Below are 205,744 nucleotides of genomic sequence, written 5' to 3'. Positions count from 1 at the left end.
CCAGCAGATGGGGAAAAATACCAGAAGGAATGCAGGAGACAGGTGGAAAGCTACAATGGGCCTGAAATAAACCTTCCCAGAAAGCTGTCTCTCAGCAGGAAGCCATTTAAAAATAGCTTCCTGGACTTCCCAGGTGGTGCAGTGGTTAAGAATCCACCTGCCAATGCAGGGGACACGGGTTCGAGCCCTGGCCCGGGAAGATCCCACATGCTGCGGAGCAACTAAGCACGTGCGCCACAACTACTGAGCCTGCGTTCTAGAGCCCGTGGGCCACAACTACTGAGCCCGCGTGTCACAACTACTGAAGCCCGCGTGCCACAACTACTGAGCCTGCGTTCTAGAGCCCGTGGGCCACAACTACTGAGCCCGCGTGTCACAACTACTGAAGCCCGCGCACCTAGAGCCCGTGCTCCGCAGCAAGAGAAGCCACCGCGATGAGAAGCCCGTGCACCGCAACGAAGAGTAGCCCCCGCTCGCCGCAACTACAGAAAGCCCACGCGCAGCAACGAAGACCCAACGCAGCCAAAAATAAAAATAAATAAATAAATAAAATAAGAATAGCTTCCTTAGAACCTTCGTCATCCTCTGAGCTTTCTATACCCTGCAAGCATAGCCGAGACGTTTTCAGGATTGGCGGTCTCTCTTTTTTGGCTGTAGCAAGCCAGCCTGCTGCTCGTTTACCCACCGGAGTCCCCAGCAGTAGTTGGATGTGGCGAGGATATTCCTGGCACCATCTCGGAGGGCAGCCCCACAAGCCCACAAACCGGACCCTCTGCATCTTAGCAGGAGAAAAGAGGGGAAGGAGCCAGGCAGATTTGAGCATTTGTTACTTGCCAGCCCCTTTGCTTTAATGAATTCTAGTGATAATTCTCATGACATCCCTATGGGGTACACATTTAACCCCAATTTTACAATGAGGAAACAGATAATCTGAATATTAACTCACCCCACATTCAAATCCAGGTGTGTCTGATTCCACAGGTTATTCTTTAGCCATACCTGAAGTCCTGTATTTAAGAGAGAAAGAAAAAAATCCATACAAATCTGTATAAGGATGATGGAGTCATAATGTACCCCAGGCAAAATGCAAAGTGAACCCAGAGTATCACTAAAAAGATATGTGGCTTAAATGTTCACATGACTTGATTTTCCCTGTAATAACAGGCTAAGATGCTTAACTATGAATTATTCATAGACTGGAGGTCTCTAGTTGCATCTCTTTCTCCTCCTTATTTTGTGTTTTTGGGGGAATTTTCTTTCTGATTGTGCTTCCGCAGGTAATGGACTTAGGGAGGCACAGAAGTCAAGAGAAGATGAAACTAAAATTCTTTTATTTTCTTAAGGATCACAGAACTTAGGGCTAGACAATACCTTAAAGATCATCTAAATAAATCATCCAAATTGCCATCTTTTTCTAAACACCTACGACGTGAAAACATCTCCTCCCTATAATCCTCAATATAGCTGCTGCTTTGTTTCACCACCAATCCCAGAGACCACAAGTTCCTGTCCATGGGTTTTCTAGGTTCATCGGTTGGGTTTGGGGTTGAGGGAGGTGCTGAGGAGGGGCGTGAAATTAAATGGATAGCATTCTCCGTTATTATAGATTCCACTGTGTCTATAATAGCCTGCTTCCATTACCCTGGACAAGTGACTAGGTCCACAAATTGTTAAAGTTTCTTAGAATAAGAGGGAGGAAGGGGCTGAGACAGCATTTTCTCACCTCCAACAATTAGCTTTTCCATGTTGATATCTCTCTCCAGAATGATTATTTCATTAAGATATCACAACAACCCTCAAGGAACGAAGATATGTACTCAGTCTAGATTTCTTGAGCATCTGTCACCTGCCAGGCACTACAGTGAGTGGTCACTCATTATCCCATATTACTTGTTCAAAAACTCTGTGAAGTAAGAACTCTGTTGCAATTTTACAGATGAGGAGACTGAGGCACACATAAAGCATTTAACCACAGGATCTCCTGACTCCACTAACGTGTTTTAATAAACCACACTTGCAGTAGGGGACAGGGGTGAGTAGGGCGTCTCTCTTCCACATAGTCATGAAGGGATCCAGGCTGACAGTGACTCTCCCTCCAACCCTTGGCTCCTAAGGTCTTGCTGGGGGTGATGGTCCAGTCAGCTGGAAGGGAGAGCACGGAGAAGTACGTGTGGGAGTTTAGAATGGGCCCCTTCCTCCCTCACACTGCACAGGAAAAAAACTTTAGTCCCATGGCCACACCAAGAGCTGGGAGGCTACCTACGTGGGTGATCTACTTTTGTTCCCAATATTAGGAGGGGGGGTTGCCTTTGGCGAACAGGTCCCAGCTTCTGGCACAAATCAAAATTCCTTACCTAAAGGATGGAGATTGAACCTGAAGTTCCTTCGAGTTCCAACTTGCGTGCAAACATCCACTCACTCGGAGTCACCTGCAATCATGGTAAATGGCCATCACCAAGGGCAAAACCATTTCCCTGGATTAAGAAGGAAAGATGCATTGTAAGGACAATGTCACAGGTTCTCTTAAGGAAATCCTCAGAGATGACCAAGGGTATTACATCAGGTAGGATGGAGGGGAGGGACAGTTACCGCAGCAAAGTCTTGTTATCCCTCCTCTGACTCAGGAGGACTCCCGCTCTCCAGCCTCCATGGTCTGTAGTCCCTTAAGTGCTGTGCAAGAGCCCTTGGGCATGTTGATGCCAAAGCTGAAGGTCTTCAAGTGGCCGTGGTGCTTGGGATCCCACCCAAAGGAGAGGGACGAGCAAGTTCATCTTTCTTGCAGTCTACAGAGAACTGACAGAAGACTAGCAGATGAAACTGAATTCTAGCAATCCCATCTCCCAGGCTTCCTTCTTGGGACTCCGGAAGCAGAGCTGGTGCTGAAGATGGTGAGAGGAAACCTCGAACACGATGGCATCAGCTCAGGGAGGGTGACGAGTTGATGCCGGATACCAGATAACCGTGTTGCTAGGTCTATACTCTGGCCAGAGAGAGATTTTTTCTTTTCAAACCTGTTTTACAGTTTTCCTTCCCTTTCCTAAGGCAAGAATGCACAACTGAAGGTATTTTTGCTTCAAAAATTTTAAATGAGAAACTTCATGCCATGAATTTTTTTCTTTTGCAGGACAACTGGTTTGTCACTTTGTTCAAATGTAAATGTTCTCTTTTGCTTTTGAAATAAACTTCCTTTCGTAATTTTGAAAAAAAATAAAAATAAAAACAAAACTTGTAAACGTGAATGCTGTCATTTACAAGATATTCTCAAATATTTATTCTCATAACAATCTGAGAGGTAAAAAGCAGGCAGGGGGAGTAATTCCTGCCATTTTCCACAGAAAGAAAATGATGCTGATGTGCCTGGAGGTCCCCAGACTAGTGTAAGGGGCTCGACTCAGCCATCAGTGCTCACACTGTGCTCCTGGGCCTCGCTCCACAGCCAATCACGGAGTGCACAGCTGCTCTGAAAGGGAAGGTGGCAGAGACGTGCCCAAGAGGGGGTAGGCGAAGCCGCCCAAGTGCTGGCACTGAAGGCTGGTAAACCAGCGGGAAACCGGCATCCCATCAACAAAGGACTCGGTAGCTTCAGTACGTGAGGCGCTCACACTAGTCTCCGCAAATGAACCCCAGAGGGCCACAAGAGTCATGCTGGTTTTCTCTCCCTACCCATCCTCCTTCAGCCTCACTCTCCTTCTTTGGCTTTGGAGCCCTCAGAAGCTTCATCTCAACACCCTGCCTGGTTCTGCCCATTTCCTTGTGTCCCTTCCATCCCACCAAAATTCAAGCCAGGGCCTCCAAAATGCCCCCCAAGGGGCACCATGTTAATGCAGAGTCCTGTCTCATAGCTGAAGCACAGCCTGGCCCAGAGAGGCCAAAGGATCAGCAACCAGATCCCCGTGAAGACCCGCCGCAGCTCCACCGGCAGGTACCGCCACCGGGGCCGCGCTGCCCCAAAGAAACATTCCCGTCTCCTTCCTAAGTACCACCCCCTGCAGCCCTTCCATCCCTGCCTGGGCCCCAGCACCAGGGGTGACTTTACCTCTCCCACAGACGGGGACATACAAGCTCAGGAAGTATTTATGTGCTCATGGACGACTGGGCAAGTCAGCCTGACGCCAAAGCAGCCCTTAGCCGTCTTCTCCTTCCCAGTGTTGATCTGGGAAGGTCAGAGTCACCATTTGGCCCTGACTGCTTTCCTAGCTCACCAAAAGCACGTCTTGAATGACGATCAACTTACGCGCACAGCAAATGCGCCAGGGACCGTTCGTTTTAGTTCTGAAAGGCAAAGAGACTCCAGGTTTAAAGCTTCAAGAAAGAATGTGTGGCCAGCGAGTCACCCACATGCCCACGGGGCCACCCCCTTAGACAGAAGAGGCCATGCCGGAGCAGGAAAGACCCTCCATCGCTCCCTCCATCACCAGAAGTCTGGGCCTTTCTGCAAACCAGGCCGTAACTCACGGTTTCAGTCCTTCTCGCTCTCCGTTACTGTGACTTTTAAGAGATCATCTGACTTCTCCCCCATCAAGCAGCTATTCCGGAGGCTTTGTGCCAAGTTTTCATAGCTCCATAGCAGTTAAATTAGGATTGAAAATCATTCAGATGCCTTTTTGCCCAGGTAGCAACAATGAAGGGAAATGAAATAAACTGAAAGGCAGAGAGCAGAAAGTCTCTCTGCAGGTCTGACCCTTGAGATCAGCCTCATGGGTGCCCTGCCTCTGAGCCGTGGAGCTTAAACAAAGCTGCTGCCTTCCTTCCTCCCTCTCTCCCTCCTCCCCGCTTTCTCCCTCTATCCATCCCTCTTTCTTTCTCTCCTTCTCTCTCCCCGTCTCTTTCTTTCCAGAAAGACTCCAGAATTCCCGGACACTGGCATCCAGCTCTCTGAAGCCTGGACAGGGGACAGGGAGTCCCCACAAGCTCTTCCTTAGACTCCCCTCCCCGCTTTACTCTGGGGGAGCTTCTGGGAAACCAGTGCCCTGGCCCAGGGTCCCCTCCAGCCACCACCACCCTCATTTCCTGTGCACCAGAGGCCTCTGCTGGAAGAAGCAGAACTTAGCACCATCACCGAACAGCTGGCATGCCTCTTGCTACTCAAATTTTTGCGTCAGGAAAAGTGGAAGGAGGCTTACCAAAAGAAAGAAATTTAGAAATTCTTCGGCTTACTGCCTGAAAATTTCTCCTCCAACTCAGGTCACAGAAGCCTGACGATTATTTTCCCTTGGAAGAGAAAACTTAAATCATTCTGCTTCTTTTGGCAAGGAAAATGTAAGAACCCCGAGGCCTGATCATCCCAGCCACAGCCAACTGTATTCTTTGAGGAATAAGCATCATAAGCCAGCATTTACAACTCACTTACCCATCCTAGGCATTGTACATCCTTTATTTTACGTAATCCTCACAATTCTAGGAGATGGTAATTCCTATTAACCTCATCTTAAAGATAAGGAAACTGAGGCTTAGAAGTTAAGTGATTTGTCCAAGTTCAGTACATGTTAGAGCCAAACTTGCATACTGGAGGTTTAATATCAGAGCAAGAGCCCATACTGCCCTCTCCAAGGCCCACCTATGTCTCACCTCCAAGCCCTGCCTTTATCCACAAGAATACTTTTGATTACAAAATCAGAACACCTGACTATGAGTGGATTAAACAAATAGAGGCTTTCTTTTTAAAATATCATTGCAAGAAGATCGGAGATAGATCTAGATTTTACATGGAATCTTGCCTTTTAAAAATGTTAATAAGTAATCCAACTTTTAAAAACACTGCTTGGGCCTACAAAATCATCTGCTGGCCAAATATGACTTGTGTAAGACCTGAACCACACTTTCTGCAATCGTACTTTCAAAATGACCAGGCAGGGGAATTCCCTGGTGGCGCAGTGGTTAAGAATCTGCCTGCCAATGCAGGGGACGCACGTTCAATCCCTGGTCCGCGAAGATCCCACATGCCGTGGAGCAACTAAGCCCATGCGCCACAACTACTGAGCCTGCGCTCTACAGTCTGCAAGCCACAACTACTGAGCCTGCGTGCCACAACTACTGAAGCCCACATGCCTAGAGCCCATGCTCCACAACAAGAGAAGCCACCACAATGAGAAGCAGGTGCTCAGTATCGAAGAGTAGCCCCTGCTCGCCACAACTAGAGAAAGCCCGCATGCAGCAATGAAGACCCAATGCAGCCAAAAATAAAATAAATTAAATAAATTTTTTTAAAAAAATGACCAGGCAGAGTGATGAGCTGACAGCTCTGAGACGGAATCAAGGTCCTTACCTCTCCCCTTCCAGGTGCCACTGCTGCCCCCTCACTCCTATGGGCTCCCCTGGATAATGCTGTTTCCAACCCTCATCCAATGCCCTGAGCAAGTGCCAGTTCTGCCCACCTCCCTAGGCTTTCTTTGATGACTTAACACAGAGGTAATGATAATGATAATAACATTTATTGAATACATATTGTATGCTATCGATATCTATGCATCAACCCATTTAGTCCTCACAGTTAACATATGAGGTATGATTATTATTATCCCACGTGTACAGAAAGACCCAGTAACTTATATGCAATGTCAAACAGCCTACTAATGGTAGATCTGGAACTCAAACATATGTATGTGTGATTTCAAAGCCCATACCTTTAACTGTTGTAGGATGCTTTTGGTTATAAACTCAGAATACCTGACTACAACTGGATTAAACAAATAGGCCTTATTTTTTATAAGACCAGAGTGAGATGATTACAAGGCTAGTTCAGTAGTTCAACATCTCTGACATCCCCCTATGTCAACAATGTTTCCTCAAGGTCACAAAAAGGCTGCAGCAGCTCCAAGTATCAGGCCTCACACAACAGCCTCTTAACTTCGGCAACAGCATAGGGTTCCTCCTCAAGTCTCTCTCTTATCAGGCAGGAAAACCTTCCCTCAAAACCCCACATTAAGTATCACCTCATGTTTCATTTGCCAGAATTGAGTCACATGCCTAACCCTAGACCAATCACTGGCAAAGGAGAATAGGATTAGTATAACCAACTATGATTCAGTCCCTGGGGCTGGACGCATAGCCACTTCTATTAGCAGAGAACAGGAGGAAATAGCTGTAGGACGGCCTGCCAATAATCTCTGTTCCAACTACAGAGAACATGTGAATTGTCTCCCAGGATCCAGTAAATTTTACAAAAGCTGTGATAAGTAACATTACAGAATAAGAACAAAGGGTTGTTTGCACATACATTATGAGACAGGAATGAGTACCAGTTCTCAACCAGAAATTTCCATGATCCCAACATCCCATTTCCCCAGATTTCCAGGCCATTTTGGTGTTGCTGTCATCCTTCGTACTCACTCACTGCATACATAGCACAACGCGGCACAAGCTGGTACTCGATAAATCCCGTGCAAAGGCTGAGACCTGACCTAAGGAGTTCAGCTGCATCACTGTTGCATACTTGCTTTTCATGGCAGGATTCAGTAACCTCTGTCTAAAGAAAATGAGAGACAGTTATAAAACATGACAGAGTGATGTGATGCCCTTATTTCTGCAAAGCCTGTTCACTGTTTGGCCCCTATTCAAGGGCTCAGAGATGTCATGGCAGGTTAGTCCCCTTCAGCTTATTGATCACAAGCTCAGAGCCCAGCCTAGTTGACCAGCTAGTCTTGTGCTTTTCCTTCCTCGTGTATTAATTACAGTGACAGCCTTCTAAGACTCCTTTCTCAACTGACATTTTTTTCATTTATTTATTTTTATCATAAACTTTCAAAAAAACTTTCCTAAAGTGTTGAACAAGATGGCCTTATCCTACGTTGCTCCCCCAGAGAATATTCTTGTCTCAAATCTGTGTCACTTTAGGAATGCTTGGGAAATATATCTCTCTCTCCTGTACTCCAGTTCAGTTTCATTCCAATAGCAAACAAAATCTTCCTGTTTATTTTCCAAAGTCAAGTAAGAGAAAAATGAGAAGAGTTTTAGTGAATGTGATTGAGAATATTACCATTTTTGCTGTTTTCTTGATTCTAAACTGGGAAGATGCAATCCTGTGAGCTGACCTCTTTCCATCTCACTCTCTGGAATGTGCTTTGCAGCCACACAGCAGAAGGACTGGATCCTGGTCTTCCCATTCTATTAATGTTTGCATAACCACTAACAGAAAAGCCTTCTCAGAAATCCAAAGCCAAGAGTGAGTACATCCAATTCTATGCCAGCAAATGTGGCAAAATAAATCTAAAATGGCAGAAATTATTAACCTCAGTGCCACATACAAACTGTGAAAGAACATTTTGGATGTAACTATTCCCTTACAGAAATAATGTATATACAACATTATTTCTCTCCTTTTATAAATTGTTGTCAGCATATATTTATGTCCATTCATTAATTTATTCTTCCTTTATAAATTCATTAGTTTCTGACATCTCCCCCCCTACACACACACTTTAAAAAAAATTCTTGAAAGACATTTGCCTTGAGGAGGGGAATTAAGATGGTGGAGTAGGAGTACATAGAGCTTACCTCCCCCCCCGCACAAACAGATCAAAAACACACCCACTTGTGGAACAATTCTCACAGAAAACTAACTGGGAACTGGCAGAAGAAATCCTATATGACCAAAGCTGCTAGAAAGATCTCCATGTAACTGGGTAGGGCGGGAAAAAAGCATCAGGCCGGGACCTGTGCTCCTGGGAGAGATCTGTAAGGGAAAAAGGTCTGCATGGGTGGACCCTCGCCCAGAGGAGTGAGCCGGTTGACTCGCAATCTGGGCGTCCCAGTCCTGGGGTCCTGCAAGGAGGAGACAAGACCCCTTGCCTATCAGGAAATCTGCTGGGACAGACAGGAGGGCTGGAGAAGCCTAGACTTTACTCGCAGGGAGTGTGTACGCTTGCAGGCATGCTAACGGTCAGGGCAGAAAAGGCCTTGACCTGGCGGCTGCCACCACTGCACACTTCCCAATACGAAGGGTCAAACAACCAGGTCCTGCCCACTCCTGCCCACACCACAGCCTGCTGTGAGATGTGGGCGAAGTTTCAGTCTAGCTGCACAGAGACTGGGGCGCCTGGGGAGTGACCTAGGTAGAGCCACCGAGACCACTGTCAGCACGTGCTCTGGGCTGGCGGTCCAGCCGTGACAGACGTCGTCAGCACGCGCTCGGGGCAGCACCACGAGAGCGCGCAGCATCTAAGCTCTGAATCCTGGGCAGACGGGCCCAGGAAGCGTGCAGGCGCAGGCAGCAGCTGTTTCCCAGAGACAGCGCCCTGGCTCTTCACACCGTGGCTTGGCACCAGACCTGGGGCACACAGATCCAGGGAGAAGTCTGCCCCAGAGGCAGCCCAGATCTCAGGCAGCAACACAGCCACCTCAGTTCCTGCAGACACAACGCCCCGACCCCCAGTCCCAGCCCACTCCACACCACAGCCTAGCACTAGATCTGGGACAAACACAACAGAGAAAGAGATGTGGCCTTGGGTTGCTTTTAAGCGGAACCATGGATGCCTACACAGGTGGCACACACATCACCTTTGGGGCAGGGCACACACTCAAGGGCAAGGGAACCTGATCAAACCCAACCCTCAGGGCTTCTACTCCAACAACTGGGCAGCAGACCCTGCCCCTGACAGGGCGGTGACAGCCACAGGGGAAGGAGGAAGCCCCAGCTCACATCCAGCACAGGCTCTAGACATTACAACACCAGCCACTCCCCCTTAGCCAAGGGGGAAACAGCCAGCACACTCTTAGGAAAGGCGTGGCTGGCATCCCTACCAAAACCAGTCCTTGCACCAAAAACAGTGAACACACAGAGTACACAGGACACTCCCACACAAAAACACCCCTTTAGAGACTTCCTCTGGTGGCTCAGTGGTTAAGAATCCGTCTGCCAACACAGGGGACATGGGTTCGAGCCCTGGTCAGGGACGATCCCACATGCCGCGGAGCAACTAAGCCTGTGCGCCACAACTACTAAGCCTGCACTCTAGAGCCCGCGAGCCACAACTACCGTGCCCATGTGCCACAACTACAGAAGCCCACGCACCTAGAGCCCGTGCTCCGCAACAAAAGAAGCCACTGCAATGAGAAGCCTGTGCACCGCAACGGAGAGTAGCCCCCGCTCGCCGCAACTAGAGAAAGCCTGTACACAGCAACGAAGACCCAACGCAGCCAAAAATTAATAAATAAGTAAAATAAATTTTTTAAAAACACCCCTTTAAGGCCACAGTAGATAACTTTCTCTGTCTCTATGAATTTAGGAGAAACAGTTAAGTAAAATGAAAAGGCAGAGGAGCTACTCCCAATTAAAAGAACAAGAGAAATCCCCTGAAAGAGCAAATAATGAAACAGACTTCACCAGTCCACTAGATCCTGAGTTCAAAAAGGAGGTAAAAAAAAATGCTAAAGGGATTCAGAAAGATTATCGATAGAAATGCAGATCACTGTAACGAAGAATTAGAAACTACAAAGATGAACCAATCAAAAATAGATGATTCAACTGCTGAGATATAAACCAATCTAGAAGCAATGAATAGCAGACTAAATGACACAGAAGAACAAATAAGTCATCTGGAAGATGGAATAATGGAAATCACCCAATCGTAACAGCAGCAGCAGACAGACAAATTTTTTTTAAAAACGAAAGCTACATACGAGATCTATGGGATAATATAAAGTGTGCCAACCTATGCACAATAGGGGTTGCAGAAGGAGGAGAGAGAGAAGGGCATCAAAAATGTATTTTGTTTGTTTGTTTTATGCTTTAGTTACTGAAGCCTTACAAGGTTATGTAGAGAGGTACCATCTTCTGTACCAAAAATAGATAAGAAAATGCTATCGATACTGGTGTGCTGTAATGTGAATCTATACTGGTGAACAGAACTTTTTGTTCCCCTTATTAAAACCTCAGTGTCCTTTTCTCATTTGTAGCTTCCTGCATCACCCCAAACAATAATAATTATGTATATATATGTATATGTACATATGTATATGCACACACACACATATATAAAGAATGATGTTGATAACATGATCATGGATACATTTTCTTCGCAAAAATGATGAAAATATAAAATTCTGTTTTCTTTTCTATGTCAACCCTAAGTATCCCAAATGCCCTTCATTTATAAGTGTTTGGTTTTTCTCTCCCCTCGAGGATACAGGTCATGTTTCCATCCCCAGGTGGTACTCCACAGCTTCACCAACTTTATGAGAATTCTTGTGCCTGCCCTCAAACATGACTGATGCACACGCTGGGTAAAATTATGTTTAAAAATGCCACTCCTGAGACTGTTGTTACAGAAAGTCAAGCTAGTTTAAATAAGATAGCACCCGTTTCACTATGAGGATTAGCAGTGCAGTGACTGATGGTTCAGATGGTCGGAGGACAGAGAAAGAGACTGATGGATAAAGTGTATCTCAAAGGAAATTATGTTCTATGTTAGATTGTTTGGCTTTTACATTTTAATTACTTCTTACAGAAGACTGCATTAAAAAACTTTGTACTTCTACATAGTGATTTATCCATTCAGACCTTTTCTTTTAGAACAAGAAGTTTACATAAAATCCTACCTTCTAAAGACTGAGAAAGTGCCAGCTGCAGTTATCATGAAGAAATCCTTTGGCTGACTTCATAGAGCTTGAGTGTGATCATGTAGTCTTGTTTCCAGTTCCTGAGTCACCACAGTGATGTTCGTTATTAAAACTGTTTGGGAGAAATTGGGCTATTTTCCACAGTGTTTAAGCAATGTCTACACATCCCTTAAATATTTCTCTCTTCCTTGGGATAAATGTTAGCATTCAGAAGAAATCTTCTCATTTATGATTTGGAAAATTTCACGCGTGTAATCAACTGTACACTTAAGCAATAATTAACAAATATTTTTGGCATAAAAATTACTTTATAATGTTCTAACTTGTTTTATAAGTTTGAATAACGTTTCTGTCCCTTAATTGATTTTGTATTTGTGGATTTGATAATCAGACTGACAGTAGCAAATCTGATATCACTTAAATAGGTATAGATTGCTCGTTGTCTGTTTAATGAAGTAGTTAACATATTTAAAATACATAACACAAAAATTTTCTCATCCTCAACTTTTTCCAGAACTACGGCTTTAAGCACTTTTCGTATAAATGCATATTGTTGATTAAAGGTGACTAATCCTAACAATCTTTTATTTGTTGAACTGGTGCTATGTTCCATCAAGAGCAATAAAGTTTTCCCCAAATGTCAAAAAAAAAAAAATGTATTTGAATAAATTATGGCTGAAAACTTCCCAAACCTAAAGAAGGAAACAGATATCCAGGTACAGGAAGCACAGAGAGTCCCAAACAAGATGAACCCAAACGGACCACACCAAGACATACCGTGATTCAAATGGCAAAAGTTAAAGGTGAAGAGAGGATTCTAAAGGCAGCAAGAGAAAAACAGTCAGTTACAAGGGAACCCCCATAAGGCTGTAGCCAATTTCCCTGCAGAAAATTTGCAGGCTAGAAAGGAGTGGCATGATATATTCAAAGTCCTGAAAGGGAAAACCCTGGAACCTAGGATACTCTACCCAGCAAGATTATCATTTACAATAAGGGAGAGAAAGAATTTCTCAGAAATGCAAAAACTAAAAGAATACAGCAATTTCCTCTTAGATTTCTTCAGTGATCTCTTGGTTATTTAGTAGCGTATTGTTTAGCCTCCATGTGTTTGTGTTTGTTACAGTTTTTTCCCCTGTAATTGATTTCTAATCTCATAGCGTTGTGGTCAGAAAACATGCTTGATAAGACTTCAATTTTCTTAAATTTACTGAGGCTTGATCTGTGACCCAGGATGTGATCTATCCTGGAGAATGTTCCATGTGCACTCTAGAAGAAAGTGTATTCTGCTGCTTTTGGGTGGAATGTTCTATAAATATCAATTAAGTCTATCCAGTCTATTGTGTCATTTAAAGCTTGTGTTTCCTTATTTATTTTCTGTCTGGATGATCTGTCCATTGGTGTAAGTGGGGTGTTAAAGTCCCCCACTATTATTGTGTTACTGTCAATTTCCCCTTTTATGGCTGTTAGCATTTGCCTTATATATTGAGGTGTTCCTATATTGGGTGCATAAATATTTATAATTGTTATATCTTCTTCTTGGATTGATCCCTTGATCATTATGGAGTGTCCTTCTTTGTAGCTTATAACAGGCTTTATTTTAAAGTCTAGTTTATCTGATATGAGTATTGCTACTCCAGTTTTCTTTTGATTTCCATTTGCATGGAACATCTTTTTCCATGCCCTCACTCTCAGTCTGTATGTGTCCCTAGGTCTGAAGTTGGTCTCTTGTAGACAATATATATATGGGTCTTGTTTTTGTATCCATTCAGCCAGTCTGTGTCTTTTGGTTGGAGCATTTAATCCATTTACACTTAAGGTAATTATCCATATGTATGTTCTTATTACCATTTTCTTTATTGTTTTGGGTTTGTTTTTGTAGGTCTTCTTCTTCTCTTGTGTTTTCCACCTAGAGAAGTTCCTTTAGCATTTGTTGTAGAGCTGGTTTGATGGTGCTGAATTATCTTAGCTTTTGCTTGTCTATAAAGCTTTTGATTTCTCCGTCGAATCTGAATGAGATCCTTGCTGGGTAGAATAACCTTGGTTGTAGGTTTTTCCCTTTCATCACTTTAAATATGTCCTGCTAGTCCCTTCTGGCCTGCAGAGTTTCTGCTGAATAATCAGCTGATAACTTTATGGGGATTCCTGTGTATGTTATTTTTTGCTTTTCCCTTGTTGCTTTTAATATTTTTTCTTCCAATTTAATTTTTGTTACTTTGAATAATATGTGTCTTGGCATGTTTCTCCTTAGGTTTATCCTGTGTGGAACTCTCTGTGCTTCCTGGACTTGGGTGGCTATTTCCTTTCCCACGTTAGGGAAGTTTTCAACTATGATCTCTTCAAATATATTCTCAGACCTTTCTCTTTCTCTTCTTCTTCTGGGACCCCTAAAATTTGAATGTTGGTGCATTTAATGTTGTCCCAAAGGTCTCTGAGACTGTCTTCATTTCTTTTCATTCTTTTTTCTTTATTCTGCTCCATGGCAGTTACTTCCACCACACCATCTTCCAGCTCACTTATCCATTGTTCTGTCTCAGTTATTCTGTTATTAATTCCTTCTAGTGTATTTTTCATTTCAGTTACTGTGTTTTTCATCACTGTTTGTTTGTTCTTTAGTTATTCTAGGTCCTTGTTAAATATTTCTTGTATTTTCTCGATCCATGCCTCCATTCTATTTCCAATATTTTGGATCACCTTTATTATCATTACTCTGAATTCTTTTTCAGGTACGTTGCCCATTTCCTCTTCATTTATTTGGTCTTACAGGTTTTAACCTTGCTCCTTCATCTGTAACATGCTTTTTTGTCATCTCATTTTTTTGATGGGTGGGACTGTATTCCTGACTTGCTCGTTGTTTAGCATGAGGCGTCCAGCACTGGAGTTTGCAGGCAGCTGGGTGGAGCGAGGTCTTGGTGCCAAGATGAGGACCTCCAGGAGACCTCACACCGATTAATATTCCCTGGGACCTGAAGTTCTCTGTTAATCCAGCAGCTTGGACTCAGTGCTCCTACCACAGGAGCTCAGGCCCAACCCCTGGACTGGGAACCAAGACCTGCAAGCCACGCAGTGTGAAAAAACAAAAACAAAAACAAAACACCATAAAAGCAACTAACAGAAAAGAGCATAACAATAACAAAGAATGAAAACTAAAATAAAATTAGAAAAATAAAAATTATATTAGAAAAAAACAATAAAAATGAAACAACAAAAACAGAACCATAACAGCCAAACAAAAATAAAAAATAAAATAAAGAAAATTAAAACATAAAATAAATAAAAAATTAAAAATTCCCTGGTGCCTCCTCTATCAGTGTCCTTGCCCCACGGTGAGCTACAGCCTACCCCTGCCTCCCCAGTAGGCCTCCAAGACCTCTAGGTAGGTCTCTGGACCTGCTGCGTCAGCCCCACCTCTGCATGTGTTCCTCTCACCAGCTGGCCCAGAACACACATGACCGTGCAAGGGTCGGCATAGCCAGAGGAGGCCTTGGAGGAGGCTGGTGCTCAGCCTGCCTTGGACCCACGCGGCCAGAGGAGGCTTTTGCGGAGGTGGGGCTCAGGCCCAGGACCCTCACGGCCAGAAGAGGCCTTGTGGCGGGGGAGGACAAATGACAACGAAAACACGATGACCCAAAACATATGGGATGCAGCAAAAGCAGTCCTAAGAAGAAAGTTTACAGCAATTTAATTCTACCTCAAGAAACAAGAAAAATCTCAAATAAACAACCTACCCTAACACCTAAAGCAACTAGAGAAAGAACAACAAACAAAACCCAAAGTTAGTAGAAGGAAAGAAATCATAAAAATCAGAGCAGAAATAAATGAAATAGAAATGAAGAAAACAACAGTAAAAATCAATGAAACTAAAAGCTAGTTCTTTGAGAAGATAAACAAGACTCATCAAGAAAAAAACGGGAAAGGACTCAAATCAATAAAATTAGAAATGAACAAGGAGAAATTACAACTGACACTGCAGAAATACAAAGGATTATAAGAGACTACTACAAGCAACCATATGGCAATAAAATGGACAACCTGGAAGAAAGGCACAAATTCCTAGAAAGGTACAACCTTCCAAGACTGAACTGGGAAGAAATAGAAAATATAAACAGACCAATCACAAGTAATCAGGGCTTCCCTGGTGGCGCTGTGGTTGAGAATCTGCCTGCCAATGCAGGGGACACGGGTTCGAGCCCTGGTCTGGGAAGATCCCACATGCTGCGGAGCAACTAGGCCCGTGAGCCACAACTACTGAGCCTGCACGTCTGCAGCCTGTGCTCCGCAACAAGAGAGGCCGCGATAGTGAGAGGCCCGCGCACCGCGATGAAGAGTGGCCCCCGCTTGCCGCAACTAGAGAAAGCCCTTGCACAGAAACGAAGACCCAACACAGCCAAAAATAAATTAATTAATTAATTTAAAAAAAAATTAAAAACAAGTAATGAAATTGAAGCTGCAATTAAAAATCTTCCAACAGGGACTTCCATAGTGGTGCAGTGGTTAAGAATCCGCCTGCCAATGCAGGGGACATGGGTTCGAGCCCTGGTCTGGGAATGCCACAGAGCAACTAAGCCCGTGTGCCACAACTACTGAGCTGGCACTCTAGACCCCCGCAAACCACAACTACTGAAGCCCACACGCCTAGAGCCCATACTCCGCAACAAGAGAAGCCACTGCAATGAGAAGCCTGTGCACCACAACAAAGAGTAGCCCCCACTCACTGCAACTAGAGAAAGCCCACGCTCAGCAACAAAGACCCAACACAGCCAAAAATAAATAAATAAATTTATTAAAAAAAAAAAATCTTCCAACAAGCAACAGTCCAGGACCAGATGGCTTCAAAGGCAAATTCTTTCAAACATTTAGAGAAGACTTAACACATCCTTCTCAAACTCATCCAAAAAACTGCAGGGGAAGGAACACTCCCAAGCTCATTCTACGAGGCCACCATCACCCTGATACCAAAACCAGACAAAGATGTCACAAAAAAAGAAAATTACAGACCAATAACACTGATGGATATAGATGCAAAAATCCTCAACAAAATACTAGCAAACAGAATCCAACAACACACTAAAAGGATCATACACCATGATCAAGTGGGGTTTATCTCAGGAATGCAAGGATTCTTCAACATACGAAAATCAATCAATGTGATACACCATATTAATTAATTAAAGTATAAAAACCATATGATCATCTCAATAGATGCAGAAAAAGCTTTTGACAAAATTCAACACCCATTTACAATAAAAACTCTCCAGAAAGTGGGCATAGAGGGAACATACCTCAACATAATAAAGGCCATATACGACAAACCCACAGCAAATATCATTCTCAATGGTGAAAAACTGAAAGCACGTCCTCTAAGATCAGGAACAAGACAAGGATGTTCACTCTCGCCACTATTATTCAACATAGTTTTGGAAGTCCTAGCCACGGCCATCAGAGAAGAAAAAGAAATAAAAGGAATCCAAATTGGAAAAGAAGAAGTAAAACTGCCACTGTTTGCAGATGGCATGATACTATACATAGAGAATCCTAAAGATGCCACCAGAAAACTACTAGAGCTAATGAGTGAATCTGGTAAAGTTGCAGGATACAAAATTAATGCACAGAAATCTCTTGCATTCCTATACACTAACAATGAAAGATCAGAAAGAGAAATTAAAGAAACAATCCCATTCACCATTGCAACAAAAAGAATAAAATACCTAGGAATAAACCTACCTAAGGAGACTAAACACCTGTACTCAGAAAACTACAGAACACTGATGAAAGAAATCAAAGATGGCACAAACAGATGGAGAGATATACCATGTTCTTGGATTGGAACAATCAATATTGTGCAAATGACTATACTACCCAAAGCAATCTACAGATTCAGTCCAATCCCTATCAAATTAACAATGGCATTTTTCACAGAACTAGAACAAAAAATTTTATAATTTGTATGGAAACACAAAAGACCCCAAATAGCCAAAGCAATCTTGAAAAGAAAAATGGAGCTGGAAGAATCAGACTCCCTGACTCCAGACTATACTACAAAGCTACAGTAATCAAGACAGTATGGTAGTGGCACAAAAACAGAAATACAGATCAGTGGAACAGGAGAGAAAGCCCAGAGATAAACCCATGCACCTATGGTCAACTAATCTATGACAAAGGAGGCAAGAATATATAATGGAGAAAAGACAGTTTCTTCAAAAAGTGGTGCTGGGAAAACTGGACAGCTACATGTAAAAGAATGAAATTAGAACACTCCATAACACCATACACAAAAATAAACTCAAAATGGATTAAAGACCTAAATGTAAGACCGGACACTATAAAACTCTTAGAGGGAAACATAGACAGAACACTCTTTGACATAAATCACAGCAAGATCTTTTTTGACTCACCTCCTACAGTAATGAAAATAAAAACAAAAATAAACAAATGGGATCTAATGAAACTTAAAAGCTTTTTCACAGCAAAGAAAACCATAAACAAGACGAAAAGACGATCCTCAGAATGGGAGAAAATAATTGCATACGAAGCAACTGACATGGGATAAATCTCCAAAATATACAAACAGCTCATGCAGCTCAATATCATAAAAACAAACAAACTAATCAAACAAATGGGTGGAAGGCCTAAACAGACATTTCTCCAAAGAAGACATACAGATGGCCAAGAGGCACATGAAAAGATGTTCAACGTCACTAATTATTAGAAAAATGCAGATCAAAACTACAATGAGGTATCACCTCACACCGGTCTGAATGGCCATCATCAAAAAATCTGCAAACAATAAGTGCTGGAGAGGGTGTGGAGAAAAGGGAACCCTCTTGCACTCTTGGTGGGAACATAAATGGATACAGCCACTATGGAGGACAGTATGGAGGTTCCTTAAAAAACTAAAAATAGAACTACCATATGACCCAGCAATCCCACTACTGGGCATATACCCTGATAAGACCATAATTCAAAAAGACACATGTACCCCCATGTTCACTGCAGCACTATTTACAACAGCCAGGACAGGAAGCAACCTAAATGTCCATCAATAGAGGACTGGATAAAGAAGATGTGGTACATATATACAACAGAACATTAGCCATAAAAATTAATGAAATTGGGTCATTTGTAGAGACATGGATGGACCTAGAGTCTGTGATACAGAGTGAAGCAAGTCAGTAAGAAAAACAAATATCGTGTATTAATGCATGTATGTGGAATCTAGAAAAATGGTACAGATGAACCCATTTGAAGGACAGGAATAGAGATGCAGATGTAGAGAATGGACGTGTGGACACAGGGAGGGGGATGAATTGCGAGATTGGCATTGATATATGTGCACTGCCATGTGTAAAATAGATAGTTCATGGGAACCTGATGTATATAGTACTGGAGCTCAGTTTGGTGCTCTGTAGTGACCTAGATGGGTGGGATGGGGGTGGGGTGGGAGGGAAGTCCAAGAGGGAGGGGATATGTGTATACATATAGCTGATTCACTTCACTGTAGCAGAAACTAACACAACAGTGTAAAGCAACTATACTAAAATAAAGTAAAATAAAATAGCAATATTAAACCAACCCTGAAAGAAATATTGAAAGGTCTTCTCTAAATAGAAAAGAAGCAAAAATCTATAGGAAAGGGAAAATCACAATAGGAAAGGCACATATATAAAAGGGTTGAAGATCATTTAAATAAGCCCGTACTTGGATTTAAAAAAATCAAAAAACTGTAAAGGCAATTATAACTACAATTAACAGTAAAAGTATACGAATGAAGATGTAAATAGGACACCAAAATCACAAAATGTGAGGGAGGGGTGGATAAAAATATAGATCTTTTAGAATGCCTTTGAACTTGTATGACTATCATTTTAAAGCAAATAGATAGGGACTTCCCTGGTGGTCCAGTGGTAAAGAATCCACCTTACAATGCAGGGGATGCGGGTTTGATCCCTGGTCAGGGAACTAAGATCCCACATGTCATGGGGCAACTAATCCTGGGCGCCACAACTACTGAGCTCACGTGCCTCAATAACAGAAGCCGCGTGCCACAAACTACAGAGCCCACGTGCTCTGGAACCCACACACAACTACAGAGCCCACATGCCCTGGAGCCTGTGTGCCACAACTAGAGAAGAGAAAACCCACACACCACAACTAGACAGAAGAACTTGCGCCGCAATGAAAGATCCCGCATGCCTCAACGAAGATCCTGTGTGCCGCAACTAAGACCCAACACAGCCAAAAATAAAAATAAAATAATTTTTTTAAAAAAATAAATTAATTTCAAAAAATAAAGCAAAAAGATATAGTTATGGGTCAACATACTTGAACTCCATGGTAACCACAAGTCAAAAACATACAATAGATTCACAAAAACCAAAAAGAAAGTCACTCAAGCATACTATGAAAGAAAATCATCAAACTACAATAGGAAAAATGAAAAAGAAGAAATAAACAAAGAAAAAAAAATGGTTCTGAAGAACATAGGGGCAGGACAGGAGTAAAGACGCAGACATAGAGAATGGACTTGAGGACATGGGGAAGGGGAAGGGTAAGCTGGTACGAAGTGAGAGAGTGGCATGGACTTATATATACTACCCAATGTAAAATAGATAGCTAGTGGGAAGCAGCCGCATAGCACAAGGAGATCAGCTCGGTGCTTTGTGACCACCTAGAGGGGTGGGATAGGGAGGGTGGGAAGGAGACGCAAGAGGGAGGGGATATGGGGATATATTTATACATATAGCTGACTCACTTTGTTATAAAGCAGAAACTAACACACCATTGTAAAGCAATTATACTCCAATAAAGACGTTAAAAAAAAAACAAAGAAGAACTACAAAAACAACCGGAAAACAGGATTAAAATGTCAATAAGCACATACTTATCAATAATTATTTCAAATGTCAATAGACTAAATGCTCCAATCAACAGACACAGAGTGGCAGACTGGATAATAAAAACGAAAACCTACAATATACTGCCTACAAGAAACTCACTTCAGGGTAAAAGACACACACGGATTGAAAGTGAAGGGATGGAAAAAGATATGTCATGCAAATGGAAACAACAAGAAAGCAGGGTTGCAATAGACTTTAAAACAATGGCCATAAAGAAGGACAAAGAAGGGCATTATATAATGATATAGGGATCAATACAAGAAGAGGATAGTACACTCATTAACATATATGCACCCAATATAGAAGCACCTAAATACAGAAAGCAAATACTAACAGACATAAAGGAAGAAATTGACAGTAATATAATAATACTAGAAGACTTTAACATCCCACTGACATCAATGGACAGATCATCCAGACAGAAAATCAATAAGGCAACAGAGGTCTTAAATGACACAACAGACCAATTGGGCTTAATTGATATCTACAGGATATTACATCCAAAAAAAAAAAAAAAACCCAGAACACATATTCTTTTCAAGCCCATATGGAACAGTCTCTAGGATAGACCACATACTAGGTCACAAAAGAAGCCACAATAAGTTTAGAGGACAGAAATTTTTCAAGCATCTTTTCTGCCCACAAGAGTATGAAACTAGAAATCAACCACAGAAAGAAAAATGGGAAAAGAATGAACACACGAAAACTAAACAACATGCTACTAAAAACCAATGGGTCAATGATGAACTGAAAGAAGAAATCAGAAACACCTAAAGACAAACAAAAATGAAAACACAGGGCTTCCCTGGCAACACAGTGGTTAAGAATCTGCCTGCCAAGGCAGGGGACACGGGTTCGAGCCCTGGTCCAGGAAGATTCCACATGCTGCAGAGAAACTAAGCCTGTGCGCGACAACCACTGAGCCTGAGCTCTAGAGCCCGCAAGCCACAACTACTGAGCCCACACGCCACAACTACTGAAGCCCATGCACCTAGAGCCCATGCTTCACAACAAGAGAAGTCACTGCAATAAGTAACCTGCGCACCACAACGAAGAGTAGCCCCCACTTGCTGCAACTAGAGAAATCCTGCATGCAGCAATGAAGACCCAACACAGCCAAAAAATGAAAATAAATTAAAATAAATAAATTTATTAAAAAAATGAAAACACAACCATACAAAATCTATGAGATGCAGCAAAAGCAATGCTAAGAGGGAAGTTCATAGCAATATAGGCCTTCCTCAAGAAACAAGAAAAATCTCAAATAAGCAGCCTAACCTACCAGCTAACAGAATTAGAAAAAGAACAAACAAAACCCAAAGTCAGCAGAAGGAAGAAAATAATAAAGATCAGAGAGGAAATAAATAAAATAGAGATTAAAAACAATAGGAAAGATCAATAAAACCAAGAGCTGGTTTTTTGAAAAGATAAACTAAATCAACAAACCTCTATATAGGCTCACCAAGAAGAAAAGAGAGAAGACCCAAATTAAATAAGAAATGAAAGAGGAGAAATAACAACTGATACCACAGAAATACAAAAATTCATAAGAGAATATTATGAACAGTTATATGCCAACAAATTGAACAACCTAGAAGAAATGGACAAGGTTCTAGAAACATACAGCCTGCCAAAACTGAGTCAAAAAGAAACAGATAATTTGAACAGACTGATTACTAGAAGTGAAATTTAATCTGTAATTTAAAAAAACAAAAACAAACAAAAAACAAACAAACAAAAAACTCCCTCCAAACAAAAGTCCAGGACCAGACAGCTTCACTGGGATATTCTACCAAACATACAAAGAAAAACTTATACCTATCCTGCTCAAACTGTTCCAAAGATTTGAAGAGGAGGGAACACTCCCAAATTCATTCTATGAAGCTACCATTGCCATGATACCAAAACCAAAGACATTACAAAAAAGAAAATTACAGCCAATATCTTTGATGAATATAGATGCAAAAATCCTCCACAAAATATTAGGAAACTGACTCCAACAATACATAAAAAGGATCATACACCACTATCAAGTTGGATTCATTCCAGGGTCGCAAGGATGGTTCAACATATGCAAATCAATGTGATATGCCACATTAACAAAAGAAAAGACAAAAATCATATGATTATCTCAATAGACATAGAAAAAGCATTTAACGAAATTCAACATCCATTCATGATAAAAACTCTCATCAAAGTGGATATAGAGGGAACAAATCTCAACATAATAAAAGCCATTTACAATAACCCCAGAGCCAACATAATACTTAACAGTGAAAAGCTGAAAGCCTTCCCACTAATTTCAGGAACAAGACAAGGATGCCCACTCTCACCACTACTATTCAAAAAAATATCGGAAGTCCTAGCCACAGCAATCAGACAAGAAATAAAAGGCTTCCAAATTGGAAGGGAAGAGGTAATAAAACTGTCACTATTTGTAGATGACATGATACTCTATATAGAGAACCTTAAAGTCTCCACACAAAAACTATTAGAACTAATAAATGAATTCATCAAGGTAGCAGGATACAAGATTAATATACAGAAATCTGTTGCATGTCTTTACACTAATAATGTAATATTCGAAATAGAAAGTAAAAAGAAATCCCATTTAATATTGTGTCCAAAAAATACCTAGGGGGCTTCCCTGGTGGCACAGTGGTTGAGAATCTGCCTGCCAATGCAGGAGACACGGGTTCGAGCCCTGGTCTGGGAAGATCCCACAAGCCGCGGAGCAACTAGGCCCGTGAGCCACAACTACTGAGCCTGCGCGTCTGGAGCCTGTGCTCCGCAACAAGAGAGGCCACGATAGTGAGAGGCCCGCGCACCGCAATGAAGAGTGGCCCCCACTTGCTGCAACTGGAGAAAGCCCTCGCACAGAAATGAAGACCCAACACAGCCAAACATTTAAAAATTAATTAACTAATTAATTAATTTTTTAAAAAATACCTAGGAATAAACTTAATCAAGGAAGTGAAAGACCTATACACTGAAAACTATAAAACATTGATAAAGAAAACTGATGGTGATTCAAAGAAATGGAAAGATAACCCATGCTCTTGGATTGGAAGAATGTAATACTGTTAAAATGGCATCATACCACCCAAAGCAATCTAAAATTTAATGCAATCACTATCAAAATACCCATGACATTTTTCACAGAACTAGAACAAATAATCCTAAAATTTATATGGAACCACAAGAGACCCTGAATTGCCAAAGCAATCCTGAAGAAAAAAACAAAGCTGGAGGCATAACCCTTCCAGACTTCAGACTATACCACAAAGCTACAGAAATCACAGTAATCAAAGCAGCATGTATTTGGCACAAAAACAGACAAACAGCTCAATGGAACAGAATAGAGAGCCCAGAAATAAACCCACGCACCTATGGCCAGCTAATCTACATCAAAGGGAGCAATAATAGTCAATGGAGAAAAGACAACCTCTTCAAAAAGTGGTATTGGAGAGCTGGACAGCTACATGTAAATCCATTAAACTAGAACACTCCCTCACACCATATACAAAAATAAACTCACAATTGTTTAAAGACCTAAATATAAGACAGGACACCATAAAACTCCTAGAAGAGAACATAGACAAAATATTCTCTGACGTAAATCATAGTAATTTTTTCTTAGCTCAATCTCCCAAGGCAAAAGAAAAAAAAGCAAAAATAAACAAATTGAACCTAGTCAAACTTAAAAGCTCTTGCACAGTAAAGGAAACCATCAACAAAATGAAAAAACAACCCATGTACTGGGAGAAAATATTTGCAAACAATATGACCAATAAGAAGTTAATATACAAAATACATAAACAGTCCATGCAACTTAATATCAAAAAACAAACAACCTAATCAAAAAACAGGCAGAAGACCTAAACAGACATTTTTCCAAAAAAGACATACAGATGGCCAAAGTCACATGAAAAGATGTTCCACATCACTAATTATTAGAGAAATGCAAATCAAAACTACAGTGAGGTATCACCTCACACCAGTCAAAATGGCTATCACTAAAAAGTCTATAAATAACAAATGCTGGAGAGGGTGTGGAGAAAAGGGAACCCTCCTACACTGTTGGTGGGAATGTAAGTTGGTGCAGCCACTATGGAGGTTCCTTAAAAAACTAAAAATAGAGTTACCATATGATCCAACAATTCCACTCCTGGGCATATGTCTGGAGAAAATTCTAATTCGAAAAGATACATTCACCCCAATGTTCACAGCAGCACTGTTTACAATAGTCGAGACACGGAAGCAACCTAAATGTTCACTGACAGATGAATGGATAAAGAAGATGTGGTATGTATATGTATATGTGTGTATGTGTATATGTGGAATATTACTCGACCATAAAAAAGAATGAAATAATGCCATTTGCAGCAACATGGATGGGCCTAGAGATTATCATACTAAGTCAAGTAAGTCAGACAGAGAAAGACAAATGCCTTATGATATCACTTATATGTGGGATCCAAAATATGACACAAATGAACTTATTTACAAAACAGAAACAGACTCACAGATGTAGAAAACAAACTTATAGTTACCAAAGGGGAAAGAAGGTGGGAGAGGGATAAATTAGGAGCTTGGGACTAGCAGATACAAACTACTATATATAAAATAGATAAACAACAAGGTCCTACTGTATACCAGCTGGTATACTGAATCACATTGCTGTATACCACACACTAACACAACATTAAAAATCAACTATAATTCAATTAAAAAATTTTTAATTAATAAAATAAAAAGTAAAAAAAAATTGAAGTGGATCTCTTGTCTACAGTACTAAAAAAAAGATGTGTTATATACATATATACAATGGAATATTACTCAGCCTTAAAAAATGAAATATTGGGACTTCCCTGGTGGTCCAGTGGTTAAGAATCTGTCTTGCAATGCAGGGGACGCTGGTTCAATCCCTGGTTGGGAAACTAAGATCCCACACGCCGCAGGGCAACTAAACCCATGTGCCGCAACTACAGAGCCCACGCACCACAACTAGAGAGCCTGCGTGCCATAACTACTGAGACCACTGAGCCCACGCACTCTGGAGTCCACACGCCACAACTAGAGAGAAGCCTGCACACCGCAACGAAGAGCCCGCGTGCCTCAACGAAGGATCCTGCATGCTGCAACTAAGACCCGACGCAGCCAAAAAATAAACAAATAAATAAATATTTTAAAAAATGAAATATTGCCATTTACAGCAACATGGATGAACCTACAGAATATCACACTTAGTGAAGCAAGTCAGAGAAACACAAATATTATGTGTTATTACTTACATGTGGAATCTAAAAAAATAATGCAAATGAATCTATATACAAAACAGGAGGGACTTCCCTGGTGGTCCAGTGGTTAAGACTTTGCCTTCCAATGCAGGGGGTGCGGGTTCGATCCTTGGTTGGGGAGCTAAGATCCCACATGCCTTGCGGCCAAAAAAACCAAAACATAAAAAAACAGAAGTAATATTGTAACAAATTCAATAAAGACTTTAAAAATGGTCCACATCAAAAAATATTTTAAAAAAACAGGAACAGGAACAGACTCACAGACAGAGAAAACAAACTTATGGTTACCAAAGGGGAGGACAAAGCAGGAGTATGGGATTAACAGATACACACTACTATATGTAAAATAGATAAACAATAGGGATTTACTGTATAGCACAAGGAATTATATTCAATATACTGTAATAACCTATAGTGGTAAATAATCTGAAAATACATATATATACGTGAATTACCTTGCGGTACACCTGAAACTAATGCAATATTGTATTAGCTATACTGTAATTTTAAAAAAAGAAAGAAAAAAGGCATCTGCCTTTATGTGCTTCATTTTTACCCTTGCTTCATGTACTGAGTGATAATGATGTTAAAAAAGTATGACTAGCATTTATTTTGCTCCACACCCTATTTGTTTAATTTTTACCACTACCTTTGAAGGTTAGAGATTACTATCTCCATTTTACAGATGAGAAAACTAAAATCTAGAAGATCAAGTGGTTGCCCAAGGTCACACAGCCAATAAATCTCAGAACTTGGGTTCTGACTCAGGTCAGTGTGGCTGGAAGCCCTGCCCTCTCTAGACAAGAGGGTCACACCACAGAATGGTGCCTCCATTTACAGAGCCTTCACTAAGTGTCAGTACTGGGCCGAGTCCCTGAACCACATTTTTAATTTATTCTTCAAAGCACACTTACAGGGACTTCCCTGGTGGCACAGTGGTTAAGAATCCGCCTGCCAGTCCAGGGGACATGGGTTCGATCCCTGGTCCGGGAAGATCCCACATGCCGCGGAGCAACAAAGACTATGTGCTACTGAGCCTGTGCTCTAGAGCTCGCGAACCACAACTACTGAGCCCATGTGCCACAACTACTGAAGCCCACGTGCCTAGAGCCTGTGCTCCGCAACAAGAGAAGCCACCACAACAAGAAGCTCGCACACCACAACGAAGAGTAGTCCCCGCTTGCCGCAACTAGAGGAAGCCCGCGTGCAGCAACGAAGACCCAACGCAGCCAAAAATAAATTAATTAATTAATTATAAAAAAAAAACCCACACTTACAAGGTGAGTGTAATTATTCCCATTGTACCACAAGAAAACTGAACGTAGAAGTTAAATAACTTGATTAAGGTTACAGAGCTAGTAAGGGCAGAATTGCAAGGTATTGGGTCGTTAAAGAAAGATATTAGGGAAAAACCCAAACAAACTTTTTGGGTTTGGCCAACCCAATAAATTCTGGCCCATCAACTTCAAAGCCCACCTCACAGGGTACCTAGCACAGAAAAATGCTCTAGTGAATGGAGAGGTGTGTCCTCCCTGCCCCCAGCAACAGTGACAAGAAAGCGATTTAATATTTATCAGGTAGGAATCTTCTGGGTTACATCCCTAAGTCACAGCCTTTCATAAGGCTGTTATATATATTTTGAAATAACACATAAAATGAGGGAACTCATAGATACTGAAGGAGAGGCCTGGGTTGGCTGCATTTATTTTCTTTTTAGTCTCTGAGCCACGGCCAAAAGTTTCTCAGCTTTAAAACCAAAACTATTATCTATTTAGTCTTGATTCTAAAGCCAGACTCTCACCGCCAGTCCATTCTATAACCAATTACCTGATTCTTCTTAGAGAAGACCCCTCAAATATCCTGGATTAGATTCTTCAAACTCTTCAAGTTTATCAAACAGACTAAAAACTTGACCAGAGCAAAATGGAAATTAATGCCCAGCATGGTACTGGGCAAAACTGAGTGTTCAGGCTTCCCTGGTGGCGCAGTGGTTGAGAATCTGCCTGCCAATGCAGGGGACACGGGTTCGAGCCCTGGTCTGGGAAGATCCCACATGCCGCGGAGCAACTAGGCCCGTGAGCCACAATTGCTGAGACTGCGCGTCTGGAGCCTGTGCTCCGCAACAAGAGTGGCCGCGAGAGTGAGAGGCCCACGCACCACGTTGAAGAGTGGCCCCCACTTGCCGCAACTAGAGAAAGCCCTCGCACAGAAACGAAGACCCAACACAGCCATAAATAAATAAATAAATAAATAAATAAAATTTTTAAAAAACTGAGTGTTCATGGAATGAGGAAATAATCCACAAATGAAACATCGAGTTGTCAATGCAATTTATATAACTTTAAAATTTTAACATAATTTCAAACTTACAGAAAAGTCGCAAAAGCAGAACAAAAAATTCCTACACACCTTTACCCAAATTGGCTACTTATTAACATTTTGCCCCCTTTGCTTCATTACCAATGTAATTTTATAAACATGATAATGCAGAATAAAATGATTTCATAGAAATTATAATTAATCAATATTTTTTAAGATGGTTCAAACTCAAGTTAAAGGGAACACCGCTTTGCTGCCAGGATCACCAAGTACAAATCTAACCACAGCCTTGAATTGGAAAGCTCACTGGATTCAACGAAATCTGAAGCCCATACATAACGATGGGTGACCTATGTCAGGACACCCGAAAGTTTCCAAAGTGACCATGGTGATGTCCATTTCAATATGAGCTTTTTTTCCAAAGGAGAATCATTCTAATGGCCTTTGAAAAAATAAACTATTATTTTTAAAACAATATTTTTTAAAAAACGTTGCAAATGAAAAAAGGACTCCTACCCAAAAAGTAACTGAATGACAACAATCAACCCCCCAAACTTTTCGGCAATAGCAACCAATATGGCTACCACCCAGAAATCTCTTTCTGTTGTGACATTTGAATCTCCATTTCCTCTGGAAATAACAACAAAGCAGTTTCATTCTGATTATTTGGTATTTCTCAAAGCTAACCACGAGAGCCTACATGACCTCACGACCTTCCACATTTGATTCCACAGATACCGCAATAATCACGTACCTGTGATTCCCTTAAAGGGCTGCATGTGGACAGACCTCCTTCTGGGGCTTGGAGAGGCAGTTGGGTTATAACTGGTTCATGTGGTGCAAAAGCTGTGGGGGAATGGGCTAAAACCACAGTCCTGGTGCAGACTGGACGGCACCTAGGCACAGCTTTGTTGGAGGAGGACATCACCTGAGTACACAGCCTTCCCTGGGAGAATGCACTGTACAAACTCTTCACCAAGTGGTTTTGCAGACACCTGACAGCACGCAGACACATTTCCTGGCTTCTTCAACTTGTTTCTGGTTGCCTTCAGCTCCTGCAAATACAACCTGGATTCCCTCAGTAAATATCGGCCAGTGAAGTCACATGAAAAGATCGCTCCAATTCACTCTCGTTGGTGGGTTTCCAAGGGTAAAAGAATACAGTCCGTGTCTTCTCAATCATGAGAAAACCATTGTCACTGAATCTCCCTGGGATGCTTCCTACATCCAACCAAACAAAGGGAGCAACAGCTGAGGTTTTCAGATGAAAAACAAATGTGTCCCCTTGCTGAGAGATGGTGGCCTGAAAGAAAAAGATAAATGAAATGAAGGAGGAGGGCAGAGCTCTCTATTCTATATACAGCACCTATCAGAACATCCATGTGGCTAACAAGGAGTGCATTTCCTACAACTTTGGTTCTGCAACTGCTAAAGTCATACATTCCACGCACTGTGTCAGATGCTAAAAACTACGTGGAAATGTATTGAAGGCTGTGGAAAATTACCAAATTGTAATCTCAAACCGGGGGGGGAGGGGGCGGAATACGTAGTCTCCCATTATTAAGGAGAATATTTCACATGAATCTCAAAGCTTTGTAGCTTTTACAGCTTTATATCTTTTTCTCAGGGTCTCATCAAGAGAGGCACATTTCTGCACCAGGGCTGGGTGGTTTAAATGACTTTCTCAGAATCTGTGTGGAGCTGGCTGCAGAGCACAGCCATGGTGCTCACCTGCTAGTCTTCCAAGGAGATCCTGCAATCTAAACAGCAGCCGGCCGGGCATCTGCAAAAGCTCTACCACTAGAGCTCTCTCTCTTTTATTGCATCGTCAGTAAAGTCACATTATTAGCACTTTTTTCTTATTCAGCTCAAATTAATTTGCTTTTCCTATTATTCTTGACAGATTTACTAATGTCCATTCTTAGGTATCTATCACATTGTACTTATTTAGAATTTTTCAAGTATTCGTTTTGTTTAATCTGAACCATCTAAATGAAATTATTTTCCTATTCATTTGGATATAAGTCCATCCAACTTTGAAATATTTGAAAAAATCTTCATAATGTGAATTCTCAGCTTTGTAATCTGACCCTTAACTTTCTTACTTTAATTTTTTTTCCTTCTCTTTTTAAATTAATTTTTATTGGCGTATAGTTGCTTTACGTTAGCACTTTTAACATGTGTGAATCCCACATGATATCAGCAAAGGAGAGCACAGTTTAAGTCTTGTCATTCATTAGCCTCTTAGCACAGGCAGAGAGTGAGGCAGCGCTGCTTCCTGGAGGCTGGGGGTTTGTGAGCCTCTCTCACTGTGAGTACACAGTTGAGTGGGACCTGGTGTTCAAGCCGTGCATCTGTCATGAAACATGACTCTTCAACATGCATACATGCCACGCCATAGGTCTGACATTATAGGTTATGTGTGACATAAAGAATTTCCAAGGGCAATTTTACTATATATAACTTAGCCTGAGACAGCATGCAGGGTTCTGAGTTATTAACAAGAAACCCTACTTTGGTAGAAGCAAAAAAGAAACAAAATGTATTAGGTAGCTCTCAGAGGGTCAGAGATGCAGGCTTGAAGTTAAATGTCAAATTCCCAAATCATGCCACCCACCTATTCTGATGAAGACCCTAAAGCAGTTGCAGGCACACAGTTTACATGGCTGCCCCTGGCCGCCACCAAGCCTGCAGGGAAGCCTCAGCTACTCTGTCCCAAGGTCAAGGCCAGAAGGGACACTGGCACCTGCTCACTCTTGCTGTTGCCTTCTTCTGATTGGAAACCTCATCTCTGCATGTCTGACTGCAGAGCCCAGAGCTCAAGCTTGTACTCTGGCTTCAGGGACACAGGGAGGAAAACCCAGTCCCCAGCATCCCCCTGAGGATAGTACATCCAAGTGCCTGGCCTACGTTAAGCCTACAATAACGTTAACTATCGTTACTATTATGATTGTTATTGTTATTATATGCCTTCAGGATAGGCAAAGTCTCACTGAAATCCAACTGACGTAGGACAAAGGAAGAAGTCCTACCTCTCCCCCAGCCCAGTTATCTCAAAGTAACGGAGGTCCAGATGAGGAAAGAAAGATTTTGAAATCTTGTCTAGAGACTGCAAATTCGTCTACTACATAGTTTTGTGCTTTTTTTCTGGAAAGAAGCTATGTAAATGTATGTCATTTCCTTCATATTTGCCCTATATCAGTTGTTACAGATAGATTTCATTATGGGAATATTTCATTATTAATTGGGAAGGAAGCTATGCTTTCATTTCAAGGACTGAGTTTTGATATGATTTCCAAAGCAAACGTAAAAAATCCTCTCACTTAAGTCTTTTCAATGAAATCTAAAACAAACTTAAAATTGATTAAAAATAGAGAATGAAAATATTTTTCTAGCAAGTTTCAATCACTACATGGAGAGGGGGAAAGGGAAGGAAAGGTTTTCAATCAACTAGACAGATTCCAAATTTTCTAGCTACACAATTTTTATAACAACACATCCTATCCCGATCATCCCTTTTTTTCCCTTGGCAGTGATAAAGAGATCTGGTGACTGAGCAACATGGAAGCAATAAATCAGAGAGTAGAGTGAAAATTTTTTAAATGAATAGACTCTCCTTAAAAATGCAAAATTAAGAGTGCTTCTACCAGGCTCCAATGTTTCCTGGCCACGGACTTTAAACACGTTACTCGGTCCCTCCAAACAGGCTTGCTCACTTGTATATGCAGATGACAATACTTCACGGCTGATGCAGGAAAGCCCCCAGGACAGACAGAGCCTGGAACCTAGAGGAGGAGCAGTCAGTGGTGATGACTCCTGCTGCCTCGCCCTCCACTGCACCAGCCTGACTACGGAGATGTGATGGGACAGCAGGAGTGGCAGGAACCTCAAGCTTTGACAAATGCTGAATTAGAAATAAAAAGTATTTGCTCTTTGCTTCCAGTGGGAAGGGGCCAATCTCCCCCGGGTCCCAGGTAAGCTCAGTACCAAGAAGAAATTTTGCAAAAAAGCAGGACAGCTCCACAAAGCCACGGTGACCCCAGACCACTGGTGCTTACGGTGATATTTGCCTTGTGGAGCCCCTTGGCCTCCTTTGGTGAGGACAGGAAGTGATAGTTGGTTGGGCTCAAGGGCTCCCTGTCAGTTGACAGGTAAAAGGAAACCACACAGCTCTGTCGTGTACAATTTGTACATCCTCTTAATAACTCAGCTACTGGCTTATCATAGAGAAGAGCAGACTCCCCTGCTTTCATCACAAAAGGCTTAGTCGTCTCAGAGCACACAGGCTCCAGGGAACTCCATGTGTGGACTCTCACCTGGGGAGAAACAAGACAGAAAAAAACCAAACACTCTTAGTTACTATTTTTTTTAGAGAATAATAGTAGTAATAATAGATGAAAGTCAGAAGAGCAGAACCGGTTAAGAGACTGTGAAACTTGGGTTTAACCTCAGCCCCACCAAGTACTTGTCATGTAACCAAGAAGTTAACTTCTCAAAGTATCCATTTCTTCAAACGTAACATGAGAATAATAACAGCACCAACTCCACAGGGTGTTGTGAGAATTAAGCAATTTATGGAAGGCACAGGACCTGGCGCATTATAGTTAATTCATAGACTTGACCTATTCTCAATGTCCTCCTAACTGTAGCCACCCAAGACTTCTTTGAGTTTCTATCCTTTCTTTTACCTAAAATTGTTTTAAATACAAGTTCATTTTTCCACATATATATTCTGAATAATTTTACTGATTTCCACTTTAACATACTGTTTTAAATGATTTCTTTTGGTAAAGTTTAGCCTATTTCCAGCTTCTCATGATTATAAATAACCTTAGATTTAACTGGCATTTTACAGTTTACAATGCACGGTCATCTAATGACTGTATTCACTATCCATAGAAATTCTTTAAGAAGGCAGGCTGGTGTCATTTTACAGATGAGGAAACTGAACCAAGACATTAAGGTCATAGAATAAATGGCAGAATTTTTCCCTGAATATAGGTTTTCCAATTCCAAGAACAGCTCATTTTCTGCTGTAAGTACTAGAGACATTTTAATACAGATTAATTTCTCTTTTCTTTTTTCCAAAAAAGAATAGAACCAAATAACTAAAGAAATCTAAAATTCGCCCTCTACCACAGAGAGAAAAAAATCCAAGCAACTTACAGTGAGCATCATCTTGTGGTCTGAGTGAAGGTCTGACACACCATAGATGAACAACACACCTTCATTCTCAAAACCCACCGGCAACAGCGGAGCGAAGAAATGCCGAGCAAAATAATGAAGCATCTTCCACTTTCCTCCATACTCTAAAAGTAATCAGCTGGGTTAGGAAACAAGGGTCAAGCAGTCGGAGCCATCATCCACATGGCCCAGCTGTGTAACCTGTCATAATTCAGGGCACTGAGCATAGAAGGGAGAGCTGACAGTGGAGGGAACCCATGTTTGTTGAGGGCAAGTAGCATTTTTGGACATCACCTCATGTCAGCCTCAAATCTGAGTGAGGCAGCGATTAACATCGCACTTTTCAAATGAGGAAACGGAGCTCAAGCAGTTAAGTCAAACATGCCACTGGCAGTATTTTGAGCCCAGACCTGATTCGTAGCTAGCACTTTCTCACATGCAATTCTGCCTCCAGAAGCTCAATGTACCGATGTTCCTTTTCCCTACATACATATGAAAAAGGGAGTCAGTAGCATTGGCAGTGAACATCTGTTACAAATACTCATTTTGCTAGTATTACTTGGCGAACATACTATTATAGAGGCTGGCCAAGATGGTGGAGTAGGAAGACCCTGAGCTCACCTCCTCTCATGAGCACACCAAAATCACAACTATTTACAGACCAAAATCTAGCAGAAAAGATCATCTGCAACTAAAGATCTAAAGAAGGAACCACAACAAGATGGGTAGGAGAGGCAGAGCTGCACATAGTCAAGACCCACACCCCAGGAGTGGGTGACCCACACATGTAAGAATAATTACAACTGCAGAGGTACTCCTTAAGGAACGAGGGGTCTGAGCCCCATATTGGGCTCCCCAGCCCAGGGATCCTGCACCAGGAAGACAAGCCCCCAGCCCCCAGAATGTTTGGCTTTGAAGGCCTGCAGGGATTAACTTCAGGAGTCCCAGAGGGCTGGGGGAAATAGAGACTCCCCTCTTAAAGGGCGCACACAAAATCTCACACACTCCAGGAACCAGGGCAGAAGCAGTAATTTGAAAGGAGCCTAAGTCAGACTCATTTGCTGATCTTGGAGAGTCTGCCAAAGAGGCAGCAAGCAACTGGAGCTCACCCTGGAGACACAGACACTGGCAAGAGCCATTTTGGAATCCTCCCTCTAGCCGACTGGCACCAGGACCCAGCCTCACTCACCAGCCTGTTCACACCAGTACTGGAACGCCTTAGGCCAAGCAATTAGCTGGACAACCACCAGCAGACAGGCTGCCTTAAGACCTCCTGAGCCCAAGGCACCTCAGGACATGGTCCTGTCCACCAGAGGGCCCAGGACCCAGCGCCATACAACAGTGTGCAAGCACTAGCCTCAGGACCCCCAGGGCCTGGCAGCCAGAAATCCTGGGACCCAGTTCCAGCCACCAGCCAGCCAGCGCTAGCCCCAGAACATCCTGGGCCTTGGCTTCACCCACCAACAATTCAAAATCAGCTCTGGGACACTGGGCCCTGCAGCCAGTGACCCTAGGAGTCAGCTCTGCCCACCAGTGGGCCAGCACTAGCCCCAGGACCCAGATTCACCTACTGGCTCCAGGATCCCCTGGATACCAACTCCACCCACCAATGGGCAGACACCAGCCCCAGGACCACTGCAGCCCTACAGCCTACCTTGTTGGACACAGCCAACACAGCAGATTGGCACCAGCCCCAGGACCCCTGGGCCCGGGCCCCACCCACCAGCAGACCAACACCAGCTCTGAGAAACCTTGGATGCCTCAGCCAGCTGCCCTGGGATCCAGCCCCACTCACCAATGGGCCAGCACCAGCTTTGGAATACCCCAGAACCTGCAGCCAGCCATATCAGGAACTGGTCCCACCCACCAGCAGGCCAACACTAGATCCAGGAACCGCAGCCCTGTAACCATCCACCCCAGAACCTGGCTCTGCCCACAAGTGAACCAGCAGTAGCCCTGGGACCCTCCAGGGTTCTGCAACCAGCAGCCTCATGACCCAGCCCCACCAACCAGTGGCTGGCAGGGTCCACACAAGGCAGGGCCTGGAAACCAATTGGGCCAAAGGCCAGCCATGCCTACCAGACCAACGACATCAGTAAGCCCGCCACACAGAAGGACCCATGCACCCCACATAGGGGGCACCCCTAAAGCATATAGCTCTGATGACCAGAGGGGAGTGAGCTGCTGGGACGCACAGTGTATCTCCTACAAAAGGCCACTTCTCCAAGATCAGGATACATTACCAACCTACCAGATACATAGAAATAAAAAAAGAGCAAGTTAGGCAAAATGAGGCAACAGAGGAACATGTTCCAAACAAAGGAAGAAGATAAAATCCCAGATGAAGAACCAAGTGAAGTGGAGATAGGCAATCTACCTAAGAAAGAGTTCAGGGTGATGATCATAAAGATGATCAAAGAATGCAGGAGAAGAATGGAGGAACACAGTGAGAAGTTTAACAAAGAGTTAGAAGATATAAAGAACTAAACAGAAATGAAAACTACAACAATTGAAATGAAAAATACACTAAAAGAAATCAACAGTAGAGGAAATGATACAGAGGAATGGATCAGGCAGATGGAAGACAGAGTAGTGGAAATCACTGAAGCTGAACAGAAAAAAGAATAAAAAGAAAAGAGAACAGTTTAAGAGACCTCTGGTACAACATCAAGTGCACTAATATTCACATTATAGGGTCTCATAAGGAGAAGAGAGAGAGAAAGGGGCAGAGAACATACTTGAGGACACAACAGGCTGAAAACTTCCCTAACCTGGGAAAAGAAACAGACATGCAGGTCCTGGAATACAAACAAGATCAACCCAAAGAGGTCCACACCAAGATACACTGAATTAAAATGGCAAAAGTTAAAGAAAGAATATTCAAAAGGGAAAAGCAACAAGTTACATACAAAGGAACTCCCATAAGGCCATCAGTGGACTTTTCAGCAGCTCTGCAGGCCAGATGGGAGTGGCACAATAAATTTAAAGTGATGAAGGGAAAATCTACAAACAATACTCTACTCAGCAAGACTTTCATTCAGATTTGATGGAGAAATCAAAAGTTTTACAGACAAGCAAAATCTAAAAGAGTTGGGCACCACCAAACCAGCTCTACAAGACATGGTAAAGGGATTTCTCTAAGTGAAAAAGAAAAGGCTACAAATAGAAACATGAAAATTATGAAAGGAAAAAGCTCACTGGTAAAGGCAAATATTAGGTAGTAAATCAACCATGTACAAAGCTAGCAGGAAGGTTAAAAGACAAAAGTAGTAAAATCATCTATATCCACAATAATTAGTTAAGGGATACACACACAAAAAAAGATGTAAAATATATCAAAAACAATAATCAGGGCTTCCCTAGTGGTCCAGTGGTTGGGACTTCACCTTCCAATGAGGGGGCTGTGGGTTCAATCCCTGGTCAGGGATCTGAGATCCCACATGCCTTGCAGCCAAAAAACCAAAACGTAAAACAGAAGCAATATTGTGGCAAATTCAATAAAGAGTTTTAAAAAAAAAACAATAATCATGGCAAGGGTGGGGGAGTAAAAATGCAGGGTTGTTAAAATGTGTTTGAAATTAAGAGATCAGCAACTTAAAATAATCATATATATTATATTACATTATATTATATTATATATAGATTGCTATATATAAGCCTCATGGTAACCACAAACCAAAAATCTACAATAGATAAACACCAAAAAAGAGAAGGGAATCCAAACATACCTAAAGATAGTCATCAAATCAAAAGGGGAGAGAAGAAGAAGACAGGAACATCAAATCAAATCAAAAGGGGAGAGAAGAAGACAGGAACAAAAAAAGAACTACAAAAAACAACCCCCAAACAATTAACAAAATGGGAGTATATAACTATCAATAATTAAATGTAAATAGACTAAATGCTCCAATCAAAAGGTATAGAGTGGCCGAATGGATATAAAAACAAGACCCATACATATGCTACCTATAAGAGACTCATTTTGGATCTAAAGATACACACAGACTGAAAGTGAGGGGATGAAAAAAGGTATTCCATGCAAATGGAAATCAAAAGAAGCTGGGATAGCACTATTTATATCAGACAAAATAGACTTTAAAACAAAGACTGTTACAAGAGACAAAGAAGGACATTGCATAATGACCAAGGGATCAATCTTATATAACAATTGTAAATAGATATGCACCCAACATAGAAGTGCTATATACATAAAGCAAGTATTAACAGACACAAAGGGAGAAATTGACAGTAACACAGTAAGAGTAGGGGAATTTAATACCCCACATGTATCAATGGACAGATTATCAAGACAGAAAATCAATAAGGAAACACTGGCCTTTAGTGACACATTAGACCAAATGGACTTAATAGATATTCAGAACATTCCATCCAAAGCAGCAGAATACACATTTGATTCAAATGTAAATGGAACATTTTCTAGGACAGATCACACGATATGCCACAAAACAAGATTCAATAAATTTAAGAAAATTGAAATCATATCAAGCACCTTTTCCAACCACAACCCTATGAGACTAGAAATCAACCACAAGAAAAAAACTGCAAAAAACACAAAGATGTGGAGGCTAAATAATATGTTACTAAACAACAAATTGGTCACAAAAGACAAAGAAGAATCAAAAAATACTTGGAAACAAATGAAAACAAAAACACAATGATCCAAAAATCTATTGGATGCAGCAAAAGCAGTTCTAAGAGGGAAGATTACAGTGATACATGCTTACCTCAGAAAACAAGACAAATTGCAAATAAACAACCTAACCCTACGCCTAAAGGAGCTTAGAAAAAGAACAGCAAACAAAACCCAAAGTTGGTAGAAGGAAAGAAATCATAAAGATCAGAGCAGAAATAAACAAAATAGAGACTTAGAAAAAATAGAAAAGATCACTGAAACCAAGAGCTGGTTCTTTGAAAAGATAAACAAAACTGATAAAACTTTAGCCAGACTTATCACAAAAGAAAGAGAGAGGACTCAAATCAATAAAATCAAAAATGAAACAAGAGACAATACAACTAATACCAAAGAAGTACAAAGAATCATAAGAGACTACTATGAACAACTACACACCAACAAATTGGACAAGCTAGAAGAAATGGATAAATTCCTAGAAACATATAACCTTCCAAGACTGAATCATGAAGAAATAACAAATCGTAACAGACCAATTGCTAGTAAGGAGACTGAATCAGTAATCAAAAACCTAATCAAAAACCTCCCAAAAGGGCTTCCCTGGTGGTGCAGTGGTTAAGAATCCGCCTGCCAATGCAGGGGACACAGGTTCGAGCCCTGGTCCGGAAAGATCCACATGCTGCGAAGCAACTAAGCCCATGAGCCACAACTACTGAGCCTGCACTCTAGAGCTCGTGAGCCACAACTACTGAACCCGCGTGCCACAACTAGTGAAGCCCGCGCACCTAGAGCCCGTGCTCCACAACAAGAGAAGCCACTGCAATGAGAAGCCTGCGCACCTCAACAAAAAGTAGCTCTCGCTCGCCGCAACTAGAGAAAGCCCGCGTGCAGCCAAAAATAAATAAATAAATAAAATAAAATTTTTTTTTAATTAAAAAAAAAACCTCCCAAAAAACAAAAGTCCAGGACCAGATGGCTTCACTGATGAATTCTACCAAACATTCAAAGAAAAATTAATACCAATCCTTCTCAAACTCTTCCAGAAAATGGAAGAGGAAGGAAGCTTCTGAACTCATTCCATGTGGCCAGCATCAATCTGATTCCAAAACCAGGCAAAAACCATATGATCATCTCAATGAATGCAGAAATAGCTTTTGACAAAATTCAACATCCATTTATGGTAAAAACTCTCCATAAAGTGGGTATGGAGGGAACATACCTCAACATAATAAAGGCCATATATGATAAGCCCACAGCTCACATCATACTCAACAGTGAAAAGCTGAAAGCACTTCCTCTAAGATCAGGAACAAGACAAAGATGTCCACTCTCCCAGTTTTATTCAACATAGTATTGGAAGTCATAACCACAGCAATCAGACAAAAAAAAGAAATAAAAAGAATACAAATTGGAAAGGAAGAAGGAAAACTGTCACTGTAGGCAGATGACATGATACTATACTTAGAAAATCCTAAAGACGGCCCCAAAATCTACTAGAGCTCATCAATGAATTTGGTAAAGTCAAAGGGTACAAAATTAATATACAGAAGTTTGTTGCATTTCTATACACTAACAACAAACTATAAGAGAGGAATTAAGTATACAATCCCATTTACCATCACATCAAAGAGAATAAAATACCTAGGAATAAATCTAACTAAGGAGGGAAAATACCTGTACACAGAAAACTATAAGACACTGATGAAAGAAACTGGAGACAACACAAACAAACGTTAAGAGATACTGTGTTCGTAGATAGGCCTAACATTGTTAGAATGACCATACTACTCAAGGCAATCTACAGATTCAGTGCAACCCATATCAAAATACTAATGGCATATTTCACAGAACTAGAACAAATAATTCTAAAATTTGTATGGAAACACAAAAGACCCCAAATAGTGAAAACAATCTTGAGAAAGAAGAATAGAGCTCTAGGTATCATGCTCCCAGACTTCAGACTACACTACAAAGCTAGTCATCAAAACAGTATGTTACTGGCACAAAAACAGACACATATATCAATAGAACAGAATAGTGAGCCCAGAAATAAACCCACACAGTTATGGTCAATTACTCTATGACAAAGGAGGCAAGAATATACAATGGTGGGCTTCCCTGGTGGCGCAGTGGTTGAGAATCTGCCTGCCAATGCAGGGGACACGGGTTCGAGCCCTGGTCTGGGAAGATCCCACATGCCGCGGAGTAAATGGGCCCGTGAGCCACAAATACTGAGCCTGCGCGTCTGGAGCCTGTGCTCCGCAATGAGAGAGGCCGCGACAGTGAGAGGCCCACGCACTGCAATGAAGAATGGCCCCCGCTTGCCACAACTAGAGAAAGCCCTCGCACAGAAACGAAGACCCAACACACCCAAAAATAAATAAATAAATAAATAAATATTTAAAAAAAAAGAATATACAATGGAGAAAAGACACACTCTTCAATGAATGGTGCTGGGAAAACTGGACAGCTACATGTAAAAGAATGAAATTAGAACATTTTCTCACACCAGTTACAAAAACAAACTCAAACTGGATTAAGGACCTAAATGTAAGACCAGAAACCATAAAATTCCTAGAGGAAAACATAGGCAGAATACTCTGACATAAATTGTAGCAATATTTTTTTGGCTCTGTCTCCTAAGGCAAAATAAACAAAAGCAAAAATAAACAAATGGATCTAATTAATCTTAAAGGCTTCTGCACAGCAAAAGAAAACATAAACACAATGAAAAGACAGCCTACTGATTGGGAGAAAATATTTGCAAATGATACGACTGATAAGGGGTTAATATACAGAAATATATAAACAGCTCATACAACTCAATATAGAAAAAACAAACAACCCAATCAAAAAATGGGGAGGAGACCTGAACAGACATTTTTCGAAAGAAGACATACAGATGGCCAACAGGCATATGAAAAGATGCTCAACACTGTTGATCATCAGGGATGCAAATCAAAACCACCATGAGGTATCACCTCACATCTGTCAGAATGACTATAATCAAAACAACCACAAAGAATAAATGTTGGCAAGGATGTGGAGAAAAAGGGAACCCTCCTACAGTGTTGGTGGTAATGTAAATTGATGTGGCCACTATGGAAAACAGGATGGAGGTGCCTCAGAAAAAACTAAAATTAGAACTATAAGACCTGGCAATTCCACTCCTGGGTATATATCCAAAGAAAATAAAAACACTAATTCAAAAAGATACATGCACCCCAATGTTCACTGCAGCATTATTTACAAGAACAAAGATGTGGAAGCAACCTAAGTGTCCATCAACAGACGAATGGATAAAGAAGATGTGGTATATATATATATACATATATATATGCAATGGAATATTACTTGCCCATAAAAGTATGAAATTTTGCCATTTGCAACACATGGATGGACCTGGGGGGTATTATGCTTAGTGAAATAAGTCAGACAGAGAAAGACAAATACTCTATATGTTATCATTTATATGTGTAGTAAAACAAATGGATGAATAGAACAGAACAGAAACAGACTCACAGATACAGAGAACAAACTATTGGTTACTGGTGGGGAGAGGGAAGGAGCAAAGTGCAACATAGGGACAGTAGATTAAGAGGTACAAACGACTATGTATAAAATAAATAAGCTACAAGGCTTTACTGTAGAGCACAGGGAATATAGCCAATATTCTATAATAACTTTCAATGGAGTATAATCTATAAAATTTTGAATCACTATATTGTACGCCTGAAACTAATACTGTAGATCAACTATACCTCAATAAAAATAGATAAATAATAAATTAAATATTTTTTTAAAAAAATAAAGTTACTTAGAACTCAAAGTCTCCTTTTCCCATAGGCACAAAATCCTCTGAGTGAAACAAAGCAACCACAATCACAAATATGGCTGGTAAGTTCAGACTGGAGGGGAACATCCAAAGCATGACAATTAATGACAATTCCTCAAATACAATTAGAAGCTCTCAAAAACCTGCAGAATCTGTGCCCTGTTGGCATCTCTGGTATGCTAAACCCACAAACTAAAAAATATTTCAACATGCCTCTATTTCAGAAAGAAGATCCTTCTCCACAAAACACTGCATCACCAGACAGCTTCAGAGAGAGGTATACAGTGAGAGGGAGAGAGAGACAGAAGGGGGTGAGAGAGTAAGATGAGGGAAAGTGGGTGGGAGAGAGGGGGAGAGAGAATGGGGGAACACTTCCAGAATTCACCAGTGCAAGCTGTTGAGATGAAGGAACATGGTTTTGAGGTTCAGCTAGAACTAATTTCTTTAGGTTTTGCAAAAGTTCAACTCTCCAACACTTCAATTCCAACTCTTAGTATTTCCCCTAAAAAATAACAATGAGAGGGGAAGGGCGGAGAGGCCTTTCCAGTTAGATCTATGAAATGAACTAGAACCTGTATTTGGAAAGTTTTCTGATAAATGGAAAATGGCTTGGACCTGAGATAACTTAAACACTCTCACATGTGACATCCATTACAGGAGAAAGACTTCAAATGTGTGGTTGCAGCAATCAAGGCCACAAACAAAAGACATTCAAGAGAACAGCAGTTGAAGCAAAAGGTCTCAGTAATACACACCTTAGTTACTAAACGGTGACACCCCCCAGGAGATGGTGACCCTCTCCTCGAATGCATTGTCCTGCCAGAGTTTAGAAGGCAGACAAATTCTTACTCTGCCATCATACTCTTAAATCCTTTCTGAAGAACATAGGGTCATTTAAGGGAAGAGTTACAAAGCCTGGGCTCTCCCATTTCTTGAACCGAACTCAGCTTCAGGAGACCACCACCGCATCCGCAGACAGGAAGCAGGGTCAGGCTCCAAGTGTCTCTGAACAATATCTCTTTCTCCAGTTTAAGCATCCCAGAAAGGCTATTCCCCTAGCATCTACCCCCTGATTCTCATTCAATACCCTTTTCTCTGGTTGGTGGAGATCAAGAGTTTGATCAGGGAAACCTGATCAAGACTGCAGTTCCCTGCAGGAGGTCATGAGCACTGATCAAAGCATGTGGGGAAGGAACTCTGTGATCTGCATTCTCAGCTTGTTTAAGAGCCTCACCCAGCAAAAGGGCCTTCTTACTTTATGGCCTTGCCTCATTTTTGACCCAAAACTTTTGTTTATATCATTAAATGAACTTGGCTTCAAATCACCTCTAGTGAAGGCCAACATTCATTATTACACCTTAATTTTTTTTAATGCACCAAAATAGATGAAATAATTCAAACTGCAAGTACAATGTCAGCCATCTCACCTGCTCCTCGTTGAACAGACAGGTTCACCTGATAACCCTTCTTACTTGGATTTCTCACTCAACTCCCTTTCCCCCAAGAGATCATCAGGACAAAAGAAAGATGACCTGATGGACTTGAAGGGCAGTCAGCAAAGGGACATTTTAACACTTAGCTGGGCCAAACTTTCCTGTGGCTGGATTCTCCTAAACAAAAGAAGGGGTGCTTATGTAAATCTCCTTTTGCCCTGGAAAGTCCTCTTAAATAAATTCAAAATTCTAAGCAACAATTAGAAGACACACGGCTGAGATCTTCATGCATGAATCTTTCCCTTCCTTCGCCTGCTTTTGCGACTGCACAGCTCAGAACTCATAGTGAGGCTGCCTCTAAGGCTCCTGGAAAGACTGTGAAGGTGGGAGAGGAGGCCGCAGCTCCGAGACCAGCAGCTGGACAGCCTCCTGACCCTGGAGTCCTGCTTGGGTTCATCTGACCCCTCCAGCTCTGTGCTCTTTCAGTGCCTCTCCCCACAGGTATGGCTTTCTCTCACTCACACAAAGAATGCTGAAACACTTACCTAGAGAAGACCAGGAAGGAGCCTGCCAGATGTCATTCAACTGCCAATAAAGTGCCCCCATGGTGTGTCCTTCTCCATACACTATCTCGCTGCGACTGCGGCGGTAGAATTCAGTTTCTGTTTTGACACACTGGGCCTGCATCACCTGATTCAGGGGAAAACATTAAAACACAGGTGTTTTTCAAATGAACTTATCTGCAAAACAGAAACAGACTCACAGATATAGAGAACAGACTTGTGGTTGCCAAGGGGCAGGGGGAGGGTTGAACTGGGAGTATGGGGCTAGCAGATGCAAACTACTATATATAGAATAAACAACAAGGTCCTACTGTATAGCACAGGGAACTATATTCTGTATCCTGTAATAAACCATAATGGAAAATATGAAAAAGAATATATATATATGTATAACTGAATCATGTTGCTGTACACCAGAAACTTACAACATTGTAAATCAACTACACTTCAATCTTAAAAAAAAGATTATTCAAAAAAAGAGCTTAGTCCATTGCAAGATTAAAAAAAACACAGGTGTTTTTGTTTGAGGTAGGCTGTCTAGATCTGAGAAAATTATAGGCTTGAATAAATTTGGGAATTTAATTACCATTATATATACCATCATTATACTAGATCTAGAACCAACCCCTTAGTATGAGAAGGTGTTGTCTATAACAGCTGGGTTTGGGGGGAAGCTTGGTATTGGGCTTAACAATGGGTAATCAGGTTATCGTGTAAATAGGATGGTGTAAAAGGTTCTTTGTCAACGATAGTGGAGGCAATGATGAAAAACAAAGACAATGATTCCAGAGCAAATGCTGTATGTAGTCAAACACAAAGTTTTGGGCAGTGATGGGTTTTACTAACACATTCGTGGCTATTAAGAAAATAGTTTATTAGAAAAAAATTCTATAGAAAAAGAACTATATTATGATTCTGATATTGTCAAATCCCTAACCCCTTTCTTCTAGTCAAGGAATTGTTTTTATATCATGCCTTTTGATAATGTAAAACTTCTTATGAATGCAATTCCTTCGTTATAGCAGAACAGATGGTAAACTGCAACAAAGAGACAAGTAAATTTAGTTCTTATTTAAGAGGCATGAAAAAACTTCATGCAAGACCCTTAATTACTGTCATCATCATTGAAAAACCAGTCTCCTTTATTGCTGCTGTTACTGACACTGTGGGTATCACATCTCCTAGCTTGGAGCTGTAGTTAGGAGAGGCTCATGAATAAGAGGTCACTGGGCTCATTAGGAGAGGTCACCAAGGAGAACCTGGAGAGACAGTCAGAGCTGCAAGGATTCCCCAAGTCAGAGAAAAGGACGGCCTTAGAGTAGGGTCTGGATTTTCACAGAGGAGGAAAAAGAGGGGTGCATATATGGCCACTAGAAGACTAAGTTCAGATGCCTTCCTAAAAAGCTAGAAAAGCTCCAGTGAAGCCAGACCTTTAGGTCGAGGAGAGCTGGCTAGTGAGGAAGTCACAGATGAAGTTACAACTTACATGAGGCAGAGCTGTAAAACTCCAGAAGGGTAAAGCGAGAAGAAATCATGGCCATTCAAAAAAATTTAATAAATACCTACAGTGTGTGTTGCATGCTCGTAATGGTAAGCCCCTCTCCCAGCAAAAAAGAGACAGCCCACCCTTGTGGAGCGTATTGGCTTGTGTAGAAGACAGGCCTTAATCAAAGAATCACACAAATATATGGAAACTTTAAACAGTAATGAGGGCTAAGAAAGAGAGGTGTGTGATGTTAGGAGCCTGGATAGTAGGGGAAATGGGTCTAGCTGAGGAGGGGGATTGGCCTCGAAGTACAGGAAAGAGAAAAAGAGAGAGGGCAGAACCCTGCAGCCAGAGAGGACACGTGTGGTGAGAGGAGAATGCACAGCAAAGAACTGAAAGAAGGCCAAGGCAGCCTGAACTCAGAAAGCCGGGAGCAATGACAGCAAGGCTGGTGGGATGCGGGGGCAGACCTGGGAAGGTTTGGGATGCATCCTGAAGGCAACTGGAAGTCACAGAAAGCTTTTAAGCTAAAGGGTGAAGTGAGCAGACTTGCATTTGCAACAGGTGACTCTAACCACTGAAAGCAGTCAGGGAACTAGAGGGCATCTGGGGAGACCATTCAGAAATCTATTATAATCTTCTAGGCAAGAGATGATGCTAGCTGTGAGCAGGTGAAGAAACGCCCTTTCCATTCAGGAACCAGACCACTGGGAGCACAGCAGTGACAACAGGCAAATAACACTCTAAAGAAAGTAAGCATCTCACGAACAGAGTGGCAAGGGTGCCAGCTCAAAATGACCACAGGATACTCTCTGAATATATTAGCCTAGCACTAAGTCAAGGAATGAAATATGAAAAATAGGCCTAAGAACTATGATCTATAACAGTCAAGTTAATCTGCAATTATGAGATAGGCTGGGACCTGGGACCCTTTACCAGAGTGCTTGCACCTGGACAAACGTCTCCGCAAGCAACAGAATGCAAAGAAACTATACAGCACTAAAACTAACTGCACACATGCACCGTGGGAGCCAATTATGAACAATAAGATACAAAAAGGCCACAAACCAACTGCCGTTTCTGAGGTGCCGGAAGCAAAAACAGGCTACTGCGCGTGACCCCTGCACACAGCACCACCAGGGGGCGCGCAGACCACCTAAACTACGCCTCCCAGCCAACCCACCAGCCCACCTCCAGCCTCACCCCTTTTAAGGAGCCAGGGAACCAACGGCATCTGTTACTTGTTTTCGCTCCCTCATGCTGCAGCTCGAGTCCTGATAAAGCCTTGCCTGAAATTCTCCTCTGGCCTCTTATCAATTTCTATGGATTAAGAGTCCAAGGACCCGGGTGAGTAACAATTAGACTCAGGATCTCTAACCAAGTTCCTTCTAAAAATACCAATCTCGTCGGAACTAAAGAAGAAAGAGATTGATCTACTCCTAGGCCTGGATAGCTAGGCATAGAGAAATCAAGTCCCTTGATTAAGCGTTCACATGTTTGTCGAGTTATGGTACAAAATCAGTGTTGTGGAGCGATTTCTAGAAATTTCAGTTAAGATAAATCAGCCAAATGAAATCTTAGTAGAAACAGATCTGAGGGCAGCACCAATTATCAATGCATGCCCCCTAGAGATTTAACCTCACATCAGCATGGAAAGTAACCTTTGTATTTGTTTTTAAAATTTGATAATATCTGAACTTATTTAAATCACCTGAGCCCCCAAATGACGTCCCCAGCAACCAAGCTAAAATTGGCCCATGGGCACAAAACCAAGCCAGCCACAGCCCCTGCCCTGCAGCACACACACCCGAGGCACTGAACAACAACAAGTCTCTGTTCTCATCCTGAGATTCCTGAAAAATCGGCTAAGGCTTTATGGACTGTGTGTAAAGGGGTCACAGGAGGAGAAGATGAGGAAGCCCTCATCACACCAATAAGGAACACACGGGGGCTTCCCTGGTGGCGCAGTGGTTGAGAATCTGCCTGCCAATGCAGGGGACACGGGTTCGAGCCCTGGTCTGGGAAGATCCCATATGCCATGGAGCAGCTAGGCCCGTGAGCCACAACTACTGAGCCTGCGCATCTGGAGCCTGTGCTCCGCAACAAGAGAGGCCGCGCTAGTGAGAGGCCCGCGCACCGCGATGAAGAGTGGCCCCCGCTTGCCGCAACTAGAGAAAGCCCTCGCACAGAAACGAAGACCCAACACAGCCATAAATAAATAAATAAATAAACTACATTCCTTTAAAAATAAATAAATAAATAAGGAACACACGGGGAGAGGTATTCTGATCACCAGACACTCCAGAGGTGCTAGCCCAGCCCTGACAGGCCAAGCACGGGCATCAAATGGCGACCACCATGGACACTCCACTTTGGGTGTTGGCCAACAATTCTGGAATTTCCAGGATCTGAGGTATCTCCAAATCCTGGGCCATTCCTGATACACCAAGGAAGCCAAAGGACCTGCAATATTCTGCTATGGGACTTGGTTCAGCGTGGACTCACGGGTAGAATGGAGGGAGGGGCGTCACTCAAGAAGCTTGGGACTGGAATCAGTTTCCTTGGATCCAGATTTATAAAACAGGGTGAATAGGAGAAAAGTAAAAATCAGAATTTTGAGGTGGGGAACAAAACATCAGTGTATACCAGAGTAGGAAATTAAGTCATCTCTTTCAGGCAAAAATAAAAACTTCTAGGACAAAGCCATATCTATTGAAACAGTCATGCTTGTGCTTAGTTGGATCTAATCCAAAGGACGATTAGATATTTTACTGATGGGCTTGGTAGAGGTGACCTGCATTTTCTTCGTGGTGAATTTAAGCTTCTTTTCAGGGGGAAAAAGTCTGATGAGTGGCCAATTTTTTACAATGCTCCAAATTCCTTCCTGATCTTTGTTAACATATACTGTAACTCATATACATTTATAATTTTGAATTCTACGCTCACTTAATTTTCACATGTGTACATTTCCATGTGATGCCCTGGCATTTTCTATATATCTCTGTGCTCTAAATGGTTATATAGTTATACCATAGTTTGATGAATCATTCTCCAATAATTTTTCGGCATTTGAATGGTTTGCAGATTTTTTCTTTAAATACAAGAGCTAAGAACATTTTATGTCCAAATTAATTTCTTTGTCTCTTGTGTTGTCTCTTTTGGTAATAACATATGACACATTTTAAAGTCCTTGTTGCATGTTGCTATATTATGTTCCAGTCAAGAGGCTGCCATAAACTGCAAGCCTCCAGGCAGAACTCAGCCCCACGCAGGTTTTAACTGGCTCACAGAGCGGGTGCTTTTTGTTTCTTCTTGTTGTTGTTTAATGTCTTAAGTAAGGGCCTGTATGCTCCATTTTGCCACAATCCCCAATATTCAGACTCTCATCCATTTAAATTACCTGCCCGGCCCCTACAAACATTTGAGTTTTCAGTCCCTGAACTATTTCAATTCTCAGAACTACCTGCAAAATATATTTATTTCTGTATATCTATTCTAACAATTTCCTAGCTGTAATTTGCCTTTTCTGGTTTAATAGGTAAACATTAGCAATCCTTTTAAACTTAAAAAACTTTTTAAGGCAAGCAGGACTCCTAAGCCTTGCTAGGAATGAAAGGAAAAGAGCACTAGGCAAGCTCTAACTAGTAGCCTATCACACCTGAACTTAGTGTGAAAGTGATAACCAAGGCTCTTCAGTGCTCCAGGTTCTGGCACGTGCACCAGGCAGTACCCTCCACAGGTAGATGGTGCCACGCCTATAACATGGATCTGGGTTTATCCAAACCAGTGGGGGCCAGTTAGGGCTAATGAATGACACCTTTGTTCATAAAAATGCAGAAGGCCATTGCCCACTATCCATCTTAAAGGGAAAATGTACAATCCTACTTCCCTGGGGAAAAAAAAATCTCTGCAACTGCCTCTTTCCCTTTAAAAATTGTACCTGTATTTATATATTCATGCATCTTTTCCTAAAGAAAGCAATCTTTATATATGAGAAGGATAAATGCTTAGTCATTTCCTAGGTTACTCAGTCCTACTGTTAGCAGACAAGTCTTATTTTAGTTTCAAAAATATGCCTATTTTCAGCAGCTTGCTTGATTACACTTATGAAATCAGTCTCCTTAGAGAAACATGGTATGGGAAAAAGAAATCAGACCAGGACACCAAGACCTAGGTTCCAATTCTAGCTCTGCCACTGTGATGAAGGTTGCTGTCTACAAAAATCCATTCTCCCCTTCCTCCAGAGTGATAGAGTTGTAGCTGGGCTACATGCTCAGAACCACACCCTCTACCCTTGGAACTAGGAGAAGCCATGTGATAAGTTCTCCTGATACGATGGTATTTATATATACTTTATTTACTTAAAATTATCCTAACAATAAGAATCTTCCAATAAAGCCATTTTTTAACTGGATATAATTCATACTATACAATTCACTCTTTTACAATTTATAATTCATTGGTTTTTAGTATAGTCACAGGTTGTGCAACTCTCACCACTACCTCATTCCAGAATATTTTCATCATCACCCTCTAAAATCTGTACTGGTTAATCTGTCCCTCCTCATTCTCCTCTCTCCTCTGCTTCTGGAAACCACTCATCTACATTCTGTTTCTATGTATTTGCCTATTCTGGACATTTCACATAAGTGGAATAATATAATATATAGCCTTTTGTGACTGGCTTCCTTCAGTTAGCCTAAAGTTTTCAAGGTTCACCCATGTTGTAGTATGTACCAGTATTTCAAACCTTTTTATTCTGCTGAATACTATTTCATTGTATGGATATGCCACATTTTGTTTATCCACTTATTGGCTGATAAACATTTGGATTGTTTTAACTTTTTGGCTATTATGAACATTTATACACAACTTTTTGTGTGAAAATGTTTTCAATTTTCTTGGATATATACCTAAGAGTAGAATTTCTGTGTCCTATGGTTAACTGTTTAACTTTTTAAGAAACTGACACACTTTTCCACAGTAGCTGTACCATTTTACATTCCCACCAGCAACATTTGAGGTTTCTAATTTCTCCACATCCTTACTGTGATGGTTAACTTTATGTGTGAACTTGACTGGGTTAAGGGATGCCTACACAGCTGGTAAACACTATTTCTGGGTGTGTCTGTGAGGATGTTTCTGATGATTCAATAGACTGAGTAAGGAAGGTCCGTCCTCACCAGAGTGTGAGCATCATCCAGTTGGCTGATGGCCTGAATCAAACAAAAGGGTAGAGGAAGGGTGAATTCTCTCTCTTCTTGAGCTGGGACACAGCTTCTTTTACCCTCCGACACTGGAGCTCCTGGTTCTTGGGCTCTGGAACTCTGGGACTTACACCAGTGGCCCCTCAGTTCTCAGGCCTCAAGACTCAAACTGAATTATACCACCGGCTTTCCTGGTTCTCCTTCTTGCAGATGGCAGATTGTAGGACTTCTCGGCCTCTGTAATCATTTGAGCCAATTCCTGTAACAACTTTCCTCTTTTATATGTCTATGTATATCATATTGGTTCTGTTTCTCTGGAGAATCCTGACCAATACACTTACCAATATTTGTTATTTTCTTTTTTTTTTTTTAATTCTAGATATCCTAGTGGACATGAGTGGTATCTCATGTGGTTTTGATTTGCATTTCCCTAGTGACTAATAATGTTCATCTTTTCATGTACCTATTGGTCATTTTCTCTGGAGAAATGTCTATTCAAATCTTTTGCCCATTTGTAAATTAGGTTGTCTTCATTATTGAGTTGTAAGAGTTCTTAATATATTCTGGACATTAGATCCTTATTAGACATATGACTCACAAATTTTTTCTCCCATCCTGTGGATTATCTTTTCACTTTTGTGATAGTGTCCTTTGACACACAAAAGATTTTAATTTTGATGAAGTCCAATTTATTTTTTTTCTTCGGTTGCTTGTGCTTTGGTGTCATATCTAAGAAACTGTTACCTAATCAAAATTCACAAAGATTTACACCTATGTTTTCTTCTAAGAGTTTCATACATTTGGATCTTTAATCCATTTTAATTTTTGTATACGGTGTGAGGTAGAGGTCCAAATTCATTCTCCGACATGTGTATATTCAGTTATTCTAGCACCATTTGTTCAAAACACTATTCTTTCTCCATTTTATTGTCTTGGCACCCTTGTAGAATATCAATTGACCATAGATGTATGTCCTTATTTCTGGACTCTCAAGTCTTTTTAATCAATCTATATGTCTGTCCTTATGGCAGTACCACACTGCCTTGATTACTTGCATTGATTATAGCTTCGTAGTAAGTTTTAAAAGCAGGAAGTGTTTTAATCTTGTTCTTCTTTTTCAAGATTGTTTTGACTATTCTTAGTGCCTTGCATTTCTATATAAATTTTAGGATCACTTTGCCCATTTCTCCAAAGACGGTAGTAGGAATTTTTTTTTTTTAATAATTTTTTAAAAATTTATTTGTTTATTTTTGGCTGCATTTGGTCTTCATTGCTGTGTGCAGGCGTTCTCTAGTTGCGGCGAGCGGGGGCTACTCTTCATTGTGGTGCGCGGGCTTCTCATCGCAGTGTCTTGTCTTGTTGCGGAGCACGGGCTCTAGGCACGCGGGCTTCAGTAGTCGTGGCACGAGGGCTCAGTAGTTGTGGCTCACGGGCTCTAAAGCGCAGGCTCAGTAGTTGTGGCACACAGGCTTAGTTGCTCCGCGGCACGTGGGATCTTCCCAGACCAGGGATCGAACCCGTGTCCCCTGCATTGGCAGGCGGATTCTTAACCACTGCGCCACCAGGGAAGTCTGGTAGTAGGAATTTTGATAGGAGTTGTGTTGAATCTGTAGATCAATTTGGGGAGTTCTGCCATCTTAACAATATTAAGTCTTCCAATCCATGAACACAGAATGTCTTTCCATTTCCTTAATTTTCATCAATAATGTTTTGTAGTTTTCAGTGTGCAAGTCTCATGTCTCTTTAGTTAAATATGTTCCAAAGTATTATATACTTTCTGATACTATTGTTTACTTAATTTCATTTTCAAACTTTTTATTGCTTAAAATGCAACTGATATTTGTATATTGATCCTATATCAATAGGATTTTAGCAAAGTTGCTAAATTAATTTATTAGTTCTAATAGGTTTTTAGGTAGATTTTTTATGGTTTTCTATATATAAGATCATTTATCAGCAGATATAGTTTGACTTCTTTCTTTCCAATCTGGATGCCTTTTATTTCATTTTCTTGCCTAATTGTGCTGACTAGAATCTCCAGTACAATGTTGAATAGAAGTGACAAGAGCAGTCATCGTTGTCTTGTTCCTGATCTTAGGGGGAAAGCTCTCTTTCTTTCACTATTAAATATGATATTAGCTATGAGTTCTTCACAGATGCTCTTTTTCAGGTCAAGGAAGCTCCTTTCTATTCCTAGTTTGTTGAATTTTTTTATCAAGAAAGGGTGTTGGATTTTGGCTAGTGCTTTTTCTTCATCTATTGAGATTATCATGTAGTTGTTTTTCCTTTATTCTATTAATATGGTGTATTACATTGATTGACATTCATATGTTGAACCAGCCCTGCATTCCTGAGATAAATCCCACTTGACTGTGATATATAAACCTTTTTATATGCTGCTGGATTTGGATTATTATTTCGCTGAAGACTTTCTTCTGTCTATATTCATGAGGGATATTGGTCTGTAGTATACTTTTCTTGATATGTCTTTGTCCAGTTTTAGTATCAGGATAACAATGCCTTCACAGAATGAGTTAGGAAGCGATTTTGCCTCTTCTATTTTTTTGAAGAGTTTGTGAAGGATTGTGTTAATTCTTCCTTAAATGTTTTTTAGAATTCACTAGTGAAGCCATCTTTGAGGGAAGTTTTTGAATTACTAACTCAATCTCTTTAGTTGTTAAAGGTCTATTCATATTGTCTATTTCTTCTTGAGTCAGGTTTCATAGTTTGTGTCTTTCTAGGAATTTGTCCATTTCATTTAGGATATATCACTTGTCACAGAATTGTTTACAGTATTCCCTTATCACCCTTTTTATTTCTGTAAGGTCAATAGTAATGTTCCCTCTTTCATTCCTGATTTAGTAAATTGAGTCTTCTCTCTTATTTTCTTGGCCAAGCTAGCTAAATGTTTTTCAATTTTGTTGATCTTTTTGAAGAATTAACTTTTGGCTTTGTTCATATTCTCTGTTGTGCCAAATTTCTGAAGTCTGCTTTACTTAACTGCTGAAAATTGATGTTATAATTCAACTAACCACCTCAGTAGTTATAGAATTTCCCTTATCTCAATTGTGAAGAGATTTAATATTATAGTTTAAAAAGCAGAAACCTGCTCCATTCATTGCCCTGAGAACTTGGGAAAAATACTTAACCTTTCTGAGCCTCTGTTTCCTCATGTATAAAATGGAAATAGTAACAGAGATGTCTAGAGATGTTAGATTACATGAGAAGGTATACAAGGCACCTTCCTGCCCCAGGGCCAGGTGTTTGAGTAGACACGCAAAGAATGCTAATTGGCTGCTTGACTGTTAAATTACGTGATGCATGTAAATATAATACACTAGTGTATAATATACTATGTTACTAATCTTACCTTCATTCCCCTCCTTTACCCACCCTACCCCCAACTTAAAAGCTCAGCATGGCCTGGATCCCCATCACATCTCAGTGCTGCTTACCAAACAAGACACTGTTCCAGGGTAGCAGGTATCATCAACACCTGAGCCTACAGCATAGCCTGCTTTTTTTTCTTAGTTCTTATGATCAAGTAACTTGCAACATGGGTAGATAAAATGGATCCCTAAAGACCCTGAGTCTCTCAAGGACATCCCCAAACTTCTAGCCCTCATTACATGCTCAACAAATATGTGAAGAATAAATGAAAGCACTAGAGGGGGCTATAAGCTAAGGGGTTAGTAAAGACTGTCCATAGCCCAGCTTCCTCTCTAGGATGCTGGCAAGAGGCTATGGTGGCCGAGTAAGTCACCTAACAGATTTGTTAGTGTAGACAGTCCTCAAACTAAGCAGCGAGGTCTTTGTGACACAGCTTAAGAGAGTGTGCCTAGGTATGTAGGTTATTTGGAATACAATACAACAGGTTAAAGTAGGAGAATGAAAGGTGGGGCAAGATTATTTTGGAATATTAGAAGAATTAAAGAGGTAAGAGCCTAAGGGATACCTTTGTGGTTGTAAGATAAAGAGAAGCTAGGGAAGGATCTAAATGTAAAGAAACTTACTGCACAGCTTTCTCTGCCAAGATTTTTCTGAAAGTTGCACACAAAATAAATTGCTTAACAGAATGTCTTAAAAAGTGGCACACAGGGCTTCCCTGGTGGCGCAGTGGTTGAGAATCTGCCTGCCAATGCAGGGGACACGGGTTCGAGCCCTGGTCTGGGAAGATCCCACATGCTGCGGAGCAACTAGGCCCGTGAGCCACAATTACTGAGCCTGTGCGTCTGGAGCCTGTGCTCCGCAACAAGAGAGGCCGCGATAGTGAAAAGCCCGCGCACCGCGATGAAGAGTGGCCCCCACTTGCCGCAACTAGAGAAAGCCCTCGCACAGAAACGAAGACCCAACACAGCCAAAAGTTAATTAATTAATTAATTAATTTTAAAAAAAAAAGTGGCACACAGGCAAATTCTTCAGAGCAGTATGACAGATTATGAGAACAAGATCAGGGGGTGGGAGTGGGAACAGAGTAAATGGACCAAAGAAAGGTTTTACTTCTTATACACAGGTTAAAGATGATTGTTCTAATATCAAAGTAGTAAGGGGAAAAAAACTTGTTACCCTAACATTTCCTGTCTGTACTCAGTCAAGAAAGTCCAACACTGAAAACAAACAACAAAAAAAATCATAATTCTGATTTCTTTCATCTCAGATCCCATCTAGTATATCAAAAAGTCCCAAGGTAGAACCAACAAGGACAAGTCCAATTCCCAGCCAATGCCTGATAGGACGCTCGTGCTTAAAGGATCAGACAAAAGCAATCATCAACAAAAACCGCCAATAAATAATCCCACTTCTACACCAGCTCCTGACTGTGTACCTCTGATGCTCATGAGTTCAGAAAGAACAATTATTTCTGTTAGTTCTTTGAATGCGGTTTGGGGAAGTAGAATAAAGTAACGGTAATAAAACGAACAGCCGGGAGGAGGAAAGCCAGCATGAAAAACAACAGCTGAAAAGGTTCACACATGCACACGTGTGTGCAAATAAGGATCATCCTATTTCATATATCAAAACTGAGACACTTTTATAGAATATTGGCTACAAAAAACTAATAAGGATGAACTGCAACACTTTAAAAGGAACAGATATCAGCAGAATCCTTAAACTTGTATTCTATGAGGTAAGTTTATAAATCACATATTACATAGGAAAAACTTCCTGAATTGATAATATTATAGTTGAAAATTTAAAATTTTCTTCATCAGTTTATCACCTTCCAAAAAAAAGAGTCTTTTGGCTGACAGTTTTCTGTTTCAACTTCCATCCAGGGTTTTGTGTTTTCATACAGGAGAAAACTGATGAGAGTGAGCATAAGTTTGTATAAAAACTGGTACATTCTTAGATGCTAAGATGCAAAAATTAAAATGTGATGTTTAACACATTACTGCAGATATGACTGGGAATAGGCTTTTACCTTCTCTCTCAGAACTTGAAACAAGTATAGCAAAAATATCAGACAAATAAGCAGTGGTTTTCAAATAGTCTTAACGTAGGTGTATTCACAGGTTCATGAAATATAATAAAAATATAAAAATAATTTTATTATTAATTTTATTTAACTTTAATGAATTTTCCCCAACTCTAATATTAAAAACATTAAAAGAACTTAAATTTTAATGGCAAAAGTTACTGTTTTCCCTATCTATTAAAAATTTTTGTTTTATTTTTACATATCTAGCATTTACAACTAAAGTACATTTTTATAAGAACTGGCATCTTGATGTATATAGGTCTGAAATGATACTTCATCTTTGATTTTTAATTTGAATTAATAAGACCATGATTGATTTTTTTTTTTTTTAATTTTACTTTTAAACCATTTTAGTGTGCTATTATATCTGTTCTAGTACTCTGAGTCACTTTGGTTTTAAAAACTAGCTATTTATTTATGGTACCATGTCAAGAATTTCTTAATGTTAAAAAATACTGTATGTATGTGATGACATAACAAACCAGAACAGTTCCTAGATCGGGGAGGGTTCGGATTAGCGTTTACTAAGAGGGCAAGAAGAACTGAACTTTGTGCTTCAAAAGGAGATTTTGGTTTTATGAGGTGCTGGTCATATAAGTTGTTTATTTTTATTTCATCAAAGCCTGGCAGGTGTTTGCATTCCAATTTACCTTACAGGGAAGCTTCTTTTCTAAAAATTAGTTTTTAAAATGGGTGATGAATTAATTCCATAGGAAAATGACATTTATAAACATTAGTTTTCCTTTGAGATAAAATAATATAAGCCAAACTTTCCAAAGTTAAGGGTGATGCATAATATTACAACTTGTTGTATGTTGTGTTTGTAAAGGTTCCCTAAAGTATTAAAATTCAGGAATTTGTGTAAATTGCAAAAGCAGAAATTGTGATGTTTGATTAGTATGTTGTGTTAGAATTCTTTTTTGAGGTGTATGTTATACACATAGCAAACTATTATTCAGACTTGCTCATCCTGTATTTTTGAAATAGGAGATACAGCATCCCAAGTCATTTTTAGTTCAGTTAGCCTACAAAGACTTCATCTCTCTCCCCAAATTCTCTCTTCTAAGCCTTCTTTGTCATCTATGTTCAGTTAAGGTGGAAATGTTTACAGACTTTAGTTTGTAAACTAAAAGTGAACTTAATTTCCATTGTGTCCTTACATCCACCATTGGCAGTAGCCAAAGCTAGCTTTATAGTCTAACAGGAGAGACCATGTTCTGCCATGATGAACCGTGGTGCTGCCAGTGGAGTTTTTTTTCCCTTTTGATGGTTTTACTTAAGCTACTAAATGGATATACACAAGCAGTTGAGTTTACACTAAAACTATGAAATGGTATTTCCCATCTATGTCCCTGCCTCTTCAAACTTGGATGTGTGGGTTTTTTTAATCATTTTTCACTTCCTCGTCAATCTCTTATAGTGGGCTAATGATGAGAGGGATTCAAATAAAACTAAATACCTTTGAATATCCCTTCCCCTCTCACACACTGAAGGCTGTGGAGGAACTAGACCATTTCCTGTTGCCAAGACATGCTTAGACACCAGAGTTGTCTTTACTCGGCGGCATGCTATCCCCTGCCTCACCCACACCACCTAATTTAAGAGGGTCCCGACCTCAACCTCTACTGAGAAGTAAAGGTAAACTCTCCTCCCTCCAGGTTTTTTGAGCAGTTTTTTGGCACTTCACCAGTAGCCCTCATTTTTACATGTGCTGTTGTAAACTTCTTAAGGACAGGGATGACGTCTTGGTGATTTTTGTGTTTCCACCTCTACCCTGGCAGCTAGCCCACTGTCTGGAACAAATTAGGTGTTTAATGTCTGTCAAACTAAATGGAATAAAGGGTTTCTACTAGCATCAGCATTTCTCATGCCTCAGTTGTGTAAGCTGGTTGTTTGTTTGGTTTCCTCTGCAAATATGTATGTTTATCACCCACCCAATAATTTAAATTATTTTTTAAAGTCTTGTTTTCTTTCCTTCAGATACTACCCCATGGCCAATTAGCTCTAGAAAATGTAGTTGCCGCCAATGAAATGATTATCCCAAACTCTGCCCCTGGTTATACTTCGCCAAACTGAAATTTGAATTTTCTCAATAAATTGGTCATGTCTGAAAAAATATATAAATTGTAAACATTAAGATAAAAATATTACCCAAAATTCAGGTCAATATTTTCTTTAAAAGTTAAACATAAATTTATCATATAGCTCAGCAACTTCACTCATATATTTCTACTCAAGAGGAATGAAAATATAGGTACAAAGATGTGTATGCAAATATTCATAGCAGTGTTATTCATAATAGTCAAAAATTGGAAATAATCCAAATGTCCATCAACTGATGAATAGATAAGTAAAACATGATATATCCATACAACAGAATATTATTTAGCAAGAAAGACAAATGAAGCACAGATATATGGCTATAACATGGAAGAACTTCAAAAACATTATGCTTGGTGAAAGAAGCCACATACCAAAGATCACATATTATATGATTCCAGTTATACGAAATGTTGAGAAAAGTAAAATCTACAGAAACAGAAAGCAAATTAATGTTTGCCTGGGACTGAAAGTGAGAAAGGAGAGTGATTACAAATGGGCAAGAGGGGGGACTTCCCTGGTGGCGCAGTGGTTAAGAATCCGCCTGCCAATGCAGGGGACACAGGCTTGAGCCCTGGTCCGGGAAGATCCCACATGCCGCAGAGCAACTAAGCCCGTGCGCCACAACTACTGAGCCTGCGCACCACAACTACTGATCCTGTGCACCACAACTAATGAAGCCCATCTGCCTAGAGCCCGTACTCCGCAACAAGAGAAGCCACCGCAATGAGAAGCCTGTGCACTGCAATGAAGAGTAGCCCCCGCTCGCCGCAACTAGAGAAAGCCCGTGTGCAGCAACGAAGACCCAATGCAGCCAAAAATTTAAACATTAATAAATAAATTTATTTTTAAAATATGGGCAAGAGGGATCTTTTTGGAGTGTCAGAAATGTTCTAAAGTTGTACTATGGTGATGGTCGCATGACTCAATAAATACACTAAAAAATCAATTGATTGTACACTTAAAACAAGTGAATTTTATGGTATGTCAATTATATCTCAGTAGAGCTGTTTAAAAATAATCTAGTAAGGTACACAATATAATATGAACAGATCTTAAGTGTACAACTCAGTGAATTTTAACATATGTATACACCCACGTAACCAGTACCCAGATCAAGATACAAAACTTTTTTAGCAGGCCAGAGTTTCCTTGTACCCTTTCCTAATCATAATGCACCATCTTCCTCGACAAGAGTGGTTACCATTAACTTGTTCTATATCATCTTGATTCATTTTGTCTATAGTGAAACTACAATGTTTCTTTTGCTCAACATAATGTCTATACGATTCATCAAGGCTGAAGCTGATAGCAGTAGCTCATTCTTTTTTATTGTTGTGGAGTATTCCATTGTATAAGTATTCCACAATTTGTTTGTAAATTCTTCTGTTAAAGAACATTTAGGTTGTTTCCAGTTTGGGGCTATTATGAGTAAAGCTGCAATGAACATTATTTTAGATGTCTGTTGGCAGACGTATGCACTCCTTTTTCTTGGGTACCTAGCTAAGAGTAGAAATGCTGATTCATGAAGAAAGCAAATGTTTAACTTGGGTAGAAACTGCCATAAGATTTTCCAAACTGTTTAAACAAATTTCCACTCCTACTAACAATGTCTAAAAGTCCCAGCTGTCCCACCTCCTCACCAACAGTTGGTATTGCCAATCTTTCTAATTTTAGCCATTCTGCTAAAATTACATTGTGTACATAGTGTGTAGGAGTATCCTGGCATGGCTGTAATTTGCATTTCCTGGATTAAGAATGAAATTGAGCATATTTGCATATACTTCCTGACCATCTGGTTATCTTCTCTGATGAAGTGCCTGTTCAAGGATTTTGTCCATTTTTTAACAGATTATCTGTCTTTTTTCTTATTGCTTTACAGAAGTTCTTTATTCTAAATACAAATCTTTTGTCAGACATATGTACTACAAATATTGTTCCCCAATCTGTGGCTTGCATTTTCTCTCTCTTAATGGTGCCTTTGATATACAAAAGTCCATAATTTTAATGAAGTCCAATTTATCATTATTTTCTTTCATAGTCTGTATTTTTTATGTTCTGTTTAAGAAATCGTTTGTGTATGCCAAGGTCATGAAGCTATTCTCCTATGTTTTCTCCTAGAAACTTTATCGTACTACCTTTCCCAATTGAGTGTTTGATCACTAATCAAATTAATTTTTGTATATGGAGTCACAGTTCATTTATTTCCCATAAAGATACCCACTGGATACAGTACTGTTTATTGATAAGACTATCTTTTCCCACAGGATTGCAGTGGCATTGTGACCATAAATCAGGTGACTATATCATACATGAGTCTGTTTCTGGACTCTATTGTGTTCCATTGTCCCATTTTTTCCTTGGCAAATGCTACTGACTTAATTACTGAACTTTAATAGTAATCTTGAGCTAGGGAAGATTTTAATGCACAATTTGTTGTAGAACTTTGTGAGCTGTTCTTGTAAGAGAGACAAATGCCAAAAGTTATTTTAAGTTCTACATGTCATCAAATACCCATTTTGAAGCACATAATTTTTTTTAATCAGCAAAATGAAAACCTGAATATTTGTCACCACAAAAGGCTTATAAAATCTACAGGATCTCTTTATGTTAACTGCAGGTAGCTGTTGAAGCCCAGAATAAAAATGGCTTACCTGAGTAAGATAAATAGTGTCTTTGAACTTGCGTAATTGATCTGCACTTTGGGGGAGTTTGAAGTGAAGCTCAGCCTGGTGAAGCATTTTATAGTTACCATCTGTGAAATGTTGTCTATGATGTGCAAATTTGCTTTCGTAAGACCAGTCCTCTTTAGATGAAACCTTTCAAGTAAAGAATAAGAGGTTCAAATTGGGAAGTTAGGAGTGAAACTAATTTTCTCCATACTCCTGACAAACTTGAAAAGTACTACACACTGGAAAAGAGCTCGAGGTTTGTTGTGACTCTAATTTCACACATGTTTTTGCCATCATACTTGTTATTAGTGAAAGACTAGCCTTATTCAAACCTAGAAAGTTACATTTTGGTATTGCCATCAAAAGTCTTGTCTCATCAAAACATTTTTCTTGTTTTTTTAGATATTTGTTATGTGCATTTTAAAAGGTCATTTTATCGAAGTAAATAAACGGTCAAAACTGAATAATGAACTGAAATCAACATTCTTTTAAAACTGTCAATTCGTTAACAGTAATAAAATATCACTAGTAAAATGGTAAATGCTTAGCACTTGCTCATTTGCTTCTCAGTGATTACTAAATATATTTGATATATACACATATTTAATTTTGATATAGTTGAAGATACAAACTAAACAATGATACTTCTTTCCCCTAATAATAAATCTTTTTTTTTTTAACGTACAGAATCTTTCTTTTCCTTTGAGAAGCTAGCATCAGGTCAAGTAAAAAATAAAAACAAAAAACAAAAATAAAAATAAATAAATAAATAAATAAAAACAAATACCACACAGGTTAGTAGTGTACCTTCTACAGGAGAAAAAAAAAGCAATAATTCTGGCTTCTAGGCCCTATGATTTAATGAACTATTAGCATTTGACAAAGATATAAGACAATTGCTGGCTACATCTGAAAATATCAGAGTTTTAAGCCAAGTTACATAGAGACTTTGAAAAAACATATTCCACTCCACCCTCAAAAAAACCTGAAAATTAGAAAGCTTAATAATCCCTGCTCATAAAATATGACTTAGAATTCTCAGTAATCATGCAATGCACAGACCGATCACCTTAAAAGGAAAAAGTTATTCTTTAGGAACTGATTTATACCAAAATATAAGCAACATACCTTAGCCATATTTAATGTGGTGGTTTTTCCAAATTGTATTTATTTTTTGAAAATGTTACCACCAGGCAGTTTAGAGAACACCAATTACTTCTACTATTTATTTGAAACAGAGGTATAGTATTTACAGTCATCTTGTACACATTTGAGATGCGCAAACCTTTACCAATAGTCTTCCCTTCTTTCTACGTTTCTTCCTTTTCAAAATTTGAAACACATCTCCTGGCCTCTCAGCCCTCTGGCTGCTAATAATTTGAACATATCCCATAATCATAAACCTGATCTGTTATGTGGGAAGCTTTCTACCTTCTGATAGCTACGGTTTGAAATTCTTATAAATTTCAGCTATAACAATGTTACCAGAAGGAATTAGAAAGTGTCAGATAAGGCTCTAATTGCTTTAAGAATATTAACTCCTTTAATCATCATAACAACCCCATGAGTGGGTACTATTATCACCCTATTTTACAGATGAGAAAACCAGGCACAGAAAGGTTAAGTAATTTGCCCAAGATCCAAAGCTAATTAGTGCAGTCTAGCTTCCTATAAACCATATGACTAGCATTCCCTATATTAATAGTAACAATAGCTTACATTTTATGGGCTCATCACTATGTGTCAAGAACTGTGCTAAGTGTTTCAATGTATTAATTAACTTAATGTTTACACACCATCACAGGCACACATGCATACCTGCATGTGCACACACGTACACAAACACTCCTTGAAGTATCTACTACTATTAACCCCAATTTACAGATGAGAACACTGAAATTCAAAAAGAATGAATAATCTTTTCAAGGCAATATAGCTAGTGTGTAGAAGTTCTAATATTCAAATCCTGATCTGTTTATTCCAAAACCCAATCTTTCTATTGTTGTATATTGATGATCACCTGTTGAAAATATGATTATTTTACGACAAAGTAATGTATCCCAACCAGAGAAAGACATTTTAATATATTTGTTGAATGCATGAAAAAAAAGCTCTAAATAAGAGTGAAGATTCTACGTAAAGGTTTTCTTTTCCCAACACCTACTCAAATTCTCAACTAAGCGATGCAGTTCGAAAAGAGGCAACAATCAAATCAAGGGTTCATAATAAACAGGACTTATCTTTATCTTTCCCTATTTTAAAATATAGTGTTTAGTATCTTTGAATGTCATCAGGCATTTCACAAAAACATGGGAATTCCATTATTTTCGAGAGGTGAATAGAAATGCTTATAGATTTTTTTAAAAAGGTTTAGCAATTCCTAACACTCATCTTCCGGAAATGTAGTGAAAAGAAAATAGATCAATTCTGGAGTCAGACAATAAGCCTGAATACAGATATGCTACTTACAATCTGGGGACATTGACAGAACTCTCACTATACAGTGCCTTGATTTCCCTCTGGGCCTCAGGGCTGGATTATCGTTAAATGATGTACCTGGTACAGAATATCTGCTCAGTAAATATTTTTGCTTCTTTCATTCCTTCTTTTCCATTCTCAGCACTTGTTCCTACCTGAGTCAGGATACCGAACTGCATCTTCTTTCACTTTGAAACAACAGTGTTCCCAAAAGATTGGGCCCACAGTATGGGAGTAATAAAAAAACAAGGGGTAGAACTAAGGTTATGGCATTATTTATTAAAGTTAAAAATACAATGTAACTTCAGTGTAGAATTATAGTTGTGTTCAGGTGGTGAGATTGAGGAAGATTTTTAAATTCTCTTAAAACTTTTTTTGTGGTTACTTCACACAAGTGATGCAGAAGGGGGAAAACTACATGATTATTTCAATAGATGAAGAAAAAGCATTTGACAAAATCCAACACCCTTTTATGATACAAGCAGGCAACAAACTAGGAATAAAAGGGCTTCTATGAAAAACCTACAGTTAATATCATACTAAATGATAAAAAGGCTTTTTCCCTAAAGAAAGGAATCTCCCTAAGAAAAGGAGTGAGAAAAGGTTGTCTGTTCTCACCACTTCTACACTGTACTGGAGGTTCTAACCAGGGCAGTTAGGCAAGAAAAGTAAACAAAAGGCATCTAGATTGGAAAGGAAAAAGTAAAGTTACCTCTATCTGCAGATGACATGCTTTTATACATAAAGAATTCACACACACATACCCCCAAAAACAAAAAACCATTAGATCTAATAAATGAGTTCTACTAGGTTGCAGAATATAAGTTCAATATACAAAAATCAATTGTATATTTAGACACTAGCAATAAACAATCTGAAAATAAAATTAAGAAAATAATTCCATTTACAATAGCACCAAAAAATACTTAGGAATAAATTTAACCAAAGAAGTACATGACTTATACACTGAAAACTACAAAATAGTACTGAAAGAAATTAAAGATGACATCACATGTTCATGAATCAGAAGACTTAATATTGTTAAGACGGCAATTCTTTGCAAACTGATCTACAGATTCAACACAATCCCCATCAAAATCCCAGCTGACTTTTTTACAGAAACTAGCAAGGTGATCCTAAAATTCATATGGAAATGCAAGGCACCCAAAACAGTCAAAACAATCTTGAAAAGAAGAACAAGGTTGGAGAAATGACACTTCCAGCTTTCAAAACTTACTACAACAGTATAATAATGATGACAGTGGATACTAGTATAAAATAGACATACACAATGGAACAGAACTGAGAATCCAGAAATAAACATTAACATTTATGGTCAACTGATTTTTGACAAAAGGGTCAAGAGAATTCAATTAGGGAAAGAATAATGTTTTCAAAAATGGTGTTGGCACAATTGGCTGTCCAAAATTGGACATCTACCTCACACCATACAAAATAATTAACTCAAAATAGACCATGTAAGAGCTAAAACTAAAAGACAGCACAGGAATAAACTCTTGTGATCTTAGGTTAGGCAATGGCTTCTTAGATACAACACCAAAGCACAAGCAATAAAAGAGAAGATTGATAAGTAGGACTTCAAAATTTTAAATTTTATGCTTTTGGGACTTCCGTGGTGGCGCAGCAGTTAAGACTCCATGCTCGCAATGCAGGGAGCCTGGGTTTGATCCCTGGTCAGGGAACTAGATCCCACGTGCATGCCGCAGCTAAGAGTTTGCATGCCACAAATAAGGATCCCATGTGCCACACTAAGGAGTCCACCTGCCGCAACTAAGGAGCCCACATGTCGCAACTAAGACCCAACGCAACCAAATAAATAAATATTTTAAAATAAATAAATAAATAAAATTTTGTGCTTTAAATGACACTATCAAGTAAGTAAAAAGACAACCCACTAATAGGGAGAAAATGTTTGCAAATCATATAGCTATTAAAAAAAATACCATCTATATCATGTACATACAGATGGTATGTTTTTTGTAAGCTCTTACAATAATCTCTTACAACCTGATAATAAAAAGACAATCCAATTAAAAAGTAGGCAAAGGATTTTTGCCTACTTTTTATTTTTCCAAGAAAGATAGATAAAGAGCCAACAAGCACATAAAAAGATGTTCAACATGATTGGCCATCAAATAAATACAAATTTCCTGTAAATGTAAATTTCCAGGGAAATGTTAAAAAAAAAACAAAAATGGGAAATAACAAGTGTTGACGAGGATGTGGAGAAATTGAAACCCTCGTACATTGCTGGTGGGAATGGAAAATGGTGCAGCCACTATGGAAAATAGTTTGGCAATTCCTTGGAATATTAAACATAGAGTTACCATACGACCCAGCAATTCCACTCCTAGGTATATACTTAACAGAATGGAAAACATATGTTCACACAAAAACATGTACACAAATGTTAATAGCAGCATTACTCATAATAGCCAAAAATGGGGAATAACACAAATGTATATCAACTGAAGAACGCATAAACAAAATGTGCTTTATCCGTTCAATGGAATATTATTCAGCAGTATAAAAGAAAGACATACTAATATATGATACAACATGGATGACCTTTGAGAACTTCATGCTGGGTGAAAGAAGCCAGTCTCAAAAGATCACATATGTTATGATCCCAATTATAAGAAATGTACAGAACAGGCAAAAATACAGACACACAAAGCAGATTAGTGGTGCCTAGATCTGGGATGGGAGGGACAGAGAGAGCGGGGAGTGACTGCTAATACAGAGAGTACAGAGTTTCTCTGAGGTGATGTAAATATTCTAAAATTAGATCATGGTGATGGCTGCACAACTCTGTGAATATACTGAAAACCATTAACCTGTACACATTAAATGAGTACATTGTATGGCCAGTGAGTTATGTCTCAATAAAGCTGTTAAAAAAAAGAACACAAGTCTGAAACAGAATCCATCTACAAAACGGAATCTTTAGGAATAGAGATAGTGAAGTGCCATACTGAAAATCAAATACACCCACATGAAGAAAAAGGAGGAGGAAGTGCAGAAGAAAATGGAAGAGGAGGAGGAAGAAGAGGGGAGAAAATAAAAGGAATGATGTGACATGATAACATCAGACAAAGGTTTATTTATCACATTCATTTCTCTTATTGTAGCAAACTATCCAGTTCTGAATATCTGTAAGTAATAAAACAGTTGCAGGACACATAGAAAGTAGCAAGTGAGAGTAATTTTCACATGTGATAATAACTCAGGCTTCAGTAATCGCTGGCTTCCATTTAATTTTTGAATACTCTTGAAGGAACATAATTAAAAGCAATATAGAAAAGTTATAATCCCCAAAATGATGACTACAAGAGTTTAGTACCCCAAAGGTTAAGGATAAAAAGTTCTTTTCTATTATCTTCTTCCTACACTTCCGTTTAAATAAGAAGTAGATTTCATTTGACTTTCTGAACCACTGTTAAGGAAGTGACATACACCCATGACCTACCATTCTGAATCACTGGGAAATCAAAGATGGCTTACCTTTTCTAATGTACTGAAGGAAGGCCAGGACTGATATCCATATTCAGATACAAATCGAGCTTTGGGGAAAATTTTCCAATTCCAGCAATCACCAACATAGTCATAAAAATGTACATCACCATAATTAGGGTCATATGGGTTTTCAGAGAGCCAGCCTTCTGCAGTGGATTTAGCCCCATTTGTAGGACTGGATGTGATAAACGGACGAGTCTGGTCTCCCTGAGTTCAGAAATAAAATGGTTTAAAAGATAATCTTTTCACCCAGTAAAGTACAGATCACTTACTTCTTTAAAAGTACTATCAAGTCCCAGAAATGCCAAGTAGCTGATAGAAAAATAATAGAGCCACTTACCTTCTTCTGCATTTGACAACCACCAGCACCTTTCTGCTCTTTGCCAATCCTTCATATCCTTTCATAATGAACTGTAGCTTATTCCTCACAGCAGCTGTTCCTAATTTTTTCAATCATATCTTACCTATACTTGACCTTCTACCATCATGGGTAGTATACAGTCTGGTGCTGAATTTCTCAACCTTGGCACTAGTGACATTTGGGGCCTGATAACTTTTGGTTTTGTGCGTGTATGCTGGGAGTGGGGGAGGTCCTATACATTCTAAGCTACTGAGCAGCATACCTGGCTTCTACCTACTAGATGCCAGTAATACCTACCCACCTCCCATGCCACCCCACAAAAAAAAGTCTACAGACATTGCCAAATGTCCCCTTGTACCTTGGGAACAAAATCACTTCCACTTGAGAAACAAAGGTCTAATGGTTTAGAATGGGCTATTGAGTCAGAGGGACATGAGTTTGAATCTCAAATTAGAACCTTATTGTTTTGGGACAGGTCTAAGCCTCAGTAGTCTTATCTGTAAAATGGAGATAATAATGGTACCTCCTTCATTGGGCTATTGTAAATGGTAAAAAAAAAAAAAAAAAAAAATGTGTGTAAGAGATGGCTAAGTGTCCATCAAAATTCATGTTCCCATTTCTGTCCCTAGAAAGTGGCTTGCTAACTATTTGCATCTCTGTGCAGCCACATTCTCATCCTCTTCCCCAGTTTGCAGGCAAAGGCCTAAGAGATGGTGGAGCTGGAAGATGGAAGGAGCCTGGGTCTCTAAAAGGAGGAGAGCTGCCTGCCCATCAGGAGCAGCCATTGTGTAGTGTTACTGAGTAAGAAAGAAACTTTTATTATGTAAACCACTGAACTCTGTGGTTTCTTTGTTACAGTAGCCAATATATAATTACTTAATCTAGTGTCTAGCACACAGGGAGAACTCAAAATGTTTTCATTATTATTATCTCAATTAATGAACTTACTTCCTATTTCAGTGAGAAGAATCATTCATTTAGCAAGTATCTGTCAAGTGTTTATTGTGTGTCAGGCGTTTTTCAGCACTGCTGAGAGAGAGAGAGAGACAGACAGAATCTATGGCATCATCCAGTATTAACGCATCAAATCTCTTTTGAGCATTTACTATGCACCAGGCATACAGTTTTTTCTATACACTGGAGGTTCAGCAGGGAACAAGACAGACATGCCGACTGACCTCTTAAAAGAGTAGACTGAAATCTAGTGGTGGAACCAGATGCTGAGCAAGTAATTGTAAGTGTGATGAATGTTTTAAAGGATAAGTACAGGGCTCTTTGGAAATACAAAACATATCGTAGAAGGCCAATAAGGCCTCTCTGAAAAACAGATTTTCAGAAAATAATTTTCTCAGCTTTTCTCTATTAGGTCTCACTTTTTCTTGGTATAACCACCCATTTTTTTCTCTTCTCATTTCTTTTCTGTCATAGGGGGGAAAAAAGCCTTATTCTTTTCCTTTGCCAGAGCCTCTGTCTGTCCTCTGGTCATCTTTTGATTTCATTTTGGAACTAAAGTCAATAAGTTATCCTCCACTCTTTTAGAAATCTCTCCACTGTCCTTTTCCCTTAGCTTAAGGACTCCCTGCATCCTAATTTTAAAAAAGTCCCTCGATCCCTTGTAGCCCATCAGATTTCCTTACCACCATTCCTTCCTCAGCCCCTGACACTCAATTCCTGATCATTCCACTAAAATTGTTTTTGGTTTTGGTTTTTCATAAACTACCCATGGACTTCTACTTCCCAAATAAAGCAAGAATCCCCACACTCTTCCCTCTCTGGTGAGCAATAAATGACCTGTTTACCACCCACGATTTCTGAAGTTCTCCCCACCCCTGACTGCTTGTTCACTACTCTTTCACATTCCGGTTTCTCCAAACCTTTCTGATAATTCCTTCTCCAGCTCCCCTCTCCATTCTTAGATGGACGCGACTCTCTTCAGCCTCTCCTGTTCTATACCTTCTCCCAAGGCTGTCCCTCTCACCAATGTTCTGATTACTCCCAGACTGCTTCACTTTCATGTTTCTATTTCCAATAACCAGCTCCACATTTCTACCTGGCTTGTCCTGCCCACATCTCAAATCCAATCTTTCAAAGCACAATTCCTTATTTACTTATCCCAAACTTATTTGACTATGCTTCGTACCTTCACTAAAGGTACCCAAGTAGGAATCATCTTCAATTTCTCCCTCTGTCTCTCTCACCTCCCACACTCAGTTGCTCTGAATCAAATTTTTTTCCATCACCTCATTTCAAGCCCCACTACCTATGACCTATATGACCTTGAGCAAGTAATCATTCTAACCCTCCCATGTCTTCATCTCTAAAATAAAGATTATATTTCTCACATGCCAGGGTGCTTGTAAAAATTAAGTAAATCCTACAAAGCACCTATATCATTAATATGTTAGTATATTATAATAATCATATTAGTTAATACAATAATTAGTCTATCAATGCCTGGCATATAATATTCCCAATAACTTGGAATTTTTGGTTATTATATCTGGTTTCCTTGCCTAGAATCTCTCATCTCCCTAATTCTTTGCAAGTAATAATATCAGCAAGAACATGGGTCAGATAAAATTCCTCCCCTCCCCCAAAATGTTCACTAGCTTCCCACTGTCTACTGAATGAAACCCAACTCCATAACATGATTCAAAGTCCTTTTAAGATTTGTTTCCAAACTGCCTTTTCTGTCTTTGACTCTCCACACCAATCCACGAGTCCCTTGCTTCAGGCACTGGGCACTGCTTGATGCTTCCTATATATATACTTGCTTTCACCTCTTTTCACCTTTACTGACATTGTTTTCATGGCCTAAAATACCTACAGAATAATCCTTTGCCTCAAATTCTATTCCGCCTTTAAGGCTTGGTTTGAATGTCACCTTTTAATTAAAGGCCTTCCCAGATCCTTCCAGTTAAAATGAATGGCTCTTCCACATAGTTGCCAACACTTTGGAACTACATTTTTCATAGCACTTCTTTCACTCTGCCCTGTAGAGCTGGTATTTCTTTCCACGTTACTTCCTAAGAGCAGACTATAAGCTCCGTGAGGATAACAGTTTCCCCATAGCATTGGGAATGAGGCTTTGCTCCTAGTAATACTCAACAAATTTTGGTTGAATTTTAAAATATTGAAAAGCATGGTAAGATTATGGGTAATCAAATTTTAAACAATATTCTATTAAAATGGCTTTGAAGTAGAATTGGAGAAGGCTGATCAACTGGCCTTAATCAATCAAGCTTGATTGGTTTCCCTCCATTATTCCAGATTCTTGAATAATTTGGTAAGTTGAGCCAGTCAGCAAAATTACTAATGAGTCTCTGCCTAAAAATGTCCACCCATGATGATGCACTATGATTCCTTTCCATTTTTGTATCATTTCCACTTGAGGCTTGATTTTTAGTCTCAAATCTCACAGATGATTTCTTTCTAGATCATGACCTTAAATGCTTACTTAGACCAAGAGATACGTAAGATAAACCAAGAGACTGACTATTTTTAAAAAGCATGAACTGCAAAAGAAAACTGATAATTTCATTTAGTGTGTGGATAGATCAATTTATGGTCCTTTTCCTTAAATGCCTTATGCTTTGGTATAAATAACAACAGTAATGATTATATAGCACTTAATCCTGCCCATCCTGAAAAAAATTGGCAAACATCAATTACTGCTCACAAAATCATTTTAAAAAATATAGATTCCCTTGGGAAATTCCCTGGCAGTCCAGTGGTTAAGACCCGGTGCTTTCACTGCTGTGGGCCCCGGTTCGATCCCTCGTTGGGGAACTAAGATCCTGCAAGCTGCGTGGTGCAGCAAAATAAATAAATAAAGCAGTTGTCCTTGTTCAAGATGGCAAAATAATTATCTTCAAAAAAAAAAAGATAGTTTGTAAATAAATTAATTAAAATTAAAAAAAATAAAAAACATAGATCCCTTATAAGAAAGGCATCACGTTTCCATTTCAAAGATGGATAAGAAGTGATATACAGAAACTAACTTTTTATAAGTTCAAAAATGTAGTGTTAAAATTAGAGATTAAAGTTTGAAAGTATCTGAAGACCTATCTTGCTGAGTGAAACCAACAAGGATGATAATGATGATTAGCATTAAGTAAAAGTCTACTATGTGCCAGAGGCTGTGTAATGCACCTTCCATCCTTTATCTCACTTAATCCAGATAACATCTCCTAAGAGTTGTTAACCCTTGGCAAAATGGAGGTTAAGTAATTTGCCCAAGATTATATAGAGAGTAAGTGGCCCAGCCAGGATTTGGAGTCATGAGCTCTTAACCACTAAGCTATGAAACAAAAATCCTCAGATATTAAAATCCAGTTCCTAAATCCATCAGATATGAAAAACATAATACCAATACGGTGAGTAACCAGATTATAAGTGTTCTGTAAATATTAATTAAAGCTTATACCATCACATTTTGTGAATAGAAAAATTCTTCATGACACATGACTTAGCATAACAGATAAGCAAAAAATTTAAACCTATGTTTTTCATAAATTCTCACTGAAGTTTCCTTACATAAATGGAATAATGCCATCATCTGGGCACATCTGAGTGCCAAAAATCACATACCATTCTTTTTAAAATATCTCTCTTCAAATTGCTTCAAGAATATACTTCAAATATTTAAAACATCTAATTACAGATACAAAATTGTAAAGATACTTAGATTATTAAATCACATGTTAAACATTAAAGTTTTTAAAAAGTCAGATCTTTTGAAGCCATTACCACAAAAACAAACATGATGCTTCCTCTTCCTGCAAAAGAAATCCAGTTTATATTAAAATAAAGTATGTATTCATGTAGTAAATACAAGTATAATACGCCTATTAAACAAATAGTGGTGGAAAGAGAACCACCATAAAGGAAGGGCTCTAAGGTGAAGTTGGCAACAAGCTCTTTCCTATCCCTTTGCCTCTATATCACATGTCAAGATATTCATATATGATATATATCAAATTTTACTTTAGCATGTACAATTATAGAATTTTAGAAGTCGTATGTCACTCAGACTAAAATTGAAGGAATGGAAAAGGATATTCCATGCAACTGGAACCCCAAAGAAAGCTGGTGTAGCAATACTTATATCAGACAAATAGACTTTAAAATGAAGACTGTAATAAGAGATTAAAAAAAAGGAGTCCCTAACAATAAAGGGGTCAATTCAACAAGAGGATACAACATTTGTAAATATTGATGCACCCAACATAAGAATACCTAAATACATAAAGCAAATATTAACAGACCTAAAGGGAGAAATAGACAGCAATACAATAATAGTAGGGGATTTTAATACCTCACTCACGTAGGTGGATAGATCATCCAGACAGAAAATCAATAAGGAAACACTGGCCTTAAATAACACATTAGATCAAATAGACTTAACAGATATATATGGAACATTCCATACAAAACAACAGAATACACATTCTTCTCAAGTGCACATGGAACATTCTCGAGGCTAGAGTATATGATAGGCCACAAAACAAGATTCAGTAAATTTAAGAAAACTGAAATCATATCAAGCATCTTTTCCAATCACAGTGGCACGAAACTAAAAATTACAGAAATAAAGTGAAAAATTCACAAATATGTGGATTATTAAACAATCTGCTACTAAACAACAAATGGGTCAATGAAGAAAGCAAAAGATAAATCAAAAAATACCTTGAGACAAATGAAAATGGAAACACAGTATATTAAAACTTGTGGGATGCAGGATAAGCAGTTCTAAGAGGGAAGTGCATAGCAATAAATGCCTACATCAAGAAACAAACAAAAAAATTTCAAATAAATAACCTAACTATACACCTCAAAGAACTAGAAAAAGAAGAACAAATGAGGCCCAAAGTTAGTAGAAGGAAAGAAATAACAGATCAGAGTACAAATAAATGAAATAGCATAAAAAGACAATAGAAAATATCAATGAAATTAAGAGCTGGTTCTTTGAAAAGATAAACAAGGACTTCCCTGGTGGCACAGTGGTTAAGAATCCGCCTGCCAATGCAGAGGACATGGGTTCGATCCCTGGTCTGGGAGGATCCCACATGCCGCAGAGGAACTGGGCCCATGAGCCACAACTACTGAGCCTGCGCACTAGAGCCCACAAGTCACAACTACTGAGCCCGTGTGCCACAACTACTGAAGCCACACACCCTAGAGCCCGTGTGCCGCAACTACTGACCCAGTGTGCTGCAACTGCTGAGGCCCGCAGGCCTGGAGCCCATGCTCCGCAACAAGAGAATCCACAGCAGTGAGAAGCCTGCGCAACGCGACGAGAAGTGGTCCCTGCTTGCCGCAACTGGAGAGGGCCTGCGCGCAGCAACAAAGACCCAATGCAGCCAAAAATAAATAAAATTTTTTAAAAAAGATAAACAAAATTGACAAACTTTTAGCTAGACTCACCATGAAAAAGAGAGAGGACTCAAGTAAATAAAATCAGAAATGAAAGAGGAGATGTTACAACTGATACCAAAGAAATACAAAGATCATAAGAGACTACTATGTACAACTATACACCAACAAATTGGACAAACCAGAAGAAATGGATAAATTCCTGGAAACATACAACCTTCCCAGACTCAATCATGAAGGAACAGAAAATCTAAACAGACCAATTACTACTAAGGAGATTGAATCAGTAATCAAAAACCTCCCAACAAAAAAAAAGTCCAGGACCAGCCAGCTTCACTGGTGAATTCTACCAAACAGTCAAAGAAAAATTAATACCAATCTTTCTCAAACTCTTCCAGAAAACAGAAGAGGAGGGAACACTTCCAAACTAATTATATGAGGACAACATTACCCTGATACCAAAACCAGACAAGGATACCACAAAAGAAGAAAATTACAGGCCAATATCCCTGATGAACATAGATGCAAAAATCCTCCATGAAATATCTGCAAACCAAATTCAACAATATTTTAAAAGGATCATACACCATGATCAAGTGGGTTTTATTCCAGGGATGCAAGAATGGTTCAATATCCACAAATCAATCAACATGATACACCACATTAAAAAAATGAAGAATAAAAGTTATATGGTCATTTCAATAGATGCAGAAAATGCACATGACAAAATGCAACATCCATTTACGATAACAACTCTCAACAGTGTGGGTACAGAGAGAACATACCTCAACATAATAAAGGCCATATATGACAAGCCATAGCCAACATCATACTCAAAAGCTCAAAGCTCTTCCTCTAAGATCAGGAACAAGACAATGTTGCCACTTTTATTCAACAAGTACTGGAAGTCCTAGCTAGGGCAATTAAGCAAGAAAAAGAAATGAAAGAAATCCAAATGGGAAAAGAAGAAGTAAAACTGTTGCCATTTGCAGATGACACAATATACAGAGAAAATCCTAAAGATTCCACCAAAAAACTGTTGGAAATAATATACGAATTCAGTAAAGGTGTGGCATACAAAACCAATATACAAAAATCTGTTGTTTCCATACACTAACAATGAACCAGCAAAAAAAGAAATTAAACAATCCCATTTTCAATTATATAAAAAAGAATAAAACATTTAGGAATAAATTTAACGAATGAGGTGAAAGACCTATACACTGAAAACTATAAGACACTAATGAAAGACATTCAAAAACACACAAATAAATTGAAAGATATTCCATGTTCATGGATTGAAAAAATAATAATATTGTTAAAGTGTCCATACTACTTAAAGCAATCTAACAAGATTCAATGAAATCCAATTCAAAATTCCAACGGCATTTTTCACAGAAGTAGAAAAATCAATCCAAAAATTTGTATGGAGATTGGTGCAAGATGGCGGAGTAAAAGGATGTGTGCTCACTCACTCTTGTGAGAGCACCAGAATCACAACTAACTGCTGAACAGTCATCGACAGGAAGACACTGGAACTCACCAAAAAAGATACCGCAAATCCAAAGACAAAGGAGAAGCTGCAATGAGATGGTAAGAGAGGTGCTATCACAATAAAATCAAATCCTATAATCGCTGGGTGGGTGACTCACAAACTGGAGAACAATTATACCACAGAAGTCCACCCACTGGATTGAAGGTTCTGAGCCACACGTCAGGCTTCCCAACCTGGGGGCCCGAAAACGGGAGGAGGAATTCCCAGAGAATCAGACTTTGAAGGCTAGCAGGATTTGATTGCAGGACTTCAACAGGACTGGGGGAAACAGAGACTCCACTCTTGGAGGGCACACACAAAGTAGTGTGCGCATCAGGACCCAGGGGGAAGGAGGACTGACCCCATAGGAGACTGAACCACACCTACCCGCTAGTGTTGGAGGGTCACCTGCAGAGGCGGGGGGTGGCTGTGGCTCACCACGGGGACAAGGACACTGGCAGCAGAAGTTCTAGGAAGTACTCCTTGGTGTGAGCCCTCCCAGAGTCCACCATTAGCCCCACTAAAGAGCCTGTAGGCTCCAGTGCTGGGTCACCTCAGGCCAACCAACCAACAGGGAGGGAACCAGCCCCACCCATCAGCAGACAAGCGGATTAAAGTTTTACTGAGCTCTGCCCACCAGGGCAACACCCAGCTCTATCCACCACCAGTCCCTCCCATCAGGAAGCTTGCACAAGCCTCTCAGATAGCCTCATCCACCAGAGGGCAGACAGCAGAAGCAAGAAGAACTACAGTCCTGCAGCCTGTGGAACAGAAACCACATTCACAGAAAGAAAGACAAAATGAAAAGGCAGAGGACTATGTACCAGATGACAGAACAAGATAAAACCCCAGAAAAACAACTAAATGAAGTGGAGATAGGCAACCTTCCAGAAAAAGAATTCAGAATAATGATAGTGAAGATGATCCAGGACCTCAGAAAAAGAATGTAGGCAAAGATCGAGAAGATGCAAGAAATGTTTAACAAAGACTTTGAAGAATTAAAGAACAAACACCTAGAAGAATTAAAGGACAAACAAACAGAGATTAACAATACAATAACTGAAATGAAAAATATACTAGAAGGAATCAATAGCAGAATAACTGAGGCAGAAGAACGGATTAGTGACCTGGAAGACAGAACGGTGGAATTCACTGCTGTGGAAAAGAATAAAGACAAAAGAATGAAAAGAAATGAAGACAGCCTAAGAGACCTCTGGGACAACATTTAACACAACAACATTCGCATTATAGGGGTCCCAGAAGGAGAAGAGAGACAGAAAGGACCAGAGAAAATATTTGAAAAGATAATAGTTGAAAACTTCCCTAACATGGGAAAGGAAATAGCCACCCAAGTCCAGGAAGCACAGAGAGTCCCAGCAGGATAAACCCAAGGAGAAACACACCGAGATACATAGTAACCAAATTGACAAAAATTAAAGACAAAGAAAAATTATTAAAAGCAACAAGGGGAAAATGACAAATAACATACAAGGGAACTCCCATAAGGTTAACAGCTGATTTCTCAGCAGAAACTCTACAAGCCAGAAGGGAGTGGCACCATATATTTACAGTGATGAAAGGGAAGAACCTACAACGAAGATTACCCTACCCAGCAAGGATCTCATTCAGATTTGATGGAGAAATCAAAAGCTTTACAGACAAGCAAAAGCTGAGATAATTCAGCACCACCAAATCAGCTCAAAAACAAATGCTAAAGGAACTTCTCTAAGTGGGAAACACAAGAAAAAAAAAGGACCTACAAAAACAAACCCAAAACAAATAAGAAAATGGTAATAGGAACATACATATCGATAATTACCTTAAATGTGAATGGATTAAATGCTCCAACCAAAAGACACAGGCTTGCTGAATGGATACAAAAACAAGACCTATATATATGCTATCTACAAGAGACCCACTTCAGACCTAGGGACACATATAGACTGAAAGTGGGGGAACGGAAAAAGATATTCCATGCAAATGGAAATCAAAAGAAAGCTGGAGTAGCAATACTCATATCAGATGAAACAGACTTTAAAATAAAGACTGTAACAAGAGACAAGGAAGGATACTACATAATGATCAAGGGATCAATCCAAGAAGAAGATATAACAATTGTAAATATCTATGCACCCAACATAGGAGCACCTCAATACATAAGGCAAATGCTAACAGTTATAAAAGAGGAAATCAAGAACAGACGTAGAGAACGGACTTGTGGTTGCCAAGGGGAAGGGGGTCGGGGGAGGGGTGGACTGGGAGTTTGGGGTTAGCAGATGCAAACTATTATATATAGGATGGATAAACAACAAGGTCCTACTGTATAGCACAGGGAACTATATTCAACATCCTATGATAAACCATAAAGGAAAAAATATTAAAAAAAGAATGTATATATATGTATAACTGAATCACTTTGCTGTACAGCAGAAATTAACACAACATTGTAAATCAGCTATACTTCAATAAAAAAATAAATTAAAATAAAATCTATGCCCCCCCAAAGGCACTAGGCCCAGACTGTTACATGGGTGAATTTGTCTCAATAAAACCAATAATCTCTATTTTATTTATATTGTTCCTCGATATTAAAAAGGAAAAGGGCCCTAACTCATTCTGCGAGGTGAGCACAAACACATACACACCAAATGCTACAAGCTGGGTTCTATGGGCCAAATCTTTCTTGCCAATTATGTTTGGACAGCACTTTTTAATGCTGAATATAAATGTTATGAGACCCAACATCCATTCTCCTATTACCACAGTCCCCTATTCTCTCTTTGTGAACCTCATCTACTCCACTTGACTCAACTTTTTAAAACAAATTTGGCTCCTCTAGGCATTTGAGTTTACAATTCTTACCACACACCAATTTCACTTGTGAATATGGAATTTTAAATTCTACCAAAATCTTAGCAAATCAAATCTAGCAGAGCAAAAGAACAAGGCATTATAACTAAATAGAGCTTAGATTACAAGTAGCTTATCATTAGAAAATTAATTCACAGTAGTCAGTATATTAATATATTAAAGAACCAAAAAATGGGGGGAAAAAAGAAGCGGTGTATCAATGAATCATCTAATATAGAGATTCTCAGCCTTTGGGGATCCATGGATGGGCTCCAAAGAGTCCATGACAACTTGCAATTCTAAGCACAATATTGGTGTATGGGTGGTGAGTTTCACAGACCCATTAATTCTCAAAGAAGTCCACAATTCATGAATCCTTTCATAGGTTGCAGCATTATAATAGACTACTCTGCATTAAAATGATATTGCTGAAGGCCACGCTAAAAAAAGGACAGAAGAATATACAATATCAATATTCATACTGATCCATTTTTAAGACAGATTCTTAAATTCGACTTCATTAAAAAGCATGACAGGCATACAATTGTTACTCCAAATTGAAGGTTTCAGGTAACCCTGCATCAAGCACGTCTATCAGCGTCATTTCCAACAGCATTTGCTCATTCTGTGTCTGTGACACATTTTGGTAATTTATGCAATAATCCAAATTTTTAACTATTATACTTGTTATGGTGATCTGTAATCAGTGATCTTTGATATTATTATTGTAATTGTTTTGTGGCGCCACAAACCCATCCATATAAGATGGCAAACTTAATCCATACGTGTTGTGTGTGTTCTGACTGCTCCACTAACCAACGATTCCCCCGTCTCCCTCCCTCCAGACCTTCCCGTTCCCTGAGACACACAGTATTGAAAGTAGGCCAATTTCGTGTTCAAGTGAAAGGAAGAGTACGCGTCTCTCATTTAAATCAAGAGCTAGAAATGATTAAGCTTAGCGAGGAAGGCATGTCAAAACCCAAGACAGGCCAAAAGCTAGGCCTCTTTCACCAGGCAGTTAGCCAAGTTTTGAATGCAAAGGAAAAATTCTTGAAGAAAATAGAAAGTGCTACTCCAGTGAACACATGAATGGTAAGAAAGCAAAACAGCCTTATTGCTGATATGGAGAAGTTCTGGATAGAAGATCAAAACAGCCACAGACTCTCTTAAGCCAAAGTCTTTTCCAGAGCAGGGCCCTAACTCTCTTCAATTCTAGGAAGGCTGAGAGAGGTGAGGAAGCTGCAGAAGAAATGTTTGAAGCTAGCAGAGCTTGGTTCATGAGATTTAAGGAAAGAAGCCACCTCCATAACATCAAAGAGCAAAGTGAAGCAGCAAGTGCTGATGTATAATAGAAGCTGCAGCAAGTTATCTAGAAGGTCTAGCTAAGATAATTTAAAAAGGTGGCTACACTAAACAACAGACTTTCAACGTATGAAACAGCCTTCTGTTGGAAGAAGACACCATCTAGGGCTTTCACAGCTAAGGAGAAATGAATGCCTGGCTTCAAAGCTTCACAGGACAAGCTGACTCTCTTGTTAAGGGCTATTGTACTTGGCTTTAAGTTGCTCATTTACCAATATGCTGATTTACCATTCTGAAAATCTGAGGACCCTGAAGGATGATGCTCAATCTACTCTGCCTATCTCTATCAATGGCACAACAAAGCCTAGATGACAGCACATCTGTTTACAACATGGTTTGCTGAATATTTTAAAACCACTGTTGAGACCTATTGCTCAGAAAAAAAAGATTTCTTTCAAAATATGACTGCTCATTGACAACACACCTGGTCAACCCGAGAGCTCTGATGGAGATGTACAACAAGATTAATGACGTTTTCATGCCTCCTAACACAACATCCATTCTGAAGCCGTGGATCAAGGAGTAATTTTGACTTTCAAGTGTTATTATTTAAGAAATACACTTTGTAAGGCTATAGCTAGAAATTCCTCTACTGGATCTGGGCAAATTCAACTGAAAACCTTTTGGAAAGGATTCACCATTCTAGATGCCATGAAGAACATTCATGATTCATGGGAAGAGGTCAAAATATCAACATTCACAGGAGTTTGGAAGTTGATTCCAGCCCTCATGGATGACTTGAGGGGTTCAAGACTCCAGTGGAGGAAGAAACAGCAGGTGTGGTGGAAATAGCAAGAGAACCAGAATTAGAAGTGGAGCCTGAAGATGTGACAGAATTGCTTCAATCTCATGATAAAACCTGAACAGATAAGGAGTTGTTTCCTACAGATGAGCAAACAAAGGGGTTTCTTGAGATGGAACCTACTCCTGGTGAAGATGCTGTAAAGACTGTTGAAATGGTAACAAAGAATTTAGGACAGCACATAAATTTAGTTGATGAAGCAATGGCAGAGTTTCAGAGAACTGACTCCAGTTTTGAAAGAAGTTTTACTGTGGGTAAAATGCTATCAAACAGCCTTGCATGCTACAGAAAAACAGCTCCTAAAAGGAAGAGTCGATCGATGTGGCAAACTTGGCTGCTGTCTCATTTTGAGAAATTCCCACAGCCACCCCAGCCCTCAGCAGCCACCACCCTGATCAGTCAGCAGCATCAACATCGAGGCCCAGCCCTCCAGCAGCAAAGAAATTAGGACTCGCTGAAGGCTCAGATAATGATTAGCAATTTTTACCAATGAAGTATTTTTTAAATTAAGGTATGTACGTTGTTTTTTAAGACATAATGCTATTGTACACTTAATAGACTACAGTATAGTGTAAACATAACTTTTCTATGCACTGGGAAACCAAAAATTCATGTGACTAGCTTTATCGCAATATTCTCCCTATTGTGGTATCTGGAACCGAACCTGCAACATCTCCGAGGTATGTCTGAACTTACTTCGAAGACGATCCTTCGGATGTTTTTCACATACAGTGTCACGTAATCATCGATGTAGGTAGACAGATGGCTGGACTGTATATCATACCAATTCAACACCAGCGCTGCTTCATTTTCATTATTTCCACTCCATGTGATGATGGAGGGATGAGATTTCAGTCTCCTGACCTAAAATTGAAGAAAACATAAAATAATTTTCAAATGCTCAACATAAGAAAGCTCAGAGCTATAATTACTCATAGAATTATAGCCATTGTCTTTCTGCACACGTATTTTTACGTGCCAGGAACTCATCAGAAAATGAGCAGTAATGTTACATGTGGGAAGACATTTTAAGAAATCACTGAGATTCTTTTTATCTAGATTTTATAAACATTGAGAAAATAGGGCTCCTCTTCTCACCATATAACTAAAGAAAATATAATCCTTTTCATTAAAAGAGAAAAATAAATCAACCTCATCATTATCTGACTTGCCACGAAAAGATTCTAAGAAATACAAAAGGCAGGAGACGTTACATTACAGAGGCTAGCTTCTCAAGAGCAAGTTGGAGTTTTCTGTGAAGAAACAAATGAGGCAGAACAAACACTACTGCTGAGAGAGGGACTGAAGTTCCCACACAGTTTCCACCAAGATCAGAAAACCACAAGGACAGTTAGAGAGGGTTTTACAAAGCAAGTGAGTACCAGAGACACTCTGAAAGTTAAAGACAAATACATGGAATATTCTAAAGGAAAAAAGATTAGGACATCAAGAGGCTGTCCCCTGAAATAACTATCAATGTCCTGTCTTAAGAAATCAACTGGACTTCCCTGGTGGCGCAGTGGTTAAGAATCCGCCTGCCAATGCAGGGGACACGAGTTCAAGCCCTGGTCCGGGAAGATCCCACATGCCGCAGAGCAACTGGGCCCGTGGGCCACAACTACTGAGCCTGCGCTCTAGAGCCCGCGAGCCACAACTACAAGTAAGTCACTGAATATATCTAAACATAGAAGAAGAAATTAGGGAATCTGAAAATCCTGCCTGCTTTAAGAGCTGAGGTCTGCGTGAACTGGGCTCACTGCCAGCCCTACATAAAGGTGAAAGGATCCATTTCTTCTGACACACTGGAAGATGTAGCCCAGCAGCAGAAGGCAATTAAACCTCTTTGCCAACAGCAGAGTGAGTCAATGGTCAAGAGAAATTCTTTTCAAACATGTTTTAGCAATATAGCCTCATTGGTATTTATAGCTTCTCTTGCACTGTAATGGATGATTATGTGATGGATCCCAGCTGATGTTCTCTCTGTGGTCTCCATTCAATATGCTAAGTAACCCATACATGAAATAGAGATGCATTAAGGATATCTTAAAGAGATATATCTCATTTAAAAAATTAAAGTCTTGGGGCTTCCCTGGTGGCACAGTGGTTGAGAATCTGCCTGCCAATGCAGGGGACACGGGTTCGAGCCCTGGTCTGGGAGGATCCCACATGCCACAGAGCGGCTGGGCCCGTGAGCCACAACTACTGAACCTGCGCGTCTGGAGCCTGTGCTCCACAACAAGAGAGGCCGCGATGGTGAGAGGCCTGCGCACCGCGATGAGGAGTGGCCCCACAGAAACGAAGACCCAACACAGCTAAAAATAAATAAATAAATAAATAAATTAAAAAAAAAAAAAATTAAAGTCTTGTGTTTTTTCTTAACCAGTCTTATAAACACTATTTCCTTATTTGCCTCTGTATATGCCCACGTAAGTGAGGGCTGTGACCAACTGTGAGAGGCATGTTTATGGTACTGATGAAAACACAAATACAGATACTGAAGAGACAAAAAGCTTCAGTGACTCTGTGCTACACACACCCTTCAAACTGACCTAGAATTTTCTGGTGAGCTTTACTTTAAAATTTTAATAAACTCTGCATTAAAAAGTTCTCCTCTTTAAAATATATAAAAGAATTGAAAACACATAGATATCATATTTTACTTGTGTGAAAGAAAATTAAAAATAAAACTGAAATGTTTATAACTTACATAACTATAATTAATATTTTAAAAGTTATTCATTCGTCCATCCATCTATACATCTGATGAATAATATAGCCAGATCATGGGGATATACAGGGAGGAACATGCCCTAGGCCTCAGGGATATTATAATTTTGATGCAGTGACAAAACATTGAACAAATAATTTCAAGTGTAATGTATGTCACAAAGGGAAAATGACCTAATCTAGACTTGCAGACATAGAAAGCTTTTTGCCAGAGAGTCATGCCCAAGGTAAGACGGGCCAGAAAAAAATAAGCGAGGTGGTCCACAGGAGAGGGTAATAGAGAAGGCATTCCAGGGCAGAGAGAGTACGGGGAAAATGGTGCTTGATGAGGCTGGAGAGGCAGGCTGAGACAGGATAGTGCATGGTGAGGATCTTTAATTTTATCTGGAGGGCTCTGAGCAAGGGATGATTCAATGTTCACTTTCTAAACTTAAGAAAACTACAGAAAACAAATTATGACATGTTGAATTATTATAAGGCAATCACACTTATAACACAATCCAGACTAAGAAAGAAAACTTTACCAACCACCCCAGAAGCCCTCATGTACCCCTTCTTAATCGTAGCCCCTCCTTCCTTCCAAAAGTAACCACTATCTTGAATGTTATAATAATCTTTTTTTTTCATTTCTTTTGGGTTTTCACACAAAAATACATTCACAGACACTCTAATTACGAACTCGTGGATTTTAACATACTTGATGGATTTCGATCCACTGACATTCTTATCCTTATTGAATTTCAAGTTGTCCCACCTTTGGTTGGTCAGAGTCTCATCAAAGTTCTTTTAACATATCTTTGATAGCTTCCTTGTTATTGGTATGCCAAAATATTTCAGGATCATCTAGTATATTTCCTGTCCCAGACTTGGTATCAGCCATTTCTCTAAGAACCCTTCCCTTAGTGGGAAAGATTATTTCAGTATAAGAATGCTCAATATGACTAGGTGGTTCACTGTTTCTAGGTCTTTTCAGTGGAAAGAGCTAGGATATAATCACTTCTTTGCATTCATAGATCTATAAATATAAAAGTGTTTATATGTGGAATGTAAAAGAAATCAAGGAGTCAAGAATCACTTAAAATTTTTGACCTGAGAAATTCAAAGACTGGCATCGCCATTTATTGAGGTGGGGAAAACTGCAAGAAAAGCAAGTCTGGGGAAGGTAATGTACGTTTGGTTTGGACATGTTACATTTGAGATTCCTATTAGACCTCCAAGTAGAGGCACCAAGTAGGCAGCCAGATAATAAGAACCAGGAATTCAGCAGATAAGTCAGGGCCAGAAATAAATCTGACAGTCATCAGCCAACAGGTAGAGTTAAAGTCATGAGACTGGGTGGAATCGCCTAGGTAGTCAATTACCTGACTGATTTTTTTCATGGGATTTAGTAAAGAGAACAAAAAGAAATAAGGAGAAGAAATTAAACACAACACTCTAAATCGACTATATTTCAATAAAATTTTTTAAAAAAAGAAGAAACAAGGAGAGGTTTAACAAAAGGCAGAACTAAAACTTAAGCCTTTACTTCTACTTGAAATGGTAATAACATACCTGGTAAGCAACTTCTGCTCTCACTGAATCCATGAAATCCTGATCAGTTGGGTAAAGCGCACAGGCAAACATAAAATCCTGCCATACCTATCAAATCAAATAAAAGGCAATATAGCACTTCCACGGATTTTACTGCACAGAAAGAAATTCTTCATTCTGAACTTTGGGCATTATCTTTCATGCAAATGAAAAATCAACTTAGCCCGATGAGTGTGATCATTTGAGCATCACAAAGCATGAGGCACTGGGAAAGGCACTCACAGACTCTCTGGAACTGTAGGGAAACCTGAGAAGAGAAAATGTTAGGTAGGCAGAAAAGAAAAAGAAGAAAGGGGAATTCAAATAATGAAACAGTGCTTGTGATAAGGGGAATGCGAAATTCAGTAAGAAGCTTTCTCCCAACCCCTCCTCACTCCTGATTCACTCTGATTTTCACCAGGAATTTGGTACTGAGTGATGGCCCAGACTGTTAAGAAACATTTTGTTTATAAAGGAATTAACTTCATGGCCAAAAGGATTACTACATGGACAGTTTAGAAATGAAACCACTTAAGTGCATTGCAAGGGAGGCCATTATGACACAGTTTAGAGTACAGAGCCTAAATCTGTTGGCCTGACTCAGAACTTCAGTTCCACCATATACCCACTGTGTGAGTTTGGGCTAGTTAACCTCTCCACGTGTCAGTCTCCCTACCTGTAAAATGGGGATAGAGAACAACAGTAACTACCTCATACAGTGGGCATGAAGCTAAAATAAAATACTAGCTGCAGAGCACTGCGGACAACGCCTGGAATATTACAGAACATTGTCACATCATCATGACCATCAGCACTGTCAATATTATTCAAATTACTACTCTGCTATGAAGTGCTTTATATTTTAGAACTGTAATACCAGAACTAAAAGACTATATTTCCTTTGCTTAACCCTCACCAATGCAAATTATGTTCAGAGTACTTAATGACAACATTAAGCACAGCTTTTAAAATTTAATTTTATCATTTTTCTTCTCTCTAGGTCTTGTTAGATCTCCTTAAAGTTAAAACTTTTTAATATTTTATTTTCTTTTTTATGCTTACCCTCCTATCACAAAGATAATTACAAAGAAAATATAGATATATGCTTAGATATAACCAATATGCAGAATGTCTATCATTTAAAATAATTATGATATTCACTATCAACTATGGCTCAGGGTTTCCAAGATGCCATTTATTCCTTTGCAGAAAAGTGGAACATCATTCCTGGCTCTGAGAAAAGAAGGAATGGGATATGATATCACTTATACGTGGAATCTAAAATATAACACAAATGAATTTATTTATGAGACCGAAACACAGACATAGAAAACAAACTTATGATTATCAAAGGGGAAGGAGCCGGGGAAGGATAAATTAGGAGTTTGGGATTAGCAGATACAAACTACTATATATAAAACAGATAAACAACAAGGTCCTACTGTATAGCACAGGGAACTATATTCAATATCCTGTAATAAACCATAATGGAAAAGAATATGCATATATATGTATAACTGAATCACTTCACTGCACACCTGAAACTAGCATAACATTGTAAATCAACTTCAACGAAACACTTCAAAGAAAAGAAAAGACAAAGGAATAGGCAATATCACCCACTCAGAACACTGGAGGTCAAACTGAGGATACAGTAACATATCAACAAAGAAAATGAAGAGCTCTCAACTACTCACCATTATTCCTAGTTCATCACAGAGTTCATAGAATTCATCCTGCTCATAAATTCCTCCTCCCCAAACCCGGAGAGCATTCATGTTAGCATCCACAACAGACTGCAAAAGGAGCCGTAATCTACAGAAGAAGTTTTAAAAACAAATGCCAATTTGAAACCTTGGGGATGTTAAAAAAAAAAAAGATAAAAAAAACACATTGTGGTTGATAAACACATTTCAAATAGCTGTTAGAAGGACACATTTTAAAATTATGATGGTTTGGATACAATGCTAAGTGAAGAAAGTGAGACAAAATTCTATATACATTAACTGTAACCACATTAAATAAACAAACCTATAGAAAAATTATGGGTGAAATCTTTTCTCTGCCTTCTAAATTTCAGTCGTGCTATTACACTATTTTTAAAACTAAATTTTTGTTTGTTTTCTTTTTGTTTTTTGCATATTTTTTTAAATATCTTTACTGGAATATAATTGCTTCACAATGTTGTGTTAGTTTCTGTTGTACAACAAAGTGAATCAGCTATAAGTATACATATATCCCCATATCCCCTCCCTCTTGAGCCTCCCTCCCATCCTCCCTATCCCACCCCTCTAGGTCATCACAAAGCACTGAGCTGATTTCCCGGTGCTATGCAGCTGCTTCCCACTAGCTATTTTACATTTGGTAGTGTATATATGTCAATGCTACTCTCCCACTTCGTCCCAGCTTCCCCTTCGCCCCCTGTGTCCTCAAGTCAGTTCTCTACGTCTGCGTCTTTATTCCTGCCCTGCCACTAGGTTCATCAGTACCGTTTCTTTAGATTCCATATATGTGCATTAGCATACAGTATTTGTTTTTCTCTTTCTGAATTACTTCACTCTGTATGACAGACTCTAGGTCCATCCACCTCATTACAAATAAATTTTGTTCCATTTTATGGCTGAGTAATATTCCATTGTATATATGTGCCACATCTTCTTTATCCATTCATCTGTCGATGGACACTTAGGTTGCTTCCATGTCCTGGCTATTGTAAATAGAGCTGCAATGAACACTGTGGTACATGACTCTTTTTGAATCATGGTTTTCTCAGGGTATGTGCTCAGTAGTGGGATTGCTGGGTCACATGGTAGTTCTGTTTTTAGTTTTTTAAGGAACCTCCATACTGTTTTCCATAGTGGCTGTAACAATTTACATGCCCACCAACAGTGCAAGAGGGTTCCCTTTTCTCCACACCCTCTCCAGCATTTATTGTTTGTAGATTTTTTGATGATGGCCATTCTGACTGGTGTAGTCAGAATGTAGTTTCTGATTTCTACTAAATCAAAACTACCTCATTGTAGTTTTGATTTGCATTTCTCTAATGATCAGTGATGTTGAGCATCCTTCCATGTGTTTGTTGGCAATCTGTATGTCTTCTTTGGAGAAATGGCTATTTAGGTCTTCTGCCCATTTTTGGATTGGGTTGTTTGTTTTTTTGATATTTAGCTGCATGAGCTGCTTGTAAATTTTGGAGATTAATCCTTGTCAGTTGCTTCATTTGCAAATATTTTCTCCCATTCTGAGGGTTGTCTTTTCATGTTGTTTATGGTTTCCTTTGTTGTGCAAAAGCTTTTAAGTTTCATTAGGTCCCATTTGTTTATTTTTGTTTTTATTTCCATTTCTCTAGGAGCTGGATCAAAAAGGATCTTGCTGTGATTTATGTCATAGAGTGTTCTGCCCCTGTTTTCCTCTAAGAGTTTTACAGTGTCTGGCCTTATGTTTAGGTCTTTAATCCATTTTGAGTTTATTTTTGTGTATGGTGTTAGGGAGTGTTCTAATTTCATTTTTTACATGTCCAGTTTTCCCAGCACCACTTATTGAAGAGACTGTCTTTTCTCCACTGTATACTCTTGCCTCCTTTGTCAAAGATAAGGTGACCATATGTGCGTGGGTTTATCTCTGGGCTTTCTATCCATTTCCATTGATCTATATTTCCGTTTTTGTGCCAGTACCATACTGTCTTGATTACTGTAGCTTTGTAGCATAGTCTGAAGTCAGGAAGCCTGATTCCTCCAGCTCCGTTTTTCTTTCTCAAGATTGCTTTGGCTATTTGGGGTCTTTTGCGTTTCCATACAAATTGTAAAATTTTTTGTCCTAGTTCTGTGAAAAATACCATTGGTAATTTGATAGGGATTGCACTGAATAGAACTACCATATGACCCAGCAATCCCACTACTGGGCATATATCCTGAGAAAACCATAATTCAAAAAGATACATGTACTACAATGTTCACTGCAGCACTATTTACAATTGCCAGGACATGGAAGCAACCTAAATGCCCATCAACAGATGAATGGATAAAGAAGATGTGGCACATATGTACAATGGAATGTTATTTTCTGCACCTATTGAGATGATCATATGGTTTTTATCCTTCAGTTTGTTAATATGGTGTATCACATTGATTGATTTGCATATGTTGAAGAATCTTTGCATTCCTGGGATAAACCCCACTTGATCATGGTGTATGATCCTTTTAATGTGTTGTTGGATTCTGTTTGCTAGTATTTTGTTGAGGATTTTTGCATCTATGTTCATCAGTGATATTGGCCTGTAGTTTTCTTTCATTGAGACATCTTTGTCTGGTTTTGGTATCAGGGTGATGTTGGCCTCACAGAATGAGTTTGGGAGTGTTCCTCCCTCTGCTATATTTTGGAAGAGTTTAAGGAGAGGTGTTAGCTCTTCTCTAAATGTTTGACAGAATTTGCCTGTGAAGCCATCTAGCCCTGGGCTTTTGTTTGTTGGAAGATTGTTAATCACAGTTTCAATTTCATTACTTGTGATTGGTCTGTTCATGTTTTCTATTTCTTCCTGATTCAGTCTTGGAAGGTTGTCCTTTTCTAAGAATTTGTCCATTTAATCCAGGTTGTCCATTTTATTGGCACAGAGTTGCTTGTAGTAGTCTTTTATGACACTCTGTATTTCTGCAGTGTCAGTTGTTACTTCTCCTTTTTCATTTCTAAGTCTGTTGATTTGAGCCTTCTCCCTTTTTTTCCTGATGAGTCTGGCTAATGGTTTATCAATTTTGTTTATCTTCTCAAAGAACCAGCTTTTAGTTTTATTGATCTTTGCTATCGTTTCCTTCATTTCTTTTTCCTTTATTTCTGATCTGATCTTTATGATTTCTTTCCTTCTGCTAACTTTGGGGGTTTTTTTGTTCTTCTCTAATTGCTTTAGGTGTAAGGTTAGGTTGTTTATTTGAGATTTTTCTTATTTCTTGAGGTAGGATTTTATTGCTATAAACTTCCCTCTTAGAACTGCTTTTGCTGCATCCCATAGGTTTTGGGTCATCGTGTTTTCATTATCATTTGTTTCTAGGTACTTTTGATTTCCTCTTTGATTTCTTTAGTGATCTCTTTGTTATTTAGTAGCATATTGTTTAGCCTCCATGCATTTGTATTTTTTATAGTTCTTCTCCTGTCATTGATATCTAGTCTCATAATGTTGTAGTCAGAAAAGATGCTTGATACGATTTCAATTTTCTTAAATTTACCGAGGCTTGATTTGTGACCCAAAATGTGATCTATCCTGCAGAATGTTCCGTGTGCACTTGAGAAGAAAGTGTATTCTGTTGTTTTTGGATGGAATGTCCTATAAATAGCAATTAAGTCCATCTGATCTAATGTGTTAATTAAAGCTTGTGTTTGTTTATTTTCATTTTGGATGATCTGTCCATTGGTGTAAGTGGGGTGTTAAAGTCACCCTACTATTACTGTGTTATTGTTGATTTCCCCTTTTATGGCTGTTAGCATTTGCCTTATGTATTGAGGTGCTCCTATGTTGGGTGCATAGATATTTACAATTGTTATATCTTCTTCTTGGATTGATCCCTTGATCATATAGTGTCCTTCCTTGTCTCTTATAATAGTCTTTACTTTAAAGTCTATTTTGTCTGATATGAGTATTGCTACTCCAGCTTTCTTTTAATTTCCATTTGCATGTAATGTCTTTTTCCATCCCCTCACTTTCAGTCTGTATGTGTCCCTAGGTCTGAAGTGGGTCTCTAGTAGACAGCATATATATGGATCTTGTTTTCGTATCCATTCAGCCAGTCTGTGTCTTTTCGTTGGGGCATTTAATCCATTTACATTTAAGGTAATTATTGATATGTATATTCCTATTACCATTTTCTTAATTGTTTTGGGTTTGTTTTTGTAGGTCTTTTCCTTCTCTTGTGTTTCCTGCCTAGAGAAGTTCCTTTAGCATTTGTTGTAAAGCTGGTTGATGGTGCTGAATTCTCTTAACTTTTGCTTGTCTGTAAAGCTTTTGATTTCTCTGTCAAATCTGAATGAGATCCTTGCTGGGTAGAGTAATCTTGGTTGTAGGTTTTTCCCTTTCATCACTTTAAATATATCTTGCCACTCCCTTCTGGCCTGTAGAGTTTCTGCTGAGAAATCAGCTGTTAACCTTATGGGGATTCCCTTGTATATTATTTGTTGCTTTTCCCTTGCTGATTTTAATATTTTTTCTTTGTGTTTAATTTTTGTTAGTTTGATTCATGTGTGTCTCAGCGTGTTTCTCCTTGGGTTTATCCTGCATGGGACTCTCTGCATTTCCTGGACTTGACTATTTCCTTTCCCATGTTGGGGAAGTTTTTAACTATAATTTCTTCAAATATTTTCTCAGACCCTTTCTTTTTTTCTTCTTCTTCTGGGACACCTTTAATTCGAATGTTGATGCGTTTAATGTTGTCCCAGAGGTCTCTGAGACTGTCCTCCGTTCTTTTCATTTTTTTTCTTTATTCTGCTCTGTGGCAGTTATTTCCACCATTCTATCTTCCAGCTCACTTATCCGTTCTTCTGCCTCAGTTATTCTGCTATTGATTCCTTCTAGAGTATTTTTAATTTCAGTTATTGTGTTGTTCATTACTGTTTGTTTGCTCTTTAGATCTTCTAGGTCCTTGTTAAATGTTTCTTGTATTTTGTCTATTATATTTCCAAGATTTTGAATCATCTTTACTATCATTACTCTGAATTCTTTTTCAGGTAGTTTGCCTATTTCCTCTTCATTTATTTGGTCTTGTGGGTTTTTATCTTGCTCCTTTGCCTGTAAGATATTTCTCTGTCTTCTCATTTTGTCTAATTTACAGTATTTGAGGTCTCCTTTCCCTAGGCTGCAGGGTGGTAGTTCCTCTTGCTTCTGTTCTCTGCCCCCAGTGGTGGGGTTGGTCCAATGTCTTGTGTAGGCCTCCTGATGGGAGGGACTGGTGCCTGTGTTCTGGTGGGTGGAGCCGAGTCTTTTCCCTCTGATGAGCAGGGCCGTGTCAGGTGGTATGTTTTGGGGTGTCTGTGAGCTTAGTATGGCTTTAGGTAGTCTGTGTGCTGATGGGTGGGTTTGTGTTCCTGTCTTGTTTGTTGTTTGGTGTGAGATGTCCAGCACTGGGACCTGCTGGCAGTTGGGTGAAGCCGGGTCTCGGATTCAGATAGAGGCCTCTGTGAGAGCTCTCGGAGATTAATCTTCCCTGGGGCTGGGAATTCTCTACTGGTCCAGCATCCTGGACTCAGTGCTCCCACTCCAGAGCCTCAGGCCCGACTTCTGGTCGAGGGACCAACACTCCACAAGTTGCTTGTCTCGGCAATAAAGGGGTTTAAAAAAAAAGAAAAAAATGTCTAACAAAACCCCAGACAAATGGTAAAAAGTAAAATCAAACAAACAGAAACAGAAACAAGGAAACATGCACACACACAAAAGAAACAAAAACAGAACCAAGTAAAGCAAATAGCAAGAGAACAACCAGACAAACAAAAGAACCCAAGAACAAAATCAAGCAATTAAGAAGAAAGCCAACAAATACCCAAAACCAAAAAACAAAACCAAAGCAGAGTGCCAACCGAAGAATGAAGCAAGGAAACAAAACAAACTGAAAAAAATGATATTTTAAAAAAGAAAAAAAAGAGAAAGAGAAAGGGGAAAGAAGACAGAACAGAAAAGCAACGTAGAAACGGAAATCTAAAAAAGTAATAATAAATTAGAAAATATATTAAAGAAAAAAAAAGAGAAACAAAACCAAACAAACAAAAACAGAAACAAGGAAATACACACACACGTAAAAGAAACAAAAACAGAGACAAATAAAACAAAAAGCAAGAGAACAACCAGACAAATAGAACTCAAAAATGAAATCAAACAATTAGGATTAATACTAACAAAAACACATAACCTAAAAACAAAACCAAAGCAGTGTACCCACTGAAGAATAAAGCAAGGAAACAGAAGAAACTGATAAAAATGATTTTAAAAAAAATAATAGTAAAATAAAAAGGGAAAAAACACAGAACAGAAAAGCAAAATAGAAATGGAAATATAAAAAAAAAATTAAAGAAAAAGAGGAAGAAAAAAATAAGGGAAAAGAACACAGAACAACAGAAAAGCAAAGTAAAAATGGAAATATATAAAAATATAAATATATGTTATAAAACACAGAGATCCCAAAACACTAAATAAAAAAAAAAAAAAACTAAAACAAGAACAAACACAAAAAGAAAGAAAAAGAAACCAAAGGGAAAAAAAAGAAGCCAGAACCAACAACAGAATGAATCAAAACATAATAAAATTAATAGTAATAATTATGTTTCCCTGGGGTCTCCACTGTGAGGGTCCTTGCACACGCCGTGAGCCACAGCCCTCCTCCGCCTCCCCAGGAGCCCCTCCCCTGCCTCTGGGCTGGTCTCTGGACCTGCTGTGGGCCCTGTGGGGACCCCTCCAACTCTGATGTGGCCCAGTTCCTGCGTGTGCTGCCCCCAAAGTCCACAGCTGCCAGAGCTGGACCGTTTTCATTTGTGGGAACACTCATTGTCTACTCAGATGTTCCATAAACGCAGGGTCTTCCTAGCTGATCATGGGGATTTAATCTGCAGCTTGTACAGCTGATGGAAAGATTTTCCATCCTCTTCCTTAGTCACCCTGTCCCTGGGGTACAGCTTTGGTTTTATCCCCACCTCTGCATGTGGTCTGCCCGCAGGAGTCTGGTCCTGAGGCTGCCTTGGAGCTCTTGGGTCTGGCCCTGTGAGGACCGGGTGCAGAGGTGGTATGACTGCTTGGATCACGGGAGCCCCAGCAGCGCCAAATGCACAGGGAAGCCGGGGGCCACGGGTGCAAGAGATATGGCCCTATTGAGGGCCTTTTCCAGCGCCCAGCGTAAGGCATGTGAGGGCCAGCCCTGGCCGGGGTTTTTCTGGCACCCAGCAGCAGGCATGTGAGGGCCAGCCCTGAGAGGGTGGTGGTGGTTTTTTTTAATTGCCCCGCAGCCGGCATGTGAGGGCCAGCTCTGAGGGAACTTTTTTATGTCTCAGCAGCCAGCGCACAAGAGCCAGCCCTGAGCGGGCTTCTTTTATTGTCGTTGGCAGGCGGCAACATGTGGGGAGAGAGAGGTTACAATAGTGTCTCCTCCCCCTGCGTGGGACTCAGCAGTAGTGCCCTGCTCCAAGGCAGTCCAGACTTCCTCCACAGGCATTCCCTGCTGCGGATTTCCTCCCTCCCATCCCCTCAGTCCATCTCCCCACAACCAACAGCAGTTCTCACTCTGGGCCTCTTCTCCAATCCCCACACACCAGCTCCCAGCCCCCTTGCACACCTGTGAACACACATCCCAGTCTGGGGCACACAGGGCTGAGGTACGGACTGTCTGTGTAGTTCTCACTCTGTTCCGTCTGCCACAGATCAGCAGCTTCAAGCTCTTCCAACAGCCTCAAATGCTTCCATTCTGTCCCAGTGGATTTCCCCATCGGAGAGGAGGTATCCTCGTTAGAGAGGGAGTTTCCCCGCATTTGGGAATCTCTCCTCTGCTTCAGCTCCCCTCTCCCCGGGGTGCAGGTCCCATCCCGCTTCCTCTCCTCCTCCTTCTCTCTTCCTTTGTTCCGTCCTACCCAGTTATGCAGGGATCTTTATAGTCCTTTCCATTGTCCAAGGTCTTCTGCTAGTTTTCAACTGGTGTTCAGTGAGAATTGTTGCATCTATAGATGTATTCCTGATGCATCCGTGGAGAGAGATGAACTCCACGCCTACCTAATCCTCTGCCATCTTGAATCCTCCTAAATTTTTGTCTTAAAGTTAATCCTGTAGAAAAATACTGTAAACCTTGGAAAGTATGTGCTTATTTTATATAACCATTTCAAACTATAAGATAAAAATCAAATTTTAAGTATTAGTATCTAGCTCTCTCTCATCCCTTTTTACAATTCCTCCAGTCCAGTACTCCTTTATCTAGTAAACTTCCTTTCTGCTTTTCCAATTTCTATTCACATCACCCTCAGGTAAGTATAGAAATTTGCAGCCACCTTGAAAGCAGGTACCCTCCATTTCCAGAACAGCATTCAGAAAGGAAGGAAAAAGGCCAATAACAGGATGACCACACACCCAGAGCACTGTGCTCCCAGCAAAGGCAACTATGGGCAGGTTTACTAATTGACCCAACTGTGCTGTACAGCCACTGCCAACCTGCCAAGAGTGGAAAGGAGCATTTGAAAAGGAAAAGAGTCAGCAAATTATCTGTGTTGTGTCTGGAGAATGATTTCATTTTCATATGAAATTTAAAACATTATACACATTTTGAAGTAAAAGGATATTACTACAACTTTTGGCAAAATTAGAGTTTACTTAACAACCACATCTACATTCTAAACATAATATACGTCAATGCATGTTTGTACATTTAAATAAGGTAAATGTGTTTATTTTCACTTCACAAAGCTTATTTTCACTATTACAAAGATAGTAGTTTATAAACCTAGTCAGGAAATACTTTCTTGTTAAGTTCTATTCTCAAAGCTTCAGAAAAACACTTTGAATTTTAAAATTTCTTTAGTTCTCTTTATTAAGGTAAAATTGAAAGAATGTGCAAATACCTTAGCATGAAAAGGTAAATATGGGTTCCCATTTTTTTTAAGTGTGCAAAAAAAAAAAGGTATTCTTCAAAAAAAAAAGAAAAGAAAAAAATCCAAATTTAATCATATTTTTCCCCCAAAGGGGCTAACTATCCAAAATGTGCATAAGTCATTTTCTTGTTCCTCTAGAAACAATTTATAAAAGTTGGATGATTTCAGCAGTCTCAAATAGTTTAGCTGTAAGACTACCTATAGCTCATGAGAATGAAATAAATGATTTTAAAATCCTTTCCAAAGTTTCCATCATCCTAGAATTATATATTACCTCTTGGTTCCTTCCAATGGAACTAAAAAAAGTTAAAATGAGTAGCTCTTAAGCTCTGTGGGACTGATAATATGAAGAGGAACAAGAAATAAAAGATGATAACTTACAAGGCAGAGGTTACTCGATCCTGGAATGAATCTGCGGGGATCCAATTCGAGCCTTTCAGAAATATGGGAAGTCCATTAATTTTGAAGTAGAAACTCAGACCACGAGACCCTTTTATCGGCTCTTCTATAAGTTCCACTGTCCTAAAATAAACCTATTATTAACAGAATTAAATAATGAATATGAAATTTAAAACATAAGCATACGACAAAACCAAACTGTATTGTTTACTATAGCCTGAAAAAAATAAACAAAAGAGATTTTTTTTAAAGTAAACTTCTGAGCAGTTTACATGAACATAAATTAGTGTTAACTTTCTATCTGCTATGAAGCACTTAATGTGGAAGTGCACATTTTGAAAAAATATATATAAATAAATTATTGCCAGGTCCTGTTATTTCTCTTCGAAAAGAAAAGCACAGAAACCATTAAAGAGTGAAATATACTGTAGTATTCCCCATGATGTAGGCATTTGCAATTATGTCAAAAGAAATATATTTGAGATAACACTTCAAAATTAAAACAAAAACTGATACTATTTCACAAAAGTGGGGAAAATATGTCACCAGTTAAACTGATGCATCTTTGAATCATTTCAGTGTTATTAAAATGTGCCAAAACGTGCATCTTAGAATCAAAGAAATACAGTACAAGGTATTTCATAATTTAACAACTTTCCAATTTTAATAGCACATTATTATAAAGTCATTTTGTTTAATGGGCAATTTAATCCTAACTAATTATCACACCAAACTCAATGTCTGAGACAGCGCTGGTATGGAGACTGGAGATGTAAGTGGTGCTCCAACTGGAAGAAAAGATGGAAGCACACAGTCCAGTGTTATCATTGCTACGTGAGAAGAAGCTGAGACCTTTGTCCCTGTGACAGTCCAGCCAGGTTTCCCTACAGTTAAGAAGTGAGCAGCAAGACCCTAGATAGAAAAGATTGACATTCTTATCCAAATCTTCATTCTTTCCAGCCATAAACTGGATCAAGTACTGAGGGACACAGTTCTATACCAACAAAGCTCCGTCTTGAAACCAAGATTATGCATTTCTTCTCTAGTTAAAAATAATTAATAAATCAACTTATTTCATGTAATAAAAGTGTCCACCATTCTTCCACTTTCTGACCCTTGCCCTAATTAATATGACACGACAAAAGATATCAGAGTTAACTTTATGAGAAGACACAGAACAAGGCCTGGATGAGGAGGATCTTGACATGGAATTACCACACCTGCTTTAGGATGCAAAAATGTAAAAAAATAATGGTTGTTTTCAGAGGTAACTTTTAAAACATCTTGATGGTAGATTCAAACATCTAGAACAGCAGTTCTTTAAGTGTGGCCAGGGGACCATATGAGATCCCTGGGAACCTTTCAAGGGGGTTCCTGAGTTCAAAACTATTTTTCACAGTAAAGCTAAAACATCATTTGCCTTTTTCACTCTTACTCTCTTTTGAGTGTACAGTGGAATTTTCCAGAAGCTACGTGATGTGTAATGACATGGTCATTCTGACAGCTAATGGAATGTGTGCTTGTGTATTCTGGTGTGTTCTACTTCTCCAGCAGAGGTTGAGGGTATGAAGAGGTACACTTCCAGAGATTAACTCAATTTGTTCTCAGTACTACTGTGCTCTTACTAGCTGCCGCTGGTTATTCCTGCTATAATCTCTGTAGCCTCATTACTGTTCAATAAATTCTTATTTTGAATCTCAAAGTTTTCCTTGCAACTTACACAGAAACACAAAAGGACTAGGTACCTTTTGTTAACTTGTTTCATGTAATATTCTTAAGTTTTCAAATAAAAACAAATTTTAATTTTAATTGAGACTCATTTAAACAATATTTTATCTCATTCTAAAAGAAAACTTTCTTATAATATACTTTTTCCTAATTTTTGTCTTAAATTGTTGTCTTAAAATGGGATTAGAAGACTAACATTCTCACCTACAACCACACTGTCTACACTTAAAAGTGCTGAAAAAAAATGAAACTGACATATCAGAGAGTCTTCTGACTCAAGGAAGGGAGGAATCTACTCCAAAGCAACTGGGTGAAATGATAAATAAGAAATGAGATTGTGATGAAAGCCATATTGCCCTCCACTTTGTAGATGTTAATAATTTATCTTATTGTATCTTATGCAATGGAACATTTTAAAAATAATATTTATGGTGCCAGTTACGTTGTAGTATCATTTTGAGACCAATCATTCTAAGTATAAAGAAAAAGGAACTGAATATTTTAAACTTAGACAGATAAACTCTTCAAAAGGCTAACATTCTTTATTAAGTTGTAATAATTGTTTTACATCCTATTATAATGTTTTTCAAACTAGAAATGACAAAGCACTAGAGTATCTCATAGGGTTGGTTTTCACACTGCATTTGTTGGAGAAGTACACATATTAGCTGAGAGAGTTTTACAGTGGGTAACACTGCTGGTGCCTTGGCAAAAATCAAGGCAGTGCCCCCAAACTGGGCTAGTAGTCACTGTATCCTTCACTTTCATGCATTACTGGGGGGTGGTGGGGGTGGGGGGGGCAGTTTCACTTCAGGATGTCCTTGATAAAGCAATAAAAATTATTAATTCTATTAAACCCCAACCTTGAGTACATATCATTGTACTAGACTCTGTGATGAAATAGGAACTATGAATAAAGCATCACGCACGATGGATGTCTTAAGGAAAAGTATCTGGGCCACAGATTGCATTGTAAGCTGAATTAGCCATCTGGTTCATAAAACCTGGTTCTTTTAACTTGAAAGAACTGCCAGACAAACTATGGTAATTCAGACTTGGTGACTTGGTAGACATTTTCTTGAAAATGACTGAAGTGAATCTTGTCAGTTCAAGGCAATTAACAGTTAAAAATTAGGATTTAGGAAAACTTGTACGCACAACCATGAGCTTTAGAGCTTCCCAAAAGTCATCAATGGTGATGTTAACAAATTTCAATGTGATTTATATACTAAAATGGTTTAACCTTTGAAAACATTTAAAAATCTCCAGATGCCAACATTTTTCAAATAACCAATGCATTATATTACAATAACATACATGGATAAAAAATCCATTATGGGAAGGAAGAAGAACTACAACCCTGCAGCCTGTGGAACAAAAACCACATTCACAGAAAGATAGACAAGATGAAAAGGCAGAGGGCTATATACCAGATGAAGGAACAAGATAAAACACCAGAAAAACAACTAAATGAAGTGGAGATAGGCAACCTTCCAGAAAAAGAATTCAGAATAATGATAGTGAAGATGATCCAGGACCTCCGAATAAGAATGGAGGCAAAGATCGAGAAGATGCAAGAAATGTTTAACAAAGACATAGAAGAATTAAAGAACAAACAAACAGAGATGAACAATACAATAATTGAAATGAAAACTACACTAGAAGGAATCAATAGCAGAATAACTGAGGCAGAAGCACGGATAAGTGACCTGGAAGACAGAATGGTGGAATTCACTGCTGTGGAACAGACTAAAGAAAAAAGAATGAAAAGAAATGAAGACAGCCTAAGAGACCTCTGGGACAACATTAAACGCAACAACATTCGCATTATAGGGGTCCCAGAAGGAGAAGAGAGAGAGTAAGGACCAGAGAAAATATATGAAGAGATTATAGTCGAAAACTACCTAACATGGGAAAGGAAATAGCCACCCAAGTCCAGGAAGCACAGAGAGTCCCATACAGGATAAACCCAAGGAGAAACACGCCGAGACACATAGTAATCAAATTGGCAAAAATTAAAGACAAAGAAAAATTATTGAAAGCAGCAAGGGAAAAATGACAAATAACATACAAGGGAACTCCCATAAGGTTAACAGCTGATTTCTCAGCAGAAACTCTACAAGCCAGAAGGGAGTGGCATGATATACTTAAAGTGATGAAAAGGAAGAACCTACAACCAAGATTACTCTACCCAGCAAGGATCTCATTCAGATTCAATGGAGAAATCAAAAACTTTACAGACAAGCAAAAGCTAAGAGAATTCAGCACCACCAAACCAGCTCTACAACAAATGCTAAACGAACTTCTCTAAGTGGGAAACACAAGAAAAGAGAAGGATCTACAAAAACAAACCCAAAACAATTAAGAAAATGGTTATAGGAACATACATATTGATAATTGCCTTGAACATGAATGTATTAAATGCTCCAACCAAAAGACAAAGGCTCGCAGAATGGATACAAAAACAAGACCCATACATATGCTGTCTACAAGAGACCCACTTCAGACCTAGGGACACATACACACTGAAAGTGAGGGGATGGAAAAAGATATTCCACGCAAATGGAAATCAAAAGAAAGGTGGAGTAGCAATACTCATATCAGATAAAATAGACTTTAAAATAAAGAACGTTACAAGAGACAAGGAAGGACACTACATAATGATCAAGGGATCAATCCAAGAAGAAGGTATAACAAATATAAATATATATGCACCCAACATAGGAGCACCTCAATACATAAGGCAACTGTTAACAGCTATAAAAGAGGAAATCAACAGTAACACAATAATAGTGGGGGACTTTAACACCACACTTACACCAATGGACAGATCATCCACAATGAAAATAAATAAGGAAACAGAAGCTTTAAATGACACAATAGACCAGATAGATTTAATTGATATTTATAGGACATTCCATCCAAAAACAGCAGATCACACTTTCTTCTCAAGTGCACATGGGACATTCTCCAGGATAGATCACATCTTGGGTCACAAATCAAGGCTCAGTAAACTTAAGAAAATTGAAATCATATCAAGCGTCTTTTCTGACGACAATGCTATGAGATTAGAAATGAATTACAGGGAAAAAAACGTAAAAAACACAAACACATGGAGGCTAAACAATACGTTACTAAATAACCAAGAGATCACTGAAGAAATCAAAGAGGAAATCAAAAAATACCTAGAGACAAATGACAATGAAAACACGACGATCCAAAACCTATGGGATGCAGCAAAAGCAGTTCTAAGAGGGAAGTTTATAGCTATACAAGCCTACCTCAAGAAACAAGAAAAATCTCAAGTAAACAATCTAACCTTACACCTAAAGGAACTAGAGAAAGAAGAACAAACAAAACCCAAAGTTAGCAGAAGGAAAGAAATCATAAAGATCAGAGCAGAAATAAATGAAACAGAAACAGAGAAAAGAATAGCAAAGATCAATAAAACTAAAAGCTGGTTCTTTGAGAAGATAAACAAAATTCATAAACCATTAGCCAGACTCATCAAGAAAAAGAGGGAGAGGACTCAAATCAATAAAATTAGAAATGAAAAAGGAGAAGTTACAACAGACACCACAGAAATACAAAGCATCCTAAGAGACTACTACAAGCAACTCTATGCCAATAAAATGGACAACCTGGAAGAACTGGACAAATTCTTAGAAAGGTATAACCTTCCAAGACTGAATAAGGAAGAAAGAGAAAATATGAACAGACCAATCACAAGTAATGAAATTGATACTGTGATTAAAAATCTTCCAACAAACAAAAGTCCAGGACCAGATGGCTTCACAGGTGAATTCTACCAAACATTTAGAGAAGAGCTAACACCCATCTTTCTCAAACTCTTCCAAAAAATTGCAGAGGAAGGAACACTCCCAAACTCATTCTATGAGGCCACCATCACCCTGATACCAAAACCAGACAAAGATACTACAAAAAAAGAAAATTACAGACCAATATCACTGATGAATATAGATGCAAAAATCCTCAACAAAATACTAGCAAACAGAATCCAACAACACATTAAAAGGATGATACACCATGATCAAGTGGGATTTATCCCAGGGATGCAAGGATTCTTCAATATACAGAAATCAATCAATGTGATACACCATATTAATAAATTGAAGAATAAAAACCATATGATCATCTCAATAGATGCAGAAAAAGCTTTTGACAAAATTCAACACCTATTTATGAGAAAAACTCTGCAGAAAGTGGGCATAGAGGGAACATACCTCAACATAATAAAGGCCATATACAACAAACCCACAGCAAACATCATTCTCAATGGTGAAAAACTGAAAGCATTTCCTCTAAGATCAGGAACGAGACAAGGATGTCCACTCTCACCATTATTATTCAACATAGTTTTGGAAGTCCTAGCCACGGCAATCAGAGAAGAAAAAGAAATAAAAGGAATACAAATTGGAAAAGAAGTAAAACTGTCACTGTTTGCAGATGACATTATACTATACATAGAGAATCCTAAAGATGCCACCAGAAAACTACTAGAGCTAATCAATGAATTTGGTAAAGTTGCAGGATACAAAATTAATGCACAGAAATCTCTTGCATTCCTATACACTAATGATGAAAAATCTGAAAGAGAAATTATGGAAACACTCCCATTTACCACTGCAACAAAAAGAATAAAATAACTAGGAATAAACCTACCTAGGGAAACAAAAGACCTGTATGCAGAAAACTATAAGACACTAATGAAAGAAATTAAAGATGATACCAACAGATGGAGAGATATACCATGTTCTTGGATTGGAAGAATCAATATTGTGAAAATGACTAAACTACCCAAAGCAATCTACAGATTCAATGCAATCCCTATCAAATTACCAGTGACATTTTTTATGGAACTAGAACAAATCATCTTAAAATTTGTATGGAGACACAAAAGACCCCGAATAGCCAAAGCAGTCTTGAGGGAAAAAAACGGAGCTGGAGGAATCAGACTCCCTGACTTCAGACTATACTACAAAGCTACAGTAATCAAGACAATATGGTACTGGCACAAAAACAGAAACGCAGATCAATGGAACAAGATAGAAAGCCCAGAGATAAACCCACGCACCTATGGTCAACCAATCTATGACAAAGGCGGGAAACATATACAATGGAGAAAAGACAGTCTCTTCAATAAGTGGTGCTGGGAAAACTGGACAGCTACATGTAAAAGAATGAAATTAGAACACTCCCTAACACCATACACAAAAATAAACTCAAAATGGATTAGAGACCTAAATGTAAGACCGGACACTACAAAACACTTAGAGGAAAACATAGGAAGAACACTCTTTGACATAAATCACAGCAAGATCTTTTTTGATCCACCTCCTAGAGTAATGGAAATAAAAACAAAAATAAACAAATGGGACCTAATGAAACTTCAAAGCTTTTGCACAGCAAAGGAAACCATAAACAAGACGAAAAGACAACCCTTTTTTTTGGGAGAATGGGAGAAAATATTTGCAAACGAATCAATGGACAAAGGATTAATCTCCAAAATATATAAACAGCTCATGCAGCTCAATATTAAAGAAACAAACAACCCAATCCAAAAATGGGCAGAAGACCTATATAGACATTTCTCCAAAGAAGACATACAGACGGCCAAGAAGCACATGAAAAGCTGCTCAACATCCCTAATTATTAGAGAAATGCAAATCAAAACTACAATGAGGTATCACCTCACACCAGTTAGAATGGGCATCATCAGAAAATCTACAAACAACAAATGCTGGAGAGGGTGTGGAGAAAAGGGAACTCTCTTGCACTGTTGGTGGGAATGTAAATTGATACAGCCACTATGGAGAACAGTATGGAGGTTCCTTAAAAAACTAAAAATAGAATTACCACATGATCCAGCAATCCCACTACTGGGCATATACCCAGAGAAAACCATAATTCTAAAAGACACATGCACCCCAATGTTCATTGCAGCACTATTTACAATAGCCAAGTCATGGAAAAACCTAAATGCCCATCGACAGACGAATGGATAAAGAAGCTGTGGTACCTATACACAATGGAATATTACTCAGCCATAAAAAGGAATGAAATTGGGTCATTTGTTGAGACGTGGATGGATCTAGAGACTGTCATACAGAGTGAAGTAAGTCAGAAGAGAAAAACAAATATCGTATATTAATGCACGTATGTGGAACCTAGAAAAATGGTACAGATGAACCGGTTTGCAGGGCAGAAGTTGAGACACAGATGTAGAGAACAAACGTATGGACACCAAGGGGGGAAAACCACGGTGGGGTGGGGATGGTGGTATGCTGAATTGGGCGATTGGGATTGACATGTATACACTGATGTGTATGAAATTGATGACTAATAAGAACCTGCAGTATAAAAAACAAACAAACAAACAACAAAAAAAGAACTAATACTAAACTTTCTTTGGGTTATTTGTATGGAAATATGTTAATATAAATGTTTCAGACATTACATGAAATTTCTAAAAATCTTATATGTTTTGGTATAATGTTATGTCATAATTCTAGTTATTACTTTAAAATTTATATCTCAGAGATAACTAAATTTCCTTGTCAATTGCATTATTATGAACTTTTATCAAATCTTTAACCGTGGTCATTTTTAAGTCTTTTGTCATTTACAGACAGTTCTGGGTGTACTCTGATGCTTTTGCAAAAATGTTCCTATAAAAGGGTTTCATCTTCAAGGAATTCATGGAAAAGACTCTGACAAGTACAGGTTTCTGGTAACTGACTATACTGCTGAACTGAATGAATAAGCATTTTCAGAACTCTAATGGAAAACTGATGAATTCATAAAAGTGCTAACAAAAGATCAAGATGAAAAAAAAAATTAATTACATGGGACTGAGTGAACTGATGAGGATGATTATAATTTTTGTGACTTTCTGTTTGAATAAAAAAAAAAAAAATCCCACCGGGACTCAGAGGCAAAAAATATACAAATCAATTTTCACTGCAAAGTAAAGGAGCTGTTACAGTGGAGGATTACTGGACTGAGTGTCAATATTATGACATAGTATGAGTGTGTTTCGTGTTTGGTAATCGCAATCATTGTTGCTTTTGTTGTGGTCATCCATTTACAATGCTTGGTGGCAGTTTATTTATCTCTTGTAAAAATAAAATACAGTGTGTGTGAAAAAAAAATCCATTATGAAGAGAATGGTCTCATACCATACACAAAAATAGACTCAAAATGGCTTAAATACTTAAATATAAGACATGACACCATAAAACTCCTAGAAGAGAGCATAGGCAAAACATTCTCTGACATAAATCATACCAATGTTTTCTTAGGTCAGTCTCCCAAGGCAATAGAAATAAAAGCAAAAATAAACTAATGGGACCTAATCAAACTTACAGGCTTCTGCACAGCAAAGGAAACCATAAACAAAATGAAAAGAGAACCTATGGACTGGGAGAAAATATTTGCAAATGATGCAACTGACAAGGGATTAATCTCCAAAATTTACAAACAGCTCGTGTGGCTCAATATCAAAAAAACCAAATAACCCAATCTAAAGATAGGCAGAAGACATAAATAGACATTTTCCAAAGAAGACATACAGATGGCCAACAGGAACATGAAAAGATGCTCAGCATTACTAATTATTAGAGAAACGCAAATCAAAACTGCAAGATACCACCTCACACCAGTCAGAATGGCCATCATTAAAAAGTCTACAAATAACAAATGTTAGAGAGGGTGTGGAGAAAAGGGAACCCTCCTGTACTGTTGGTGGGAATGTAAATTGGAGCAGCCACTATGGAAAACAGTATGGAGGTTCCTCAAAAAACTGAAAATAGAGTTGCCATATGATACAGCAATCCCACGCCTAGGCATATATCCAGACAAAACTATAATTCAAAAAGACACATGCACCCCTATATTCATAACAGCACTATTCACAATAGCCAAAACATGGAAACAACCTAAATGTCCATCGACAGAGGAATGGATAAAGAAGATGTGGTACATATATACAATGGAATACTACTCGGCCATAAAAAAGAACAAAATAATGCCCATTTGTGGCAACATGGATGGACCTAGAGATTGTCATATTAAGAGAAGTAAGTCAAAAAGAGAAAGACAAATACCATATGATATCACTTACATGTGGAATCTAAAATGTAATACAAATGAACTTATCTATGAAACAGAAACAGACTCAACCAGACAGAGAACAGACACGTGGTTGCCAAGCAGAGGGGGAAGGGATGGAGAGGAATTTGGGGTTAGCAGATGCAAACTACTATATATAGAATGGATAAATAACACGGTCCTACTGTATAGTACAGGGAATTATACTCAATATCCTGTGGTAAACTATAATGGAAAAGAATATTAAAACAGAATGTATATATATGTATAACTGAATCACTTTGCCGTACGGCAGAAATTAACACAACATTGTAAATGAACTATACTTCAATTTAAAAAAATAAAAATCCATTACGAGTGCAAGATATACCAATAGATTTTAATGCAACAGAGTATAAACAGCCCATCAAAATGGTTTTAGACTCCACATTGCAACTAACCTTTAAGAAACTACCACTTGTTAAGTTCTAGTGCAGTACCAAAAAAAAACCCACAGTTACCTGAAAAGGCTATTAAAATACTCCTCTCTTTTCCAACTATGTATCTGTGTGAGGCCAGAATTTCTTCATATATTTCAACAAAAACAATATATTGCAAATTAATTGAAAGCAGAAGAAAATGAGAATCCAGCTGTCTACTAATAAGCAAGACATTAGACATGTAAAACAATCATTATTCTCACTAAATTTTTTTATTCTATAAATATATTTACTTTTAATAAAATTACATATTAACATGTCATGGGTTTAGTATTGTGAGTTGAAATGAATAAATAAAGATTTAAACCTCTGCTTTAATATTTACCCTCAAACAAAAGCACTTTAGGGTCCGCAATAATTTTTAAGAATATAAAGCAGTTGAGTCCAAAAAATTTTGAGAATCACTCATCGAGAAAATAGAATTCACTTATTTCTTTATATCCATTAATGCTACAAATAGTGTTAATGATAAAACACATCTTCTAACATAGTTTTTCATTTCTGTGCAAATTTTCTCATGAAGAGACAGCTATCCGTACCTCCCAGTTCCTACAATAACAATTTTATGACCCCAGTCAAAGTAAACCCTAACCCACCTGACAGCGCCTCAGAGGTGAAGCAGTAATTACCAGGCACGTTTCCCTCTGCACATTCCTTGAGAGGTTAAAGGCTGGTCTGTCTATGATTAGTGTCAGTAAAACCATGTCCTCTGGCAATATTGACAGGTAACATAAAAGCCTTCTTCTACAGCAAGTGATTTTACCTCAGAAAAAATAATGGGCTCTGAGAAAGGTTTATTGAAAAGACCCCTGAGTAACACATTTACAACCAGAGTGAATATACTATCTCCTTACAAAATCAAAAATATTTTAAACAGCTCAACAAAGTAAGTTACTGTCTAAAAGTAGAAGAGGGTGTAAATATCTAAGAACCTAAATGTGTAAGTCAAGCAGTTTGAATTTAAAAAATTTTTAATTTCCAAACTTTTCTATCTAATGTTGAAGGTTCTATTAGCAAGTCACTAAATTACTTTTTAAATTAGCTTCATGATCTCATTTTTAAAATAGAAGGATTAACTTTAAAAGTACAGGATAGCTGAACACATTTTTTTAGACAAGAGTTAGGAATATCTTAACTAAAGGGCTTAAGAGGTTTGTGACTGATAAGTAAATACCATATACTTCTCAAATTTCTTTCTCTGGCAGACCGAACTGATGATGATGTAATGAAGCATTGATTCATAAACTGAGTATTACTTCTCAGCTGTTTGTAGTCAAATACTTAAAAAGCTGTCATAGTATCACTAGATTTTCAAAAGAATAAGTTTCTTCTTTTTAAAAAAAATAACTCATTTCTAAACATTGGCAAGTGTTAACTGAAATATTTTTCAAATAATTTTCATGCATTTCCAAAGTACACTTTCTAAAACAATTTCATCTCTACTGTCATGCATTTTTAGAGACAGCCAAACCCCACATTTCTTTCTACTCTGAAAGTCCTCTAACATGCAGAAATACTGAGAAAACTGGTGCTGGATCTCCACAAAGAGCTCTCCTCAAACAGACCTGCACAGGAAGATGCAAGAGTGGCTCTCCTTCTTGTGACCTAGAAGTCTGCAGACAGAAGCACAACCAGAAGTTAACAGATTAAAGTTTACATCAGCACAGTTACCTGATACCTTTGTAGCCAGATGTATATTTTGTGTATCTGACACTAGATAGGATCACTTTTTTTTTTTTTTTTTTTTTTTATTTATTTATTTTTGGCTGTGTTGGGTCTTCGTTTCTGTGCGAGGGCTTTCTCTAGTTGCGGCGAGCGGGGGCCACTCTTCATCGCGGTGCGCGGGCCTCTCACTGTCGCGGCCTCTCTTGTTGCGGAACACAGGCTCCAGACGCGCAGGCTCAGTAGTTGTGGCTCACGGGCCCAGTTGCTCCGCGGCATGTGGGATCTTCCCAGACCAGGGCTTGAACCCGTGTCCCCTGCATTGGCAGGCAGATTCTCAACCACTGCGCCACCAGGGAAGCCCAGGATCACTTTTTAACATACCCCTCTTTTATATGACAAAATTATTTTCAGTAATAATAATGAAATAAAATGAATAATGATAGTGGCCAGAAAAAATGCAGACACTGAAAGGTCTCTTGTATTTAACTCCATATGAATAATCACACCGTTTTTTAAGTAAAATAAATGTTAAAGTATACAAAAGGAAAAAGTACTGGATTCATGAATTTGATTATGTTAATTTTTTTAAAAAAGAAACTAACATATCTACATATTGGTTTGTTATAGTAATGGATAATAATATTTGCTAATTTGAGCCTTAACTTATAAAAATGTCAAGAACCTTGTCAAAATTGATCTTCTTTGCATGTATATGCTCTATAAAGAATATAGCCAGATTTGTCAATCTACCCTTGAATAATTGATGGAAAAACACCTTTTATTAATTTTAATTTAGAAATGTTCTCTCAAATGAAGCCAAAGATATACAGTATTTTGGGAAGGTATTAGATAAAAAGATAAGTTTGCCAGAGATTCATAAAAATTCCTCTGCACATTAAATTCCAAAAAAAAGCAGTAGTATCCATGTCCGTTTCCTTGAGATCCATTCAAACTGCTTACAAATGCCCCTGGGTTCAAAAATTTTCCACTTCTCACGTATTTCTTCTGCAAAATCAGAGAAAATGGCTGAATGATAGTGAACACAGATATATGATCCATTGCTTTAGAACAAGTCTCCAGTTCTTGGTGAAAATGGTTGGTATATTCAACACTGTTATTTTGATTTCTTCAGGCAATGTAAGATCAGCATCTCCTGTTGTTTCTCCTGGCACTCTTCTGCAAATTTTTATTCTTTTCTTTTTTTTTTTCTATGTAAATGTCCATTTCCTTACAGTTTGTTTTTGAAAAATAGCCTTCAAAATTTCTGTGCACTTATCTTCAAAGACGAGTTTTAAAAGCTTGGAATTTCACTGTACATTGCTCAAAGCATATATATTTGTATCTGATTAACCTCATCTAAAATTCTACACTAAGGAGAGGAAAAAAAAAAAAAAAGATAATTCAGAAGAGAAAACCCACACTAGCAGAGAACAAAATCTGAGCTGATTCACACATGTCCACATTTGCTTTGGCTCACACAGGACTTCAAAGTTGAGATTAGCTTTTCAAAATTTAGCTTTATGGTGCCCTAGCTTCATAATGAGCATTCCTTTTGTCTAGGAAAGACTTTCTGCAGCTTTTTCCAATGATGAGGTGAGATTAAAAAGAATGAATAAAATTCTTCCAAACTTCCAGAAAATGTCACACATGAAGAAATGTTTCCAAAAGAGCAAATTCTGCAAGGTTCAAAGAATGATTTTCAGGAGGCAGAAAAAAAATATAGGATTAATCTCTTTGATTTTTGTATGAACTCCACTGTGAATACTGGCCACATATGCAGTACTCCTATAGAGTTGACCACAACAGAGGTTTATAAAACAACAATCCTGTTGTTTCAAGATATCTTCTGTGAGTACAGAGGCAGTCTTTCCAAAAATAAAAGAATGACTTCTTTATTTCAATTGTACCACCTTCTCTACAGACATATATGATTAAGTCACACAGTTGATCTCTGTATGAAGCATCTGGAGTGCAATCAAAAATATTTCCAAGGTACTTTGGGGTTTTTTAATATCTGCCACTACTAAAGCATATCACTGATGTCATGTTTTACTTTGATTCTTTAGTTTTAAAACAACTATCAAGTAAAAAAAAGAATAAATTTCAACTCTAAAGATATTAAAATTAGTAAAATATTTCATATATGAACCCAAATATGCACTTACCAAGCAAAATATTGCATATTAACACATCACAGTTAACACTTTTCTCTATTTCAAGTTTTTTTAAATAACGACTTAAGTTTTTTAGAGCAGTTTAGGGTTCATAGCAAAAGTGAGCAGAAGGTACGAAGACTACCCCCTGACCCTACACATGAATATCCACCCCCATCATCCACACCCCCTGACCCTACACATGAATATCCACCCCCATCATCCACACCCCCTGACCCTACACATGAATATCCACCCCCATCATCCACACCCCCTGACCCTACACATGAATATCCACCCCCATCATCCACATCCCCTGACCCTACACATGAATATCCACCCCCATCATCAACATCCCCCACCACAGTGGTACATTTGTTACAATCGATGAACCTATACTGACACCTCATAATCACCCTAAGTCCATAGTTTACCTTAGGGTTCACTCACAGTGTTGCACATTCTATGAGTTTGGACAAATGTATAATAGCATGTATCCATCATTATGGTATTAGAGTAGTTTCACTGTCCTAAAAATCCTCTTTGCTCTACCTATTCATCACTCCCTCCTCCTCCCAACCCTTGGCAACTACTGATCTTTTAACTGTCTCCGTAGTTTTGTCTTTTCCAGAATATCACATACTTGGAATCATTTACAGGTTGGCTTCTTTCACTTAGTGATATGCATTTAAGGTTCCTCCATGTCTCTTCATGGCTTGAGAGCTCATCTCTTTTCAGTGCTGAATAATATTCTATTGTGTGGATATACCACAGTTTATTTATTACTTTATCTACTTAAGGACATCTTGGTTGCTTCCAAGTTTTAGCAATTAGAAATAAAGCTGCTATAAACATTTCAAAAACTTGCACATTTATGTGCAAGTTTTTGTGTGGACATAAGTTTTCAACTTCTTTGGGTAAATACTGAGCAGCTTGATTGCTGGATCATATGGTAAGAGTATGCTTAGTTTTATAAGAAACTACTAAACTATCTTCCAAAGTGACTGACTGTACCATTGTACACTCCCATCAGCAATGAATGAGAGTTCCTGTTGCTCCACATCCTCACCAGCATTTGGAATTGTCAGTGTTCCAAAGTCTGTCCATTCTTATAGATGGTAGTGTTATCTCATTGTTGTTTTAATTTGTATTTCCCTGATGACATACGATGTGGAGTATCTTTTCACATGCTTATTTGCTATCTGTATCTCTTCTTTGGTGAGATGTCTGTTAAATGTTTGACCCATTTTTTAATTGGGTTATCTGTTTTCTTATTGTTGAGTTTTAAGAGTTCTTTACGTATTTTGTTTAACAGATGTGTCTCTTGCAAATATTTTCTCCCATCCATGACTTGTCTTCTCATTCTCTTGACATTGTCTTTGGCAAAGCAGAAGTCTTTAACTTTAATAAAATCCAGCTTATCAATTATTTCTTTCCATTTTAAATTTTAAACATAAAAATAAGAACTCCAAGAGGTCACAATGAAGTAACTCATGTTGAGTTTCTTCTTTTTTGTAACTACTGTGCTACTGTTTCTACTTTTAAATGCAAGAATATGTAATAAGACAGGGACTAGGGACATGAACTATGCCCAAAACAAGTTTAAACAATTCCAAACTGTTATGAACGTACTTTCAAAATGACTGTATGAAGCTAAGTCACCATGAGCCAGGGGACAACCATATAAAAGTTCTCTAAATTCACTTCCATGTAGAATATAATATTTATTAGAGGGTTAATAATAAAAATATGCTACCTTAAAGCCTACATATATGGTGTTAAAACTCAAGTACAATTGCACACATGGGTAAAACAGACCAACAAAAGATTTTGGGGGGAGGAATATTTTATCACTGACGTTGCATAGAATTGCCAGAACATACTACTAATAAAAAAGAGGCCACCTGTAGTCTACACACAATGCAACCACTTGCTGCCTATACCCAATGCTAACTGCTCCCATAGCCCACTCTGGGTAAGACACTGCCTGTAGCCATTTTGGAAATGTTTAACTTTGACAGGGAGAAAGATAAAAGAAAGGTGTACTGAGTTGAACAGTGTTTCCTCTAAATACATGTCATTCAGAAACTCAGAATGTGACCTTATTTGGAAATACGGTCTTTGCACATGCAGTTAGTTAAGTTAAAATGAGGTCATACCAAATTAGGGTGGGCCCTAATCCAGTGGCTAGTATCCTTATAAGAAAAGCAGAGGGGCTTCCCTGGTGGTGCAGTGGTTAAGAATCTGCCTGTCAATGCAGGGGACACGGTGCAATCGCTGGTCGGGGAAGATCCTACATGCCATGGAGTAACTAAACCCGTGAGCCACAACTACTGAGCCTGCGCTCTAGAGCCTGCGAGCCACAACTACTGAAGCCCGCGCGCCTAGAGCCCGTGCTCCGCAACAAGAGAAGCCACAGCAATGAGAAGCCCACGCACTACAACGAAGAGTAGCCCCCGCTCGCCGCAGCTAGAGAAAAGCCCGCGCGCAGCAACGAAGACCCAATGCAGCCAAATATAAATAAATTAAATTAAATTACCAAAAAAAAAGGAATGATTGATTTATTGATCTGAAGGGGTGATAATGAGATACAGCTAATTGAGAAAAGAAAAGAAAAGAAAAGCAGAGACACACACAGGGAAAAGGCCACATGACGACAGAGGCAGAGACTGGAGTGATGCATCCACAAGCCAAGAAATGCCAAGATTAGCAGTAACTACCAGAAGCTGGAGGAGACAAGGAAGGATCCTTCCCTGAAAACTTCAGAAGGAACGTGGCCCTACCAAAACCTTGACTTTGGACTTCCAGCCTTCAAAATTGTGAGAAAGTAAATTATTTTTATCTTAAGCTACTCTATTTGTTATGGCTGTCCTAGGAAACCTGGGAAATACAGAAGGAAACACACTTCACAATCTCTGTGGACCCTCAGTATTGATCAAAAGTACAGAAGTGGTCAGAAATACACCTTGGTTATTCTGAATTCCATATTTTTTGGCTGTGTGCTTTTAAGGTCTTTAGCGAGCCAAGAGTAGCACTTTGAAAGAGGAAGTGGCACTGGGACCTCTTTCTGCCCTGTGCATAGTGCAAAGATGAAACTGGGAACTCAAGAAACAAAGAACAAAGTGAAATTTTTAAAAAACAAAACAGTAAAGGAAATCTCCATTATTTTTCTAATTGTAATAGCTAGAGGCAATCTTTTACCTCTTCTGGCTTGGGAACTGTGCAATATAATTTCTGATTGTGGAATACATATGATTACATTTTTTTCTTTCCCTACAGTAATTTAATTGGAGAATCTTGATGCCAGGTCAAATATAAACAGCAACTACCTTCTCTTGCTTTCAGCAAAAAGATTTATCTTATATAGGGAATACTTGGGAGAGTCTTACAAAGTAAGTTGTGCTAAAGTGAAATATCAACTAAGTGATTTCCTAGTTTTCCAGAAAGGTAAACCGTAATAGTCATTCCAAAATATTTATTATGCCTTTAACACACATACTACCTAGGCAATTCAATACAATCAATTAGTAGAATACAAATATTCAATTAGAGCAGAAAATGGCAAAAACAGTCATGGGGAAGATTTTCTTTTTTATTCCATTTACCCAGAGTAGCCTCTCCCACTACCATTTATACACAAAACTTTCTTTTTTGTTAAAAAATCAAGTTGGTTTCCTAAACTGATAAAGCCAACTCTCCCAGACTCACATTCTAAGGTCCCTCTTGAAATAACTTGCTTGACAGACTTTATAATATCCCAACACTTGCTTTTATTTTTTAATTTATTTATTTTTGAAGTACTCATTAATTATCTCCCCTCATACTTAAACCATTTGCTCCGAAGTTACTCCTTTTAACAACACGAACAAGAATCTCAGTCATCAAGATATTCTTTCCCGTCCAAAAGAAATAGAGTCAGCACTTTCCCTTCCCCACAGCACCTGCATTCTTTTTATGACCCAGTACATCTCTGCCTGCGTGGGCTGCAACCAAAATCTGTAACTTCCCCAAGGCGTTCTGTCAGAGACTGTGCTGTCGTCTTCTGACGTGCCCAGTAAACAAAATATTAAAACGCATATGTCTAACGTCGATGGAAGACAGGCAAGAAAGATATAAACCTAGCAATATGGATTTCAATGAGATACTTAAAAAATAGAAATATTTTTGCATAAAGCAAGCTCAGGATAACAATGAAACCATCAGGAAACATGAGCAGTGGAGAGCAGATAGGGAGAGGCTGGTGATGAGGGAAAAATTCCCCTCTGACACAGTACCGAGTGTTAGCGAACATGGGAGCATACAGAGTAAAGGTGAAATACAAACACTTCGGAAAACAATTTAGCATTCTCTGTAAAAGCTGAACCCATGCATACCCTATGATCCAGCAATCGCACTCCAGCAGGAATGCTGTTGGGGGCATATGTGCTCCGAGTGTCATACGATAAAGTTCATAGCAGCATTATCCAGGAAAGCCAAAACTGGAAACTACCCAAATTCAACAGCAGAATGTGTAACACAATGAAATAGTACAAAGCAATGTAAGTAAACAAACTACAGCTACACACCACAACATATCTAAATGTCACAAATATAATGTTGAACCAAATTAGCCAGTCATAAAAGAATACAAACTATGTGGTTCTAGGTACATAAAATTTAAAAACAGGCAAAAATAAATTACAGTGTTAGAAGTCAGGACAGTGGATCTTCGGCAAGGAAAGGGGGCAGTGATTGGGGAAGCTCGCAAAGAGTGGGGAAGCTCTGAGGTGCTAGTAATGCTCCTGTTTCTGGATCAGGATGACAGTTACATGAGTGTTCATTTTCTGATCATTCGTTAAGTGTTCCAATTATGTTCTGGTTTTTTTCCCTTGTGTGTTATACTACACAATAAATAAAAAATAAAAAGAAATCCCAGTCTGACACATACCCACCACATAAAGGCTGGAAAGAAATCAGACTAAGAGATTCCTGCCAGGAAACAGATAATGACGGCACATGGCAGTCAAATTTCTTGCTTGCTGAAACACTGGCAAGTCTGAAAACATTAAGAAATTCGGGACTGCCAAGAAACTGAATTCCCTGGAAGAACTACTCTGGATGGAAACAAAGGTGAATTAGGCATCAGCTCTCTTACCAAATTTGGCAATAATCTATACTTTTAATCTAAATTTCAAAAGCAAACATTGATTCCTGAAACTTGCAAAACAGCTCAAATGTTTAAAGCATCCTGGTTTCCTCTTTTGAGCAATCATGGAAGTGTAGGGAGGCACAAGAGATCATTCAATCCAACCTCTACCATCCCAGTCAAATGGACAAATAGACATAAACACTCTTTAAAGTTCCCACTGCAAATGAATTCTGAGATGTTCCTCAGTTACCTGTTCTAGAATAAACAACCCTGACTAGGGCATAGCCTCTCCTGAGAGTAACCTTGATCTTATATGCTCCACTTCAAGCTCTCGTCCTGCCCCACACCTAAATGAAAAAATACCATAAATAACAAACTAAAGAATCAGCTCGCCTTCAAGTTAAATTATCTTATTCCTTTATCCTTTCCTCCTCTAATCACCTTCACAGCTCTCTTCTGAACCTTCTAAGGAGCAAAAGACGAAACTGATTAAAGTGTTATTGTAAGGCTTTAACAGGCTAAATAAAATAGTACCTTAAGACTCCTACATGAACAGAATTATTGTTCAGATAACATTTTAGAAATAAGATAATTTCAAAAACCATAGCAGAGAAAGATACTTAGTTTCGGACCCAAGCCTTACCTCACACTTTAAAGTACTGCTCAAATATGAGGATTTAATTAGCATGTGTACAAGCAGGGTAGGCAGAAGGCTCAGAAAACAATTTCAAACCTACCACACACCTGTAACAGCTTGCAAAACATCACCAAACTAGCCTAAAATGACATAATCAGAAATCAATAGTTCTTTCTAAGTGAAGATATTCTGACTCTCAGATAAAGAGATGCACACTTTTCAACCTCAGTTGGGCCCTAGGTGCTGCCTCACAATCCTACCGTGGTGCCTGAGCCCTCTCCAGCCCTTTCTCAAGTCTTCACCTTCCTCAAGTGTCTAACTTGGCCCCCGTTACTCTCAGCAGACAACGTTACATCCTAGATCCCAGGAGAGAAAAGCACTGTCTGACCAGAATTCTCCAAACCTTCTTTCTCAGGTTCACCTTCCCCCTTTAAACTCCACTGAAAGAGAGTTTAAAATTCCAACAGAAAGAAAATATACCTCAAGGGGTCCTAGACATCTTCCAAAGTACCTCCATCCTTAAGCTCCATTTTTTCCTCTCTATATGTTATTTTATCTTTTACCCCTATGACAACAAAACCAGAGCCCTCATCCCCAAGTGAATCCACCCACCAGTGCGCTGATGCCATCCTCCCTACCTTATCCTACACACCTTGCCCTCTCTCAACTATCTCTAGTTGAGATGGAGATACTATCAGTCTTTCCCTGTCTACTGGCCCTTTCCCATCAGGATTCTGTTGCTTTTTATTCCCTTAATGGTGTCCTTTTTTATGTTGAAACAATTTCAAACTTACAGAAAAGTTGCAATGATAGTACAAAGAACTCCTAAACACCCTTCACCCAGAGACCCCATTCAACTTTTGTCAGTTGCCCCAATGACACCATTCAGAGCAAAAAAGATCAGGCACTGCACCCAGCTGTTACATCTCTCTAGTCTCTTTCAATGTGGAAGAGTTCCTCAGTCTTTCCTTGACATTTTTGAGGATTACAGTAGATTGAAGTAGATTTGAAGATCTGTGCTAACGGAGCTCAATTTGGGATAGTCCAGTGCTTTCTCATGATTAGATCCTGGTTATCTGCTTTGACAGGACTATCAAGGAAGTGATGCTATATTCTTCTTCTTGCAGCTTGTCAGGGGGCACCGCCACTTAATCAAGATGGTACCTGCTAGGTTCCTCCACTATATTTTTTTCTCCATTACAAGTAATAAATATGTTGTTAAAAGGTGCTTTGAGGCTATATAAAGATCCCATATTTCATGCCACTATACCCTCTAGTTTAGCATCCATTCCTATTTCTTGCCTCAATTATTTATAACTATGTTAGCTATCAAATAATTATTATTCAGTTCTATTATCCCTTCTATATTTATTAATTAATTGGCATTCCATTTTAAGGAATAACTTCCCTTTCTCTCATTTATTGAATGATATTAAATAATACTTATGCATGTAGTTATTTGTATCAGTGTGCACTCAAGGCTTTTTATTATGTTCAATGGGTTATAATATTTTACTACCACTCTTTATTTTCATGCTCAAATTCCCTCTGTGCCCTTTTGACCTATTCCATCATTCTTTTTTGAAGATTTTTTTTTTTTTTGTGGACCATTTTTTTAAAGTCTTTATTGAATTTGTTACAATATTGCTTCTGTTTTATGTTTTGGTTTTTTGGCCGTGAGGCATGTGGGATCTTAGCTCCCCAACCAGGGATTGAACCCACACCCCCTGCATTGGAAGACGAAGTCTTAACCACTGGACCACCAGGGAAGTCCCTGTCCCATCATTCTTGAGTACCTTCTAACTTTCCAGTGCAGCAAGCTATTCTAGGCTTCAGCCTCCAAATCAGTCATTTCTCCAAAGAGCCCTGATTCCTTTTAGTAGAGTGTTATTTAAAAACCAAGATTTGGAGACTAGCTCCATTCACTGCTAACAGAGTGCCGCTGTTCCCAGGACCTCTGAGAAGGCCTGGAAAGAGCTAGGAAATGTGTGTATGTGTGTGTGTGGGTCTATAAACACATACACACATGCATTTACATCTATATTTATTTCTATATCTATCTACATATACTGAAAGTCACGAGTCCACACTATCAGTTGCAATTCCAATCCATTCCAGCTTTTCCCCTCTACACATATACTACCTTTCTCCATCCGTGAAAAACCTGGCTCTCTAAAATATATACACTTATTTGCACAGTATGTAGTCAACCTTCTGACCCCAACTGGCCATCATCACCACCTGGCTCAAGTGTGGTTCCCATGAAACATGTTTAAAGAGCTGCCAGTACTCACTGTCTCTACTTCCCCCCTTCAGTCACTCTCTGACCACTGCAATCTGATCTCCATTCTGGTCGAAGTCACCAGTCATCTCCTTATTGCCAAATCTGAAGGATCTTTCTCACTCCTTTTCTCACCTGAGCTCCCTACAGCATTTGACACTCTCTGAACATTCTCCACTTCTTCAAATACTCTCTTCCTCTGTGAGTCCCCACTCTAACTGGTTTTTCTTCTACCTCTTTGGCCATTCCTTCTTGGATCCCTCTGTGGCTTTCTCGTCTCCTCCCATGCTTAATTACTACAATTCCCAGGGGTTCTGTTCTAGCCCTCCTGTTCATGCAACCCTTCCATGGCTACAATTATCTATATTCTGTTGATTTACACATTTATATCTTTAACCCAGATCTAATTCTTAAACTCTTGACTCATATAATGAAATGCTCATCAAATATTATTTTGAGGGTATCTCTCAATCACTCACACAAAACACGTCTAACACAGAAATAATTTTCATCCTATCTCATCCCCCAAACCCGCTCTTCTTTATGAGTACTTCAACGCAAAGAACAGAATTGCCACTTGTTCAGTGGCCCAAACCAGCAAATTAAGAATCATTTCTAACTCATCCTTCTCCCCTATCCCTACACATCATCAAGCCTGGTGGTTTTACCTCCAAAATCTCTCTCAAATCTATCTCCTCAGCAATTCCACAGACCAAGCAATCATCATCTTGTGCCTGAATTACCACCATAGTCTTCTGACTGGCCTCCCACTCCTGTCATTCTTCCAATTTGATCTACACAATCTTTGTAGAACAAATATGATCACTGCTCTCTCCTTAAAACCCTTCGAAGAAGCCCCGCTGTCCTCAGGACAGTCTAGTTCCTTCACATGGCTCACTAGGCTCTGTGGGATCTTGCCCTAGCCTACCTTTACAACATCCCGGTTCTACTTCAAACTCAAACACAGCCACACTGAAATTTCTTTCACCTCTGCAAACACACAATACTCCTTTGAGTCCCTGGGCCTGACATACTGTTGTCCCTCTGCCTCTTTGCTACATTTCGTGGTCAAATTCTACTTAACCCCCAGGAGACAGCTATCACCTTCCCTGGGAATCTTCCCAGGATGCCCCTGTTCCGTACTCACACAGTGCTCTATATTTCTCTAGAGTGCTTATCACACTTTACTGCAATTGCTTGTTTAATTGTTTAATTTCCCAGCTGAATTATTAATTTTACTAAGATCTCAGAAAGAAACGGACAGGGTGTCTTATTCACTGCTCTATCACCAGAGCCTAGCAAAATGGTGGAAACGCAGTAGATGCTCCTTAAGTATTTAGTGAATGAATGAGCTTCAAAAATAACAAACTCTACAACAGCCACAGCCAAAGGGTGCATTTCACAGACATGCATTAACACAAGGAGTGGAGCAATCCATCTTCCTTCACTCCTGCTGCTGATCAATTCCAAGAGTGGCATCTTTATATGTAATAGACAATAATGCAACCATATTAGCCTGAATTGAAACAGAATTGTTTCCCACAAACAAAACAACACAGAAGTTCCTCTTCTTTCTCTTTGATAAGTTGGAATGACTCATTCTTTTTCACCCTTTCATGAAGATGACTCACAAGAAACTTAATATGTGAGAGAGCACACGTCTTCTGCCAAGAGAGTTAGAATGAGAGGGAAAGTCTTGGCTCTTTAAACAGCTCTAGGACATTCTCCCTGTGTATACTATGGACACACATACACTCACAGTGCCCCAGAAAATATAGAGCATAATTAAACAAAGGAAAAACAGAAAATGAGTTCCTGAAGGGTATAGCTCCAAACTGAGCATGGTGTCTGGCCCACAGAAGAGGTAATACCAAATGGAAGTTGACACCAGAGTACAACCACAGCCAATTGCAAACACCAAAGGTTGATGTAAGGGGAAAGAGGAAATCTCCGAAAGGAATTGATTAAGTAAGTACTATACACTATCATAAGCCAGGTTCAAGTTACCTCATCTTTACTGTCCCATTATACATACACAGAAATGGCATTTGAAGGACTAAATAAGCAGCCAAACTGCAGTTCTTTCCAATCCTTAGTGCTGTATCCCAAACTCGGCAGGACCTAGTCATTTCTTTAGACTAAAGTCAAATTGTGCCCTTCACTATCCTCTAACTGAGGTTACCATAAGGCTTATTCATAGATTTAGAGGCAAACCAGATGGTTATATCTTCAGGGGGAAACATTTTTATTGTATTTTGTTTTAAATATCAGTTCCTGGTAGATTCCGGGTAGGGGGGGATTGGTCCTTCTCTAAAGGTACTTTGAGAGCATTAAAGGACAGAGGCTATTTTTCTCCACTGTTTTCTCTAGATAGCTCCAATTCCAACCCTGAACTCAATTTTAGAATGTTTAAAGTAACATAAAGATGCAGTTTTATGTATAGTGACTTAGAAGTTCTCATTCCAAAAGCAGAACTGAAGTATATTGTTTGGAGGAGGGGTCCTGAAGCTCACCTATCATTTTGCCTTTCAGAATCAAAGAGGTTTGAGGACACAAAGCACAGCGTGAGAGGGAGAACTGATGAAACTATGTTTGATGGTCAGAACTTTAATCCCTTTCTGCCAGTAAACTCCCTGAATGGTAACAACTAGTCTTATACTCCCCAGACAAGAGATTGGAGAATGTCCTCACTGGCAAGGCTAAACACACACACACACACACACACACACACTCACACAGAGATCTATAGCTACAGACATGTGGGCATCACCACATTATAAAGCTGGATTTCCACCTGAATACTGAACACTGAGGCTCGTATAGGGCTTTTCATCTGCATTTTTGTGCTTAATCTTCAGAATGAATTGACACCAAGAATAACTGACATTCCAGGAAAGTCTCTAATGTAAAAGACAGATACTGAAACAAGCAGAAGAATAAAGAAATGTGGAAAACAAAAACAAAGAAATGCAAAGAAAACTTTAAAACTACTCAGAATATTAGTTAAAATTCTAAGAGAAATGAGAGACATTATAACCATGAAATACAAATAGGATGCAATTTTTAAAATAAAATAACAAAAAACTTTAAAAAAAATTTTAAGTGATAACAAAAGTATACCTAATTTTAAAATGTAAGATAAAATCAAGTAAATCTCCCAGAATATAGAATAAGAAGACAAGATGGGATATAAAAGGGGAAATCTAAGAATATTTCTCAGTCTAGGAGGTCCAATCTGATTAATAGTTGTACCAGAAAAATAGAACAAAAATAATGAATGAAAAATGATAAACAACATAATACAAGAAAATTTCCAGATTGAGTTTCTAGATCAGAAGAGTCCACAAGATGACTATAACAACAACAACAAAAATCTACTCATTTTCAAATTTTCAAATATTAAATTATCAAAGATAGTGAAATCCTAAAAGCTTCCAGAAGCAAACACAAACAGGTCTATACAAGAAAACAGAAATTAGAATGTAATTACATTTTACCTACAACACATTCTCAGGAATCTATTGGAGAAAGTGTTTCACCAAAAGTAGAAAGTCAAAAAGAGAGAGAGAAACATGGGTCCAAAGAAACGGGATCCCATGTTTAATCCATGAGAAGGATGAAGGCAATACCTAGAGCTCCTAGAAGACAGATGATGGGAATTCCTCGAATGATAATAAAAGGAAGTTTCAGGACAACAGTTAACTAGAAGGTCTAGAGAGTAACCAAGCAAGATCAGGGAGATGAGAAAATGGCTCTAGGAGAGAGAGTTTCAAAAACTAACAAAAATCAAAGGAAAAATAATAGTAATAATAAACAGTGGACAGATTACCAGGTGAGTGTGACTAAATTTAAAAGGTATGTTAGAGAGTTTGTATATGATTTAGAGGAAGTAAAAGGGAAAACAAAGCAACCGGAAACATGAGGCAATTATTAACTCTGAGGAAAACAGAAAGTTGCACAAGAAAGAAAATATAATTTTAGGACACCATGTGGTTCAGCTTTGAATAGTATTTTCATAATATAATAATATAAAAACTGAATATTGAGTTAACAAAAAATGGCCATATGACTACATTGGGAGGGTAGAGGGAGGCAAAATGTATACATTGTGGGCCAAGCAGGAGTCATCAGAGAGAATCATGTAGGTCCCTCATCCTCTAGGTCTGAAGTCAATAGATAATATACAAAACTGAAAAATTAGAAAACACTAGTAGAAGCATGTTATTTGGAGAAATGAAGGTAATCAGCAGAACGTATAAGAAAAAGTTAAATATTATTGATTCTGAGGAGTAGGAAATAGGAACAGAAAGGGTTGGATGGACAAGGGATTCTATTTTTCATATGAACCTTGTAGTAATATTTGAGTTGTAAAGTTATATACATCTATTAGTTTGATATAAAGGACAATTTAAAACACAGTAGGAGAATATTTATAAATAAAATAATGTGCAAAGTCTGGTCCATTAAAAAATATAAATATACACATACCAGAAGCTTTTGAATGCATATAACTATTACTACTAATTATCTCTGAGTGGTGGGGTTACAGAAGTTTTGCTGGTTTCTTCTCTTCCTACAAAGATCTGTGTTGCTATTTTAACAAGAAATATACTTTTTTTCACAAAATATCTTAAAGTATTTGCTTACCTTAGCTGATTTTTCAAAACTTAAGCCTCCATCCAGCTTAAAAAGAACTGTCATGTTGTACCCAGTCTGGTTTCCATGTCCATGAGGCCACCAAGTTTCTATAGTAACACTCTTTTAAAAAATAATATATCAGTCTAAGTAATCTGTAGCATATTTTCAGCAAAATAATATAGTAATTCAGAGCATCACATCAATTTCTCATAGACAAGCACAGAGCAATATAAATCTCCCTCCTTGTATTATGCCAAATTATACCAATCCATAGATAATATTTAAAAATCAACATGCTAGGAGTTTAGCATGGATTAATATACCAGAAGGGAAGGGAAAGAACAAAATAACGTGGGCATTCAGAAAAACAGCTCTTCCCATTGCAACACTCAGCTAACATTTATTCTACATTCTTAACATTTAGAATTGGACTTTGAGGTTAACTCTTCTCTCAAGCCCGGAACTAGAAAAGTGTTTTGAGTTCTTACTTTATCTGAACAGTTACTGAATGCTGATTTGCTCTATCCTTTTCAGCTCACAATTGTCAATTAGAGGAATAAGAAAAGGAAAAAGAAAAGGTAAAATCCAGTCCACTTCTACTTACGAAAGATCATAAGCTTAGAATTAGAATTCTGTATGTAGAATAAGTACCAATATTCAAAATAGTTTACAAATACCAAAAATAATCACAGCATTTAAGCATGATGCTTAGAATGTATTTTGGATTTAGGATACTCCAAATACTGCAGAAAAATTAAAATATAACACACCTGACTTTTTGAGAGGAGAGGATGCCAAATTAATCACATAACCTCCGTTTTCTTAGTCTTAAAATTTGGGAAAATCATTCCTTAGCTTGCACACACACAAAATATATAACAGATTAAAAGTAAAGAAAAACTGGAAAAAGTACACTTTTCTTTAATACTCAGGTCCTTGTTTCTAAGCATTTCTTTTGAACAACACTGCTTTTCATCTTAGTGCTTCTCGGGAAGTACCATCATTCACCTTGTCAATTTTCACAAAGAGTTTAACAATCCTTTCCCCATGATGAAGTTCAACGCTGTTTGTCTGTTGTATTTTTAATTCAGGGATGGCTATAATCGCTTGACCCAAAACTGGCTTTGAACTGATAACATCAAAAGAAGACTCTATTTCAAGATTCCACTCCTGGATATTGTTATCTAAGGTATAAAGAGAAAAAGAAAAAATACATATATATTATGTAGGATTCACTGAAAAAAAGACCAAAGCAGCTTCTAAACTATAAGTGCTCCACAAATGCAATCCTGATCAAAAGTTCAGTGAAAATTCTCTTTTAATGTTTAGAGTTTAATCCTTAATTCTGAAGAATAACCAAAATTATATTTTTATATATACTTCTACTCTAAAAATGTTACAATCATAAGTCACAAAAACTTTATAAATATGGCACAAATAGAAAATTACAAATGAAAAGATAACATAAATCTTCCAAGATTTATCAATCTTGATTTATCAAACATACTTGCTTGTTCCTTTTTATAAAGTAAAAATACTGAGGGTTTTTAAGCCATATAATAAGTTATAAACTTAGATGTATTAGAATTAATCAGATGTGGAAAAAATAAAGATGCATTTTAAATGTAATTATTTATCCAAGAAATGTGTACTGAGAACCATCTAAGTGCCATGTTCTTTGCTAAGTGATGGGAGGTAAATAAACATGGCCCCTGCCCTCATGAGCTAAGGGTCTAATGGGATGTGGACAAGTACAAACGTGTGATAATACTAGGATAGGAGAATTAAAGGTTGTTTAGAAAAATATTCATATTCCTTTTATCACATTTTTATTGTTCTCAAACAGAAGCACACACTCCAATGTGATCCAAAGCTGTTTATTTTCTAAAACATCCTTAAATCTTTGACAGCTACCTCACCTTTAACTCGAAATCATATTCCCTCTGGTTTCCCTTACTATCTTTTATTTCAAGAAATAATAATAGATAACATTTACCAAGAACTTACTATGAGCTAGGCATTGTTTTATGCTCTCAACATGTATTAACTTATTTAAGCATCACACCATTGCTATAAGGTAAATTCCACTACTATCATCATTTTATAAATGAGAAAACTGAGACAGAGAAATTAAGTAACTCGCCCAAGATCACATAACTAGTAAGTGGCAGATGTGAACCAAGACAGTCTAAAACTAGAGACTGCACATTTAACCTCTAAATTCTGCCAACTCAATCCAAATAATTTCCCCCAAACCACATCTTAGTGGTGCTCAGGATTTTTACAGTGCGGAGAGGATCTTATCATATAGGAGAACATTTAATGATGTCAAGCTATGATAGACATCAAATATGTCCTTTGGCTGAGTCTTTGACCAAAACAGCACAGATTCACAAAACTGGTGAACTAGAAGTGTGCTGACAGATCACCTAGTCTACTTTCTGATGTGTTTGATTTCCTCTAGACCACAGGCTAGCAAACTATGGTCCTTGGGCCAAATCTGGACCACCACCTATTTTTATAAATAAAATTTTATTGGAACACAGCTGCTATGGACTGAATTGTATCATTCCCCCCAAAATTCATATGTTGAAGCCCTAACCCCTAATGTGATTCTATCTGGAGACAGGGTTTTTTAGGAGGTAATCAGGTTAAATGAGTTCATAAAGGTGGGGTCCTATTCTGATAGGTCAGTAGCCTTATAAGAAGAGGAAGAGATCAATTTCTTTCTTTCTCTCTCTCTCCCCGCACACCCCCCCAGCCCCCAACCATGTGAGAACACAACTAGAAAGCTGGCCATCTACAAGCCAGGAAGCAGGCCCTCAACACAAACCAAATCAGCCAGCACCTTGATCTTGGACTTCCCAGCTTCCAGAACTGTGAGAAGTCAATTTCTGTGGTTGAAGCCGACCAGTCTTTGGTATTTTGTCATGGCAGCCCAGCAGGCCAGACAGCAGCCATGCTCATATTTTACATATTGTCTTCGGTTGCCTTCATGCTACAAAGGCAGAGTTGAGTAACTGCAACAAAGGCGATATGGCCCAAAAAGCTAAAATATTCACTACCTGACCCTTTACAGAAAAAGTTTGCTGATCTCTACCCTAATATATTTCCCCCGAAAGTCCATTCTAATCTGTCTTTTATATCTTTAATATAATGACAAAAACCTCTGCCTCCCTTTCTGCTAAACTTGACTATTGGAAAGTCATTCTCTACATTGATTTGAAATCCACTTTTCTTTCATTTCCACCTAGAGGTTTTAGTTCTGCCCTCTAGGCCTCTCCTACCAACCAATAACCACCAAGTTCAAGCAGGCTCCCTGGGACTTCCCTGGCGGTCCAGTGGTTAAGATTCCACCTTCCAATGCAGGTGGCACAGGTTTGATCCCTGGTCAGGGAACTAAGATCCCACATGCCGTGCAGTGTAGCCAAAAATTTTTTTAAAAAGGCAGGCTCCTTGGCCATTTCCTATCACTTCTTCAGCAGAGAATCAGCTGCTTGCAAGGGCCTCCAGCAGGAAGACAGAGTAATTCCCAAAGGTTACTGGCAAAATTGTCCAGTTTCTATTGCTTCTAACATGGCAAGTTCTAAAGTAAATCGGCACTCCTCTGGATCTCATCCTGTTAACTCCCTCGGGTGCCACTAAATGAAAAAGCTAAAGCTGAGGAATTAAAAACCCAACATGAAGATTTACAAGCCTATCGTGTCATTACCAAATACCCTACACCAACATATTTTGCTCTCTTTTCTTCTTCCAAATGAAGTACAACCCTTCCTTCCAGAAGCCATGGAGAATTTCAGTAGTTTAGGTTCACAGAGCATATTGAGAGTCTTAAATAATAATTTTCCTGGTATTACCTGGTCACTTCTTTTCACTGGCTAATTTTAAAATGTATAATCTTATTTCTAGTTAAGGAGAGCTCCCTCTTATAAATCAAGACCCATTTCTAGAATGCAGCTTCCCAGCATATCTCTTCCAGCACTAACAAGTTATCCTTTCCTAAAGAATACCTATCACCCCCAGCTCTCCTGAAGTAGAATGCGTGATCATTTCAAAAATGGACAAAGTACTGGGGATGGGATAAGAAAGAAGAAAGTTTACTAAATGACTTAAAATCCCCTCCCAGGTCTCCCTCTCAATGACACCAAGTTTTGCATCCTTCCTCACCCTGACTTATCAACCCTGGGCCCAAACAGGACAGGAACTCATTATCAAAACAGGGTGGAGAGCAAGCTGATGAGCTCTCTCTACAACTTGAGGCCTTCCCTGGCCTGGAGCCTCAGCGACGTCCTAGCTGATGCCCTGCTCCCTGCAGAAGACACTACAGTCTATAGTTTGTTCCATTTAACCTCAACCAGGTGGGCAACCCAGGGCAGGGCAGAGAATGTGGTTCTGGCCATTGATTCATTTTCAGATTCTTCCAAAGCTGATTCAGTGAGATTTCTTCAAAAACAAACAAACAAACAAATCACCATGAGTCTGACTCGGATGGGAATTTGTAGAAAGGGTAACCAGCTGCACAGCCCAGATGAACGTGTGCTGCTTCTTCATGCAAACAATCTTCAGGACAACTCCAATTTGTGTAGGAGTGGCCAATACATTAACCTGTTTTTTTTTTTTTAATTTATTTGGCTGTGTCGGGTCTTTGTTGCGGCACACAGGATCTTCGTCGCAGTGTGCGGGATCTTTCATTGCGGCGTGCGGGGTTCTCTCTAGTTGTGGCATGCGGGCTCTGGAGCACACGGGCTTGGTAGTTGCAGCACAGGGGCTTAGCTGCCCCGTGGCATGTGGGATCCCTACCAGGGATCAAACCCGCGTCCCCTGCATTGGAAGGTGGATTCTTAACCACTGGACCACCAGGGAAGTCCCAGTACGTTAACTTTTAAAACCCTCTAAAATGTGCCAGCTCCTTTTATAGTCCCATATAGTCCACTTCTTTGTCAAGATGTGGTCAGGACAAAAATTTTTTTTAAAAAAAACAGCTTTATTCGACTGTCTAAGAGGAAAAAAAAAAACGTATAGGAAGACATGGAAGTAGAAAAATAAGAAGACGGCTGAGTTACATTAATTCAAGTGTGTCCATAACTACAGAAAGACTTACTCTCAAACTACACCTTAAGCCTTGCTTTAACTGACTGTAATTAAGCCTCAAATATCAGTACCTTCATTTAATCATATATCTAGCTTCAAAAAAAGCTGGTTCTTCCACACTTATACCCTCACTAGGCTGTAATGAGTGCTGTAATTTACAAACACAGAGAAAGAACCGTGGAATGTTAGAGGCGAAAGAAACTTGGCCATCTCCTAGTTACTTTGCAGATGTGGTATTTGAGGCCTTGACTGTAGAACTAGCTCAAAGCTCCCGAGCCAGTGGACAGGACAAGGGCCCAGGTTTCCTAACTCCAGTGCTCTCTACCTTCCACGCATCTCCCACAGAGGCACCTATCAAAAAGAAAGACGCTAGCAGGCACGCACAGATTGAAATTTGCATATGAATAATGAGGAAGACCAAAAGCAAAGGTGCTTTTTGTCCTTCAGAATCCTAAGTCCTAATAGCAAATACGTATAATGTGAAACAAAGCATTTGAAGCAACTGTAACCATAAAATATTAGCCTCTTAATATGAGTGTCTTTGTAAAAAAGAAAAAACACTGAAATCTACTAACATAAAGAATGTGTCTGACCTTCCACTAAATGCATAATTACATGGTGCCACAGTTCCTCCATCTGTCAAAATACTATCTTTGTAACCTAAACTACCTGGCAAAGGCATGACAACAGTTATGTGAGCATTTCTGCCAAACAGCGGAAATATATTTCTTGAATAATTACTGTCTGTGAAACTTGACAGGCACTATGAATTATACCCTAATCACAAAGAGCAAAGATGTTGAATCTACTTAAAGAAACAAAATATACCCGAAGGTCACAGTTAAGAATACAGGATGGCATTTGGAAGGGCTAAGAACCAGCAGGGACATGGAAGAACACTCAGGTCAGCATGGGATGGATCTGCAAATGTTGGTGGACTGCTTATGTAAGATGAAAAAGATGCTTCATCTCACTGGGGGGCAAGCTATTCAAAGATAGCTGCCTTGATTAGTCCTGCTGAGCGCCTCCCAGCTCCTCCTTCTGCCTGCTCGCTTCATCTTGCATCTTTCATAGGTGATACAAAGCTGCAATGAAGAGACAGTCTTGTGCATTTGAAGGAACAGCAATGACAACAAGCCACAGAATGTTGAAATTCAAACAGAGGATATATCCCCATACTCCTGCCAGAATTAGAGGACAGACTACAGTAGCTGCTTTTCAAAGAGCTAACAGCTTGCATTAGCCAGAAAAGCAGGCTTACAGTTAGTTACAACAGCTGTTTTCCCCTTCTTTCCCAAGCAGCAAGATCTCCTTGCCTATTCAGCAGGACAAAATCCTCAAAGATGAAATCAAAACAAAACAGACACAAAGCAAAATCCCCCCACCCCCCCTCACCAAACAACATAAATTGGTAAGTTCTAGAGAAAAAAAAAAATCGACTTACACAACAAGGCAGCTAGTCAGAGATTATTCAAGCAACCTACCTACCCATAAATATATTTTCGAGGGTGAATACCTTCATTTTATGGGTAATGAAAAAGTGATTCAGAATGAATGTAAGAAAAAAATGAATGCATGCTTGCATTCAAAAAGGAATGCATTAAACAAGGCACTAAGCAAGATTGACAAATCTTTGCTATGTTGTAATATTATATTCTCTATATTAAGCTGTAAGCAAAGGGCAGCAATGACCTTCAATAAAGGCCACTGTTGGGCAGGCTAGGGTCGAGCTAGGAGCTAGGCCCACTCTTCCAACTCAGAGGCTATGTCTTCAAGAATGAAGAGACGGGGTGTTTTAGGCTAAGGCAGCAAGTAAATGTGGATACGGTCGGGAAGGCAGCATCTCTGAGGAATGGAATTGCCCAAGCACAGGTCAAAGATCCACAGCTCACCTCAGCTCAACAGGAAGATTTACATGTTGAAAAACATCTCTATTTTATTTCTTTCTAACTGTGGTAACAGAAGATTAAACAATGCAGTGTTTCATCAGAACATACTTATTATATATTTGGACTTAATATGTCTATGTAACCTTATGAAAAGTTCATAAAACTAGACAACCATCCCTCCCTAATAAATTTTAGGGCCTAATATGAACAATTTACATCAGATTACAAATACGAAAGACTTAGCATGGAGATGATCAATAAATGAATATATGTCTCTCTACCTCTCTCTCTCACACACACACATACACACATTCAAATAAATATTTTCTAATGACGTTTTAGAGAGTCTCATCAATAAATTGGTATCTCTCAAAACCCAGATAAATGGCAAGAGCCTCAGAGATAATGAGAGTAACTCGTTTCCCTTTGACCTCACTATTTTTTCCAAATATAAATTTGCTTTTATTACCTTAAATATTAAGAATATGTGAAAATCATTTAGGAAGCTGAGGTTAGGGCAAAATTAAACAAATGACCAAAGGATATTCAAAAGTACAAAAGTTTAGAAACCACTATGCTAAGGATTAAGAATGCAGAAAAGAAAAAAATATATATATATATACATAAAGAAAATTTTCAAGTTAGTTTTTAAAAGTCTAACAGCCTTTTTTCTGTCATATTTTATACAATTAAATTGGGGAACTATGGTTGGTCATTTGATCTTTAGGGTTAAACTCACTAATTTTAAATTAAGAAATAAATTAAACATTTGGAAAAGCAAAAAGGTTATTTTCTTCTAGCCTCAATAGGCAGAAAACAGAAAGTGCCACAAAGTCAAAGTAGTTTAGCCTTTCATAATAAGCTGGCTGAAATTACTAGATACTAGATTAGTTTAACTGTTTTCTTCCCTTATTATAGAGACAATATAGGCTCAATATAAAAATTTAGAAGAATAAAATACAAACTATCTATAGTACTATTATACAGAGATTAGCCACTGCTTGCATTAGTTTTGACTAATCTCATTTCACACTTAAATTTTAAAAATGAATACAGTATTTGATTTTAAATAAAAATTATATGTATCTACTTTTGATTATGAACTAATCCTTTTAAAAAATGTTTAGTAACTCTCAATGCCTGCCTCAAACTGTGTACCAAATAAACGCAAAAAGTATCCAGAATACATTAGTTTATTCTCTATTATTTTCAACTTCTAAGTTTCTATTGATTTCAGTAATGATTGCTATCTTCCAAATACAAACTGAAAAAAAAAATTCTGAAAAAATCCTAAAGGAAGTTCCTCTCCTAATGCTTTCATAAGTTTATGCTTCAATTTTCTCTATTACATCAAGTAACCAAATTGAAATCTATAAAATTAATCAAAAATATAAGAATTTCTGCTTAATATGCACAGGACACATCTTCTGAACAGGAAACATATTTTTCCCTATGTTAAGTACAAAATATATTGTAGTCATAAAACATCAAAAATGTAGTTGGTATGGATAATTGATTACACTGAGTCTAAATTAAATTTTAAGCATCACTTAAATTGATATAATTCAAATAAAATTCGCCCAGTCACTAATGGTAAATAAACTGAACCCTAATGACGCATATTCAGGAAGAAATGTTTAGCTTCATATTCAAAATTTTAAATTAAACTAGAGCAGTGTTATTCAAATTTTTTCAGATATCAGGATACCTGGAACTCATAGCACTTTTTGCTAACCACCTAAAACACTGATTAAACTTCAAAACTAATAAATAAATAACTTTTGGCAAAATCAGACCCCTTCTTACAGTAGGTTTTATTATATACACCTGAGAAAAATTACAGGTGGGGATGGGGGGGAGTGAACCGTTATGTATTTGATTTCATAGCAAGGCTCAATTCGTGTTGAGCCTCTGAAGAATAGTTTGAGAAACACTAAACTAGAAAGCTCTAAACAGCCACATTTATATGTGCAATTTACATTAGATCTTCCAATGCCTTTTTTTTTTTTTTTTTTTTAATTTATTTTTGGCTGTGTTGGGTCTTCGTTTCTGTGCGAGGGCTTTCTCTAGTTGCAGCAAGCGGGGGCCACTCTTCATCGTGGTGCACGGGCCTTCCACTGTCGTGGCCTCTCTTGTTGTGGGGCACAGGCTCCAGACGCGCAGGCTCAGTAGTTGTGGCTCACGGGCCTAGTTGCTCCGCGGCATGTGGGATCTTCCCAGACCAGGGCTCGAACCCGTGTCCCCTGCATTGGCAGGCAGATTCTCAACCACTGCGCCACCAGGGAAGCCCTCCAATGCCTTTTAAACATTTAAAAATGCCAGCAGCACCTAATAACTTCCTCAATTATCAACCATCTCTGATATGCTTTTGTCTTCTCGCTTTAGAAAACACAGATTTGGCTCCATTGAAGAGAAATCTAGGGTCACCAGGGCCCTAAAGACAACAGAACTCTTGTATGGACACACCACATACTGCTTACAGACTTCATCTAGTTAGGCCTGCACGGACCTGGATGGAGCATCGTGAGTTATCATTTAAAATCCCATTTGCCTCCACCTTCACCCTGATTTCCCTAACTTCTCAAATCCTTTGATCTCTGGTTTTCTGAACTACTGGGACTGCCATCCCGAAGACTATGACACAATCTAGTTTGGCTTGATAATTGTTTATATCTCCCCTCCCCACCTCAACCAACTTGCTGGGATGAGTAAACACATTAAACTTCTTTTCTATGCCAAATACACACAGTGCTGGGCAAAGAACTCAATAAATATTTGACCAGTTTTTAACCAATTCATTGACATCTGTGAGATTTCTGAGGTTTTCTTCAATGCTCCTTTCAACTGAAAAAGTAGTATTCTTTACCTTATGAGAGTTTCTTTAATGCCTTGTCTGTCTTCCAGTTTATTTTCAACTCTTAACAAGGCTGGTATGTCATGGCCTTCAGAGGAGAAAATGTGCAGTGACAGAAAGTCAGCCCAATGATTTAAGCAAACCAAGAACTCAGCACCATGGAGTTCCGAAAGTGACTACAGGGGCAGCAAAAAGGAGTGCAAGCCAGCAGCCCAAATTCTTTTAAGAAACAGCTTGGGAGAACAGAGCTTCCTTCCCTCCCTCCCTCCCTCCCTCTTTCCTTTCTTTTCTTTCTTTCTTTCTTCCTCTCATTTTCTATTTTTCAGAATATGTTAAAAGGTAGGTACTCACCTACTTAACTGCTTTATACAGTAAATTTTCATGACAGGGACTTCCTTGGTGGCGCAGTGGTTAAGAATTCGCCTGCCAATGCAGGGGACACAGGTTCATGCCCTGGTCCAGGGAGATCCCACATGCCGCAGAGCAACTAAGCCCATGCGCCACAACTACTGAGCCTGCACTCTAGAGCCCGTGCTCTGCAACAAGAGAAGCCACGGCAATGAGAAGCCGGCGCACCACAACATAGAGTAGCCCCCGCTCGCCACAACTAGAGAAAGCCCGCGTGCAGCAATGAAGACCCAACACAGCCAAAAATTAATTAATTAATTAATTTTTAAAAATTTTTCATGACAAATCAGTTTGTACATATTTTTCACTTTTCTAAATTTAATGTGCCATAAATTTTTTTTAAAATAAGTCTCTGAAAAGTACAGTTGTCCCTCGGTATTCACAGCAGATTGGTTCCAGGACCTGCTGGAGATACCAAAATCCACTGATGCTCAAAGTCAGCCCTCCACATCCACAGTTCTGAATTGATGGATTCAACAGACCTCGGATCATGTAGTACTGTAGTATTTGCTGAAAAAAATCCGCACATAAGTGGACCTGCACAGTTCAAACCCATGTTGTTCAAGGGCCAACTATATATATATTCAAATTATAAACCCAATTTTTATAACATAGAGGAGGCTCAAAAAAGAAAAACAAGAAATCACAGCTCTTAGCTTACCATATACGGGGGTAAATGTGAAGTAGTTCAGATGACAAATATTATAGGCTTCAATTCTAACATCTTTCCAGATGCCCTGGGTAGGAAAGGAAGGCCCCCAGTCCCAACTAAAGGAACACTGTGCCTGTAATTTTAAGGGAAAAAAAGAAGATCGATTCTAATTACCATGAAACTTAAACATTATGAAAACCTTTTTCTTTTAAAATATTATGTACATGTGTACTAGTTTGCTAAGGCTGCCGTAACAAAATACCACAAACTGGGTGACTTAAACAATAGAAATTAACTTTCGCATAGCTCTGGAGGCTGGGAAGTCCAAGATCAAGGTGTTGGCAGGTTTGGTTTCCTGGGCTTACAGACGGCCACCTTCTCACTGTGCCCTCACATAGCCTTTTCCATACACACACACACATGCCCCTAGTGTCTCCCTCTGTTGTCCAAATTTCCTCTTCTTATAAGGACATCAACCATACTGGATCAGGACTAATCCTAATGGTCTCATTTAACTGAATCACCTCTTTAAAGACCTCATCTCCAAATAGAGTGACATTTTGACCTTACTGAGGGTTAGGACTTTAATATACAAACTTGGGGGGCACAGAATTAAGTCCATAATAGTGTGTGTGTGTCCCATATACAGCATCTAAAATGACCCAAAATGATCCTCTCCTGGTATTCACGTCCTTGTGTAACCCCCTCCCCTTGAGTACGGATTAGACCTAATGAATCACTTCTAACCAACAGAATACAACAGCAGTGAGAGCACGTCCAAAATTAGGTTATAAAAGAGTGCACCTTCTGTTTTGGGTGCTCTCTCAGCTCTCTCTTGGCCAAGGGGGAAGTCAGCTGCCATGCCGTAAGGCAGCTCTGTAGAGAGGCCCACATGAGTGAGCCTGGAAGCCCACCTGAAGCCTGCCAATAACCACATGGGTGAGCTTAGGTAGGCCTCATCCAGGCTTAAGGTGACTGCAGCCCTGGTCCACAGCTTGCCAGTAACCTCATGAGTGACCTTGAGCCAGAGGTACCCAGCTAAGCCACACCTGCATTCCTGACTGACAGAAACTGTGATAATAAATGTTGTTTTAAGCTGATAAGTTTTGGTATAATTGTTACACAGCAATAGATAACTAAAACAATAACTAATCTATCAACCTAGGCAACATAGTTAAATTTGGCAGAAATGTTCTAAGACCATAAAATCTAATTATGTACATTTATTCTTCAAAAGCATATTACACTGAAGCAACACAATAGTTACTCTTTAAATTTCTCCCAAATATCTCTGTACCCACTATAATATTTAAATGTAATAACTATAAAGAATGAAGAAACAGATAAAGATAAAGATACAACAGTTTAAGAAACTCTAACTAGAGTTTCTTGCCAACCCCTATTTCCTCCAGTATGAATTCAGAAATCCTGGTTTCTGAACTTACAGCCCAAAAACAATCAGTTCAGCATTTAGACACTGACACAGGTGATCAGAGCAGAATTTTTCTAATTCCCTCTTCTTAAAAGAAAAAAGAATATTTGTAAAACACAGTCAATTAAATTTTGTGAGGCTGTGAGTTAAGCTTTTAAAAAAGAACAAGCACCAGAAAAAGTACTGAGATCTTCCTGAATGGAACACTTGTAGGATAGAGCCTGAGGATTTGCCCAAACTGTTCTCATTTAAGTATTATTTCCTAAGCTCTGTATTTATCTAAAACAGAGATAACTTAGTTTCTATTACAGAGAAAAACAAAGAATAAAAACCACTTCACACCATCGACAGATGAATGGATAAAGAAGATGTGGCACATATATACAATGGAATATTACTCAGCCATAAAAAGAAACGAAATTGAGTTATTTGTAGTGAGGTGGATGGACCTAGAGACTGTCATATAGAGTGAAGTAAGTCAGAAAGAGAAAAACAAACACCATATGCTAACACATATATATGGAATCTAAAAAAAAACAAAAAAACAAAAAAAATGGTTCTGAAGAACCTAGGGGCAGGACAGGAATAAAGACGCAGAGGTAGAGAATGGACTTGAGGACACAAGGAGGGGGAAGGGTAAGCTGGACGAAGTGAGACAGTGGCATGGACATATACACACTACCAAATGTAAAATAGATAGCTAGTGGGAAGCAGCCGCATAGCACAGGGAGATCAGCTCAGTGCTTTGTGACCACCTAGAGGGGTGGGATAGGGAGGGTGGGAGGGAGGGAGACACAAGAGGGAGGAGATATGGGGATATATGTATATGTATAGCTGATTCACTTTGTTATAAAGCAGAAACTAACACACCATTGTAAAGCAATTATACTCCAATAAAGATGTCTAAAAAAATAATAAATAAATAAATAAATAAATAAAACCACTTCACAGCATCCACATCATATAAAATCACCACTTAAATATCAGATTCCCATGCTCAGAATGAAAACCATCTTGGGGACGTTTATTGGAGAGTTTTTAAGTTCAGATATATAATTCTTTTATTAGGGATAGAGAGAAGGAGGAGGGCAAAAATATTCAACATCTTATAAGGCAGATTATTTTCCCCAGCAAGGGTTACAAATCACTCTTATTCATACAATCTCTCCAAATAAAAGTTTTCACTTATTCAAAGATATTTGTGAAGTGCTTTCTATGTTTCAGGCTGGAAGTATGTCGAGATACAAAACAGAAACAGTCCTTCTGCTTACAGCACTCACAGTATAGCAAGAAATTGAGGCATTGAACAAATAGTCACAAATCCAAAGGCAATAGACAGGGAACATATGATGGGGGGAGAACGGGTGTCAAGACAAGTTTCCCTGAATAACAGTGACTTTTATATGGAGACGTGAAAGGTGAGCACCACTTCTCCAGTGTGTCTAGGGGAGAGGGAAGTGAATGCATCCCTTTCAGAAGGAACAGCATATGCAAAGCCCTCAAGATGCAAGAGAATATGATGCATTCCAGGAAATTAAGAGAAAACAATGGGAAGAGATGGGCAGAAGACTGGAGCAGTGGGCACGGGGCAGCCTGAGCTAAGAACTTTGGACTTTCCCCTAAAAGCAACAAGAAACTGTTGAAGATTTTTACAAAGGGGGGGTGCTATGATTTTTATCTGAGAGGAACATTCTGGCTGCTCCTTGGCAAATTAATTGCAGGAAGGCAAACGAGGTTGTAGGGTACCAGTTAGGCAACCAGGGCAATATTTGATGCAAGAAATGATAATATATTGAAGCCAAGCACGGGAGTAGAAATGGAGCAAGAGCAGATTCAAGAACTACTGAAGGGCTTCCCTGGTGGCGCAGTGGTTGAGAATCCGCCTGCCAATGCAGGGGACACGGGTTCGAGCCCTGGTCCGGGAAGATCCCACATGCCTGGAAGCAACTAAGCCCGTGCACCATACCCGCTCGCCGCAACTAGAGAAAGCCCACACGCAGCCAAAAATAAATAAAATAAATAAATTAAAAAAAAAAAAAAGAGACAGGGAGGTATCAAAAATAACTCTGAGGCTTCTGGTTTGAATGACTGCTTTGAATGGTATTCCATTCAGTGAGACAAGGAGCCCTGGGAGCAGGGTGTAGATCCCAAGTGCAGTGTTGGACACACTGAGCTTTAGGCACCTGTGGTATGGGTTGGCCAAAAAGTTCGTTCGGGTTTTCCCATAAGATGCTATGGAAAAGCCCGAACGAACTTTTTGGCCAACCCAATATACAATGGAATTTAGTTGGTCTTAAAAAGGAAGGAGGGCTTCCCTGGTGGTGCAGTGGTTGAGAATCTGCCTGCGAATGCAGGGGACACGGGTTCGAGCCCTGGTCTGGGAAGATCCCACATGCCGCGGAGCAACTAAGCCCGTGAGCCACAATTACTGAGCCTGCGCATCTGGAGCTTGTGCTCCGCAACAAGAGAGGCCACGATAGTGAGAGGCCCGCGCACCGCGATGAAGAGTGGCCCCCACTTGCCGCAACTAGAGAAAGTCCTCGCACAGAAACGAAGACCCAACGCAGCAAAAAATGAAAATAAATAAATAAATAAATATATTTAAAAAAAAAAAATTTAAAAAAAAAAAAAAAGGAAGGAAATTCTGACACATGCTAAACACAGATGAACCTTGAGGACATTATACTAAGTGAACTAAGCCAGTCACAAAAAGACAAATACTGTATGATTCTACTTATATGAGGTATCTAGAGGAGTCAAACTCCTAGAAACAGAAAGATGGTGGTTGCCAGGGGCTGAGAGTTGGGGAAAGCGGGGAGTTGTTTTTTAATGGGTATAGAGTTTCAGTTTTGCAAGATGAAAACGTTCCGGAGATAGGTTTCACAACGATGTGAACATATTTAATCCTACTGAACTGTACACTTAAAATAGTTAAGATGGTAAGTTCTGTGTTATGTGTATTTTACCACAATTTTAAAAATTTTAAGTAAAACTAAAAACTAAGTGTCACACAATATACTAATTCATCCATGTATTAGGGTAAATCCAAGTCATCTATACCGAGATCATACACAAAGAATATTTATCACCTGTGGGTTTTGTTAGATTTTATGAGAACCTAGCAGTAAAATATCGCATGTCAGCAAATATATCGACAGTTGCAGAAGGCTAGTAATAAGAATCACTCATAAATATGAACCCTATAGTCTGGTGAAAAGTCTGATAAACCCAGGTGTTTTTTTAAAAAAATTGTGAAGGGGGAATTCCCTGGCGGTCCAGTGGTTAGGACTCTGCGCTTCCACTGCAGGGGGCATGGGTTCAATCCCTGGTCGGGGCATTAAGATCCCTGCAAGCCTCGTGGCACAGTCAAAAAAAAAAAAAAATTGTAAAGGTACATTATCAGTCACCTATTTTTCTTCTTTTTCCAATGTTATCTAAGTTCTGAAGCACTCCTCAAGAAGGAAACCTAGAAAGACAAGCTCTCTACAAAAATTCTTGTAACTTTTGGTTCTTATTTCTAATTTTTAAATCCCACTAAGGGGGCAGGAAAGAGATGCCCAACTTCTGAAATACAACTGGAGTCTTCAAACAAGCATTTCATACGCCCTCATCCCATCCTCAAGGCTAAAGCCCCTCCATTGCGAGACTGTTACCTTGCGAATAAAGTTGACATGGCATTCGCCATCCTGCACACGCGGAGGGCAGTTGGGGGGCACACTGTAGTGAGTGTGAACTTTACTCCTCTGGTCCGCATATATCACTGGTGACTGGAAATGCACCTCAATGATGTTTACTGCTTGGACCACATGTGTAATATCAAAGCTCTAAATTAAAGGGAAAGAACAAATGTGAAAGTAGCCTCCTGTGTAAAATTTTAGATATAGGCAGAATGTATGAAAGATGCATAAAATAATTGAAATCTTTAGGTTCAGCCTTTTTGCAGGAGAAAGCACTTCTCCAAAATAGTATAACTTAGTTGCCTACTTTTAGTTATAACTGATCACATTCTCCTACCCAAACGTAGATTTCTAGGTTTTCTCCTGCTATTTTTACTGACAGATGATGGTCCTAGGCAAACAGAGCAAGCAGAGACTATCTTTAGTCCTGGAATGTCTGCTCTGGCTATTTACACATGGCTTTGAATTGCCAAGGATTTCCTAGACACTTCATGATAACCTGACCCTCTGCTATCCATAGCATGTATTTGTAAGTCATAAGTTATTTTTGTTTTGAAAAGTCTACCCTTGAAAGGGAAGGGAGATCAGGGTACAATCTCTTAAGGTAACTGTTCCAGAAAGGAAGGAACATTTTCTTTTAAAATGGTTTGTCAACTGTCATTTCCCACGAAACTCTGGATTACCAAATAACAGAGAAGGGAACAGCATTTGTCAAACATTGCCTATGTGCCAAAAACTAATACTGATCACTTTATATAATTAGCTCATTACATCCTCACGATAATTCCACAGGGTTTGAGTGTCTTCATCATTCTACAAATATGGCAACTGAGAGATAAAGTAACTTACCCAGTGCATCAAAGGACTTGTACTTGCCACTCAGGATAACAATGAACGCAAATACATACAAGTGGTTCTTTTTAACCTGCTGTCATCATGTACTTACATAGCTTCTGAACATGTTGTCTGTTTCGCCAACAGGAACGTTATTGAGCAGGACTGCTGTAACTGTATCGACGCCTTCAAAAACCAAATTTACTTTACTCCGTTTGCTAAAAAAAGATTTTTAAAACAAGATGTATAGAACATCAACTTAGATAATTAGCCTTTTTTTATTAGCTAAGAATGAAAGGAATAAGTATTTCACAGAAAATACACATTCTTAGAAGGGAGTTTGCAATGACATTTTCAGAAATATTGCTTTAATACATTTTTATGTTGAGTGATCCAGTTTAACTTTCTTCACAATATTTCAATCACCATAAAATCATGAGCATGACTTCTAATTTCCATGCATTGACTTGTTTCCTAGAACGTCACAAATTCTTATAAGAACCAAGTTAAATAATAGACATAAAACATTTTCACAAACTATTATATTTACTAACTCTAAGAGAACACATTAACCAACAAACAAGCATCTATGAGTAAACATTATGCGCCCAGCACTCTGCTAAGCCTTATGGGGAACTAAAACAGTCTCTGAATTTAAGGAATCTGCAATCTGGTTAGCACTGAAGCCTAAAACACAGGAAACAAAGAGAAAGCTTTCGATCTTTTCTACTTTGTGGTACAGTCTTGTTGGATAGACTACAAGTGCTATCAGAGTTTATGTCATAAGGAAAGACTTCAAGAAGGAGACAAGAGTTTAAAGAAGAACAAAATAAATAAAATGTATACCCATACAATAAAATAGCACTCAGCAATAAAAAGAAATGAAGTACTGGTGAATATGACAACATGGATGAACTTGAAAACATTATTATGCTAAGTGAAAGAAGCCAGTCACAAAGGACCACATATTGTATAATTCCATTTCTTTGAGATTTCCACAAGAAACAAATCCATAGAAATAAAAAATAAATTAGTGGTTGCCTAGGGCTGAGAGAGGGATGGGGGGATGGAGGTGCAGGAAGTGGTGCACGATTGGCAACAGTAAGCAGCATTTTCACAGACAAGCAGAGGAAATTAAACTTGATCTGCCAATCGAAAAGGAAGACACCGTCATTCTTAAGCAAGAATGTCATGGTAAAATCAAAATTTGGGAAAGATGAATCTAATGTTTCTGCATACAAAAGACTGGAGAATAAAAAAACAAAGTAAGAAATCTAATTAGGCAGCATAGACCTAATTCCAGGTACTCTCTAATAAAGGCCTAGGCAAAGGCGGAAACTTGGAAATGAGGAGGCAGGGGCTGAATCAAGAGAAATGATAGGCAAAAATTAACAGGACTCAGAAACAGACCGAATACAGGGAGATGAAGAAAAGATATGATGAGCCACAAACTCCTTGGGCACGGAAGATTGGGAAGATGGCATTACAGTAAGAGAAATAATGAGGTTGTTAGAATATAAAGCAAGCTTTCAGTGGGAAAGTCAATTGGTTAAATTTCGGATATGTTGAGTTCAAGGTGAAAAAGGACCCCCTATTAGAGATATTTTAAGTATTATCTGGAAATAAGAGCCTGGAACACAGTAACTCCATGATATTGAGCACTATTTTCTGGCTTTATTTCTTTTTTAAGAAGCTAGTAAATAATTACCCCAAAAAAGATCCTATTAAAGGGACAAAAGGGTTTTTTTTTTTTTAATTTAGCAATAATGGTGGTAGATACAATTGGGTTACATTCTGCTACGTAGAACATTACTGAAAACTATACCATGGTTTTCCTCATGGCCTCATGATATAATGTGAGGCCAGTGCCTTAGTTTCAGTGGCTGGTTAACACTACACCAAACAAAGGATGTATCTCTGATCCTACTTGACAATATTGTAAATATATACACTCTATGGATTACTGGGAGGGCAGGGAAAAGGAAAGGCAGATAAGAGAATTGACTAGGTCTAGGTGACTCCATTATAACCACTGGAAAAATGACTGAATAAGACATAATTTTGTGACTAATGATCAGTGCCACCACCCTCATACACAAATCAAAACATAAATCATATATTCACTTTTATAGTACAGGCTTCAGTCTGACAATGTTCTGATGTGCAACCTAAACAAACAAAAGATTATTGCAGACAGAAAAAGAACAAAAGTTCAAATAATAATAATAAATGAATAGATAGATATAGATATAAATGTAGATATACACACATAAGTACCTCATGTCAAAAGGGATTTTAAATTTCTTGATATAGGTCCAGTTATCCAAGGCGATCCATCTGTAGTTAAGGTTATTAAATCTGTAGTAAGGATCCTGTTGATAAAAATTATGGTAGGTGATTAAACATGCAAAAAAAATTAATTAAATAAACATGAAATAAACTATCAATGATAGCTATTTATTACCTAAAAATTAATGAACTCTTGGCCTAGGAGTGCAAGCATTTCATATGCCGGCACATCCCATCCTCAAGGCTAAAGCTCCATCTGTTAAGAGACCATTACCTTTCAAACAAAGTTGCCATGGCATGAGCATACTAAAAATACTAAATATATTTTTAAATGGAAAAAAAAAGCCCAACACAATCAAAATACCTGAAATGAAAGAGCTCTGAGATACAACTATTACATAGTTTCATTATGAAAGAACATGTGTGGAGATGAAGATTGGCTTCCCCTGTTAAAACCAAGCACAGAACCTGCAAGGTATCAGCAGAGGATGAACGGCAGCACTTCTTATGGTGCGCAGCCATCAGACACTCACCGCCCTCTGGTTCTCACTTTGCGTTTTGCTGCCACTATCCCAGCTGGCCTCAAGAGGAACACTTCTTCTCCTCTACTGCCCAAAGATCAGCAAAACTCCTACTCCTTGGATTTACTCAGCATTTACAAAGTTATTTTTCACTCAGCTTTACTAAGTGAACACGAAAAGGATCTCTGCAGAGAATATACAGGCAGCATGGATACCGTCAAACTTACAGACTTCAGGTTTCCTATATTAGCCTAGACCAGGTCAGCAAACTACAACCCATAGGCCTAATGCAGCTCACTGCCTGTTTTTGTATGGCCAGTGAGCTAAGAATGGACACGTGTCGATAAATAAAGTTTTACTGGAGCACAGCCAGGCCCATTCCTTTATAAATTATATACGGCAGCTTTCATGCTACAATAGCAGAGTTGAGTAGACATGACAGAGACCAAATGACCCATGCAGCCTAAAATAGTATCTGGCCCTCTGCCCTAGACAACTGGCCTGCTGGGTGTTCACAGATGCTCTCCCATCTCAATGTCCAGCCCCAAGTCTTCCCTGCCATAATCCTTACATCTTTCTTCTCCTACTCATTTTCTACCCTTTACCTCTCAGATGAGGGCTCCCAGGCAGGAGGTGGATCAGAAAATGGTAAGAGAAGCTTCTCAGTTCTTATGTCTGTGAACAACACCACGGCTACATAGAGGGACACAGCACAGGCTCAGAGGGCTTCTCCCTTCCAACTGGGACAGGTCCAAGGGTGATTGCCTCAGGAACTGCAACTCCAAGTTGAGAGGGAAAAGCCAACTTTGTCTCAGTTCCACAGAGGTAAGGGCTGGCCACTGGAAACAGCCAGCTGGGCACTTGCCCAGAGAACAAATCCGCAAGAGGCACTATAACATCACTGGGTGTGTATCAAAATGGAGAGAAAGGTATCAGCCAGAAACTGCTCCTGACTGGAAGAAATAATTTTGATGAGATACAAGGGGGGTGGGGGGACTTCCCTGGTGGTCCAGTGGTTGAGAATCCACCTGCCAATGCAGGGGACACGGGTTCGAGCCCTGGTCTGGGAGGATCCCACATGCCACGGAGCAACTAGGCCCGTGAGCCACAACTACTGAGCCTGCCCGTCTGGAGCCTGTGCTCCGCAACAAGAGAGGCCGCGATAGTGAGAGGCCCGCGCACCGCGATGAAGAGTGGCCCCCGCTTGCCGCAACTAGAGAAAGCCCTCGCACAGAAACGAAGACCGAACACAGCCAAAAATAAATAAATAAATAACCCATGAACTTTAAAAAAAAAAAAAAAAAAAGTTGCAGAGACTCAGATTACATTTATAATAACTACTGCAAATGCTAAGCAACCAACTTTGGTTCCAGAGTGGTCTGATCCCCTTTGCTCATATTAAAATTCTGAGTCCTATTTAAAGCAAATAGGACTACGTTCAGCATTACGTCTGATGACTAAGGACCCATGTAAGTGACTGAGTTCATAAGCAAACCCATGAACCCTAAAGACAGTAACAGTATCACTTGTTGACCATTTACTTTATATCAGCCTCCAAGATAGGCACTCATTCACTCTTACCTTCATAACAAAGATGTGCTGTAAATACCATTCTATAGAGGAAGAAACTAATGCTCCAAAAGGTGAAGTGTCTTTCCTGAGGTCCCATGATGAAGCAGAAGTACATCCAGGCATGAAACAAACTCAGTCCAACACCAAGGTCTACATTTTCTCAACTGTGCTTCAATGCCTCACGCCATATTGACCTACACTTTTATACCAGATGATCATTGCATCTTGTACCTACCATTTTTAGTAGTGTATGTGTATATTTACAATATATTTTCTTCTATTTTTAAGTGTATATTTTGAGTAAGAAAAACTTTATAATGGAGTCTATGCAGTTATTAAAAATTTTTCTAGATCTATATTTATAGACATTTATAGATACAGAGAGATGTTCTATAGATACAGAGAGATGTTCATCATATATTTTAAATGAAGAAGTAGCTTACAAAACCATCTCAGGGCCTGACTTCATCTTTATATTATTATATTTGTTTGTATATACTTAGAAAAGTCTGGAAAGATATACATGAAAATTTTTACCTCTGCTTAATAGTATGCTTTTTATTAGCTTTTTCCTTCTTTATGTTTTATATTTCTCTGCATCAATATTTGTACAGTAAGTATTAAACATTTATTATTCTTTTTAAAAGAATTTTAAAAGAGAATAAGAAAATTCAGTATGTAAGAATTTTGTGCATGATAAAAATAATGTTTTGTATCAGTGGACAACAGAGAAATTGTTCAAATCATGTGATATAAAAAACTGCTTAACCATTTGAAAAAACTCAAATGGATCAAAATTTTAAATACAAAAGAGGAATTATAAAAATACTAAAAGGAGGAAATATAGGTAAATATTTATTTAATTGGGAGAGAGGAAATTACTTCCAAAGCATAATACCAAAGACAGAAACAACCATAAAAGAAAAAAAGCTTATAAGATTTCAACATATAAAACTTTAAAACATGTCTATGACAAAATATATCATTAATAAATGGGAAATTTTTGAAAATATATAACAACAGGTCTAACAAATCTATATTTTAAAAGATGAATAGTCAATAGAAAAATAGATAAAAAACAGGAATAAGTAAGCCCAAATCACCAGTAAGCATGAAATAAACCTATAAAAGGTGTTTAACCTCAGTAGAAAGTAAATTGTTTCTATTTTTGTTTTTTAAAATAATATCCAAATCTAGCACTTAAAACAAGTACTCCAATAAAGTCATGATGGGAGCGTAAAACCGGTACAATTTTTATGGAGAACAACTTAGAAGTACATAGCAAAAGACTAAAAAAATGCATACTCTTTTGAATCAACAATTCCACTTTTAAAAATTTGTCTAAGAAAATAAGGATGTACACTAACTAAAATGTAACTAAAAATATCTTCCCATCATTGCAGAATAAAATCCAAAAGTTATTCCCAATGGCCTACAAGCCCTGCATGATCTGCCCTAGATGGCTACTTTGAAATCATCCACCTGCCCCCCAGGTCACAGGGCTACAGCCACCTGGCCTGCTTACTATTCCCAGAACTCATCAAGCATGTTCCTGCCTCAAGGGCTCTCCCCTCCCCACTGCCATCTTTTCTTCCTTTTTGCTGGGAATTCATTTCCGCTTAAAACTGAACTCATCAAAAGATCTTTATCAAAATGGCTATCTTTAACCACCTTTTCTAAAATAGAATCTTTCCCAACAAGCCTTCACTCTCTCTTCCTTTAACGTGCTTTATTTTTCTTCAGTGTACCCGCTGTCATTGTATTATCTATTAATCTGTTTATTGTCTATCTCCTCCACTAGAATGTCTATTGGGACAAAGACTTTGTTTTCTTCACCACTTGATTCCAAGCACCTAGAATAATGCCTGCCACATTGGAGGTACTGAATAAATATTTATGAGATAATTAGGTGAATGACTTCAGCAAGATATGTTTCAAGTTCTCATGTAAACACTGTATTTGGACCAGTGTCTGCTCTAAACTATAGAATATTTCCTAGGTCAACACCAAAAAGGGATGTTATAATAAAGCGGGTAGAATAACAACATCATATTACTCAATAATGATACTTGATGTTGATGATTATTGTCAACAGGCCTGGAGTTCCGCAATCCCCAAAAGCTCCCCATCTCTCATCCCACTACCATTTAAGACCTACATCTACCTTTACTGAAACTTAAAGTTTTCCTAAGAATTTATTAACAGATTTAACAGACACTGTAAATTGTTCCCATGAGGAAGAGTCAGTTATTTCATTCTGTGAGCACATCATTCACATTAACGAGCAACCAAACATTGTTTCTTGATAGGTAGCCCTGTAACATGAAAGAGTAACCTGATTTACTACAGCCACTAATGATTTCCCATTGCCTTAATTTAATCAGGAAAATGAGGCAAGGAGAAACCCTGCAAAAGAAACACAGGCATTTTCAAAGCATGGGTAAGTGAAGCCTTGGGGTACCAAGGTCACCTGTGGTCCATGTCATAAGTAGTTTGTTAACTAAAAAGAGTTCAAATACTTAAGTTTGAGAATTCTTTACTTAAAAAATAAACAGGACCATGGTCAGTGTCATTTACATTTGCTTCCTTTCTGATACACATTCTTGAAAAAAAGCTAATGGTACCAGATCAGAAATTTTGCATAACCCTAGTTGACTGTCCTGTCATTTAAGTAAGCTTTGAATTATATTCCTGACAGTCAACTCCAGCGCTTTAAAAACACATGATTTGTCAATGTGTCACACAGGGTAAGTGTCACACAGTACAGAAGGCTATGAAGTCAGGCCAGGCTGGGTTATAACTCCATTTCTGCCACTCTTAGTTGCTGTGTGATCTTGGGAAAATTCTCTAACTTCTCTGGGCTCCATAATTCATATCATCCATAAAACGAAGATAAGAAGACTTACTCTTTAGAGTTGTTATGCAGATTGGGACAATGCATGCAAACCACGTATCAAGTACATCTTGTCCCAAGCAAAGCCATTAAAGATGTGCAGCAGATGGAACGAAAAAACAGTGGGAGGTGGCAGTCTGTTTGCAAACCTCTAACCACAGGCAGCCAAACAGGAAAACGTCCTCCACCAGAAGTCTAGAAATTGAAGCATCTATTGGGACACACACATCACATCACATCACACGCCCTGAGAGGAAACAGCATCTTTCTTCATATCCCAATCAGCCTTAAAAATTATTTAGCCTTTACACTAGCACTGACAATCCTAACCTTACACTTGCAGGTCTCATTCTCCTCAGCTTATGTGATGCTGCATCAATTCCAAATCTGACTCCCTGGTGCCTAAAAGCGAAAATGAAAAACTGAGGCATTAATGAATACAGTTAACCCTTACTTGGCGAAAGACTATTGCCCTATTCAGTGTTCGGGTAGTTGAAACAATAATCCCCCGCTTTAGGCTTTGTCAGTGACAACACGTCCTTTCTAATCTACGCTTCACTGGAGAACTATGGCAATAACACCCCCAGTAGAACTGTCTGGACCTCCGCTTTCCTGAGCTGCTGCTGTCCCAGCGTGGGCGTGGGTCAGCCTCCATCTAGCCCGGACCCCAGCGGTGATCTTCGCCAAGAGTAGATACATTGCCTCGGCGTCCCCATCCCCACCCCCTCACCCCCCCAGACCACAAGACGCAAAGGGGAAGTTAGTGCCAAACCGAGGAGAACAGCCCCGGGCTCGGGGACTGCCAGGCCGTTCCTGGGCCCCTCTCACCACGAGGGGGACGCGGGCGCAGGCTCCCGGCGGGGAGGCCGCACACAGTACCTGGATGAGCCTCTGGTGGAACAAGGCGCTGTGCACGCAACCGGGAACCTCCGCGGGCAACTCCAGCGAGCCGTTCCCGCTGCGGATCCTCCAGCTTCCCCGCAAGCTGACGCTGACCACCATGGCAGCGGAGCCCGCACCGCACAACGCAAGCAGCAGGAGCAGGCGGAGGAGCATGCCGGTGGCCGGTACCTCACCCACCCACGGGGCAAAAAGCCACGCGCTTCGGTGGGCCGCGGAAGTCACCCTCTGTTCGGGAGGAGCCCGGGCTCTAGCTCTCCCCGCCCCGGGGCCCGCCCCCAGCTCCCGGCCGCGCCCCCGGCTCTCGGCCACGCCCCCAGGTCAGCTGAGCTGAAAGGACCTCAGCTGCTCCCCAGGCTCCGCAGGCTACCTGGGAGCGCGGATATCGTGCCGACTGTGCGAAGCCCGGCGTCGCGAGTGCCGGAGCCGCCACCTCGTGCATGGCTCCGGGCTCGGACCGCTGCGGTCTGGGTCCTCCTCGGCTCTTATTCCAGCTGCTCCGGCGTCTGAACGGGAGGCGAGAACCATGCACGCTAATTGGGACACACCAATCTCTGGACGCAAAGTAGCGCACAGCCTCGGGGAGCTCAGGGACAGACAGTAGTGTGCGGAGACTACAGCAAGAGAGGCTCCTCACTGCTTCAGAGAACCGAAAACCAAGATACCCCATCACTTCAGTTCCCCCCAGTTTCCCCGGACTGTCATCAGCGCTGCAGGTGTCTGCCCGGCGCGGGTAACGCCCACCTCCTGCAGCTCTGCAGGTTTGTCTCAGAACAGTCTGCCCTTCGAACAATAAATAAGTACTAAAGTACCTAATTCGTACGGTTGTTGTGAGAGCTGAGAAAATCCGTGTACAGCGTGCAACATAAGGCCCGGCCCAGAGAAAACACAGCACGCTGGCCTGATGTTAGTGGACTACAACATTCTGTTTTATAAAGCTCTACAGAGGCGGTGCCTGAGGTTCCGGAAGCCTGCATTAATGCACAGGCAAATTTAAAATCCTCTGCCGCTCACTAGCTGTGGGACCTGGGCAAGCCACAAACTCTCTAATGCCCCCGTTCCCAGAACTCAAAAATGGAGACAGTACTCCTTTTTTGGGTTGTGATAAGCATAAAATGAGTTAACATACTTGGCTGTTCGTAACAATGCCTAGGTACCCAAGAAATACCACAGGTTTATTTCAAGTCTCATAGTGGCGCAGTCTACTTGAGTCCCATTTTTGCAATAGGATGTAACTGCGATCTAGGAAGTTAAGAGGGAATTTCGCATTGCATAAAATAGACTAACGTATGACTGTGTTGATGTTATCTGATTTATTTCTGTATTTAAGCAGAAGTCTTTGAAGAGAAGTTCTCCCCTCATTAAATCCGAGCTTTGTTTTGCCTTATAATGGCCCTGGAATTGCCTGAATCTGTAGACACTGGACAATATTTTATTTTTTCAGAGTCAGCATTTTTCACAAGCCTAGCATCTTGGCTTTAGGGACATTTGGATTATTCAGCCCAAGCCTCTGGCTTTAAAGCTGAGGAAACAGGGTCCAAAGAAGTCAGGTGACTTGCCTGTCAGACAGTGGCAGACAGGACCCAAACTCTCCTTTCCTGGCCCATAGACTCCTTGCAGTAGAGCCCATTGATATTAAGGGGGAAAGGCTCTGGCTGGTTCAAAGGTTTCCTCACTCCAGGAGCATTTTACTTTTGATAGGAACGGAGCTCTCAATTCAAATTATATTCCCTGATTCATGGCATTAAACTAGTCTGTTCAAAACTGATAACAAGACTTACAGCAGCAAGAGTGGCAAAGAGTTTTTGTTTGTTTGTTTGTTTTTTCATAAATCCCAGAGATCCCATTAAGCCACGTCAAAGGAAAATTCATCCCTGTGAATATGTTTGGATATACTCTGTTGTTCTATTAAGAAATACTTTAGGGAATCTATTTTTTTAAAAAAACAGGAATAGAGACTTATCATTCCTCCTTTCATTCCAAGACACAAGTATGACCTCATTTGGATTACTTCACTTTGAAAACATACATTGGTCCAAACCCATAGAATGTACAACACCATGAGTGAACTGTAATGTAAGCTACAGACTTTGGGTGATAATGATGGTAGGTTCATCGATGATAACAAATGTACCATTCTAGTGGGGGGATGTTGATAATGGGGGAGTCTGTGCCTGTGTTGAGGCAGGGAGTGTATGGGACGTCTGTATTTTCTATTCAGTTTTGCTGTTAATCTAAAGTTGCTCCAAAAAATAAAAATAAAGTGTATATATATATATATACACATACATATATATATATATATATGTGTGTGTGTGTGTGTGTGTGTGTGTGTGTGTGTGTGTGTATATTCATGGGTCAAAGAAATAAAAGACTTCCAGTTACTGTTTTGTCATGTCAGGAGCTTGGAAGTCATCACTCCATCCTAAAAACAAGTAAAAAGCTGAACAAACTGAAAATCAACAGCTTTTGTTAGATCTGTCAGAGAATTCAGGTGAAAGGGCAAACTGCTGCCCCCAAAATTGGAGAAAAAGACAGGTGGATACAGAGAATCACTACTTAACCAAAGCAGAAACCCATGAGTAGAAAGCTCTGCAAAAACCAGTACTAGGGAAGGAAAATCTAAACTCTAATTTCTGGGACTTCCCTGGCGGCCCAGTGGTTAAGACTCTGCACTTCCACTGCAAGAGGCACGGGTTTGATCCCTGGTGGGGGACCGCATGCCACAAGGCCAAAAAAAAAACCACACAAAACAAAAACAAAAACAAACAAACAAAAAAAACCTCTAATTGTTGAGTGGCTGGAGGCTCAGTGTGGACAAATTTGAGAGTTTAAAAACTCCACAGGGGACTTCCCTGGTGGTCCAGTGGTAAAGAATCCGCCTTGCAATGCAGAGGACTCGGGTTCCAACCCTGGTCAGGGAACTAAGATCCCACATGCCGCGGAGCAACTACTGAGCTCGTGCACCTCAACTAGAGAGAAGCCCGGGCGCCACAATGAAAAAGATCCCGCATGCCTCAACGAAGATGCCACGTGTCGCAACTAAGACCCGACGCAGCCAAAAATAAAAATAAATAAGTAATAAATAAATCTTAAAACAAACAAACAAACAAAAACTCCACGGGAATTCAGTCTTAGTGGGTCTCCCACAGTTTTGTGTTTTGTTTCCAGAAGATCTACCAGCTCTCACATTGAAGATTTGTGAGCAATTGCCTCATGCTTCCAGCAGAGGGACTGGGGTAAGGAACCATTTTGAAATACATGATAGCATTCTCAAGGACTACCCTCAAGAGAAACGATTTTATCAGAGCCTAACCTGGGAGAAGGGAAATTCCCCCTAGCCTTCTTGCCTTACCTAAGGGGCTGAAAAAAACGAGAAGCACTTATTAAATTCACAGCCCAGGACACAAGTTCACTAAAAGACTAAGGCCCAATCATAGGACTATAGAAAGCTTCCCTCTCCTCATACCTTCCCACTATATCACTAAAGGCCTCTTTGCCACTGTTCATTTCACTGCACACATCACGTGTGGCTTTCAACAAAAAATTACAAGGCAAAAAGAGACAGAGCAAGCCCTACAACCAGACTCAGATATAGCAGGGATGTTGGATTACCAGGACAAGAATTTAAAATATTAGGCCAGCATTGGTCTAATACCAACACCAGACAAAGACATTACAGTAAAAGAGAACTATAGACCAATATCTCTCATGAACATAAATGGAAAACCCCCTAACAAAACAGTAGCAAATTGAATCCAAAAATATATACTAAAAAAAAAAAAACATTTAATCAATTAATGTAATTCATCACAACAATAGGTTAAAAAATAAAAATCACATTATCATATCAATAGATACAGAAAAAACACTTGACAAAATCCAATACCCATTCATGATAAAAACTCCACACACTAGGAATAGAGGGGAACTTCCTCATCTTAGTAAAGAACACTCACAAAGAACTACACCTAACATTACACTAAATGGTGAGAAACTAGAAGTTTTTCTGCTAAGATCAGGAATAAGGCAAGGATGTCTCCTCTTGTCACTCCTTTTCAACATCGTATTGGAAGCCCTAACTAATGTAGTAAGAAAAGAAAAGGAAATAAATAGTATACAGTTTAGGAAGACATAAAACTATCTTTGTTTGCAGATGACATGATTGCCTATGTAGAAAATCAACAACAACAACAACAACAAAACACTGGAAATAATAAGCAATTTATAGCAAGGTTACAGGATACAAGGTTAGTATACAAAAGTCTATCATTTTCCTATATACCAGCAATGAACAATTAGAATTTGAAATTAAAAACATAATGCTATTTACATTAGCATCCCCCAAAATAAAATACTTAAGTATAAATATAACAAAAATGTTTAAAATCTACATGAGGAAAACTACAATACTCTGATGAAAGTAATCAAAGAAGAACTAAATAAATGGAGAGATGCTCCATGTTCATGGATAGAAAGACTCAGTATTGTCAAGATGTCAGTTCTTCCCAACTTGATCTATAGAGTCAATGCAATCCCAATCAAAATCCCAGCCAGTTATTTTGTGGATTTTGACAAACTGATTCTAAAGTTTATATGAGAGGCAAAAGATCCAGAATAACCAACACAATATTGAAGAAGAACAAAGTTGGAGGATTAATGCTACCCTATCAGGAACTAAGCTGAGCTGGAAGAGAGATCTGAGCTGTCAGGAGTCAGAGCAGCCAATTAAAGCAACAAGGAGCCAAACTGAATGTAACAGTGAAGGCTTCAACCACTTACAGTGATAGTATACGCAAGAGGCTAAAACTGGAGAAGATGTCAACTCTCCCCTGTTTCATTGCCCAATAAAATGGCACACCAGTCACGGGTCAGGTGGATCAGCACAGATGTCTGTGTCGTCTCACGTTGAGGGAGTCCTGAACAAAAGGCTCTGGCTGTTTTATGGGCCCTGGGGTAGGGGAGGAGAATGAGGAGGAAGGGCTAGGAGTGGAAAATTGCTGGGTACTGAGTTTGAGTAGGAATAAATGTATTCAGGGTTTCCCACTTCTCCTCTCCAATAAGGAGATCTCAGCGCAGTCACCTGAAGAAGACCTCTGCCCAAGGCCTCAGATAAAGAGAACAAGGAATGAAGTCACTGAAACTAGGAATGTAAATATGTGAAGAGCATGAACAGTCAGAGGGGCAATAATAGGTCCTTCACTGCAACTCCCTTTAGAGATTATAATACTTAGACTGTATACCAAGTCTGATTGGGGAGGACAGCTTTCCCTCGTGAAGCCTTTCAGGTAAAGTCTTTGTAATTGCCTATGGTCAGGCCTGAAAAACTACACTTATATCATATGACCCAACAGATCTAATAGTGCTGGAGATATCCATGGAGGGTATATGGAGCTTTGGGCAAGCTCTAATAGAAGACTCACAGTGTAGACCCTTATATTCTGGAGCAAGGCTATGTGCTTCACCATAGAGAACTGCTCTGTTGGAAAAATAGGTCCTACTGTACTACGACTGGGTCTTAGCAGAGACCAAACCTCTGACCATGGTACACCAAGTGACTATGCAGCCTGAACTGAGGATATGCAAATCAACCAAGCCATAAAGCTGGGCAGGGGCTGCAATGTTCCACAGTGTATAGAAAGTGATACATCCAGACTCAAACGGAAGTCCAAGAAAATTACATGAATTGGTAGTCTAGCCTTCCACGTCACTATCTCTTCTACACTGATGACCTCAAGGGGCGTTCCTCATGCCTGATTGACAGAGGCCTGATTCATACCTGGGCTGGTGCAATATGTATTGAAACTGGCCATAAAAGGACTGCTGCCACATTACAGCCCCACTTAGGAGTGGCCCTGAATGACATTGGTGAAGGGAAATGTTCCCAGTGCACAGACCTGTGAGATATATGTTTGTTTTTCACTTCATGTGAAAGGAGAGGTGGCTTGAGGCACAGTTATATATTGACACCTGGGCAGAGCCAAAAGTCTTATTTGGTTGATCAGGGCCTTAAAAGAAATAAAACTAGAAGATAGGTGACGTGGAGGTCTGGGTAGATAATATGCGGACGGACTGTAGGAGTGGGCACAACACATGCTGTTTCTTTGTAACTCACATTAATATTCACAAGAGAACATGTACAGAGGAAGCTCTTGACAGCCAAGTACACAGAAAGACAGTCCTATGAATTTTAGCTGGCCTCTCTATGCACCATTCCAGTACTTGACATTGGGCACATGAAGAGAGTGGCCATGGTAGCAGGGATGAAGGCTATGCATGGACCCAACATGGGCTTTCTCTCACCAAGTATATCTTCCTACCTCTGCTGATTGCCCAACCACCCAGCAGCAGAGACTGATGCTGAGCCCTAGATAAAGGTACCATTCCTTAGGAGGACCAGACAGCCACCTGTTGGCACATTGATTACATTGGACACCTTCCTCCTTGACTGGGGCATCAAATTGATATACTGAAATTAATAGATTCTGAATATGTTCTGCCTTCCCGGACTGCAGTGTCTCCACTAGCACCATCTGCGAGTTAATAGAATTCTTTATCTCTTAAAATGGTATCCCTACCACAGTGCCTTAGAAAACAGACCCACTTGATGTAAAAGGAGATGTGAAGATGGGCAGGTGGGCTCATGACCTTGAGAATCACTTACTTTACCAAGTACCCTATCACAGGAGCAGCCAACCTCCTCTCAAAAACAACAACAACAAAAAACAACAAAAAACAACACAACAAAAAAACCCAAACCAGTGGAATGGTCTGTGGAAAACTCAGCTTAAGGACAGCACCTTGCAGGGTTGGAGCACTTTCCCACGGGATGTGGTATATGCACTGAACTATGGTCAACATGTGGTGCTATATCTCCCCAAATTAGAATCCACAGGTATAAAAACCAGGATGTAAAAGCAGGAGTAGCCTCCCTCATCATCAGTCTCAGTGACTCACTAATGGAATTTGTTTCCTGTTCCTGAAACTGTTGATGCTGTTAGGTCAGAAGTCTTGGATCCAGAGTTGGGGAAGGTACAGGGTTCCACCCATTTGGAAGTTGTGACTAATACTGTGGAGTCACTCTGGGTTTCTTATTCTACTGGACAAGCAGGTAAAGAATGAGCTAATGTACTGACTGGGGTAATGAACTGATTACCAGATGAAGCTAGAGTTGCTACAACTCAGTGAAAAGCAGGGAGGATTATGTTTGGAACCTAGGAGAGGCATTGGAACATCTCTTACTACTTCCATGCCCAGTGTTAACTATCAATGGGAAATTACAGTAACCATAACCCAACAGAGACAAGACAAGCCACCATGGCAAGATCCTCAGTAGCCCCAGCACCCAGGCTTAAACCAATCACTCCCTTGGTGATTCTGGCTTCTATTATCACTTCTAATCTCAGATGAAGCACCATGCTGCAGAACATGGGATCAGGCTTCCCCAGCAACTGCCCAAAGGTGTTTTCCCCACTTCCTCTGTCTTAATTCCTTTTTCCTACACTCTCACTATTCTGGGACTGTACCTCACAAAAATAAATAAATAAATTAATTAATTAAATAAAAATTAGCAATTAAGCTTTGCCTCAGTCGCTGTTTGCTAGGGGACTCAGGCAAAGACAACACTTCCTCTCAATTTATATTCATTAGGCTACTCAATCATTCTAGGGCTGTCCAATAAAAATTAGACATCCAGAGCAGTTTGATAGAATTATGTAATACTCATATGTAATTCAAAAATATCTAGTAGTCACATTTTAAAAAGTAAAAAGAAACAGGTGAAATTAATTTTAATAATATATTTTATTTAAACCAATATATTCAAAATATTATTTTAACATGTATTCAATATAATTATTGAGATATTTTACACTCTTTTTTCATACTAAGACTTCAAAATCTATTGTAAATTTTATACTTACAGCACATCTCACTTTTGATCTGTATTCAATTTCATAAATTTTGCAGTGAAAAAAATTCACATACCCAATTTGTTCTGAAATATTGGGAGATAAGTCTCTGATATTTCTGAACATCTTGTGAGCAGAGGCACTGGATTCTTCTGTTCCAGATGATCTTTTAATAAAGGATGTTTGTATATCCATCAGCTTTGGAAGAACACCCATGTTCTAACCTGTGTAGTTAGGCAGAGAGAAAATTATTTCTTCTTCTGCCTTTTTGTTCTACTTAGGCCCTCAATGGATTGGATGATGCCGATTCACAGCAGGGAGGACGATCTGATTTACTTAGTCTACAGATTCAAATGCTGATCACTTTTGAAAAGACCCTCACCAAATCACCCAGAAATAATGTTTAACCAGTTCTCTGGGCATCCTGTGACCCAGTCAAGTTGACACATAAAATTAACCATCACAGTGCACAGTTCAGTGAGTTTTGGCAAACATATATACTTGTGTAATCACACACCCATTAAGATACAGAACATTTCATCCTAGAAAGTTCTCTTGTGCTTCTCTCCAAATTCCTCCCATTCCACGTAATCACTGTTCTGCTTTCTAGCACCATGGTTTAATTTTGTCTCTCGGATGTCATGCAAATAGAATCATACACTATGGTTGTTTTTTAACTTCTTTTGTTCAACACAGTGTTTTTCAAATTTATCCATGTCATTCATCCTTACTCTTGAAAGATATTTTCCGTGGTATAGAATTCTAGGGTAATAGCTATTTCTTCTCAGTGTATTGAAGTTAATATTCCACTGTCTTCTGTTTCCGTTGCTGTTGAGAAATCTTTCATTTTTGCTCTTCCATCAATCTACCTATTGACTTTTTTTTTTTTCTTTTCTTTTTGCAGGTAATCTACTTTATTTGCAGAGGAAATAACAGCTCTGTATGGACCCCTGGACTACAGGTGGACTGCACACATGCTGTTCAGGTGTGTAACCCTCCAGGCCACAAGAAGTTGTGTGCAGGCCATGCAGGAACTTTGGTTTCCATGTCAAGGGGGCTGCAAAAAGATTATCACCTGGCCAAGGCTGCAAGGTCACAGATGGATTGTGTTCCGGGCCTGTGGAAATTTACTAAATGTCTTCAAACCCACCCCAGCCAACCCCCAGCCCATACCAGGAACGGCTGGAGAGCCTCTTTTTTCCTGCAATATCCCTCCAGTGCCTTCTACTGAGAAAGCTTAATATTGTGTTCATTTTAAAGGGAAATCTTAAAGGAATTCAGTTGTTTATCACAGAGGATATATTTATTGAAATGTACATTTAGGGCCTAGAGGCAATAAATTGAACTCAAGCTCCAATTAGACATATGTTAGACTGATTCACATCTCACTCCATGTTTCTTAGACTCTTTACATCTCTTTGTGCTACATTCAGAATTTCTTCATAACTTCCACTGCTCTAATTCTTTATTCATCTATGTCTGTTGGGCTATTAAACCTGTCTTCTGAGTTTAAATTTCAGTTATTCTATCTTTTTTTAATTTCTGGAAGTACTGTTTTTGGTTAATTTTCAAATCTGTCATTTTTTATAGTCTCTTGCTCTTTATTCATATTTGAAACTTTTATTTCTGGCATAATGGTTAAGAGGTAAGACTCTGGAATTTCATTACCTGGATTTATATCCCAACCTCTGCCATTAACTGAGTAACCTTGGGTAAGTCGTTTATCGTCTTTGTTCCTCAGTTTCCTCATCAGTAAAGCAGAAATAGTCATGTAAGTATATAAGTTTGTTAATTAAGTATATGTTTGTTGATAATAATGTAAGTGTAAGTAATAAGTATATGTTTGTTATGAGAATTAAGAGTTAAGAATTAAGAATTCAGAACAGTTCTTGGCACCTAAAAATTATTACATAAGTGTCGGCTACTGCCTTCTGTGGCTGATTTTTTGGATAGGAAATTCATATAACATGAAATTAACCATTTAAAAATGTACCATTTACTGACATTCAGTGTGTTCACAATGTTGTGCAACCATCACCTCTATCTACTCCCAAGGTATTTTTATCACTCACAAGGGAGACCTCATACCCACTAAGCAGTCACTACTCATTCTTTCCTCCCCCCACCCAGTCCCTGGCACACATCAATCTGCCTTTTGTCTCTATAGATTTAACTATTCTGGATATTCATACCAATGGAAGCATACAATATTTTTCCTTTTACGTCTGGCTTCTTTCACTTAATATAACGTTTTCAAGATTCATCTACATTGTAGCATGTATCAGTACTACATTCCTTTTTATGGCTGAATAATATGCCATTGTATGGATCACATTTTTTTTATTCATTCATCCATTGTTTCCATCTTTAACTATTGTTGAGTAATGCTATGGACATTCATGTACAAATACGTGTTTGAACATGTTAATTCTTTTGTGTATATATCTAGGAATGGCATTGCTGGGTCATATGGTAATTCTGTGTTTAATTTTTTGAGGAGTTACCAAACTGCTTTCCATAGAAGCTGGATCTTCTTACATTCCTACCAGCAATGTACAATGGCTCCAGATTCTCCAAATCCTCACAAACACTTATTTTCCATTTTTTAAAATTATAGCTATCCTAGCGAGTGTGAAGTGGTATCTTATTTTGATTTGCATAGTAATGATGTTGAGCCTCTTTTTCACATTTGCTGGCCACTTGTATATCTTTGTTTTTGTTGGTTTTTTTTTTGAGAAACATCTATTCAAATCTTTTGCCCATTTTTAAATTGGGTTTCTTTTTTTGTTGTTGAGTTTTAAGGATTCCTTATATATTCTGGATATTAGACCCTTACCAGATATGTGATTTGCAAATACTTTCTGCTATCTTTAAGGTTGTCTTTTCACTTTGATAGTGTCCTTTGATACACAGAAGTTTACAATTTTGAGGAAGTCCAATTTATCTATTTTTTCTTTCATTGCTTGTGCTTTTGGTATCATTATCTAAGAATTTATTGCCAAATCCAAAGTCATGAAAATTTACTCCTCTTTTCTACGAAGAGTTTTATAGTTTTAGATCTTCCATTAAGGACTTTGATCCATTTTGAGTTGTTTTGTATATAACGTGAGGTAGCAGCCCAGATTCATCTTTTTTTTTGCATGTTAATATCCAGTTGTCTCAGCACCATTTGTTGAAGAGACTGTTCATTCCCCATTGAGTGGTCTTGGCACCCTGTTGGCCATAATATGTATATGAGCTTATTTCTGGACTCTCCATTATATTCCATTGGTCTATAAATTTATCTTTATGCTAGTACCATACTGGTTTGATGACTGTAGCTTTGTAGTAAATTTAGAAATCAGAAAGTATGAGTCCTCTTTGTTCTTCTTCAAGATTGTTTCGTTTTTTGTGCTCCTTTGCAATTCTGTATGAATTTTTGTATCTTCCATTTCTGCAAAAACAATCATTGGGATTTTGATAGGGTTTGCATTGAATCTGTAGATTGCTTTGGGGATCATTGCCATCTTAACAATAATAAATCTAATCCATGAACACAGGGTGTCTTTCCATTTATTTAGGACTTTTTTTTCAGAAATACCTTGTAGTTTTCAGTATACAAGTCTTGCCACTTCCTTGGTTAAATTTATTCTTAAGTATTTAATTCTTTTTGATGCTATTATAAATGGAATTGTTTTCTTAATTTCATTTCAGGATTCTTCACTGCTTATAGAAATACAACTGAGCGAGTTCCCTAGTGGCCTAATGGTTAGGATTCCAGGCTTTCACTGCCATGGCTCGGGTTCAATCCTTGGTCAGGGAACTGAGATCCTGCAAGCTGTGTGGTCAAAAAAAAACCCCAAAACTGATGTGTTGATTTTTGTATTCTGCAATTTTGCTGAATTATTAGCTTTAATGATTTATATTCTATATCATGTCCACTGCAAATGTAGTTTTACTTCCTCCTTTCCAATTTGGATGACCTGATGTTTTTTAATGCCTGAAGTTTTTGCAAGTCAATTCCTACTCATGGTACCATGTTCCTTTGTACTTTTTTTTTTCCTTTCTGATTTTTAACTGTGAGTTATTATTGAGTACCTGCAGAGTATTTGTTTGCTTCTGCCAGCACTGGGTTGCTCTGATTTGGAACAACTTTAAAAAATAAATCTTCTGCTTGGGTTTTCTCAGACTACCTATGTAGTAAGATTTAGGGCTACAAATCTTCACAAAGGCCAAACTATTATTACATATTCTGAGAGAATACTCTCCTGCCACAGAGCACCAAAACTCAAGATGTGCAAACTCCTCATCGTATGTATTAGGGATGGGTTTATCCTATTTGAACACCACTCTTTGGATGCATTCTGGGCTTCGCAAAGGTCATGAAAATACATTTCATTCAAGTGTTTTCAAGATGAAAGCTAGTTTCTGATTATAATCAGCTGCCTTTTTGGGTTCCTGGTTTCAATTTGGTTTTGGCTTGAGAGTACTTTCTTTCTTGACAGATTTTTTTAAAAACACATTATTTAAAAGTGTTTTTCCCACCATGTTTAGTTGCTTTTTCACAGGAGAGATGGTCAGTGTAATCATCTATACTGATGGAAACTGAAATGTCCGTCCACTCACTGAGGTGGCCTTTAGTCAGTCAAGGTTCCATTAATTATTTTTCTATAATTATTTTTTCTTCAGTATACTGAAGTTTTTGGGTTTTGTACTTTTGGAGTTAAAGAAAAACAAGGAATACTTTTGGCAAAGCCTACCATTTAGCTCATAGTCATCTATTAAATATCTGACCACCTAACAATGCGCCAGGCAGTCACCTAAGTCACGTAGGGGAACAAAACAAAAATCCTGTTCTTACAGAGCTTACATTCTGGGGTGAGGTTGGGGAGTTAACAGTAAATATTACATTTAAGGTGGGTATTACAGAATATGCCACGGTGCACTCTATAGTGGCGGTGCTGTTATTTTATATAGAATAGTTGAGAAAAAAACACTGATGGGTTGACATTTGAACAGAGACCTAACAGGGAAGAAGGAGCCATAATTTATCTTTGATAATTCCAGGTAAAGGGAAGAACAAGGGAAACATCTTGAGGTAAGAAAAAGCCCACTGTGTTCAGGCCTCAGCAGAGGCCTGTGTGACAGAGCTGAGGAAGTTGGTGGGGAAGAGTGATTAGGGAAGAAGTAAAGGTGGTGGGAAAAGTCATTCCAGCCTGTAAATTGCTTTTAGGATTTTGGCTTTTGCTCTGAATGAGAAACCATTAGGTTTGGAGCAAAGTGATAACACGATCAGATATGGTTTAAAAGGAATATGCTGGGTGTTGTGTGTGGGATAGATTACTGCAAAGTAAAAAGCAAGGACACTACTCAGGTTATTGCAAGAATCCAAGAGATGATGTAGATTTAGAGCACTGTGACAGCAGTGAATATGGTGAATAGGTAGATTCTGAAAAAAAAAAAAAATTTAGGTAGAACTGACAGAATTGCTGTTTAATTTGGAAGTGTGAGAAATCAAGGTTAATGCCTAGGTTTTGGGCCAGTGCAACTAAAAGGTTTATACTTACTGAGGACAAGAAGAGGTATGGGCGTGTGTCTGTGTGTAGAAATCAAGCCAGTCATCCTTTAGACAGCCAGATGGGATGATGAATAGGAAGTTCCTGAATAGGAAGTTCAGGAGAAATGGCTGGTAGGTCAGCATATCACAATGGTTAACTGTGTTCTTAAGCAACTAGGGCATGAAAGTACTTCATTGTTTGGCCTTACCTGACAATACTCAAATTTGATATGGTAAACAAGGAATCGAGGTTACATAGAGGCTCAGACAATAGTAAGAATGAAAAGTAGTTATTTCATAAAACCATTTTCTACAATACAGAAAAAAAATTAAGAGGGCTCTTAAAATTTTTTAAATACATAATTTCATCCAGAAAGTGTACAACTTGGGAAGAGATAATCGACAACGGAATGTTAAAACAACATATTCCATGTAAAAAAGCAACTATCAGGAACACTGTGTACCAGTTATTCATTAAAAAATTCTTCAAAATGAAGCAAAGAAAGGAACTAGTAGTTTAACAGAGTATCAGGAAAGAATGCAAAATATTGGTTAATTACTGGGGACCTGAAAAAAAACAGTCAGCTAACTGCAATCTTCCTAGTCTTCCTAGAACTTTTTGACCTTTCAACACAAGTTCTTCCATTACTTTTATTTTGGAGGGGGAGGGGGTGTCACGTCTTAAAATTCTGGTCCAAATACCCTGTTTATTTTTCCATTATACTGGGAGAGCAGAAAGTTTTAATAGCTACCTTAGGGTACGTTCAGTATCTTCTAAATTCAGTGAAGACTGCTAACACCCTTAACATGACATCTTACGTTTTCAAACCACCTCCCACAGCCCCCCAAAAGCTGCTTAGGCCACAGAATGAGAACAGGGCTCAAATCCTTGTTCAGCTAGGTATCTAGCCAACACTTAGCAGGAAATCTCTTGCACCTGGTTACTCATTTTAACTACTACTTGGCTATTGGCTGAATTATGCATACCCAGAATAAAGTTAGGTCTTAGTTATAAATTTGAATGTCACTTGGTTAGACTGTTACTCAAATTAGTTCACTGTAGGATGTTAATACATCTTAATATTATTAAGTAAACATGTAAATCAACCCACAGTATTAAAAGTACTATGAATTTGTCATTGTTAGAAATGCAATACTTGGGCATACAATGTAACAAGTTCTTACAGCCATGAAACATCAAGAGTAAAATGAGTAAAATCATCATAGGGTCGAAGTAACACTGCTGTAGTCTATTACAAGGGAGAACTAGGAACAGCCTTCACCTGGATGGTTTTTCAAAAAAGGCCACTGGGTACCATTCCATAGTTTCTCAATCAGTAGGCCTGGAGTGGGGTCTGATAACTTCCATTTTAGAGAACATCCCAAATGATACTGATTATTGCTGGTCTTGGGGTCACGTTTTGAGAATCACTGTCCTAAATTCTTTACAGACCATAGTTTTTGTTACAACTGTAAGTAATTCAAAAACAGAACTCACACACAGTATTAAGTTAAAGTGTGGATTTCATGTTAGCTGGAATTACCGAGTTAAGACCAGAGTGTCTTTAAACACAGACTTTAATGGTAACAATCCTTTAAGCTCTATTAACCTTAGCTATTACAAGTGTTATGCAGATGTCACTATTAGACAATATTTAGTGACTTGCACTGGGTTCCTCATAAAATAGAAACAAATTCACTTAAAACTGTAATCAACAATCATTTAACAGTTTTGTTATGCCAACACAAAACATGGCTAATTTGAGTCACTTCCAAAATCACTAACACAGCATGATCAGTATCTGAAGTATGTCAACTAAGCCATTAAAAAAAAAAAAAGTGAGTGTTTCACTACCCCTGAGACCACCAGTTAACTGTGGTTCATACTTTAAAAAATTGTGAGTACACCCACACAAGAATGCAGAGTAATAAGTTATTTTTTTTCTTTTAAATCTGATTATCACATTGCAAACCTGCCCAGGAATAAAAATGAGTCACTTAAAATATAATTTATCATTAACAGGTCAACTGGACTATAATCCCCATAGGTTAAGAGAAACTTAAGTATTTAAAATCTGAGTTATGCATTAAAAGACATAGGAAACAGGAAGAACCAAAATCAATTTTTAATCTAACGATCACTTCAGTCCTATACATGGCACTAGTTAATATATATGGGGGGGGGGGGAAAGGACAAATTCTTGGATTCTTTTGAAGGTTTCATTGCAGATGATCTCAAGTCCAGTGTTCATACATTCAAAGATGTTGGTTTTCCAGGTACTTTACTGTTCTCTTAAACCTGGAGAAGCCTTTATGGCTTATTCCCTTAGAAGTGACATACGAAATATAGAAAGCATCAAGTCAAAGATACAGAGAACTGGACACATCTACTAATCATTATGACAATAGTTTAAGGAAGTCATCTCTATAAACACGTAAGGGCTGTCTATGGCTAAAAAGGTCAATTTGAAAGCCAATTAGGAATCCAGAAGCTCTGACAAGTATGTTTTATTCATGGTTGGCTTTTAAGAAATGATATGCCTACTATAAAAGCTGTTATTTTGAGGGAATCTCAGAATTAATTATTCTAAAAATAGAGCCAAAAAAAGTTTCTTACCTTGTGGAGAGGTATGTTACTAATTTCTCATTTGTACTTTGAATCCAACAGTTTTAACAGTATGACATCTACCCTTGAGTTATTTTTAAAGCAAAAGATAAAATGAAAAATTCACTCATTGGAAAATTGTATAACTGGATTGATATTTCTCAATGAAATGCTTATTACAGAATTAACAAAGCCAAAACATCTTCAGAAGGCATGCATTTCACTTTCAGTTTAAAGAATCTTAAGTCAATAAATCATGTCCAAACTACATATTAAAATGTTTATAAAAATCAAGCTTTAACATTTATTTTATATCTAACTTTCCACATCTGTGCGCAGACAAGGAATAAGATTGCACGTTAAGTGTAAGCAGTGCAAAAATGTGGAAGTGGAAAAGTCACAGATGTGCTAGAAATTGAATACAGGACTATAAGAAAGCAATGGACAAATCAAAGTAACTAGGAAAAAGTAATAAAACTATAGGGTCAGAATTAGGAAGGGTGAAGAATGATAATGCCCTTGTTACTACAGAAGTTAAATAAGTGGCACAGATAGCACTTGTCAAACAAAAAATAATCCAATAGCATTGACTTTTATTCATTCATGTTAGGTCACCTGAAATGATATCTGTTGCATTTAAATGCTCATTAATGTAAATGGCTGAACAAATTCATTTTAATGGATACTCACTCCATTAAAAAAAAAAAAAACCTCAATATCCCACATAGTTAAGTCACTTCAACATAGCCTTATGACAACTCCCACACCAAAACAGTACTTTATTTTGTAAATTTTGACCCATTATTACTCCCATGTTATGGTTTTTTCAGCTGTCAAGTGTACAAGGTGAAGAAAAAATTTAGTTAGATGGGGGTTGCACCTGGAAAATAAATTTCTTAAACTCCATATACACGTTTCAAAACTGCTGGGTCCCAAGTCCATCTATGAACTCCCGGGCTGCCAGTATCATGTGCAGCATACTAAAGCTACACTATCTGAATAGCTTATTAATTCTGCATAAATCAGGTCAATCAATGTGTCAACCTGTAACAGACTGCACACTTTTAACTGAACATGGCAAAATATTCACTCTCTAGAACTTTACATCATCATTTGATGTCAAACAATGAAGCAAATCCCAACAGTATATACAAAAAACAGCTTTGCATTTACAAAAGATTGTTTCCCATACTGATTAATCCAGGCAGCTAACTCATTGGTTTATGCAACTTTATTGAAGAAAAATAAATCAATTACTAGCAGAGCTATTAGTTGATCACTCATCCATTGACAACTTGCATCATTTATTCAGTGCTATATTAAACAGTGTATTGGAAGATAGATTAACTAATAGCTCCAAGCCTCCTAACAATTTAAATGAAAATTACAAAATGTTTGAGACCCTATTTTGGAATACAAAGGGTGTTTGACTTCCAATTTCCATTCTCTGTAGAACAAGAACAGGTCATTCCTTTATTGACATGCATAAAATACATCACATTTTCTGTTCTGCTGATGCTATAAATTCAATACCAATTCTCCAGCCACATCAGTTATGAGCATAAAGTATATCATGTAACCTCAAATCTCTAACAGTGGAAGGCTTAAACAAGAATGGATGCTGTTAGAATAATGCTGCTTCCTTTGATGTGACAACTCAGCATCCATCTCCCTCCCCCTCTGATGATTCTTCAGCATGTTAGAGCAGTGAGGAATGGTTTTAGTCTCATAACCAAGTTAGAGTGAAGACATTGGCCACATAATACACATGCTCCATTTTTTAAAAAATTCTGAATCTTGGGCAACTGTTCTCTTGTAACTACTTTACAGTTTCTAAAAGCAGTTATTGTCCAAAGCTGGAAGAGCTTAAGTCTTCTCAGATGAGCATGTGAATGAATGGAGGGAGGTAAACAAAAAATAAAATTAAAAAAGATGAGGTCTGATAGGGGAGCAGCCGGATAAGAAAATCAAAAAAGGAACAGTAATTTAAAGTTTATTCCAGCTATAATGCAGGTTATTCTGACTTTAAGGTAGCATCACATGGCATACTTCTGAGTCCATTCCCGAGATATTCTGTTGTACCTGTAAATAAAAAAGATGTTATTTAAAAAGTTAAAATAATTTTTAATACTTAAAAGGGAAGGAAAGAATCTATTTTACCTCTAGACTCATCAGGGAGTCACCTTTAATGGCTATGATTAGAATAAAGCCAACAAGGAAGAAAAAGCACTGGTACTCAAAGCAATGTAGGAAACGAGAACTTTATGCTTCAATACAATGTCCTAATACATTGAAAGTAGTATTTTAATAAACATATAGAATGGCTAACAAAAATCAAAGACCTCTTCTGTCTCCTACCACTGAGCTAATGTTCTATTAGAAACTCTACAATTAGTATCCATTCCAACAAATTTTAACATTTAAAATTTTTTTTACAATTCATCAGAACAGCAGATTCTGTACATCTATAGCAATTTCCATTAAAGCCAGACCAAACAATGAACTAAAACATTTTGATCTGAATCCTAGACTTTGAAAAGTTACTTGACCCTGGATATTACCAAAAGAGAAAATGCCTTTGAGACTTCGGCACAGGCAGAAAAGTAAGACACTGGGTAAGGTGATAAAAGAGCAGTAATTTTCAAGACGAGGTGGGTGTGTCATGTGTTAATCAAAACCACGTGTTACCTTTAAAGTATGGTGAGTGGCGCTAACAAGCCCCACCTGAGACCTGATGCATGAGACTCTGGGAGTACAACTGGGGGCATCTTTGTTTTAAAAGATCAACAGGTAATTCATACATGAGCAAGGTTATTTATTACTGAGGAAGACCACTAATACTGATAAAATGCTATCAATTTCTCCATGCCACAGGCTACTCCATGCCACAGGCTACTTACCCGAACAAATAATGAAGTGATAACTTTAAGAAACAAATATATAAAAGGGCATAGGAGAACTTTTGATTTATATGTACAGTTTGACCTCTACAAAATATTAACTAACTTCATTTCAAACTGAGAACTAAACATAGTTCAACCATTTTTCTAACTTTAACATATAAAAATTCTTTCCTCCAATTCATGGTTACCTCATTTAAGGATACCTCTTGTAGAGCCAGCACTTTAAAACAAAGGTTTTTATTTAGCATACGGGGAGCCACAAAGTATAGCTGACACTAATGCATGCTTGTCAGTAATGAACATTTAGTATAGATGGTGAGGCTTAAAAGTGTTTCTCCCTTACATTGTTATCTCTTGGCAAAATTTTAACCAAGTTACCACATTCCATATAGTACTGAAGTTTAAAATATACCAATTTTAAAGTTAAAATTTAAATACTGTAGTAGTTTGAAAAAGAAACTAAATTTTTCTTTTCTTACTGGTGCTAGATAACTGGTTTGCCATGCAAAAATACTCTCAAGCAATAATGACTATTGGGTATACTTTCACGCTAGACAGAGATCAAGCAGTTAAATGTACAGTTTTCAGAAAACTGCCACATCTGTTACCTTTTGTTAGTTAATACAGTGCCTTAACGCATGCAGCACTCAAGTGCTGGCAGTACCATGAATAAGCGCACCATAGAGTGCAGATCCTCTTACCCTACAACATAGCGTATTTCTCTGTCCACTCTCTTGCTAACCTATTGTACCTAATTGAACAAGTATACTTAGCATTAATTATAACATACAAAAGTTATAATGGTAAAGTTGTACATAAAGAATTCAATATATAAAAAATTTAAACCAAATTTTTACAACAGTACCGATATTTTTTTTCAAAAACATAATTGGGGTGAAGAAAAAATACCTTTCTTCCTCAAAACAAAGTGACAAAACGTTGAACATGTTAGAAAAATAAAACATTTTAGATGGGCTATTTATTGCCACATAAACCAAATTAAAAAAAAAAAATCACATTTCAATAACTGGCTTTCTACACATTTCAACTATCGTCTTACCAGAAGTAAGCATCAAGTCTTCTTGGCGTTGCCACGACTTACAGCAAAGTGTAAGCCTAACTCATTAAGAAAAGCCACTTTTTATACTGTTTTCTTAAACTAGTACATACTTACTTATCTCTGTCTGTTTTATAGATCCGTGCAATCTCTGGCACTAGGGGGTCATCTGGGTTTGGATCACATAGCAGTGAACAAATGGATAAAAGAACTGGAAGAAAACAAATGCTTGTTACCCATCATCAGGAATTTGGATAAATACAAGTATTTAAAAACATGTATTATAAACCTCAATCTTCAAAAGATTTTTATTAGTTTATATCTTAGTCTCCATAAGACAAAGCTTTACAGAGATTCTGCTTTATAGGAGACAAGTTCCTGGTAGGTAAGAAAAACATCAAGTTTACTGATTAGCTGTAAAAATCTGCCAAAATCAGGGGTTCTAAGGTAGTCAAATGATGCCATATTAGTTTATATTACTTTTTTTTTTTTTTTTTTTGCCGTGCTGCAAGCCACGTGGGATCTTAGTTCCCCAACCAGGGATCGAACCCGTGCCCCCTGTAGCAGAAGCGCAGAGTTCTAACCACTGGACCACCAGGGAATTCCCTGTATTACCTTTCAAAATAGTTAAGTGGTATAAGAATTTAAGTAACTGGAGTTTCTTGGTACTCTGCGGGGTGGGGGGACCTTGAATAAAAATATCTGGGGAACATCTGTGCAGTATCATTCTTAGCTGTTTGCCATGATAAAAAAATCCACTTTCTGTCCTGCTCTCGGGGGAGTTTCACAAAAATTCACAACTGCCCCCAATGACTGTATGCTTTGTCTCCCTGAATTTATAAGGTAGAGACCATATCCCAAGAGTATTCGTTAAATTTAACAACGCCAAGATCTATTACTAAGTGGGCCTTCAACTCTAGCTCTTACCCTGCCCTGTTCAAAATATCAACTTAAAAGATGCCAAGCATCATGGAACATGTACCTAATTCATTCTGAATGTTTGTTATGTGCCAGACACTGTGCAAGGTTTTTATAAAAGTTTAAGATATAAAAGCTTAAAGTGGTCAAAAGACAACATTATTATCGCACATATAATTTTAAACCCAAGTGCGGGGGCAGATATAAAACTAAACCCACATTTATAGAAGAAGTGTTCCGTATTACAGTGCATTCCCAACGATGGTTAAAAAAAATAACCTGGAACCTAGTATTAAAGCTTTCTTAATACCAGGTATCTGGTGTTAAGAGAGCCTGATCTGAAAAGAAACTTGAATGTATCCAAGAGGGTGAAAAATAGGCCTAAAATTATGCCGCACTTGAAAGAATTACAGCAGCATTCACCCAAATTGTTTTTCTTTCTCCCCGCAAAAAGTATTTCCAATCAAATAAAATTTTGGGAACACTACACAGTCCCTTTAAGGAGATTCAAAAGCACTGTACAAACATATGAGAGACTTTATGATGTCCTGCCTTAAAAACCAAATGAACAAAACCAGTTTCACTTTGCATTTACCATACTCATAAAAATAAAACTTTTGGTAAAACACTATTAACTATTTCAAGAAACAATCTGGGGAATGCTGCAGTAAGTACTCAGCCAGAAATTGAGAATGCTTCGAGTTAGCTGCTATCCTCAAATATTTGAAATACTGTCATAATTAGCAACATTAAAAACTAATTTTGTGTACTAAGGAATGCTAAGCCAACACCAAAAACTGAAAATCACTAAAAGGCAGACTTCTTTCCCATTAAGTAGTTTTGTGTTAGATGATTTTATTTGTGGGGTAAAAGCGACATAAAAGCCACCAGAGTCATTCAAAGAGTAAGAGATGCAGAGACACTCCATCTCCATCTGGGATATTGACATGGAGACTGGACAACCTATTAAAGATGTCACATAATGGATCCCTATTAAAGTAGAAGAGCAGAATTTATCTACAGACCTTCCCAAGACTATACATTTTAGACTATTATTAGGTAGGAACAACCTACCATGATCACAAAACACCTAACTAAAGGTTTTTTAAAAAGGTTTTTTATCTAAAAAATAATAAACACAGGAAAGCAAAATCACAGTTTTTCTATAAGAAAGCACAAGTTTCAAAAGGTCTATTAACTTTCGGTATATCATCTTAGCTAAAAGGCAACAAGTGAATGAGATGTGCAGGTGGCTTGGGATTGAAAAATACTGCAGAAATCAATTAAAATAAACGTTGCTACTGTTATTTGCAAATAATGCCCCCCCCATTTGAATGTTAACTTCTTCCCACAAAATGTTTTTAAATCAATACTGCTAAAAGAGCAAAAATGATGTAACTTCTTATTCCTTTCCCCACCTTTATCAAAAAGTTGTCATTATAAAAATACTCAGAAAAGTAGGCTCAAAAATGAAACTCCTTTAACTATTAGAAAATCAGCCTGCCTCCATTCAAGACTTTCTCTAGAACTATTTTACCTTTAGAAATAGTTAAAGCAGGAGACCACTGTGATCTTAGAATATCGAGACAAATGCTGCCATTACTGTTAATATTTGGATGATAAATTCTTGTTGTAAATGCAACCTAAAAACAAAAACAAAAAAAAAAACTTTAGGTATTTTTCCCAAATAAAAACAAGCACCCTAAACTCTGGCAGAAGACTTTAGCAAGACTCAAAATACTGTTAAAATTCTAAAACATCAAATAGCTAAAACCTAATTAATACACCTAAAAGGACCAAATATTACAGAAACTGGTTTCTATATTCTGACCAAGATCCCTCAGGGGCTCCCCTATTTTTAATTAAATGGAATATACAACTTTGGGGCAACAATTTTATTGTCAATGATGTGGTGGGTTGTTCTGAAGGTTAACTTTTGGCCCTACCATATCATGAGTATCAAAGAGCCATTTGAAGGGTATTTAACATTCACTTAAAAATAAAAAACTTCCAAATGTAAACCAAAACACACAGGCCAGCTCATTTAAGGCATCGAGTTACAAAGGTATGTATTTGAGCCTCCATTTCCACTGTACATAAAAAACACAAATTTGAATATCACAAAGGCATTTCATCTAAAATAACTGTCATATTGCACCTATAATTGTGAAGATAGTTTTAGTGAAGTGTCAATGTTCTATATATACTATCTTCCATAGTTATTCATATAGATTGAGTTTTATCTCTATCTCTCTGAAAAGTTAAGGACCACATGCTTTTAATACCTATAAACCAGTCACCCCAGTGCATTAAGCAACTCTTGAGTTTTGATAAATTTACTGTTAACGTGTGCAAGCTCAAAGCCCAAAATGTATTACAGTCTGTCAAAACCCCAATAATTTTTAGCAACATGTGAAAATGCATACTGAAGTTGGATATTTGGAAGCCTAGTATTGTACACTAGGGGTAATAATCCAAATCTGTATAAGCACAATAAAGGAGAAAATAAAAAAAGCTTTCACATGGTATATTTGAGCCTTGCAACATTAAGGATAAGGCAATTCTCACCTCCATTTACAAAGTTCAAATCCAGATTTAGCTGCTCTTTTAACTAAAGGTTAAGAGTCAGCATTCAACATCAGTGATTCAACTCAATATATACATTCAGCCTCAATTATTCTTATTCACTATACATTCATATCAATTCAACCTTGACTTGCACAGAACCCTAATTTCTAAGAATTAGAAATTCTTATTTCTGGAATAGAACACAAATCTATACTCAAAGATTTGGGGGGGAAATACTTGCCTTAGGTGGTTTGAAGGGGTAGTCTGTAGGAAAATGAATTGTCAAAAAGAATACACCGCCTTGATATGGGCTGTCATTCTGTGAAAAGAAAAATATGCTTAACTCTGCTATTTTAAATGTTATTGCTAGATAATTCATGTAACATTTCTATTTTCTAAGCATTTCTCTAATATGAAGCAAAATTACCTATTTACACTGCAAGAGTCTAAATTATTCCACAATGAAGTTCGTATTAATGAAAAATCACAATATTTACTATAGAACAATGAACCCTAATTTACTTAGATCCTACTTTACGTAAGTTAAAGAAATTTAGAAAAAATTACCCAGAAACACAAGGTTCTAGACCCCAACTCTCACAAAGTATACTTAGCAATAAAAGTCTACATAATAGTACCAAATTATAATTTGAAAATATAAGCTTACATTTATTTGTAGAATATTTCTTCTAATGATAGTCATATATACACAAATGGCTTTGTACCTCAACAGGCTATTCCGGTTACTGGCAAACCAAAAAGTTAGGTCTTGTAGGTAACGTGACAACTCCCTTCAATAGGAGAAGTAGAACAGAAACAGAATATGTTTTTAAAGAAAGTTTAGTTCCCAATTGGCTCCTCAAAATTCTCATTTAAAAACCATGAAGTCTTGGGACTTGCCTGGTGGTGCAGTGTTTAAGAATCTGCCTGCCAATGCAGGGAACACGGGTTTGAGCCCCGGTCCAGGAAGATCCCACATGCCGCGGAGCAACTAAGCCCCTGCACCACAACTACTGAAGCCCACGCGCTTAGAGCCCGTCCTCCGCAACAAGAGGAGCCACCACAATGAGAAGCCCACGCACCGCGATGAAGACTAGCCCCCGCTCGCCGCAACTAGAGAAAGCCCGCGCGCAGCAACGAAGACCCAATGCAGCCAAAAATAAAAAAAATAAATTAAAAAATAAAAACCATGAAGTCTTTTCTTCAAAAGCACACTACTGAGTTCTCTACAGCCAATCAATACACAGGATTACCTGATTTGGAAAACTGTGGAATGTTTGTCTGGTCCATTTCAACAGAAAATACAAAATTTTAAGCTATAGCACTACTTTTTCTCCTTAGTTGTCTTGCTCACTTTGAGTATGAAGAACTCCTCAGTAAATAAATACTGTACAATGTTAGTATGAAGTAACATTTGGGAGAAACTTGCTAGTATTTTACATTTAATTTATTAACCAATAAAAGGAAAAAGATATTGTTCCCATTTTATGAGTTGAGTAAAATAGGACTTGAAATTACTTAGTGAAGTATACAATTGGTACATGATAGAACCAGGATTCAAACCCAGGTCTTCTGAAGACCACTGCTCGACTCGGATCAAAGAATGACGACAAAAGATGGTGACCCAGTCAAGGATTTTAAGGTCAAAGTTTTTTTTTTTAAAAAAAGGGATTGCATAATTGTCTCTGGATATGCAAAGAGCCAACCTGAAGACGTGTTCGAAAATTTGCAGTAATTGAGTTATTACCAACACCTATTCCTCTCCATTTGAGTGAGGATGTATACAGCACTAATATGAGCCTTTATCTATGCCCACTCTGTATGTGAGGCAAATAACCTTCACAGGTCTGACGCTTTAAGTTCATTTAATCCCCAGACCTCTGTAAAATAACATCAGTTGAATTACTTTAACTCCGCCGTTCTATTTACTAAGTATATGTAAGGGACACAGAACAATTTCTTATCTTGATGAGCTTACAGTCTGGTAAAGAGACATACAGTGAAATGTTGTAGCTATTATGAAAAATGAACAAGGGTATATACCTGGGTTTTAAAGGAGAAAGGTCAACTTACTGATAATCAAGTTCAAAGAAACATCAAGTTCAAAGAAACATGACTATTAAATGGAAGTACTACTCTTTAAATAAGTCTTTCCTACTCCCAAGTCCCTCCTTTTCATAGTGCCTACAAAAAATTTTAATTCAAAAAACTAAGACTGCAAAACAGCATCTGAGAAGTATAGAAAAACAAATCAAAGCAAGGCACCAGAATGTGATCCGAACTTATTAGACCAATATATCATTGTTAAATAATAGCGCTACATTAACTGGAAATAGATGCTTCAAACAGCATACCCTTTTATAAAATAGGCTCATACTGAAGATATATGTTTGTACTGAGTACAGTTAACAATTTAAGGGTAAACCCCAAAACACTAAGTTTTCATTAAAGCCAATTCCAAAAGTTCTGTTTAAGCTTTCATTCCAAGTTTCATACAATCAAGCACTATATCCGACTGTTTCTTAAAGGCAGTCTAACAGTGAGATTTAGGCAAAGCCAAATTTCATTTCACTTTTTCAAAAAAAAAGAACTTACAGAATGAAAATATTTCAAATGTTACAAATTAACAGTAAAATTCCAGCAAATAAAAGAGGAAAAACTGATAAAAACCATACATGATCTAAAGGTAACCAAACTATGTCATCTAAAAAATTGAGGCTCTATATCAAATTTACCATAAATTGACAGCAAACAAATACACCAAGGAAAAAAAAAGGAATACACTGATCAGCAAATTGACCCAATCTTAGAAATCCAGAATACATATTGTATCTCTTTTTTAGAAACCTTCTACCCTGGTTTTGCTCAAATTTGTCCAAGTTGCTCCTCCCTCAGTGTCTGTACTCTTGCCCTAAGGCAACTATAATGTACTGGTATGCCTACGGATCCATCTTCTGCTTCTATCTCCTGTCCCACACTTATTTTGGTAACTCTGGAATCTATCTCTAGTGTAGTTATTCATTCCAGGACATATATTCAAATGCCTATTGAATATTTCTACTTGGATGTCTCATGTGTCAAAGACTCAAACCACAATCGTAAAGCCACAGACTAGGATCTCATCACTGATTCTTTCCCATCTCCTCACAGTAGTTACCAAATGTCAAAGACCCTTGACGTCTCCTGAACCAGACTCCTCTCCTTTATACCCACTGCTTTAGTTCGAGATCTTACTATCTTTTGTCTACATTATGGCAATGGTTTACTATTGGTAGTATTCCTGCCTTCACTCTGGCTTCCCTCCAATTTATGCCTCACCCTAATGCTGAAGTGGTCTTTTCAAGGTACAAGTTACTCTCCAGCTTGAAATCTAGCACAGCTTTCAAGATTAAAGTTCAAACTCCTGTGCTTTAATGATCTGATTTCCACCCATCTAGTTAGTCTCATCTTCCACCTCTTCTCCAGAATACACTCTCTGTATTGCACATAAAATAAGTATGTTTCACATCTCCTTTTTCTCCTGTTTCTTTCCCTACTTGGAATATTCTTCCTTACCCACAGGACCCTACCTATACTGTAGGGTCCATCTTGTGCTTAAATGTCTTAAAAAAGATAAATACAGCCCTCCCTTTAGTACAAACTGCAGGCTGTCCTTTTTAAAATATCTTGTTCTGTATACTATTATCCAACATAATTTTAACTTCCGTACTTGTATTTCCCTCTTACACTAGACTATAAAGCTCCTTAAAGAGTAAGGTACTAAAGAGAAGTTTTCACATATTATTAGCCTTTGCAGGAAAAACATAATAAACAACATAAATTGAAAAATTCACCCTTATGTAACAATCAAACAATACCCACTGCTTTAGTTCAAGATCTCACTTCAGATGGACCAAATATTTTACTTCAGATGGTTTTTGTATCTGATTCTGCTCAGGCTGCCAACAGTTACATTATTCACAGATACGGTACTTTCTTCTATGGCTATGTATCATAGATTAGATGGAAGTTAATGTGGTTCTCAAAATAATTTCAACAATGTCTTTCTGCCAGCTCCATTTACAATTTAAAAAAGGCAAGCACATAAATATCAGAAACGATAGGTAAGGAAGTTAGTTTCTCCTCACTGCATCAATTCTTCATGGAAATTTCCCTTAACATAGCACAAAATAACCAACAAAAGTTTAAAAACCACATAACGAGCAACACTCTGCCACCTTCTTTCAAAGGTTTATTTTTATCAGCATTTGTGCTTCCGCAGTATCTTGCCTTCGGAAAGAACAAGCTAGCACGTAGTTTTTAAGAACCAAGCATTTTTGTTCAATCATCAAGAACATTTCCTTACTATAATCCACCGAAATCCAATAGTAACTCTGTCATGAAACCTAAATTAGATGCTCCACACCTTAGAAAGTCAGAAATCTTTAGTTCTGTGACACTGCCATCACTTTGACCCAAGAAGCACTCCAAAGCAAAAGTAATTCTGTTAACGTTTATTCTTCCAGCAAATCTGCAATTTATGGATTGTTATGCCACCACTAGCCCTACTGTTTTGGGTCACATCTGCACGCCACTTAGGGTAGGCATACTAACAAAATAATATTATCTAATCAAACTGTGATGTTCTGTCATAAAGATGCAGTCAAAAGCCAAAACAGCATGGTTGTTTCATTGATACACTTCATAGTAAGGATAATTGTTAACCATTTACAAGCTGGCATCTAAACTGAGGTGCTTACTTACAAAGCGTGCAGTTAAAATCTGCATTTTGGGTGAGTTTTTATAACTTTTGACTCATTCCTGAAATTACCCAACAGTGAAAATTAACCTCCTTAGAAAACAAGTACATTTCAGAGACTGATGTTACTAAAGCAGAACTATGCTGTTATGGTATAAATATATTTTTTGCTCTTGTTAATCAGGGAATATTTAAATAGTTCTGATAATCAAATATTTGTTTTCAAAAGCAGAAAACTGCTATTCCTTTATATTAAAAGGTTGCTGAAAAAAATTAGCAAAGCATAGCCATAATCTGAAATACATATAAATGAAAAATGTTTCCTGAAAATAAAAGCAAATTAACAGCTGAAAAATTCTTCAGGATAAGCAATCTTCTATTCTGTGGAATATTACTAACAAACTCCTCAATTATGCTTCACTTTGATTTACTATAGGTGTATTCCTTACCTTTTGGAAAGGAATAAATAAAATAACGAAGTCTCAAAAGTCAAGCAGAAAAACATTACACTGATTTAAAAGAGTTGGTTTATTATGCACACCATCCAATTTTAAGTCTTGACTACCAACTCTTTTGTGCTTTATTAGTACAGACAACTAATTTTTATAATGAGACTATCTTAAAGCACTCTGAATCAAAGATGAGCTTTATTTGGTATAGATATGGCAAGGCATTTTACTGAATTCTTTGTTTTGAAAATTGGTGATCTATAATGGGAAAATTCTAGAAGTTGCAACTGTAAGTGCCTAAGTGGACCTGGTAGAAATTGTGGCAGACACACATTTTCTGAAGAAAGGAGGCAGCTGCTACTCCACCCCACGCTTGTAGAAGGAGGGTCTAGTCAGAGGATTTTTATGTGAAGACTGTCAACGTGTAAAACACTGTGTGGGCCGGGACCTCCCTGGCGGTCCAGTGGTTAAGACTCCACGCTTCCGCTGCAGGGGGCACGGGTTTGATCCCTGGTCAGGGCCAAAAAATAAAACTTTGTACGGGCCAAACTGGGTAAGCCATGAGTTACTTAACTATGTGTATTTAAGGGGGGGCGGGAATCACAGTTTTGTCACCAATTAGACAAAAGCAAGCACTTAAAACAGTAAAAATAGACCTTGAGGTAACTGGAAACAACCCTGACTCTGTAGTTTTTTCATTAGGATCTTGATCACAGACACATCTCAAATTGTTAAACTAAATATCCCCCCTCCATGTGATTTACAATCAGAACTGCTGAATGAACACTTGCTAAACCAACCCACCCACTGGCTAGCTTTTTTTTCCAAGGGCATTTCTTCTTTTAGAATTAGAAATATCTACTTACTGACCATTATCTCACCTAGTACATTACTGCCAATTATGTTGAGATTAAAATACCAAAAGGGGGAAGAAAGCAGAAAATTCAGTAACACACACACATCCCCCTCAGAATAGAAATCCTTAGGTACCTTCCAAGCCAAAAAAAATGTTAAGTATTGTTCAAGATACAGTCTTACCCCAGGATGTTTTACTGTGCTCTAATTCTGTGAAAACTCTTAGATGGTATCCATAATTCTGAATATTCAATTATCCAGCACATACAGTTTCTTATCTACCCAGGATAGAAAGGAATTTTGCTGTATTCAAAATGTCACTTTCTAAGGACTTCCCTGACGGTCCAGTGGTTAAGACTCCACGCTCCCAATGCGGGAGGCGTGGGTTCAATCCCTGGTCAGGGAACTAAGATCCCACATGCCACATGGCATGGCCAAAATAAAATAAAACAAAATATCACTATCTACCTAAAAATATTCAAATTTTACATGAAACTAAAGTTCTATAAAAACTCAAATATCAAAATAATACAATTAAGCTAGATTTTAGGCAGCTACATGAAGAGAGTAAGATCTTTGAGTAATATCATGGTACAGCCAGAAAACTAATGGGCTATAAGTCAGGAAGCTCTGTGACAATACTTTACATTGCTATGAAAGAAAATAAGATTGGAAGAGATATTTGATAGATCATAGAAAAGCTATACATACTCTACAACCTGAACACAGGGACAGACACTTAACAGTATACTTAACTAATGACCAATTGTTTCTTTCAAAAGCAGTGCAACAACCATAGCATATCTCAAATAAAATTACAATGTAATAAAATGAAGCTAAAGGCTTAGTTAAAAATTACTAACTACATCAATGCTGGATTTTAATTAAAAGCAAAAACTTAATTCTCAGTACTTACAGGTCCCATAATTGTGGCTTGCCAATGAAACACTAGAAAAAGAAAACACTCTTGTTATTATCTAAAAATACACAAGCTTTTTCGAAACTAACCATAAAAATCAACTTGAAAATTACTTACTATCATCCCCAACTGGACCTGCAGAACATTGTGCTGGAGGGTCACGGGCCAAATCACTAAGTTCCTACACCAAGACAGAAAACGCTGGATCATGTAACCATAATAGAAAACACAAGCAAGTAAAGACAGTCATCTGCTTCCAGTTATTTTTACACCATTCTTTAAGAGACATATAATCACAACTTAACATCAACAATACATTCTATTAGGAAAGAAAACGTAAGTAACCCTAGTCCAGTTTCTGGGACACACTAGGCACAGTTATTTTATGGACACATACCAAGACAATCATCTCGGCTAGGGGTTCATAAAAGCACACACACACATCGCTATGAAGTTCTACCGCAGGCATACACCTCGTTTTCCCGTGCTTCAGGGATACAGGGTGGGGGTGGGGGTGGGGGTGTTTTGTTTTGTTAAAACAAACGGAAGGTCTGCGGCTACCTGTGCCATCTTCCTAACAGCACCTGCTCACTTCGTGTCTTTGTATCCTATTTTGATAATTCTTGCAATATTTCAAACCCTCTACCAGTAAAGAAAGATTACAACTTGCTGAAGATCCAGATAATTAGTGTTTTTTAGTAATAAAGTATTTTTAAATTAAGGTACATTTTTTAAGACAATGTTATTGCACACTTAATAGACTACAGTAGTGTAAATGTTAACTTTTATACACACTGGGAAACCAAAAAAAAAAAAAAAATGTGACTTGCTTTATTGTGATATTCGTTTTATTTGGGTGGTCTGGAACCAAACCCTCAGTATATTTGAGGTGTGCCTGTACATGAACAAAAGCTGTCCTCTTACAAAATGAAAAAGTTGTAATCAGACACCTTCCTAGGTTAAGAACTTAGGGCAGCTATCAACATTCATGTTATTTGCTGAGCTTTCAGACCATCTCAGAGGCTCTGTCTTAAATACTGTCTGCTGTCTTAAATACTCTGCTTTTTCTGAACCACACTACCCAGTGACCACATTTTCTCCTTAAAAAATCTCTCATGGGGCTAGGTAAGTACCCCTTTTGGTTTTATCTCCTTATCCCTCAATTCAACCTTGTCTTTTACTCAACATTGAGTATATCTCTGGGAAAACCTACCTCTCCAGGTAGAAAAGCATTTTGCTCTTAGCAAAACAAGCAGTATCCACAATTCCATTTGACCTTATATTTCCAACATAAGTGTAATTTAGCCCTTCCATGACTTATGCATAACCCATATAGATAATCTAGTAAGAAAACAGAGTTGCTTCTTTACAAGTTTAAAAAAATTTATGATACAGCTTTATCTCTATATACCTATGTATAAACTCCTACAGTACAGGGATTTATAGACCTTTGAGATAATAATGGACTTCTAAGAAAAAGGCAGGGAATACACTGCAGGAAGACAGAGCAAATATTTGCCTTTATTATGGTCAAAATAATGCACTTCAGAAAACAGCCAATTGTTCAGGAATATCAGTCCAGATTCACTCCATTAAAACAAAAAAGATCAATGCAGAAGAACTGTCCTTGGGGGGGGTAATCATTTTGCAATATACATATATCAAATTATTATGTTGCATATCTATTACGTTATATCTCAAAAATAAAACTGGGACAAAGCAGTGCCTTGATATACTTTGCCAATTTGTTTCTGAATCTCAAACTATGACTGCTTATAAGGTTATCAAGGCAGCCAGGGAATCCCAGGAGTCACAATCTTAAGATGACTGGAAGATCAGATCAGACTTTTCTGCTTGCCCATATAAATATACCTCATTTGTTCAACATATTTAAAGAAAGGGGGAAAATTCATTCCAAACACTTAGATTCTGATCAGTACTAATTACAGAAGCTCTTATCCCAGAGTTAAGCAACTAGTTACAAGAAACTGAAACTATGTACAGCTTTAGCTTAGAACTGAATCATAGTTTTTTGAGCAAAAAAAATATACTGGCACCTTGAACTAATCAACTATCCAAATGACTTTTTCATAGGCCAGATCAACTCTCATAAAGCATTTATTTGCATTCCATGATCAGCCACTTTATTATAATGGTAAGCTACTTCAATACCATCTCAAGGTATATACTTTATTGCAGATAAGAATTGAGAGCATAGTCTAACTGATATGAAGAGAACTTTTTTCCATGTTCCAAAACTTATTTAACAAGTTCTGTTGTTTAAATGATCCACCAAAAACAGATAAACCAGAAGCTAACTTATGCAGGCTAACTTCCTCTGCCAGAACATAAGGGTCCAAAGAAGTCTATTTTAAGATTAAAAACTTACCTGTTCCAAACCACCCTCCCCGCTTTCCTACACAACGATACAGATGTGAACTGTCAAAAATGCTACTAAAACCAAACACAAACTTGCGCATACAATTCAAATGCTCAAATACAGCATCATGAAATAAGGACAATGAATATGCACCTCCCTCAATATGGATCATCAGTCTGGAGTCTCACTTTTAATCCAATTTAGACCATTTCCTAGGCTTATTCCCTCATCTCTAAAACACAACAGAAATGCCTGTTGTTACAGAACTTTTGAAAGAATGAATAAGATAAAGTACTTCAGCACACTATCTGGCATATAATGTATTAGGTGCTCAGCAAGCGGACCACCCACCTTGAAGGCAAGATTTCCTAGATAGGCACTCAAATCACTTGTTTACCAAACAAAAGCAAAACTGCTTTATGAATAGGCTACTTATTATAGCCTTAGTTTATTTAAATCTTTTGCCTATGTGATGAATTTTTATGCTTAGTTGTCTATAACATACTCTTCTAGCAATTATATGGCTCATGCTATGATATACATTAATAATACAAGGTCAGCAATTCGTGGGCTATTTGTGGATAGGGTTTTAAAGAAACCATGTTATTGAGTCGTATGAAATTACTAATACTTGACCATTTCTGAACTGCAATTTCATGTGGTTCTACCTAAAACTGTCTGGTAAGCATGTGACCTCAAGTATTAGTAAAATGAGTTTCTTACACGGATCTACCCCAAATTTATGTACTTTTCTGTACTTAAACACTTCTACATATGTTAATGATAAGAAAAATATCTAGCATTTTTAAATTAAAAAGTAATTTAATGATGGGTGGTCTAACAAAATACCCAAGTGATGTTGAAACAACTTCATAACGTTCAGGCATCTATAAAGCTGACCTAGAATATATCAACATCCTACTTCGAAGTTGCACATTTTATGAAAAATCTCAGAAAACATTTTTTAACGAGTCTTCCTGCGCATGGACATCTTTGAATCACTCAGCCTTTATATGCTGACATTTTCACTCCTTTACAGTGAATGTATAATTTCAGAGAGCACTGAATTTCAGCTCTTCACTCCCATAACTTCAGGCTCTTATTCCCCTCAGATAATTTCTAAATGCGTTATTTTCCAAGTTCTCCATGACTAAGACACCTCTTAATACTCAAAGATCTAATATTCGGCCAAGTATGTACCAAAATCAACTTTAAAGTCAACATAAAAAAATGACCTGAAGTAATTTTAAGAATCAAAATATCTTTTAAATCATATACCAGCACTTACCTCAAAGATGCCAACTAATTCTCATGACATTATTATGTCCATAGCATAAGCAAATAAGATATAAGAATATCTTAGCAGTGAAAAAATATGAGAACAAGCATAATAAGTCATCTCAGATGCTCTTCCATGCACCACTGTCTACTCAAACCCTCTTCTCCTACTTTCCTGGAAATGCTTTTCTCATATTCCACATGTATGATTGTAGTGTTGGGGTGACTGTCAGCCACCATTAACCAACTACTCAGAAAGGGTAATCACAGAATTTTGTTCGATCTATCCCTACCCAAGATTTTCAAATTGAAGCTGGAAAGGACACTTTTTCCTTCTCTAATCAGGAGCTGTAAGGATGTGACCCAGAGCTACTGGCAGGCATATGCCCTGAAATTACATGGTGAGTCCAAAGAAAAAGAGGCCACATTAGGCAGCAGAGATAAAGAACTAACTTGGCATACAGATACACAATTTCAGTTCCTGAGGTTGTAGCTTGCTCTAATTCCTACAGTTACTGCTTTGATCGTTAACCACCCCAGTTTTCTTCAAGGGGCGGGGGCAGCAAAAACAGAGTAAGGAGAGATCCACTCTAAGCAGAGTGCTACCTGGGCCCCATTATACACATTTTATCCCACGAAATGTGTTGCTTTAATCTTGCTGTAAAACATGTAAGAAATATAAATGAAGCAAAGTCTCAAAAGGAAACTAGAGGAAGCAGGGAGAAATCATGTGGCTTACCTAGTAAAGAGTTAAACTTTCAATAATAGGAACTAAAGATTAACTTAAATCCATTTCTAAAATAAAAAGTGTAATATCAGCTCAAGTTTCACCCAACAAAGCATTTATTCATTTATATGAAGACTACCTTTTTTGGTGTCAAGCATGTTAGGTCTGAAAATACTAAGACAGAACATGAATGCCTCCCCCAATAGACTGAGCTAAAAAAAAGCAGACATAATACAAAACCAAAAAATTATATTTCAAACAACCTGAGTGCTTAAAGTAAAGGCATTCAACTGCTTTGTGAATTCTGAAAAGGTTATCACTAACCTTGCCTGGGTTTAGAACAGTGACATTTGAACTGGGTCTTGATGGAAGGATAAGCATTCAAGGTAGAGAAACTAATTCAAAACCAGGGGTATGAAAGAAAACAGGCTGTAAAAACTTGCTTGTAGTTTGGTATACCAGAGACACAACAGGGTACCGGTAAGGGAGTAGCAGATGTGGCTAGAAAGGTTAATCAGGGCTGGATCTTTTGAGAGTCTTGAATATTATGGCAAAGACTATTCCACAGCCAATGGGAAGTCACTGATTTTTAAGCAGGAATAGTTTTTAAGCAGCAGTAAGACAAATAAGATTTGGATTTTTTGATGTACTAGCAGTAGTACACTAGGAGTGATTGACTTTTTAAATTATTAATCCTAAAAGCAGCCATGTATCTGTGTACCTAGCTTGATAGTTAAGCTTAACATTTTTACTATACCTCTTTCAGATTTTAAGTTTTGCAGATATAATAGAAGATCTCTCATGTACTCCCCAGATGCGCTTCCCTTTGCCTGACAGGAGGTTAAGACTATCCTAAATTTGGTTTCTGCCATTTCTCCACCTTTTCATACACTACTACAACATGTATGTAGCATTGTTTGTGACAAAGTCAAGGACTTTAAGAACCTGATGAACTTCTGACCCTCTATCCCCCAAATACACATGCCCACACAAAGTTTTACTTAATTTATGGGATGTCAAAGACCCTCCTCACCCTCCAAATTGTAGGAATACCTACTACAAAGGATGTATGAGTAGACAACTACATTAGGAAACTATAGCAGTAATTCAGGTGAGAGAAGAACATAAACTAAGTCACTAGGGATGAAAAATATCTTAAAACACTGATCAATTTACCCTTACAACCACCTTATGGAAATAGGTCTCATCTCCATTTTACATTATGCCCCCCCCTCCAAGAGGGGAAAGGAAAGACTGAGTTCAAATACAGGACATGATGCGCTTCAGGATGGGTAGGAAAGCAAAGTAGTGTATCTACTAGATAACCTGAAAAATAGGTCCAGGGATACATTTATGGCTGCTTTCTCAAAAGAGTGTCCTTGCATCAAAGATGTATTTAAGTTAAAGAATTTGATATGGTATTTGGCAAACTGGAGAAAAAAATTTCAATCACACCAACCCAACTCTTCATCAAGACCACGGAAATAAGAAAATAGTTGGCAGGGGAGTCTGGCACACACTAGCTAAATGCTCCACTCACCTTGAAAGGACACTGGATCAAGGACATATAATATAGGGTACGATGTTAAAAACTGTACTCTCCATGAAAAAAAACACCAAAGTTAGACACTTCTCTGCCATGGTGTGCTCTTTTGGGGAAATTTTCTCCTTTTGGGATCATCTTTCTCCGAATTGCTTCTCCTGAAACCTCCTGAACACCTGGCTAGTGTGAGAATCCAGGCCTTCTCCCACTGGGAAATACGTTTCTCCCTTCCCTTTAAAAGCCTAAATAGACCGATAGGAAAAGGAGTCAATCAAATTTCTCTTACAGGCAACCAACAGGTATAGCTTAAGCCAGTGAGTGTTCTCATCTGGAGGTACATGATTAAACATTAATGAGTCTGACCATTCATTATGTGGGACTCAAAACAGAAATCCTACAGTTTGTTTTGAGGAAGATCTTTGCTTCTATCACCATGGAACACAGTATCTTTGACAATTGACTGTTGGAGATAAAACATGAAAAGGCCGAGAGAGACACTGGCCAAGAACAGAAATCTAAACATACTGCTAAATATTTGGTTTTTGTTTCTCTAGTCTCTCTACATCTTCCTCACTCGATATGAAATGACCAACCACAGACTACAAAGAACAGGAAACCAAGGTATTGAACAGATTAGAGGCTCTGAGAGATGTTAGGGAAGTATAAGAAATGGTCACTGCCTCCAAAAGGCTTATAAATTGGAAATACAAGAACTATTTATGAATAACTATAGAGCAGCCATATGAGTAGATAAGGCTCTAATAAGATTTAAGCCCTCCGGTAACTATTATTTACGCATTCTGCTAAACATTCAGCCACTACTTATACATTAGATCAACATAACCAAAATCAGCATTTATGAAAACAAAATTTGTTTAATCAATTCTGCTACTGAAGTGTAACTCCCTATATAACCTTTTCTAGTTTGTCCAGTTCCATCATTCTCCCAAGGGCTGGCCAAAATTTCACCCAGATGACCACTGTGGTAAGGCCAAGTACAGTAGTTAGTTATGATGTTAAGTACAATAATTACCACAATGTTCCACGATCATGTTATCCCAATCTCTGCCATCTTGCATCATCACACAAAGTCATAATAATAGCAGTACGGATACATTTCCTATCATCACTTTTGGGAAAACTTGAAGTCCATCCCATTACTGCAAGTTAATTTCTTGTATTTTATTCAAGAGTCCATTTCTTTCAAAACTTTTACTTGACTTCAAGATTTGTATGAGCATGGAAATCAACACTATAAAGACAGCCCTTGGGACTTCCCTGGTGGCACAGTGGTTAAGAATCTGCCTGCAATGCAGGGGACATGGGTTTGATCCCTGGTCCGGGAAGATCCCACATGCCGCAGAGCAACTGAGTCCACGCGCCACAACTACTGAAGCCCACATGTCCTAGAGCCTGTGCTCCACAAGAGAAGCCACCGCAAGGAGAAGACCGCGCACTGCAACGAAGAGTAGCCCCCGCTCGCCGCAACTAGAGAAAGCCCATGCAAAGCAACGAAGACCCAACACAGCGCCCCCGCCCCCCAAAAAAGGACAGCCCTTGCCTCTTAAACCTATACTGAGCAACATAAAATACTACCTTGGGAGCTGGATGAGATGAGGGCATGAGGTAGGAAGCAAGGAGAGTAACTGCCTTTAAGAAATTCTGAAATAAGAATCACCCTCAAAGAACCTTTACGACCTAGCAATATAAAGGTATATATCTTGACCAATGATAGAGGTCAAAATGCAATATTAATTACCCAATTAGGCAGACAATAATTGCTCTAGTTCTTATAAAGATCAAGTTTGCTATGAAGTAAACAAAAAGTTTTTAAACTTCGATGTTGTGAAATTTATTTTACATACCGCATGTGGATACAAATAGCAAGGAAGGAAACAACAAATATCTCAGAAATGCATGGTTACCGGAAGTCATTTCAAAAGAAGGAAGCTTGGCAAAAAGATTCTGGGATCTGAACAATTTCATATGTGGACTTAAGAATGGGAAGGAACAGTCCTCTTAAAAATCATTTTAGTTTGGAATTTGTAATTTCTTCTAAGAAATCCTGAAAGTTTCTTTTACGTTAAAGATTAAGAGGTTAAGTACTGCCTACCATGTCTCATTACATCACTGACAAGAAATTAACTTCCTGTTTAGTTATAATTATGAGACAAGTATGCCTGTTCATTCAGACAAGGTACAAAGAATGGCTTGAATGAATAATACTGTAATTTTCTTTCTTTAGATCACCATTAAAAATAAGTCACTTCAGATTACACAAAGCTGTTCTTTTGTAAGCAGTACCTCTAAATGGGCAAAGACAGAGAGCCAAATTTAGTTCCTAAGCTTTGATCCATGAAAGCAAATAAGGCATTTTATAGATATGAAAACCAAAAATTAACAGCAGCCCAGTGGTTGAAGACATTCAATTATACATTAGCTAGGAAACTGTAACAAGGCTAGGATTAATGTGAGGTATTCCATCCTGAAAATGAACAAGTAACCAAGAAGTAGTGAATTACAACTAAGACCCAAAAGGTTAAATACAACAAATTTAACTAAGAAAAGCTGGATGGAGGTCTCTGAATGATACAACATTATGTTCAAAGTATAGTTGGAGATAAAAATCCGATGTTTGGGCAAAGTATAAAATACTCATTTGAACTTTTCCCCTCCCCACATAACAGGACCGAGGGTACCATTTTGAGACTAAATCTCATCTAACAACATAGACTGGCAAATAACATACTCACTAAACATATCCATTTTTCATTACGCTATACAATTTTGAAATAAGATCACTGTTACGGTAGCAAAACTAGATCAAGAACACAAAATTTCCGGTGAAATAAAAATCATTTAATTTTGTTAACACTAATTTGTCTTGGAAAGGGAACTAAAGTAGTTATAAAATAAAACACACACTATAACAGTGAAATATATATAACTATATATATAATATCGTACAGGAAAGGTATTTAAATAAACCTATCTTTAATAATGGGTGAATCTGACATTGGAATAACGATTCCCCTTATTTTAAATAAATGCTTCCCTTACTTGACTTATAATTTTGAAAAGTTGTATAGAGTAACAAATACCAATTTATATGTCTACATGCTCGTTTCCTTCACTCAAAGAAGACATCCTCATGGGTAGTAACAGGCTTCCCTATATTTTGTCCCCTGAGACTAGACTACTGTGCCAAACAGTAAGACCTCAATAAGTATTGATTAAATGATTATCCCTTATGTCTGAGGTTCTTAACCAGAGGGAGGCTTCAGAATCACCTAGGGGACATTTCAAAATTATGTGTTCCCAGAGAAATGATTCAGTAAGTCTGGCAAGACCTCATGTACCTACATTCTTTAAAAGCTGTTAAACATTCTGATATATACAATCCATGTCAAAACCCACATACACCAAATCTAGTAGAATGCAAAAGCTAATCTAGGATTTGAGAATTCAATCTGAAACATTTTAATCTCAATACTAGGAATTTGGTGTCTTCTTTAATAAAGGGATTATAGTGAAATGCTTTGGAAAATCCTCAAGAATTGACTGTTATCTTAGATAACAAAGGACACCTGAACGCACAAGTTAACATACAATATAATGATAGAGATATCCAGTGATAGTTTTTCCCCAGGGCTAGCAAGAGTATTCAACTTTCCACTTGTATGATAACTACTAGAATTAACATTGGCGGTGATCATGATGAAACCAAAGCATAGTGTCAACGTCACCCTTATTCAAATAAAAAACTGAGGTCATTACATGATCAGCATTTCTCAGTCAACAAACGCCCTACAAACTAAGTTAGCTGGCTAAAGAGAAACCTTGAGACATGATGCATACAGCCTATAGGCTCACTGGAAACAAGTTTATGATGTCCCTAGTGATTAGTCAGCACATAGTAGTTCCCTTAGTCCTTGAAGATACTAACCGAAAAGAAATTCACTCCTACTTTCAAAACTTATGTTAGCGAAAATCTAAACTCACAAATTAGCTATAACCTAAGAATAAAGTTCAATCCCAATTATTTAAATGTGAAGTGGGAGGAGAGAGCTTATTTCAGGAAGCAAGATTAAATTTAGGAATTGAAATTGTTCAAAATAGCAGACAGCATAGAGTTTAAGAGCTTGAGTTCTTGAGGTAGACTATCTGATTTGAATCTCAGTCCTTTACCAGCCATCTGACCATAGACAAGTAACTCACGCTATACCTGTTTTCTCACGTATAAAATGGAATGGTAAGAGCATCCATCTCATATGGTTGTTGTGAGAATTAAATAAGTAGATACTCATAAAGGGCTTAGAAACAGTGTTCCAATACAGAGCAGATGTTAAGTCTAGCTGTTAGGAGAATGATACATACTAAAGAAAACTTTTAAAATACCAAAACCCTAAAAAGATGACATGACAATGTAGCGGTTAAGAGCACACACTGCAGAGCCCAATTGCCTAGGTCCTAATCCCAACTCTGCCATGATATGAGGACCCTGTTGTGTTTTTTTTTTTTTTAAACCTCTCTGTGCCTTAGGTTTCTAATTTTAGAATGGAGATAATAATTATACCTACTTCCTTGGGGTGTCATAAGATTGAGTTAATACAAGTGCTTCAAACAGTTCTGACATACTGCAAACACTCAAAGCATGAACTATTCTTTCAGGCCTGGTTCATATTACATTTTATGTAAAGTTCTCTTTAAACTTCCCCAAGATACATGCACTGTGGTCATTCTGTTTGATTAGAGTAGTAGAACTGCCTCTGGCCCCCAAACACCACCAACCAACTAGGGAGCTGACATATTTTATTCTTGTTGACAGCCTTATAAGACCACAGCTTGTCCAAATAAAGAATACAGGAGGGGGAAAAAAAAAAAGAATAGGGCTGTTTGATAAGGCTGCTTGGTCTAAGAAATACTGAAAAAAACTACAACATAAGCTTTAGAAAGAAAACAAATTTAAAAGCTTAATCAAATGAACTGCTATTGATTAAAAATATTCCAACAATAAGCATTCCAATAAAATGATCAGTGATGAATACAGATATATCTTAACATTTAGAATCTGGGGGGGCTGCAGACAAGAATAAATTAAACATAAAAGAGAGGTGCCTAAAATAAAGAGCATCTCCCATCAGAGTTGTCCACTTGCTAAAACTGTTTGAATCTGGGACTTTTTTTTTTTTTTTAAAGTTTGACCATGTGATTCTGACAGTGACAGCTGAAAACCAAACCACATGCACAACAAAACTTTTCTACAGGTTGAATCAAAAATGTCCCACATAAACACTGTTTTTTTCCAGTTTGGAAAGTGTTATGTCAAGTTTCTGTATTACACAGATCTTCAAAGTATTTACAAAAGGAGACAATCTGGTATTGATGAAGAGTACTACACTCGAAAAGTTCTTTAATAAAAGCTTTTGAAAATTAAAGTTGCAGTAATAAATTGAGTGCCTTCTGCTAGGGGCCTGTTCAAAGCCACACATTAACTTATTTAATCCTTAAAAAAAATCTTGGACTCTAAAATTTGTGTTGCTCACTGCTGCAACCCTAGTGTCTAGAATAGTGCCTGGTACACACTAAACACTCAATTATTTATAGCTCATACACAACAAATATTCATTTTATAGAGGCACACAGGTAAATTTACCCAGCCCTAGAATTCTAACTGGAGCATTTCTGCTCCAAAGTTCACACTCCTAACCACTATACTGCCTCTCTAGAGCTTTTAAATCATTAAAGTGGTGTCACAGCAGCTGGGTATCACCTGTAAAAGAAAAAAAATCAATAAGACCTTCCTTTAAAGTGTTCTGTTCCACATGTATAAAAATCTATGGATTTGAAAGTATTCCACATCTTAGTGGCCCGAATTAATTCCTATAGATAAAAGGTTTTGATTTGTACTGAATGCTATGTTCAACTATATTGCAAAATATAACTATGCTTCTCCAGTGTGTTGCTGGCCTTCAAAGTGGTCATAGAAAGAGACGTTTGATAATCCTTTGTACTTTAAGCCTTAACTCCTGAACTCCTCTCTTTTTCCATGGTCTCAAATATACAAAGACTTAAGTTTGTATTTCACATAAACCCACAGAGACAATGCAATGATGGCCTAAATCAAAATTTACCATTTCAACATCAATACTTTGAATCTAAACTTTCCTCATTCATAAGATACCAGTTTTGCCAAATAAGTTCCAAAGTCACACGTTAAATAAATGTAAAATTAAGCAGCATCAGGTCTATTTTTAGTAAAGCCAAGTCCTTGCCATTCCGTCCATGTAAACTCTTTTTAAAAAGCAACCTATCAAAACCAAAGTTTGTAATCCACAACCTCCTCTGTTTCCTAGTTTTAGTAAGGCTGAATTTATTCCATGGCATTTTTTTCAAGTTAGCTGTAAATACTCCACCCTCCTCGATTGTGCAAGAACCAAACACATCACACACAAGTTACAAAAAAGGGAAATAGTCTGAGAGTCTGAATATAGATAAGTCTTGAGCAGGAGATCTTAGGGCAGTGTACAACCTGATGTAAAAGTTAACATTTAACAAAGAATATTATTTCATATTATTACGAAAGGAGACGCCGGAAAGAGCCTGAACCAGTTAAAGCAGCCGCCATCTTAAAATGCGGGATAGAAGTTAGAGCAAGAAAATGAGACTAAACCACCGGAGGTGGAGGTTCCGCTCACCCCCCGAGCCTCGAAAAACCCTATTTTTTCCAACATGTATCCACAGTGTACCATCAAACCTCGTTTTAAATAGCTTAACAATTTCCTCGGAGGCTGCTATGAAACGGACTGAGGCAGACATAGGTACACCTATCCTCCTCTCGCTGCCATCACTGTCTCCCCCCCCTCCCCCGCCAAAGCAAAACGGAGCTTCCAGAAGGGCTTTCCATCAGTTCCCGGCGCGCCTCTGATAAACAGTTTCGAGTGAAAAGCCGCAACTACAAAACACAGAAAGCGGCAACACTGTGTCAGCCCACCTCCTCCCAGCCCCGCTTACTCCTGTGCAAGCTGCCCAGAGTCGAGCAGTTTCTGGCCAGGCCCATTCACTACTCTTCAGCTGGTGAGACTTCTACCCCGACCCCTTAATCACGTTCGGGACCCGCCGCATTTCTTAGGTCTTCTCTCCTCTCCTCTGAGCTTCCCCCGTCTCTTCTTCCAGAAGGCCCAGAGCCTTGATCTTACAACTAAAATAAGTTTCCAAGTCCCGAGAATAAGAAGCGCCATGACATTTGCGGGAGCGTCTCCCGGCAATTCCGAAGAAGGACTAAACTCTTCTCGAAGAATCGAGGCGCCTGCAATCACTCTCCCTCATCGCTAATTTGCACCGATTCCATTGAAACACGCTCAAGATAACACCTCACTTGCCGCAAGTGCTCTGTTCCCGAGTTTTCCCCCTCGTTTCTTCTTAAAGTACAGCCGCGTTCCCCATCCCCCAATGGACGAAGTGACCCAAGGAGGAGTAATTCCGAAATTATACCCCCCCCCAAATGCCAAGGCTCTCCCTCCAGGCTGAGCCTTCCTTTCCTCTCACGACCCCATTCCCTCCGCCCCATGGGTTACCTTATTAATCCGTTTCAGCGCCATAGTCTGTGCTTTTCGTCTGGCTCTTCACTATCTCGGTGTGTGTTCAAAGTTCCGGCCAAAACTCTTGATTATCCCGGCGGCTGGGAAGGATTGTCTCTTGGTCTCACACCGGCTCTGCCAGACACAGGCGCCTTTTGCAAAAACGGAGCAGATCAGCACTCGCACAGGCCCCGCAGAGACCCTGACGAGTCCAAGTCCCTCAAAAACGGTCGCGATCCGGAGTGGGTGGGGTGGCAAAGCCACCGACAGCCTCTATGCCGTGCTTCGGCCCGAAGAGGGGGCGAGGGTGCCGGGAAGAGCGGAGGGGTGGCTCCAACTCTGACTTCCCGGCCTCTCGAAAGGAAGAGACCCGGGTGGGAAAGGAAGAGGCGTAGGAGAAAGGGGTGGGTGCGGGGCAGGGTCCGGGGCCCAGCAGAGGAGGAGCCGGGGCCTAGTCGGCGCTACGCCGGCGTCACTAGGGCAAAGAAAGGCAAGGGGGGAGGGGAGAACAGGAGACTCCGGACTGACGCCCGGCTTCTTTCGGCCTCTGCTCAAAAGTGCGGCCGGGGAGGGGAAGGAAATAAAGCAGAGGCTGGATGTGTACCGCTGTCCCCGCAGCTAGAGCTATTCTGTGTCGCCCCTGACGCCACCATACACTCCGCCTTCCAGCGCGCTCCCGCGCGCGCCCGCCCGCCCAGCCACCGCCACCACGCGCCCGAGCTGCCCCTGAGGCTCCGGCTTAGGTGCGAGGACGCGCCCATTCCCCCTCCCCCTTAAACGGGAGAGGCCCCGGCGTCCCCAGCCTTCCCACCCTACCCCACCCAACAGGCTGGTCACTCAAGCCACCGAGGGCCTGTACTTCCCTCCTTACCCGGCCGGCCAGTGGGCCGGCCTCCCTTCCCTTCCCCTAGCCGTCCACACCCACGCGTACAGAGGGGCCGGGGCCTCCCTCAAGCTGCGGCCTCGGCCTCCTCCCCGCGCGGCAGCTGGTGCCTCCCCGGCCCTACGGGGCTCACGCGCACGACACAGCCACAAGATGTCCGCTCTGACGGAACTACTGCCAGCTGCCACGCTCCGCCCCTCCCCCCTCCTCCTGCCTCTTCACCGCCGCGTATCAGTCCGCCAACGCCGCCGTCGCGAGCACGGCACGAATCTAAGGGCGAAAGAGGACGGTTTGCTCCCCACGTCCTGGGCCGAGCGTATGTGTGCCAACCCCCTTCTCCTTCTTTTCGGAACAGCACCTTCTTACTAAACAGATCGGAGGTTGGACTGGGAGGGCGGGGGCCGGAGGCGGGTCATGGGCTGGGGGGAAGGGTAGACGAGCGGCGGAAACCCTTAGACTCAGAGAAGCATCGAGAACCGGAAGGAGACCATGGGAGGAAGGTAATGGAAGCGGCAGCTGCGCGGTCGAGCCCCACGCCCCTCCCGACAGCGTCCCCCAATTTCCTCACTTGGTATTGAGGAGGCGAATCTCGCGAGAATCTCGTGGCTGGCTAACAGGAGCTGTAGCGCTGCAATGACTTAAGGGCAGTTTTGTGCACTCTTCCTGATAGGGGCCCGCCCCCAAATCCACAAATTCTCGCGAGATGCAATGGGGCACCAGATCGACCTGGGGCGGGCCGTCGCCGGGAAGCACCGCCCCTGAATGCTTATATTGGTGGGAGGGAGAGGAAATGGAGTTCCCGGGACTGGTAAGAGCGCGAGCCGACACATCCCTCTGTCAGGCGCCCAGTCAGGAATGTGCTGTGGGAGGTACTATGGGTTAATTACTGGATACCTTTAGTCTACGTTGACTCGGGCTTTTGAAGTTTCCGGTGCAGCAGGTGAGCGAAATTGGCTCGCCGGCCGGCCTGGGCTGGTTAACCTGTGGGAGGAGTCGCCCCTCAAAATGGGAACAGTTATTTCAAATAGAACTGGGCAGGCAGCTGAGCAGCGCTCCCACGTGCGGAATCCTAGTGCTATTCTGACCCTAGGGCCTAGAGGGTCAGCCCTGAGAAGACAGTGTCCATTGACCAGACCCCAGAATTAGAGCAGCCTAGAAATCAAGCTCAACTGTGAATTGATTAGGAGGGAGGGTAGGGAGATTGGGACGGGCTGTTTACTTGCCTCTGTAATCAACGATCACCATCGCTAAGGTTTAGGTATGGGAGTCGGCTTAATACCTTTTTCTTCTGTTGCTGTGTTTCAATCCCTAGAGCCAGAAAGTTGCAAAACTCATTCAAGAAATAAGAGTTTGGGGTCCGAAAAACTCAGTACTTACTGAAATATCCAGGGGGAGAAATACAGGGTTTTATTCTGCCGGTGAAAACGATGGAGAGGTGATTTTGCTTTCTGGTATATCATACTTAGGGCACAGGGTAGTAAGATTAATTTTTAAAGGGAATTGAAAAGTAAGAACTGACCTGCTTGTGGTTTTCTAACGTTCCTTAATGACCCCACTTAAGAGAGTGGAGATCTTTAAGAATTAAATGGAAATATAAATTTGTTTTTTAAATATACTTGACTTTTAAAAAGGGAAAGCAGGAAGCTATTTCCTCCTACAAGAAAGTATTACTTAATAAAAACGTATTAAGTCTGTGGTAAATTTGTATTATTCAAGTGACCATAACAGCATCACTAGAGCAATTAGTGAAACAGTGCTTCTCAAAGTAGTATCTTGGAATCACCTAGGACTTGTTCGAAATGCTGATTTTGCTTTAATAGGCCAGGGGTGGAGCCTGAGAGTCTGTAATTCTAACAAGATACAGATTACTCAGAGGACCACCCTGTGAGCACCAGAGTGCTCACCTCATGGCCTGCTGGACACCTCTGCCCCCTCCTTCTTTCCTGAATAAGCTTCCTTTTGTTCTCTCTTTTAACCAGTCTGATACAGTAGAAACACAGGATTAGACACCTGGAGTGAAAGAAGAAATGCAGGTTTGAGTTCTTGTTCCACTGCTTCCCATTTGTGTGATATTGGTGTGGTTACCTAGTTTCTTCAGCACTAAAGTAGGTATAATAATAGCTGTCCTTTCTCAGGGTTATCGTATGCTTCAAATGTCATAATGCATGTAAAAGGGCACTGTAGACTACAATGCTGTATAAATGTAAGTTATTAGTCGGTCAAACATTAGCTGGCCATAGTGTGAAACAAATCTATAAGAATAATAATAAATATAAGTAATACTTATGGAACATTTATAATGTACCAGGTACAGTGCTTATTAACCTCTTTTCACAAATAAAGAAATTGATGCACAGAGAGATTAAGTTACTGTCCCAAGGTCACAAAGCTGATAAATAGCAGAAGTAGAATTTGAACCCATGCAGTTAATGTCAGAGTATTTATTGAATGGAGTATTTATTGTCTCTTAATTTAGAAAGTGGGAGGGTAGGATGTTTTAGATTTCTACTTCCAATGCTATCCGAAGCTAATTTTATTTGACTTATTTCTGCCTCTATTTGTTTTGCTCTTTCAAAAGCCAAGTACAAGAATGGTAGGAAACATTCCTACCTACTCAGAGGGAACTCACAATATCCAGGAGGTCCAAGAAGAAAAGCCCTAGAGAAGCTAATTTGTACTACCCTAATCTAAACAAGCTTTGGTACGAAAGTATAATGGACCACATCAATGCTCTGAATTAACAGAGCACAGAAGAGTGAGACAAATTTGAGGTCAGCTTTCTTGACTGTTTTTGAGCCACAAACCACATTAGCAGTCTGGTGAAGCCATGGACTCCTCTCAGAATTATGCTTTTAAATGTATGAAATAAAATTCATAGCGTTACAAAAGAAAAAAATTTGAAACAAGCTCAAAATATTCAAGAAAAACAAACTTTTGATATAGGAATATATGGGCTTTATTAACACTGTAAGATCTAGTGTTGGGTCTAATAAAGACCAAATTTTTGAAATAATGATGAACATAAAATTTCCAGAGTTTGCAACAGCTGTAATGTGATATAAAGGATCTGTGATTCCTATTGGAGATACAGACATAGGTGCAGCTGTTTGCTGCTTTCAGTCATAATTGAAGGAAATGCTAATTTTCAGTTAGAGATCAGTAAAAGTAAAGATGTAATTTTTTTTTCCCCAATTTCACACACCCCCTGAATTCTATTCATGGACTTAATGTTAAAAAACCTTAGGTGGAATCAAGTAGGCATATTACTGTTGGTAAGCTTTGAAGGGATTGTGACATTTTAACATGGAAATATAATTGATATTCATAATAGTGATTTATTAAGAAAAAGTTTACCACTAGTATACTCTTGTTAAGAAGGCATGGAAGTGTGTAATAGGGTAGGAAATAAATTTATCCCATTTGTTGATTTCTTTTTTTTTTGGATACCTATAAAGGTACCCTATAGAAAATTTACCTATCCAGAATGATTCATTTCCCAAGCATTCTGGATAACTTAGGTTTTACTGTATCACTCTTACTTATTTGTAAATGCCTTTACAAATAAGACGTGGTGGAAGAATTACAAAATGAAAATAATAACCAAAGATGAAAGAAATAAAAATACTGTGTATTTAAAATTCTTAATAACAAGTGTTAATAATTATTATTTGATGTACTGTGTGCTGGGCCCTTTAATCCCCATTACACAGATGAAACATTCAAGGTCATACAATTACTAAGTAGTCTGACCTCAAAGCTCTCTCTTTTTTTTAAATTGAAATATAGTTGAAAAGCTCTCACTCTTAACTACTAAGGTGTTTATTTTTTTTACCCTTCGACTGTTAGCCAACTTTAATTTGCCCACTAGTGTAACAAATACATATTCACTGCCTCAAAATATTTTCACCCAGTGTCTAACAGGAATTAAAAAAAATTTTTTTATTGAAGTATAGTTGATTTACAATGTTGTGTTATGAAAGGAATTTTCTAAATTCTTCCTTTGCTGTGGTATTGCTTATAACCAACACTACCTTTAAGTGGGCTACCAGTTGGGGCTAGAAAATAGTTTGTTTTACAGAAATTTTTGTTGTAATGGAATTTTGCTTAGAAGATGAAGAAATCCACTCATGCCTTTTCCTGCCCTACAAACATACTTTCATATCTGAAATTAAACATTTGTTTTATAGTGGTGCTACTGTATTTTTTATATTGACCACTGTCAGGGTTGTATGCAAGAAATTATTGCATGTAAATAAATCCTAATATATGAAGTTCTAGATTATCTGTGCCTAATGGAGGCAAGTGATTATGAAATCCCAAATTCATTTTTATTTGGCACCGAAGTGAATTTATTGGTTGACTATGCTTTCTATTTGTTTGTATTTACACTAGCATGCTTACATTTCTACTCAGTTTTGCTAAGGTTAAAATTAAAACGACCATGGCCTAGAAGTATGTTGATGTTTTAAGAGGCAGTTTAGGATCAGCTCAAACTTTAAAACACTATTCACATATCTGGTATTATAGAGAACCCACTTTACAGTTGCATTTGACCTATTTGAATTACGATGATAGAGATGTCCCCATCTGAAAAAAAGAAAGGAAAATAATCATTTTTTTATATAGCAGTGTGCAGTATGTTAAAAAAGATTATGGTTTTATATATTGAAAGAAACATTTACAGTCAGAAGTTAAAAAGGTGCAAAAATGTTGAAGAGATAGCTAAACCAATCCCTTCCTTCTTAATGAATATTATATTGAAGTCTTTCTAATTATGGTAGATCAGAATTTCTTGCATGAAGTGTCATAAAACTGGAGAAGAATATAAAGAATGAAGAAAATTAGCATAAAAGTGGCAATGGAATAACTAATCCAAATTATGAAGTCCTAATATTATATGAATGCATCAGTGAAGCTACATTATTGTAATGTGAGTACAGGGGCTAATTAAAACGTACTTGTGAATAAACATCGTTAGCGTAGACTAGTACATATACTTGTTATTAATATTACAGCTATATTTTCAGATCTTTGTAACTTTGTCATAGAATATTTTTTTTCTTATTTAAGTATAGTTGATTTACAGTGTTGTGTTAGTTTCTGGTGTACAGCAAAGTGATTCAGTTATACATCTATATACACACTTTTTCATTACGGTTTATTTTGGGATATTGAATATAGTTCCCTGTGCTATACAGTAGGACCTTGTTCTTTATCTATTTCGTATATAGTAGTTTGTCTGCTAATCCCAAACTCCTAAGTTATCCCTCCCCCACCACCTTTCTCCTTTGGTAACCATAAGTTTGTTTTCTGTGTCTGTGTTTCTGTTTTGTAAATAACTTCATTTCTGTCATATTTTAGGTTCTACATATAAGTGATATCATATGGTATTTGTCTTTCTCTTTCTGACTTACTTCACTTAGTATGATCATCTCTGGGTCCATCCATGTTGCTGCAAATGGCATTATTTCATTCTTTTTAATGGCTGAGTAGTATTCCATCGTGTGTATATACCACATCTTCTTTATCCATTCATCTGTTGATGGACATTTAGGTTGCTTCCATGTATTGGCTATTGTAAATAGTGCTGCTGTGAACACTGGGGTGTATGTATCTTTTCGAATTATAGTTTTCCCTGGGTATATGCACAGTAGTGGGATTGCTGGATCATATGGCAGCTCTACTTTTAGCTTTTTAAGGAACCTCCATACTGTTTTCCAGTGGCTGCACCAATTTACATTCCCACCAACAGTGTAGGAGGGTTCCCTTTTCTCCACACCCTCTCCAGCATTTGTTTGTAGACTTTTTAATGATGGCCATTCTGACTTATGTTGTTACAGAATTTTATAACTTGCTAAGGACACTGGCTCTAACACAGTTTATGCCATTTTATTAATTTAATTAAATTATAAATGCTATGGTCCAGATTTAATATAAAACTATGAATATACAAAATGCATGTTTACAAATTCTACTTGGAATAGGAAATATGGAACCCAACTCAACCAAATGTTTTTCATATTATTTGCATAAAAATCAAATTAGTCTTTATACCTTACCACTTCAGAATTTCATTTTAATGATCAAGACAAGTGAGTGTGGTTTAGGAAACTACTTTATTTCATACTGAGAACATCATTTTGACCTTAAGATGGTTTTTGGCACATAATGAACCAAGCCCAAATATTAAAGCTAAAAATAAATTTGAGCATTTTCCATGTAAAAACTTGTATACATGAATGTTCAGAGTATTATTCATAATAGCCAAAAAGTAGAAACAACCCAATGTCCATCAGCTAATAAATGGATAAATAAAATGTGGCATATCCATATGATGGAATAGTATTAGTTAATAAGAAAGAACAAAACACTGATACTGCTGCAACATGTATCTTGAAGCTTGAAAATATTCTGCTAAGGGAAAAAAGCCAGACACAAAAGGCCATGTACTGTATGATTCCATTCATATGAAATGACTAGCAGATTACTGGTTACCTGGGACTAGGGGCAGGGAAAATGGGGAGTGACTGCTAATGAGTATGTGGTCTTTTTTAGGGGAAGGTGATGAAATGTTCTTAAGTTAGATAATGGTGTTGATTACACAACTCTGTGAATATTCTAAAATCCACTGAACTGTACACTTTAAAAGAGTGAATTTTATGGTATGTGAATTATCTCAATGTAGATTTTTTTTGTATATAAATTTATTTTATTTCATTTTTGGCTGCGTTGGGTCTTCGTTGCTGCGCACGGGCTCCCTCCAGTTGCGGCGAGCGGGGGCCACTCCCCGCCGCGGTGCGCGGACCTCTCATCGCGGCGGCCCCGGGCCCCCCCCTCGCCCCCCTCGCCCCCCTCGCCCCCCGCCCCTCGCCCACTCCGGCGCAGGGGCTCAACCGCTGTGGCGCATGGGCCCTGGCGCTCCGCGGCATGTGGGATCCTCCCGGACCAGGGGTCGAACCCCCGTCCCCTGCATCGGCAGGCGGACCCTCAACCACTGCGCCACCAGGGAAGCCCTAGATTTTAAAAAACTAATGAATTAGAATTAAAATGTGATATCAGTCTGGAAACTTACTACTAAATATTTTCAATATCTCATACTTTTCTGGTTACTGATGATAAGATGGCATCCTATTTTTTTTCATCCTTTTAAAATGTAAAAAATTTACAGCCAGCAAGAGCTTTTTCCTTCAGTACAAACAACAGTGTAATTTAGATTTGGTTTTAACATAATAATAAGCATTTGCTGTCAAGTAGTCTTAAATTTGGAGATATTTTCATCAATGTTATTTGCTTTATAAAACATAGTGATTAAAATTAATTTTAAACAGCATTATATTGGGACTTCCCTGGCAGTCCAGTGGTTAAGACTCCACACTCCCAAAGCAGGGGACGAGGGTTCCATTCCTGGTTGGGGAACTAAGATCCCCCCGCATGCCACGTGGCTGGGCCCAAAAAAAGGCATTAAATTTTATTGAAAATTAAAGTTCATGATTATGATCAGAAATAGAATACATCTGATTTTGGCATACTCTAAATATAGAAAAATTTCTTTAAAATTTCAAATAAAAATCAAGTAGTTTGAAAATTGGGGGTAGATCATCTAGATAAGGAATTTGAGGGTTAGGTGCTGTCAAATGACAAAACTAAAACAATTTAGTAATGAGTTTGATGTCCTTTATCCAAGGGAAAACAATCTGTGGATTGAGGTTGTACAGTGTCTCATAATCAGTGGAACACCCTTTCCCTTCCCCAGGGATTTTGGGCAAGCGTGAGTTTATAAAGCCTTAGAAGCTTCAATGCCAAAACAGGGCATGACTGCCTAGGAGGTCGGGGATTTCCTTGTAAGGCCAGCAGGTCCTGTTTTCTGGGGTCAGGTGAGCTAGTAAATAGTTAAGCTGAGTTGGAGGATTGTGATTGGTATATGTTAGATTTCCTTGACAGGTGTGTCATGTAATTGCAGGCTGAGGTAGATTTAGATTTGTGGTGTGGGCTGAGCCACTGGGGTGGCCTCTATGTTTTGGGTCCCGAAATACGAACTAACTTTAAAAGTACTTAACTAAAAGTAAGGAATTCAAATTAAAATTACTTACCAACAATAATTATAATCTTTCTTGTTTCAATAACAATCTAAAAAGTCTAAAGTAAACAGAGGTGTGGTGTGATTTAGACCAGAAATGATCATTATTTTACCCATATTGAATTTGATTATTTAAATATAGGTGAGAATTCTTTAGTAAGATAGTGATGATAAATTTAAAATTCTTCTATTAGAGAATTTTAAGTTAGGTTGATTATAGGAATGTTGTACACAGTGGTTCTAAAGAATCAGATCTATATAGTATCTAAGTGGCTTAATGGTGCAACTTATGTGAGGCTTTTAGTTTTTAATACTTACTATCTAGTACCTGTTGATTTTTTTCATTGCAAGGAAGTAGTGATTTTAACACATGGCACATAAGAAAGAATGAAACTTACTAAGAAACATTCCACTACATCTAAAAAAAATTTTAAGAATTTGGCTCATTTGGGGTTGAAGAAGTGTGACAATTTCAGCGATATCCCATCATCAAAACATATTAAATCTCAAAGTTAATGATTACGTGAATGGGCTTTATTATATATACCCAGTAAGAACAGTATGATACGGATTCCCCATCTTACAAAAAGACCTATTCAAAATAGAACCCTGTGTGCTACAATACTTGAAATTCAATTCTCCAACAGTAATTTAGACAAAAAGGCCAAGAGTTGATATAAGTAGATATTTGCAGATTTGTGTGAATTTAGCTTTGCCTTGTTTTCCTTCTTTCTATTCTGCACTAATGGAGAGAAAGGGAAGATTACCCTGGAGCATTTTAGGGGTAGGGCTAAATGCGTACCCCTGGCTCGGACAGGGCTGTAAGTAGGGACAAAAGGCAAGGTAAGAACATTGGAGACTAGATGGAGAGGTGTGCAGAAAGAAGTGGGAAGGAAAATGTCAAAGGTAGACTGTCCTTGGGGGAACTGGAAGTGAAGAGGAAACCTTTTTTTCTTCCTCTTTACTCAACTACTACAAGGTCTCCTACTTTAGAGAACAGAATTCAGGGTACCACCATTATGGTGGTTCAGTTTTACATAACTTAGTTGCCTTTTTTGTACTTGCTGGCTTAAGGTCTAGTCACTGTAACATGTTCATATATATAATAGTTCATTTTGCCTTCCAAAAAACTTCCTTATTTACAGTTTTAAAAAACGTGGATTTACATTATAGGACTGCTTTTGATGTAAGTTAAGGAAAGTTATACAGTGTGTCAAATCAACGATATTTAGGTCTGACTAGGCTAAGCGGTGTCTTCAGGTTTAGGCCGAAGGATGATAATGTAGTAGAGATCTGTTGATATAATCACTCCCATCTTTTCAAGTGTTCATTTTTTAAGAAATATTGAATGCTTATTATGTGCTAGGCACTGAACTAGATGCTGAAGATACATAGATGAAAGCCAGATGTCACCTTGAGGAAAAATTTTTAACTGGGGAGACCATTAAGTATCAGACAGTCACCATAGAGTGTGTTCAATGACATAAATGCATGCATAGAGTAATATTAATGTGCCCAATTCACCGGTGGGGGGGTTATCTGCAAAAGGGAGTTGTATTTAAACAAATGAAAAAAAGGGCATACCAGGAAAAAGAAAAGGGAGAAATGCTCCTAGGCAGAACAACATGCACAGTTTCAGAGAACTTGACCAGGTAAGTTTTAGAAATAACAAGTTTCCAAAACTTACTTTGGAAAGTAAGTTTCCAAGGTACTTTGGAACTTTAGAAGGTACTTCGGCTGTAGCAGTAGCAGTAGTAGTAGTAGTACTGGTGGTGGTGGTGGTGTGCGTGTGTGTAGGGGTTGGGGGGATGAATGAGAAAAGAGACAAAACATTGAAAGACAAGGCTGGATATCTTGAGGGCCTTATTAACAAGCCATGTTAATGAGCTCAGATTTTATTCTGAAGGATATGGGATGAGCGAATTGAATTTTTAGCATAAAGTCATGATCAGATTTTAATCATGAAAAGATAACTGTGATAGCAATGTGGAAGATGTAACAAAAGTGTATGTAGAGGTAAAGAGACCACTTGAGATGCTATTGAAATAATCTGGATGAGTTGTGATTATGAGAAAGACCTGAAATAGTTGCAGTAATTGCACTAAAGACCCATAATACAGGAGGTATATTTAGCGTATTTAATGGGTAGAGCTGACCTTAAGAAAAATAATTTTTTGAGGCTACCCCTCCAGTTATTTATCAGAATGTTATAATAAAATTATACACACACACACACACACAAAACATGATGATAAACTATAATAACATTGCAATAAAAATAACTTAAAGCAAAATATACTTATAAACTTGGTATAAACTCCTTAAGCTCTTAACTCTTAAAGAACTATGAAACTAAAGTTTATATATTAAATGTGGAAAAATGTAAACTAATAATACCTATGTGCTACTTGATTTTTATTTTATTTTTTACAAATTGCCTCTTGAAACAAATACAGACCTGACTACTGCAATTTAGGTACTTTTAAATTTGGCACGTCTATACTAACTGCTGTGTTCCATATATAATGACCAGCTTTCTCTACTAGAACCTTTAGGAGACCTTTGTTCATTCTTTCACTGATGTCATTTAGCTTTCACATGGCCAGAAATAAGCAATTGTTATCTATTTCTGTTCTCATTTGCCTAAGACAAAGTACTGTTACATGGTGCCAACAAGGTCATAAACCTAAACACAACACAGGCTCTGGAATCACATGGCAGTACTTAGTTGCAAGTGGGAATCAAGGTGATCTGCACTATACTTACATTAATTACTATAGATTAATGAAATAAATCACAACGTGAGGAAAAATATCTGGTAAAGAATTCAAAGATTCTAGTTTGAGAAACACTGATGTAGAGGTTATAAAAATCCTTTTGTCACATACCTTAAGTTGAGTTTGTTGAGTCTGACCTTGTGACTCCTCCATTGATTCCGACTTTACGCATCCAAAAAATATTTGACCAACTACTCAAGATATCAAGTGTCAAATGGTATAGAAGGTTCAAATATACTAGGGATTAGAAATCTGTCAACTAAGATTTGTCATTGAGTCATCTGTCACTGAGTGAAGTGGTTTTGACAGTTTAAATTTAAGTAGGTCCAGGAGTGAATGGAAAGAGAAAAAAATGGAGAGCTTGGCCATGGTAAGAAATTAGAAGGTAGGGTATTAGCTTAAAGGAACTCAACGGAGGATACTTTTTTTTTAGAATGGGAGAGATTTGAGTATGTTCATAGTCTAGCAGGAGTCATGAGAGAGATGAGATACAGAACAGAGATATTAAATGGAGCCAGTTTCTTCACAAGATGTGACTGTAGGTCAAAAAGTATTTGATTTTGTGCAAGGGGTAAACTTACCAGGGACTAGAGGGAAGAAGATAAGAATGGGTAAAAATGAAGATAAATTTTAGGTGGGAGGAGGCAGGAGGTTGACCATTAATACTCAATGTTCTCAACTTTCTTAGTAAAATAGGAAGGAGTGCTATGGATGACAATGAGTTGGGCATGAGAAAAGGAGGTAAATGTGGAATCACTGAAGAGGGAAGCTGAAGAACTAACTAAAGAAAGGAAAGAAAGTCCTTGTTAAGGGCCTAAGGTAGAAGATCATGAATTTGTCGGGGCAATTTTCCATGTGGTTGTATAATTGTTTTCCCTTAGCCTTAAGAACTTTTCACCTGTGTGTTTAATGCCCATAGGATTTGTTACTACACGCTTACAGGCTTGCATTACTAATCAATGTATGAATATATTTATGTGTGTGTATGTATATATATATAAAAATCAGTGCTTTTAAAAAATGGTATACTTTAGTACCTTATATTGGTACTTTTTTTTAAGTGTAAGATGAACAGGTCTTCTCAAAACTTAATGTTCCCATCTCAAGAAACTCAAATGACAGAGTAAAAGTTTTTATGCCAAATGAGAAAGAGAGGGAGTGCAGAAAGAAGTGAGAGGCATTTTACATTTAATTAAGATTCATCTAGCAGATATTTATTGAGTGCCTACTGTGCATCAAGCTCTGAGCTTGGCTTGTGGATAAAATTTACATAGTTTTCATACTTTGTTTTTTCCCCAGGAGTCCTTAAGTCTGTAAACCTAAGAAGTTGCCTGGGTTGGAAGCTGAAGCCTTGCCCACTCAGATTCTTTATCGCTTTCCTTCCATCTCCAATCCCCACTTCCACTCAGGATACCTCAGATGGTTCTGTGGGTACCCCTAGTGTTCATTAAACACAGTCTGAAAAACCAAAGGTCTAATGAATATTAATACTGAAGCCTTGTTATAAGAATAATAGTCACATGTAAAACAAATAATATGAAATTTATTCGGGATAAATGTAAAGACAGGCACTCAGATGAAGAGAATCTGGCCTAACAGCAGGCATGTGCTAAAGACAACAACAGTGTGCTTAGGGTTGCCCAAAGAACCTATACAGTTTTACCCTGAAAGATGGAACTGAGTTATCCAGAACAAAGCAGTTGCCTTTTACTCATCTCTCCTGGTCATACCACAGTAGATTATGTTTTTTAAATAGCTTTATTGAAATATAACTGACATACAGTAAATTGCACATGAAGTATACAATTTGATTAGTTGACATACGTATATACCCATGAAACTATCGCCAAAATCAAGATAATGAATGTATCCATCACCACAAGCGTCCTTGTGCTCCTTTGTAAACTTTCTCTTGTTCCTGTCCCTCTCTCCCCTCATCCACAGGAAACCACTGATGTGTTTTCTGCCACCATTGATTAGTATTTTCTAGAATTTTATTTAAAAAGAATCATACAGTATGCCCTATTTTCTTGTCTGGCTTTCTTCACTCAGCGTAATTGTTTTGAGATTTACCTATGTTGTGTCTCTTAATAGTTCATTTTTTAAAAATTGCTCAGTAGTATTTTGTTTTATGGATATGCCACAATTTCTTCATCCATTCACATGTCAGTGGACATTGGGATTGTTTGCAGTTTCTATTATGAATACAGCTGCTGTGAACATTCTTTTACGATTGTTTGTATGGTCATAGCGCTTTCATTTCTCGAGTAAATAGCTAGAAGTGGAATGACTGGATCATATAGTAGGCATATGTTTAACTTCTTAAGAAACTGCCAAACTCTTTTCCCAGGTGGTCATACCTTTTTACATTCCTACCAGCTGTGTATGAGAGTTCCAATTCCTCCTGACTTCTTATGATTAGTCTTCAGGCGTAGCCATTCTAATAGGAATGTAGTGGTATCTCATTGTCCTTTTAGTTTACATTTCCCTAGTGACTAATGATATTCAGCATCCTTTCACGTGCTTCTTTGCCATCCATGTATCTTCTTTGAAGAAATGTCTGTCTGTATATTTTTTATCGGTGAATAATGACAGTTTTATTTATTTCTAATTTTTATGCCTTTTTCCCGTTGCTTTTTTTTAAATAGATCTTTATTGGAGTATAATTGCTTCACAATACTGTGTTAGTTTCTGTTGTACACCAAAGCGAATCAGCCATATGCATACATATGTCCCCACATCCCCTCCCTCTTTAGCCTCCTTCCCATCCTCCCTATCCCACCCCTCTAGGTCATTTGCAAAGCACCGAGCTGATCTCCCTGTGCTATGCTGTCTATATTTTTTTGCCCATTCCTTGTTGGGTTCCCTTTGTCACTATTTATTTACAGGCAACACAGATTAAACATGTACAGCAGCCTTAA

General features: G+C 38.6%; 2 protein-coding genes across 4 annotated transcripts; both read right to left on the bottom strand.

The window, feature by feature from the left end:
* Nucleotides 1–8,162: 8,162 nt before the first annotated feature.
* On the bottom strand, nt 8,163–147,339 carry MANBA (mannosidase beta). 2 transcript variants are annotated; one of them, XR_009701048.1, is made up of 18 exons: nt 147,100–147,339; nt 141,223–141,317; nt 139,058–139,163; nt 138,088–138,258; nt 133,012–133,135; nt 123,117–123,292; nt 122,118–122,228; nt 95,252–95,403; nt 85,972–86,089; nt 84,257–84,343; nt 80,675–80,842; nt 66,683–66,901; nt 60,662–60,826; nt 43,718–43,862; nt 33,236–33,378; nt 32,128–32,385; nt 28,824–29,372; nt 8,163–8,205 (listed from the first exon to the last, which is right to left on the bottom strand). XR_009701048.1 is itself a non-coding variant. In XM_061191668.1 (17 exons), exons 1-17 carry the CDS (start codon nt 147,274–147,276, stop codon nt 29,148–29,150), a joined length of 2,640 nt encoding a protein of 879 aa, XP_061047651.1. In that variant the 5' UTR covers nt 147,277–147,339; the 3' UTR covers nt 28,076–29,147. The 2 variants fall into 2 exon arrangements, 1 of the variants encoding a protein (XP_061047651.1); XM_061191668.1 differs by lacking the exon at nt 8,163–8,205 and having other exon boundaries at nt 28,076–29,372.
* Nucleotides 147,340–163,214: 15,875 nt separating this feature from the next.
* UBE2D3 (ubiquitin conjugating enzyme E2 D3) lies at nt 163,215–192,166 on the bottom strand. Of its 2 annotated transcripts, XM_061192588.1 has the most exons (8): nt 192,018–192,166; nt 191,084–191,238; nt 177,696–177,759; nt 177,576–177,607; nt 170,859–170,936; nt 169,587–169,692; nt 167,249–167,342; nt 163,215–165,253 (listed from the first exon to the last, which is right to left on the bottom strand). In XM_061192588.1, the coding sequence occupies exons 2-8, from the start codon at nt 191,105–191,107 to the stop codon at nt 165,208–165,210; spliced, it is 444 nt and encodes a 147-aa protein (XP_061048571.1). In that variant the 5' UTR covers nt 191,108–191,238; nt 192,018–192,166; the 3' UTR covers nt 163,215–165,207. The 2 variants fall into 2 exon arrangements, 1 of the variants encoding a protein (XP_061048571.1); XR_009701145.1 differs by lacking the exons at nt 163,215–165,253; nt 169,587–169,692; nt 170,859–170,936 and having other exon boundaries at nt 167,264–167,342; nt 192,018–192,165.
* Between the last annotated feature and the right edge of the window lie 13,578 nt (nt 192,167–205,744).

This window comes from Eubalaena glacialis, chromosome 5 (assembly GCF_028564815.1).
Source record: "Eubalaena glacialis isolate mEubGla1 chromosome 5, mEubGla1.1.hap2.+ XY, whole genome shotgun sequence".
Lineage (NCBI taxonomy): Eukaryota > Metazoa > Chordata > Mammalia > Artiodactyla > Balaenidae > Eubalaena > Eubalaena glacialis.
This window is presented reverse-complemented; position numbering and strand designations above follow the sequence as displayed.

Excerpts from the sequence above, each read along its gene's own strand:
- MANBA (XM_061191668.1), bottom strand. The coding sequence starts at position 147,276 with ATGCTCCTCCGCCTGCTCCTGCTGCTTGCGTTGTGCGGTGCGGGCTCC. Across the intron at positions 138,259-139,057 it reads ACAACATGTTCAGAAGCTAT|AGCTTTGATATTACACATGT; the intron begins GTAAGTACATGA and ends CCTTTAATTTAG. Across the intron at positions 29,373-32,127 it reads TCCACAAGGCAAATATCACC|GCCACCATCTCTCAGCAAGG; the intron begins GTAAGCACCAGT and ends TTTTTCTTTCAG.
- UBE2D3 (XM_061192588.1), bottom strand. The coding sequence starts at position 191,107 with ATGGCGCTGAAACGGATTAATAAG. Across the intron at positions 170,937-177,575 it reads AAGCCACAATTATGGGACCT|AATGACAGCCCATATCAAGG; the intron begins GTAAGTACTGAG and ends TTCTTTTCACAG. Across the intron at positions 169,693-170,858 it reads ACCCCTTCAAACCACCTAAG|GTTGCATTTACAACAAGAAT; the intron begins GCAAGTATTTCC and ends TTTTGTTTTTAG.